At 38.4% G+C, this 245,426-nt stretch overlaps 8 protein-coding genes, 1 long non-coding RNA gene and 1 other non-coding gene across 19 annotated transcripts; 5 read left to right on the top strand and 5 right to left on the bottom strand.

Moving 5' to 3' along the window:
* Window positions 1-5,404: 5,404 nt before the first annotated feature.
* GTF2H2 (general transcription factor IIH subunit 2) lies at window positions 5,405-31,121 on the bottom strand. 2 transcript variants are annotated; one of them, XM_090276363.1, is made up of 16 exons: window positions 31,081-31,121; window positions 26,330-26,418; window positions 24,741-24,818; window positions 24,382-24,418; window positions 24,094-24,180; window positions 23,001-23,051; window positions 22,617-22,671; window positions 16,113-16,218; window positions 14,892-14,982; window positions 14,634-14,721; window positions 14,037-14,144; window positions 12,226-12,289; window positions 10,465-10,568; window positions 9,819-9,921; window positions 7,342-7,381; window positions 5,405-5,866 (listed from the first exon to the last, which is right to left on the bottom strand). In XM_090276363.1, the coding sequence occupies exons 2-16, from the start codon at window positions 26,383-26,385 to the stop codon at window positions 5,747-5,749; spliced, it is 1,188 nt and encodes a 395-aa protein (XP_090132489.1). In that variant the 5' UTR covers window positions 26,386-26,418; window positions 31,081-31,121; the 3' UTR covers window positions 5,405-5,746. The 2 variants fall into 2 exon arrangements, with proteins under 2 accessions (XP_090132489.1, XP_090132488.1); XM_090276362.1 differs by having other exon boundaries at window positions 26,330-26,482; window positions 31,081-31,120.
* A 3,681-nt stretch (window positions 31,122-34,802) lies between these two features.
* Window positions 34,803-80,668, bottom strand: OCLN (occludin). Of its 2 annotated transcripts, none has more exons than XM_090276360.1 (9): window positions 80,555-80,668; window positions 74,452-74,562; window positions 69,571-70,246; window positions 66,355-66,516; window positions 51,059-51,204; window positions 44,520-44,735; window positions 42,744-42,915; window positions 38,362-38,403; window positions 34,803-36,874 (listed from the first exon to the last, which is right to left on the bottom strand). In XM_090276360.1, exons 2-9 carry the CDS (start codon window positions 74,499-74,501, stop codon window positions 36,752-36,754), a joined length of 1,587 nt encoding a protein of 528 aa, XP_090132486.1. In that variant the 5' UTR covers window positions 74,502-74,562; window positions 80,555-80,668; the 3' UTR covers window positions 34,803-36,751. The 2 variants fall into 2 exon arrangements, with proteins under 2 accessions (XP_090132486.1, XP_090132487.1); XM_090276361.1 differs by lacking the exon at window positions 80,555-80,668 and adding an exon at window positions 80,495-80,546.
* LOC150008485 (uncharacterized) lies at window positions 46,110-50,643 on the top strand. The gene is made up of 2 exons (XR_016511119.1): window positions 46,110-46,786; window positions 50,326-50,643. It is a non-coding gene; the product is annotated as an uncharacterized LOC150008485 (long non-coding RNA).
* Window positions 54,063-54,174, top strand: LOC150008484 (U6 spliceosomal RNA). Its single transcript, XR_016511507.1, has one exon. It is a non-coding gene; the product is annotated as a U6 spliceosomal RNA (small nuclear RNA).
* A 25,599-nt stretch (window positions 80,669-106,267) lies between the features above and the next one.
* Window positions 106,268-129,935, bottom strand: MARVELD2 (MARVEL domain containing 2). 3 transcript variants are annotated; one of them, XM_090278950.1, is made up of 7 exons: window positions 129,874-129,935; window positions 125,038-126,201; window positions 122,683-122,718; window positions 112,122-112,270; window positions 111,699-111,870; window positions 108,377-108,427; window positions 106,268-107,719 (listed from the first exon to the last, which is right to left on the bottom strand). In XM_090278950.1, exons 2-7 carry the CDS (start codon window positions 126,184-126,186, stop codon window positions 107,597-107,599), a joined length of 1,680 nt encoding a protein of 559 aa, XP_090135076.1. In that variant the 5' UTR covers window positions 126,187-126,201; window positions 129,874-129,935; the 3' UTR covers window positions 106,268-107,596. The 3 variants fall into 3 exon arrangements, with proteins under 3 accessions (XP_090135076.1, XP_090135077.1, XP_090135078.1); XM_090278951.1 differs by lacking the exon at window positions 129,874-129,935 and adding an exon at window positions 129,622-129,813; XM_090278952.1 differs by lacking the exon at window positions 122,683-122,718.
* Window positions 129,936-130,215: 280 nt separating this feature from the next.
* On the bottom strand, window positions 130,216-160,667 carry RAD17 (RAD17 checkpoint clamp loader component). 3 transcript variants are annotated; one of them, XM_090276353.1, is made up of 17 exons: window positions 160,481-160,638; window positions 158,980-159,083; window positions 156,777-157,034; window positions 156,136-156,219; window positions 154,537-154,693; window positions 152,581-152,717; window positions 152,083-152,135; window positions 151,873-151,998; window positions 151,713-151,782; window positions 144,748-144,856; window positions 144,174-144,359; window positions 141,835-141,920; window positions 141,568-141,714; window positions 139,662-139,811; window positions 138,167-138,287; window positions 132,450-132,507; window positions 130,216-130,967 (listed from the first exon to the last, which is right to left on the bottom strand). In XM_090276353.1, the coding sequence occupies exons 1-17, from the start codon at window positions 160,494-160,496 to the stop codon at window positions 130,697-130,699; spliced, it is 2,133 nt and encodes a 710-aa protein (XP_090132479.1). In that variant the 5' UTR covers window positions 160,497-160,638; the 3' UTR covers window positions 130,216-130,696. The 3 variants fall into 3 exon arrangements, with proteins under 3 accessions (XP_090132479.1, XP_090132480.1, XP_090132481.1); XM_090276354.1 differs by lacking the exon at window positions 144,174-144,359 and having other exon boundaries at window positions 160,481-160,639; XM_090276355.1 differs by lacking the exon at window positions 138,167-138,287 and having other exon boundaries at window positions 130,902-130,967; window positions 160,481-160,667.
* Window positions 160,424-174,142, top strand: AK6 (adenylate kinase 6). Of its 2 annotated transcripts, none has more exons than XM_090276359.1 (5): window positions 160,424-160,775; window positions 162,618-162,710; window positions 171,273-171,331; window positions 171,434-171,579; window positions 173,681-174,142. In XM_090276359.1, exons 1-5 carry the CDS (start codon window positions 160,751-160,753, stop codon window positions 173,871-173,873), a joined length of 516 nt encoding a protein of 171 aa, XP_090132485.1. In that variant the 5' UTR covers window positions 160,424-160,750; the 3' UTR covers window positions 173,874-174,142. The 2 variants fall into 2 exon arrangements, with proteins under 2 accessions (XP_090132485.1, XP_090132484.1); XM_090276358.1 differs by lacking the exon at window positions 160,424-160,775 and adding an exon at window positions 160,911-160,970.
* On the top strand, window positions 162,644-164,778 carry TAF9 (TATA-box binding protein associated factor 9). Its single transcript, XM_090276356.1, has 2 exons — window positions 162,644-162,710; window positions 163,739-164,778. The coding sequence occupies exon 2, from the start codon at window positions 163,756-163,758 to the stop codon at window positions 164,548-164,550; it is 795 nt and encodes a 264-aa protein (XP_090132482.1). The 5' UTR covers window positions 162,644-162,710; window positions 163,739-163,755; the 3' UTR covers window positions 164,551-164,778.
* An 8,356-nt stretch (window positions 174,143-182,498) lies between the features above and the next one.
* Window positions 182,499-213,839, top strand: CCDC125 (coiled-coil domain containing 125). Of its 2 annotated transcripts, none has more exons than XM_090276352.1 (12): window positions 182,499-182,542; window positions 189,760-190,098; window positions 192,467-192,525; window positions 193,743-193,829; window positions 197,758-197,835; window positions 198,539-198,624; window positions 203,469-203,551; window positions 206,071-206,186; window positions 206,944-207,051; window positions 208,402-208,576; window positions 212,142-212,272; window positions 213,074-213,839. In XM_090276352.1, the coding sequence occupies exons 2-12, from the start codon at window positions 189,798-189,800 to the stop codon at window positions 213,380-213,382; spliced, it is 1,533 nt and encodes a 510-aa protein (XP_090132478.1). In that variant the 5' UTR covers window positions 182,499-182,542; window positions 189,760-189,797; the 3' UTR covers window positions 213,383-213,839. The 2 variants fall into 2 exon arrangements, with proteins under 2 accessions (XP_090132478.1, XP_090132477.1); XM_090276351.1 differs by lacking the exon at window positions 182,499-182,542 and adding an exon at window positions 183,472-183,531.
* Window positions 213,840-222,500: 8,661 nt separating this feature from the next.
* Window positions 222,501-241,678, bottom strand: CDK7 (cyclin dependent kinase 7). Of its 2 annotated transcripts, XM_090276349.1 has the most exons (12): window positions 241,498-241,678; window positions 241,133-241,192; window positions 237,768-237,801; window positions 236,874-236,941; window positions 236,067-236,135; window positions 233,526-233,636; window positions 232,333-232,451; window positions 230,430-230,529; window positions 227,754-227,840; window positions 226,506-226,655; window positions 223,145-223,292; window positions 222,501-222,698 (listed from the first exon to the last, which is right to left on the bottom strand). In XM_090276349.1, exons 1-12 carry the CDS (start codon window positions 241,561-241,563, stop codon window positions 222,670-222,672), a joined length of 1,041 nt encoding a protein of 346 aa, XP_090132475.1. In that variant the 5' UTR covers window positions 241,564-241,678; the 3' UTR covers window positions 222,501-222,669. The 2 variants fall into 2 exon arrangements, with proteins under 2 accessions (XP_090132475.1, XP_090132476.1); XM_090276350.1 differs by lacking the exons at window positions 236,067-236,135; window positions 236,874-236,941 and having other exon boundaries at window positions 241,498-241,677.
* Between the last annotated feature and the right edge of the window lie 3,748 nt (window positions 241,679-245,426).

The following is a 245,426-nucleotide window of genomic DNA, read 5'->3' as shown; positions in this document are numbered from 1 at the left end:
GTGACTACCTCGCCTTGTTCTGTATAATTCTTGGGCACCTTCCAAGCAGCACAAGGCCATTTTGTCTTGCAGCTACTCAAGACGTGCCTAGTAGGTAAGTTTCCCTTAATAAACTCTACTACGCATCAGACTGGAGTGGCCAGTTCAGTCCAGGGACCTTTCTGAGTTTTTGTGTACTGAGCCTTCAAATAGTATGGCTATCTTCACCTCATATAGATATCGCTATTTTCAAAAGCAAGAGTCACAATAAAATAGAACCAGTCCATGTATTGTCACAAGTAGGTGGAAAATGTAGTTTGAACTATGACCCAAATAAATGAGACGAAACTTTATTATAGTTCCCCTCCAACACCCAGTTCCATACTTACTACCTTATTTGATGAACATGATCACTTTTGCGTTATTATTCAGGCCTTCAACTAACAGCTAACATTAACTATGTCATTTTCATTTGCTTCACCACAACTTCCCAGGATTCTGTAAATTTTATATTTTTGAATACTTTGCTTACATGGCTCAAGAAATTTGAATAATATAAAAATGTTTTTTTTAATAATTTTCACTCTCAGCCCTGCGTTCATCCACTCTTCTAGATCCCCACCCCAGGCAACATTTTTTTTTTAAATCCTCACCTGAGGATTGTGGGGTTTTTTTGTTTTTGTTTTTAAATTGTATATTTGTTTGTTTTTAAAATTTTTTTTATTTTTTAGAGAGAGGGGAAAGGAGAAAGAGAGGGAGAGAAACATCACTGTGTGGTTGTCTCTCACTCGTGCCCCCAACTGGGGACATGACGTGCAACCTAGTCATATGCCCTGACTGGGAATCGAACCAGCAACACTTGAGGATTGTGTTTTTATTGATTTTAGAGGAGGAAGGGAGAAAGACAGAAACATCAATGTGAGAGAGAGACATTGATCGGTTGCTTCCCATACACTCCCCAATCAGGAATTGAACTCACAACCTAGAAATGTGCCCTGACTGGGAATCGAACCCTCAACCTTCTGGTGTACAGGATGATGCTCTTATCAACTGAGACACCCGGCCAAGGCCCAGGCAACATTTTTATTAGTTCCCTGTGTATTATCCCAGTGTTTCATTTTAAAAGAAAAATTTATTGAGATATATTCACATACCATACAATTTACACATTCAAAGTGTACAGTTCAATGTTTTTTAGTATATTCACAGAATTGAACGATCATCATCACAATCAATTTTAGAACATTTTCATCACTCCAAGAAGAAACCCTGTATTCATTAACATTCACTTACTTCCCCCAGTTGTTTGTAGTATTTCTTTACAATCTTTACTTTTGTAAGGTCCACAGTGATGTCTCCTCTTCTGTTCTTAATGTCAGTACAGTATTCCCTCACTTATCGAGGGTATTACGTTCTAGACGCCCCTCCTCACACCCCGCGATAGGTGAAAATATGCAAAGTAGGAACCTTACATTTATTTTAGTATTTATATATATTTTAAGGCTTTATAAACCCTTCCCACACACTTATAAACCGTTTTCCCAGTTCCTTATTAACCGTTTTCACACTTTTATAAACACTACTTATGTTCTTAAACATATTCTATACTCTTAAACCTACGTAACTGTAACAACATATGTATACAGTACCGCAAAATCCCGCAATACAGCGAAAAATCTGCGATAAATAATTAAATATAATGTTTTTAAAAATCCCACGATACAGTGCGACTGCGATAAGTGAACCATGATATAGAGAAGAACTACTGTAATCTGAGTTTTCTCTCTCTCCTTTCCCTTGGTCAATCCCCCTGAGGATTTGTCAATTTTGTTAAACCTACTTTTGGTTTCATTGATTTTCTCTATTGTTTTTCAGTATTTCTTTCTTGCTAATAAAATATATATTCTTATTTTTCCTTCTTCCTTGCATAACAGGAAGGATACTACATACCTTGAAAACTAGTGTATTCTGAAGGATGTACTTCAGGTGAAGGAAAATGATCTTAAATAGATCTGAGATGCAAGAAAAGATGAAGAGCCACAAAAGTGATAAATGACTAAATCTTAAACATTGAATAATAAAAACAAGTATTAATGTCTTGTGAAACAGAAAAATAAGAATTAAATATACAACAATAATAACATACATGTGAGGAAGGAGGTAGATGAGGTTAAATGTATTAACTATGGGAGGGCAGAGGTACATCTTCACTTTAGATTTTGATATGATGAATGAGTGTTGGATGAACTAATGCCTCCTCAGATTCCTTTGGCCATTTTCCTCTTTCCAAGGTGCTGCCTGCCTCCCATTCCATGTTGCTGCTGCCTCTTCCCAGCTTCCTGAGTGGGCTGGAGTCCAAATTGAAGTATGCTAAGCCTATCTGATCTGCGTTGGCTGCAATGGCATACCACTGAGCACAAGATCTGGCTTCCTGCGAAGTTACCCAAGGCCAGATGGCACAGCCACATGTGGCAAGTCTTAGCCAATGGGAAATGTGAGATGGGAGAGGTGGGAAACTCCCTCCCCTCAACGGACTGCTCAGAGAAGCAGCTTCTCCTTATAAACCTTCTGGAGAAGTCCCCCAGTGTACATGAACACACTCACTGGGACACTCCTATGAGTCTTCACCGCTTGTCGCCAAGCCTGGCCACCATATCCTGTTGCCAAGCCTGGCCACCATAGTAACACACTGCATCCATTTTTTTCCTACCTCACTTCCTTCCCGTTTCCTCCCTGCCCTGCCTCTCCTGCACCTCCCAAGTAAAGAAACAGTACTTTCATCTTTGTCTCAGGTTCTACTTTCTAGAGGACCCAATTTAAGAAATTTATGTGGATTGTAACTTCTAGTGCCACCACGAAAATAATAAAAACAAAGTATATAATTTCCAAGCTAGTTGAGGAAAAACCTAGAATGGTAGAAAAGAATCAACCCAAAAAAGGCAAGAAAGAAGAGGAAAATAAAGATGGAATAGTTGAAACAAATACATCAGTAGACACATTTAATATAAATGGACTAAATTCTTCAGTCAAAAGATAGAAATTCTCAGGCCAAATTAAAAAGAACATGAAGTAAAATGTATGTACTTAAAAGTACTTAGAAGAAATCTAATTTTCATAATGAATTTTAAGTATTAAGAGGCTGTCTAACTAATCAAACAGCAGAACTCAGAAAGACATACTATTCAGAAAGATTTCAAAGGTTAAACAGTTTCCTGCACTATCGTAGTATATTGTGGATTTCTAAAAGGAAAACTAAAGGCCAGAACTAACAATCTTAGATCACCATCTCTATTTCTGTACTCTTAAACCAGGATTTTCTTTATAATTGTGAAAAATAAAATTCCTCCTTAAGCCTGTTAGGGATAAAGAAGCAAGCCAGTGACCCTCAAACCAGTAGGAGATAATTAACAGATGAATCATGGAAAAGCGGCGAGGAAATGACATTCCGCAGGTCCTCACACATATCTCTGGGATCAACAGGAGGAAGATTGTTGTCACCAAACACAGAGAAATGGGAAGATGTAGCTAGATAACTGCGAATAAATTGGAGATAGACCTATAACTAGATTACCCTTAGTTAATCACACCCTGGGTTAAATAGTTAATGCATTAGATTGTGAACTTGGATTAACCAGTAATGGAGAAATGGGGGAGAAGGAGAGGGGAGGGAGAGCTAATCGCATTAGTATAAAACCAGTTTTCTTTGTCTACTTTGCGCGCACATTCTCCTGGCTGGTGGTGCGCCCTACTACAGACTCGTGAATAAACACCTTGCTTTGCTGCTCAAGTCCTGTGTCCCGGTTTTTATTGTGAGCGTTTCTCACAAGCCTAACTAAAATATTCACCTTAACCTTACCACTTATGCAAATGAAACCTAAAACTGTAGATAAAGCAGCCAAAATAAGGCACTGAATATTCCTTTTATACACAGTGAGGTTATGTGTCTAGTATATTTCTTGTAACTTTCACTAGGTGACCACGCATGACCTTTCTACTAAGTCAAGTATGGGGAGATACTAAGGCATCTCCTATTAGCCACTGATACCTCTGCTGACAGAACAGAAGGAAGAAGGCAGCAGTTACCTAGTTACCTTGAGCTGAAACCTGTTCCCAAATAAAGAATAATTTGGGTGTGACTCCTGGAAGAAAGATGTCACTTTGGTCACATTATGTTTTCATGTGAGTATGCACATGCTATTAAAAACACACATTCCTGGGCTCCATCCAAGATTTACTGAATACTCTCCAGGGTGGGATTACACTGTCTTTATTGATAACATACTCCACTAATAATTATTATTTACAAACTCATGAATACCATAGTGAAACTCAATCTAGAATGTCTGAATTTATAGATTTAAAATAAACATACCTTTGCTATGGAGATCTTATTCACTCTCAACAGGGTAGACCCTGAAAAGAGTTCTGCCTCTAAAGGCATATCTGTATTAAGCCTGAAACAGACCTTATCATATTTTCTCGCCTAAGTTTTTCTGATGACCTAGAATGGGAAAGTTAATTAAGTTAAATGGTCCCTGGGTATGAACCTGAATGAGGCTAACAGGGATAGATACCCCACCATTCATTAGCTTCAACTATACAGTAACTCAGTCGCAGATACTGAGCGACCAAAATGGTGGTATTAGCTATACTCCTTTAAGTAAAATAGCTTACCAGTTACTACAGAAGAAGCTCCAAAGAAAGAGGTTTAGCGTGTGAGAACGAAAAGGTCAGCAAGACCTGTTCCTTCACTGCCTGTGAACCTCACCTTCAGTTAAGCTTTATAGTTCTGTTATCATGGAAACAGATAAAGGTAGGAATGTCAACATTTTGGGGCAACTTTGCTTATGGTAAAAATGACTCCCGATTACTAAATTGCAACTGGACTGGATGTACTATTAATAATCTGATAAGAACCTCATGCTTCAGCCTTTCCTGAGTGTGGTGACTCTGGAAAGTGACATGTCCCTTACAGGGGACCTGGAAGTTGTGCTTATGGAACTGTTATATGAGATCTTAGCTCCTCGAGGCCTATGGAGGACCTCACCATCGTGCACCTAAAACGTGCTGGCTGCTCTGCCACAAGGACCCCCACTGCTGCAAAACTCCCCGATCCGCCCCACTGGCAGCCTGTTGTTTCTGCTGAACAGCCTTTGAGTGCCCTGCCATGCCTGGCCATGGTAATCTTGAGTTTGAATGTTTAAGCCTCAAAGACCACTGTTGATCATAGCCACAAATAATTTCAAATGCATTAATTATATAATTATATTCTGATTATTTAGTGAAGCCAAAAACGATCCCATGGGTGAGTACAGCAGTATATAATGTCATATGCAATACTTTCATAACTAGTGATTAATTTTCATCCTACGCTGAATTTATACTTACACTTAATTTTCTTTCTACACTAAAAATGAGGAAGTCATTGAAATTCTGTATTTAGTTTAATTATAAGTGAAATTACCACATCAATTTAATCATTATAACTAACAATGCAATAATGTACAATGACTGAAAACATTATGATTCAGAATAATAGAAAACAAAATTAACAAAAAGCAGTACTCTTGAATTCCAGGTATTTCTGTGACAGGTCACAAATTTTAAAATTTAATAAAGTATTACATTTTCTTAGCAAAAAGTTTCTTAAATTTGATTTTCCTTTTAAACTGCTTTTCATGTTTTAATGGGAGCTTCTTCTCAAGAATCATTTTATTTACAGTTGCAAATGTTTTTTTAACACATTAATGTGCACTATATGCTGGAATCAAATACCTGAAGGAGTTGGAATATTATGAATACAGCCAGGACAACAGTGGAGAGAGTCATGAACAAAAACATCACAGTCCACACAGAAAACATTTTGGCACACAGTGCAAACATAGACCTGCAGTGAGAAGAAGAAAAGTAAACTTAAAACGCAGTTTCCAAAAGTCAAGCAGAGCACAGCTAGATGACACTCAGGCTTCTATGCTCTTTCAGTTTTCTTATCTCTTATCAATTTTCCCCACCTACTGTATTACTACCAATGTACTGTATATTCTCAAATCTAAGGCAATTTCTTTTTCCAAAAACAATATTCCTTAGAAATGGGGGAATAACTTTGTTTTTGAGTCCTTCAAGTCTCTTCTATTATAGGATACTTTCAATTACTTCATTCTAAGTAACTAAGGAAGACACATGAGCTTGAAATTCGGGCTAGTTTTCAATGCTTAAAAAGTCATCTGACTGGTTTAATTAAAAAGAGAAGCACAACAATGTAACACACATTTTGTTATTCCTAAGGAATGAATGACTTCACAATTGCAAAAGTTTCATTACCCTTTTAATCAAACCTGCAAAGAATATGACAAATAAAAAGAAAAATAACTCATTATTCTATTAGTGTTACTTAGTATATAGATACTTCTGCTGAGGTAAAATTTCCAGAGCACCATCATTAAAAAATCATTAGATCTTAAACAGCATAGAAGTAAAGATGACATGTTTTTAAAAACTGTCAAACATCTGGCCTGCAAACCGAAAGGTCACCAGTTCCTTCCTGATCAGGGCACATGCCTGGGTTGCCTGCCAGGTCCCTGGTTGGGGGCGTGGGGAGAGGAAAACAATCAACGTTTCTCTTGCAAATCAAGGTTTCTCTTTCTCTTTCTCCCTCCCTTCCCCTTTCTCTAAAAATAAATAAATTTTTTAAAATCTAAAAAAAAAAAATCCTGTCAAATAATTTAAAAAGTAGTTTCAGTGAGGATGAAGTTACTTACATCAAAGAGGCAAGTAGAACTTAATAAAACTGTTTTATGAAATGTGAGTAGCATAAACAAACAATCCTTCCCACTAATATTTTAATAGTTTATAATGTATAGTTTTAAATATGGACATATAACTAAATTAATAAAAAATTAAAACTACACAATTATTTACCTTATTTGTGTCTTTATATAAGTTTATACATTCAAATTTGCCCCCTTCGAAAATTTTAAAAATATTTTCTCATTGGCAAAATGAGGGAATAACCTTTTAGTCTGTGGCCACCTTAAATGGTAACTTCACTTCAATATGGGTTATGATAGAGCCTAAAGCACAATCTGGAGAAAAAAATATTTAACATTTCAAAACTAGACAGAGTTTAGCTTGCAAACTGAAGACAGTTTAAAGTACTAAAATATCTTTGTAGCAAAATTAGAATGCAGAATTACAAAACAACTATTTAAACTATTGTGCTACCACTTTATCTCTACCTACTGTTATACTTTGAAGGAATAACCTGATATGATGCTGATCTTCAATAATTTACTGAAACTTATAATACTATTTCCTCAATATTTCTTGTATAATACTTAATATTTAGAAAGAACATGAACTTACATGTTGGTCTTTCAATTCCCCCTGACATCCATAACAAAATCTGAAAAAGTTTAAGAATTATTTTCTTTAGAATTAACTCACTAAAATAGTTCAGCCAAATCTCAGTAACAAAATCCTTTAATTAGTAAGTAATTTTACTTACAATTAATTTACATGTGACTTTTAGGAGAAAGAGTTAAGAATACCAGTAATTTTAGAAAATTCCACATTAAAATCCAAAGTTACATAACAGCCCAAAATCTTAATTTAGAATTTTTGTTTTCCTAAAGGGAACTAAAAACTGCTATGGTATGTTATTACAAAACTGGTTTATGCCACATGAAGAGAAGTACAAGTTTTGTTTTGACACTTTTGTTCCTCTTTGTATTTAGTTGTATAGTACTTCTAAATTCAAAATGAGAGGAAAAGCTTGTTCTGTATTAAACCATCCTGCAATAAATGTTATATTTTAAAAATGGCAAAAAAAATTTTTATTTTAATTTCATCAAGGGTAAACATGAGCATGCTTTCCCAACTGGGATTATAGGAGGGAATTAAACCCTACAGAAAATGATTTGAGTGACTATTTTTTACCTCTCCCAAAGATAATAGACAGCTAGTACAATTCTAGATGGACAGAAGTTAATTTATTGCATATAATAGATGCCTATAGGCTTTAATTTTCAAGGAATGGTTTAGTGTTTAAAGTTCTCAAAATTTATTACAAAAAATAACAGTTTACCGATTATCCACCCCCACATTTCATTTCCAGTTCCCCAGAGCAAACACTTCTACTCTTGGCTTTTTTATACGCATTGGCTATGAACCTCTTACTACAGAAGATGAGAATTTAATTCTCTTTCAACCCTCTTGAACCAATAGCATGTACAGTAGTCTCTCTCTTATCGCGGCCTCACTGTATCACAGGATTTTTAAAAATATTATATTTAATTAATTATCGTGGATTTTTCACTATATAACGGGACTTTGTGGTACTGTATACGTATGTTGTTAAAGTTACATAGGTTTAAGAGTGTAGAATAGAATATGTTTAAGAACATAAGTAGTGTTTATAAAAGTATGGAAAAGGTTAATAAGGGACTGGAAATGGTTTATAAGTGTATAGGAAGGGTTTATAAAGCCTTAATATATATATATATATATATAAATACTAAAATAAATGTAAGTTTCCTACTTCGCAGATTTTCACCTATCGCGGGGGGGGTCTAGAACGTAATACCCGCAATAAGTGAGGGAATACTGTATATGCCTAACTAACATCATTCTCAATTCTAAGTAAATAATTTTAGATAGAATAATACTAAATGTTTAGTTTATTAAGACTATATAAACATACTCAGCTGAGACATGTAATACAACTTTCCATCTGTTTTAAAAAAAATTTTCTAGAGTTTATTATTGTAGTTATTCACAAGCTTAGTTTTCGATAGAATTACCATTCACTCAGCCCCAACCTTTCCCTGAGAAGCCTGACCATTCTCTCATTATGTTCAACTACAGTATTTGTCCTCCTGGTGACATCTCTTCCGAAGCATTCTGACCTTCTCCCAACTGGACTGTTCTCCACATGTGACACACAAGTGTCATTCTGGCATTTCCCCATATTATATCCTAGGCCTTTCTTTAGCCAGCTTGAATTAGATAGATGCTCCTATTCTCTTCCATTCATTCTTTCTCAGTTCCTTTAAAACATCTCTTCCACAGCTTCCCCAGGAAGTCTCTTTTTTGAGACAAGTCTGAAAATGTCTTTATTCTACCTACATTTAATTGGTATCTTGGCTGAATATATAACTTAGGTTGGTAATAATTTTTCATTCGAAATCTTGAGAGAAATCACTCCTTATTAGCATTCAGTGTTAGTGATGATAACCCAAACAATCTTAATTCCAGATTATGTGACCTAATTTTCCCTCTCCAGAAATGTTTAGGATTAGTATTTTGCTGCACATTCTGAAATTTCACAATGATATACTTTAGTCTGGATTTGTTTTCCTTCAATATGTTAGATACCTGACAGTCCCTTTCTGCACAGAAAGTTGTCCTTTAATAATAGAAAATGCCTTTGAACTATTTCTCTTCTATTCTTCATTTGATCTTTTCTTTACTTTTGCATTATTCTGATATTAGACCTTCTGGATAAATCCTCCAGTTTTAGTAAATGCTAAAAAGCAGGGCTTTTTTTGTTTCTTTCTGGAGAGCTGATTTATAAGTACACCACCATGCTCACTATAATATATATATAGGTGGGTTTAGGGACATTAATAGATTTCTGGAAGTACAGATCTACTTAATGAGTCACTTCGGTCCTAACCAAGGCATTATACATCTCATTTACTATGTTAGAAGTAATTTTGCCCACCTTAATAACTTTTGCCCACCTTAATAACTTTTGCCCACCTTAATAACTTTTTAAATGTAGTAACAATGAATTGAAACACTACCACTTATAACTTGTAAACTTAACAAAATGCATATACCTTTCTCCATTATGTTCTTCTAGGGGAATTTCTTGAAAAGCATCCAAAGGAAACAAATGATGGTAAGACCGTGCCAAATGGGGAGCAGACACCAAAGTAAGACCTGACACATAAAGCAGACATATTTAATATCCCAAACCTCATATAGACAATGGCTGAAATGCCAAATAATATAAATTTTGCTAAATAGTTTCAAGTTTTTATTTTTATTGTATCATAGCTATTCATTTCCTCAGTTTACCTGTGGTCATAAAAGGAGATCTCAAGATGAATGAAGTCTTAGTCTATCACTAAATGTGTGACCTCTCTTTGCCTATTTGGTCACTAATAAATAAAATCAAGTTTTACAACTCTGTTATCCTCATTCTTCATTTACTTTATGAAGTTAAGAGCTGCAAAAATGTCTACCAGATCTGCTTCATTTTCTTTAAAGAAAGAAATCAGAAAACACTTTGGGACTACCAGGTTTATTCTTGGAAATGGAGTACTAGGCACTCAATAAAGGCACTCTATTTCTCTTCAGACATCAAATCCAGAAACATAGATAGACAGAACTTACTATGTACATCTATTTTTAATAACAATCTAGGTAAGAAGTTATGAAAGATTAATTTACTGAATAATAAATAAACAGTTGGTTTCTTACCACAGATTTTACATTCCACAGGAAGCTCACAATACTTCGCCCGACACTGTGGGCAGAAATAGCCTCCTAATGTAAGTCCTGGCTCAGTATTGCTATCCAAATGCCTGTTGGGGTAATACATTACTTTTAAAATGTGATATATATAAAGATGTGAACAGTTACAGCAAAAGAAAGTATGCTATCTTTATTTTAAAATCGTGAAGTTGTTTCATAGCTCACTTAGGTTCATTCTGTTTTTTTGCATGTCTGCATTTTTGTTTTGAATTCACTAATCTTTTCTTCTTCAGTGACTAACCTGCTGTTAAATTTTTCATCTTACACATTGTATTCTTCATCTCTAGAAATCTGATTTGGGTCTTCTTTCTGTCTTCTGTATCTCTTATCATGCTCATCTTATTCTCCTTTACTTTCTTGAACATATGGAATATATATATAATAGCTGTTTTAACACTTTTCCTACTAAGTCTACCAATTGTGTTATTTCTGGATATGTTTCCATTCTATGGTTTTTTTTCCTTTGTAATGGGAAAGGACTTCTTTCCCATTTTATGACTTCTTTGTATGCCTGGTAATTTTTGATTGGCTGCCAGACATTGTGAATTTTGGTTTGGGGTAGTGGACTTTTTTGTATTCTCTTAAATATGTTGAGGCTTTTTCTGGAATATACTTAAGTAACTTGAAAATAGTGTGATCTGTTCAAGACTTGCTTTTAAGTTTGTTAGGCTTCCCACAGCAGCTGTTGGTCTAGGGTTAATGTAGTTCCACTGCTGTGGTCTCTACTCAATGTCTGTTGGGTGTTGGGTTAAGAGGTCTCTCTAAACTGACTGGTGGGAACATAAACTATTCCCTGCCCCATGTGAGCTATAAGGATTGTTCTGCCGCTCCTCTCCATTGGCTCTTTCCCTGGCCCTGATACTTTGCTCACAGAAATGTGCTGATCAATATTCAGCTAATGGCTCATGGGGAAGTCTCTGCAGATCTCGAGAGCTGTGTGTATAGCTCTTTATTCTCCAGTACTCTGCCCTACAAAATCATGGTCATTTCAGTCTCCCCAAACTCTAAGCTTTCTTCAACTGAGCAAAAACCTCCAGGCTCGGCGTGGGTTTTCCTCCTCTGCACTACTGCCTGGAAATTCTCTCTAGGCAGTAAACTGTAATCACTGGACCCACCTCATTTGTATCCCTTCTCTCAGGGGTTATTGTCAGCATTGCCTGCTTCCAATATCTGAAAACAGTTGTTTTATATATTTTGTCTGGTCTTCTGACAGGAGACAAGAAGGTAAATCCAATCCCTATTACATCTTTACAGCTAGAGACAGTACTTTAGCTTGTTTCATAATTATGTAAAATTTAAAGCTCCAAGGTTAAAACAAGGTATATTCAGAAAAGTCTATGGCTCTATGCCTTTCTTTCTCCACAGACTGTGTAGGTAAACATTTTTTTTAGTTTTCATTTTTGATTTCCATTACTAATTTTATTATTAATATAAGTAAGTATGTATATCTACTCAAATTTCTACCCCCTTTTTAGATGACTGGTGCCTACTACACTTTTTTCTCTACCTTGTTTTACTTAGTAATATGTGTATATCCTAAAGACTATTGCATAGGAGTATATAGAAATAGTCCTCACTCCTTTTTACAGCTATATAGAGGGTAATTTTTTTAAAAAAGACATTACATTTCAAGCCCATCTTTTAAATTTACAACTAATAGAAAAATATAAAAACATCATCATGGACAGTTCCCAGGTTTTTACTTACGCCATGCTGAAAGAGGGTTTTGCATCTTGATCAGCCAGAGAAGCAACTGTATGCTGAGGAAATCCTTCACAGAAGAAAATGTATTACTTTCTTTTTCCAAGTAAATAACAAAATTCTAGGGCTAGGAACCTAAAAATGTTCCTACCACAAAGCCCACAAACTTGGACACAAGGTCTCTTTCCTGCCTTTTAGATATGTTTATTATAGCATGGTCAAACTAACTATTCTACGTTATAAGAAAACGTTAAGAGTGGAGGAAATGGGGAAAAGATCTGTCCATAAATATGTCCTCAGATTCTCAGTATTTTCTAACTTAATAACAATTAACACATACTGCTTTTTAAAAAGAAATGTTTGTAATTTTTAAATAGTTTCTGACACAACAGAGGAGTCTATTACATAATCTACTTTCACTTTATATAAGATATGTCTCTGTTTAAAATTTTGGAATGCCAAAAAAATTAGTTTTTCATATGTATTTTTAAATTTGAAGGTAAGTCCAAGAAAAACAGAAACCATAAACAAAAAGAGTTTATTACATAAAAATGTTAAGTCTATCTATACATCAAAACAAGTATAAGTAAAGATAAATGACCAACTGAAAAAATATTTACATCAGATGACAGAAAATAGATTGATATTCCCAAATGTCTCTAACAAATCAATTTGAAGAATAAATTATAAGATTAAATAATTTTAAAATTGGCTAAGAAAATGTATCAATAAATAAAAAAGGTTAGCCAACATAATATCTAAAATGTACTCGGTTTTTATGTCAAGTTTTATTCTAAATGCTTCATATGCATTAACTCAATCCTGTCAACACACAAGACAGACCAATCGCATTTTACAGATGAGGAAATAGGATGAGCAGCTGATCAGTATTATAAATGGCCCAAAACAAGGCAGAAAAGTATTCCATGTCACTGGCAATTAAAATATGCATATTAAACAAGGAGATTCTTTTTATATTTAAAGCTATGTTTTTTCAATTATGAATATAATAAATGTTCATTATTAAATTTTTGTAAAATAGAGGAAAACAAAAAAATTTTTGAAATGATGCAAAACCCATCATTCTCCCTCCCCCCCAAAAAATCACATGACGCAACTTGATGCACCTTCCTGCAACCTTCTGTCTTTGCAGTTTGTATTACATAGTTTTGATCAAACAGTACAGAGAATTTTGGAGCTTATTTGTTAAATTTCCTAATACAACAAGGATTTTTTTATAAATGCAGTGTCTTTATACCTTTCATGAATTAACAAGAAAGCCAATTGTGTTCTCTGAGTGATAGGACTACAAATGGTTTTAATTTTCCTTTTACGTCTCTGTAATTTTCCAAAATTGCTTCAACAGCATAATTTTCTCTAATTATAAAACACTTACGTTAAAAAAAAATCTTAAATGTTGCCCTGGCCAAGTGGCTCAGTTGGTTGGAGTGCTGTCTTGTACACAGAAAGGCTGTGCATTCGATTCCCGGTCAGGGCACGTATGGCAGCCAACCGAATGATGTTTTTCTCTCACATCAATGTTTCTCTCTCTTTCTCTCACTCTGTCTGTCTGTCTGTCTCTCTCTTTCTCCCTCCCTCCCTCCCTCTCTCTTGCTCTCACTCTCATTCTCTCTCCCTCCCTCCCTCTCCCTCCCTCCCTCTCTCTCTAAAATCAATAAAACATATCCTTGGGTCAGGATTTTTAAAAATCTCCTATGTTAAAATAACTAGTGCAAATGAAATTAGAAAGTCTAGTTTGAGCCAAAATATGTATTTTTAAAATGTCTATTTTTAAATCACACAAAATAAACACTTACCCATTCGAATAAGTGAGCATTCAGAACTTGAGCTAGCAGGAGGAGGACTAACATGATGCGTTAGCAATTCTTTGTAATGAGTTTCATCTAAAATAACATGGTATGTGCCTAACAAGCAAAAGAAAAGAAAATCAGCTTTCCAGACATAAGACTGAATTATATAATTTCTATGTAATTCTATACAAGTTTTACTATCTGAAAATATACATTTTCAAAATATTTAAGGTAAATAATCACTTTTCAAACACCTTACTTAAATAACATCTTTAAACTGACTTCTCTAGGAATAACTATAGTTACAATTTAATTAAAGTCAAATGATAAGATCTTAACAAAGTATTACATTTAGTGAAATTTCTAGCTTTTTCAAAAGTTATACTGCTTTTTCAAACACTAACATAGCTTCTAAAAATTCCTTGCATTTTGACATATCAACAGAATCACTGATATATTTAAGATGACTACCATATTTTGGACTTCAGGACGTGAACTGATTTAAGTTTAGTAGCTTAAAAACAGTTTACTTTAATTAATAAATTGTTTACTTTTTCATAGTAATTATGAGTAAATATTGAAGAATTTTAGATACATACATACCACCAGTTTCACGAGCAAGTACAGTGCAAACCCGAACCTCTGCAGACAATCCAATAATAGACACTCTAATTTTAGTTGCCTTTAGAGTCTTCATAAAATCCAAGTAAATGGACAGTTTTTTGGGGGGTAGGGGAGGAAAGCATTGAACAATTAATGTTTTTGAAAAGTTAATAGAATGCTCTGAAAACTAGTAATGAATTTACTAGAGTTTTCTTTAAAGTTGTAACTTTGGTTTTGATTGTAAAATTATTGGACTACCTTGATTAGGTCATAGATATTAGATGGATCGCAAGTTGTGAGGCTGCTAAAGATGATTAGGACTTCTCTACTTGTATGTCCAGGCATGTGTCTAAAGAAAGATAAAATATACTCCAATTAGGTATAACAAATTATACTAATAAAAAATTTACCCCCCAAAAACGAGTGTACATGGTTTGTACATTTAGACTATAGAATATCTCATTTGTTTCAACATTGCAAAGAAATGAGTTGGAAATTTTTAAGTTCTGGGAACAGAGTGATAAATAAGACTGATAAAAGTTCCTTACGTCATGAAGCTTACAATTAGTAGATTTTCATATAAAATCTAAAGGGTACATTGGAAAGTATGACAATACCATATGGATCAACTTTAAGGTGTATACATGTGGCTTGACAACAGTAATATACTTCTTTCTCATTTAAAGTCTATAATTTAGTTGAATGGTGATTCAGTCATAATAATAATAATAAACATTTATTTTGTGTACCATTTAATTAAATGATGGTTTATGGGATTTTAAGATGTGATAAACAGTTATCCCCTATACTAACTAGAGATTTCTATGCTTTTAGGAGTAATTTTATCAGTTATTCATAGACTTCTCGCTTATATCTTCATTGGCAGGCTCTCAGCTTTCACTTGTGGATGTTGCTACTGTGCCTACTTTTATTATGTGCATTACCTACTTATCATCTACTTCTAAACTAGGAAATTATCTATTATGTAAAGGTATAAAACTCTGAGTCAGGATAGACTAGCCAGAGACAAAATATATAAACTTTAACTATATTGAATACTTCATCTTGGATCTAAGTTATATTCCACATAGATGAACTTGTTGGAAAAGAGTGCTATTAATTTATAAATTACAAAATAAGCTAATAAAAGTCAAAAAATGTACAAATTCAAAATTATTATACACAATGAATTCCACATAAAATCAATTTTCAATAAAATATTTTTTCATCAACGTATTTCTTCTGTTCTACTAATACTACTACAATATTAATTATGCTTTTCTAAAACCTTTATGAATATACCTCATCAATTAAAATGTAAAATAAAAATTACTAACACCACACTAAACATCATGTTTGTATTAATAACAATTTCATTACAGCTGGGTTTATAGACACATATCAACATAATATCATTTCAACTTAACTCATTCCAGAAAGTATGAAATCAATTATATATAATAAACGTAAAACACTAACTTTAGAGTTTGCATAGCCATGTTTAAGGAGTTATAAAGAGACGGCTCTCCATGGCAGGTCATATCTACAGCTTTCTTCAAAGATGTTACGTGTTTTCTAGGGTTTCCTAAAATAGAAATGAAATAATTTACATTTATTTATTTATTTATTTAAGTTTTTAAAATTACAGTTAACATTCAATATTGTCTTATATCACTTTCAGGTGTACAGCCCAGTGGTTAGACAATGATATATTTTACAAAGTGTTCCCCTTGTTAATTTACTTTTAATAAAACTCTATATATACATTACGGAAATTTATGTCTCTCCTAAAATTTACATATTTATTTTAAGAACAGAATCCCTTCAATTTACGTTTTTAGCAACTTGCAACTTGTTATATAATGTTTCACTTCATACTAAAATAATAATACAGTAAGTCCTCACTTAACATCATTGATAGGTTCTGTGACTTTAAGAGAAACAATGTAAAACAAGACCAATTTTACCACAAATTGATATAAACAAGAGTTAAGTTCCTACGGCATCTCATCAATGTTAAAATAAATGATGCTGAACTTGATGTTATTCAAGGACCTGCTGTACAAATCTTTTTTATCTATTAGTACACATTTTAAATAACATTAACCTAGACTGCATAACTTTTAAAATATTTCCCCATTTCACCATTTTTTTCTTCTTTTCTTTATTTTTTTAAAGATTTTATTTGTTTATATTTTTTTGGAGAGAGGGGAAAGGCGGGAGAAAGAGAGAAACATCAATGTGTAGTTGCCTCCCATGTACTCCCAACTGGGGACCTGGCCCACAACCAAGGCATATGCCCCGACTAGGAACCAAACCAGCGACTCCCTGGTTCACAGGCTGGCATTCAATCCACTGAGCCACAGCAGCCAGGGTCCCATTCCACCATTTTTGAGACTAATATATATGTTCCCATTTTAACATCTTTGAAATCACCACGCGTCTTACCATCACTGGCAGCCACCCGACATTTGTGACAGCTGTCATTGCGTGCTCATGTGGGAACCTATGAATGGCTAGGGATGTGTTGTTGCTTCATCTGCATTATGGACACTGTTTGTGCTTTACATGTTAAGTTAAACTGTGATTTAAAGTGTTTTTAAAAAGGTTATTAATACAAAAGTTTAAATCTCTATGTAGAAAGGCATGGAATAGAGCAGTGAGATGTAAATGAGTTATTAGTGAAGCAAAAATTCACTGATGGAAGAATGCCTGCAATTCTACACTTTTCTTCAGGGAAAAACCTAAGAGCTTTATAAAACCTAAGAAAGGAGGGTTTCCACAAATAGACAAAGCTGTGTTATCACCTGTTTCAGAAACAACATCTCCAAAGTTTAACATCTGAAAAGATTCTCTATCTCAAGTTAAGCCAATACAAAGAAGGGGACAAACTGCCAAATTCTTTAGAACAGTTGACAAACACATTAAATCACTAAGAAGCCAGTATGAACAAGTCACATATCATTTGACCCTGTGTCAAAGTTTAACTGCTAGTGTTTCCTTCTTGATGGTTCATAAATTAAGAGTATCTCACAAACGATGGAATCTGAGATTAAAGAAAATACAGTATTCTTCAACTGGCTGGGTAGCTCAGCTGGTATGACCCTGACACTTCAAGGTTATGGGTTCAATTCCTGGTCAGAGCACATAAAAGAATCAGACAAGGGGACTTCTGGCCAAGATGGAGGCGTAGACAGACATGCTACATCTCCCTCCACAACTAAGAAGGAATACAACTACCTCAAAACCAGAAACAACCAGAAGTTCCAGAAAATCAAACTGCATGGAAGTCCAGCAAACAAAGATATAAAGAAGAAATACTCATTCAGACAGGTAGGAGGGGTGGAGCTACGGTGGAGAGGATGCGGTGTGGTGGCGGCAGCAGCGGCAGCTGCAGGTTGGCAGAAAGCGCATCACACATTTTAAAGTCAGGAGGGACACCTGGGGAGCATTCCCAGTTCCTCACCAGACCTACCAGCTCACGATCCCAGCACCAGGAAAAATCAAGCCTCATTGCTTCTGACCGTGCAGACTAGTGGGGGTTGGGGTGGAAGCACAAACTGTTGGTCTCAGCAGAGTCTGCTTGTTTAAAGGGCCCCCACGGTCCTAGAACATCTGCAAACCCACCCACTCTGGGAATGACGGCCAGGGCAGCAGCTAGAGGGGCACCAGACCGATGCGGAAGTGGGAGGAGTGCCTGGAAAAGGGGCGAGTGCTGGGCAGGTGGCACTGTTCCCTCTTGGACCCCACCCTCACTTACAGCGCCACAACGTGGTGAAACAGGTCGCCCTGTACTGATGAATCCATAAGTCTCAGCACCTTACAACGTAACAGGAGCGACCACTCTACCTGGGACATGGAGGCAAACAAACACAGGAGCCTGTCAGAATGAGGAGACAGAGAAGTATGGCCCAAAAGGGGGAAAACATCAAGGTTCCAGTGGGAGAACTAAGGGATGAGGAGATAGCCAACCTAACAGACGCAGAATTCAAAACACTGGTGATAAAGATGCTCACAGGCTTGACAGATATGCTTGAGTATGGCAAACGCATAAGGGAAGAAGTGAAGGCTATGCTAAGTGAAACGAAGGAAAATCCACACAAAACCAATGGTGAAGGGAAGGAAACTGGGGTTCAAATCAATGATTTGGAACATAAGGAAGAAAAAAAGTCAACCAGTGCAGAACGAGGAAGCAAGAATTGAAAAAAGTGAGGAAAATTTCCCAAATTTTGTGAAGGAGATGGACATATAGGTCTGGGAAGCACGGAGGGTCCTGGGCGAGCTGGATCCAGAGGGGATCACATCAGGACGCATCATGATTGAGATGCCAAAGGTTAAAGATAAAGACAGAGTCCTGGGGACAGGAAGAGAGAGGCACAGAGTTGCCTACAGGGGGATGCCTATAAGACTATCAGCTGATTTCTCAGAGGACACTTTGCAGGCAGGAAGGGACTGGCAAGCAGTATTCAATGTGATGAAAGGCAACCTGCAACCAGGATTACTCTATCCAGCAAGGCTATCACTGGGAATGGAAGGGCAGATGAAGTGCCTCCCAGACAAGGTAAAGCTAAACACGTTCACCATCACCAAGCCATTATTATATGAAATGTCAAAGGGACTTACTTAAGAAAAAGAAGATCAAAACTATGAACACTAAAATGACAACAAACACAACTATCAACAACTGAATCTAAAAAATAAAAACAAAATCCAGCTAAGAAACCAGAATAGGAACAGAATCATAGGTATGGGGTTCATTTGGAGAGTTATCAGCTGGGAGGAGGGAGGGGGAGAAAAGGGGAAATGGTGCAGGGATCAAGAAGCATAATTGGTTGGTACAAAATAGACATAGGGAAGTTAAGAATAATATAGGAAAGGCTGAAGCCAAAGAACTTATATGTACGACCCATGGACATGAACTAAGGGGGGGTGGCATTGCTGGAGGGAAGCGGGGTACTGGGCAGAGGGGCAAAGGGGAAAAAAATACTGGAACTACTGTAACAACATAATCAATAAAATATACTTAAAAAAATTAAAAATAGAAAAATAAAAGAATCAGCCAAAGAATGCATAAATGTGTGGAACAACAAATCATGTTTCTCTCTCTCTCTCATTTTTTAAAAAAGAAATATGGTATTCTTCAGACATTTTCTTCTATTTCAACACTGTCTTCATATTAATTTACAATAATCAAAACATCATTAAATTGATTTTATCATATAGTATAATTCATCAAACTACTTGCCTACTGTTGAACATTTAAGTTATTTCCAATTTACCACTATTACGCTTACTGTTAAAAAGAGTATATTTGTTGAGTTAGGTTTATTTCTTCTTTCATAACATTCCCTAAATATAATTCACAGAAACAACCATTTTTATGGTTCCTCCTCACAAAACGTTCAACTAATTAACCAGATTATTGACACTATAAATATCAGTTTCTCTGTGGTTCAGCAAGTAATACACTCTTTTTGAAACTTCATTTTGCTAATTTAAAATATATAAAACAATAAAATGTTGTGAGTGGTTTATTTGTTTTTGATCACTTGTTTAGCTAACCTCTCTTTAATTTGTTTTTTTCTTTTGGTATGTATTATGTCTTCTTTGTCCATTCATGTACATGTAGCTACTTGGTGTTATTTATTTGAATAAGTCTTAGTATAAGTGCTGCTGAAGTGAGCACAGAATAAGTTTTTTTTAAGAGTTAATAAATTTTGGTTTTTTTAAAATAATTTATTTACTTGTTTGTTTATTTATTTTTAGAAAGAGGGGAAAGGAGAAAGAGAGGGAGAGAAACATCACCATGTGGTTGCCTCTCATTCACGCCCCCAACTGGGGACCTGACGTGCAACCTAGTCATGTGCCCTGACTGGGAATCGAACCAGCGACACTTGGCTTGCAGGCTGACACTCAATCCACTGAGCCACAGCAGTCAGAGCAATAAATTTTGTTTTTCAAGACATTTCAGGTTCACAGCAAAATTGAGCATATAGTACAAAGAGTTCTCATATATTCTCTGCACCCCCGACACACACTTTCCCCTATTATCAATTATCAAAAATGTTACAGTTAGTTACAACTGATGAACCTATATTGACACATCATCATCACCCAGAGTACATAGTTTGCATTAGGGCTCACCTTTGGTGCTGTACATTCTATGAGCAGAATTAAGTTTTTAAAATATTAACCATTTGCTATATTTTATTCTTAGAATAAAATTTTAAAAATGAAAAGTATTTAAGTCCAAATTCCTCATTTCATCACTGATAAACAAATCTAATAAGGTAAATGATTTGCCCAAAGACATGTGTCTATCCAATGGCAGGACCAGACTCAAGCCTAGATCTCCTGGCTCTCTCTGTCCACTTCTCTTTCTACCATATCATACAGGTATTTCTTTCATCTCCCATTGTATTGTATGGGAAATAAAACATACTATATTACCATCAGTGTGGTTTACGGTAGTGATTCTGATCAGAGAGAGGGAGATAGACAAAGAAAGAGGTGGGGAGGGGGGGTGCCTTCAAGAGATCTATCAGAATCTTTAGAAAACTTTTCATCTCTCTGTGTATGACTTCCTTGGCATACATAGAAAACTATTATTAATTTTGGGGAAGAGACAGGAGGGGTGGCCTTACATCCTTTCCTTGAGAGAACCATCCTTTCTCCACTGTATGATAATCCAGCTTAGACCATGTGACTCTGATGAAGCCTACCCTGCTTCCATCCTGCCCCAGGCATGGGCATGTAATCCAGGCCTACCAACCAAATACTTCATTCCCTTGGCCATATTGACTGTTCATGGATAGGCAGACCATAATAAGTAAGGTCAATGAGAGTCCTCTCTGGGACTTGTGCTAAAAGCTACAGACTACAAAATCATGTACACTAGGGATATTAATAGACGTCTTTTAAGCTCACAGAAAATCTATTGGAGAATGAAGCCAAACAGAGCTAAGACCCCTGGAAACAACTACATATGAAATCAGCCTATCTTAAAACATGAGCAAATAACTTCCCTTTTGTGCCTAAGCTAGTTTGAGATTTTTTTGATTACTTGCCTCTGAGTTTCCTGGGTCACTCCAGACTAACATACATTTCACTCCTTAATGTCACAGTGAAAAACTATTTATGATAAAGTATGTCATTATCCTCATGTGTATTGGTGAGGAAGAAATTTTAAGAATGACATTTAAGAAAAACTCTCAGAAAATAAAATAGAATTAGTGATATAAATTTATAACAACACATAACAAATCTATCTTTTAATTTTTTTCAATTTTTTGATGGGGGTAGGGCATCAATTTGTTGTTCCACTTATTTATGCATTCATTGGTTGATTCTTATATGTGCCCTGATCAGGGATAGAATCGACAACCTTGGTATATCAGAAAGATGCTCTAACTGACCTATCCAGCCAGGGCTACAATTCACTTTTTTGGGGTTTAGTTTGTTTTTTAAAGATTTTATTTATTATTTTTAGAGAGAGGGGAAGGGAGTGAGAAAGGGAGAGAAACATCAATGTGTGGTTGCCTCTCGCACGCCCCCAAGTGGGGACATGGCCTGCAACCCAGGCACGTGCCCTGACTAAAAATTGACCCTTTGGTTCGCAGGCTGGTATTCAATCCACTGAGCCACACCAGTGGATTGGCTACAATTTGCTTTTTATATTCTTTGCTCTTTAGAGATTTAACTTGTGAAATTAAGTGGATATTCTGAGTGGTTACAATAATTTTAATACTTTTGGGATAAATGTATAGATTTTCAATAAATATTTACTTTCATTGTTAATACTACTCACCACTATGCAGAACTCAATTGAAAACAGTTCATCTTAGATACCAAGTTCAATAGACAGTTTAATAGAGAACATATAGGAAGGCCTAATTTTATTTACTAGGCAAACTTATGAACAGGTCTACAAGGCTGGGTAAGTAAAGCCAAGTCCTGAGTCCTATAAAGATAACTGATACATACCTGAGAGTTCTGTCAGTTTTTCGGCTCTTTTACTCTTTGTCACAATAATCCCAATCTAAAAATAAAATAAAATAATGATTATCAATTTAACAAATTATTTCTTCTTGATAAGAATGTACATTAATATAAATTAGTAATTACAAAAGAAATAAGTAACGTGAGAAACTTTTTCTCATGATGTTATTGACATAAATTTAGCTATGAGTTCACTGTACATAATTTAACTTTTAGAGTTATCTTGCTTTTCACTAACAAGTGTACCAAAAGCTGGTACACAATCTGAATCACTTAATAATTCATAGAATAGATGCCCAATATTTTAAAAATAAATTATGTTTGGCAGTAGTACCAGGAATCTCTGAATTTCATCACTTATTTGCATACCTGACTAATAGGATTTTGATCAAAATATTCCTCTACGAAGTACTCCAACAACTGTTCAAAGAAAACAGGAAGGAAATACTAGGTCAGAGCACAATAACAACCATAGGGAACATATTTTGGGAAATTTATTTATCAAGCATGATTTTTAAGTGTATAGATTTTCAAAAACAATAAAAAATGATAAAATTTAAAATATGAAATAAATAAAAATTAAAATATTATACCTGAATTTGAAATGGTAAGTAATGAGATAGGTTTAAACACTAGACCTTAAAAGATGGAACCATTTGGACATGTGAGAGAGAAACCATCTAAAGAAGGAAGAGATCCAGTGAAGATGGAAAAGGGGAGTGAGCAGAAATGAGGATGGGTTTTGATAAGTTAGGAATAATATGAATGTATTTATAAACTGAGGAGACTGATTCAAGTAACTCGATGGAGGAAAAGATTCAATAAAGAAAAGGAATAACGGAAAAACAAGATCCTGACTTAGGGCGGGAGGGTAGAAATTAAGGGCATAAACAGTACACCTCTGTATATTTTGGGAATACATTACAAGACCCCCATGGATGCATGAAACTGCACTATTTTTTCTATACATAGCTATAAAAGAGTATAATTTATAAATCAGGCACATAAGAAAATGACAAAAATAACTAATAATAAAACAGAATAATTATAAAAACATGCTATAATAAAAGTTATGTAAATGTGGTCTCTCTGTGTCTCTCTGTTTAAATATCTTATTGTACTGTACATACAAAGTAGATACAATGGATAAAGGGATGATTCCTAGTATCTATCTGGGACATGGCAGGAAAGAGCAGAACACTGTAAGATTTCATTACACTACTCAGAACGAATGCAATTCAAAACTTATAAATTGTTTATCTCTTGTATTTTCTGTTTAATGTTGTCAGACCATAGTTGACCACGGGTAACTGAATCTGAGGATAAGTGGGGACTACTGTAATTAGCTATTTTGGTGTATCATTTCCCTAAATGATCTGGAAACACTTCTATTTAGCTATAGTTTGTATTGACTCAAACTTTTTAAAAAAAGGATTGTATCCTTTTAAACATTTTCTTTTACCTTTAAAGTACATGTCAGTCTATTTGGCTTTAAATCTTGGTCTTCCATTGTTCTTGATCCATCTACTACCACATAAAGATGGCGCATCTACGAAAAAGAAATACAAAGAAGGACAATTTCCAAACACATTTTGATCAAGAAGTAAAAATGGCATTTAGTATTCACACAGTCTATACATATATTTTTAATATATTCCTTCAAAGGGTTTGTTGTTTATTCTATCAAGCCAGAATGCTTCTCAGCCCCAAAATAGTTCTGTACCAGTAAAGGAAAAAAAAAATAACATACCATTCCAAGTCGGACTTGTCCATGGCGCTCAAATACTCTGTTAAAATTATGCAAACATTTTAATGAACTACCATATACTACCCAAAAAAATCAACACAATTTCAACTAACCTGCATCTTTTTAGTGAAGTAAATTATTAACTTAAGGAATCCACATAATTATAGGCACTTTAGATAGTCCCTGAAGACCCATATCTCTGCTGAGGCACTAGGTTGCTGGTTCCTTCCTTGTATTCAGGTTACAAAACAGTTTCCCTGAAACACTGCTGAAGTTAAGTACTGCAGAGTGGGTACAGGTGGACAGAAAGGTTGAAAGGAACAAATTTTACCTTTTGTAACACATTGACAAAAAGTTTATACCTTTTTCTCTTTGCTTTGAAGAGAATGTCTTCTATTGTAGCTTTAAGTGATCCTGATTCATCTTCTTTAAGAATCTCCCTATAAGCAATAATGACTTGTTTAAAAAGATAAGCTAAACATTTATTAACCCATGAGAAATGAAAACAAGTGTCCATATAAAGATTTACATGTAAATGTTCACTGGCTCATTATTCTTAAGTCAAAAATTGTAAACAATCTAAATGTCCACCAATTGATGAATAGATAAATAATAATATAGTTTAAGCAATATAATAAAATACTATATTCACACACAAAAAAATGAATTACTGATACATGATACATGGATGAAATTTTAAAATAGCATGTTTTTTAAAAATTGATTTTAGACGTGTTGGGGAGAGAAAGACAAATATCAACTTGTTGTCCCATGTATTTATGCATTCATTGGTTGCTTCTTGTATGTGCCCTGACCAGAGATGAAACCCACACCTTGGCATATCATGATGAAGCTCTAACCAACTGAGCTACCCTGCCAAGGTGAAAATAGCATGTTAACTGAAAGAAGCCAGACACAACTGACCATATATTATATGATTACATTTACATGAAATGTCCAGAAAGGGCAAATCTATAGAGCCAGAAAGTGGGTTAGTGGTTGCGTAGGGCTAGAGGTATAAATTGAATTTATTGTTAAGTGAGCATGAGGAATCTTACTGGGATAGTAAAAATGTTCTAAGCCCTGGTCAGGTAGCTCAGTTGGTTGGATACTGTCCGTTTATGTCATGGTTGTGGTTCTATCCCCTGTCATGGCACACACAAGAAACAACTAATGGCATGACAACAGACACATAGCTCAATGGTACAGAATAGAGAACCCAGGAATGAAGCACACCTTTATAGCCAATTCATATTTGACAGAGGAAGCAAGCACATACAATGGGCTAAAGACAGTTTATTCAATGAATGGTGTCAAGCCTTGACTGGCCTGTGAACTGAAAGGTCGCCGGTTCAATTCCCAGTCATGCCTGGGTTGTGGGCCAGGTCCCTGGTCAATGTTTCTCTCACACATTGATGTTTCTCTCCCTCTCTGTCTCCCTCCCTTCCCCTCTCTCTAAAAATAAATAAATAAAATCTTTAAAAAATAAAAATAAAAATAAGTGGTGTTGGGAAAATTGGACAGCTACGTCCAGAAAAATGAACTAGACCACCTTTTTATGCCATACACAAGAATAAATTCAAAATGGATTTAAGACTTAAATATTAGACCCAACACCATAAAAAACCTAGAAGAAAAACATAGGCAGTAAAATCTTGGACATTACTCATAGCAATATTTTATCCAATATATCTCCTCAGGCAAAGAAACAAATGAATGCATAAATAGGCAGAGCAACAAATCTATGTTTCTCTCTCTCAAAATCAATTTTAAAAATTATTTTATAGTGTTCTAAAACTGATTTATGGTGATGAATGCACAATTGAACAAATTTTCTAAAATGTACTGAATTACTCAGGAAACAGGTGAATTTTAACATTTGTAAAATATACTTCAATAAAGTTGTAAAAAACATCTAGAAGAAAGGAGATTGTAATAATGTTCTACTCACCATGTTCTTTCATAGCCTCCTTCCCATCGCTTAGTTCTTTCGTGTTCTTCCTCCATTTCTTCCTTAAATGTTTTATATTATTCAATATCCTACAAGAATCATTAGATTGTGAATTTCCTAAAAATTTTTGTCACCAGATACCTACAATTAAATCTGAAAAGTAAAGAGGGGGAAGTAAACAAAGAAAAAAAAAATGTCAGAAAGCAAGGTTGTCTTATATTCTTGAAATTTATTCAATAATTGTTGTTAGGCACAATACTTTATAAAATCCTCCTGAAACTTTTTCCCAGTCCCCAAAAGGAATACATATATTTACACACAAATCTGGCACTAATAGAAGCATCTTCTGATAATTTTTTAAAAAACAAAATTGCATAATAGATGTGTCATAGAACAGGACCATGGATTATGAGAAGTGGCTATGGTTGTAGATAAAACAAGATGGGGGAGGGCAAAGGGGAAAAAACTGGGACAACTCTAATAGCATAAACAATAAAAAAAAAATTTAAGTATATTTCAGTAATTATGCTGTTAGAGTTGCCCAAATATTTTTCTTCCCTTTGCTCTCCTCTGCCCAGTACCACCACCACCCCTATATTCATACCCATGGGTTATGCATGGAAGTTCTTTGGTTTCCCCCTTTCCTATACTATTCTTAACATCCTATTTTGTACCTCCCAATTATGCTTCTTAATCCTTGCACCATTTCCCCCTCCCTCTCTTTTTCCCCCTCCCAGCTGATAACCTTCCAAATGAACCCCATACCTATGATTCTGTTCCTGTTCTGGGTGTTCGCTTAGTTTGTTTTTGTTTTTATTTTTTAGATTCAGTTGTTGATAGTTCTGAGCTTGTTGTCATTTTAATGTTCATAGTTTTGATCTTCTTTTTCTTAAATAAGTTCCTCTAACATTTCATATAATAATAGCTTGGTGATGATGAACTCCTTTAGCTTTACTTTGTCTGGGAAGCACTTTATCTATCTTTCCATTCTAAATGATAGCTTTGCTGGATAGAGTAGTCTTGGTTGTAGGTTCTTGCTTTTCATCACTTTGAATACTTCTTGCTAGTCCCTCCTTGACTGCTAAGTGTCTTTTGAGAAATCAGCTGACAGTCTTATAGGAACCCCTTTGTAGAAAACTCTGCTTTTGCTACTTTTAAGATTCTCTCTTTATCTTGAACCTTTGGCATTTTAATTATGATGTGTCTTGGTGTAGTCTAGCTTGTTTGAGACTCTCTGTGCTTCCTGGACTTGTATTTCTATTTCCTTTGCCAAATTAGGAAAGTTTTCCTTCATTATTTTTTCACATAAGCTTTCAATTTCTTGCTCTTCCTCTACTCCTTCTGGCACCCCTATGATTCGGATGTTGGCACATTTAAAGTTGTCCCAGAGGCTCCTAAGCCTTTCCTCTTTTTTTTTTTTTTTTAATTCTTGTTTCTTCATTCTATACTGGTTGACTATTTATTTCTTCATTATGTTCCAAATCTTTGATTTGAACCCGTTTCCTTCCCTTCACCACTGATTTCATGTGAATTTTCCTTCATTTCACTTAGCATAGCCTTCACTTGTTCCCTTATGCATCTGTCATACTTAATCTCGTCTGTTGAGTCTGTGAGCATCATTATCACCAGTGTTTTGAACTCTGTATCTGTTAGGTTGGCTATTTCCTTGTCACTTAGTTCTCCCACTGGAACTCTGATCTGTTCCCTCTTTTGGGCCATACTTCCCTGCTTCCTCAACTTGACCACTTCCTGTGTTTCTCTGTATCTCAGGTAGAGCTGTTGCACCTGTTACATTGTAAGGGGTGAAGCCTTAGGTATTCGTCAGTATGGAGCAACCCATTCACCACGTTGTGGAGCTGTATGTGGGGAAAGGGTTTGAGAGGAAACAACACTGATTGCTCAGCACTCAACCCTTTTCCAGGCACTTCTCCCGCTTCCCATATAGGACTGGCACCCCTCTAGCTGTTGCCCTGGTTGTGGTTCCTGCAGTGGGTGGGTTTGCAGATGGTCTAGGACTGTAGGGGCACTTCAGGGGCCCTCTAAACAAATGGACTCTGCTGCGAGATTGGCAGTTCCTTCTGCCACCCTAACCCCCACTGGTTTTCACAGTCAGAAGCAATGAGGCTTTATTTTCCCCAGCGCTGGAACCATGAGCTGTGTGGTCTAGTCTGCGACTGGGTTGGTTCCCCCGGTGTCCCTTCTGACTTTTATAATGTGTGGCTGCTCTTTCTGCTGGCCACTGACTCCTGCCGCCACACAGCATCCTCTCTGCCCCATCTCCACCCCTCCTACCTGTCTAGATGAGTATTGCTTCTTTATATCTTTGTTTGTTAGACTTCTATGCAGCTCAATTTTTCTGGTAGTTCTGGTTATTTTTAGTTTTGAGGTAGTTGTATTCCTTCTTATTGTTGTGAAGGGTGGTGAGAAGTCCAAAAATTTTTGGACTTGTCTCCATCTTGGCCAGAAGTCCAAAATTTTTTTATTTTCTATTTTTTAGAAGATTTTATTTATTTATATTTAGAGAGTGGAAAGGAGGAAAAAAGAGGTAGAGAAACATCAATGTGTGTGAGAAAAACATCAATGGGTTGCCTCTGGCCCACAACCTAGGCATGTGCCCTGACTTGGAATTGAACCAGTGATCTCTTGGTTCATAGGCCAGCACTCCAGCACTGAGCCACACCAGCAAAAGCTAAAAAAAAGTTTTAAAAAAAGATTAGCTACAGCTGGGTTGCAGGACAGGTCCCCAGTTGGAGACATGCGAGAGGCAACCACACATTGATGTTTCTCTCCCTCTCTTTCTCCCTCCCATCCCCTCTCTAAAAATAAATAAATAAAATCTTTTTAAAAAAGCATTAGCCAAAACTGATAATTATTATAGCTGAATGATGGATATACGATGATTCATTGTACCACCTCTCCACCTTTGTGTATGTATGAATATTCTCATAATCAAGTTTTTCAATGAAATTTATTATTTATAAATAGTAAATGCTTATGGCTCATAATTTAAAAAACAACAATATTAAACCTATACTAATCTTAACTATTAAAAGAAACAAAGAAATACTTAATAATTCAATAACTATGACAATTTCAATATATAGAACGATTTAAAAAATAGGTTTCATCTGGATAACAGAATTAAGGATGATGTTTTCTGCTTCTTTGTTCTTTTTTGTATTTTCATATTTTCAATATGAATGTATATTTTTTTAGTAATGATGGATAAAATAGGTAGTCAGAAGATCCCATTAACCCTAACCAAGTAATAACCATCCCATCACATCCTCACTTCTACTCTCCCCAGTGGAATCTCCCTCCCTATCCCACACTGTCATTCTCAGCTTCCTTGGTGCATAAGTGAAGGTTCAAAGGAACTAAGTGCCAAGACATTAAGGACAAAATAAATCCCATCTACTCGCAGGATCAAAGATGAATCTTTATGATGAGGATCATAACAAGACCTTACCTTCCATTTATAATATTGTTGATACAAAGTATATATTTAAAATTTTAAATAACTGAGCTATAAATGGGCTTCTGGAATTAAAATTATTGACAAGTTGAACTGTATGGCATCACTATTTTCTGTGGCACCTGCTATAATTAGATATTATTTTGTTAAGTTCTGTGTCTTTCACTGAATTAACAAACCACTCCCTGGCGTTGGAAGAGATTCCCTTGTTTCAGGAAATCTGAAATGCTCAAGTAAGGAGAAATGACTTACTCTAACTTGTGTGCTATTTTAATAGCTAACTTTGTTGGTGCCTTGTAGGTTTAACAATGTGGACTAACACAGTATACAGTGACTAAACATTTTGACTTTCCATGAAAAGTGTTTCCAATATTTTTAAACTCAAATTCTTTAATAAGTGTATACTGCCATCCATCATATCAAGCTGTATTTTATTTTTAGTTTATTACTTTGAATTCTTGGAAAGTTCAGAAACAATGTGAGAATAAGTAGAAGCTGCAAGTGGAAACACTTCTGGCTCACTGCATACGAGTACTTTTTAATTAGACCTGCCTGCAGTGGGAAGTTACAGGGATAGGACAGGTATTAAGCTATCCATAACTACAGACGTTCAAAGGGAAGTTGGATTTTTGCAATGCATGTTGTTAATAGAGAAGGTGGTTATGTATCCTGTAGAAAGGTGTACCTGATCACTTAGATCGGTCATCTATGACTTCCCAATATTCCATCTTCTTAAAATACCACTGATGTTTCCAGGGAATCCAACCCCAGCGTAAGCCACTTCCCCCAGCGTAAGCCTTATGGTTCCTGTCACATGAGCTCAGAATACTACCTGCAAACAAATGAGATCTGCACCAAACACCCAATTTATGAAGCTTTTCCTCAGACCTTATCCTAGCAAGCGCTGTGAGACAGACAAAGGTGATTATTGTCCTGGTTTTCAGGTGTGGAACTTGAGGCTCAAAAGCTGGAAACTCTCTTGAGGCCACACAGCTGGAGGTAGGTCACAAACTCGAACCCAGGATCACAATTCTCAAAACTCGCGTTCTGCCTGAGGGACATTCCCCAGATTAGCGGCCTCAGCTGTTCCCATGCAGCTCTATAGTCCGAAATAGCCCTCCTCTTCCACACGCCCCCTCACACCCTCATTCCCTAGGATGCTGGTCAGGGCCATTCAGCCTCCGCCCCGGAGAGTGAAGGCTCTTCCCTGCAGCAATGCTCCCCAGGCAGGCGGTCCACGCCTCCGCTGCGCGCGTGCTTCCACCCGCCGACTCACCAGCCTCGCCTGACGCCGCTCCGCCGGGACTCAGCGCCGCCCGGAAGCAGCTCTGTCCCGAAGCCACGCCCAATCCGCTCCAAGGGCGCCTCCAAAGTCCTTCCCCCTCCCGCGGAGACTACACAGAAACGTTCTGACCGCTTCAGGTTGGAGTTGTCGGAGCTCATTTAGAGTGCGGGGAGGGATTTCTCTTTTCTCCCTTCCAGCTAACGAAGAGACGGGAAAAATGTCATTCGGTCTTGGAAAGTGGGAGGCCCGGTAATATCGACCCGAGAACTGAGAAACATGACTTTGTTTATTTCTACAAGGTTGGCAACAACAGCAGCCGCAGCTAAACCGGAACCTTGCTATGCAACACTTTTCTGGGACGTCTCTGCTGCTCCTGCTGTTCACGCAACAAATATTATATTGAACACCTGCTTTAGGCCTGAGAAAGTTCTAAGCACTGAGGAAATGCAGTGAAAAATTGCCAAAAATCCTTGGCCTTATGGAGTTTCCTTCTACTATGGAGACAGTTATCAAGAAAAACATCCTCTATCGAACGGTGATAGTGGGTGGCATAGAGAAAAATTAAGCATTGAATGGGAAACGGTTTGCAGCTCAAAATAGCGTGGTCAGAGGAGCCCACACCAAGACTGTAACCACGCTGATACTAGGGAAGATCTCTTTCTCCAGGTAAATGACGATGCAAGTGCGAAGGTGGAAGAACATTGGTATGTTTAGGGACTGCTGCGTGAGAAAGCAGGGATGAAGGTGGCCACAGAAATCCTAGGAGTGGGTGGCCCTGAACATGGTGAGAATTTTTGGGGGGATGACGATGGCTTGAATTAGTGTAGTGTAGCAGTGTAGCAAGTGAGAAGCTGTTGGATTCGCAATCTTGTCGATGGACTGTACATGAACAAGGAACCAATAACTCAAAACTTGTTTAGTTGAGCAACTGAAAGGCTGGAGTTGCAATTACTAAGAGGGTGAGGGGAGGAGGGTGTGGGTAAGATCAGTTCAGTTTTGGAAAAGTTGTTTGAGATGCTTGCTAATACATATGAAATTATATGTTTCCCATGCTCAAGAAATGGAGAGGTAAGGCACCTCAGAATATTTGAAAGAAGGTTAAGCCCAGAAGAGGAAGAGCAGAAGGGAACTACAGTATCTGGTGCCACTTTGCTTCCCCATTAGCATATGCTTCCCCTCTGTTGCCTGTTTTATTGGCACCAAAATCTTCCCATGTGTTTTATCCCCCCAAAAACATAAACAGAAGCTATACTGCACAGTAGTGGAAAGAACGGACCTGGATTTAAAATCAAGCTCTGCCACACTGGCTTGGTGACCTCAAGCAAATCATCTATAAAATGGAGATAACTCCATGTACCCTACGGGGTTTATACATGATATAGTGGCAGCTGCATGACGGGCTCCTTCTGTTTCCCCCCAGAAGACAAGGTCTTGTTTCGTGTTGGTGGTTTTGTCTCTAAAAGGGAGAGGAGAAATTAGCGTTGTTGATTCTTTCCCAGTGCCAATCACCTTCCATCTTTGCCTCCCTTGTATCTTTGACTCCTCTACAGGACTCACACACAAACTCCACACTTTCCTTTCCCTTCCTCCTTTTCTTCCATCCTCTCTTCCTTCCTTCTGCAAACTCCGGGCCTTCTCCTTTTTCTTTTCTTTCCTTCTGTTTTGATTGACCTTCCTATTCCAAGATAGGATGTATCACCACAGGACAAACAGCCACAACCCCAAGCTCCAAGTTTCTCACTTATGTTTACTGCCCTGGGAACTTTCAGTGGAAAACCGGGGTAAGGACGGACACAGGACTCCCCAATAAACTTAAATTAAAGCATATTTGTGGAGAGGAGGCTGAATCATTCATACTTTTAGCAACTGTAAGTTTATTCTCCTCTGTATAGATTTTAGTTATAAATCCTAACTAGGAATGGTACTAAAGCAAAGCAAAATGAAATATGCATAAATCCACGGTAATCCCTTGCCATAATTATGACACAATATTCTAATTGTGTGCAAAGTAGTAGAATGAATGATCTAACCTAGCCAAATGTTTCAACTTGTAAAACTAAGGCACAACTATAAAGAATGGAACAATTTGTTCTTTGCCCATAGGTGCCTGGACACAATCCTGAGTTAGGAAATTCATGAAGAGTGCAGCCAGTGGAATAAAGTTGAAATTCAAAGTGTGCAACTTCAAAGACTGGGAGAGGTAAACCTGCTTACTCCAATACCTTTTTATGAAACAAATAACTTGAGAGACTAATTAAAAACCTCCAGAATTGCTTATAACTATCTAATAATCCTTATCTTGACATGTAAACTCTATTCTTTTAAAGCATTTGTTCATTTATGAATAGTCACAATGCCAAGCCAAATGTAGTTATGTCTAGAATTCAGAATTTGCACCCTCAAACTGCACCCAGTTTGGGATGATACATAAACACTTCAGACACAATTTGCTTTTTTAAAAGTTGTTTGAAGTTTCACCTTCCAGCTTTGGGAAATAGATGTAACTGGCCTTATTATTTATTTTCTGACAAGGACTGATCTAAGTCATACATTAACGACCTTCATGTAACTATATTAGGTACAAATATCTCTTTCAAATAAGCAAAATGAAATACAGGAAGGCTGTTTGTCCAAGGTCATACAGCAAGTAATTGCTAGAGGGCAAAGCAAGAACACATGCAGGAAAGAGCAAGCAGTTCCCTTGGCAGCAACTAGAAAATTTTTTTCTTTCTCTTTTTCTTTTTTGGAACACCCTCCTGCATTTGTTGCAGTCACACACACAGAAAAACCATAGTTCTGTGTTCATGTCCTTTTTCTAACGCCAAAGTGCCATTATTTTATCAGTGTTTTCTAAAAAACTACCCAAGATACTTGAGCATTTTATTCATGAAAACTAGTCCCGTTAGAAGGAATGTAAACAATATGAAACAGAAGAGGGGTGACATCATTTTCCATCTAATTTATTTGTGTTTTCACACAAGAGAGGTGAAAAAATGAGTGTAGCAGAACCATGAGCTGCTGGCAGACTGAGATTGAATTTTTATTTCACTGGATGAGCCTTTAAAAATGTCCAGTTGAGACCCTTCCAATCCTGAAGAAGAATGTGTTTATGTTAGGAACTCTCCTCCCCACCCCAGCTGAAGCTAAGATCCCTGGAACTGATTAAAGAACACTTTTTCCCTGACCTTTCTTTATACATACATAACCCCATTCAGGTCGTTACAGATACCTCAGATATTTATATGAAAACATCTCATGTTATTAAAAGTACTTAAGTGCACTCATTATTTAAATAGGACATTTTATTAACATCAGAGCAACTCCACCTTATCCAACCCATTAATTTATTATACAAAGTCAAGCTAGAATGGGAGTATAGAACCTAATAATCAATGATTCCTAGTTTAGTCACTTTTGACAATGGACCAGTTAATCCATCAGATCATTAATTTTCTTTACTGTAGAATGAGAAATGGTTGCAAGTCAATAGACTGTTGTAAAGAAATTAAATATTTCAATGTAACTTTTACTATAAATACTAAGACGAATTTATTTTTAAAAATACAAAGCATATGACAAACTAACACCTGTTATTTCTGGGTAGTGAGTACATGTATGTTTATAGTTTTCTGTATTTCTTTAAATATTTCAAAATACAAAAGTTAAAATTTTGATCTTATCTACTCTGAATACAAAACACACATATAAAGAAATCACTTTATGCAATGAATCTTTATCAAATGGATCACATGCTTTCACAACAAAACCTTGAACAATGGTGCAGACAGAAGAATCACAGAAGGTCAGAGGTGGAAGAGACCTCTCAAATGTAATCTAAGCCTCTTATTTTCCAGACTAGGAAACTGCTTGAGTAACTTTCCAAAGTTACATCCAGCTAGTTAATATCAACCCCAGCTCCTGAAGTGGTCTTTAGTAAGCACCACATTTGAAAAATAATTTTGTTTTTTTATTTCAAAGACCAATTGTATGGCACAATGTTATAACAAAAACTTATATCTGGGCAGAACACTGGCAAGCTTGCCTTCATAAACTAAGTACATTGATTTCCAAGAACAAAGAGTTAAACGTTTAGCACACATAAAAATCAGTTAAGTTACTCAAGAGTCCAAAAGGTATGAAAAGCATAGACTATTATTTTTAGTTGTAAATATGTAAAGTACATGGAAAATTTAAGAATTTCTTCAATTTGAAGAAATGAATCATATTATAATGGAAGCATTACTTAAAAGTTTATCTTTGGGCCTGGCCAGATAGCTCAGTTGGTTAAAGCATTGTCCCAGTACGCCAAGGCTGTGGTTTCGGCCCCAGTCAGGGCACATATAAGGAGCAACAATGAATACATGAATGAGTGGAGCACAGAGTCATTGTTTCTCTCTCTCTCCCTTCTTCTCACTCTCTAAATGTCTGAATTGTACACTAATGATTAATTTACAGATCCTTCTAAATATTTTCACCAAAACAGAGTTCTAAACTTGGGAGATAATCATAGTCAACTTGGCTAGTGATGTGCCCAGTATTATCAGCTAATTTTACTTTACTACTTAAAAAAAAAAAAGTTCTAAGATTTAAGGGCATGGTTTGAAACATTTGATGTTTTGTGGAATTGGACTCTACTTTCAGACAACCGGCCTTCTTAGAGCTAACAGATTGGGAAGCAAGCAACCAGCACAGCACCAAAATAGTTTAAAACAATAACAGATATAATTATTGAGTGTAATTTTGTACAGCTTAAAACAGCACTAACAACATCAAACAGGTATATTATAGGAAGAAAATACCTGGTTTAATACCTTATAAAATATGTACAGAACTTGAACATTCCTGTAAGATACATTTCAAGTCACAACCAAATTATAAATGTAATTGGATACTCTGACATAATGAAAAAAAACTCAGCATTTTTTTAAAAAGCATGTAAACCATAAAAGATTAAAAAGTATTTAAAAATACACAATAAAATTCTAACCAGTGGTTTTAAATTTTTATTTTTAAAAAGTAAATATATTATTTACAAGCTTTAAATTTCACAATTTGTTACTTTTACATGATCTTCATTACCAAGGTAACATAAAACAATAAAAAGCTTTTTTAACCATTCACACACAGAAAAAGATCAATAGGGAGGTGGGTAAAATGCAATATCCACAGTAGCTAAAACATGAATGGCCAGAGATTTTACTAATGGAGTCATAAAACAGACTTAACCAAAACTGCAAGCTAGGAAACAAGCAGTTTCACTTCATTGCAGGGACCCAGTTTCCTTATCTGAAAAGGGATGATTATAAATAATAGTTATGTGAAGGGAGGATTCTGGGAGGATTAAATGAGATCACCTCTTTGAACTAATGAAGCACTAAGGCATGACTGCCTAGGACATGCAAGTTCACAGCACAGTCCATTCGGCAACCTTCCTTAAAGGGTTAAAAACCTCAAACAACAGTTAGTTCTTAATAAAAGAACCAATGTTTAAAGCATAATATCCTTAATTGGAGTGTTCAGCCCAGTTGATTATCAAAAGCTATTTATAAAAAGCTTCAATACCCATGATATTAAAGCTACCCAAACTTTGTAATGATCACAAAGGTTTGTCCTCTCTGATTGGAGTCCAGAGTCATTTTGCATTCTGACACTTCTTAATCACTCAAACAATCAGGAATCTGCCTTCTGTCTTCCCTCTGTCATAATCTCCAACCATCTTCTTGATGTGTGACAACTTACTCTTCAATTGCTTGCAATAACTCCTTTTACTTTTGTAATCAGCAGACTAAAACAAGGAAGAAGAAAAACGAACCAGGTAAATTTAACAATATAAAAACGAGTTATGCGTAGCTGTTAGAAAGGCAGAGGTGAACCAAAAAACGGGGAATATTAGTCGTACAGAATTGTTGGGAGTGTTAAACGACTGGCATACATGCCTGGCAGTATCTCAAACCAGATAAGTTTTAATTCTCTTTGTTGAACAAGATCTTCTAACCTGAGTTTTACAAAAGAGACACTAATTTCTAATGATTTGTAAAGGGACCAAAAAAAGCTTACTAGACTTTTTGCTAACATGTCAGTAAAATGACAAACAGGTGATATCAGTTAACTTGGGAAAGGGGAACTGGATAGATGGTGAATGAGACAGGAAACTTTACATGTTTTTAAACTCTTGCTTTTAAAATCATGTTTTGTCATTAAAAATTCTTTTTAAAGAAAATATTTTAAAAACAAAAAGATCATTTGAAGTCAAGACAGACTGATAACGACAAGTGTTGGTAAGCATATAGTGCAAAGCAATGCACACTGCTCAGTGGGACTATGAACTGGCACAAACCAGGAGAGCTGTTTGGCAGTACCTACCCAAGGCTGGATACACACTTGTCCAAAGACCCTACAATTTCACTCCTAGTAAATGCCTAACAAATGTGTGCATATGTGCATAGACACTTAAATGTTTGAAGTTGCATTGGTTGTAAAAGCCCTGGAAACAACCCAAATGCTCATTAACGATAGAATGAATAAGTTGTATTTTATTCACAAAATAAGTAAAAATAAATGAACCACAACCACATGCCAAAACATGAATGGATCTACATAGTACTGAGCAAAAGAAATCAGTTGGAGCTTCATCCTAATACACCAAGGTTTTGGGTTCAATCCCAGGTCAGGGCACATAAAAGAAGCAACCAATGAATGCATAAATAGTAGAACAACAAATCAATGTTTCTCTCTCTCTCTCTCACACACACACACACTTTTTCTCTCTCTCTTAAGTCAATAAATAAAATTTTTGTTAAAAATCACACATATATGGTTCCATTTACATAAGGTTCAAAACAGGCAAAATTAATCTATGATGTTAGAAGTTGGAATGGTGGTTATCTCTGGAGAGAATGTAAAAACTGGAAGAGCGTACAAGAGGCACATCAGGGATACTAGGCAATGTACTTCGTGATCTGGGTGCCAGGTGCAAAGGTATGTGTTTGCTTTGTGAAAATTTACCAAGTTGTACGCTTATGATTTGTGTAGTTTTCCATATATAAACTTCAACCTTTAAAACAGTTTTAAAAAGTCAGTATGGGTTGTAGCTGCAAACACCTGAAATTAAGATTCCAACTTCTTGGTTATAGTTGATCTTGCAATTATTGGGCCTTTTGCCTATAATCAGTGCATGGGTGACAATGGATTCATAGTCATTCTAAAGATTAAAGGAAAAACACATAATAGAAAAACTCTTCCTAAAAGAATCTCGCAATATGAGATACTTACTCCCTTAACTTGCTTCAGTCTATTGTATTCATCAGCAGCAGCCTATTAATGAGAAACACAAGGGAATACATTTAATGGGGCACTTCCTCTTTCAAAAATAACATTACTGATGCTCTATCTTGAAGCTAAAACTGCCAAAAATACAGGAAATTAAAATAATGAAGTCTTAAGCTCTTAAAACTATTGTGGTCAGGAGGAGGCCTGAGGAAGCTGGTGAAGAGAAATGGATGATGTATCTTATGTTCCATTCACACAGGCAGGTCATGACGTGTTCTGCTGCCTCTCATCTTTCCCCATGCCAATCCACGTGCCATGTTGATGCCACAGAGGCCTCTGGTAAAGCACAGCTCTGATCAGGTTATATTCCATTATAAAACTGGTCAGAGCTCCCCATTAACTTCTCTGCTAATCTAGTCTCCTACCTTTCCAGTCTCAGCTTCCATCATTTGCAATTCCTTTTAAAAATTAAGCATGTAATGCTTCCAGATTTCTATCATGTTCTCTTTATGGCTGTCCTCATGCACCCCTACTCCATTCTGTCTGCAGAATCTGCAATGGTTACCCCTCAATGAAGCCTCTCCTAAACTCTTCACGCCTTCAGCAGACCTTATTGCTTCCCTGAGCAACCAGTTACAATATTTTCTACACATAATGTGAGTATGGCATTAGTCACAGTGTCTAAGTTCTTTAGATGTCAGTTTCTCTGTTAGTAATGAGCTCTTTGAGGGCTGACACAGGATTTTATTTATCTTTCTAACTTTAGCACTTCTACATCAAGGACGCATTAATGATCAATAATAATTCTTCACTGAGTTAAGAAAAGTTTATGACAACACCATACAAAAGCCATAAAACAATGGTTAACTCAAACTTTGTAAGAAGCAAATGCTTCAGGACTTCCAGACAAGACGGAGGCCTAGACTGACATGCTCCATCTCCCTCCACCAACTAAGAAGGACTACAACTAACGCAAAACCAGAAATAACCAGAAGTTCCAGAAAATAAAGCTACATGGAAGTCCAACATATGAAGTTATAAAGCAGTGGTGCTCATCCGGACAGGTAGGAGGGGTAAAGCCAGGGTGGAGAGGTCAAGCTGTGCTGGTGCCGGCAGCAACAGTGGCGATGGCGGCGGGACTGCGGTCAGCACAGACACCTGTATTTAAGGGGAGGGGAGAAGCACCTGGGGAGTAGCCCTGGCTGCAGACCAAACCCGTCAGCTTGAAATTCCAATGCAGGGGAAGGCAGACCCCCATTACCTGGGACTGTGAGGCCCAGAGGGCATGGGGATGGAGGAGGAGGCTCCCAGTCTCTCAGTGGAGAGAGAACGGCAGGAATACATCTTGGACCCCCGCCCCCACACAAAGCACCACAGTGTGGTGAGAAGGGTCACCCCCTATAGCGTAAGAGGTGTGAAGCCCCCGCCCAAGAAGAAAAGGTAAACAAACCTGTCAGGATGGCAGGGATAATGATAGAGATCCCAATCATGCAGCTGACCAGAAAGCAAATACATGAATTAATGGACAAACAGATAGATAATCTTTCTGAGGCTCAGTTCAGAGCTATAGTGATAAGGCAGCTTACAGAACTTAAGATGGGGAAGGAATCAAGGCTAGTCCTGCTGAAATGAATGAAAACACATACGAAACAAGTGGTGAGGGAAGAAAAACCAGGGATCGAATCAACAAATCGGAACATAGGGAGGGAACAGTCAACCAGTGCAGAAAGAGGAAACAAAAAGTGAGGAAAATGAGGAGAAGCTCAGAAACCTCTGGGACAGCTATAAGAGAGCGAACATCCGAATTATAGGGTTGCTAGAAGGTAAAGAAGAAGAACTAGAAATTGAAAAGTTATGTGAAAAAATAATGAAGAACATCCCAAACTTGGGGAAGGAAATAGACTTACAGGTCCAGGAAGCACAGAGAGTTCCAAATAAACTGGACCCAGGGAGAAACACTTCAAGACACATTATAATCAAAATGTCAAAAATTAAAGATAAAGAGAGAATCTTAAAAGCAGCAAGAGAGAAAAGAATCATGTACAAAGGGGTCCCAATTAGACTATCAGCTGATTTCTCCAAGGAGACTCTGCAGGCAAGAAGGGACTGGCAAGAAATATTCAAAGTAATGAAAATCAAAAACCTACAGTCACAATTACTCTATCCAGTGAAGCTGTCATTAAAAATAGAAGAGCAGAGAAAGTGCTTCCAGGACAAAGTAAAACTGAAGGAGTTCATCAGATCCAAACCACTGTTATATGAGATGTTAAAGGGACTTGTCTAGAAGAAGGATCAAAACTATGAACATTAAAATGAAAACTGTACCACAACCAACAACAGAAGCTAGGGAACAGAAACAAAAGGCAAACTAAGTAGGCAACGAGAGTGGAAAAAGAATTATAGGTATGGGGAACATATTGGGGGGAGGTTAGTGGGGATGGGGAAGGGGGAAAAGGGAGGGAGATGATGCAGGAAATAAGAAGCATAGTAGGAGGGAGTGGAGTAGACAGGAAGATGTTGAGAAGAACTATATGCACAACCAATGGGCATGGACTAAGGTGGGGGGACAATTGGAGGGAGGGGGGTCACTGGGTGGAGGAGAGCAAAGGGAAAAGAAATTGGGACAACTGTAACAGCATAATCACTAAAACATATTTAAAAAAAAAAGAATGAGGAACACCCAATAGAAGTGCTCAGTGAGTTTGTCAAAAAAAAAAAAAAGCAAATGCTTCAAAACTGAAAAGCAGATCATCCCGATTACAAATGGCAAAGGGTATTTTATAAAATGAATATGAGGTTTCAATAAATAAATGATGTGATTTTTTAAAAAAAGTTTAAGACACAAGGCAGTAATTTTTCAGGCACTAAGTATTAGTGAAAGGTAGGTCAAATGAGCCCTCTAGAGTATCATTAGCAGGAATGCAACTGACATAATCTTTCTGGAGGGCAGTTTTGCAACAAAAATTTAAATGTGTACAAGTTCTGACTCAGCAATTTTATTTTGAAATTTTTCCAGCTAGACAAGTGCACAAAGATAGATTCACCAGCATATTAGTGTTACTACTGGGTGGGTGGAGGGAGGGGGTAGACATACCTGACTATTCACAGAGGATCATTTTTCTGAAAGATTTAATTTATTTTTAGAGAGAGGGGAAGTAGGGGGAAAGACAGGGAGAGAAACATTGATTTGTGAGAGAAACATCAAATGGTTGCCTGTCCCATGCCTCCAACCAGGGACCTGACCTGCAACCCAGCCATGTGCCCTGACTGAGAAGCGAACCAGCAACTTTTCAGTTTGCGGGATGATGCCCAACCCACTGAGCCACACCAGTCAGGGCAGAGGATGACTCTTAAGTAGGTTATGGTGCAACCACAGAACTGAATATTGTGTAGCTATTTTTAACACACAATTTTTTTTTAGTAAGTAGATCTTTATCATTGATATGAAAGTAAAACCATAGGCTATTGTTGAGTGAAAAAGCAGGATAGCCCTGCCTGAGTGGCTTGGTTGGAGCACCATCCGGTACACAAAAGGTTGTGGATTCAATCCCTGGTCAGAGCACATACCTAGGTTGCGGGTTTGATCCCCAATCATGGTACCTACAGAAGGCAACCAATCGATGTATCTCTCTCCCCCTCCCTCTCCTTCTAAAATGAATGAAAAGATCCTCAAGTGAGGATTTAAAAAGAAAAAAAGCAGGACATAAGCAGTGCCAGAAAGCATTTGAAAAGAAAAAACCCCCACAATGATGAGGGTACATCCAACAGACACAGGAGGCAACTGAAAGAGCTTCCAATGGTCACAACTATAACAATGCAAGCAACAAAATAAGTAGTATTTGATTATAACCCAAAGTATAAATAAGACATCCATGAGTCCATGCTGATGTAAGTGATTGACTAAGTCAATTTAAAAATGGAAGTGACACAATTCCCATGCAGAAGAACTCCAAATAATTTGTGTAGGTACACTGCCTTTAGCGAGCTGGAGCATAATTCCCCATTCCTTAAGTGTGATCAGTGCAGCATGACTTCCTTCCACAGAGTATAGTTTGGAAGGGGGGATTAAAAAGGAAAGAGTAACTTTATAAAGACAAATACTATTTCAGCCATGTAATCAAGGAAATAAACAAGTCATAAATTATTTTTGAGTAAAAAAGCAGGAAATACATGCATAAAATATATAAGAAATTCCTTATCAAAGACTACATGTGCCTAGCTGCACTTCTATATGGAGGGGCTACTTCAAAAACTAATGTTTTGGTGATAACCAGGGAATAGAATTTATACAACTCTATAATGTTTGAACTTTTTACTGAAAATAGAAAAGTAATAAGATCAGAATAAAAGTATATGTAATATATAATTATCAAATTTGCATTTACCATGTACTCTTCACTTTCTTCTCTATAGTCATCCAATTCTTTATCCAGACGAGAGAGTTCTTTATTGATTTCATCAAGTTCAGCTTGTAAGCGCTTGTATTCCTGCAGGCCAGTGTCAAAACTTCTCTTATAGACTTGTCTTTGTTGATCTGAAGTGATGGGGGGATATTCCCTGAAAATTGAGTGAGAAGATAACTATATGTCCTTAGCAGACAAAAAATCCAGTGTTTCTTTCTCAAAGATAAAGCTGACAGGATGTGGACAATGACATTCTTGTTTTCTTTTTGTAGCATATGGAGAAGAGGAAAGTGGGTTGCAGTAAATTCTCTTAAGAAGAATTACACTTTATACATCACTGATCTTTTTTTTTAACTGTGCCTACATGATTTTTAGAAATAAGTTAAAAATACCTTATGAAATTTAAGGTTCAAGTCATAAGAACTCATTTATTCTGGATATACAATATAATAATGCAACTTATGTTTAATGTCTTAAAGCCGGAATTCAGGAACGCAAAGTATGCTGCCATCACTGAGGTGCAGAGCAGCTGGCTGGCAGCTGGCTGTTTTCTGCTACCACCTAGAGCTTTTAAGCTGTTTTGAGGTATGGGTTTTTTGTTGTTGTTCTTGTTTTTGATCTTGGTCTTGTTTCTCCTAAGTGAAAAGCACTTAAGTCCTTTGATTATAAAAGTAGAACTTAAAATGTACATGTATAAAAATGCATGCTTGTTGTACAAATAATTTGGCAACGTATTAAGCTATGGAAAAAAACTCTAAAATTCTGTATCACTTGTATCTCTCAATATACCATCTATTCTTTATTCTTTACATATGAAGGTAACTACTCACTCATAGTCCACTCAGGAAATATTCTGAATTGTTTCACAAAACTAAGGAACTTCACAGCAATATCAAATTTCAAGTTTTAGATTTAAATCAGTCTAATATCTTCATTTTACAAAGAGGAGAAGTTAAAGGACTCGCTCAAAAGGGAAACAAGAATTCTGGATTTCTAAAAGTAAATATTTCACAGATAGATGGCTGAACCAGGCCAAAAACTCTTAAGGAAGGAGGGGAGAAATGAGGTATGAGAACCACCACTGAGCAAGGGTATTCAGACTGTGCACACCCCCACCCATCCCTACTACCTTGAGAAGTGATGTTTTGATTAGTTACCATCCGCACCACAAACGGTTCTGATTTGTGTCCCAATCCCCAGAATACTCGGGCAGAAAAAGGCTACACACATCAAACAGGAGTACAGCGGGTGATGGTGGACTCTAATAAAAGCACTGACACACATACAGCCTCGGCCAAAACAGGAAATTGTTAACTCAACTGCTTACAAAATTGTTTTCCCAGGTCCTCTGGATAAACTTTTAAAAGACTCTTTGGTCTCATCGTGAAAGCTTAAACGTAAATGCCAACGAAAAGCCATAGCACCGGTCTCAGAATTTTAGAATCAATAAAATGAAGTTTCTTGATACTTGTATTTTATTAATTTGAAAGGCCTTTCTTGGGTGCCTTGGTGAACTTTATCAGTCATTCTGTGGGGGCTGTTGAAAGTGTTTTTAAGACATGGTTACAGCCAAACATAGCCCCTCCACGTCCATCTTTATTATGAAAGAGTTCTAAGGAAAAAACATTAAAAACCATCTCCAGTCCTGACTGGGAAAGAATGGAATAACCATCCACCCCAGTTTAGGACGCAACAGCTCCAAAGCGCAAATATTAGACGTGCAGGCAGGCGGTTGCAGCCCGAGAGGCAAGCCAGTACCTGATCCAGTCCTCCTCCAGCTCGTCACAGGACTCGCCCCCTGTCGTGTAGTCTGTTTCGTAGTGGTCTTGCTCTGGTCTCTTTGACTTTCCCGCCCTCTTCTTTGCGGGAGCCCTTTTGGAAGGTGTCTCCAAGTTGTCATTGCTGCTGTAATGAGACTGACGGAAGTCATCCACAGGTGACGTCACTGGAAGTTCCTGCACCACTTCAGGCACCCTAATAAAACAGGAATTACTTTTCAATGATCACTGGGCACACGACAAGCCTCTGTCAGTGCACTGTAGGCACAAACAGCAGCAGGTGATCTACACACAGGTGCATCCACTCAGGGAGTTCTTATGTTCAACACCAAGTAGACCCCTGGTGTCCTGCGCTCAGCATAACACCATCTCAGAGCCTCTAATACACACGAGTAGCTTTAAGGTTCCTACAGAAGAGGAGCCCATTTGTAAACCTTCTGAGTAAAATGGATCTAAGATTTCATTTAGTTTCAGACTGATCTGGAAGACGTGTTTACCTGACCTGTGCTGGTAACTTACTCCGCAAAAGGCTATCAGGAAAATAATGGTCATGATTATTTTCTACAGGTTCTTTGAGTTCAGTGGAATGCTGAGTGGAGAAGAGGAATGCACAGACATATCTATTCATTACCTTTGGACGCTGACTTTCAGGCACAGGTCTTTGTAACATTAATTTTAAAGATTTTATTTATTTATTTTAGAGAGAGGGGGAGGGAGGGAGAAAGAGGGGGAGAGAAACAGTGATGTGCCAGAGATACATTGATCAGTTGCCTCTCGCACACCCCCAGCCAGGGACCTGGCCCACAACTCAGGCTTGTGCCCTGACTGGGAATCAAACCAGCGCTCCCTTTCGATTCGCAGGCTGGCACTCAATCCACTGAGCCACACCAGTCAGGGCTGTAATATTAATTTTAGACTCCTATATATCAAGTCTCTTCAAGATACTTAAAAAAAAATAAAAACACTAAAAATTTAAACTGAAAAACTAAAATCCAACAAAACTAAGAAGCATTATATCATAATAGATGAAAAGAACTCATTAAGACTTTTCTTAAAAATTGCTTTGTTAATCCTGAAGATACATAGAATGAATGGAATGAAAGGGTTACCATTACACTTATTTTTCTAATGCAATTATTCAATATTGCATCAGATTTTTCATTACATATAATGTTACTGCCACAAGCTTAAAACCGAAGCCTAACATGGAATAAAATACCAAGAGCTGTGGCAACTGTACACCACCTCTGAGTAACAGACATGCAAAGCTTCCCTTTCCCTTGCAGCAGAGCTGGAGAAGGGCGAGAGAAAGGAAAAAGGAAGACAAAGCAAGCACCTGAGTCTTCCCAACGATTAAAGACACCTAAAGATTTTCTTTTCTTATTTCTTTCAACCTACCAAAACTGTAATCTTGAGTTTATTGACAAGGATTACTCTCTTTTCTAGGTGATCCAAAACTGCTTGATTCTAGTTGTCAAATTCTAAAGCTTTGGGTGCGCATGTGTCTGTGTGTGTGTGTTTGTAGTGGGGGTGGGGGTGGGGGTGGTGTTTATTTCTTCTTTCTAAACGTATTCAGGTTAGCATGGCTTTGTGTGCTATGTTAATACTAGTTCTAAAAAAGGGAAAATGTGACTTTCTCCATGAGTTAATAATTAAACAAGTTCCTAGACACACTGACTTGAGGTGACAAACAAAACCTTTAGCATCGGGTTTATCTGAGTGGGTGGCGGCTGAAGGGAAGGAAGCTAAAGGGCAAAAGAAATTAGAAAAAAAATTTAAGCCCTGGCCAGGTAGCCTAGTTGGTTAGTGCCGTGCCGATATGCCAAGGTTGCAGGTTCAATCTCCAGTCAACGTACATACAAGAAGCAACCAATGAATGAATAAGTAAGTGGAACAACAAATCAATGTCTCTTTTCTCTCTCTCTCTCCCTCTCTTACTTTCTCTCACTCTCTAAAGTCAATAAATTAAATGTAAAAACACGTTATTTTTTATTAGTTATTGATATTATAAATGTTTACCTTGGAAGTTTTCCACCTCCCTCTTTCTGCATCCTTTGAAATGCTAAAGTGTAACATACAGAATATAGTATAAAAGCTAAAAACAAAATGCTTAGCAATAAAAGTATGGATAAAATCAAGAGCTAGAAAATATGTATACTCTCAATAATCTTGGAACCTATGTTTTTTCTCTCAAACCCACTTTTAGATATGAGTCCTATTGGGGAAAAATCCACACAACGCAGACAGGTAATGAGCTGTATACTTTCCTCAGTATCCAACTCAGTCTGCCAGGGCTGGAAGTTCTCTCTTTTGTAGCTTTTGGATGGCTTCTTTTTTTATTCATCTGCTTTATTCTCTCTCACACACCCTCACATGCCTTTGCTACTCTTATCTTGCCCCAACTCTCAATATAGTTATTGCATACTTTCTTCCGCCCCTGTCAGTCTGCCACCTCCCTGAGAGCATGGACTTGGTATTCCAGGGCAATTGGCCCAGTCCTGTGTACATGGCAGGTGTTCAAGGTAATTACTGAATTAAAAACACAGTTACAAGAATCTTGGGTTCTGATGATACCCTGTTTCAATGAGGGAGAAACAATGCATGATTAACATCAATGCCTTGATTTGTCAGAATGATGCCCATTATATACATGGTATTTAGAATTGTCACCATTATTGGGGGGAGTAACTAAGCCTTGCTAATCAGAGAATTTCATCTTCCTGACCTTGGAGATGACAACAACCCAAAAGGGCCAATCAGAATCTTTCCAGCGGATGTGATAGGCAAGCTTCAGGAAAGGAAATTCCATGTTCTGAATCCTGGACTGGAAGATCAATGCAGCTTGGAGAATGTGGATGACCCATCTTGTTACAACAGAAGCTGTGCTGAGAATAAAGACAACATAGCAACAAGAGCCCTGGTATCTTCTGAGTCCCTGGATCATGCCATGCCTGACGCAGACCCATCCCCAGGCCTATGTAAACCAATGAATTCCTACAACTCCCACAGAAGTCCTCACAGATTACGCCACCAGCTTATTTGCTACTACCAAACAATAGCCTGTCTCTTTTATCACTCTACGGTGTCATCCTGCCTTGAAAGCTCTCTGTAGTATCAATGCTCAACTTCCTTGATTTATTAAGGTAAATTCACCCTGAGTGTGGACAGTATAGCAGGCAGTGTACCTCATAGGGCTCTCCCACATTCACTTAGAGTGAAGAAGCAACCATCTTCCAGCGACATTCTGATGTCATCTAACCCAGGATTAATTATAATTGCACTGAAATTCTAAGGTATAAGACATTATGATGAGAAAGAGGAGCCAGATACGACAGTAATTACTATATGATTCCATTTAATAACAGATCCAATAACAGGCCCTGGCCTGGTAGCTCAGTTGGTTAGAGCATCGTCCCAATTCACCAAGGTTGAGGGTTCAATAACCAGTCAGGGCATTAACAGGAATCAATCAATGAATGCATAAATAAGTGGAACAACAAACCTATGTTTCTCTTTGTTCCTTCCTCCCTCCCTCTAAAATCAATAAATAAAAAATTTTTAAAAAAAAGAACAACAAGAAGCTAAACTAATAGATGGTGATAGGCATTAAAATAGTGCTGGTTGGGAACAGGTGTATTGATGACAAAAGGGCCCAAGAAGACCTTTGGAAGTGCAGTTTGACGACATCTATCTAAATTAAATATGTAATTTCCTTTAGCCCAGAAAATCTGCTTTTAACATTTTTCTTCTAGATACATGTAAAGTGATAAATGTGCAAGCTTATTCCCTGCAGCAGTTTGTAATTACAAAACAATGGAGACCTACCGTGGCATCAATATGGTGTTAATAAAATTAATTACTGATGGAATATTATGCAGCTATGAAATAGATGAGTAAGCTCTTTGTATACCAGTATGAACAATTCCAAGATATACTGTTAACAAGGCATTTAATATGCCAGTATTTTTTAGCCCTGGCTGATGTGGCTCAGTGGATTGAGTGCCAGCATGTAAACCAAAAGGTAGCCGATTCGATTCTTGGTCAGGGCACGTGCCTGGGTCGAGTGATGTTTCTCTCACACATTGATGTTTCTCCCCCTTTCTTTCTCCCTCCCTTCCCTTCTCTCTAAAAATAAATACATAAAACCTTTAAAAAATAATATGCTAGTCTTTTTTGAAGAAAAAAATAACCAATATTCATATTTGACTAGCATATTATATTTAAAATAACCTATGGAAGGATATAAAAGAAACTGGTAATACTAGCTGTCTCTAGGGAGGGGACTTAATGATCTGTTTTTCCCCTTTTAAATTTTACAGTATGAATGTACTGACTTACTCAAGAATAAGATTTTTAAATTGTTTCAAATGAATTTGTAAAACTATCTTGGCTTTCATGAAAAGGGACAGCACATGGGAATGCTGTGTAACCAGGCAGGCTTTACAATTAATTTAGAGGCATAGCTGGTCACATGCATTATAGATACTTATTTTATATGTGTGAAAGTCCCATAAATCACAGCTTGAAACTTTCACAAGGATTGCATTGCTACTATATGCCTTTACCCCTAATAGCCTCAAGTGCTTTGGTTTTTGTTAAGATCCAAAGAGAAGAAGAACAGAAAAAACGCTCTTCCTCCAAATCATTCACAACTGAAATGAACAGCTAGTTTGGTTCTGCAGATCAAAGCAATATATGAAGGGTAAGGCACACTGCCAGTGTGTTTCCAAATTCCATTACAGGGTAATAATCAATCTATTGTCTTCAAATTAATTCCATAATTAACTCAGCTGCTGGTGTCACTTTGTGGGGTTTCAGTCACGCAAACTGTGCACTCAGAGCAGATCGCTACATAACCCAGCCCACTAAATAAGGGTGTGGGGTTGAAGACAAAATTGTGAAGTAACAAAAAATTTTCCAGCAGATACACCTTTAAGTAGGGACAATACAACTAGCTAAAGGGAAGGTTTCTCTTTTTTTGTCTATTAAGGAATTTGGAGTTCTAGAATTATATACAGCAACACTAACTTGTCATCCTCAGGCAAAAATTACACCCAATTCCTTAATGATACCTCCAACACCCTTCACTCACTAGTCATGACATTGAATTAGAATTAGGCTTTAGGGTAAACTAAAACCACAATGGGGATACTATTTCAATAACTATAATGGCACCTACTCCAGGCCAGAAACTCACTAAGAGGTTTGGTTTTGTTTTTTTAATCCTCACCCATTGATATGTTTATTGGAGAGGGAGGGAGGGAGGGAGAGAGAGAGAGAGAGAGAGAGAGAGAGAGAGAGAGACAAACATCGATGTGAGAGAAACACCGATTTGCTGCCTCCCACAGGCACCCCGACCAAGAATCAAACCCACAACCTAGGTATGCACCCTGACCAGGATTCGAATGCACAACTTTCAGTTTATGAGATGCCACTCCAACCAACTGAGCCACACGGCCTGGGCACTATGAGGTGTTTTAAACCATATATAAAATAAAACCTACAGGCTTTATCAGCAATATGGAGGGTCTAGCAAAGCAAAGGAGATCGTAGAATTCATGAATTCAAATGAAGCCTCATAGTTTCATAAAAATTCATGTGGACAAGGTTGATCAACAATCAATCTCCCCTTTCTATTGAGGAAAGAGTGAAGACAACTAAAATATAAAATAGTCATTTTAACCAAGCTGCTAAATTATTTAACCATATGAAGGTTGAGGCATGAAGAAATGATTTCTTTTTCTTATCTAAACTTGCCTGGGATCTTAAACTTTTTAACTTTTCAGGCCTGAGCCAATACCTAGGTAATGCTCAGACATACATCAAACCTGCAGATAGCCCTGTGACTACCCCGTAAAGGATTCAGGCCATGACCAGACCTCCTGGTGCCCATCCTCCAGAACACCAGGCACCCTTCATCCAGACTGTCATGGAGCAGTGCGAGGACTAAGAACGCAGGACTGATTCTTCCCAAGTTCGTGACTTTTACCATAAGGACTCTCAACTTTTCTTTCTTCTTTGGAACACTTCTAGATTTTTGCCTAGCTGTGTTTCCAGTTTGCAAACTCTAATACCCTTGAGTAAATTTTTATCATTTATTTCTAGCCAAAGTCTCCTGTTTGTGCTTATTCAATACTCTTAATGAGGTCTAATAATAACAGGCAAAAGGGAAGACTGAGAAATGCACTTTAGCTCTGCTGTCCATGAGTGATGTCCTTTTACCCACACCTAAATTGAAATCATTTCTAGAGTGAAAGAACCTCACCTCCCTTTACTTACTAAATTATCAAGAGAAAAGTACTTTCAGCTTAAAAGGGGAAGAGGACCCTACTTCATAGTCCCATTCTCCTTATCTTCCAAATAACCCCAGGAATTCACTTACAATGCCAGGATCAGTCTCCAGCCTTTATGTCAACTGTCAGATTTTTTTTTTAAGGCAAATGGCACGAAACAGCAATTGATTTACAAACATGCAAACACTCAGTTTTTAGACTCATTCTATCGGAAGGTGCTACTTACGGTGTTGATTTGTAAGAGGACTCTGGATACACGCGTCTGTCATTCACTTTACCATTGGAGGAGTAAGCCACAGGACTGTACACTCTCTCCACATAGTCTGAAGGGGGAGGAGGCATGTCTTGTGTGCCTGCAGAAACGTTTTTAACCTAGAGAAACAATCCCAAGAGATACAGGTGTTATCTAGTCTGTAAGTTAAAGGGGGAAGAAATGAGGAAAAATAAATATAAAATGATCTAGTATTTATTGGACTCATTAAATATTATTAACCTGTAATGATTGCTTTGTTATTATTAGGGGTAACAGTCAAGCCAGTATCTTTAGAAACACAAATCCAGAATGAATTACAAAGAAGAAGAAAAATCCCAGTTACCTGATTCTCAACCTGATGTGATTAGGTGGAATAATTACACATGTAATTGCTCCTCCCTCATATTAGGAAGACAATCTCACTTATCTAGCCCTTGGAGTGCCATGCGTAATTAGAAATTTGGATCAACATGAGAAAAAATTATATCAATATATAACCTGAGGTACAAAAAAAGAGAACAGAACATAAAATATGAATTATTTCATTGTTATTTACATTTATAGCCATCAAAAAAAGTCACTGGGAGCGATGCTGGCACTTTTGGGAAAATGTGTCAGCGTCGCTCACAGTGACATTGGCACTCAAAGGGCTAGGCTAGGCTGTGTGCGGGTGAGAATTTTCATTTCTAACAAGTTGTAGGGCAATATGTATGCTGATGTCTAGGGACCACACTTGGAACACCTCTCAGCTAGGACAAAGGACATTGGTTCTTATTAGCCCGTTTGCCCTAAATATGGACTATTAAAATCACAGAAGTAATTAAGCTCAACTGATTTCTGCTACAGTTCTTTAATAAGATTTGTGTATTCTCCCTTAACATATATTCTCAGTGGCTCTGTTATTAATAGCCTATACACTACAGTCACAACACTGTTGCCATCCCTCTCTGCTTTCCAGTGGGTTTGTCCTAAGAATGAATACATATTAGAAATTACGCTTTTTAATATGAAAGGTTTCCCACAGAACTTTGGAAGAAAAATTTAAATATAATAAGCGCAGCCAATTAGATTTCCAACATTGTTAGAGTTCGAAGTAGATCCAACGTTCTTTAAATGTCACCTAAAAACCCTGACATATAACTCTGTAATTGATTTAAAAAATAACTGCTGCACCCATATAAGCCATTAATTTGTTTCAAAGTAAAGGAATAAAGTATGGAGAAAAATTAAAAATAACTCTGTAAGTTATTTCTGTGAAAAAAAGCAACTTTTTTAAAATAGGGAGGGTGGGACTATTTTAGTTTGGAGCTGAGAACAATGGCATCAGATTACCTGGGCTTACTCCAGATCTGCCAACTAAAAATTCTAGAAAGCCTCAGTCTGTTCATCTGCAAGAAATGGGGAAGCGACTTCCTCCACAAAGTTGTTTCAACAATTTAATGACATGATAAGATATCACATTTAGTATTATGTCTTTCTGTAAAAACTAAAACACTGGATTCTGGAATTGAAGACATTGGATCTATACAAAGAACTTTTATAAGAATTTGCATGTGACAGCAGACTTTAATTGGGTTATTTTGCGATTATGAATCCTTGCAATTAGGTTCAGTATTAGTACAGTGTATTTCCTTGCAATGCACACGCTTGACATCCTGTTTCCCACTAAGCATGGCATTATAACGTGACCTGCTCTGTTTCCTATTGCTGCAATATCACATGCCGAAATACTTATTTACCCACCCCTCTAAGGACGTGGAGGTCTTCTTGATTGTCTAATAGTCTCGTGAGTCAGAAAGGAATGGAATCATTTCCTCTTGAAAGTGGAGTTTGGCAACAACTGGGAAGCCAGTGGGTGGGTTGCCAGGGAGTGTGCTTAAACCCCACCACAGGGAGGGTGGGTGGGAGCCATTCTTGGCTCCCTCAATGAATTCCTTAGGACTTGACTCCATCACCAAGCTTCACAGGCAAAAACTCTGCCAAGCCAAAGGCCTATTCTTATTCTGGAGACTTCATTAGAGTTCAAAAAGACTTCCTTTTCTTAAAAACTCATTTAATACCTTTCCAGGTTCATTCCCCCAACAGCTTTAACAGATGCTCAAAGCTCATAGATTTCTTCCTGACTGACAAACCAGAAAGCAAAACCTCATAACGAGGTGCCTAGGTGTCCTTGTAGAGACTTCTTACTGCCTGGGATGGAATGTCCTTCCTCCTTCCTTTGCCAGCTAATACTTAATTGCACTGCAAGTCTTGGCTGACTACCAAGGATTAGTAATGCCACTACCTCCTGGAGGCCTTCCACGTGTGTCCTTGCTGGGTGAGTCGCCTATCTGTCCTCCTATCTCCCCAAGCACCTGTGGACACAATCCTCCCACCCACCACAGCCCTTCTGCACTGTGGAACAACTGTTTACGCACAGTGTAACAGCTTGCTCCCATATCTCTAACTTCAGCCTGCAGTCAACTGTTCCAAAAGCCATCTCAGTCTGCCTGCTTACAATGCGCCAAACACTGAACTGATACTTCAGTTAGTAGGCGCAACCTTAAGGGTAAAGACTGTGATTCCTTTTCCAGAAATGAGGAAGCTATGGCTCAGAGAACGAGACAACTTTCCCAAAGACCTATACCTAGTAAATGGTGATGTGGGATTTAAATACGGGGTTCACTGGGAAACCTCTCCTACAACATACCACCTCTCCCTGGGCAGTCCCCTACTTTCTCTTTGGGTCTCCAAAGCCATGCATAATACCTGGCACAAATCAGGAGCCCAGAGTGTGCTGCACAGCAGTAAGTTTACCTTGGTTACTGCTGTTCTACATTGTATACATCCAAAACTCTTATTAAATGAGCTGCTGTGAGCTGACCTTTGTCTCTCAGTTAGCAGGACTAGACTAACTTGTCCACTGGCTTCACCCTCCAGCTGGTCTTTAGTTATTTAAACCTTTTTTATACATATGCACAAAAAATTCCAAAGTACTGTTTGCTTTGGCAGAACATATACTAAAGTTGTAACAATACAAAGAAAATTAATTATTAGCAAAGTCTCAGCAAAAGAATGACATGCATATTTGTGACAGGTTCACATTCTTAAAAAATTCTAGACATGGTAAACACATAATGCAATATACAGATGATGTGTTAAAGAACTGTACACTTGAAACCTATAAAGTTTTATTAACCAATGTCACCTCAGTATTTTTAAAAATTTTTTAAAATTGTTTTTCTATTACAGCTGTCCCACTTTTTCTCTCATTGCTCCCCTCCCACAAAGCCCACCCCTTCTCCCACAGTCAATCCCCCATTCCGCTGTCCATGTCCATGGTTATTTATACTAGTTCCTTTATTAAACCCTTCCCCTACTTACCCCACTCCCCCCCATAACTGTTACTCTGTTCCTTGTTCAACTTTGTTCATTTGTTTAAATTTTTATTTTTATTGATTTCAGAGAGAGAGGAAGAGAGACATTGACTTGTTGTTCCACTTAGTTGCACATCTATTGTACCATTCTTATATGTGCTCTGACTAGGGACTGAACCTGCAACCTTGGTATATAGGGACAAGGCTCTAGCCAACTGAGCTAATAACCAGCCAAGGCTCACCCCAGTAAATGTAGTTTTAAAGGAATACCCAGACAGACTCAAAAAAGAATAAGAAGCAGACTGTGTCCTTAAAAGGACATTAAGAATTTAGAGGGAGAGGCACAATGCATTTGTAAAAGGAATAAGGTCATTTTTTTTTCCTTTTTATGTTTTGCTTTTTATGAAAATAAGCGACATATTACTTTTTCTCATGGTACCAATGCAAAGTGAGTATAAATCTGCTGCTTTAAAAGGACAGGAGAAGGAAGGGGGAAGCCCCAGTGGGGAGTGACCAGGTATTAGTAATTTATACATGAAGTTCTCAATGTGTGGTTCCTAGGATTTCTGAGCTTCGGTTATTACCGACGGATTCCCTACCCAGCCAACCTTTAAGACTCAATGATGTAAAGTTCTTTAAAATACACACACAAACAAACAAAACCTCCATCATTTTAATCACTGTAATAAATAAAATGTGTTTAAAGATTTAGAACCTGAGAAAAACTAGGCTTAATTCTAAAGAGCAAATGGTGAACAATTTGCCTCAAGTATCTTGAGAACGGCTCTGAGAAATTAGGGACAGAAGTAGAAACACAAATTAAGGAAGATTTGTCCTCTACCAAGTACTGAGGGCAAAGAAAAGTCAGAGAGTCAATCATTCCAGAAACCAAATGCTGGAATTGTTGCTTTGGAGCAGAGAGGAGCCTGGGAGGCGGATCCAGTGCTCCTGCCCGACTCCAAGGCCTTCCAGTGGGGAGGAGACCCGAGTGAAGGAGGAAGCAAGCTGTGGGCAGCAGAAAGCCACCCAGCAGGGCCCACCCAGCTTCCCTTATCTGGGATCTGCCAGAGTCCTCCAGGCATCCACACCCCACATACCGACTATAGCAGGGACAGGTAAAACAGTAGAGGGCAAAGATAGATGTGCTGAGGAAAAATACACCTAAGCAACCAAAGATAACTCAGACTCACTCTTGAGACTAAATTCACAAAGGACAAGCACTCACACAGACCTTGTCTGATTTAAGGAAAATGAATAACTAATTTAGGGCAAGACAGGAAAAATTTTACCAAGACTCATATTTCAATCCAGAAAAGCACAAAAGTGTTTCTAAAATGTCAAAATGAAGTAAATTCAAATGAAATAATTTTTAAAGATGTTCATAAGAGGTATTTAGGAGGACAAAATTTTATTCAAAATTTAATTATACTCATTAGGAGTGTTCTGATGAGATCACTCATGAAAGAAATCTCTGTAACATCCTACTACTCCTTGGAGAGTTCATGAAAACATCCTAAATCCCTATTGGGTGCCAAAGGAACAGAGCAGCTCCCTTCCGCGCCTTCCACGCCTGGGGCCAAGACGGACAGACAGAATAAAAAGCAGAATGTTTTAGGGCCCTATGAAAGAAAACCTTCTGTCCCCAAAACAAAGTTTGGGGAAAACACTCTCTTCATGCAAAATGACACCATAGGTCATTTGGAATCTGTACAAGCAGAAAGGAGCCATGACAGCCATTCCCTGTCTCTTCAGCCTGTCTTTATTCCTAACTCACTCCAGGGAAAAAATCCGTCTGGACCTGGTGTAGCAATTTGACAAAAGTCACCGCCTCTAAGAATGAAATGGAAAGTTCATCTGTTGAGTATTTATTACCTCGTTTTATTCCTCACCACCGCACAAGTAGATACAATTATCTCCATTTTCAGATGAGGACATTGAGCCTCTGCGCTTCATTCATTTGCTCAAGGTCACACAGAAGGCAATGTGGTAGAAGGAGGATTTGAACCCTAGTCCACCTGGTTCCAAAGGTGGGCTCCTTCTCATGTAACAAACTGCCACCTAGTAATTTAAATGTGGCTTGAGGCACCCATCCTCTCTGGGTACCAACTAGTCCCAGGAACATTGCCTTAACGCCTTGCCACACCATCATGAGATGTGAGGTGAATCCATTTTGAAGAGTTTTATTTGCCTCTTAGACTAATGTAAAAACAGCGTTTGACACAAAATGGATACATGCTTTAGGTGCCTTTGTTTAGGACAGAGTGCAGAAACACCACCCTCCAAAGGGAAACAGGACTTTTCCTGCTTGGTAATTACAGTGGAGAAGGACAACAGACATACCTTAATCTCAAAACGCCATCTCCAGTTTTACGACCTGCATCCACTTTCAGACCAGTAAGTGGTCCAACTCGTTTTTCCTGTTTTCTGATATCATACCCACAAGATGCTCCCCCACCATGAGCCTCAAAATTGCCTCTGGAAAGTTCCCTCAGACTTTTCTCCACCCGTGGCTTCTTGAAGGCAGATATTCCCAAATGTACTAATCCCACAAATGAAGAGATCATGGACCAGGTTTAAGCGAGTCTGAATAATTTACTGTTGATCAAGTGGCACTGAGGATTTAGCAAACACAATGTCCCCAACCGAAATGCATGTGGCCCTTAGGGAAATATTAACACATACCAACAAAAATGAATTCCGAGACTCAATGAGTTGTTAACAGAGCTCTGGGAGAAGGTGAGCTGGAGAAACCTTATAGTCAGTGAGTGATATCATTCAAGGCCTCCTTGCTCTAGAAACGAAAATCCTGGTGTAGACTGTATTTTAATACCCATGTCTCTTACGCCAGCACTCCCCAACAGGAATGCCACAAGGCACGGAACACCTTCGTCCTCAGAGCCTGCAGCCAGTCGCCACCTGAGGTTCCAAATCCCCTCAGTTTAATCCAGTACTCTCTCCAACGTTATTATTTAACAAGTAGGCCATGATGTGGGGAAAGGTCCTACACATACCTTAACTCAACCTCGGCCTGCAGCCCTGCAGGACAGTGGTTACTTGGGAACTCATTAGAAATGAAGACTTTCAGGCCCTGTTCCAGAGCTACTGAGTGAGAAACTCTGGGGGTGGGGCCTAGCAAGCTGTTTTAAGCAGTCCTCCAAGTGATTCTGATACTTGCTAAGGTTTGAGAACCACTGACCAAGGCAGACAACTGCCCTGTTCGGACCATTATACCCATCACCTATCATTAACGTAGCATTAATTCTAAGTAGCACTGGAAATCCAGGAATTCCTGCTTTCAGAGAGCCACAAAGACACCATCAGCTTCAGCACATATTCTACCTCTATTACAGCTCTCTAAATCGGCTCCCCAGGATGCCCTGGCCTGTTGGCTCACCCCTTTTCATCCACAGGGGTACTGGGACAGACAGGGCCCCTGTACTCCATGCTGGTGGGTTCTGAAAGTCAGTACACGGAAAAGGTACTTCCACTTCTGTTCCACTTTGACCCACCTGAGGCCACAAGTATCAGTAAATTCTTTCCCAGGGTTAGAGCCGGGTATACAATAGTCAGCAGCCCACAGGACCACTTTTACATTAAAGAAGGCTTGTACTGGCTAAAACTTAAAAAGCTATTCAAATTTCTTTAGATGTCTAATGTTGATTACCACCACTGCCCTGTCCCAGTCCCCTGCCCCATGCATATCTGTCTCCCCATTCAGTGTGCCAGGAGACAATATACAGGACCTGTCTATACCATTCAGGAAAAACAAACAAACCAAAAAAACAAAAAACCTGTTCTTGTCAGAACCTCATATCAGCTTGTAAGCTTACAAATAAGAGGAAAATTAAATTACGGTAAACTGCAACCAACATTAAATGTAGTTACATTTTGGGTCCTCTTACCCAAGCTTCCTTATTCAAGCTCATCATTGCAAATACTAACAATTATTACTCTAGGTAAAATTTATTGGACATTAATAGATTATGTGCTGCCCTGGACTGACCTGAGCCCTTTAATCGTTACAGAATCAGAAAAGCTGTAGATGGACTCATATCTTCCCCTCTTATTAAATAAACAAAGTGTGACTATCTTCATCGAAGTCCAAAGAAACCAAAAGCTACCCAAGGCTGACCACAAAGAACAATCAAGAGTCCCTGTCCCTTCTCTACACCCAGCCAGCTCATCCTTACTAGCTCTTACCTTGAAAGTAAATACTGTGAGCAATGCTATATAAACACTGCATCACAAGGTCAAAGCCTTAGAAACTTTTAGAAATAAAACTATCTAGGTAACACTTAACTTTAAGTAGTTCCTGCTTAAAAATGAAATCTTTTTAAACAGATTTTGTTTACTCTTCGGTAGCAACGGAGAAACAAGTTTATGGCATGCTCTCCCCAAACTTAGTCTACGCCTGCTTCTGACGTAATAAATCACGTGGCAATAGCCAGAAAAGGAGCCAGTTAGGAGACATGCAAAAAATACTCACTGGGAATTAGTATGCTGATCTGTAGTAGAGAGAGGCATTTTACACATATGTTATCATTTTATTGTTAGTTCTACTAAGTACAGTTGATCCTTGAGCTAATGCAAGGATGAAAAGTGCCAGATTCCTTCCCTCCCCAAGTAAAAAAATCCATGTATAACTTAAGTTGACCCTCCCCATAGGCAGATGGAAAATATACTATTTTCCCCAATTCTACTGAGAAAAACAAAAAACAAAAACCTGAGGCTCAGAGGGAAAAAGACACACACACAATTAAAATACAAGTTATAACAGCAAGCATGGTATTTGTCCTGCTGATTAGTATGTCAAGTCTAAGACAAATTACCAAAGTCATCTGCAAACCTCAGTTTCTCCTGAGAAAGCCCGCACTGCAGAGCTGCGGTAAGAATAATAATAATGTGGCTGCCCTTTAACGGTTCCTTCGGAAAGAGGGGTTCCTTCATTTCTTTCTTTTGTTGTGATTTTTTTTTTTAGCTTTGTTACCAAAATCAAGATGTGAAGCTCAAACCCAAGTCAGCCTGACTGAACTTCTAGTACTGTCTCATCATGTCACCAACAAGCCATCAACTTGTTAGCGTGTCCAGCTCGAAGATCTTCAACCCCTTCATGTAAGTTTGCTGTGGTACATTAGACACCTCACCCGAAGGTCCCACACGGCTCTGTTGCTGCCTTCTTTTACTTGACAGACACCAAATCAAAATTTATTCATGGGAGCTCCTAAAACTGAAGTTTGTAACTTTTAGTGACTATTTCACCATAATGCTATAGGTATTAATAAAAATGAATCTCAAGTACATGTTTTATAAGCAGCTCTAATATTTACCACAGGTGTGAGTGAGATTTTCTAAAGCCAGGTCCCAGTTTTAAGTATTTGCTTTAGAGAAAATTACTAGGTAGGTCCTGATATTTATGACCTTCTGAAAAGGCAGGTGGGACAAGAGAGGTTTGAACACACAGATGAATATGCAGTACTGTACTTATATCTTCATGGCTAAAATCCTTCCTGACTCAGCTCTAGCACCCATGGCTCTCCCGTCACTGGCGTTCTCAGTGTGCTGGCAGGACACAGCCTTTTAGACCACAAGCCCCTGCCCTTGGATGAGGCCCAGCTCCAGGAGGGGCAGAAAGGGATCTGAGCAGCATTACACTCTCCTGGGAGGAGCCAGCAGAGTACTCAGGGGCACTGGGTGAAGCAGGCACATTCAAACCTACTCAGAAACTCATCCTAAGCTATTCACGTTGCACTTTGAATTTAAACCTGGCCAGATGACCACAGAACATCAAAAATAAGGGGGTGATTACAATGAATTCACACAGTGCATATTCATGTACAGTTTAGTCCCTCCTGATCCGCAGTTTCACTTTCCACAGTTTCAGTTACCTGCAGACAAACGGGAGTCTGAAAATATTAAATTAAAAATTACAGAAATAAACAATTCATGAGTTTTAAATTGCATGCCGCTCTGAGTAGTGCAATGACACCACACGCCGTTCCGCTCTATCCTACCCAGGATGTGAATCATCCCTCTGCCCAGCACCTCCCTCACCTCATCTCATCACACGGGTATCGTGTCCTCTCACACCATCGCAAGGTGGAGGACAGTGCAATTAGATATTTTGAGAGACTACATTCACATAACTTTTATTACCATATACTGTTTTAATTGTTCTATTTTATTAGTTGTTAATCTTATTGTACCTAATTCATAAATTAAAGTCTATCATAGGTAAGTATATGTAGGAAAAAGCAGTATATATAAGGTTCGGTATCACCTGTGATTTCAGGCACCCACTGAGGGTCTTGGAACGTATCCCCTGCAGATAAGGGGGGACTACTGTAGTCCATATTGTCTACAGAGCACTGTTTCTCTGGAAAACATGTCCCTATATACCACACGGTAACTGCCATGTGCTCTATTATCAGGAGCGCCCTGCCCCAGGGCACAGCAGGTTAGCTTAAGCGTAGTTACAATGGAATGTTGTTAGAAAAAGTGTGTAGAACCAAAACTTTATACATTGCTGATGACTGTAATATAAGTTGGCAAAACTCCTAAGAAGGGCAACTTCTCAATCAAAGATACAGATGCATATACCCTTTGACTCAGTAATACTACTCTGGGTAATCTAGCTTATAGAGAAGTATACATGGACAGACATCTATACAAGGTATACAATTTTTAAAATTTATATTATGGTTTGTAAAATTAAACCACAAATGTACCTATAAATGAGAGACTGGTTGTATAAACTGTGGTACACCTACACTACCAAGAAGCTATGAAATGGGAGTCACCAATACACTGTGAAGGGAAGGGGCCTGGTGCAAGCAGAATGGTGTGAGCAGGATGCCAAGTTGTGTGTAAAAGTGCAGGAAGTCTACTTTTATTTGGTTCATGTTTATAAAATGAAATAATGAAGGAAATCATAAGAAACTAAGAAGAGTGCCTAAAAGAGTGGGAAAGGGTGAGGAAAAATACCCGTAATTAGGGAAATGAGATCACAGGATGACACAGAAACATTTCCCCCAAAATATTTAAAAAAAATATTGTTACTCTACCCTGGCTGGTGTGGCTCAGTGGACTGAGTGCTGACCTGTGAACAGAAAGGCTGCAAATTTGATTCCCGGTCAGGGCATGTGCCTGCGTTGTGGGCCAGGTCCCCAGTTGGGGGCGTGCGGGAGGCAACCTATCAATGTTTGTCTCACACATTAATGTTTCTCTCCCTCACTTTCTCTCTTTCTGAAAGTAAATAAATAAAATCTAAAAACAAAAAGGGTTATTTCCAATAAAGGACATCTTTCTGTTTATAAACAAATAAGATTCTGATCATGGCCTTTTAAAAATGGGATGGTTAGAAAAGCTTTTATCTTGCAAAAAAATGCACAAATGTCATTATGACAGATGTAACAACATAAATGAAGCTCAGAGACACTATGTTGAGTGGATACAACAGCCCACAGTACCTAGTCCCATATATGTGGAGTTTAAGAACCGGCAAAGCTAATTGATCTGACAGAAATAACAGGAGCACCACCCTGTAGGGGATACTGATTGAGAAAAGGCATGAGGAAACCTTAGACACTGAATGTTCTGTGTCTAAGGTGATGGTTACATGGGCCTGTATGTGTAAAAAGTCACCAAGTTTTATAATTAAATTAATGTACTTAATGCACTTTACTCTGGGTATATACATTATACAACAATAAAATTTTAACAGTATCAAAAATGTTTCTGAAGAAGATTTAATGATATGACAAAAAGCCTACAATATAATACTAAATCAAAAAATGTAGGATTTAGCCCTGGCTGGTGTGGCCAGTGGATTGAGTGCCAGCCTGCAACCCAAAAGGTCACAGGTTCAATTCCCAGTCAGCGCACATGCCTGGGTTGCGGGCCAGGTCCATAGTTGGGGGTGTGTGAGAGGCAACCAATAGACAACTCTCATACCAATGTTTTTCTTCCTCTCTTTCTCCCGCCCTTCCCCTCTTCCTAAAAATAAATAAATAAATAATTTTTAAAAATAAGGGTAGAATTTGGCCCTGGCTGGGTAGCTCAGTTAGTTGGAGTGTCATCCCAATATGCCAGGGCTGTGGATTCAATCCCCAGTTGGGGCGCATGCAGAAGGTAACCCCTGAGTGCATGGGTGGACTGGGTGGTGAACTGGTATTTCTCTCTCTCTCTCCAAAAGAATCAATAAATTTTTTTAAGAAGTATGATTTTACACTGATAGGGAACATAATCACACTTCTGATTCAGAATAAGAAGTAAAAGAGGGGAAAGGATTAAAGAAAATACACTAAAATGGTAACTGAGTGTAGTAAAAACTTATACTTTGCTATCTTTTCAAAATTCTCTACAGTTACCAATCAGACTGACTGATTAAATAAATAAACATACACACACATACACACACAGTCACATGCCACATAACATTCAGTCAAAGATGGATCACATATACAACAGTGGTCCCATAAGACTGTAATGGAGTTTTCTGTCACCTACTAATTTGTAGCTCATAACATTGAAGCAAGTGCATTACTGCATTGCCAGTCATATAAAAGTATAGCACATACAATTATGTACAATACATAATACTTGATAATGATAATAAACAACTACGTTAATGATTTATTTACTTACTATACTATACTCTTTATCATTTAGAGTGTACTCTTTCTACTTATTAAAAAAGTATGCTGTAAACAGTGTGCTGTGTGATGTAGGCTGGAGCTTCATATCTCTCACATTTACTGTGTCTCTTGATTGTACTGTCTCTTGTAATTGATTTAATTTTGGGCTTTATACAGTAACATGCTGTTCAGGCTTATAAGTTAGGAGTAATAGGTTCTACATAATGTACAGCCCGGATGTGTAGTAAACTATACTATCTAGGTTTGTGGAAGTGTGCTCTATGGTATTCACAATGATGAAACTGCATAATGGCACATCTCTCAAAATGTATCCCCATCATTCATCAATGAATAACTCTTTTTTATTTTTTATTTTGAGAGTATCTTTATTAAAGCTGGGGACAGTGAAACAAAGGAAGGGCTTAGAAGAAGCAACAGGAGAGAACCCAGACAGGGCTGCTTTGCCTCCCTAGAAATGTTACAGGAAAGAAGTGAGCCAAGGCGACGCTGCTGTCAGCTCACTGGAGAGTCAGAGAAAAGGGGGCTTTGAGACAGGATCAGGGGGTTAGCCCAGGACGAGCTGCTGTTGCCCGTTGCTCCTCTGGCTGCAGTCTCATGGGGACCCTTGGAGTTTAGGGGAGAAAAGTAAAGATGCATGCCTGAGAGAAAGAGAGGTGTAGGCTTGCTCCACAAACAGCCTGCCAAATGACTGTATTTAAATTCAGAAAAAAGTACTCATTCGATCTGGGGTTTGAGGACATACAGGAAAAAACAAAGATCTGTAAATTTCTTAAAAAAACCTTTAAATATTTAAAATACAACAATGTTGGCATAAATGTGAGTGAGTGACTTCAAAGAACCAGGGTAACTCCCAAACTGTGCAAACATGGTCTGCTTATTTCACAAAACACAAGATATACAGAAAGCGGAGAGGAAAAAAAACAAAAAGTACCTAGGAAGGCACAGAAATCATTGTGCTAAAGATTCAGAGACAGGAAATTAGAAAACTGCATGTTTTCTGAGGAGGTCCAAGATGGTGGCAGTGTAGGAGAATGCTGAACCTGACCCTCCAAAAAGACACATTGAAATATACACCTATATATAGATCAAATATTCCTAAGAGACAACAGAGGGCTGGATGCACAGCTTCTGAACAACAAACAGAAGCTGGGGAACTGCAGAAGTTCTCCAGGAGCTGCAGAACTCACTGGGAGATGCAGGAGCACTCCCAGGATGGGAGGTGCTGGTTTAGAGTTCAGCAAAACAAACGTGGGCAGGTGAGCGAGGAATGAAAGGAAAAACAACATACCTGTGGCTAAAACCACCTCCAAGTAGCCTATTTCCAATACTACCATTCCTTAGGCATTTCAGTTGGGGAAACAAGGGGAACAAGAAAAGAAATAAGGAATTTGCAAGTAACCCATAAAACAGTAGTATGCCAAAATCATACATCTGCTTATTCAAGAGATGATTCTTTAAGTTTCATCTGACAAAATAGTTATTACTACAGAAAACCTATCAAGTACATGTCAAACAACCTAATCTGGGTATCGAATTTCCTAGGGATTAAGTGAGGAAGCGTTATAAAGATAATGCCTATTAAGAGTTAAATTCTGCCCTGACTGGTGTGGCTCAGTGGATTGAGCGCCAGCCTGTGAACCAAAAGGTGTCAGCAGTTCAATTCCCAGTCATGGCACACGCCTGGATTACAGGCCAGGTTCCCAGTTGGGGGCATGCGAGAAGCAATTAATCAATGTATCTCTCGCACACTGATGTTTCTCTCCCTCTTTTTCTCCCCCACTTCCCCTCTCTCTAAAAGTAAATAAATAAAATCTTTTTTAAAAAGTTAACTCCTCTCAGCTTCATTGTCATCGTCACCTCCATAAGTTATTATGACTATCATTTTTCCAAGTTAACAAAAGCACCTAGAACTGATTAAACCTCCATGACAGTAAAATCCAATGACAGCCCAAAGTTCACTGGGACTCTGTTATTACTGGCTATAGTCTTTCTTAAGTCAGTTTTCTTTTTTTAAGGCTCTCGAAACCTTAGGTAAACAAATCCAACAGCCAGTGAAAACTAACACACCCAGAAACTCTCCATGAAACATTTACTTCATAGTTCACAATAGATTGTCCTATTGCGTCTACAGGTGGCCGGCCTTACCTGGAGCTAAAGGTCAAAAGAAAACATTCCCTAACACCTTCATACTTTATGGGTGGAATAAATGAGGAGGAACAAAGACCAAGCAGGCTTCAAGGAGTGGGCAGGGACACTGAACTATCACCTCCAGGGTATATACAATACATGCCACACCTTATGACTTTCCTGAGATTGCTTCATTTCTGCTCAACTATTACAAAAAAAAAAAATAATAACCTTCATCCACATTTCTAGAATTAAACACCAGATGTATACAATGTTCAAGCTAAAAGAGCCTTCGGGATGATCAATGTCTTTACCCCTGACCAGCAGCACTCTAAGTCCTTTCTGCTGCACTCCTATTAGCCAAAATCATCATCATCATCATCACCATCCAACCCTGGAACCAGTGTCCAGGGTTCTCAACTAACCTTCATGGAAGAAATCAATCTGCTCAAAGAAACCTAATATAGCAGTGTCTGAGGTTGCTCCCAACAGCATCCTTTCAGAGGCTTTCTGAGAAACAAAGACTTACTCCAAACATCTCTAAAGACAGGTTAATTTATCAGTAACATGAATTTGGAGGTATTTTTGAAGAGAGAGACTCTGTGAGCTTTCAGCAAATCACATCATATAGGAAGCCACTTACCAGTAGGATTAACAGTATATACAAAAAAATGAAATTGCCCTAATCTCTCTCTGCCTCACAAAAGTATTTCACAGGTAAACATTAGTGTGAAGGTAGACTCTGTGATTCACCAGGCTGTTCTCCATGTAAAAAGTTTAAAGGTCTGCTACCTGCTACCACTCTAAAAACACCTTTTGGCAATCTTGACCAAGACAGCACCTTGAGGAAAGTGTTTGCCTCCGAAGGATAAGCAGGATTCCTCTTAGAAGTAATCTATTTTCAATGCCTACATCCACTTCTTGAAAATGGAAATCTGATTTACCTTATTGTAAAATAATTTCCACTTATCCTACTTTCCTAAGGTCTGAGTAAAACCTGAGGCTGCAATTTTGCAACATGCAATAATTCTAGGTACAAAGTTTCACAAAGCACTAAAAGTCGAGTTTAGAGACAGAAACCTAGGGTTTAATAAAAGATTGAATATTTGCTGATTTTTAAAAAAATACTTACCCACTCTTCAACATTGGGGGGCTGCTCATCATAAATACGTTCCTTGTCCCACAAAATATTTGACTTGTCGTACTGGTCCATCTTCCTTCGAGTTTTCACAGCAAAGAAAATTATTAAAGCAAAAGCCACAATCACCATGAACCCCAGTACCATGGCAATGGCCTAAAAAGAGATGAAAAATATTGACATAATTAGATTTTAATTGCTTACTTTATCCCAATGTACCCTTTACAAGTACCTAATCCACCCTCTACCAATACTAAATATCTGTGGCTTAATCAATATAAAACTGATACAAATGTTACATTTTATAAATATAAAACCTAGCCCCTACCCTTTGGGCTAAGGCTAGCAAAAGACATACATACATCCCTTAATTCAATCCTCAGAACATGGTTAATTAATGTTAGGTATTATCATCATCCCATTTCAGAATTTTATAGAGAACTATTCCAAAGTTTGAGCACCAAAGTGCCATATTTTGTAGAGGGTCTATCTTACCATAAATTGTGCAGACATGAGCTAACCAAGCTATAAATTAAGAGAAAATGGACCCATGATTCATTTAGTCTGGTAGGTTTCTCTGTTTTGGGGGGTCTTTCGTGTACTTGCTAGAAAGGGCTCTGTGACAAGGAAACCCTACCAGGAACAGTTCTCCCTGTGTCTGGTAGGTACGCTAAGTGGTGCGTTGACCCAGAGGCGCTGGGAATTGAGGCAGGCACCTGCACTCTGCTCTGGGTATCTGCTGCCAGGTAACAGGAGGCTCTCAGGGCATCTGTCTATCTAAGTGATACCCTTTTGCAAAGAACACAGGTTTGGGGTAGTCAAGAGGACTGAAAAAGAATGGGGGTGTGGTAAGATAGGAGTACCAGCCTTCATCCCTCTTTACCATAAATATATCTGAATGTCAACAACAAACATTCTGAAAACCTACATTTGCAGAGAAACCATTTCAGTCTTCAAAAGAGTGACTCATTCAGGTAAACGAATAAGAATTCTTGAGTCAGTGTGAGGAGAAAGAAAAAGATAAAACAAGGAAATGAGTAACCCAGAAACATTGTCTTAATATAATTAGGGGATGACTCATGGTTGCTGAAGGCAGAGTTCTTTATCCCACCTGATCATTTGAATCACCTGGGTAGCTTTTAGAACTACTGGCTTATACTCTAAAAAATTACAGAAAACTCTTGAAAGGAGTTAAAGACGACCTAAGTAAGTGGGAAGACATTCTATGTTCATGCATCTATCAGTAGACTTGATGTAAAAATGTCAGTACTCCACAAATTGATCTACAGATTTAATGTGAAATCCTAGCTGGGGTTTGTGTGTGTGTGTGTGTGTGTTGTTGTTTTTTTTGTTTGTTTTTTTTGCAGAAATTCACAGGCTGATCCCAAAATGCGTATGAAAATGCAAGGGACCCACAATCTCGCCCAAATAATCTCAAAATAGAAAAAAGTTGGCGGACTCCTGCTCCCCAATTTCAAAACATACTATAAAGCTACAGTATCAAGACAGTGAGGTACTAGCATAAGGATAGAAATATAATTAATGTAATAAAATTGAGTTTAGAAATAAATCCTGACATTCAATGTCAATTTATTTTTGACTAGGGCATGAACAATTTAATGGTGGAGTAGTCCTTTCAAAAAAGAATACCAATACAATTGGATATCTACACGTAAAGAATGTTAGACTCTTTCCTTATACCATGCCCAAAATAAACTCAAAATAGATCACAGACCTAAGTGAAAGAATTAAAATTAAAAGTCTTAGAAGAGCCTTTGCCAATGTGGCTTAGTTGGTTGGAGCATTGTCTGGTTAATCGAAAGATCATGGGTTCAATTCCTGGTCAGGGCCCAAGCCTAGGCTGTGGGTTTGGTCCCCTATAGGGGGATAATGTTTCTCTCCCCACCTGTCTCTTCCTTCCCCTCTCTCTAAAATCAATAAGCATGCCCTAGGGTGAGGATTTAAAAAATATATGTATTAGAAAAAAACACAGCAGTAAATCTTTGTGACTTTGAATTAGGTAAAGTGTTGTACATCAAAAGCACAAGCAACAAAAGAAAATTCAAACCAATAAAAATTAAAGGCTTTTGTGCAAAGAACAACATACAGAAAGTGAAACGAGAACAACAGAATGAGAAAACACTTGCAAATCATTTATCTATAAGGAACTTATACCCAAATTAAAAATAATTCTTACAACTCAATAATAAAAATAAAAGTAGCCCATTAAAAAATGGACAGATTTTAAATAGCCATCTCTTCAAAAAAGAAAACAGCCATTTCTGCACAAAGAAAATAAGCTTAAAATCATTAGTATCAAGGAAATGCAAATCAAAACCAAAATGAGGTACCACGTCACACCCATTAGCATGGCTAGTATCAGAAAGACAAAAACAACGTTGGTGAAGATGTGCATAAATTGGAATCCCATATACTTCTGCTAAATATAAAGTAGTGTAAGCACTTTGGAAAAGTCTGGGAGTTCCTCAAAAGATTCAGGACAGTCATCATAACACCCAGCAATACCAACTCAAGAGAATATAAAGTTGAGTATATACTCAAGAGAAATTAAAACAAGTTCACATGAAAACTTATACACAAATGTTCAGAGCATTATTCATAACAGCCAATATGGAAATAGCCCATGTGTTCATCAACTGATGAATGGATAAATAAAATTTGTTATATCCATATAGTGGACTATTATTCAACAGTAAAAAGGAATTAAGTACTGGTACCTGCTACAACATGGATGAACCTTAAAAACATTATGCTAAACAAAGAGGCCAGTCATAAAAGACTGCATATATATTGTGTGATTCCACTCATATGAAATATCCAGAATAGGCTAATGTATAGAATATGTCTGAAGAGAGAGAAATGAGGAGTGATTGCTAATGGGAATGAGTTACTTAAATGTTCTTTGGGGAATAGTGAAAATATTCTAAAGCTGATTATGGTGATGGTTGCACAAATCTCTGAATAGACTAAAAACCAACGAACTGTCTCTTAATGGATGAATTATGTGGCATATTAACTGTATCTCAATAATGACACTTAGACCTTCTTCCAGACTCTAATTTAAATAGAAGTGAGGCCTCGGCATCAATATTTTTTTTAAGTTCCCAAAGTGATTCTACTAAGCATCCCAAGTTGAGAGCCTCTGACCCAAGGAGAGAGGGGGTGTGAAAAAAACAAAATTACTCATACCTCCTGGGGATCCACCACACAGTAGTGATACAAATACTGATCCACGTAGAGTCCAGAAGTTGCAGGTGTATAAAACTGGTTGCACAGGGCAATAATTTGTGAACCATACATAGACCCAGAAGCCTGGGCAGTCGGATTGACTCCCATTATATAGACGATTGTGGCAATAAACATCAGAAAGCCCAGGATAGCACTCACTATTATCACGGTCAGGTAATATCTTCTTGTTCTAGCTATTTCAGCTCTTATAACACTGGTGACAAATATCACCAATGCAGCAACGAAACAAAAGGTAGCCATAGACAGCATGAAGCCTTTTGCTGCTCTTGGATCTGTATAGCCTGTTCCATAGCCATAACCGTAGCCATAACCATAGCCATTTCCGTAGCCTCCAAAGCCACTTCCTCCAAAAGGGTAGCTTACACCACCTCCTAGTAGGTTGTTTCCATAACCTCTGTCCCAGGCAAGTGTGGAGGCGACACAGGCAAATATGGCAATGCACATCACAATAATGAGTATAGAGAGAATCCGAATCACTCCTGGAGGAGAGGTCCATTTGTAGAAGTGAAGAATTTCATCTTCTGGGTAGAAAGAATATGCCGTTTGAGAAAGCATTGGTCGAACATTTGTCTCTCCACCATACATGTCATTGCTTGGTGCATAATGACTGGGTTTGCTGAAATGCACATGAAAACAATTTCAAGTTAGCATTTTTTGGAGGTAAGCAGAAATAATATATAAAGTACTTGGAATAATGTAAATAAACCATTGTGCAAAAAAATTATTGTTAGTACTCCCCACTCCCCCTCAGAATTCAAATGTCAACATCCTAAATCCCAATGTATCAGCAGGTGGAGCTTTTGGGAGGTAATTAGGTCATGAGGTGGAGCCCTAATTAATGGGAATAATATCCTCATAAAACAGGCTCCAGAGAGCTCTGTTGACTCTTCCACCATGTGAGGACTCAGCTAGAAGTGGGCAGTCTACAACTTGGAAGAGGGCTTTCACCAGGATCTGATAATGTTGACACCCTACCTTGGACTTCCAGGCTCCAAAACAGAGAAATAAATTTCTGTTGTTCATAAGGTACCCAATCTACAGTCCTTTGTTATAGCAGCCTGAATGCACCCATACACCCACTGAACAGTAAAGATATCTGTGTATCAGAATCCCCTGGAGGGCTTCTTAAAACATAGATTGTTGGCCTGCACCCGCAAAGTTGCTGATTCTGCAGGACTGGGGTAAGACAAGTTTCCAGATGATGCTGCAGTGGTCAGTCTGGGAACCACAGTTGAGAATGACTGCTCTAGTTTCTATGTATGGAATGATCAAATTATGCTACATATTAGAATCACCTGGGGAACGTGTAAAATCCCCAGATGGGACACTCCACACCAGTTAAATCATAATGCCTGGAGATGGAACCCCCGAAGCTTAAAATAATGATGTCAGCCATTTTGCCTGTGTGACTTGAGACCAGCGCATTCAGACATGACACTTTCAATGACCTACCAATGAACATGTGCAATTCCTGGTAGCCTCGGTCCCCTAACTAAGAAGGCATGTTCACTCATGCATTCAACAGCTATTTACTGGAGCTGCCAGGCTGGGATTGTGCTCGGGATACAAGAACGAGCAGAACAGTCTCAGTCCAGGATCCTCACAGAGTTGAGTCTCTATCAGGGTGGTAAGACATTCATCCCTACATGATCTATAATTAGTTACAATAAGACTTATAAAGGAAATCAAATATTTAATAAGGGCTCATCAGCCTGATGCCTATTTGGATCTTGATTCTCCTTTATAAAGCTATCTTGCAAACTCCAGTAATTTAATCATAAATACAGCTTGTAAAAGGCACATTGATGTATGGACACACTGAATTTAAGACCTGCAGCCCCTTCTGTTTTTTGCCATTATTTCCACAGTTCACCTTCCTTACGCCATGGCAAGACCTCTTACTACTATAAATGCTACAAAAAACTACCTGAGTATATGAGAATAAAAAGGATATGGAGAAAACACTGATAAGCTGGTCCTTGAGAATGTCAGCTATGAGAAAGCTCCATAATACATTCCACTCAAATATTTGGGGCTGTCAGGGACAGCGTAGCTCTGAACGTCCTGAACACTGTGTATCTTGGCACACACAAGCACTTATTCTTCTAAGGTATGTACCCAGGAGTAGAATTTCTAGGTCGAATTTTTTTTTTTTTAGTTTCAGCTCTACTAGACAATGTCAAACTGTTTTCCAAAATGATTATATCAACTTACTTCCATTAACAGTGTAATGTTCACAGAAGCACTGCTTATGATAACCCCAAATTGGAAACAGTCCAAATGCCTACCTAAAGTGGAATGAGTGCAATACTGTGATTTGTAAGAAATATGTATTTAGTCACTCATTCAGATGATGAAATACATTTTTCTCAAATATATTTGGTCTTCCACAATTCCTGGTTCACAAATCCGGAAACTCTTGGAATTTCTTACGCATTGAGAGTGAAAAGCGTGTCCTTTGTTATGTGAATGAGGTGGCCAGTAGAAAGCACTATGGGTGGGGGAGGGTTGAAACTTTCAGTCCTAACCCCAACCCTTCAAGCTCCACCCAACCACTCACACCACCTCCAGGGAGGGGAGAGGGGCTAGAGGTTGAATGAATGCCAAAGGCCAATGACTTAATCAGTCATGACTATGTAACAAAGCCGGGTTCAGACAGCTTCCAGGTTGGTGAACGTGTGGAACTTGAGGGCGAGTGGTGCGCCTGGAGAGGGCATGGAAGCTCCGTGCGCTCCCCACATTCCTTGCCCTGTGGATCTCTTTCACCTGGCTGTTGCTGAGTTATGTCCTTTACAATAAACCAGTGATCTAGTAACAGGTTGCTCTGAGTCCTGTGAACTGTTCTAGCAAATTAACTGAACCCAAGGAGAGAGTTGTGGGAACCTCTGATCTATAGCTAGTCAGTCAAAGTGCAGGTAACAAACTGCCATTCTGAACTGCAACCTCCAATCTGTAGCCAGCTGGTCAAAGGCACAGGAGAGCCTGGGGCAATCTTGTAGGGCTGAAACCATTACCGGTGGAATCTGAGACTAATTCTGGGTAGAAAGTGCCAGAGAGTTGAATTCTTGAATACACTGTTGGTGTCTGAGAATTGTTTGTTGGTGTGTGGGGAACCCCCTACACTGGAACTGGGTCTGGGGACCCAATTTAATGGGTAACTGTGATGTATTCATATGATGAAATGCTACAGAGCTATGCTAACATGGCAGCCACTAGCCACATGGGTTTACTGACCACTTGAGGTGTGGCTAGTCCAAACAGAGATGTGCTTTTAACTCTAAAGTACACAGTGATCACCAATTTAAAAAATGTGAGGCCAGCAAGAGAGAACCCTAATATTAACTATGTACTGTGGCTGATAATGATGTGTCATGTAGGTTCATCGATTATAACAAATATACCACTCTGGTGGAGGATGTTGATAATGAGTGAGACTATGTATGTGTGTGGGCAGGGATCTGTACCTCCCTCTCAATTCTGCTGTGAATGTGAAACTGTTCTAAAATATAGAGGCTTAAAAAAAAAAAACCAGAAACCAGAACGTAAACTATCCCGTGAATCAGTCTTTGTATCAATCATGTGTTTAAATGATAATACTTTGAATATATTAAGTAAAATACATTATTAAAATTAATTTCTTTTGTTTTCAATATGCTTTTAAAAAACATAAAATTACACACATGGCTCACACTGTATTTCTATAGCACTAATCTGACCATAAGTCAGAACAAGACTTGGAGGTGTTGTTTCCTTCTTGACTTAGGTGATGATTTTGCTTTATCTTTACTTATCATCTCATATACACATTCTGTGCCCTTTTCTCTTTGCATATTTCACCATCGTTTATAAAAGCAACACAAAATAAACATTAAGCTAATGCAACACTACTCAGTAACTATATTCTCTAACATTTTAACGACCACATTGCCGTAAACAACTGTGTCCGTACCATGTTCAAGTATTAGTCAGGAGGCTATGTAATATGAACAAAATCCCAACTACAGTTATCAAAAAGTTAAAACTACAAACTGCTTAAAGGAGGCAATCCCTAGCAATGCTTGGTAACAAATTTAAAATTGAAGAATCCACTGTTAAACCCAACTATCTAGGAATGCCATGAACACTCAACTTTGCTTCTTGTTTTACATAATGGCAGGAATCACTCTTAAAATTGACAATGCAGAACACATTATGCTAAGTGAAAGAAGTCAATCATAAAAGACCATATATTGTATATTTCCATTTACACGAAATGTCCAGAATGGATAAACCCAGAACAGAAAGTAGATTGGTGGTCACTATGTACAGGGGAGAAATGGGGGAATGACTGCTAATGGGTAGGGGTTTCTTTGGGGAGGGGGTCATAAAGATGTTCTAAAATTGTGGTGATGCTCCCACAACTCTGTGAATGTATTAAAATCTGTGAACTGCCCATTCTAAATGAGTGGACTGTTTGGTATATGAATTATATCTCAAAAGTGTTATTTTAAAAATTGATGTTATGTTGCCAATGGTCATTTAAACAAGGCAGTAATATGGAAGCTTCATACCAATTGTAAAAACCAAAAAGGAATAAATATACACATAAATATAAGCCTAGACTATACTGAGGCAAACATTAGAAAGAGAAAACAACAGTTGCCTCTGCTGAGAAAAACTGTCATCCTGGAAGTTATGGGTAAGAGGGATATTCATTTTTCACTGAATACACACATTTATTTTTAAAAACAAACACTATATAAAAGTTGCAGCAATGCTAGGTACCTATTTTTTACATGAAACAGGCTTTAAAAAAAGAAAACTGAAGAATTATTTACTTACAATTCATCAGGTCTATATGGAGGTGGACTTTCAAAAGGCCTCGATGACATGGTCAATGGTCACCTGATCTTCAAGATGAGCAATGTCCTGAAGCTTCCAAGATAAGCCAATCTAAGCAACGTAAGTAGGGTAACAGCATTACTACTGAGCTCATGGTTTCACTGCATCACTGAGAGAACTAATGATACCAATCCCAAGTAGCCTTTCACACCGTGTTGATTTCTCTTCTCCTTCCCATTGCTCTTTTCACACATTGGACCATTAATTCCTTCAGCACAAGAATCACTGAGCATAGCAATCACGGAGCCGGGTAGTCCTCATAGCTCCTAGCACCATGCTCTGTACCTCACCGGCATACAAATATTGTTTAAACTTGAAATTTTACATTGCAGTAATTTTTTAAATGGTGTTTATTTTTTAAAACAGTCAACTCAAAGAATAAGGAAGATGAACAGAAGAAAATAATTTTTAATATGTTGTTTCATATTACTTTGGAAAGTTCCTATAAAATGAGAATGCATATGAAAGTACACAGCTAGCAGAGTCTAGCACATACTAGCCCCTCAATGGTTATTAAACCATAATCAAATTTAAAAGTATGCTTTTCTCAATACAGATGATCACAAGATGCATCTCTGAATGGTGGGACTGTGGACATTTTCCCCTTCTGCTTTTCTAAGTTTTTTAAAACTGGGCATAGTTTTTACGAATTCTGAGGAGAAAACATTAAACACACATTGTATTAAGAAGTCCTCTTCTCTAAGGGAAAGGCAGAACAATTTTGTTCTAAAATTCCTCAGTTTCTTCTAATTTCATTCAATCAACAAGTATTTATTAAGTGCCTCCACTATACCACGAGAGTCTCTGGAAGTTCTGTCTGAGACACAGTTCTCCTGAAGGTCACACACAAAGAAGTCAGCTCCACAGCAGCTCTACTTGGGGCTGAACTTTCTGATAAGGTGCGGTATGGGGATGACCAAAGACTTAAAGAGGAAGCGGAAAAGAAGGAAGAAGGGAAGAAGCCCACTTGAGCAAGATGTGTTATCTGAGTATATTAAAGTGTCTAATATTTTTTCCTTCTCAAATAAACCATGTGCAATCTTACATCACTATATTAGTGACAGTGAATCAATTCAAGATCTTTAAACTTTGTTTTTTAAAATCAATGGCAGCTATCCCCCTCGTCTGTAAGGACAGTCAATTCCAAATGTCTTAGAAGAAAATACTTTATATTAGGTAAAATCTCAAAGGTGGTAATACAGTGAATGTTGGTAACATCAGTACAATTAGCATAATTTTTCCAAACACATTGTAGGGAGACTTCTCTACATTCTTTTATTTCTAAAAACTGCTTTATTGAACTATAACATACAGAAACTCCACAAATCATTGGTGTACACAGCCCTGTAACTAGCACCCAAACACATATATAAATGAGCACTTTAGGCCAAAATATTACAATGCTAGAAGAGTAAAAGTCCAGACTAATTGTCTCCCTAATTGACATTCAGAAAAATATTAATAAAAACTGAAATTAGGCACTATAGAAGGCAGGACCCCACCTCTGAAGCTAGATGTCCTATACTGACAAATTGACTTGACAGGAGGACTCTTATTCCTTCTTTACCTATGATTCACTCATTCAGAACTACACCAAAAATTCCAGGCTTGATGATGGTTTTTGAAAATTCTAAATTAATCCAGGCCCAGGCTGTAGTTTGTTTGGTCAAAAATCCAAAGAAAATCCCTTTCTAAACTGCTATTTCCTAGATTCAGAGTTTAGTTGTCATGTCTTCCCAAATAACAAAGATGTTAAGCTGCGAAGCAAATAATTTTAGAAAGCTAATGAGGAACAAGTCACGCCACCACAACTTCCTTTTTTGAGGTGACCAGACTGGTAGGTGAAGGAAACGCAGAGCGAATCCTGAGAACCTTGAACATATCCTTGTTGCATACACAGTGTCATTAGGCAGATTTCTAAGGGGCTGAATAATGGAACCTAATTAAGACAGAAGAACGGGCCATTTATGTCCACCCAGAGGAAGGTGCCTAGTGGTGACTACACACAAAGTGGATGCGACCAGCTGATCCAGATTTGCAGCTAGCAAACCCATTGGCTACAAGTACATCAACACTGATCAAGTTCTCTGTAAGGCCGGAATGATCGGTTGAAACAAACCTAGTGATTGTAAAAGCTCACTGCCTTACCCAAGTTCCTCATCTCTGAGCCTCGCTACCTTCTCTGTCAAATGGGGGAGAATCCTGACGTCTCAGCTGGGATGGCTAAGTAAAACAATGAATTAAGAAAGATAATAAAATATATTCACAACAAGGTGGTTGTCCTGAAGGTGAGAAATTTCAGTGTGTAGGCAATCAGGTATACTCTACATTTTCAAATATTGGTGGTATTAACCAATCAACTTAAAAATGTAAATTCAGTTTTAAAAAAATTAAGAGCAAGTACTGTCTAGGCTTAGTAACTCCATTTTTTAAATAACTTCTTTTAAATTGATTTGAGAAAGAGAAAGAGAGAGGAAGGGAGGGAGAGAGAAACATCAACTTCTTTTTCCACTTATTTATGCATTCATTGGTTGCTCCTTGCATGTGTCCTGACCAGGGATCGAACCCACAACCATGGTGTATCAGGATGACGCCCTAACCAACAAGCTACCTGGCCAGGGTCAATAACTGTCCGTTTTTAGAAGTGCATTTCCTTGGTGAGAATTTCAACAAAAGGTAACATACAACTGCAAACTCAAGCAGTACTCACAGAAATAGTGCTTGGATATAGGAATAATACAGTTATTAAAAAGAAACAAACCTCTACATAACCTTAAAATTTGTGTATCATGTTCCAACAAAGTGCCTCTCCAGGAGGGTGACTAAATTATTAAAGATCTTTAAAAATTACGTCTTAACACAGATGAATGGAAAAACAGGAAATGTCTGGCCTGGAGAACTCAACATTAGAAGGACCACTATGGCTACCTTCAAATATCTGAAGAGCTGTCTTTTTAGTCCTCAACATGGTTCTTTGAAAAAATTAGACAACACCCCAGGGTCAGATTTCCTCTCAATGTTAGGAAGAATCTCCTTCACACTGCAAAAACAATAACTAATAACTTGATCTTATGCCAATTATGCAAAACTGAAGTTGTTTGAAATTTTGGGAAGGCTGCACAGGAGGACTTAAAAGGTCTCTTTCAAGGCAGTCTGTGACTGCGTTTTAAGGCCACAGCCAAAGGAGAAAAAGAGCCAGGACACAATAGACTGTTGTCCAATGCCCAGCACAGCAAGTCATGACAGTAAAGGGACATAAGTCAAACAGCTAAGTAAGAGTCATGGGCATAAGAGAAGTGGCAAACACCTGTTGGATATGTTAAGCTGAAAGCCAGCTAATGTTAAAACATATAACAAAAGTTCTCCCCTTGAAAATGTTTACTGGTCAAAAACTGTCAGAATTTAAAAAAAAAAAAAGCTAGGATGAAATTAAAAGGTCTGAAAATACTACGTCCCAAGATTGTTCTTTAAAGCAAACTGTCAAAAGGTAAAAAAATAAACTTTATTATATTTAAGGGCAGACTGTTCCTTTTCAATCACAGACAGCAATAGTTAATTTCCTTTTAAGAAGTTTTTCAAGCATGCCTGATATTAAGTGATTCTATTTAGATTACAGGCACATCATTAGTGATCTGCCAAAAACTTTGAAATTAGATTGTGAAATACTGTGTCAGAATGCATTTTTAATAAACTCTCCAGATAATTTTTAAGCACACCATATATTATGAGAATCATTGCTTAGAATAAATGTGCAACCCAAGGAGGGCCTTCACCTTGTGAGTTCCCTGTCTTGTACACTGGATCTTTACAGGGCACGTGTCTGTGGTTCAGATCTCAGCTCCCACCATGTCAGCTCCTCAGACATGCCTTTCCAGTCACACACTCCATCCACAAGATCTGTCTTACTTTCAGAGCAAATTTCCCCCCTAACTGAAATTATTAGTTTTTCTTTTCTTTCTTTCTCTTCCTTCCTTCTTCTTCCCTCCCTTTCTCTCTCTTTCTTTCTTTCATTTTTACTACCACTATCTTCACCCAAAAGGAATGAACACCAGCATCACAAGCACTTAGAGGTCTGTTCTGACCATCACTGTTATTCCTGATGCCTGGTACAAAGTGGTAATCTGCCAATATTGATGTACAAAAACCAACAGTCCATATTACAGCTGGGGTTTCAACCCATCAGTGACCATCTTTAAGTTCTTCACTCATAACACCCAGTAAATAAATCCTTTAAGTTCAACAAAAATAATTAAGAGCTGAGGGAAAAAGAGAGATAAGGGTAAAATACACAACCTTGTGGGCATCACCACGGAGCCTGTTATAAGTGCAGAATTCCAGGCCCCATCTCTGACCGTGAGTCAGAATCCATATTTTAATAAGATCCCCAGTTGATTCATATCACATTCAAGACTGAGACGGTAACTAGGTTTAAAGGTGTTTATTCACTTTTAAAATAGAGTTCTAATAAGGTCTACCTTTTAGAGTGGTTGATTAAATGATATAATGTAATAAAAGCTTTTACAACAGTGCCTCCAGCACAGGAGGAACTGCCCATCATTCCCCTAGCCTGGAAGTTGTCTAAATCTCACTATGCTCCTTTCCATCACCTAACAAAAGAGGCACCTAATAACTAAATAAATACAATACTACAAAAAAACAAGTGTCGCTTTGTCTGAGGACATATCTATTACTGTGGATTTATCATTTAAAATGTCTATTAAAAATTCAGAAAGAGAAAATAAAGATCCATATACAATGCAAAAGAAACACTGTTGGGACAAGTAGTTTGTGAAATATTTATTTCCGTCTATAAAGAACTAGTTTCGATCACAGCAAGAATCGCCAGCAGTGCCTTAATGGTAAGGATTTCTCTTTTCCCTTTTCTGGGGATCCCAATAATACACCTGTTGTACGAGAGAGCCACACACTAACCTGGAAGGCTGTCTCCTCCCCGCCCCAGGTCATTTCCCAAGTGGGCAGTTTGTCCAGCCAGCCCCAGGGCCAGCCTGAGGAGGGACGCCGTGGCTTCCCCTCCCGCTCAGTCGCTTCACCTAGGACACAAGGGGCTTGGAGTTGCTCTTCCAGCCCCAAAGTGCAGAGGCCATTTTGGCCCCTCAATCCACCTCTCCCCCGCACCCTTCCTCGGACAAAGGCAACATGTCTTCTGGACTGGGAGGTCTCAAAACCCGGCGGCACGGCCGGGGTAGGTTGGGGGTTCGCGCGACCCCGTCGCGCCCAGGAGCACCCCGAGCAGGGCGCGTTGGCGGAGCAAGGACCGCCTCAAGGCCTTTGGTCACGGCTGAGAATCCGAGCGTGAGCAGATTCCCTCGAAATACAGCCTCCCTCGAAATTAAATCTCCGTCGTCCCAGCATAAATCCACGAGGATTCACCCAACTCCCACTAAATGGACTCAAAATTCAAAATAGTCGGTCGGCGGAAACCCTCGCTCCAGGGATACAGTATTTCATGAATTCAACCCGGCCATCCCCTCTCCCAGATATTCCCAACAGGGTGGGGTGGAGCGGAAATGAAAAGGTCCCGGGATCGAAGCCCCCCGGTCAGCGAGCGCCCCCGCCCCCGCGTCCCAGCTCTCGGGCTCAGGACCCCCGACGAGGGGGACGCCGAGCTTCTCTCCCTGAGGATCCCGGAGAACTGCAGCCCGGAGAGCCGAGCGCAGGATTCTTCCTGCTCACGAACTTCTCGCCCAGCTAGAAGTGAAGTTGCCCGCGCCGCTTGGGCACACGGATAGTAAAGCCTTTCCGCGGAAGGAGCTGATCGGCGCCTCCAAGTGGCCCTGGCCCCAGGACGCCGCCTCCAAGTTAGCCTAGCGCTGCTCGCTGCGTGGACCCGCGCCTCTCCGGTTCCCGCGAGTCCCAGCCCAGCGGCGAAACCGCCACCGAAACCAGCCCTGAGCGCCCTTCCCCCGCGCCTCCCCTACCAGACCCAGTCGCCGCGGTTCCCCGCGCCGCGTCCAACTCTCACCTACTCACGGCAGCCCCGTCTGACCCACCCAAGACCGCGGGAGGCCAAGAGCGCGCTCACCTGGCGGTCGCACCTGACGCAGTGCGGACCCCCAGCACGCAGTCGGGGACCGGGTTAGAGACTCAGCCCTCCTCTTTCTCCTCCTCCATCCCCAGACCCTGGCCGCCCAGCCGCAGGGCATGCGCACCAACGCCGGGCTGGGCTGCAGGAGGTCCGCGGCCCCGCCCGGGCGCTCCCCACCTGCTGCACTCAGCACGGGCTCCTCGACGCTCTCGCCAGCTCTCACCGGAGTTCCTCCTTCGCCGCCCAAAGAGGAGAAAGGTGGAGGTGGACGCCCGCGAGAAGGTGTGGTGTGGCCGTCTCCTCCCTCGGTGACCCAGTCACCTGAAACTCGGATAGGAGGGGGAAGGAAGAGGTGGAGAAGGAGGCGGGAGGAACCAGCCCTGCTCCGCACACCCTCGCAGAGCGCAGAGTTAAAGGAAAAGCTCCAAGTTTCAGGCGGAGGGACAGGGACCCAGCTCTGAGGAAGGGATCGGGCTACCGGGGGCTCGTGGACTACCCAGGAGCGCGCTCGGAGCTTCGCGGGTTGTTGGTAGCCCAGTGGAGTTCTGCTGAGGACTGTTTTCCTCCTGAAGAAAGAGGGAGGGGCAAGGGTGCTCTGCACTTAGGCAGGAAAAGCACGCCTTCTAGACAGCACTTGCCTGCTCCAAAATTTGGTTAAAATTTTGTTGGAAAGAAGCATCCAGATGTGGATGATTTTCAAGTCACACGTAAATTTAGGAACTGTTTCTGAATGTCTGGATTCAGAACAAAAAAGAGATCATCGCAGTGGTTAAATGAAGGTGAAGTACCGTAGCTATTGGTGTCGGTAAATTTGCCATCAAAATTAAGTACACACCACGGTATACATTGTTACCACTTCAGGGTCCCCTGCCCCCTCCCCCAATTTTACTATGATATACTGGAGAATCTCTCTTGGGGAAAGGATTTAAACAATTTTAATATTATCTTTGGCTTTGAAAGAAAAGCCCTAGTTTTGTGTGTTGTGTTCTCTTTCTTGATCTGGAGGCTGTTCCCAAAGGAGTGTTCACTGAGGAAATTCATAGTCTACACTTCAGGATGTATACACTTTTATATATGTATGTTGTATTTCAATATGTTTTTTTAACTAGTACTCCAGAATTTGGCGATTTTAGTTCTTGCTATTTAACTACTGCATTGAAGGCTAGAATTTAGGTTTCTTAAATCCTGCTTCACTTTGTGAAGCATTCCAGTCTGGAATGTCAGCACTGCTAATAAATTTCTATCCAGACTCACCCACTTCTCTGCCTTTAATTAAGTAGTTAGAGATGTAACTCTCCCATACAATAGATCTTAAGTCATAATTCAGTACTTAAGGAAGTAAAAGCAGTATACAAATACAAAATATTTAAAATGATGACAGCCCTAATGGGTAATTAATCTGATTGGTATTATTTTTGTGGAAGTCACTGCTACAATTATTTTAATATGTCTGTAGTTTCTGAATGATGCAGTTTAAATTAGTGGTGTTAACACAGGAAGTTAGGTTAATCCTCTTAATGTTCCCTGTCAGATTACTGAAATCTCCAAACATTCCACTAGGTTTATAATTAAACAAGGGAACATTTCCTAATACTCTCAGATTTATAAACACACGTATATTATTTTGTAGTGTACTTTGACATATTCTGAAGAGAACTTAGAGTATTTTTCCCTTTTTAAAATTGAAATGTTTCTTATACCATAAAATTCACCCTTAATGATAAAATGTACATACGATTTAGTGGTTTTTAGTATATTCACAAGGATATAACTATCACTACCGTCTAAATCCAGAATGTTTTCATCACCCTAAAAAGAAACCCTGTGTCCCCTAGCAGCCACGCCCCATTTTCCCTTGCCTCCAGACTCTGGCAACCACTAACCCACTTTCTGTCTGTATTGATTTGTCCATTCTGGATGTTCTATGTGAATTAAAAATGCAATACATGTGTCTGGCTTCTTTCACTAAGCATAATGTTTTCAAGATTCATTCATGTTGTAGTAACTACCATTTCTATTTATGGCTGATTAAGATTCTATTGAATGGATACACTACATTTTGCTTAACCCTTCATCAATTGAGGGACATTTGAGTTATTTCTAATTTCAGTTATTATGAATAAAATACATGTACAGTTTTTTGTGTGGACATATGTTTTTAATTCTCTTGGCTAAATTAGGTTTTTAAATTAAGATTTTCATCATTTTAAGAGACTAACTAATGAATATATGTTATGTTTCTTTCCTTTTATTGGTTTTAGAGAGAGAGGGAGGGAGAGAGAGAAAGAGAAACATTGATTTATTGATCCACTCATTTACACATTGATTGATTGATTCTTGTATGTGCCCTGACCAGGATCGAACCCGCAACCTTGGTGTGTCAGGACAATAGGCTAACCAACTGAGCTACCCAGACATGGCCATTATTTTTCTTATTCCCATACAAAACCTAAACCCAATGGTGTGTTGTGTTAGAATGGAAGGTTAGTTACCATATTTCATTTGATCTCCTTATTCATTCATTCAACAACAATTTTTTGAGTAACTACCATGTGCACAATAATTGTCAAAACCTAAAAAAATCCTGTCTTAGCAAAGCTTACTTTCTGACCAAATTCATGCATATGGAATATTAGAATTAATTAAGTTGAACTATATGAAATTAGAAAGATTTGATCATTTGTAACTACAAAATGGCAATTTCACGTGGTTCAGCTTAATACTAAACTAAATTTCATGTGGTTCAACTTAATACTAAACTAAATTTCTGTTGGAATGTTGTATGCCATTTTTATTCCATTCAGATTAATTTTCCAAATGATGCTCACAAAATTGAAAAATCTAAAAACTGTTGTTTTCACTATTGTCTAATAGCGTGCGTTTTAGGTAGTAGTTGAAAATATTCAGAAAGAAAATCCAGCCTCAAAACCTAAATACATCATTCTTCAGTGGCAAAACAAAATTCGTTGGATGCTAAATGATGCCATGCTCAATGTAATCATGTTACATAATCCTAAATTGTAGCAAAATTTTAATTATTTTAAATCAAATATTCCTTCTTGGCAACTCACAGTGGAATTATGGACTAGGATCCACTATTGAATGTTTGATGAAAATCCTCACGACTCAAGCAAAGGAGATACTATCCTCAGAGATACTATGATTAGAAGAAATGTGTTGATTTTCCCTGCAGTCAAACACATGGTAAAATTAAATAATTTTTTTTCCTTCCATTTTTTTATGTAAAGGAGAAACTTAAGAGCTCAGAATATGGTGTCAGAAATTTGGGTTCAAATATCATGTTGCCACTTATTAGCTAGATAGCATTAACCCTTAAAGGAAGTTAAAGTACATAAGCCTCATTTCTCTCCACTGTCAATTTGGAATTATAATAAATAGTACTCTATTCATAATATTGTTGAGAGGCACGTGGACTGTTCGCCAAGATAAACCATATGCTGGGCCACAAAACAAGTCTCAATAAATTTACCAAGTCGTTTGTATCCCATCAGCCTCCAACAGTTCCTGTCACAGAGTTATTCCACAAATGCTTGTTGAATGAGCAAATGAATATACAGTGACCCTGATTCTTGAATCCAACATGCCTGTGGAGTCTTGCCCATCTCTCTGACAGTCTCCTGCCCTTGTGAAAACAGCACATTCCTTAATAGCGTTTCGAGGCTTACATCTCTAGTACTAGGTGTCAGAGAAGAAAAGAAAGGGGATTAGAATATTTCCACTCTGCCTCACCTGCTTAATGAATGGGTCCAAGGATTGATATTTGTTCAAGGGCAACTCAGTTTGGAGTTGCTGAGGGCCTGGCACAAAGGGCCTGTGGTTTCCCCACCCACTTGCACGGTGGGAGGCTCCTAGTCTGCGCAGGGCAGTTTCCTTGGACAGATTATGGAGGAGTTTATGGGGAAGTTACCAGGAAAGCAATTTCTGAGGGGATGATGACATGTGGTGAGTAACACTCTATCTCCTCAATTCCTAAATATTAAGCAAGATCCTCAAGGAGGTTAAACAGAGGCCCTGAACTGGAACAAGCAGAAGAACAGCAACTATAATCACCATCGTTTACTCTGGGTACCCACGTGCCAGGCGCTGGACTAAGTGCTTTATGGACTTTTTTTTTTTTTTGTCTTTACAACAATTTGTGATGTAATATTATTTTCCCCATTTCTGGAAAAGTAAAGCTCAGAAAGTTTGATCATTTACTCAAGATAATCCACTAAACTGTAGTCCAGATTCAAACACAGGTTATCTAATTCCAGAATTAATGTTCTTAACAGTTTTACTGCTTTTTGTCTCTATAAAAATAAAAAATAAACACCCAAACTCCTTTTAACTACCCATAAAGAGTTTAGAGTGCAGCCATAGAAAAAATAATCCTAAAAAAGAAAACTGGGATATAATTGAGTGTTATGGATGAGAATGAACCAGTTCAAGCACCTCCCAACAACATGGTGAATCATTCAGACATACCATTGAACAAAATAAACAAGAAACCCCAAAATGCAGTATGATTCCACTTGTATAAAGTTCAAAAACAGGCAAAACTACACTACATCATTTGGGGATAAGTAAGCAGCAAAAACTACAAAGGAAGGCAAAGAAATTATTACCATAAAAGTTAAGATAGTGGTCACCTCCAGGAGGAAAGGAGAGGACAAGGGCGGGAAGAGAAGAGTGGAGGTGCTTCTGGAGTGCTGGTGATGTGTTTCCTCACCTGGATGCAGGTCACTTGGCTGTTGGCTTTACAACAACTTATTAAGCTGTACATGTTTTATGCACTTTCTGCATGGATTTTCTATTTTATAATAAAAATTTTACATTAAATAATAGAATTTAGAGACATTCTTTAGAGATGATTCGAGACCTATGTCTAGGGGTTTTGTTTTGTGAATAATATTCCTCAAATGACAGCAGAAAATAACTGTAGAATCAGAGTAAGTTGAGATCATCACTTGAAAAGGGAGAGGAAAGATTTTGATCTGGGACATAATATTGCCAAAATTATAAGAATGATGCAGAGAAAAAAATGGGACTAATTTTTTTTTTTTTTAATTGAATCAGTCATAGCCATTTCCATTGCAGTGGAAAACTGGCCTTGCAGGATTTTTTAGGAACTGGCCTTCCTGATGCTTTAAAGTTCAAAGAAAGAAAGAGGAAAAAGTAAACATTAACCAAATACTATGTTCTCATATCTAATTTTAACTTCATGGATCTCTTTACTTACTATGTCCCCAACTTTAAAATGTACTAATAATAATCTGGTAAATTGTCACAAGTAATCTTAAGCCTAGAAAAATCACTTGAACTAGGCTCGTATGCAACTGATAAACTTTAAGCAGATCACAAACTTATCTTGACATTCTGTTGGTTATGAGGTACAGTTCTTTTATTCATTAGAGGAGCTTCCACATGAGAGCTTTTCTGATTTTATTCAGATTTTCTTTAGGAAAAAGTTTGAGGAGCCTACAAAGAGAAACTAAGTACAACTCCTGAAATTGTTAGTAGCAAATGGCACCGGATGTTAGACCTCAGTCCGTGAGCTCTGGCGAAGAAAGAATACAGCGTCAAGACTCAATACAAGCAAAATTTTATTTACACCGTCAAAGTGCCCTGATCAAAGTGCCCTGACTGGTGTGGCTCAGTTTGTTGGGTGTCGTCCCGCAAAGCAAAAGGTCACCAGTTCCATCCCCAGTCAGGGCACATGCCTGGGTTGCAGATTTGGTTCCCAATTGGGGAGCATACAAGAAGCAACTGATCACTAAAAGGTAATGTAAAAAATAAAAATAAAGATTAAATTTAAAAATAAATAAATAAATTTAAAGCTAAGCATTTATGTCCTAAAAAACAAACAAAAAAAGAACAAACGATCAATGTTTCTCTCTTACATTGATGTTTCTCTCCCTCTCTTTATCCGTCCCTTCCCCTGTCTCTAAAAATAAATAAAATTTAAAAAAGAAAAACAGAAAGTCAAAGAGGTAGAAAAAGTGAGCCAATTGGGCTGGGTAGGCTCAGGAAACAAGTTAGAGGCAAAAGAAGGGCCCTTGGACCTTAGGAGAAAGAGAGCAAAGGCACACACCTTGAAGGAAGAAATGGGGAGAAAAGGCGCAGCATGCTCCAGAGAGAGAGAGAACTGTGCTAGGTCCTTCGTCTTTACGTCTTTTATTTGGAGGTCTCAGGGGAGGATCTCTATAGAACATTCATAAGCTTTCCAAGTGTGTCCTGTCCTTTCAGGGTCATGGTCTCTACTGATTGGTCAGTGCCAGGGCAGAGGGTCATTAGTCATTGCAGCTGGTCCTGGTGTCAGACACAGTGTCACTGCACCTGGCCTTGCTGCTTTTCTGGACTTGGAGCTAAAATGCCACTGAAGAATAGATGTTATCTCTAAGGCTTAATGCTTGAGGGAGTAGTCTTGCAAAGGTTGTAGGGGGTGGGAGTCCCCTGAGGCTAATGGGGATCTACCACATAACTAGCGACTTGCCAGGGGAAGAAAGGTCACCCTGGGAGGGAGGTCCCACCTTACAACTGTCCAGTTGCTAGTTTCTAAGGGCCCGGAGTTTCCCACCTTGGTGACCTTCCATCCCTGGCTTATGGTTCCTACTCTGTTCATGTCTGTCTAACTGCCTACAATATCAAAATGTTGATGCTAACCCACACAGACTGTGGTCAAAGTGGCACGTTTGTGAATTGTATATGAGAAGGAATATTTATTCAGTCAAAAAATGTTTACTCCATATCTGGTATGTACGGAACCCTGATCTACCTAAGCCCTGGAGATACGGTGGAGTTAACACAGACACAGGGTCCCTCGTGGAAGTTTATATTCCAGTTGGGAGAAGATATGCAACAAAGATGACTAAACTGAAAATGAACAAAATAATTGCAGATAGTGATGAGAGAGGGACTTGAAGAAACAAAACAGGCTAAAGGGGCAGAGAGAGCCAGGAGAGGCGCTGGGGCAGGAGCTGCCTCAGGTAAACTGGTCACGGCTGGCTGCTCTGAAGAGAGAACATTTGAGCTGAGACTTTAATAATGAGAAAAAGCCGGCCAGGCAAAGATCTGGGGCAAGAACACTCTAAGGCAAAATCGAGGATCATTTTGGAGATTCAAAGTACAGAGGCCAGAAGAAGGGGAGAGTATGGGTCATAACGTCTGAGGGAGGCTGGAGTCGGATCTTGGGTGCTGTGCCACCTGAGTGCGTGTCTTCTAACTGCACTGGGGAGGCTTTGGGGGGTTTTAGGCACCATAATCACGACTTTATGTTTTCAATTTTGTGGTATTTTATGTGTCAACCTAAAATTTTTCCTGTGTTCTAAAATAATTTTTTGTAACACAAGTATATATTATTAAAGTTTGTAGCTTCTGAATAGAAAGGAGTAAACTTGAGGAAGAGAGCCAAGGTGATCTGAAACCCAGTTGATAGGATCTTTGAGAAATGTAAATGACTCCTATTCATCTTCCCAGTGACTCCTCATTAGAGAGATTGCCTGAGTGGTACAAGATGCGGAGGGACTAGAAGGGAACATGGTAAGAGAAGTTCTGCCAAAGCACATGATTATTTTATTTTTCATGATTGCTTTCTATATTGTCTAAAATTTCTCAATGAACAAACATATATTATGTTTGACAATTAGGAAAAAGATGCATTTTCACTTTTTCCTACTTTATTATGTTGGAAAATTCAAACCTATAGAAAAGCTGGTAAAATAACACTATATCCTTCACCTAAAATCACCAGTTGTTAATATTGTCTACATCTGCTTCTCTCTCACACACAATGTGTACAAAACATAGTATATTCTTTTTGCTCAAACATTTATACACAAACATTTAGACTTTTTTGGTTCAACCTCTTAAAAGTAATTTGCAGATAGGATGATACTTCCCGCCTACATACTTCAGCATGTATCCCAAGAACCAAGATGTTCTCCCACATAACCACTGTCTTCATTTGTGCTGTTATACCAGAATGCCATCAACTGTGTGGTTTATGAACAACAAAAGTTTGTTTCTCACAGTTCTAGAGGATAGAGGTCTGAGATCAAGTTCTGGTGAGAATCCTTTGCTGGGCTGCCAGTAGCAGTTTTCTCCTTGTTTGGTGGAGAAGATAAGAGAGCTCTCTGGGGTCTCTTACAAGGGTACTAGTCCCATTCATGGGTGCCCCACCCTCATGACCTAACCACCTTCTCAAAGGTGCTATTTCCTAATATCATCACATTGGGAGTAAGGATTTCAAAATGTGAATCAGGGGTGGGGGACATAAACATTCAGTCCATAACAACCACCATAGCATTAACATACCCTCCCAAAATGATGATTAATACATAATCTTATGTAATTCATAGCACAGATTCACATTGTACCAATTGTCCTAAAAATGCCTTTTATGGTTCTTTTTTTTTTAAATCCAGGAGCCTGTCACAAATCATTCTTTACATTCTGTTGGCATATTTCTTCAATGTCCTTAATTCTTGAACAGTTCCATTGCCATTTTTAAAAGAATTTGATCCAGTAGTCCTGTTGAATGTCTGACGGTCTGGATTTGTATGCCCCAACTCCCACAATTATATTTAGAGGAAACACTGTTGACTAGAATGCTACTTAAGTGATGTTGTAGACTTCGTCCTGTATCATGTCAGGAGGCTGATGCTACAGATCAAGGTGTCCTGGGGTAAGTGATGCTAAGTTTGAACCAAATGGTACCCTCCAGATATCCCTTTTCCCTTTATTAATCAGTATTCCATGAGGGTGATACTTTGATTTTGTGTGACTCTTTTATTCTCCAACAACCTTTCATCTCATGAAAGCTTTTGGTGTTCATGGCTGATTCTTGCCTGACTCAAGTATTGCATCTGTTAGTACATAATGTTTTTTTTTCAAATAGTATTAAATATTAGTATTAATACTCTCTAGTACTATCAAGAAAAAAACAAAAATCCCTGGCCAGGTAGCTCAGTTGGTTGGAGCATTGTCTGATACACCAAGGTTGTGGGTTCAATCCCTGGTCGGGGCACATACAAGAAGCAACCAATGAATGCATAAATAAGTGTAATAGCAGATCTCTCTCTCTCTCTCTCTCTCTCTCTCTCTCTCTCTCTCTCTCTCAAATCAATAAATTAAAAGAAGAGGAAAAAAATAAAAAATTTTAAGTGGGAGAAAAAGAAGGTGGAAAACATTCTAATTCATTAAAATATTGACATTATACGAAAACATTTTCCTTTAGATGATACAATTTCCTTCTGTTTTGCCTTTAAGGAGTCACCAATCTACTCACCTGCATAATACTTTTGTACAGCACTCTTCCCTTACGTAGTCTAGGAGATGAGTTGTACACTCATAAAAATAAAAAATAATAAAAGGACACATAAGTGCTGGATGAGTGGTAGAGATAAGAATACTCTCTTTTCTGATAAGTGAACCTGCTCACCTGGCTGCCCACGTGCTCCTCCTACTCCTGTCTTTGTCACTTGACTTCTCCTGGCACTAATTCCTCTACCTCAAATGTTCTTCTACCTTTGTGTCCGCAGGTTCATATACTGCCAGTGTGTCAAGACTGAGCTACCATCTCTCCTTTTCCACAACAGTAACAACAAACCTTTACTCTCTCTTTCTCTCTAAGAAGTGGCTTCTCCCAATCCTGCACATATGCCAAGATCAATTTACCCAGTTCTTTTAACGGTCCAATGTTAAATCACTTTCTAACGTGGATTACATATGTGTGTGGGACCTCCTCCTAGACTGCACTCCCTGAGGGCGAGCTCTCCTGATTTACCTGGGCTCGTCGTGCCCCGCCCCTTTTCTGGTACTTTGCACTTCTGTTACTCTTAAGTGAGTAAATGAAAATCATCAATTAACTATCCCTAAGATATACTAGAATTGAATTATGTTGATAATAATCTTGATGAGAAACTCTAGTCTTACCCTCTGTGCTTATTTTTTTTCACACATGTTCCATACAGTAGTAGGTTAACAAGGAAGTTTCCTTTACTTCCTTCCTCTAGACAGAGGGAAAAAAATAACAGGAAACCAACCCACAGCAAACAATGAAGATAATATCAAATATTTGTTCCTTTCTGTCCAAGAGGAGTTATGTAAAATACTAGGTCATTATAGTTTCACTTGAAAGAATCAAAGTTGCTTTGAGCTTTAAGAGCAATTTGGCTGTTTTTACTTAAAGGAAGTAAAGTTAAAATACAGCCTTTTCACAGAATAGTCCAAGTATCCACAGTCATCACCTGGAAGCTATGCTAATTACCAAACTTGTGATCCAGGAACCTGGTCCCTGCTGCAGCCAAATAACTTGCTCCCTTAACTGTTCCTCCACGCACACAGGACATTGTAAGAAAAGAAAGAGAAGGTACTGTTTATTGAGTAACTTCCGTGTCATTGCAATTTCACGAGTTAAATATTATCTCCATTTTGTAGATAAGAACACTGAGTTTCGTAGATAATAAAAACTTGCTTCACATTACGCAGCAAGAAAGGATACAGCTGAGATTTTAAAACACATATCTTTCTGCCCTGACTGGTGTGGCTCAGTTGTTTGAGCATCTTCCTCCAAGGTGAAAGGTTGCTGGTTCAATTCCAGGGCAGGGCACATGCTTAGGTTTTTGGTTCTGTTGGGGTAATGGGTTGGGGCATGGCCGAGAGGCAACCGATCGATGTTTCTCTCTCAAATCAATGTTCCTCTCCCTCTCTTTCTCCCTCCCTTCCCCTCTCTCTAAAAAAAACAAACATACAAAGCAAAAACAAACAAGCAAACAAAAAACTCATGTCTTTCTGACCCAAAATCCATGCCATCATACAACTATGCTTATACAGATGCCTGTCTCCTACACCAGACTATGAGGTCTTTAGGTCCACATCACGTACCCCAGTGCTTGGTGCATTAATACTGTACAATTGAACACCTCCCAGATTCCATTACCCCTTTCTTCTTATCTTACAGACTCTCACTTTTATTATTACATTCACCCTCCCCAGACAGCTAGGGGCTTCAGAACACCCTGACCCCACCCCAGCTGCAGTACCTGTGAAGTAGGTATAGTAGATAGATGTCCACCTATTTTCTAGGAGACTAGAAGCTCATGGAGGTTACCCACGTTGCCCAAGATTACAAGTAACCGAGCTGAAATTCAGACAACAGTTTGGCTCTACAGCCTACATTACTGCCAGCATACTATACTACCTTTGAGGAACAATCTTCATGAAAGAATGTTTGCACATCAAAGTGTTGTCAAACACATGGGCAAATATTAGCCTTAGAAACAAACAGTAAGTGAGGCTTCCTTTGGCAGAGTCCACAACTTAATAAATTAATAATCTAAATAGTGATGGCAAGCCATCCATTATATGTATCTATAATTAGGTTGAAAGAGAGAGGCAGCCTGCTAGTCACCTACCACCGTCATGCCTTCTAGGGACAAAACCATATCAAGCCTCCTAAGAAGTAGTGAAAGCATGACAGAAATATCTTTTCCCTCCTTTCTTCCCATTTGACATTAGTCCTGGCAGTAAGAGAGAGTAAAAGAGGAAGACTTCATAAGGGAACTGAACTAGCAGCCAAGAGACCCAGTTATGAACTCAGTTCTATCAGAAGCCAGTTGTGTAACTTTAACCAAGTCACACAACCTGTCTTTACTCCTGATACTAAAATCATGTCTGTGAAAGTGTTTTGAAAGTATAAAGTGCTACAAGGAGTTATTCATTCAATATTTAATACTAAGCTACTCTTATGTGCTTGGTCTTAGGGGGAGTACAAGAATAATTAAGGCATGATCTATGCTGTGGGCATCCATTGTTTTTGCAGGTCTAGCTTCTATTAAGAGCACACAGCTTTTCCTTTGAAGACTTGTCTCTTCCCCAACTTAATGAGGCCTGATGGGGTTGCCAATCACAATGCTCTGTCCCCACAGCAGTGGGAATGAGATCCAGGCTGACTAATTAGATGTGGTGATTGGTTCAAAGGTGGACACATGACCCAAAACAAGGCCTATCAGTTGCTTCCCAGAGATGTGGTAGAGGGCTGCTGGAAGAGGTTCTCTCCTGCAATCCCTAGACAGAACCACGCTGCATACTGGAGCTGAGCCATCTTCCTCAGTTACACAGAGGAAGTATGAATGTGAGAACATGAACTGTGAGAAGCCGAAAAAACAGAGAGGTGGACTGCGAAGGTGCCCTGAAGCCAAGTGAGTTCCTGGACTTTTCAGTTTGCTAATTCAGTAGATTCCCTTCTATGCACAGACTAGTTTGAGTTCAGTTTCTATCACAACCAAAGGAAATCGCAGTCCTCAAATAGTTCATATCTTATAAACTGTATAACCATTTACTTAATAATCAAAGAATAGGGACTTTAAAAAAAATATCAGTTAATCTTAAAGCATACCAGCTAAGTTTAAGTGTTTTGTAAGGCCCCTCGCACCCCGGAATTTGACATCTGGAAGGCAACTTTCCTGTGAAACTTCCTCTCTCTCCACCCTCAGTGGAGTTGGTGGTTAGCAACAGTTGTGTTATACCCAAACCTGGTATTTCACTTGTATCTGTTATTGTGTGTGTGTACATATAAAATATTTAATATTACATAATATTAATATACTATTATGTAATATATAATATTAAGCATCTGGCACTTAGGAGGTGACTGCATTAGACTATTTAAAGAAACCTAGCTAGGGTAATGAGGGCATTCGGGAAATGAGAAAGGATATATACAAAAGCCTGCTTCCAGGAGTGGACAGTCTCACAGCCCTTTCCATCCTTTCGCACTGAAATGAGGGTGCATGGTAGACTACAGAGAGCCCTGCGTATGCTGGAATTTTCGATTTTATAGTATAGGCAAGGGAGTTGCACAACCAAAACTATGTTAGGACAAAAGACCCTGGTAACTATGGAGAGAATTGGATTGGGGAAGACTGAGGCTTCAGATGGATGATTGAGATTACTATTGTGTGGTTTGTCTAAAACCCGGCATTTTCTGACTTCCAAAACCCTCAAGGGTTCTGAGTAACAGAAAGCGTAGCTTGTTGCGCCCTCTTCCATCTGGGCCTGTGTATTCACTGGCTCATGTCCAATTCAGTCCAGCTCGCCTTCCCAGAGCCTCTTAATACACCCTGTTCTGTAAACCAAGCTCAGGGTTCAACTCCAACCTTACCTCTTTATCAAACATTTTTCTGGCCATTCCAACCTACTTTAACCTCTCCAGAACTCCCCCTCCCCAGAATTCCTGACTGTTAGGGTCTGTCAATTCGAAATAAGCTATGTAAAAGTGATTAAGAAAGGATAAAGGCTTTATAAATGTTAAAGGATAGTGTATCTTAAGTTGTTATTTTAACATAAACATATTCTCCCACCCTCAGCTCAGTGGAAAATTGCTGAAGGGCAAAAAATTCTTTTCAGACTTTCTTGAATTCCAAAGAGCCCTATACTTACTAATACAGGTGCATTTCATAATTTCCAAACCCTGCTTAGCCCTCACATTCTTTCATACTTGGCTCAAGAGAGCTGTGCTTTTACTGAGAAAATCTCGGCCACCTTCATCTTTATCAAGGGGTATCTGGAGTCCTCCGCACTCTGTCATCCTCATCCCTCCCGGCTCCCCACATCACAAGCCTCTCCGGCTTAGCTTTTGTTCTGCACGTGTGCCTCCTAAGGGGCTGTCCGCTAATCCAAAACGGAAGTCTTTCCCTTGTTTTTGTTTTTTGTTCAAAAATACAGGAGTTCTTTTTTTCTTTGTAAGGAGTAAATTTTTATGTAACACCAAGGACGACTAATAACCTTCTACAGAAGTTATTAAGGGTAACTCATCTTTGTTCTTCATAAACCAGAGTATTGTCCCTTAACTCAAGTTTACAAAGGAATTGATTCAGCATTGTACTGAGAAGTTGAGGTGCCAGCAAATTTGCCAGGTTCCCGCTGTGCAAATACCCAGATAGTTAGAATTCCTCTGATTTCCAGCTCAAAAGGCTTTGTTAAGGGTGCAGTATCAATGTTGACTCAGGGTGGTCTTTAGGTATTAGGTTGGCTTAGTCTTTTAAATCTCAATCATTGTTCGTTTAGCTTCATTATTATTAATTTGATGTTTTGCTTTGTTAACCATGTAGTTTTAATGATATTTGTTTGCATCAATGGGATTTTTTGGCCATCATTTCAAGGAGTCAGACTTTAAGGTTTGTATGGGTTGATATTCTAATAGGACTGGAGTTTGGTTTCCTGTTGCGTCTCCAGCTGTTAGCTAGCCTGACAGTTGGATGGCTGATACATCTGTTGACTGAACGAATGGAAGTCCTCGGACACAAAGGTTTTGAGAGATAGTCAGATGTAGGACCTGGGAATGAATTGAACGTTGGGGAGAATGATGAGCACAGGTTTCTGAGAGGAAAACAGGTGACTTTTTCTTCCGGAGCGTTTTCATGTGGGTGGGGCTCCCTTGACCTGACTTTCTTGATTTAGAACCTTCTCACTGGGAGGATAATTCCAAAATCTAGAAGCAAGCTTTAGGAAGAAAAATAGATCTGACCCCACTCTGGAGTCATTTCCTGGTAAAGAGCCTCTCAGAGTGGGTTCTCAGGTCATGTCCTTAGAAATTGAGTTACAAGTCAGAGCCACAGGATCTTTACCCTTTCCCCTCTTCCTGCATTAAAAGTAGTAATGAACTTAATCTAGGACTTCAATTGATCTGGTCCTGCTCTCCAAGTTACTAAGAGACATGACGCCATGTCCTCTCCTTATTCTTGGGGGCTGGTTTTGGCCATCCACAGATTTAAAACTTGTGAAGAAAAGGAAATAACACCCCTCTTGGTCTTTTGAAATGGTAGGCCCTACCGCCAGTTAGCTCCACCCTAGCCCCTCAGAAAAGAAAAAGACTTTCAAAGCTGGCAAAATAACAAAGTTTGGATTTTTCAATGGAAACAAAAACAAACATTTACAAACCCTTTTCTACTTCTCAGCTTAACTCCAGGCAATGATTTAATAAGAAAATATGTACCCTCTGTCCTCTTTCATTTTTTTGATAAGAAAACACCCCACACCTCTTTTCTCTCAGTTAAATTGTATATTTTATACAATATAATATAGTAAATTAAATCTACATATTACATATAGAAATATATTTTTTAAATATATAATATGATTTAGGTCCTTTTGTAAAAAAGCTGTTTTATTGATTAATAAAATCCAGAAATTTAAAAGTTATTCATTCGTATTTTTAAAGAATTTACAAGCTGGTTTTGGTAAAATTTTTAAATAACTTTTTCTCCTCTTCTTTGTAATGTATATTTAATAATTATAATTAAATACTTGATAAAAATAGATTTCTATTTATTTAATTTTCTACTTGTTCCTAAAATTGGATATAACCAATTTTTATGTTGCTATTTTGAAAAGGTCAATTTTGTTAGCATGGGGCTTCAGTCACTTGTAATATTCACAAAACTATCTCAAAACTGAAATGCTTATATCTTCTCTTCAGTCTAAAGGCTTAAACTAGACTACAAACAAGGCAAAGGTTACAGCATGGAAGTAAATATTTAGATAACCTCTTAAAATAACTCTGCCAGCTGCAATATTTCCACAAAAAAAGTGTTTCTAAAACCAGCTCTGAGGGTGAAAAGCAGAACTGGGTCATTAAAAAATTTTTTTTTATTGATTTGAGAGAGAGAGGAAGGGAGAGACAGAGGAAGGCAGGGAGAAAAAGAGAGAGACAGACATAGATTTGTTGTTCCACTTATTTTTTTTTAATTTTGTTTTGTCTATTTATTTATTTATTTTTAGAGAGAGGGGAAAGGAGAAAGAGAGGGAGAGAAACATCACTGTGTGGTTGTCTCTCACTCGCGCCCCCAGCTGTGGACCTGACGCGCAACCTGGTCATGTGCCCTGACTGGGAATAGAACCAGCGACACTTGGCTCGCAGGCCTACGCTCAATCCACTGAGCCACAGCAGCCAGGGCTGTTGTTCCACTTATTGATGCATTTGTGGGTTGACTCTTTTTTAAATTATTTATTTATTTATTTTTTATAGAGGGGGAAGGGAGGGATGAAGGGAGGGAAAGAGAAACATCAATTGGTTGCCTCTCATAGGCACCCAGTCAGGGACCGAACCCACAGCCCAGCCATGTGCCCTGACTGGGAATCAAAATGGTGACCTTTTGCTTTGTGGAACATTGCCAACCAACTGAGCCACAGGGATCAGGGCAGAACTTGACTTTTAATCACTGTATAATGTTCCATCATATAGATATGCCATAAGTTATTCACATTTTCTGTTCTCAGACCTGTTGATTGTTTCCAGTTGTGGAAATAAATAAAGACCTCCCAAATGAGAATAAGCAAAAGTTATCTATGCAAACCTTGCTATGGGAAGGAAGCATGCATTTGGCAGACTCAAAGGCAGGCAGAGAAGTTGAAAGGCTTTATAGTGGAAAGAAAAGAAAGACTGCAGGCAAGCCCTGAGTGAAGGTTGTTGGCCGGGGAAGCTGGAGGTGGGCTAACTAGAAGTGGGCATTATGTGCTTGGTTAGAGGAGCATATTTGGCTTTCTCAGACTGGTCCTAAATTAGGAGGTATGGGAGAGGGTTAAAAACTAGGGAAACTGGCCGTTATTGATCAAGGCCTCACTGCTATCTTACAGAAGTTGTAGTTTGTCCTCCTGGACTCCCTACAGGAGGACTATATATTGGTTTCTCGCAATGTGTGCATATTTGTATGTGCACTATTATAAACACTGAGATGAACATGTATCCATAAATGTCATTGCAGATATCTAGTAATTTGTCCTTGGGATGAACTCCTAGAAGTGAGATTGCCATGTCAGAACGTACTGCTTTTTTAAAGAATTGTATTAAATTTTCACATTTTGGCAATGGACAGCTACATGGGTTACCAACTTCTACTCTCAACAGCTGTGAATGAGGATGTTTGTCTTTCCCTCATATTCAGCAAGATGACTTCAATGCTAAAATAATTCATGTTATTCAAATAATAATAACTAACCAAACCAACTAACTAACATGAATTTGTTGAGTATTGGCAATGTGTGCCACTCTGCTGAGGGGTGTGGAAGATGGAGATAGTGTCAAAGCCTTGGGTTCTGCCCTCCTGCAGCTTAGTCTAGCCAGGGAATGGAAGATGAATAGGTGAAGTAGATTTGGGCTGCCCATTGTTCTGTGAGTGTTGGGTGGCATCTTCTTTAACTCTCTGACTCTAGCATTCTGTACATTTATGGAACCAGGAGAGTAATAAATTGTGGCCTCTGTAGCTCTGACTATAAATGGTACAGTAGAAGGAAGGGTGAAGATGTGAAGGGTGAGGAGTTAAATTAGCTGGGAATTCAGTTGTGAGGCATCAAGGGCATAAGAGCTTCCATGCAAAATCATGTTACGACTAATGCCCTGTAGGTAGAAGTGAGCATTGTGTTTGTGGGAAGTTGAGGATCTACGCCTGGGTCCCAGTTTCCTCAACTGTAATATGGGATAAGAATAGCATTCATATCATAGAGTTGATGTTGGTTGGGATTCAGTGAGTTAACAAGGGTGCTGGATGTCTTCCTCTAGATCTACTCTGACTCAAGAAGCTGACCTGGGTAGGCTACTTCATCAGGCTCATTATTTCTGCTTTCTGGGTGGGTTCAGCCAATGGGAGGTACCAGCAGGACACAGAAGGAGAAGGAAGAGAAGAAGGCTGGAATATTTGTTCACTGGGTCTTTCCCTGGGTGACTCATGGACTGGACATAATACAAATTCCTTGCCCCGACTCCAGACTGGCAAAAAAAAAAAAAAAATCCCAGAGAAGAAACCAGGAATTTTAATTAGTAACAGCATCCTGGGTGATTCTGATAACCAGACCAACCACTTCAAAGGCCAACCTGAGACACAGAAATAATGGAGTCATGGTCTCTATTCTGGTAGTTTAGAATTAAAGGCAATGGGCGTCAGGAAAAGAGAGAGAAAAATAAACCTTTTCTGACTTATAGTACCATTGCTTTATTTGGCCTGTTTTGGGGTTTTATATAAATGGGATTGTCTAGTATTTATCCTTGTCTGGCTTTTATTCATTATGTCATATTTTGCAAGTAGCAGTGTGGTTCATTCTTTCTCACTGCTCTATAGCATTCTGCTATATGACTATCCACAAAATAGGAAAGGGCCAGTGTCTCTCCCACATTACTAACAAACATTGTGGTACATTCATATGATGGAATACCATGCAGCAGTAAAAGAGAAGGAATCCTTACCTTTTGCAACAGCATGGAGGGAACTGGAGACTATTATGTGAAGTGAAATAAGCCACTCAGTGAAAGACAAATACTATATGATCTCACTTACATGCATACATGGATTCTAATGAACAAAATAAACTAATGAGCAAAATAGAACCAGAGGCATAGAAACATGGAACAGACTGACGGCTGTAAGAGGGGAGGGAGAGATGGGGACTGGCTGAAAGAAGGTGAGGGATTAGTCAAAGAGCATATATGAATGGCCCATGGACATGGACAACGGGTGTGGGGATTGACTGTGTGTGTGGGGCTGGGTGAAGGGGGAAAAGGGGGAAAGACTGGGACAACTTTTAATAGCATAAACAATAGAATACTTAAATTAGGAAAAAAATAGCATTTTTCTCACCTGTCACATATTCTTCAGCCTCCCACCCTAGCACATGCAAAAAGAATTCATTGGTATAATAAATATAACAGTTAGAGTAAAAGCATACAAGGTCTGTCTGGAAAAAGTCCAACCATTGTTAATATAATGAGAACAGTTTGCGCGACATCGATGTAACCTGGCAGCCAAGGAGAGTGGACTGGAATGCACACACATGAACAATGATGACTTCACTGTACTAGTCAGTGGGGGCAGTAGAGCTGTTGAGCGGGCACATGTACTGTGTAGCCATTGCATTCAAAATGACTGAGCAAGTAGAACAATGAATTTTGCCTTAAGCTTGAACATTCCTCTGTGGAAACTATTTGGATGACCCACAAGGCCACAGCTATGGGCAACTGGTGATTGGCAGCTTCATCATGACAACACACCCGCACATGCATCACGTCTCATGAAGAGTTTTTTGGCAAAAAATCAAATCACCCAGGTGACTCAGCCACCCTACAGCCCAGATTTTGTGCTCTGCAATTTCTGGCTTTTCCCAAAACTAAAATCACCTTTGAAGGGAAAGAGATTTCAGACCATCGATGAGATTCAGGAAAAAACAATGGGGCAGCTGATGGCGATTGGCAGATCTGTGTGAGGTCTCAAGGTGCCTACTTTGAAGGGGACTGAGGTGTCATTGTCCTATGCACAATGTTTTTTGTATCTTCTTCAATAAATGTCTCTATCTTTCATATTACATGGCTGGATACCTTCTGGACAGACCTTATATTTTACAAATAATTTGTGAATGTGTGCAAAGATACAGTCCTAAGTGCTTTATGTGTTTTAGCTCACTTAATCTTCATAAAAACTTTAGTGGGGAGGTGATATTATTATTTGCATTATATAATACAATAAGAAACCTAAGGCACAAGGTGAAGTAACTTGCTCAAAGTTACACAGCTAGTGATTGGCATTGTCAGGATGTGGACCCAGACAGGCTGATTCCAGAGCCAGTCCTCTTAACTACTCTTATTACACATGTTCTAACAAAGTTCATGGGCATATGGCACACCAATGACTTCTATGCAAGAGAAAAACATGACTAGTTCTTTTAAGTAGTATAAGCAACTAGTATAAGCAAAGCATCTGCTTTGCACCTAGGAAGAGCCCAACTGCGTTCAACTTACATCACAAAGTGGAGATGGGAAGACCAGGTAGGTAGCCATTCCAGCCTAGATGTGAGCTGCTGAGGATTTGAATGTCACAAAGATGAAGAGGAATTACTATCGTCTAATCATTCAGTACCAATTCCTCATCATGAGAATAGAAGAAAATCAAGGAGCAACCTGTAGTGGAACAGTGACACTATGAAAATGACTCTTGAAGAATTATTCACTAACACATGGTGTGTTGACATCAGACACCTACAATAACATCGTCCTTTCTCCACAGCCTGACTTTAAACCCTTAATCCCAAGAGTTTCTAAGTAATTCCTGGATATTACCACTGATTATATGAAGAGCAACAGACCATTTCCACCAGCCTGTTGCAGCTGAATCACATGGCAGGCACCTTCCAAATACTTGCAAAGGTGGTTCTACATAGCTTTGTCCCACGGTTATTGCCCTCCGGCAATAACAATCCCCAGAGTGCCCTTGACTCCTAACAACATTGGCAGGCTTCCTGGTCACAAACAAGATTTAAACAGGGCAGGGCTGCTGTTTTTCATACACTGACAAAATTTTCCTCATCTGTCATCCATCCTTCAGCCTCCTGCCCTACGCACAAAGAGAATTCATAGGCATGAATACATCATTAGAGTAAATGCATTTGAATAGGTATAAATAATCTTCAGATCCATTCTTTTGTAGATTTTATGCTTAAGAGAAAATGGTTATAATCTGCCATCTTAGATGGCGGGGGGTGGGGGTTTGGTTCAAAGTCACAAACACACACAATCTTGGGTTTCAAATATGAGTCATTAAACCAACAGTTGTGAGATTGTTGGGTTGTCCTAGCCATAACTTTGCAAATTTTTTCCAAAGATGACTAGCACACGAGGCAGTTCTCAATTTATGAAAGGACTGTGTTCCTAAATTTACATTGTTTTAAACTGGGGACATACTTTCCTTAAAACATACGTATAATTGTTAAAAACTGGGGTACAGTAAAGGGTGCTAATTTTAAGTGTTTGGCTTGATAAATATACCCAGGTAATCAAGCAGATTCAGGTAAAGCACCTAAAAGTTTCCTTAATGCCCCTTCCTAGCCAATAACCATCTCTCAGAAATAACCTCAATTCTGAATTCTACCATCAGAGATTAGATTTTTAAAATAACTTTTTTATTGCTACAGAACAGACATATTTAAGTGCATAAAGTGAACTAATCTCAAGGGTAGAGTGAAATAAATATTGAAATGTGTATATACTCATGGAACTACCGCCCAGCGCAGTGCATAGGACATTTTCATACCCCGGAAAGCCACCTCATACACCTTCCTTGTTAGTCAGTCTCTCCCAAAGTAACCGTTATTCTTAGATCACCATCACTTAATCTTGCCTGTTTTGGGGCTTTCTATGAATGGAACTATGCAGTATATACTCCTGTCTGGCTTTTGTTCAACACTGTTGTTTCGTGTGCAACAGAAGTTCATCTCTTTTTTTTTTAATTGCTCTATAGTATTTATGACTTTACCACAATTTATTTCTCATTTTTACAACTCTACTGTTGATGGATACCTGGGTTATTGCTAATTTGGGGCTATTATGAGTCAGGCTGCTAGAAACAGCCTTGTACATGCCTTTTGGCAAACACTTATACTCATTTCAATAAAGAGATACAGGAAGTTATTTGATTGCATTGCTTTTGGGTGATAGTTTTCTGAATCTGAAACCTGGAGACCAGGAACCCATTTCCTATGTCTAGGAAATTAGTGGGACCCTTCTTGCCCTCTTTCTTAACACGGGAAGCACTAAGGCTAAGGATATTCTTCTGGCTTTGGCTGTCATTTCCATACCTGGCCTATTTAAAACTGAGAGAAATTCATGACTGCACTTACAATTAGGAAACTACTATTCTGTAGGTGATATTTGTTTTCTATCTGGCTGTCGGCATCTAAATCCCTTTATACTTTTTAGAAACTCCCCAAGTGATGAATCTGGCAAGTGACCCAGGTTCCATGCATACACTTCTCACGGAGCCACCTAAAGCTGAGTCATGAGGGCGGCAGGTTGGTGGTGCATTTGGTACAGAGGGCAGTAGGGGAGCTGTTCTCCACAGATGGGATTTCACAGGCTATTTTGAACATTCGTTCCTGCTGCAAAGCCTCTAGCCCAGTTCTCCAGCCCTCCCAGCAATTCTGCAGTCTAGACAGTAGATGGTAATACATTCTTCTTCCCCTTCAATCACACAGCTTAGGTTTCTGCGGCTTGTAACTAAAAATCCCGACTGCTAAATTCTCCTAACAAAATTCCCTGCAAAATGATTGCAAATATTGTTTTAATTAACAAAAAGGTTTTGTTTTGTGTAAAAAAAAAAAAAAAAAAAAAGCAACTTTGTATGCTAGTTATAATTCTTACTGTCTTATAAATGCCTATTACAGTTCTAACATCTTGCAATAACTTTAGTTTCTCCAAAGCAAATAAATGGTAGGGTTATCCATTAAACAAATTACTTTACAGGGCACGCAGAATTAAGTCTTTAACTATGTGCCTGGAGGTAGAACGCACGATAAGCTCCTTATATCTGGGGATCTTTCCCCCCTCCTTATTAAAGAAGAAAAGTAAGGTGCCAACTCTGTGTTCTGTTAATTGGAAAGTGCTGTTTCCAAGCCTCCTCCTCTCTTTCCTCCTTTCACGTTGACATAGGATCTTGTGGCTTCCAGCAAGTCAGTGGAAATGGAAATGGAAATGGAATTGGAATGTGTCAATGCCATTGCGTAGCCAGTAGGCTGTACTAGAATATACAGACCCCCAAAGAAGTCCTGATTCTAAAATAGACACTCATTAACAGCTCAACTTACTCAAATGAATTGTTCTTCAACTAATGAAAAGTTCTTACTATAACATCAAAACAAAGCATGCAAAACTACATGTAAGGATTTTAATAGAGCTTTGTGGTTTACAGTATGACTTCAGATACTTTTATCTCATCTGCTCCCATTGCTCAGGGGAGTTCCGTGAGGCTTAAACCTAGACCTAACTCCCATTTCTTGCTTTTTCTACCATACAATAGGAACATCAATAACTTTAAAACTATAATGTAACTAAATTGCATTAAAATAAAATAAATAGAAAACAAACTCTAAATTCAGAAAAATCATGGTCATTTTATTTCTTAATTAAAGCAAAAAACATACTATATAATTAAAAAATATTTTGTTAATTCTAAACCTGTTTCTTTCTATAATATGCTTACATAAATATAGGGTAGGTTTATAGTTGTATGTGGAAGTTTATTCTTGTATTTTTATTGTATTATTTTCCATACAAATAGCTGGAAACCTACTTTTGTCCCACCCTGTATAAACCTAAGATAAGAATGGAAGGCTATGTTCCAAAATATTAATAGTGGCTGTCTCTGGGGGGTAGGGTAGAATTATGGGCAACTTTATATTTGGAAGTGTAAGCTTATCTTCATTTTCTATATTAAATGTATTACCTATATACTTTTTGAAAAAGCCTTTTGTCATTGTCATTATTAGTCATTTTGACATTCTACTTTTAAAGGAGTCAACTCATTAACTAACTCAATGAAAAATATATTTGAATATCCAGCCACCACTTACTGAGCAAGCATCTTCCTGGTATTTTACGTACATTATTGCATTTCATTTTCACAACAATTTCATCAGGTAGTATTATTATCTCCAGATAAGGAGGCCGATGCTCGAAGAGGTTCCTCTGTCAAGATCACACAGCAGGATCTGGAGCCTTGGTTGCAGCACGCTTGGAAGTCCACATTCTCGGTCTGCAGGGTGTACCACCTTCCTGCCTGTGACCCCCACACCCTGGTTCCCTACCACACGCTGGTGCAGCCTTGCAGACCTGCTTTTTTAAAAACTCATTTAAAGTATTAAAGTAGACAATTTTAAAATAATTATACGTATCATAAAAAGACTGGAAGGTTATGTTCCAAACCATATATATCACCAGGAAGTGAAATGAATAGCTGTGGGACTTTTATTTTCTAAGCTTTTATAGTCGTTTGTTTTTTTCTTCCCCCCTTTAAAAACTTTTCCACAATAATTTTTTTTTTTTAGACAAGAGTCAAGAAAAAATGACAGATTTTTCTTATATTGTTTAATTTGTGAACACTGGTGCATCTCAATATCAGGTTTATTATGCAAACGACTTGTAGAAATGCACATAAAAATGTGTACTTCGTCATGGATCCCTTGTCTTCTCATTCAGACCTCCTGTTAGACAATAACTGCAAGGTCCCTATCTGTTTTCTAGTCTGTCTTCAATGCTACACCACCACCTGTTTAATGAAAGCATCTGGCACATAAAAGGCAAATGACAGTGAAATAAGTGAAGAATATATACTTTCCTCTTTCCAAGTTTTAGACATGCTGACACAGTCTCAAGTTAAGTTGCAAATTAGAATATATGTTAAAGTCAGGTGGAGGAGAAAAATTTATAGGGAATTACCTTTGCTTCTAAATCTCGCACTTTGCCAAATGTGGCTGTTATGGGTTGAATTTTGTCTCCTTGTCCCCAAAAGATATGTTGAAGTCCTAACCTCTGGTACCTGAGAATGTGATGTTATTTGGAAACAGGGTCATATGAGGTGTAGTTAGTTAAGATGAGGTCACCTGGGGGAGAGAAGTGGGTGGAGGCGGAAGAGGGTATAGGAGGGATAAATGGTGATGGGCCAAAAATTGCATAGACAAAGGAAATATATCAAATATTAACAGTAGCCACCTCTAGGCAGTGAGATTATTCGTACTTAAATTATTTTTTCCTTTGTACTCTGCTTTTTCAAAAATTCCTACAATTTGCATGTACTACTTTTGTAATTAGAAAAAAATTTTAGCCCTGGCTGGTGTGGCTCAGTGGGTAGGGCGCTGGCCTGCAAACTGAAAGGTCACTGACTCGATTCCCAGGTCAGGGCACACGCCTGGGTTGCAGGCCAGGTCCCTGGTTGGAGAGGTAACCGAGCGATGTTTCTCTCCCTCTCTTTCTCCCTCTCCTCCCCTCTCTCTAAAAATAAATAAGTAAAATCTTAAAAACTTTTAAAAAAGTTCCAGTATATTTGAAAAATAATAATGGTTCTTAACCATTTTGCATGTTATATTGAACTGAACAAATAAATACTTGCTGACTTGAAAAAAAAAGATGAGGTCATCCTCTTGAGGGTGGGTCACTAATCCAATATGACTGGTGTCCTTACAAGAAGACAGCTGTGTGAAGACAGGATTTGGGTGACACATATACAAACCAAGGGACACAAAAGATTGCCAGGAAACCACCAGAAGCTAGAAAGGATTCCTCTACAGGTTTCAGAGGGAGCTTGGCCCTGCTGACACTGTGATTTCAGACTTCTAGCCTGCAAAAGTGACAAATAGAGAACTTCTGGGGTTTTAAGCCACCTCAGCTTGTGGGACTTTGTTATGGCAGCCTGTGGAAAGCAACACAGTGGCCTTGACTTTGCGTTTTTACAAATAATGGAGGAGAAAATAGCCACCTGAGTGTAATGACCTACAGGTTTCCAAAGATTTTCCAGTTTATTTTATGATAATGGAAAATATTTTCAAGAACATGCCCAGTCAACACAAGAAAGTTAGAACAGCAAAACAACAGGTAACTAAAATTTTAATATGCCTTGGTATTGACATAGAAATTTTTAAGTTCAGTGTTACAACATTGGTTTTGAAAAATTAACATTTACAGCTGTAACAAAATCAAGTTTTGCAGAGTTAAATTTCCCTAACAGATCATTTCAATATTAATCTAACTCTTTACAGTTTACCAAAATGGTATTATTTTCTTTTTTTTTTAAAGCATTGATATTCTTAAGTGAAATGTTAACATGGGGCCCAATACATAAAATAGAAAGTGAAGCTGTTCTGATTCAGGTGGGCTTCCAGAGGAGGCCTCACACTTCCCTGCCTGTTGCCCCTTAAGACTCTCAGAAGAGCCCTAAGCATAGTTAGAGAACCATGGTATTAAAATACTAACAAGACACAGTAAGATTTCATTGACAAAGGAAAACTAGGACGTTCACTCAGTAGCCAACACTTTTTAGCCCTCTGCTTTTCCATTTTTCTCTATGGTTTCATTTTAGAAAAGTCTTGGAACATCAATGGTCTGAATGGCAGTTGTATTAAGAATCTGTATTTCTACACCTGGGAAATTACAAGATAGATGCTCCAATAACAATGGTTTTTTAAAAAACTTTTTAAGGCAGTTCATTGTTCATACTAATAAAAATAAAACATTTCTCTTGGATAAAGCCCCAAAGCCAAGATTAATTCTTGGGAAGATGAAGCATCCCAATAAATGAAGGGGGGATTCTAAGTAAAGGTAACATCATGGGGTCTGAGGATAAACATCTAAACAGGAGAGAAAAGGCAATGACATTCACACAGTCCTATGTGATTGTGACGATGTGACAATGACACGTGTGCAGGAACGGCTGGGCTGTGGACACGTGTGCACAGCGATACTGATGACAGACAGGACCCTTGTGGGCACAAAACCACATGGAAGCGTCTGCTTAAGACTACATGTAGTTATTAACAGCACAAAAGAGAAGGTCATGAGACCCATGCCTTTTGGTTAGCTGGTTGGGCTTGCTCATTAAGGACCTTTCCTCGAGACATTCTAGGCCATTTATTCATGTCCCAAACATTTCTACAGATTTCACAAACACTAATGTAGTGCTAAAAATGTGCCAGTTCTAAGTACTTTACCAATATTAACTCATTTAATCCTCATAACAGCCCTATGAGGTAGTACTATTATTAGCCCTGTGTTACAGACGAGGACAGAGGCATAGAGAGATTAAGCAACTTGCCCAAGATCATCAGACTTGAACATGTTGACCTTGCATCCAAACCCCTCCCAAGGGAAAACAATGACACCTGTGACCAGGAAGAGACATCTGCCCTATAAAATCTTAGGAACCTGCTTGAGTAAAAAAGGTAAAATTAATACTCATTCTCAGCACCAGAACCAATACTCTACTTGCACTCACACCTGAGAATATGATCTCTAAATCACTTTCAGTTTCAACATAAATTCTACACAGATGAATACAGGATTTCCTCCATTCTCAGTAAAGGTCCTTAGTAAATCTGAATTTTTTCTGAAACGTTGAAGTGAAACCAACAAGAAACTAATGCGGGAAACACTTGCTTCTCTATCACAGAGACTAATATAAAACAGACAGTAAATAAATATGAAGTTTCATATAAAAAAGTGGTTTCAAATAAGGCTTAAGAATAACCTTGTACATCCCAATTCATTACTTTATCATATTCTTGAATTCTTTGCTTTATGTGAGAAAGTTTATTCTTTAGATAATCACAGCGTTCTTTTTTTTCCAGAAACGTAGGATCCTGGAAAAGAAACACAGTTGTTCTATCAGCTTCTGTCTCCTCAGAAAATAAACAAAGAAACATATGTTATCAGCCAGAAAATGACCCTTGCTAGCAGATTTTCCTGCAGCAGATTTCAAAATCTGCCTTGTAAGAAAACCAGTTAAGCTGTCCACCAGGTTTCTAGTAGACTTTATTTTTTAGAATAGTTTCAGGTTCACAGTAAAGCCAATAAGTACAAAGAGCTGAGGCACCTTTAACTTCAGTAGGTTAAAATACATAAAAAGTGAATAGTATAGAAGCGTTTAATAAAAACTCTCTCCAGCCTCTACTGATTTGTGCAATTACGTTAAGGAAGGAGTTGGAAACATGTACAGTAAGTTCATGCTTCTGAAGGTAATGTGGGCGACGAGTTCTGCATCAGTGCTGGTCTCCCCGCTGGCAGACTCAGGACACAGCACAATGCAATCAGAACAGAGATGGGAAGGAAAGGTGTCCATTGGGTACCCCCATTCCCTAACAAGGAACATCTTAAGAAATACAAAAAAAAAAAAAAAAAAAAAAACTCCTTTAGCTAAAAGAATAAAAGTCTGTCAGTTGTCTCCATTGTACCTGGCTAAGAATATACATACTTTGAAAAAATATATATACTTTGAAAAAGAAAATGGTTTTACTCACCTTCTTTTTTCTCTTAAACTCTTCATGGATTCTTGAAATTCTCTCACGTTCCTAAAAATAGTATATTGTATACTTGAATTAAAACACTTGCATTTACTCACATATCTCAAGAATGTTTCAAAGTACATTGGGAATTAGGACAGAAAACAATTTTTACCTAAGACTCAAGGACAATATTCATACGCAAAAATCTGATGCACTGGACAACATCTGAGGACTTCCTACCTGCCAGGCAGTGGGGCTGAGGGGTGAGCAGAGAGAAAGGCCCCGCCTGCGTGAGACCAGAACTGAGTCCCAGTGCCACTGCCTGTCAGCCATGTGACCCTGAGCAAGCTCTTTACCCTCCCCAAGACTCAGTTTCCTTATTGGTAAATGAAAATAATAACCATAACTACCTCATAGGGTTGTGAGAAGGTTCACGTCTTTGAAAGGATCCTTGGAAAGTGCTTGGCACATAACGATCACATTAGCTTATTAAGCATCATTTTCATCCCCATTGGAAAGTTCTTTTTCATGTTATTAGCTATCTAGACGAAGAGGTCGAGACTATTGAACTTTTGAAAATAGTTAATATAATGTTCCTTCTAACTTTATTCTAAGTTTTATAATAAATATAAAATTTGTTAAGGTGTTGACCAGCCTATCCAAAGGGAACAGATGACTAGAGCAACACATTCATTTATCCATGAAACCTATGCTATAGACACCGCCAGATACAGTAAATCTAATAAATAAAAAATAAAATGTCATAATTCATAGTTCCAAAAGCTTCCCCTGAAAACACTTTCTATCACTTACTCACATTCTTTCCCAATACATTTTAATTCTGCAATGTCTTTTACATACTACAATCACGAGTGGCATTTGTGTTGTGCAGGCTGCCGCAGAGAGAGGAACCTCAGCTGTCATCTATATTAACAGGTCCTGGACTGGGAGCAAACCAGCCGCTCGGGGCCAGGGCTGCTGAGCCAGAGACACACACAGAGATGAGAGCAGTAAAACCTATTCTAGAGTCTGTGAGAGAAACTGAATTTAAGAGGGGGAGGACCAGAGGGATGATTTCCAGCAATACTGGTATTTTACGGGCTTAGAAAAGTAATGCGATTGTTTAATTTTTCAAGAGCCACAACCAGGTTTATGGGAGAACCCGTGCCTCCAAGAGAGCCCACTGGGCTTTGACCCGGCCCCCTGGGGACTTGCTGGGACATGAATGAACCTTACTGGCAGACTCTCACCCATGGCGAAGCTCCGCCTGTGGCCAAAGAGAAGTGAACATTTGTGATACAATTAGTACTTCTACTTTAGATAAGGACTGGAGGAGACACCAAGACTAAGCGTGGCCCTGTCATGTGGCTACTTACTTGCCATACTATGTTAAAAACCAGAGGACATGACTACTGTTGACACTGTGGGGAAATGTCATGGGAGGACTCAGCCTCTCTGCCTCTACTATAATCAGAAGACTCTCTCCCCAACTGCAGACCCTCTTGCCTGAGCCCTTGCCCAGCTCGCTCTTCCCACCCTGTGCTGATGCAGATTCCTGGGGCCGCTTGTTTCTTCCTACACTCCTTTGAGGGCCTGTAAACATGGTCGCCCTTCGTGGACCTGTGGACCTTGCTTGATCTCCAAAAGCTAATTGACCCTTGACCTGCAGTATTTGCTGGATTTTTCCTGCTTCCTGGTACTAGTGTTACTTAGCCAATATTATCCCATTCCTCCAGTCTTGGGAAAATGTCACTACTCTACACACTTGGTTTAGATAGCTCAGAATTATAACTGATTTAAATGTACACTTAAAAGTCTGTGGTTAAAACAAGGACAGCCAACTTCTATGAGTCTAAGGAAAAGAATATATGTATAAAAAAGTATGCATTATATATACATACATTAATCTCTTTGACATTATTTTAAAATGCTGTGTGAATTCTTAAAATTTTAACTTCTTAAGTAATAGATTAGATTAATACATCCCCTTTAAGTAGGGTAGTATAGTACATGCAAATGTTCACAGCAGTATTATTCTAATAGTCAAAAAGTGGAAACAACCCAAATGTCCATCAGCTGATAAGCAGAATATCCATATAATGGAATGTCATTGTCCCACCACAAAAAGGAAAGAAGTACCAATTGTTGCTACAACACAATATAGATGAACCTTGAAAACATTATACCAAGTGAAAGAAGCCAGACACAAAAGGCCACACTATATCACTGCATTTATATGACAGGTTCAAAATAAGCAAATCCATACAGACAGAAAGTGCATCAGTCATTGCCAGTGGTTGGAGAGGTGGGGGGTGGGGAATAAGTGCTAATGGGCACACGGTTTCTTTGTGTGGTGATGGAAGTGTTCTGGAATTGGTGGTGATGGTTGTATGACTTTGACTCTGTGAATATACAGTATTCCCTCACTTATCATGGGTAGTATGTTCTAGAACCCCCCCACCCCCCGTGAAGAAGGAACTTTACGTTTATTCTACACTCTTAAACCTATGTAACTTTAACATACATATACAGTACCACAAAATCCTGTGATATAATGAAAAATCCACGATAAATAAGTAAATATAATATTTTTAAAAATCCTGTGATACAGTGAGGCTGCGATAAGTGAACCGTGATATAGAGGGGAACTACTGTACTAAAATCCACTAATTACACACTTAAAAAGGGTAAATTTTACGGTATGTGAATATTTCAATAAAAAATGTGTACATTAGGTAAAAAATGAAAGTAGAATATGAAATAAGAAGGCATTTACAGGGAAAAAAGAAAGAACATTACTGAAAACGCTGCCCTCCCCACCCTGGTTTTCCTCTCTGCCATGGCCATGTTTATCACTGACGTACGTGACCACCAGCTCATGTTTGCAGCTTCAGATCCACTCTCCACCCTTCCCCACTGTGCTCTCTGGGCCTGAGTGGTACCCACTCAGCTGTTGTGTTCCTTCCTCCTGGAGCATGCAGGGCCCCTGGTGGCTCCTTCATATACCGCCCACTCCTTTGTGGAAAAAAAAATACCCTGCCTCAAAATTTTCTTTGAGTGTGCCATCTGTCTCCATTGGGATCCTGACTGACTTAGTATGTATCTTGTTAATTAATACTTTAGATAAGAAAATAAAGTGTTGTTTAATAACTGAAAGCTAAAGACATTACATGATATAATTTAAACTGCAATCGTGACTAGTACCCTTGAAAACCTCAAGTGACTTTCCTAGACAGATAGCAGATGTGTATGGTTATGGCTTGTCTACATTTCTAAAAAAGGTCAGATCTCTTTCTTCCCAAACTATCAGTCTTCCCAGGCAGCTGTCGACACTAACCTGCTGGTTTCCCGAATAATGTGGCAACCTACTCATCACTGCATCCAGCTCATCAAACTTCCTCAAGACGGCCTGAACTTCTGCAGAGAGCTCTTTGTACTCTGAAAACTGGTCTTGGAACACAGCTTTATAGCGCTCTCGTTCATCATCCGTCTGAATCGCAGGGTACTTTCTGGAGGAAAAAAATTAACCTAGGTTGTAACTTTTAAGTCTAACAAGCTGAATGGGAAATCAGCTTAGTTTATTCCTCGCTGACCATACTGTACTTTCAATTCAATACACTATCTTGCAGGTGACAAACAACTGTTCAAATATAAATGAGTTTAAGCAGAGAGGATTAACTCAGAGATGAAGAGAAAAAGGAAAAGCCCAAAAGGAATTTCTCAATTCCTATCCCAAAGAAAGATTTAGATGGATACTCACGCCACGTAGTCAGGCAACACGACAGGTTTGGGAATGTGGCCCGGGGGGATGTGTCTACTCAGTACTTCAGGTTTCATTTTTGTTTCTCTCAAGTCTTTGAAATTAACTTCTTGGTCTCTCAGTCTGTCACCACCGATGGCCATTTCACACTATAGTTTGGGAGAAAAAGGATTTCTTTACAAACAGAGGCAGAAGAAAAACAAACCGGGATTTATTCTTAGAAGAAAATGGAGGGCAAGAAGAAAGTAGAAACAGCAATTAACGTCTCATTTCAGGATTACATGTTTTTTTGTTTTTTCCAATTACTTTTTTTAAAAAATATGTTTTATTGATTATACTGTTACAGTTGTCCCAATTTCCCTTCCCTCTGCTCCACTCCACCCGGTGGCCCCCCTCCCTCCAGTTGTCCCTCTCTTTTAGTCCGTGTCCATTGGTTGTACATATAGTTCTTCTCAACCTCTTCCTGTCTATTCCATTCCCTCCTACTATGCTTCTTAATTCCTGTACCATCTCCCTCCCTTTCCCCCTTCCCCCTCCCTGCTGACCTCCCCACAATATGTTCCCCATACTTATAATTGTTTTCCCATTATCGTTGCCTATTTAGTTTGCCTTTGTTTTGATTCCCTAGCTTCTGTTGCTGGTTCTTGTGATGCAGTTTTCATTTTAATGTTCATAGTTTTGATCCTCCTTCTAAACCAGTCCCTTTAACATCTCATATAATAGTGGTTTGGATCTAATGAACTCTTTCAGTTTTATTTTGTTCTGGAAGCACTTTCTCTGCCCTTCTATTCTGAATGACAATTTCGCTGGATAGAGTATTCATGGCTGTAGGTTTGGGATTTTCATTACTTTGAATATTTCTTGCCAGTCCCTTCTTGCCTGCAGGGTCTCCCTTGAGAAGTCAGCTGATAGTCTAATTGGGACCCCTTTGTACATGATTCTTTTCTTCTCTCTTGCTGCTTTTAAGATTCTCTCTTTATCTTTAATTTTTGACAATTGATTATAATGTGTCTTGGAGTGTTTCTCCCTGGGTCCAGTTTTTCTGGAACTCTCTGTGCTTCCTGGACCTGTAAGTCTATTTCCTTCCCCAAGTTAGGGAAGTTCTGCTTCATTATTTTTTCACATAATTTTTCAATTTCTAGTTCTTCTTCTTCGCCCTCTGACAATCCTATAATCTGAATGTTCTCTCTTACAGCTGTCCCAGAGGTTTCTGATCTTCTCCTCACTTTCCTTGCTTTCTGTTTCCTCTTTCTGCACTGGTTGACTGTTTGTTCCTTCCCTATGTTCCAGTTTGTTGATTTGATCTCTGGATTGTATTTCCTCACCACTTTTCTCGTACGTGTTTTCATTCTTTTCAGTATGAGTGGCTTTCAATCCTTTCTCATCTTGTTCCAAATCTTTTGTTAATTCTGTAAGTCACCTAATGACTATAGCTCTGAATTGAGCCTCTGAAAGGTTTCTTATTTGTTCGTCTGTCAGATTCTTCATCTGCTGCCTGGTGAGCTGCGTCACCCGAATTTCTATAGCTGTCTGCCTCATTTCGACAGATTTCTGTTTTGCTTTGCTTCTTAGGCAGGCTATAGGAGGAGGAGCCCATGTACTCATCACAACCCGGCGACCGGCAGCGATCCACTATCTTTTTTGCTGTGCTGTGGCGCTTTGTCGTCACTACCCAGCGACCAGTGGCAATCCGAAACCTTTTTGGGGTGCTGTGGAGCTTTGTGTGGGGGCGGGGGTCCAAGATGGATTCCTGCCATTATTCTCCGCTGGGAGACCGGGATCCGTCCTCTGCCCTCTGGGCCTCACCGTTCGAAGCAATGCGTGGGGCTGCCTTTCCCAGCATTGGGGGCGCGAGCTGCCTAGGCTTGAATGCAGCCAGGATTGCTCTCCCTGCCGCTGTCCCCGCTGCTACCGCAAACAGCACCGCCTGATTCGCTCTTCCTACCCGTCCAACGAGCGCCGCTGGTTTATAACTTTGTACGTTGGGCTTCCGTGTAGTTTTATTTTCTGGAATTTCTAGTTACTTTTGTTTTGAGGTAGTTGTATTCATTTCTAGTGGTAGAGGGAGACCGAGCGTGTCAGTCTAAGCCTCCATCTTGGCTGGAAGTCCAGGATTACATGTTTTATAGTGACATAGTTGTTCCATTTCTGTAACAGCTAAAGGGACTCACATTGAGATATGGGCGAGCATAAAATATTGGTAGAACACCTTCCAATGCCAATTGTGTATATGTCAAAGATGGATGATGTAATGGTGAATCTGGGGTCTAAATTACCTTATTTATTTTGGATTTACAGTAGTCCCTCTCTATATCACAGTTCACTTATTATGGCCTCGCTGTATTGTGAGATTTTTAAAAATATTATATTTAATTATTTATCACAGATTTTTCGCTAGATCGCGGGATTTTGTGGTACTATATACGTATGTTGTTAAAGTTATGTAGGTTTGAGAGTGTAGAATATGTTTAAGAACATAAGTGGTGTTTATAAAAGTGTGGAAAAGGTTAATAAGTGAGTGGGAAAGGTTAATAAGGGACAGGGAATGGTATATAAGTGTGTGGGAAGGGTTTATAAAGCCTTAAAATATATATAAATACTAAAATAAATGGAAGGTTCCTACTTCGCAGATTTTCACCCTATTGCAGGGGCATCTAGAACATAATACCCGTGATAAGTGAGGGAATGCTGTATACCCCAACTAATTATAAAAGATGAAAATGTAGTTCAAAGTAAGAAATCCAGGGAATAAAAATGGAACAAGTCAACTGAAGCAGAATAAAAAAATGACACCAGAACCTGAGCTGAGTCAATTATAAGTAGCCACTGAGTAGGTCAGACAGGGATACGAGCTGCGTTGTGTTCATTATCTGAAAGGAAGGTAAAGAATCCAGAGGAGAGAGGGTGGATGTCTCTAACTTGCCCACGTGTCCTTCTCCATGATTCCCTGAAGAGGCCATGAGGATCCTGGAGGTGGTGGTTTAAGTCTGGTTTCTACACTGGAGAGCTCCTAGAGGCCTTTTTAGTAAAAAAAATGGTACATTCAAGAGAGGAAAAGAACACAAGATGAAATAGCCCAGAGAGGAAGCACAGGGCACAGGCCTCAAGAGCTAACAGCCGAAAGAAGGGCAGCAGGGGGGAAGGCCTGGCATACCCTACCCAGAAGGGCAGGTGCGCAGCTTTGGGGCTGGGAAGTGTCCAGGACCCTACTGAGCAGTGCCCAGAGCACCGATTGAGCTGGTAAGGTTGGTGGATTCTAGGAAAGGGATTTCCATTTTACACATAAAAGAGCCAGGTTCAGAGAGGTTTAGTACATTCACCCAGGTCTCACAACCATGAGTGGAAAAGCCCTAATTAAAACCCAGAAATTTTTGGCTCCTTGATAGTGTAACCTAGTGTAGTTAACTGTATACTGTTCAATCCTAAAGTTCCCTGAAGTTCTGGTAGCATGCTAGAAATGCATCTGTGCTGGGCAGGGCGGGCAATGCCATCCTGCTGGAGGAAGTGAACTTGGCTTGGACACAGCGATGCCCATTCCTGACTGCAGTCAGCGTCCTTCCACGGCCCCCGCCAGCCCCCGCCAGCCCCCGCCTCAGGCTTGTTAAGTTAAACTCAAACTAAACTGACTGTAGTTTGGGAGGGCCCCTACGGCACCAAAAACAAATATAAAATGAGATTTAAAACCTCGCCAGGTAGTGTTTAAAATCCTTTGTTTCCTGATTTTCTATCTCTGGGGTTGCCTTTGAGGTTTGGTCTAAGATGAGCTCATTCTAAAAACCACTAGCTCTTAACTGACCAAACAGTGCAGCCCAGATTAGAGGATGAGACTTGCTCACCAGCCTAAGGGGTGGTTATGAAAAGGAGAAGCTCCCAGACGTGGTGCTAGGGGGAGGGGAACCAGCTCACCTCCCAGACATGGTGCTAGGGGGAGGGGAAAGGGGAACCAGCTCACCTCCTTGCAGAAAAGCACACCCAGCCACTGGGACCAAAAGAGCAAGAATTCCAGTGGGAGCAGAATACCCTGGGGAAAATTCTGTTTTTTTCTCCACTGGTGAGGATCCCACTTCTTCATCCTGTGAGTGCTGACATGTTTAATCTTGAAAATGAATCACACTATTGCACATTAGGGGAAATCATTTTGGCTTAAGTAAAAGGATTTCTATTTCATGGCATTCCTTTTTCAGCTTCTATCTATTGGACAACCCGTTTCTCACACCGCTGGCTGAGGGAGCAGCTATGAACACCGCGGACCCTACAGATGTCAGCAGCAGCCCCAGGCAGCAAGCTCAGAGGTTCTTGTCAGAGTCATGATTTCAGCCCAGGTCCTCACAGTGGGCATGAGAGTCCACCTAACAGTCCATAAGAGGTTTGGTTTTTTTCTAGTTAAATTTTTTTCAAGCAGGAACTATTCATTTTCCTTTCTCGTCTATCTCTATTCCCAAGATTTACCTTTTAATATAAAAAGTTAGTTTTAAGAACCCAGTACATTTCCACCACAAAGACCACTTCATCTGCTTTATTTTTTGTTTTGTTTTTATGCTCTTAATAGATCTTCCACTCTTTATTTTTTTAAGATTTTACTTATTTATTTTTAGAGAGAGAGAAAGGGAGAAAGTGTGCCCCCAACTGGGGACCTGGCCTACAACCAAGGCATCTGCCCTGACTGGGAATTGAACTGGTGACCCTTTGGTTCTCAGGCTGACACTCAATCCACTGAACCACACCAGCCAGGGCTATTCTTCCAGTCTTTTAGGGTGAACTTCACTGATCATCAGCTCAGAAAACCCTACTGGGGGGAAAAAGTCTGAAACTAGACATGAGACAAAGAATCAAAATCACTTTAAGCTTCCGTGGGAAGTGCAGGGCTCTAGGCCTGGGCCAGACCACTCCCACACAGTGTTTCTGATTACAAACACAGCCCCAGAAATGACCTTTCTTGGCTTCTAGTAAAAACTAGTTTTGTCAGCAAGTATCAGAGGAGCCTTACTGTGAGGCAAGAGAAAGTAATTAAGCAACGGGATAAGTAATGCTTTGTATATAATTAGTAAGTCTTTCAGATTAAAAAGGAGCTAATGAATATCCTGTTAAATTAGAAATAGGGAAAGCTAGCCCTGACTGGTGTGGCTCAGCAGGTTGAGCGTCATCCCCTAAACTGAAAGGTCACCGGTTCAATTCCCAGTCAGGGTACATGCCTGGGTTGTGGCCAGATCCCCAGTTGGGCAGTTGGGGGCGTGCAAGAGGCAGCTGATAGATGTTTCTCTCCCTCTCTTCCCTGCTCACTAAAAATAAATAAATACTTAAAAACAAACAAACAGGGAGAGCTAGATACGTGTTTCAGTGTCTATTTGCCCAATTTCTGGCTCTCTCTTCCTTTGAGTGTATAATGCAATGATGCACAGACCACTGATCCCAAACCCACACCATTACTTTTGATGCCTGGATTAGATTTTGGCTTTTTTTTTTTTTTGCTTGGGAAAGAAATCTGCTCAGCACTTAGGGATTTATTAGAATTTGTGTCTGTCTCTATTTGACCTTATTTTATGTCTGTATATAATTTCTTTTAAAAATAACCTTGTTTGCTTTTTGCTTTTTATATATTGTCATTTTTTTTAAATACCAAAGGAGGCATTGCCTAGTAGGTAGTTCCAAACAAGTGACAGAAAACTGAAGGTCAGAGACATGGTAAATAATTTCCCTAGGGTCACAGAGCTAGTAAATAGCTGATCTTGTACTCAAATTCAGATTTGCCTGATCTCAAAGTTTATTTTCTCTTCAACATACTGCACTGCTTCTCCTAGGATAGTCTGCTGATTCTTTCCCACTAAGGACTAGGGAAGAAGCAGGTAAAAATCATATCTGATGAGAAGCTGGAGGTCCAAGCTCTTCTACAAGGTTTCTCATTGATAAGACCAATGGAGATTCCTCAGTTAAGTCATGAGAGTCTCTCTCACAGAGGTTTGCCTGTAAAATACATCTACGTATGTTGATTCATGGTAATCCATCTCCCAGGAAAAGATACCTTCGAAAGGATGTACTGGATTGATATAATTTTAAAAGAAGTCCCAGGAATGGGGTTCCACCTCTGATAAGGTTATTCCTGACTATTTCAGGACTTCTAGGATCTGGAACCCCACAACACATCCTGGACACACTGGGCACCAACCTTCTAGGGTGGCCTGAAAGAGGTGCCCTGACTTCCCTGGAAGATCTTTCTGATCCTGTCCCACATGTGAAACCTGCTTCAGCCACATTCTCACCAATGACACTGGCCACTCTTTATCAGTTGAGGTACCTTCCGCCAATTTAGACAAGCTTTTCAATCTGTTCTGCACTTAATCCCATTGGTAAATCCCATCACCTCCAAGGGACTGACCAGGAAGCCCATAAATTCTACCCTGGCCAAGAATGCCCACCACTGCCACATCATCACCACACTGCAGCTCAATGAGACAGTCCAGTCTGATGCTGAGCAGTCAACCCCTGCAGAGTGCACACCACCTTTAACCCCACAAAGCAAATAGATTCTTCTCTTTCCCCTAAGGATGTTCTGAAACACATTTCCTAATGTTAGCACTCTGACTTGCTAACTCATATCAGATTTTGACATCACCTATAAACAAGAGAGTCAGCTTTTAGAAAGTGAATTTTCTCATATGTAGGTTTTGAGGTCCCTTTTCCTTTATGAAGTCTTTCTAATTCTGATCCATCTTCTAAACCAAAGTTCCTTTAAACTCAACATCTTATGCAGTGAACATTATTTTAGGACTCTTACAGGGCTGCGACTCATTCCTGGCCAGGGTGGAGTTGATGACTTTCCTTCTGAGGGAGTTGGGCTTCCCAGTGGGTTAAGGCAATGCTGGCAGTCTTGATGAGAGTATTGGCAACGATGTGCCAAAACCACCCCCTTGATGACTCCACGTTAGTCAAACTCTCTTATGTCTCTGGACTAACACTGGAAGGTGGTACATAGGGTTAGTTAGGGAAGCTGCACTTAAATCACAAAGGCCAGTGTTTTTAATATTTAAACATCAGCCTTATATTGCTTATCTTAATATTTGAAATGAGCATTAACCTAATTTTTTTAAAAACTAATACATAGTTCAAAGGGTACATAATGAAAAGTCTCCCTTTATCCCTGAAAGGCAACTACTATTATCACTTTCAGGTATATGTGATGTGTACATTTTAGACAGCTTAAAAGTGAGCATCCATTTACCTCTGAGTTAGAACAAGTCTAATGGAAATGTATATCCTGACAGCAATAAAAGTTGAATAAATGAACACAAAACTAAAACACAAGGCAACCAAGAAGTTAAAAAAATACATAAAACAAATGAAAAGGCACATATATGCACACACAAAGTACAGCAGTATCTAAGTCTCTGAACAATGTTTAAAGTGCATAGGTTGTAGCACTAGGTCCACACTGCTTTATGAGAGAGAAACTCTTCAAGACCAGTCTCATTTGCTCCATACCTGCTCAGTCAGGACTGGCCAGGTAGCTCTTGATTTCTAAAGATTTATGAACATCTAAAATAATTCTAGAAAAGCTGCTGAGCCTTGTCAGCTGCAATTCAGATGACTTTACATACATGTCAGAAATAATGCAACTGGCTCTTTAAAAAATGTGGGTACAGATCCCAATGATGAACAATTAACAATGCCAAGTTTGAGACATTATTGTCCATAGATTGACTTTCCCAAGAGATGTGAGAGAAGTTCAAATCTCTAAGCAAAGTATTTCGTTTTATTTTATAGTTCTCGATGCTTGTGACCCCCCTCTCACATATACACACATAGACACTCATACAATTATACTCTGCTAATCTTCTATGTTTTTCTTTTTTGATAGACTTGTAAGCCCCTGGAAATGGAGATAATACTCTTTTTCCCTCCAATTACATACATGTTTATGTATATACATATATATACATATATATGTATGAAATGATACTCTTTTTTTAGAAAAGATTTTATTTATTTTTAGAGGGAGGGAAATGGAGGGAGAAAGAGAAGGAGGAAAACATCAATGGGTGGCTACCTCTCACACCCCCCCAACTGGGGACCTGGCCTGCAACCCAGGCATGTGCCCGGACTGGGAATCGAACAGGTGACCTGGTTTGCAGGCTGGTGCTCAATCCACTGAGCCATACCAACCAGGGCGAGATGATACTCTTTTGTAGTATTCATATCACTGACCCACAACCAAAGAGGCACATGTTTGTTCAATGAATTAATTAATGATGACACTGATGTATTAATCACTATCCCTTGGGCAGACTGTTCACCCACTTCATAAAATCCCTTATTTCAGTATGAACAAAATACTTTGGGCAGAAACACCACAGACAGTGATGCTGTGTTCTTCTCAGTACATCATATCAAGAGAATATTTTCAAAGAGTATTTGTGTGTTATAGAGAATAAAGTTAAAAAGAACCAATAAAAGGTATTTTCGAAATGCATGTACTTAACAAAGGGCTTGCACAAATTGGCTATCCAATAAAAAAAAATTGGACAGGATAGGACAGTTAACAGAGAAGGAAATGCAAGCATAACATAGGAAAAATGCTCAGCCTCATTAATGATAAGAGAAATGCAAATAATAAATACATGAGATACTGTTTTTCACTTATTAGACTGATAGTTGCCAACAAATTTCCTAACACGCTGTGTTGGTCAGGGGATGAGGAAGCCTATCGTGCTTTTGGGAGTGGGAATTGGTAAAATTTCTGTTGGGCACTCTGACAATCAAAATATATGAAAGGATGTTTGCACACGCATATTCTTATATGTATAAGGTTATTCACTGTTTTCACTATTTTAATAGTGAAAGATTGGAAACAACCTAAATGTTCCTTCATGGTTAAATAAACTATGACTCATCCACATAATGCACTACTATGTAGTTGTAAAAAGAGAAAGCAAAAGGTCTTTATGTACTATGTGTTAATAAGAAGGCATTTAGAAATGTATTTTGGAAGAACTAAGGAACATAATAGTGTGTATAGTATGCTAGCATTTGTGTAAAAGGGGGAGGAGAGTGAAAATATACATAGCGCATTTCTGAAAGGAAACACAAGACACTAATTGCCTCCAAGCAGGAGAATTGGAAAGCCAGGGTATAGGAGTGGGAGAAGACTTCCTTTGAATTTTGAATGAAGTAAATATGCTCCCTTTTCAAAGAAACAAACAAACCAATGAGCTTGATTCTCAACTTTCGCTTAGAAATAATACTGATATCTTAAAAAAGAACTTTTTGCTCTGGCCGGGTGGCTCAATTGGTTGGAGCATTGTCCCATAGACCAAAAGACTGTTGGTTCAATCTCCGGTCAGAGCACATACCTAGGCTGCTGGTTTGATCCCCAGCTGGGGTGCGCACAGAAGTCAACTGATCAATGTTTCTCTCTCTCTCACTCTTCCTCCCTCTCTCTTTAAAATCAGTAAACATACTTGGGTAAGGATTTTTTTAAAAATTAGAGAACATTTCAATGATGTAAAGTTATGATTAAAATATATTAAAGTATTCGTTTGGCAGCCGTCCGTCTCGAGAGACGATGGTGTAGCTTCTTAAGTGTCTATCTGCACCGCTGAGAATGGTTGTGCAGTCCGACTCGGGAGTGACACGGTATCTGTTTCCTCCCGTGTTGAATCGACATCTTGCGATGACGCTGGAGTGTCCTCTCCAGTGAAGCTGAAGCTACAGAGCCTGGGCAGGGTGATATGGAGGGTCTGCTGTTGCCCATGCAGCAGACCCCCCCTCTCTTCGCAGCTGAAGGGTCCAAGGGAAAGACGGAGTCAATACAGCTTGGTTTCAGGTGCGCCGCAGGAGTTGCCGGTGTTGACTACAACGTCAAACCGCCTTAGGGACTCCGGCTCCGGATTTTCTGTCGGGGTTTACTCCCCTAGCCTTTCCCCTGAAGAGGTATGCCGCAAGGCAGCGGAGGTTTTTTGGAGTCAGAGTTTTCCTTCTCTGATGTGCCCTGACTGGAAGATCGAACCAGCGACACTTAGCTCGCAGGCCGACACTCAATCCACTGAGCCAAACCAGCCAGGGTTATATTACATATATGTAAATAACTATAATAATAGCATCTCATTTAATCATCTCAACAATTTTGTGAGTAGAAAGTATTAGTGTTCCAATTCTACAGATGAAGAAACCAAGGCATTAGAAAGTTAAATACTTGCTTACCATCACACAGTTAATAAATGATGGAATAGAAATGTCTTCCCTGACACAAAATTTGCCATCTGAAAGAACTTTAAAGAGACTGCAGAAAGTCTGAGAGAATTATCTTCATTTAAAAACAATTAAAATTTAAACATATAAGGAGAACCAACACTCACTTATATTAAGTTTTCATCTAACAAAATTAAAAGAAGCTATTAATAGCCTTATCTAATTTGGTCCTCTTTGTTAGAAAAAAGCTGGAAGTCCTCTTAGGAACTCATGTAATAGATCACTTTCATAGACAGATGAACTACTCTGTAGATTCACAGACAAGAGAGAAAAGTTTTTAACAAATCTAGATAAAATATAATGTGAGCTTTTTTCTTACCATTTTCCTTTTTGATGAAAATGATGGCTCACTTTTCTGGAACAAAAAGAGTTAAAATGATTTTTCAAAGGCATGTGAGGTTACTCTGCAAATATCTTCATCCATCTGCATTTATAGCCCAAACTTCAATTTTACAGAGGTTGATTCTCTCTACTTTTCAGATGTGCCTACTCTTTTGGTCACTAGTCAATGGGCCAGGAGAGAACCAGAGGAGGTAGGATAACTCTAATTCCCTGTCAATCAGGAACAAAGAACAGAGGTGGAGGCATGGAGATGGTAGAGACTATTAGGTAAGTCTTCTGAAACACCTAGATTTTCTTTTTTCTTGGCTCCCACTACCCTGTACCATTAGAGTTTGAGATAGTTACACTATCAAATGAATAGAAAAAAGCCACAAGCCATAACATCTTTTAACTTTCAGGAAGTGATAGCAACACAAAGAGGCACAACCTCCAACATCAGAGGTGAATCAAGTCTAATCAGCCATTATGAAAAGTCTGATAGAAACAAGTTTTTGTTGGTGAAGGGAAAAGAATTAAAGTATTATGTTGATAATTACAGGTAATATGAATGTAGAATTGTGAAATGACATTAAGAACTCTATTGTTATTAAATTTACACAGAATTATGAGGATGTGTGTGCTTCACTACCTAGATTTCACACTGATTAGAATTTAAAGTTCTTTACTTTGTATATATAGATGTACATTTAAGAAGTATGCTTGCCCTGGCTGGTGTAGCTTAATGGATTGAGCACTGGCCTGCAAACCAAAAGGTTGCTGGTTCAATTCCAGTCTGGGCACATGCCTGGGTTGTGGGCCAGGTCCCCACTTGGGAGCTTGAGGCAACCAACTGATGTTTCTCTCTTCCTCTCTTTCTCCCTCCCTCCCCCTTTCTCTGAAAATAAGTAAAATCTTAAAAAAAAAGCAAGAAATATGCTTAACATGCCAAGATGAACTTTTAGAAAAAACTGAAGTCTATGTCAAGTTCTAGTAAGATTAATAAACTGTGTGACAAAAGAGTATGGGTCACATTGAAACAGGCTGAGGTTCTCCGCAGAACATAAGGTACTTGTTGTAAACTTAGTCAAATTTTTTTTTGCTGTTAGGCATAAGATTTTTGCAAAACAGTAAAAACAAAATATATAGGTCAGGGAGTAAATAAATAGGTTATTGAGTAAATAAGGTCAGGATTTCATTTTTTATCTATAGTTTTGCCCAGTATACAGGGGAGGGCAAAAGTAGGTTTATAGTTATGAATATGTGAAAGTTTATTCTTCTATTGTTATTTATTACTGTATTTTTTATTTGTATTACAACTGTAAACCTACTTTTGCCCACCCCGTACACCATGTGCAATTATATAATATAAAAAGATATTTGGAAAAGTGGGAAAAGAAAGATGCATAATGTAATTAACTTAAAATTAAGAAAAAAGTTGAAGACCGACATTTTCAGTGTCTTAAGAAATTCTACTACACACTCCTCCTTAGAAGAAGAAAGCAAAACATTAACTTATTTCAGGGTATAATGAAGCTAGTAGAACATACTCTTAACATTTTGCTACTGTTCAAATAAAATTATTTTAATAGCGCTTTGATACAGTCTTGTCCTCTAGATTTTATTATTATTAATTCTCCTCCTCCTTCTTCTTCTTATTCTTCTCTCTTTTTCTAAGATTTAATCAGTTAAATCTTAGAAATCAAGTACATGGCTTGCATTCTCATTCTGGAACACTCATCTCCCTAAAATAAGGATGAAACATCAAAATGCCTGAGTAAATTTTCAGAGTAAACAACTGAACCTCTCAATATTTGAAGAAAAAAAAAAAAATCACATGTAGTTCACCATATTCTTACCTGAATTATTTAACTCACTGGAAGAAAGTGGGGCTCATCATAACAGATTTGAATGAACACTCTCCTCCTCTAACTGAAAAATTATGGTTTTAGTCTTACCACACTAAAGAATCGAGATTGTTCTCAAACTTATTTTAAGGATTACACATTTTACTACTGAATATGTTATTAATTCTTCTTTACAGGAATTCAGTAGCTACGGTTTCCCCTCAAACATCAGAGAGACATAATAATGCAGCCAACAAATTCTCAATTACATTCCGTACCTGGTGTCTACTTGCAATGCTGCACAACAGTGACACACCGGAGTGGGTGATCCCAGTCACTGCCTGTCAGATACTGAACTAGGACTTTTGAACCTCAGATCATTTTTTTCAAAAAGGCTTTTGTAAAAATCTTTTCTTTTTTTTTTTTTGAGAACTATATATATTAAACAAGGGAGTAAATAACAGAAAAAGAAACATTAGAAAGAAATGAAAGGTTGTGAAATTCCTTACCTCCTGTTGTTCCATGTATTCCCGATGTCTCCGAGCTGCCTCATGCCTCCATAACTTGAGGCAAACCAAAGCACTAATGAGGTAAACAATCATGTTGACGAACAGGAAGACCATCGCTGCTATCTGTCCTCCTTCTACCCGGCAGAACACTGCATTCACTGGCGTATTAAATAATGGATAGTAGCAGAGTCCACCTCGGTTGATATCATTCACATAGACTATGGCTGCAGCCATATACAAAATAAACAAGGCCACGTTAATTCCAAATTCAGTTAGGGGCCACCAGTTAGAGTCCAAAAGAATGGTCTGGTAATACATGGACATGCCAAGAACCAGAATAATAATAGTGGTGACCCAAGCTAATCCAGCAACCACGAGTACAAAAGGAGTTTTGGGGCCGCTGTAGTAATAGCCCCCATACATACTGCCCAGGCCACCAATGCCTCCCATGGCAGTGGGCGGGGAATAGCCAAACACATTATACCACTCACTGTCCTTGTGAATGTAAGCTGTAACACAAGCAAAGACGCCGGCCCCTAGGAGTAGCTCCACCACACCCAGAATTCTTAGCAGGCCAGGCCACGACTTCATGTAGGAATACCTCAGGTTATACGCCTCCACCTTCTCACTGTACGTTGGAGCTGTTTGTGTGTGTCGGCTTAGAGATCCATAGGAATCCTGGGGAAGCATCGCTTCAGCCTCTTTCCGGGAATTATAGGTTCCTTCTGACCCTCCGTAAGGATCTTTGTAGGAGTTGGGGGGTGAACGGTGGTTTGCTCTCACTGGAGAGGCTGGAGGTGAACACTCCACTCCATCCGAGATGTATCTGATGTCTGACACCGGCTTATCCCATTCTGGGTCCCTTTTCTTCCCCTTGAAGAAGTTCTTCCAAGACTCAGGAACAAAGCGCCTTACAGGTTTGAGATCTGGTGCTATGGCCGGTTCCTCTGTGTCACTTGAGTAGAAGTCAGGGCCGAATGGTGGCTGTAATGGGAGAGGGGGTGGTGGCAAAGGATCAGCGCTCACAGCCAGCTCACTGTCACGAAGAGGCTGGAGGCTTCTTATGGTGCCATCTTCATGGGCCAAGTCCCTTGGGACCTCATCGTAGTGCCTATCTCGAATCCTGGATCTTCCATCATTTGACGACATTTGTGATTTCTAGACCTGAGGCCAAGATTAAAGTTATCACTTATACTCAATTTTTTATTGTCTCAATGAGGCTGATTTAATTCACTCAGTAGCAAATGATCATATTTAGGAAACCAGTATGATTATGTCTATTCTGATATATAAAATGATAACATAAATATGTATATTTTAAACATACGTAACAATGTTAGCCAGGGATAAAGTCATCATTCTATACAACTTTAAGGGCAATCAAAATTTTAAAACTCAGCTCTAAATTAAAAATTCATAAGTCTAACTTATGTATGAGCTCTGTAAACAACAAAATGTAAAAAAACAAAAAAAGGACTAAACTTTAAGAAGATAGAATGCTACCACATTCCAAGGAGAGTCCTTTCCTGAAACAGCTAAATCAAAATATTAAAGAGTTTAAGCATACCAAAATGTGACAGGTCAGCAAATAACTCATTTTCATTAACTCAAATCTGCTTTGGAATGAATGGCCCAGGAGCAGCAGCCTATTAAAACACAGGGAGTGAAGAGCCCCTTTCCTTCCTAAGTCAGGAAAGTCAGTCTAGGGGTATTGCTTCTCCCACTCCAAAATAGTAACACTTGATACTAGATTTCTAAAACTGATTTCTTAGAGAAAAGAAATCACCAAAGGTAAAGAATCCCCAAAAGCACAACACAAAGCAGCAGCAATGACCATGTATATCACTCTTTCCAGAGCAATTATCTAAAGGTGATTGCTTTTGCCATGGGGAGACTCAGAAGTTACCCTAGAGGGTATTCAACCCACCTAAAAAATAAAGCATAGAAAAAGCACTTTTACTAAACCTGTTGATTTCCTTCGTGAAATCAATAACATGGACACAAAAACAAAAAGAAGGAAAGCATTTGCTAATGTAACTACTAGGTTTACAGCATCTGAAGTTCTGTCTCAAATTGCTCTTAAGTGTGTATTTACTTGAAAACTCACTGGGCACAATTTGTATCTGACACTATGCAGGTGGTATCAAAATTTAAAAGGATAATTCCACTTGATGATATTAAGCAATTTAGAAATTGCTAAGGCATGTTTTATTTTACTTTGCAAAATGGAGATTGATCATTCAATAAATATTTACTGAACACCTGCCATGTACCAGGTGTATCAGTGCTGTGTGCCATGCTGAGTGTATCAGTGAGTGAAGCCAACTGAAATCTCTGTCTTCATGGAGCTTATATTCCAGTGGGGGGTGGGGGTCACAGATGATAGATAAAGGAAGTGAAGGAGAGCAAATACTAAGAAACAAAGTTAAGAAAGGGGATAAGGAATGCATTGTGGGCAGGGTGTTATATTTTAAATAGAATGACCAAGGAAGTCTTAATAGAGAACAAGACATCTAATATAGAAATGAAGGAGATAAAGGATGAAGCCAAGCAGGCATTCCACAGGAAAGTGTTGCAGGTAGATGGAGCAGCTAGTGCAAAGCCTTGAAAGAGAGCCTGGCATGCTAAACTATTAAGGCATGGAGGCCAGTGTGTTAGCAGCAGAGTGAGGAAGACATAGAATTGAGGCCACCTGAATCATTAAGGCCTTGAAAACTATTGGAAAGGATTTTGGCTTTTACTTGGGAGTCAGATGAGGAGCCACTGGAGGATTCTGAGAAGAGTGACACATCTGACATTTTTTTGTTTTTGTTTTTTTGAGAGTCAAAGAGAGAGAGAAAGAGAGAGAAAGAGAGGAAGGGAAAGAGAGAAACATCAATGTGAGAGAGAACAATTGATCGGTTGCCTCCCGTATGCACCCCAAACCCACAACCTAGGTCTGTGCCATGCCTGGGATTGAACTCACAACCACGATGCTCCAACCAACTGATATTGAACCACACTAGCCAGGCTGACTTGTTTTAATAGGAGCTCTCTAGTTGCTGTGTTGAGAGTACACTCCAGGAGAAGGGCAAAAATGGGGAGACTGGCTAGGAGGCCACTGAAATAATCCAGTGGGTGATGGTGGTAGCAATGGAGATAAACTTTTTTAATAGAAAATTTCAAACATAATAAAAGTGGACAGAACAGTATTATGAACTTTTATATACCTATTAACCAATTTTAATGATTATCAATTTATGACCAATCTTGTTTCTTCTATATCCCTGACCTTATTCCCTCTGTCAATACATTACTTTGAAGCAAAACCCAGACATCGGATCATTTCACCTGCAACAGTTCACCCCTCCAGTTTAGCCTTGGGGAGAAGCAGTCTCAGAGTCTGAAATCCAGGTGAAGATGTCAAGTAGGCAGTCTATATACATATGGGCATGTACTGCCACAGACTAAATAGAATCATCCAGGAAATGGGAAGAGATAGAGAAGTCTAAATTCGGGGGTCTTCTAAACGGGGCACTCCAATTTTAAAGAATCAACTATCATAGTGCCACATGATGCCCAACGCTAAGTCGGAGTTCTGTAAATGATAACAATCGTTTCTTTGTTTCTTATCTTTGTCTATCTAAAAAGCTTAAATTCTTGAATGCAATGTACTACTACAGTTTTGAAATACATTTTCCTAATAGTAGAAGCAAAAGCACAGCAAATCAACTTTAGCAAGTTTTATATAATATCCGTCAATATCTATACTATATATGCATTTAAAGGATACCCCATTGCTTAATTTAATTCACCGGTATATAAAAAAGTGTACTTCACTGTAATGGATTTATCTGCACCTGTGAAAGGTAGCTTATTTGAATTAGATCACCCAATCAATGTTTAAATAAAAAACAAAAACATATAAATCTGAAGAATAGTGGAATAGCAAAATATATGAGATCAGAAGGGAATTGGTCAGCTGTATTATAGCACATCTTAAATATGTGGATACAGGGTGTCATTGAGAACCACTTAGATTCAGCATGCTGAGGCACAGTGGGGCTGTTTTTTGTCCAAGCCCCAGACCCTCACTGCATTCCCAGGGGCACATATCCGCGAAAGCCGTTGCGGTGGGAGAAGTGAGACCCCTACTTGCGCTGCCCCTACCCCCCGCAAGGTGTCACAGGAGTCGAGTTTGGTCACCTTTACACAGAGCCACCGTTTTAGCGGCTTTCAAGTTTTACTAGGCCCAACAAAAGGACAGATTTCGGATGTTTTGGGGCTTCCAGGGGGCTGCGAAAAGCCCCGAGGGATTTAACTTCACCCACGAGTGAGTGGTCATGGGCTACGGAACATCTTCCCTCGCGTGTCTCCCAAGTCAGCCGCGCGGCGCCCGGTCCCACCTATCTCGCTCAAGTCTTTTGCTCAGCCCTGCGTGCGTGCTGTCTTTGAGTCTCTGAGTGAAAATCCACTCTTAAGTCTTTCGAGATTCCACCCCAAAGTGGCCGGAACTAAACCGGCTCAGCCATGCCCGACTCCCAATAACCAGGATCCCCGCGCCCGGAAGGACAGCGGCGACGCGGCCAGCGTCTTGTCGCGCACCTGTATCCCCTGAACGAGACCAGGCAGGATGCGGGGCCCTCCAGACCCCCGGCCCGCGCTTCCTCCTCACCGCTCACCACTCACTGAGCCGGCGTCCCGCCGCAGGCTGTGGTGGGGCTGGGCGTCCAGCGCCGCGGGCCCAGGAAGCTCCGAGGGGCCGAGAAGCCCCCCACCACCCGCGCACCTGCTGGGGAGGCGCCGGCCCCGCCCGCACCCCGGTCACGTGGGCCCCACCCCTGGGACCCTCCTCACCTGCGCGGCCACCGGAAGAGCGCGCACGCAGCCCGCGGCAGTGAAACCGGGATTGGGCTCCCGGGGCGGGGCCGAGCCTAGCCTCGCCCCGCCCGGCTTTGTCAGGACTCCCACCTCTCCGAGCCAGTCGGTGCGCCCCCTTACCCCGACCTCCCCGAGGCCTGAGGACAGGTAGTGAAGGGCCTGCTGAAGCCCTCCGGACAGTTACCGCAAGGCGGCCATGCCCTTCCCTATTTTTTCAAAAAGTCTGACTCTGGATGAAGGAGATTCATGTACTGTGCCCAGTGATACGCGATAGGCAATACATGTTAGGAAATGTGAAGAGATAGAAACTAAAGGAAATCCAGCATTTCAACTTTTATATAAATTAGGTGATACTTTCCAAAAATTATCTAGAATATTCCACTGTACAACATATTTAAAGGTATCTGAGAAGCTAGATACCATATATAAAGTGTGATTAAGGCACAGTTTATTTACACTCAAAATTGCATAAATGGTTTTATAATTCACATTTACAACCCCATAAACTTTTTGTATTCTGAATTATTCCTTCCCATTTTGTGATATTTGCCATAATGTTCAAACACTTCATCCAGGCTGACCTCCTCTCCCGACACCACTCACAAGATTAAATAAATATGAAGACACTACTTGAAGGCTTGGTCGATTCCCTTCCAGACGGGCCGTTTCCTGGGCTGGAACAGGGCAACAGTGAGGACGAGCACGGCAACTCCCTCGCAAAGTGTGCGCGCTCCGACCCAGCACCGCCCACCGAGCGGAGCGCCAGCCCGCCTGGCCGCACTGGGCGGCGGCGCGAGCTCTAGGTCCCGTCGCTCTCGTAGTCTTCTATCACCATGTCGCTGTCGTCGTCGTCCAGGGCACCCTGTGCTGAGAAGGGCTGAGGCTGGCTGGCAGGCAGCTCGCTGCCACTGTTCTGACTCCAAGGAAGAGACCAGGGTTCAGGCTCTGCGGTTTGAGGGGGGTCGTCCAGAGCTCCCTCTGCGGGCTCTCCTCCAGGGCGCGGGGCTTCACGTCCACTTTCTGGGTCCATCATTCCAGGCTCCCTGTCAGCCAGGGCTTCCATTTTCAACCTGCCAGATTCACAATGCAGGCATTAGTAATATCCAAAGTGGGGGATGCGTTTCAACTATATCACGAGTATAAAGATTATAAAGCCAACTCCTGAAGCTTTCTTTCATTTGTCTTCATTCTACTTACTACTTAGGCCCTTTAGTTTAACAAGCGAAAGTACAAGGTAAGTGACAAATTGTGAATAAAACATTATAACTTATGATACAAACAAGTTGATTAATTATGTTAGCAAGTTTTTACAAACTAAAATAAATAAACAGAAGAGAAAATGGGCATAAAAAATGAAATTACACCAAAAAATGCCAATGTTAACTAAATAAATTGTTCAACCTGATTTGTACTTTTAAAATGGGAATTGAATAAGCTACTGAAAAAATAATAAGCTACCACTGTCGTCTTTTAAACTGGCAAAGACCCTTTAAAACAACAAAACCCAGTGGTGGCAACAGTTAGGAGAAAAGAACATGCTGATACACTGCAAAAGGACATAAAATTGTCCACATACTCTTGAAAGCAATCTGGCAATATAGTGCAAGGGCCTCAGAAAGATGTATATTCATTGATCCAGCAATTTCATTTTTAGGAATTCATCTTATATAAATAGTATTTGATGTGCATGATGATTTAGCTAGAAGAAAAGCTGTGATAAAAGTTGGAGGAAAGCTAAGTGTACCAAAGTAAGGTACAGGTTGAATTATATGAAATTATGCACCTATTAAGATATTAAATGTTAAGCTAAATATTCATATTTAATATTATCAATATAAATCAAAGATAATGTTAAATGTGGCCATTATAAATTAAAGATAATAGCACTAGTCATTGTAATAAGTATTACTGACAAATCCTGCCTCCCAAGTCAGATCAAGTAGTTGAATCAATAACAGCAATTAACCTTTTTTAATCCTTTTAAAATGCCTGAGTGCATAATTTGATCTTACAAATAAGCAGAGTAGAAATGAAATATAGTTATTGTGTTAATCACTGACATTACCCCAGAAAAACAATTCTGCAATAAAATAAACAGTACACGTATAGGTTTATCTCTCTGTAGTGTCTATATTTTCTCACTTGTCTGAATTTTCTATGCTAAGAAAATAAAAAAACAGTGCTTATGAGGTGGTTCCTGGTCATTGCAAGCTTCAAATAAAGGCTAAGAAAATCTCTTGACAGGAAAACTGAAAAGAGGTTTCCAGATATGCAAGAGTTGTTGAACTAGATGATTTTAAAGATTCCTCTGCTTTGTGATTTCATGATTCTATTTAGTCTGCTATTCCATGGTAAGCTGGTGTAACTATGTGCTTATATGTAATAAAATAATGGGGCCACAATGCAATCATATGGTCTTTAATCACTGGGCCCAATATGTATTTCTTGGATTTTACAGATAACATTTACTGATTGTATATTGAAAAAAACAGATAACATATTCAATAGACATTTCAGTAATAGCTCTTTGAAAATTAAAATCATCAGCTTACCTTCCAAAGTGTCGCTTCAGAGGAAGCCTTCCAATATCTTGGATAAAAGAAATCTGAGCTGAAACAGAGGTTTTTAAAAAGCTTTAAACAGACATTTTTCCAAAGAAGATATATAAATGGCCAATAAACACATGAGAAGATGCTCAAAATTATTAATCATTAGAAAAGTGTAAATTTAAATCATGAGATACCATTTCATACCCCTTAAGATGACTATTATTTTTTAAAAAACAGAAAACAGAAAGACTGGCAAGAATGTAGAGGAACTGCAATAGTTTTGCATTGCTGCAGGCAATATGGAATGGTACAGCTGATGTGGAAAACAGTAAGGCAGTTTCTCAAAAAATTTAAAAATAGAATTACTATATGACCTCAAAATTCCACTTCCGGGTATACATCAAAGAACTAAAAGTAGCATCTTAAAAAGTTATTTGTATATGCATGTTCATAACAGCACTATTCACAATACCCAAAAGGTAGAATCAACTTAAGTGTCCAGATGAATGGATAAACAAAATGTGGTATATACATAAATATTTTTCAGCCTTAAAAAGAAAATGCTGACACATGCTATACATGAATAAACCTTGATGACATGCTATATGAAATAAATCACACACACAAAAAAACCACACTGTATGATTCCACTTATGTGAGTTAAGTGGTATTGGCAGGGGTGGAGGGTAGTTAGTATTTAATGTGTATAGTTTCAGTTATGCAAGATGACAAATTCTGAAGATTGGCCGCACAACGAGGTGAATATGTTTAACACTACTGAACTGTATATTTAAAAATGGTTTAATTTTACATTATGAGGAAACATTTATTCAAGAAAATCAAACAAGACTGCAGCATTTAAGCCATGACCTGCTTCTTCCTTTCCTCAGCTTCAGGGAGAATTCACTCCATTTGGGTACCACCAAGACCATAGACCTTCCTCCTGGTGAATGTGGCCAGCCAAGAGCTTTGGGCCCTTTTTCTCCACCCAGCCCCCACTCATAAAAATGGAACCTCCACACCAGCAGCACAGTGGGCAGAGAATACTCTCTCCTCCTGGAGTTGCAATGGCCCATGCCTCAGATCATTCTTACAGCACAGGGTCCACACCAGGAGAGGCCACACCAAGTGATCAGAGGCTCCAGCTGAAGCTCTACCCGAAGGAAATGACTATTTAAAACACAGTGTGAGAAAGCTCAAGCTTAAGGGGCATCTTAAAATCAATGCCTCCTCTTAAGAGCAACAAACTAAACATAAGCCAACTACTTCACTGGAAAGAACCAGAAAGATAGCTAAAAAAGCCCTCCTGGGTTCAGAACAAATCTCAGAGACATGCCTTAAAGTCTACACCTGCCCAAACTTAATTCAATCAGACTGAAATCATTTATGCCCCTGACACTGTTGAAAACAAAAGACCAATCGGCTAGTAATTAGTGGAGCATCAACAGGTGGGTTTGATGCCAAACAAGGCAGACAGTTTAACCAAGAAATAAAGCAAGGAGAAATAAAGTCAAAGAGAGCCCTGCTAAAATCACTGTCAACACAGGGTGACTGAGGGCATCCCCAGGGCTGAGCTCTTTGAGTGATAAGGGCTTCAAACTGCAGGGGAGAACAGACTTCATTAAAATAGTTTAGCCAAGTTACTAAACAAATACATAACCAACAATAAAAACAAGCCCCAGAGGGAGGAAAATCAGTAACCAGAGCTGCTACAATGTACTGTATTACCTAAAACGTCCAATTTTTAACAAAGCATTGAGACTGCAGAGAAACAAAGTGTGACTCATGCACAGGAAAAGGGCAGGCAACAGAAACTAAGAGGGCCCAGATTGAAATTTAATGAAAAAAGACTTCAAAGGAGCCCTTACAAATATGTTCAAAGAACAAAAGGACACCAAGCCTAAAGAAACAAAGGGAGGGGAGAGGTATAAAAAGATAAAGGGAAAATGAATGGTGATGGAAGGAGACTTGACTTTGGGTGGTGAACACACAATATACACACAATATACAGATGATGTATTATAGAACTATACAACTGAAACCTACATAATTTTATTAACCAATGTCACCCTAATAAATTCAATTTAAAAATAAGATTAAAAAATTTGAAAAGGCAGAGGCAGCTGTTATGACAATGCCTTATCAAATAGAGAATATCAGTAAAGAGACAGAAATAATAGAAAAAAACAAAATGGAAATTCTGGCGTTGAAAAGTCCAGTAACAAAAATGAAAAATGCAGTAAAGGGACTCAACAGTAGATTTGAACTGGCAGAAGAATCAGTTAATTTGCACATAGATTGACAGCGATTGTGCAACTGATGAGAGAAAATTGAAAGAAGAAAAATGAACAAAACTATCAGGAATGTGAGATACCTTAAACCGTTCCAACAAATAGTAACTGAAGACTAGAAAAGAGGGGAGAGAAAGAAGCAGAAAAAATATTAAAGAAATAATGTCTGATATGATGTAGTACATAAAATGAAAGAAATGGGATAACATTTGATAATACAAAGAAAAGCCAAACATTCTATTTTTAATTTTTTAAACTTCTTAAAGTTTGCAAATCCAACACTCTGAGGGATCCTGGATACTTACCTTTAAAAAAAACCCTACACAATACAATCATAATTTTCAAAAAACAGCTTTTTGATATGGAAAACTGAGAATTGTGATCCTGGAGTCTGAATTTTTTTAAGTAGTGAAAGAATGATTCTCCAGATGATCCCAATGTAAGTAATCTAAACTAGTACTTCTCAAACTCGTCAGACATCTCCCATGGAAGAACCACCTGGAGAATCTTGTTAAAATGCACATTTATTCAATAGGTATTGGGTGAGGCCTGAGATTCTACATTCTCTCAAGCTTCCAGGTGATGCTGATCTGATGCTCCTGATCCAAGGAGACGCTTCCTAATTACACAGCTGGGAGGGGGGACATGGAATGTGGCTAGTTGTGCCAATTTAAGTAGGTGGCAGTTGGGCTGTAACTGAAGGAATAGCCTGCATTGTTAGGAGATGCTACAGACAGAAGAACTGAGTAAATAAGTAGATATATTCAGAAAAATGGGAGATAGGATTTTCATTGTTTAACAAGGGAGGTACAGATACTAAGAGGGGAAAGGTTAATCTCTTTGTGTTAGACTGAATTTGAAGGTTTCAGTGTGAACTCATGTTATACACACACACTTCCTAGCTTTGTTCTACTGCAAAAGCCTAGAAACAATGACACTCCAGGAGCAATGAGCATAACCAGTGCCAGATCCTGATTTCTAAATACCATTTCCACTAAAAGGAACCAGGGATCATTGAAATTCCTGGTTGTAGGACTGGAGCAGAGAAAGTCTAAAATGATATTGGGACATTTTTTATCAGAAAGTACTGAGAGTAACAGATATACATCAACAGACACAGAGTTACCTTAAAGCACCTTGCAACAGTCAAATTGGACAATTTGAGACCAAAATAAATAATGAGAGCAAGGAACTACAACTGAGGAAATAAGAATCTGGAGTCCATACTAATATAAACAAATGTGGGAGAAGGAAAAGCAATACCTAAAGTACAATTCACCAACACAAATGTAGAAGGAATAATTACCATTTGCCAACCATCACAGATTTAGGAAATAACCATCAATAGATACTATAACTAGTAAGTGCAATTTTAATGAGAAATACGATATTTACATAATCTCAAAGTATCTCCCTATAAATACTTAATAACTTCACATTAGAAAACCTGAGAGATATCATCTTACCAAATAATAAAAGTTGACTTCACTAGAAACAGTATAAATAGACATCATATTCTCTCGATATGATGCACTGAGAACAGAGCATCACTTCTGTGGTATCCCTGCCAAAAACACACATCCTAAGTCCACTCATGAGGAATCATCAGAGAAACCTAAACTGGAACAGCGTCTATAACTGTCCCATATACTTCAAAAACTTCATCGGCAAAGAAAGACTAAGGTACTGCTCCAGATCAAAGGAGACTAAAAAGACATTGTAACTAAATACATCATGTAATCTTGCACTGGGTTCTGGACAAGAAAGAGAACAAGTTTTTGTTGTTATTTTACAAAGGACATTATTTAGGACAACTGGTGAAATTTGAATGGAGTATATAAATTAGATGGTAGTACATAGTGTATAAAAGTTAATTTCCTGATTTTGATGTGCATACTGTGGTTAGGTAGGAGTGTCCTTGTTTTCAGAAGTATATGCTGAAGTTTTGAAGAAGAGTGGGCATCATGTCTGCACTTTACTCAGTTCAGAAAAAAATACATACATATATCTATGGGCATGTAGGTATAAAGAAAGAGAGAGAAAGAATTAAAGGTAAGTACAGTAAAAATTGACCACTGAGGAATCCTGGGGAAGGACATACAAAAATTCTTTCATGCTATTATTACAACTTTTCTCTAAGTTTGAAATCATTTCAAAATACAGTTTAAAAAACTAGTATAATCTTCAAAATAATAGGCAATGATAGAAAAATATCTGGATTCTGACCCAGAGGTTAATCACACCCATTGTTCAAAAGTCACCCACTTCTGCCTATGGATGTAAAATCGAATATTTTAAATCTTTTAGTATCAATACTCTCAAAAGCCACAAGATGAGACTCTTACTGTATGAAGGCAGACATTTACTCTATAATCCTTTCTTTTGATCAGTTATACGGCAAACCCTATCTTTAAAATTTCTGAGTTATGTGGTAGATTATTACTATTTTAAATATTACACAAATTCTGTTCTACCTTTAAGATCAACACCACAGACATGTGACCTAGTACTGTGATGAAATGTGGTCCTTAAAATACATAGTAAAAAAAAGAAACAAATGATAAAAAAATTGGTAAAGTTCATTAAAGGCAAACCTCAGTAGCCATAAATTGTGCAAGTGTGCATTACCATAGGTGTACTAAGCTTTTTAGTATTTATAATTTCAAAACTTGGAAAGACAACGTAAATATATTATTAATGGACATTGTAATATTAAAATCAAATCAATTATCAATAAGGTTAAAATTATTATACATTTTGAAAAAAATAGAAGTTACACTTGAATATACTTTAACATTGCTGTTTTACATACTGAATGTCTGTGTTACCTCAAAGACATGTACTGAAATCCTGACCCACAATGTGATGGTTTTAGGAGGTGAGGTAATTAGGTAATGAGGGCAGAGCCATCATAGATGGGATTAGTGTCCTCGTAAGAGGGATCCCAGAGACAGCTCTCTCTTGCTCTGCTCTCAACCATGTGAGAATATGGAAAGATGAACAACTGCAAACTAGGAAGCAGGTCCTCACTGGACAATGGATCTGCTGGTACCTTAATTTGGACTTCCCAGCCCCTTGAGCTGCTTTATCATTAATTTATAAAATACAGAACACTATCCATGGTAAGTGACATAGCAAATTAAAGCTTATATCTAATATTTGTACAGGCACAGAAAAACGTCTGGAAGAATTTACATCAGTCTGTCAAAAGGAATTACCTGTGGTCATAGGGGACTTTCAACTTTAACTTTCTATAACTCTATATTATTTGATTTCTTTTTTAAATAAAAAAGCATATTAATTCTGGATCAACAAATAAAGGGGAAAAAACTTAGTCTCACTAGTATATAGCAATGAGCTGACCTACAAAAAGATAATGTTATAATTACAACACTTCTTCTCGGGGAGAATAAAAACCCATGTTATTACCTTGATTTCTCATTGGAATGGTTAGCAAAGCAAGGTATGGCAACAGCTGAGTTTGAAGGCATAAAGTTGGTAAGCAGAAGTCAGAAAAAAGTGCTTTTGCTGCCAGGCAATTTTCCCGATACTGTATAGAAGAAATAAAAATATATATATATATATATATGAATATGTATTCCTAGACCCATTAACTTTATATTAGAAAAGTGGGTGGGCTTATATACTACAAATATACTTTTAAGAGTTTATCTAATTAGTCTTTTATTACTATCCAAGCATTATCTAATAAAGCATTTTACCTACACAATTATTTCACATTTGACATAACAGCAGTAAGAATTATTTTTAAAAAGACCTAAGGTTGAAGGAAAAAACACTTAAAAAGCAAAAGAATTATTTATGAGCATACACATATCACAAATTTTTCAAGGACATTATTTCTCAATGAAAAAACTTATTTTCTTCAGTTAACACAGTTGCAATGTTAGACTGATAAGGAGAGAAGCATGTCTTGCAAAGATAATTCATATGTAACTATAATGCAAAATTAATGTAAGTGCTGTTAGGGCAAAGCAAGTCAATAAAGGATTATAAATTGCTCAAAAGTCATAGACTTCTTCAAAGAAATCTGTTGACACTTCTTAGGTTATGAATTATAGGCTCATATTTAGCCATATGATTTTAGTCCAGGGGGTCAGAGATTCAGAAGTCACGGGAGCCAGGCAGGTAATACAAATCAGTGCTGTGGAAGAGCTCGGGAGAGTGGTACCTGCCACTGCCATCTTCAAGAGGCAGATTCTACTTGGCTTCAGCTGATTGCTGTCATGTAAAAAGATGGGCCCAGTGTTACCTGGCTGGTGTGGCTCAGTGGTTGAGCACCCCCAGTTTGATTCCCTGTCAGGGCACATGCCTGGATTGTGGGCCAGGTCCCTGGTTGGGGGCGTGCAAGAGGCAACTGGTTGGTGTTTCTCTCGAACATTGATGTTTCTCTACCTCTCTTTCTCCTTCCCTTCTATCTAAAAATAGATAAATCTTTTTTAAAAAAACCTGTGCATGTTATATTCAACCTGTGGGCCACAGGCTTTTGCCTTTATTTTAATTCAATCCTCCCCATTTATAGCTGTGGAGATTAAGTGCATACACTTATTAGTTAGGTGAAATAACCTGTCCAAGTGGTTAGAGGCAAAGCCAGGATTTATTTTCAATTAAGACTAAGATATAATTATATTTTGATTCTAATAATAGTTACTAACAAAATAGGTATGAACTTTCAAATTTTGAGTGTTTTTTCTCCCTAAAAAATGACTAAGCACTGAAGAAGATTGTCTTTTTGTTTTGTCATAATTTAAAGAAAATTGTGGGCCTTAGCAAGCATTTCTTACTAAGAATAAAACATTATTTTTCTTTTTTAAAACTTAAAAAAAAACAAAACAGCTTTATTGGCATGTAATTCATATGCCATAAAGTTCACCTATGGAAAGTACACAACTTTTTTTTTTACCTTTTTATTTATTAAAATCCACTGGGGTTTGTGCAATGGTCGAAAACTTGATCCTCCTCCTTGGCAATGGGCAAATCCTCGGGCTTTGTTGGAATGTATCACACCTCTTGTAGCTATAGATGTACTATATTCCCGGAGTAAAGAGCGTGTCTAAATAGAGAAGAAAAAATGTGAAATAAAGAAAATAAGAGATTTATAAAATAGTACTAGTGGTACCACTGACAAACACAAAATAATTAATCATATTTAGTCACTGTGTGTTCACTTTTTTCAACATCATTGCAGCCCTAAATTTAATATGCTACAAGATTATTTAAGCAAATCCAACTAAGAAATAACAGTCAGATGCTATGTGTAAGCTCTGATTGAATCATGGATGTGAGTGGGAGAAATAACTTCAAATGCACTTTTTAGACAACTGGAAAATCAAAATAGGGTCGTCGTCGGCAGCCGTCCGTCTCGAGAGATGATGGTGTAGCTTCTTAAGAGTCTATCTGCACCGCCGAGAATGGCTGTGCAGTCCGACTCGGGAGTGACACGGTATCTGTCTCCTCCCGTGTTGAATCAACATCTTGCGATGACGCTGGAGTGTCCTCTCCAGTGAAGCTGAAGCTACAGAGCCTGGGCAGGGTGATATGGAGGGTCTGCTGTTGCCCATGCAGCAGACCCCCCCTCTCTTCGCAGCTGAAGGGTCCAAGGGAAAGACGGAGTCAATACAGTTTGGCTTCAGGTGCGCCGCAGGAATTGCCGGTGTTGACTACAACGTCAAACCGCCTTAGGGACTCCGGCTCCGGATTTTCTGTCGGGGTTTACTCCCTTAGCCTTTCCCCTGAAGAGGTATGCCGCAAGGCAGCGGAGGTTTTTTGGAGTCAGAGTTTTCCTTCTCTGATGTGCCCTGACTGGAAGATCGAACCAGCGACACTTAGCTCGCAGGCCGACGCTCAATCCACTGAGCCAAACCAGCCAGGGACTCAAAATAGAGTAGTACGTTAATTTTCTTAGATGTGATGCTGTTAGGCTTATAATAATATTATGCATGCTTAAGTATAAAGTGTGATGATGTTTCCAATTATTTAGTCAAAACAAGTCTGTAAATACATAATTAAGCAAATGTGGCAAAATGTGAAAAATTCATGAACTATTATTTCAATCTGTTCTATAGGTTGGAAAACGTCAAAATAAAAAAGCAATGTTAAAAAATTAAGCAAATACAACTGCTGAATAATGAAACTCTAAATATGACACCCTATATCAAAAATGTTTTTATTGTATTTTTCCCAATTTTAATTACTAATGCTATTTCAACATTAATAACACAGAGAAAATATTAACATATCAGAACTGTGTTAACCAGTGGAACTTTCTATGATAGAAATGTTTTGTATATGGGCTGTTCTATATAGTAGCCACTAGCCACATTGTAACTACCAAATACTGGGAAATGTGGTTAGTGTGACTGAGGAACTGAATTTTAATTTAATTTAATTAGCTACATATGGCTAGTAGCTACTATACTGGTCAGAGTAGTGCTCAGATGTTAAGAAAAAATACAAATTTATATAGTGAATAATTTTAAATCTGTAAAAAATAAACATTTAAAAACTAGCAGAAAGTATAGAAAGAAGCAGTTATTTTCCTTCTATCCACTTTTCAATAGCTGTCACCATTTCTGAGTATATATTAATTTTATAATCAGAAAACTTTGTAAAAAAATTACTGTTATCACCAGAAAAAAACAGATTAACTGAAGCTTCATTATAAACACTGAATTGGAGGAATTGATTTTCTCATAGTTATTAAGAAGTTATAGAAAATCATGTCAAATAATAAAGAATAAAAGTAAAATTTCTTCCTCAATACTGAGGAAATATTCAAAAACAGAAACATTTAAGTCAAATGGTCTTACATTCCAGTTACCACTGATGATATCTGCAAAACTCAGAAATTCACTGGCTCTCACAAGATCATCTACTTCCGTGAAGAAATCTACGTAGTTTTGGTGAAGGTACAAATTAAATAACTCTTCTGGCATGTGTGACATTTCTACTACTTCCTATAATATAAAAAAAAGCACAGAGACATAATTTTGGTGGTCAAATCTATATGCTCACAAATATAAATAATGTATGTCTTGTAGATAGTACTAAGTGTTATTAAGGACTTTACACTTTACCTCAGGATGAACAAGCAATGTATCCCGTTCATACTCTGATAAATGGGAGGGCAATCGAGGTGATTCTAATTCTGTTAAAGATGCTCCTGTAACAAAGCTCTGGATTAAAAATAACATCTCTGTAATTATATAACTTCTCTCATTCGAAGGTTTTCCAACAACTTATGCATGTTAATTCCAAAAATACTAATTGAGCTGTTAAAATTAACAAAATAACTGGAAGCTTATGTGAGTTGTTTCACTATTAGCAAGAAAAATTTAGAATTCTGATGCTCAGATTATGGCATTTCTGGAATTAAAATATTCCACTTCTTAAAGCACTCCACATTTCACCTTTCCAGCTCTGAGCTGCTTTCTTCTTTAGCTTCTCATCTCAATATAGAGGTCTTCACTGCTTCATTTACTATGTAGGCAGATGCTGCTCTCTGCAGGAGAGAACAGGAAACCCCATTCTCTAATGCAAGAGGTTATAGAAGAAAAGGAAAAAGAAAGGGGGGAAAGGAAAGAATAACTGGCATGGTCACTGAGCTTCAGAGGTCAGAGGAGCCAGAGACAGAGGACTGTCTTCATTTCCACCTAAGTTATGCCTATTTCATTGTCCTCAGGAGACATGAAGGTTTCCATTTAGAAATCTCAATTTTCAACAAAGAAGATAGATGGAAAGCAGGTATAAGAGGCATTCACAGTTTTATAGGAAGATAAAAAATAGTAGTTTCAAACAACTGGGTTTTTGGCAACCAGAAAACAATTTCAGATAGTAACAGGTGTGATAAGCATGAGGTTCACAATATTTGTGGCTCACTGATGCAGCTATTTTACAAGAGATTTGAAGAACTATCTGAGAGAATATTGAGGCTACTGAACACAGACTATTTTATTGTTAATCATGACGATTTGCTTTTTGTTCTGACATCTATAACTATTCTAAACTACAGCATGACTTTTCTTCAAAAATCTGTGTAAATTGTTTTATTCATTTATATTTTTGTATTTTATTTTTATTGTTTTTCTATTACAATTGTCCCACTTTTCCCTTCATTGCTATCCCCCACCCAGCCCACCCCTTCTCCCACAGCCATTCCCCACCCCGTTGTCCGTGTCCATGGGTTATTTATACTAGTTCCTTTATTTATTTATTTTTTAATCCTCACTTGAGGACATTGAGAGAGGAAGGGAGAAAGGGAGAAATACCAATGCAAGTCAGAGAGTGAGAGAGACAGAGAAGCATCAACTGCTTGTCTCCCGAATGCACCCTGACTAGAGATCGCAGGTGCCCAAACCACAGATCAAATCTGCAAAGTAGGTATGTACCCTGCTCAGAAATCAAACCACATTTTGGTTATGGGATGATGCTCCAAACAACTGAGCCATACTGGCTAGGGCAATTGTTTTATTCTTTATAAAAATCACATCAGATCAATATTTTTTAAAAAAAGGACATCTCAATTTTCTTCCTCTGGACTGTAAGACTGATTTTATTGAAAGGAGGGACAATTTGGGAGTTTAGAGATGGGTGACAGGGGTGAAGGGGCTGAGGGAAAGCAGTCATTAAAGACAGAAGAGGAGAAAGGAAGAACATCTCTGGTTGGGGGACAGAGGGACAGAGCAGCAAGTGAAGAGACCAGAGAAATGTAAGAGAATCCAAAGAAAACGGAAGCTACCTGGCAATTTGCCTAGCACCTTGGTGGCCAGAGCTCAGTGCTAAGAGGGACCAGCACCTGCCACTAAAATTCTAGATGGACTAATGTCTTAACTTTGGCAAACTATAATTGTATAAGACTAACAAATATGAATATAGCCTATAGTAGTTAGTTTTTGTGTTTAATGCCACTCATATTCCAAAAATACTCTATCTAGATCAGTGGTTCTCAACCTTCCTAATGCCACGACCCTTTAATACAGTTTCTCATGTTGTGGTGACCCCCAACCATAAAATTATTTTCGTTGCTACTTCATAACTGTAATTTTGCTATTGTTATAAATTGTCATGTAAATATCTGATATGCAGGATGTATTTTCATTGTTACAAATTGAACATAATTAAAGCATAGTGATTAATCACAAAAACAATATGTAATTATATATATGTTTTCTGATGGTCTTAGGCGACCCCTGTGAAAGGGTTGTTCGACCCCCAAAGGAGTCGCGACCCACAGGTTGAGAACCGCTGATCTAGATAAACAGTTTCCTGTTAGGGCCTTGCCAAACAGTATCTGACATAACCCTAGTTCTTTCTTGTAACAGAACCAAATACATGACATTTAAAATTTTCTGGTCCTTTATTTCAGTTGTAAGACTAATATCTAATAAAAATTTTTAAATATATAAGGTTTTCTTACTTTTGCAATATAGTATTTTCCCCAAAGCTCTGAAGAGAAAGAGAGACACATCCTTTCCACCAATAGCTTGGACCTCTTGATTTTCAAAAACCTTATCAGGTTTTTTTCTTCGCTTTGATTTTGACAGCGCAGCATCTAATTTTAATGAAGACATTCCTTTTTTCCTTGGACATAAATTGTTCCTTCCTAAATAATATACATCCAAGTGATAATATTTAAAATCAATTTAAAATATGAAAGCTAAAAATTGTAAGATTAAGTCACTGCTAAGTGGCAGAGCCAGGATTTTCACCCAGGAAGTCAAATTAACTTTGAAAGGTAAAGCAGCAAATCACATAAATCAATCAGGTTTTGTCTCATATATACCAATACATATGATGACATATTCACTGGGGGGGTTTTCATGCATGTGTACCCATATAATTTTATGACACTCTCTCAGTAAAAAAAAAAAAAAACAACAGTAAGTGGAGATAGGTATATATCAATTATAAATTAAAATGTTTAGTTTGATTTCATTTCATGAACAATTATGTTATACATAATGTTGTAAGAATGTATTTTCCATAGTTACCTTTTGAAGAAAACTGGAGGCTGTTTATTGCACTTCTGATATCACCAGAACATCCTTGACAAAGCAACTCTAGAAAAGTTTTATCAGGGACAGTAATATTTCCTCCATTCTAAAATGAGAAAATTAAAAAATTGTAAACTTTTATAACAAAAAAATTAAAATCCCTTCATGTTATAAACTTAATGGAAGTATGTTAGAATCTTTTAAATGCGAATGCTAAAAAGCCTGTGTGTTGACTCCCAGCCTGCTTATGAAGGTACAAGTGTCAATGACTTGACATAGTTTAAGGTAAAACTTCAGGAATATAAAATATTCTTTTGCTGTGACAAAATACATTTTGAAGTTTTCTATCTCTCACTATATACAAATACATATATACAAATATACATATCTACCCATGCAGAGACTTCAAATCACAATATAACATAGTAAAATTAAGTACAAAAAAACTTGACAAATTTTTGAAATTTACACAAAATCCCTACACTGGGGTTTTCAACATATTAATACAGTTTGTTGAGGATTAAAAAGCCACAACTGCATTGACTCATCTTTAAAGCCCAAGTTTCATACACACATTCAACATATATAAAATAAATGTATATTTTAAGATATATATGCAAATTTTAAAAATACATGTATTACACCCCTGAAGTTCAAATATAAGGCAAGAAAACTTTATTTGTCCCCTCTCTCCATTCAGCACCTCCTAATGGTTTACTAATATGACTTAAATTGAATTCATGTGACTATTTACACATATTTTAGATTTTGTAAAACTTGATTAAAACATAAAAAAGTGCCATGCTATAATCCTTCAATATATATTTTTATTTTAACTCTATTAACCAAAGCTGTTTCAAAGTCTTCATACAAAAGTTACTGTCTGCCCTCTGTTGGTTTCCTCAAATGCTAAGCTTAGTCACACTGTTACTATTCTAGTGAGTACCTTTCCAGACCACTCTCTGTGCACAAATATCTATAAGTATATACAGTATCTATCTGTACACATAATTGGGATTATATTATGTATGAATTATCATATGACTTGATTTTTATTTTTTACTTAATACCATTTTTTGTGCTTTTTAAATATTTCATGTTTAAAAAAATGTTATGGGTGTATCATAATTTAGTATTTCCCCCAATGAAGGTATATTGTTTCCAATTTTTCACCACTTCAGACGTATACATGTATCTGCCAATATGTGTGAATATTTCTGTAATAGAATGCTTTCCAAACTGTAACAATTACCAATTTTATTTTTCCTACCAATGGTGTGTGAGAATGCCCATTTTTCCGTATCTTTGGCAATTCTGTTTATTAATCTTTTATGTGCTTTGCTATCTGATATGTGAAAAAGGGTATCTGAATGATAATGATTTTTCCGTGTCTTTGGCAATTCTGTTTATTAATCTTTTATGTGCTTTGCTATCTGATATGTGAAAAAGGGTATCTGAATGATAATGATTTTCCCTGATCACTAGTAGGAATGAACACCCCTCATGTTTACTAGCCATTCATATTTCTTTATATACTGGCTTCTATTCTTAGCCTTTTTGGTAGGCACATCTTTACATATTCAGGTGTTATGCCTGTTTTAATTTTCCTTACTATGCCTTGTCATTTCTTAAGGTTCTCACTTTTTAAAAATAAATCCACAGCTTTCAGGCTTTTGTTTCTTGCTTAGAAAGACTTTCCCCCCAACACAAAGTCACTATGTTTTCCTAATACTCTCCTAATTTTGATTTTTGCATCTACACATTTAACCTTCCTGGATATTATTTTTGTGCATAGTATAAAGATGCAACCTTAGGTTCACCCATATGGATATCCAGTTGCTCCAACACCATTTATTAACTATAACAGTCTACTCTTTCCCCAGCGATGTGAAAAGCCACTTCATATAGAAAATACCCATTTACATATATTGACCTATTTTTGTTCTGTCTTCTCATTTTAATTCTATTTGTTTATTGCTGTGCCAATACCACACAGCTGTGATTTCTATGGTTTTATATTATGTTCCAATACCTAGATAGCAAGTCTCTCTTCATCATTCTTTTACAAAATTTTCTTGCTCATGCTTGTGAATTTCTCTTCCATATTAACTTCATTTTTTTATTGTGAATACACTGGATTTAAAAAGGTTTGAGAGTATTTGTTTTTTAAAAACTCTAGATATGGATTACTTTCCAAAAAGAAAATGTAATTTGAAATTATGATCCTTGGAGAAAATACCATAAATGTTAATTACTATGAACATGTAAATGTGGCTGAAGTGTGAGATCAGCAGTTCTTTCCACACTTTACAGATCTAATGGTATTAGAAAAGACTAAAGACTTTTTTCCCTATAAAAAAAGAGAAACATCTATTTAAACTTAAACAGAAAAATCCCTTCAGATACTCAATAGTCTTTCTTATTTTAATAGTGTGCCCTTATCTGAGGTTTCATTTTCCATTGTTTCAGTTACCTGTGATCAATTGCAGCTTAAAAATATTAAATGGAAAATTTCAGAAATAAACAGTTCACAAGTTTTAATTTGTATGTCATTCTGAGTAGCGTGATAACATCTTGAACCATTGCTCCATTCCGCCTGGGATGTGAATCATTCCTTTGTCCAGCATGTCCATACTGTACAGCTACCTGCCTGTTAGTCACTTAATAGTCATCTTGGTTATCAGACTGACTATTGTGGTATCACAATGCTTGTGTTCAATTAATCCTTACTTTATTGTTATAATTGTTCTATTTTATTATTAGTTATTCTTTTTTTTTAAATGTTTTATTGATTATGCTGTTAGTTGTCCCGATTTCTTTTCCCTCTGCTTCCCTTCACCCGGTGACCCCCTCCCTCCAATTGTCCCCCCCTTTTAGTCCATGTCCATTGGTTGTGCATATAGTTCTTCTCAACCTCTTCCTGTTCTACTCCACTCCCTCCTACTACGATTCTTAATTCCTGTACCATCTCCCTCCCTTTCATCCTTCCCCTTCTCTGCTAACCTCCCCCCAGTATGTTCCCCGTACCTATAATTCTTTTTCCACTCTTGTTGCCTACTTAGTTTGCCTTTGTTTCGATTCCCTAGCTTCTGTTGTTGGTTCTTGTGATGCAGTTTTCATTTTAATGTTCATAGTTTTGATCCTCCTTCTTCTAAACCAGTCCCTTTAACATCTCATATAATAGTGGTTTGGATCTAATGAACTCTTTCAGTTTTACTTTGTCCTGGAAGCACTTTCTCTGCCCGCCTATTCTGAAAGACAGTTTCGCTGGATAGAGTGTTTGTGGCTGTAGGTTGGGGATTTTCATTATTTTGAATTTTTCTTGCTAGTCCCTTCTTGCCTGCAGGGTCTCCTTTGAGAAATCAGCTGGTAGTCTAATTGGGACCCCTTTGTACATGATTCTTTTCTTCTCTCTTGCTGCTTTTAAGATTCTCTCTTTATCTTTAATTTCTGACAATTTGATTATAATGTGTCTTGGAGTGTTTCTCCCTGGGTCCAGTTTTTCTGGAACTCTCTGTGCTTCCTGGACCTGTAAGTCTATTTCCTTCCCCAAGTTAGGGAAGTTCTGCTTCATTATTTTTTCACATAATTTTTCAATTTCTAGTTCTTCTTCTTTGCCCTCTGGCAATCCTATAATTCGAATGTTTGTTCGCTTACAGCTGTCCCATAGGTTTCTGAGCCTCTCCTCACATTCCTTACTTTTGTTTCCTCTTTCTACACTGGCTGACTGTTTGTTCCTTCCCTATGTTCCGATTTGTTGATTTGATCTCTGGTTTTCATTTCTTCACCACTTGTCTTGTACGTGTTTTCGTTCGTTTCAGTATGACTAGCTTTCATTCCTTTCCCGTCTTGTTCCAAATCTTTTGTTAATTCTGTAAGCCATCTTATGACTATAGCTCTGAACTGAGCCTCAGAAAGATTTCCTATCTGTTCATCAGTCAGGTCCCGCATCTGCTGCCTTGTGAGCTGTGTCACCGGGATTTCAGTCGTGGTCTGCTTCATCTTGACAGTTTTGTGTTAGCTTTGCTTCCTGGGCGAGCTATAGGGGGCAGAGCCCCATGCACTCGTCACTACCAGGCGACCCTTCTCACCACACTGTGGAGCTTTGTGTGGGGGTAGGGGTCCAAGATGGATTCCTGCTGTTACTCTCCGCTGAGACCCAGATCCTCTTCCTCCGTCCCCACGCCCTCTGGGCCTCACCGTCCGAGGTAATGGGGGTCTGCCTTCCCCAGCGTTGTAATCAAGAGCTGATGGGTCTCAACTGCAGCCAGGGGTGCTCCTCTGGCATTTCTCGCAGTCCCGCCGCTATTCCTCCTGCTACCACAGACAGCACCGCCCAACGTTTCTGCTCCGATTTTCGCCCCTTACCCTTCCGGACGAGCACCGCTGGTTTATAACTTCATACGTTGGGCTTCCATGTAGTTTTATTTTCTGGAATTTCTGGTTATCTTTGGTTTTGAGGTAGTTGTCTTCCTACTTAGTTGTGGAGGGAGACTGAGAGTGTCAGTCTAAGCCTCCATCTTGGCCGGAAGTCTCTGTATTAGTTATTCTTGTTAATTTCTTACTATGCTTAATTTATAAATTAAACTTTATCATAGGTATGCATGTATAGGAAAAAACAGCATACGTAGGGTTTGGTACTCTCCACAGTTTCAGGCATCCATTGGAGGTCTTGAAATGTATCCCCCACAGATAAGGGAGAACACTACCATATAACTAAGTTCACTTAAGATATCGACAGTCTTTCTTAATATAATTACCTAAGCTACAGAATACAAGAGATGAAAGTCTTCTTTACATCTTCCTATGCTATCATTTTCAACTTGGAGACCCCAAACAGTATAACAATTTGATTTTTATAAAAGCTTGTAGGACTTGAATATCGTTCTTGCTCTTGTGACAGTTCTAACATTACCCCCATAACAAAGAAGTTATATCTTTTTACTAGTATGATATAACTTTCTAAATTAATGCCATTTGTAATTTAAGAAGTTAGTCTTAAAGTTTTCAGTAAAGGTGATAAAACAGTATATTGATTTATTATTTCTTAATGCTTGTTTAATAAATATTTAAAACTATAATTTCTAGTTATTATGCTCATAGAGAATGTAGACTTAAAAAAAAAAAAAAACAACTTCACAAGTAATCCAACTGCACAGAACTAATCATTTTATGCACTTCCTTCTAGTATGTGTAGGTTTATATATATGTATACATTTTGTTGTTACTGACAACTGTTTGTTTTGTATTAGCCCAGTAAATTGGAGTCAGAACAAAACTTCAAACCCATCTGATACTTAACAGTTGTGGGATATTATGCAAGCTATCTCCCTCAAAGCTCAGTTTCCTTACCTATAAAATAGGGATAATGTACCAATTTTGTATGGTTGTGGTGATGTTTAATAAGATCAAGTATGTAAATACTTTGCATAGTTCCTGACACATATAAAGGGCTAAAGACATTTTTACTGTTACCATTATCATATGAATTTGCATCTTGACATTTTAAACTTGACATTAAATTGTATTTTCCAATATCACTAAATATTCTCAAAATACTGATTAATGACAGTAATATCTCATCCATGTAACCACTTCATTATTGCACTCAGTTTGTTTCTAATTTTTCAATATTAGAAGTTGCTATTTATCCAGCTAAATACTCTACACACATACATTATTTTGTTTAATCCTCAAAACAGCCCCTCCCTTGGAGATTTCCTTCAATTCCTCTGATCCCAGAAGCGGGAAAAAAAATTATTATGTTTTATGTAAGATCTAGAACCACACTGCTAGATGAAGTTCCATCAATTTATTTTAGTATCACCTTGATTTGAAAGATAGGAAAAATGATGTATTAAAAGTGACAACAGCTGTTTCACAATAATGCTAGTACGCCAACACTACTGAACTGTACACTTAAAAATGCTTCAGATGGTACAGTTAATAACAATGTGGTATATATTTGAAAATTGCTGAGTAGAACGTAAATATTTTCACCACAAAAAAATAAATGAAATGGTAATTACACAATGTGATGGAGGTGTTAGATAATGCTAGGGTGGTAATCATTTTGCAATATGTAAGTGTATCAAATCATCATGTTGTATACCTTAAATTTATGATATTATATCAATTGTATCTCAATAAGCCAGAAAAATACTACTGACATGGCAAATTTTATTACGTGGCGTTAAAAAAATTTTACTGATTGATTTTAGAGAAAGAGGGGAAGGGAGGGAGAGAGAGAAATGCATTCTTTGGTTGTTTCTTATGTGTGCCCTGACTGGAGATGAAACCCACAACCTTGGCATACCTAGATTGACATGCTAACCAACTGAGCTCCCTGGCCGGGGCTATTATGTGTTCTTTACCACACACACAAAAAGTGACAACAGTATAAAAGTAGAGTTGGACTGTTCATGACTAATGTACCTAGATGCCAGGAAACAATTTCTCGATTATAGGCATTATTTAGAACACTAAGCCAAACAAAAGGAAATCGGCCTCAATGTGAAAGAGAAAGCTAAGTAATAGTAGAAAAGGTTAAGGACTTTTAAAATCCATATTTCCTACATTTTCAAAAAATGCCTTATAAGTATAATAAAATTTTTTAATTCTAAAAACTGAAATATGTGTCTCTAATTTCTCAAGTTTACATAATACCATTTAAGTTTGGTTTTGTATAATTACAATGTAAGATTCAAGCTCTGACCAGTGTGGCTCAGTTTGTCATCCAGCAATGCAAAAGGTTACCAGTTCAATTCCCAGTCAGAGCACATGACTGGATTGCAGGTTTGGTCCCAGGTCTGGGTATGTATGAGAGGCAACTGATCTATGTTTCTCTCTCACATCCAAGTTTCTCTCCCCCTCTTTCTCCCTCCTTTTTCCTCGCTCTAAAAATAAATAAATAAAATCTTTAAAAAAAAAGATTCAAATTAATCAGTTCTTAAGAAACTTACCTTATTAGCTTCTACTGTCACTATTCGATTAAGAAATTTCATCATAATTGTTGGTGCCACAGGGTTGAAACTGTCAAAGTTTTATACAAGAAAATGGTTAAATGATTAATTTAAAGTACACTATGTATATTAACATTTTAAGCAGAAATTTCATTCTTACCTAATGTTTGATATAGCACACTCTTCTTGAATTTCTTTGGGAAACAGTAACCTTTGATTATTATCTCCACTGAGACTGTCAGAGATTATAAATATTAGAGGACATCGACCAATCTGTACATACTTCCTAAAATAACAAAATACAGCAATCTTAAAATTTAAGCCACTTATCATTTAATTTGGAATTTTAGAAAACTTCACTGAAACTCACCTTAGAACTTCATGTAAAGCATGAGAATCTCGATAAAACTGGTTAGGTAAATCCTATTGAAAATATATGATAAATACCGGTTCAGTTTTATTCCCATGTAAATTTATTTTCAGATTTATATTTACCAAGACAGGAGAACAATGTTATTTGCTCAATGTGTTGTAGCCAGAACTTTTATAGAAGGGAAATATGAAATAGCTGATACACTCAACAGTGATATACATCAATTTTCACATTAAATTTCTTAGGGCCACTACTAGTTATAGTATTTGCACTAAGACATCATTTTCCAAATATTTATTTTGCTTTTCTATACTTAAGCCATTTAATTTTTAAAGACCATTAACCTAAAGCTACTCTATTTAAGCTTACTGAATAGGTTTTTAGGTTTCTGCTGTCATAAAGCCTTTATGTTCTATTTTACCACTATTAATACTATGATATATCTTGCAATTGTTTACTCTATAATTACTGCAGGATTTCAAGAGTTGTACTTACCTCAACCAGAATGATCTTCTTATCAGTTCTCAGATCATCTCCAACCATTTGTAGTTTATTATATTTTGTTGCTCTTAGTAGAAACTCTTTAAAAACTGCTATCTGAGACTGATAGGGAAATACATGGAAGCTTGATTCTGAAAGGAAATATATTTAACCCTTTTATTTTCAACAACTTATATATACATCAATATTACATATATACATATACATTAATAAATGCATATGCACGAACAGCTCACAATACAATAGACTGTTTAAATTTTAAATAGGATATCCATTTCAAAAGGCAAAAGTCATCATGAACATCAGGAATTGTTCCACACCATGTACTGTGCAGTCAACTCACTTCAGAACACAGCTGTCGTTCTATACACCTGGTAAAAATACTTAGGACTTTGCATACACAATGACTGTGTGCCTATAAATGAATTATTTTCAATAATAAAGGTTTAACAACAAAAGTAGAATGACTGATTAGTGAACTTGGGAATAAGGGAAGTTCTCCATATAGGAGACTTTTTTCATACAGAACTGTTCATAAAGACTTGCTAGATTTTCAAAAGTAATGTTCCTATTTAAAAAGCAGTGAACTTTTAGGAATACAGGATACTAGCTAACAACATAAAGGGTATGCATACTGAGGATATAGTATGCACAGAGCATACTAAAGAAGGTCCCAGAGAAAGGGACCTTTGAAGAATATTCCACATTAAAATAAAATTGTCCTTTATAGAACCCCTTTCACTTCAAAATGGCCTAGGAGATTTGGCTACAACTAGTTTAGTTACAGTAGCAATAAGAAAAACTATGAAAGTTGAAAATGATTGTGCTGGCATATATAAGCATACATGTGAAGTTACTATGCACCACATCGTTAAATTGGTACTATTATTATTTTTTGATGTTTGTCTTAAGGTCTCCTTCCCAACTTCAAAGACAGTCTTTGCCTTATGCTTTGACTTGATTCACACAGGTCTGATATAAGTTCTCTCTTCTTGTCTGGAGACAAGTTCCTTTAATATTTCTTAAAGCTTGACTTACATTGAAACAAAAAGATTTTATTTACACAGTCTGATTTTCTAGCCTGATGCTGAAAAAAATACATAAATAATACAAAGAGATTAGCTTGTTATCTAACAAAACAGTTAAGACTTCGTCGTCGGCAGCCGTCCGTCTCGAGAGACGATGGTGTAGCTTCTTAAGAGCCTATCTGCACCGCCGAGAATGGCTGTGCAGTCCGACTCGGGAGTGACACGGTATCTGTCTCCTCCCGTGTTGAATCGACATCTTGCGATGACGCTGGAGTGTCCTCTCCAGTGAAGCTGAAGCTACAGAGCCTGGGCAGGGTGATATGGAGGGTCTGCTGTTGCCCATGCAGCAGACCCCCCCTCTCTTCGCAGCTGAAGGGTCCAAGGGAAAGACGGAGTCAATACAGCTTGGCTTCAGGTGCGCCGCAGGAGTTGCCGGTGTTGACTACAACGTCAAACCGCCTTAGGGACTCCGGCTCCGGATTTTCTGTCGGGGTTTACTCCCTTAGCCTTTCCCCTGAAGAGGTATGCCGCAAGGCAGCGGAGGTTTTTTGGAGTCAGAGTTTTCCTTCTCTGATGTGCCCTGACTGGAAGATCAAACCAAGACTTAATCCTCAAAGAATCCCATCCTTTTCTACTGGAGATACAGTTCCTTTCCTACTCCTCAAATTACTTTTCTCTGAAAACTGGGAAGTATGGGAGAAAATGCTCTCATACTGTTTCATTTGATTGCTGCTCTGACTTTGTAAAGCAGCAGCAGTGAGCAGATGCCAATTTAGTATAGGAGAGGAAATATACACCTTTCTCTCAAGAACATACACCAAAAAGGAATCTTAAGGAATGGATAGGGAGTTTTGTTTCAAATGTCCTTCAATTAAGCACAGGCTTTTCCCACTATTTCCATGATTTTCATAGCAAACCTTACCATGGTTAAATATCTCCTTAAAATCATCTTTTTGAAAGTCCGGTAAAACTGGATTAATCCACTCTTGTACTTGAATACCATGCTCCTTTGATAGTATTTTTATGGTTGTTGTTTTTCCACATCCAGGAGGCCCTGTTATTAATAAAACAGACCCACCCTAAAACCAAACACAAACATTAAGAATCAATATCACTGGAATGCTAGAATATTATGTTTGAATCTTTTTTTCTAAATATTAGTTTATTCTATAAATATTTACTCAATGTCTGGTATAAGCAGACTACATTTCACAATAATGCTAGCTAGAACAAACCAGCTTTAGATAAAAGAAGATAATCTTATTTCCTGACCTTTAAGTGTAGCTTCTGCTAATTCTTCAATTTTTGCATTATGCCCCTCAGGACTACTTAGTAGCCAAATTAAAACAACTAAACCTCAGTTAGATTAAGGAGGAACATTTGAAACATATTTTTAGAGGTTACCTGAACTCATAAAATTCAATCTTAATACAGAACTCTTTGGATTATATACTTTAATATTATAAAAGTATAATATTCTAATGCAAAAAACTCAGTTTGAATATCAGATTCTTTAAGAAATGTATATTTAAGAAACATATTTAGAAGATAGGACTTTAAAGAGGAATAGAAAATGTTAGGTCTGAGGAATATTCCTTCACACAGTAAATATGATTTTTAAAAAATCATTCACTTTAATTTGCAACCTTGAGATAAATCAGTTAGTGTTCAGTTGCCTCCAATGGTAACAGGTGCTCTTTTGAATCATGTATGGTCTTTGGATCTAACCCTTTGGTTTAGTGTTAAAATAACACAAGAAAGACAGAAAATGGATGCTAAAGTACTTAGGTGAAAGGCTGCTGGGGAGCTGGACACTTACATGTTGCCAAATTACCTCCCTATAGATTATGTGCCAGTTGCAAGAGAAAACTGCTTTACAATGAAAATTTTTGACTAATACTTCCTTAATCTAGTGATCAAACTTAATATCAAAACAGTAGAACTGGACGCATTTTCTGATATGATGCACTGTGAAATACACACCATGACTTACAAAGTATTCTTGCAAAATTGTTCACTGGAGTCCAGGTATTAATTTACTTTCTATTTTTCTTTACGTTTTAAGAACCTCAAAATAAAAAAATTAAAAAAGAGAGAGAATATTCTAGCTCAGGGACTGAGAGTAGTTGTGGTATTAGGAAGTGAAACAAAAAACATCAACGTAAATGACTAATGACTGCTTTACACTATATTTAGTACAAAAACTAATATGATAATTTGCCTGCTTGCTTCAGTGTGAAATAATCTTATGTGCTATACATATACTAGCACCTGAGCTGGTTTACTGTGATTTATGTTGGTGTGAGGACATAAGAGTGAAAAGGAAGTATCAGTACAGGGAAAACTCAAAGTCTCAGAATCTTTTAGTGAGGCCAGAAGTAGTAAGATCAGAAAGCTTTCCGTGGCTAGTGAGCTGGATTTATTTGAATAAAATCATTATAAAAGTTTAACTTCTTATAACCAGTGATAAGACAGAGAAACATTTGGTGTTAAACATTTAAAATGGCTTTTGTTTAATTACCTGTTTTGATTGCCTTTCTAAGACTTCAGCTTTTAACCATGTTTCAACTTCTTCAATTTTCTTTTTGTGCACAGCAAGTTCATGCTAAAAATTTCAAGTTTAAAATAAAACATTTTAATTCAAGGGTTTTTGGTACATCAGCGCAGATTAATCTAAACTAAATATTTTAAAACTAGCAAAGAGGCCCTGGCTGGTGTGGCTCAGTGGATTGAGCGCTGACCTGCAAACCAAAGGGTCATCAGGTCTTTTCCCAGTCAGAGCACATGCCTGGGTTGTGGGCCAGGTCCCCAATTGGGGGCACACAAGAGGTAAGCACACATTGGTGTTTCTCACCCTCTCTTTCTCCCTCCCTTCCTCTCTCTCTAAAAATAAATATATAAAATCTTTAAAAAAATAAAATGACTAGTAAACAATTAATATGATGAAAAAGGTTGATTACATTTAAGAACTGACACCATTATTCGAAATGTGAATAGGTTTGGAATTACAAAAATTTAAAAAATCCTTAGTATATCTTGGGAAGGGAATCAATAGGAAGGGACATTACATTTTGCAATAAGTAAATAAATAAATGAGTAATTTTCTGAAAATGCACATCCCTCTCCTTCCTGAAATAAAACTGTTTGCACGCTATTTAGTACCTGAGTTTCTGGTTTGTATTTATCCACCCATGGTTCATTTTCAGTCAGATATTTTTTTGAATTTTCTAGACCATGTATCTGTTCTGAGGAAGACAGTGTTCCCCTTTTTCTAGTTGGAAATCTGCTACTTTCTAATGTGGAAGGCACGTTTTCTCTTCTATGATTTGAGTTATTCACATTTAATGATGTAGCAGTAATAGGTGAGATGCTTGTATTCTCTGAAAAATTATCAAATGATGGGTCTACCCAATCTGTTACCTGAAAAAAGAAAAACAAATCACATAAATACTATCACACTTTTTGCATCTAGTCCCTATATAATTGAACTACTCTGTAAAAAAACTGTACATTTTTTTTTAAACTGTACATTTTTAATATTTAAAATAAAAACCTCAAAAGTTAGCTTTTTAAATAAAACTGATTCCAACCCTGGCCGGGTGGCTCAATTAGTTAGAGCGTCATCTCATACATGATAAAGGTTGAGGATTCGATCCTCAGTCGGGGTGTGTACAGGAGGCAATCCATTGATGTCTCTCCCTCTCTCTCTAAAAATCAATTTTAAAAACATATCTTTGCATGAGAAAAAAAAACAGGAAAAAAATGATTCTATACGTATTAGTTATTTTTGTATTTTACAGTAAGTTCAAATGCCTACTTGTCTACTTGACCATGGTAATGATGAATACCATATAAAGGAATATAGAATACAAACTTAATTTTTTTATTAATGTAATCTTCCCAGGGCAAAGAGTAGGCTGATTATTGTAAAACTCATTTGTAGGACTAAAACATAAATACTTAAATTATCATCAAAAAAAGAGCAAAACAAAACAGAGAAATAAAATATTACCTAACCATACAACAGTGAGAAGAGTACAGTATTCCCTCATTTATCGCGGGTATTACGTTCTAGACCCCCCTACGAAGTAGGAACCTCACATTTATTCTACATTCTTAAACCTACATAACTTTAACAACATATGTATACAGTACTGCAAAATCCTGCAATATAGTGAAAAATCCACGATACATAATTAAATAAAATATTTAAAATCCCGTGATACATTGAGGCGGCAATAAGTGAACCGCGATATAGAGAGGGATTACTGTAATAGTTCTGACTTAACCAGGTTAACACATTACATTTCATATATCAAAATAATCCCTATTAGCTTTAAGACTTTGTTAAGATATAACTTAACAATGCTGATACTATGAATAATTTGTAATTATGACGATTATATTCACTCCTCTTTTAAGGACAGAAGATTAGAAATATTATCAGTTGTGGATAAAGACATGGAAACCTCTAGGAAAAAATTTCAGTCACGGCTACCTGATTTATTTCCTCCTCTTCAAAAGATTGTCACTATTACTACAATTTTGACCCCTTTCTTCTATTTTTAAAAGTACATAAAAAATTGCGTTACAGTACTCCTTTGATAGCAATTCTGATCTACATGTTATATATACAGTTTATGGCTTTATTTCTGACATAAATGTGGACTCCCATTTACTGAATAAAGGAGAAAGAGAAACAGCAAAGTTAAATAATTTACTTAACATTAAAGATAAATCAGCCCTGGCTGGTGTAGCTCAGTGGATGAGCGCCAGCCTGAAAACTGAAAGGTCACTGGTTTGATTCCTGGTCAGGGCACACGCCTGGGTGCAGGCCAGGTCCCCAGTTGGGGGCATGCAAAAGGCAACTGACAGATGTTTATCTCTTCCTATTTCTCCCTCCCTTCCCCTCTCTCTAAAAAATAAATTAAAAAAAAAAAGATAAGTCAGATCAACCACTAGGAATACTTTGCATGAGTATGATCTTGTCTGACCTTCATCCTACTCTACCTCCTAACCTTGCTGAGAACTAGCTCACTGAACCATATGATTTCTAAGAGGCAGGACCTGTTGTTAAGCTTTAACATCAACTACAATGCATATATTTCTTTTCTCCTACTGCTCTTTAATTCTAGTGTGTTCAGCCTTTTCTTTGTGACTGGGATCGTAAACATTTTTTCAAAATTAAGATTGTACTTTCAGTGTACAGTTGTTTCACAACTTATCATTAGACTTTTTAGATCACTAATTACAACAGATATTGGGCACCACTGCATTGACAGCAGTTAATAAATCATTAAGAACATGTACAAAAATGTAATCCTTTTTGGGCAATTATTATATGACCACTTTAGTGTTATCATACCTTTGTGGAAGACACCTTTCGTCTAAGAAAAGTTTTTGACATTATAAACTTTAATAGTTTCCATCCATAGCATACAACCTGTAGTACATTAAAGTATAATTCACCTAGGAAACAAAAAGAAAAAGATTCTCAATTAAGAAAAACTAAGACCCTGGCCAGGTAGCTCAGTTGGTTAAGAGTATCGCCCTGACAGCCAAGGTTGCAGGTCTGATCCCCCATAAGGGCGCCTACAAGAATCAATGAATGCATGCATAAATAAGTGGAACAAGAAATCAATGTTTCTCTCTCAAATCAATTTTTAAAAACTTAAAAAGAAAAAATACTGTAAAAGAAGTACAGTAATTAATATACATCGTATAATCAACAGCATAATAAAGGCTCAAGACCAGTGAGAAAGAACATAAACACAGATGATTCAAGTATCAAAATGCTAAAGTAAATTTTAATTTAAATGACTATAACCTGTGTCAAATAATCTAATCATGGTGTTATAAAGTATTTCATATGAATTTAATAATTAGAGAAAACAGAAAAACCACATATTTGTGTACCTACCTTTTGCTATTAAGAAAAATTAGACAATTTTATTTGTGCAGTTTTTAAATGGAAAGTTAAAACTCCCTCATTTTAAATTACCATTGCAGCTTTTCATTGCCAAAATAAAAATAAGAATCCACTATACAATGAATTCAAATTTATCACTCACTTGGGACAAAGACTATATATCTTACTGTATATTTTTCCTATAACTGTTTTCCTTATTTGAACATATTAGGAATTTCTTTGACAGCAGTTTTCTGACTTTCATAATTCTTCAGTGTTTATACAAACTAGTAGATTCACCATTTTAAGTTAGCCAGAAGGAAAGTTTTTTTTTAAGGTCTATAAACTTATAAATTGGAAGACATATTGGACTCATAGTTTGGAAGCATAATGTGTAAATACTTCCACACACTGTATACATACACATACAAATCGTTCACGACTAGGTAAGTTTTTTTGCTTTGGAGTTTCAAAGGGGTACACAGGTGGAAAAAAACCACCTATTTGAGTAAACATAGCGGGCAGGTCGAAACAAAAGGCGCAGGCTGTTGTTAAGGTAAGGACTCTAAGTCATTCTTCGACAACACCACTGACAATCACCTCCTTGAAAAGGCAGGTTACTGTGCCTGACGAAGCCACGTTCCTGAAATGAGACGTCAGAGGCAGACGAGACCTTCGAGAATATTTCTAGCAGACCCACACCACCCTACACACTGCACAGGGTACACTAAGCTCAGACAGTCGTGCAACGTAAAGCTACTAATCGGCGGAGAGCCGAGATGGGCTCCTGTGCCCCGGCTCCGGGCCAGATGTCTGCACCCCAACCCTCCTCATTTCCAAATGACATGGGCAGGTCGGGAGGAGGAGCGATGAGATTCCAGGACGGCCTGAATGCAGAGATGGACTCGCGTCACTAGGACAGATATATACGCCACAGCCGCAACCGCGGCGGCCTTACTTGCAGGCAGCTGCATGCCCTCATGGGCGAAGAGGAGCGGAGGAGCACAAGCTCTGCTCCAGGCGGAAGGGCAGCCAACCGACCCCACCAGGGCTCAACGCCGAGCCCCTCTGAGGTCCCGCCTCCCGGGGACCTTCCAGACTCGTCGGCGCTTCGCGACACAGCCAGAAGGGCGGGAGCAGCCAAAGGAGAGAGCGACTTAGGCATCCAGCGCACTGCCTGACTCGAATCGTGGTTTCCCCCTTCTATTTTTCTGCCTGGAACACGGCAATGAAAGTGGGTCATAGAAGGCCAGGTAACCAATGCTCGGTGACTGGAAGGCGGAGATGGGTCGCGAGCGCCGCGCAGGCCCTCGATGACTCCGGGGCCACTGGCGCTTGCCGCCGACCGCCCCTTCCGGTTCCTATCAGTTGTGCTTAGGGCCCTTATGCCGAGGTTTCCAGAGCCGTCGCGGTGAAGACCATGTTGCTTCCGAACATCCTGCTCACCGGTTAGGGAGCGCGGCGGGGAGGGGCTGGACAGTGGGTCGGGTCCGGACGCCAAGTGCTCTCGAGCCTCGGGCGCCCGAAGGGGATCGTTAAGTGTTTTGTTTCGAGACTAGCCGAGAGCCGCGCGGCGTAGCAGTTGTCAGGTTCTCAGACCCGGCCCTCGCGATTGTTGAGCGGGGAGGGGCCGGCGGGGGAACGTCAGTTCTGTTTGCCGGAGGCTGCTCGGTGGGGTGGAGAGGGGTAAACCAATCCAGCTCCCATTTCTGGCGAGCTGACTAATCTTTCTGAATCTGGTTTTCGTTTGTAAAATTGGTGTTGATATTTTTATTTGGCCGGGTTGTCTTTGGCTCTTGGAGGTCATATTAGTAGATCTGTTACCGATGGATGCCTAGTTTTTAGGCCTTCCTGGGCGTTCTTTCATTTTCCCTTTGTATCTGAGTATCAGCTTTCGGTAAGAGAGTTAGGGTGTTCGTGGCGTACGGTGATTAATTTGCTGTTTGTTTGTTGAGTTAGCATCAGAGACTTTTTTTTCCTCCAAGAAGAAAACAAATTATCTACTGAGAACACCTGGTCGTTTCTCGTACAAAGGATGCGGTGAAGTTCCCGTGGGGCTCCTTCTGGTTCTTTGGATCCATACCCAGGGGGCCTGTTACATGTGAGGAGTGCTAAAATGCCACCTGATGGAGACGCTCTTTGTGGGAAAAAAGCTATAAAGTTTTTCTCATTTAACAAAACATAAGCTGTTGGACGCGCACAATTTTTGTCTTGTTTCTGAGAACTGCAAATTAACCTCAACAAATTAACCTTTAGCCTTTAATATTCCTTAAAGGAAAAATTGTACAACATCTAAATTGATTGGGGCAGTCAGTGTCATGCTTTTTAACATCAAGCCATATTGTCAAAAATCTGTGACCATTTTGTTAAAAACATGGGGAGTCCAGGATCCAAACGTGGTATATTATAAGGGGAACTTAAGGTGAACACTATTGTCTTGTCTATAGAGATTTTATTTATTCTTGTTATCTTGAATTATAATAAGTTTTATTCCAATGGCATTAAATCTGAACAGCTGAAAGTGATGCATTTGATTATCTTGAAGTCCAGTAGATATTAAAAAGGGAAAGTGAAAAACTGTATAGTGTTACCATTTATGTGAAAGGGAATGTACAGTATGTACGTATGTATATATGCATGTTATGGTGCACACATAGTATGCTGTCAGATGTACATATGTGTGGATGTTTACACAAACACATGCATAGGACTTCAAGAATATAAGGAAGACTAGGGAGTCTGTAGTGGAAATGAGATTTGTTTCTCATACTGCTTAATTTTTTTTCATGAACAATTTCTTAATTTTTAAGTAATGATAATTTATTTGAGATAGCTGGTTTTACTCTGGGAATTTCCATAGTGGTGCCATGCAGTCTGTGAATTGGTATCAGAATCGCCCAAGCCCCACTGCTGACAGAATCAGATGCACTGGGTGAGATTCTGACATCCAACAGGCTTTGAGTAAGTTAATTCACATAGGATGGCTAATTTTGAAACTTTTCATTTCAGTTGTTAAGAATATTAAGAAGGGCAGGTAGGTGGCTAAAGTCTAGTAAGTATTTCATGAACAGTATTTTCTGTGGCTTGTCTTACAGGTACACCAGGGGTTGGAAAAACCACGCTTGGCAAAGAACTTGCATCAAGATCAGGACTGAAATACATTAATGTGGGTGCTTTAGCTCAAGAAGGTAAGGGACATTTTGGTGTTAAATTTGTTTTTGAAAAGAGAGAGAGAGAATGGAGTATTAGTACTATACTGTCAGAAGGTACAAAAAGCAGAGAAAGAATGCCATTAAGGAATTTATGCTCTATTGAGGACTCATAATAATAGGAAGTACAGTCATACCTCGGTACTTGTCAGTTTCCAAATTTATCAAACCTGGTACTCGTCACATTTTGATGAGGAAAAAAATGTTTAAGCACTCAGCATTTGCTTGGGACTCGCTTGGGACTTGTTGCACTTGCTAGAACTTAAATGAATCGCGACTCTGTTCTGCAAAAGAACATGCTTCATTGTTTGGTACTCCTCGTTTTCAGCACTCGTCTTGAGTTCTGAACGAATTAATGAAGAGTACCAAGGTACCAGTGTATTAAGTGTCTAAAGCTGTGTCCTAGTTATTTTAACCATTACATAGCCCCCTGATTGGCTAGCAGTTCTTGTGGATAGTAACAATTGGGAAGGTTTCCATGAAGAGATTGATTGGACTTAGGTAGAATCTGAATATGAGGAAGAGAGAGATTGTTTTGAGATGGGTGAACAGAAAGGTTCAAGTGAGGCTAAGTGTAATTGTGGAACTGATTATATTGATCTCACTGAAAGGAAAGAGTATTCTGAACTCAGGTAGTAGTACATGACTGTCTTATATTTTCTTAGATTAATTTGATAGTTGCATGTCTGTTGGAACTGCCATATTCTAAAATGATACATTTTTTTCTTATTTTACCCTGTTTCCCCCCAATCTATATCATTCCCTTATTGTGTCTTCACCTTTTTATATTCTGTAATGATTTGTACAAGGTAGAAATGCAATACATTTAAGTAAAGGGAACTTTAAGTGTGCATCATTCAAATTAAAAAGATTTAGCATATTTCTAAAATTTAAATATATTTTTTAAGTGTAACATTTAAAAATTTTTAAGTTCCTGACAGTTGCTACTAAAGTAACTATTTCATATTTGATCTAATGTACGTATTTGTTTTAAATGATCTATAAAGTCTGATCACCGGATATCATGGAGTCTGGCAAGATGGCTTCTCCCAAGAGCATGCCGAAAGATGCACAGATGATGGCACAAATCCTGAAGGATATGGGGATTACAGAATATGAGCCAAGAGTTATAAATCAGATGTTGGAGTTTGCCTTCCGATATGTGACCACAATTCTAGATGATGCGAAAATTTATTCAAGCCATGCTAAAAAAGCAACTGTTGATGCAGATGATGTGCGATTGGCAATCCAGTGTCGTGCTGACCAGTCTTTTACCTCTCCTCCCCCAAGAGATTTTTTATTAGATATTGCAAGGCAAAGAAATCAAACCCCTTTGCCATTGATCAAGCCATATTCTGGCCCTAGATTGCCACCTGATAGGTATTGCTTGACTGCTCCAAACTATAGACTTAAGTCTTTACAAAAAAAGGCAACTACTTCTGCAGGAAGAATAACAGTTCCACGGTTAAGTGTTGGTTCAGTTACTAGCAGACCAAGTACTCCCACACTTGGCACACCAACCCCACAAACCATGTCAGTTTCAACTAAAGTAGGGACGCCGATGTCCCTCACAGGGCAAAGGTTTACAGTACAGATGCCCACTTCACAGTCCCCAGCTGTAAAAGCATCAATTCCTGCAACCTCAGCAGTTCAGAATGTTCTGATTAATCCATCATTAATTGGGTCCAAAAACATTCTTATTACCACTAACATGGTGTCATCACAAAATACTGCCAATGAATCATCAAATGCATTGAAACGAAAACGAGAAGATGATGATGATGACGATGATGATGATGATGACTATGATAATCTGTAATCTAGCCTTGAAGCATGTTTAACATGTATACTTGATCTTGAATCCACTGTACTAAGATTAAACACGCATACCGGATGTTTTCAAGTTGTGTTTTAGAAATCTGGAATAGTATTTAATGAGTAAATAGTTATCATAGTTTTTAATTTAGATACTGTATTTTCTTTAATAGATTTCATAGTGGTTTTTCATCAGCCTTTAAGTGTAAGAAATAAAGTTGCTATTCATCAATTTGATTGTTGGTACTTTGGAAGTTACATTTTTAGAACCTATTTTATTCATCACCAACAGCAATAATAGTTCTAACAACTTCAGTTGTTTCAGTCTATTCTTTACCACTAGAATGTCATCTCTAGGGTCTTCAGATATTTCAATCATAGTATAATCTCTGGCGTATAAGTCATTCTTATGGGCCATTCTCATTGAAGTATCACCATGTTTCCTTTTTGGAGAGAACACTGGATCAGGACTTTTATCCATAGTGAATCTTCATCTTCCTCAATTGCCCAATTTCTTCCCATATCCCATTTTTCTATCCCTTTGGTTATATTTGAGGACCCTGATGTGTCTCTCAGTATCTCCTCACTTTAAAATTTTTAGCTTTGGCTGGGTAGCTTAGTTGGTTAATAGTTTTGTCCCAATACACCAAGTTTGCAGGTTCAGTCTTTGGTCAGGGCACATACAAGAATCAATGAATGAATGCGTAAATAAGTGAACAACAAATTGATGTTTCTCCCTCCCTCCCTTCCTCTAAAATAAAGAAAAAGTTTCAATCTCTTGCAAGCCAGTTTTCTGCATTCTTGCATTTTTTTAAAGATATTATTTATTTTTAGAGAAGGGTAAGGGAGGGAGAAAGAGAGGGAAAGAAACATCAATGTGTGGTTGCCTTTTGTGCGCCCCCAACTGGGGACCTAGCTCACAACCCAGGCATGTACCCTGACTGGGAATAGAACCAGTGACCCTTTGAGTCACAGGCCAGCACTTAATCCACTGAGCCACACCAGCCAGGGCTGCTTGCCATATTCTTAAGTCAATGTCATACTTTTACTTTTAATCCAGGTCTGGCATTTAAATTAGTTAATACAATTGTTCATTATTTGCTCTTTGTACATAGCTAGGAAGTCTCCATTTTATACCTATGTAAAATCTGGTTTTGTTTCTTTGCCTGTTGAACTTGACAGTTTTTGACAAGTGATTTAGAGTCACCTACAGTAATTTCCAGTCATGTCTTACAGTACCAATCTCACCTCAGTTTAACATCTAAACTTAATGAAGTTGCTATATAATCTATCATGAGTAGCATTCCGAGGAACAGCAATACTAAACCATTTGGTCCTCTCCTACTTGTATTCACCATTGTAACCAGTTGTGTGTTCACCTAACAGTGTAAAGTCTCAACCATTTTATTGATGAGATGAAATTTACTCCTTAAATGAAAAATTTTTTCCCCTCATAATGCCACATAAAGAGATTTCTGGTCTGACTTGATGTGGTGTTGGATGAGGTACTTTATAAGATTTCTCATAATGTACCAGATTTTTTTTTTATGCCATTTGAATGTATCTTGAGAATCTTGGTCCAAAATATTGAGATATCCAGCCATCTCTTTTTTTTTTTTTTCAAAATGGTGATGTATTTTAAGGAAAACCATGCAATCATGTATAAAGCAGTAGTTCTCAGCTAGGGGTGATTTTTCCCTTCAGGGGACATTTGGCAATTTCTGGGGACATTTTGGTAGTTACAAGTGAGGTTGAGGGAGTTGCTAGTGACCTCTAATGTGTAGGGGGCAGTGATTCTGCTGAACATTCCACAATTCACATCTACTTCCATGACAAAATTATCAAGCTCAAAATGTTAGTAATTAAGGTTGACAAGTTCTGCTATAAATGAAGCTGGTTTTAAACAAATGTTTAAATGGTTGTTTATAGCCTTTCTAATAATCATATTGAATTGCTGTATTACAGTTGAACAACATGGTTTGAATTGCATGGATCCCCTTATACATGGATTTTTCAGTTGACATGCACAGTTCAACTCCACAGTTGGGAATCTATGTGGAGGACTAACTAGTTATACATGGATTTTTGACTTTGTGGGAGGTTGGTCCCCCTAATCCCTGCATTGTTCAAGGGTCACCTGTATTTTTAAGAGATCCTTATGCCACTTGGAACGCAAGCGGGACAAATTAGTTAGGAAATTAAGGTTAATAAAACTATTGGGAGTCCTAAACATTGTGTGACTAAGAATGCTTTCTTATCCCTGTTCTTCCAGTCTCTCAGATTCCTCCTCACTTGATATCCTTTCCCATATGCAATTATTTAATTACACTTACTAGCATCCTTAATTTTCCTGCCACCAGTTTATCAGTCTGAAGCCTCTGTAGATCCAAAGTAATAATAGATTGACATTGGATCCATTTCAAATAGAGGTGGTGAAGCATAGCTGGACCCTCAACACTTGTAATCTTGTTTCTAACCTAGCAGGGGCGAACTGCTGTTGTTTTTATAGGAATTACTAGCTAAAGATTAGCTCACAAACCCTGAAGTATTTACTATCTTACTCCTCCCAGAAAGCCCTGGCTGGTTTGGCTCAGTGGATTGAGCGTCGGCCTGCGAGCTAAGTGTCGCTGGTTCGATCTTCCAGTCAGGGCACATCAGAGAAGGAAAACTCTGACTCCAAAAAACCTCCGCTGCCTTGCGGCATACCTCTTCAGGGGAAAGGCTAAGGGAGTAAACCCCGACAGAAAATCCGGAGCCGGAGTCCCTAAGGCGGTTTGACGCTGTAGTCAACACCGGCAACTCCTGCGGCGCACCTGAAGCCAAGCTGTATTGACTCCGTCTTTCCCTTGGATCCTTCAGCTGCGAAGAGAGGGGGGGTCTGCTGCATGGGCAACAGCAGACCCTCCATATCACCCTGCCCAGGCTCTGTAGCTTCAGCTTCACTGGAGAGGTCCAGCGTCATCGCAAGATGTCGATTCAACACGGGAGGAGACAGATACCATGTCACTCCCGAGTCGGACTGCACAGCCATTCTCGGTGGTGCAGATAGACTCTTAAGAAGCTACACCATCGTCTCTCGAGACGGACGGCTGCCGACGACGACGACGACTCCTCCCAGAAGTTAGCCATCCTCGCTTTAATCTCTTGTGTTCCGTATTTTTCCTCCACTGAAAGCCTTTGAAACAACTTTCTCCATTTGGTCTTCAACACTGCTCTCTCCAGTCTGCATCTTATCTCCCTCCCACCATACACCTCTCTCCCTCATGATTACACTGCAGACATCTGGTAATCTCATTCACTTAGGACTGACCACTCCCTTTTTACGCAAGTTTATAACAGCCCATTTCTAGACACAAATGTAGCCTTCTGGATAGTACCCAGACATTTTCAAATCGGCCTGTTTAAAAAGCACATGCTCTGATGTTATCCCTGACTGTACTTGCCCATTCCTGATTCCTGTCCTCCACATACACAAACACATTGACACAATACGCAGATCCATTTGACCTTCAGATTTTGATACGTTTGAAAAGTCCCTGTAGACTACTATCCTATTCCTAAGACAACTGGTGCTGTGTTCCTTTGGTACCCCTATCCCATTTTCAAAACCATTTGTGCTGAATCTCCTTCAGTATCTCTTAACCTTCCTCCTGAACACCATCATGCCCTTAAAAAAAAACAGGGAATGGGGAAGAAAACCAAACCAAACCAAACCCTGGCTGGTGTGACTCAGTGGATTGAGTGACAGCCTGTGAACCAAGGAGTTGCTGGTTTGATTCCCAGTCAGGGCACCTGCCTGGGTTGTACGTGAGAGAGCATCATCTTGATGTTCCAAGGCTGCAGGTTCAATCCCCCGTCAGGGCACATACAAAAACCAACCAATGAATGCATAAATAAGTGGAACAATAAATATTTTTCTCTAAAATCAAATTTAAAAAATTTTAAAAAATGGGAAGCAGGAATAACATGACTTGAACTTCTTACTGATAAAATCCACCCTCCTTAATGAAGTATAGGAGATTATGAACTAGCCAGTCTACCCTCAGCCTTACCTGCAGCCGCTGTCCACTATGTCCCCTGCAGTCTGCCCACAGTGCACTATAGTTTCTCACTCAGACTAGGATTTTTCCACCTCCATGTCTTTATGCATATAATTCCCTTACATGTAGATGCACTTATCTGCCTTACAAACAACTCCAAAAAACCCAACTCAGGTGTCACATCTTTGTTGTTAACTTCCCTAAGCAGAATTTATTGCCTTTTTCTCTACATAAAAGGCCAGGTATCAAAACACTCAGTCCTTCTAGAACAATTAACATCTTAAACTTAATAAGTTTCTTGGATTGAGGTAAATATGTTACCAAAGAAAAAATACCTGAAAATGTATAAGTATTGGCAATTGCATTGAAATGAATAACTAGCATTCCAATATCTTCAAAAAACAGCTTTCACATAGTTATGAATTCTAGAATGGCAGTTAAAGAAAATATATCTTGACTAATGACAGCTAGGAAGATCTTTTAAGGTAAGAACTTAGCCTTTCAACTCTAGCTCCACGATCAATATTGTTTCCCTGCAGATAATATATCTTTAAGTTATAAAACTTCTGTTTAGGAAACTGAGTGATTTTCTAAGATTTTGGTAATTTAATCATCTTTGCTAGATTAAGATCCTATGTATAGACAACTATAAATTTGATCTCCGATTGAAACTTTCTGAAGTAGCATACATTTTCCTGTTTTTTGGTTTGTTTTGGAAATTTAAAATAAAGTTTAGAATACATCAATGTCTCTCCATTTCCTATGGTACAGGTTATAATCATCACTCACCCAAAATTCTGCAGTAGCTTTGATATGGTATCCATGCTGCTGGAGATTTACTTACTCCGAACTCTGTACAAATCGAAATGATTTTTAGTTGAATTTATTGAGGTGACATTGGATAATAAAATTATATAGGTTTCTTTAAAAAAATTTTTTTTTATCCTCACTCGACATTTTTTTCATTGTTTTTAGAAAGCAAGGGAGAGGGAGAAATATCAATGAGAGAGAGAAGCATCAATTGGTTGCCTCCTGCACATGCAGGGGTCAAACCCAAAACCTAGGTATGTTCTCTGACCAGGAATCAAACTCACAACCTTTTGGTTATGGGACGATGCTCCAACCGAGCCACACCAGCTGGGGCAGCTGGTGTTAGAATAGGTATTAGACTACCTATTTCTTGAACTTTATTTAATTACAAAGTATTTCATCAAGTTAGTGTATCCAGATTTAACTTCCCCTTTTATTAATATTTTAAGTCATTTTATCACAATCTTTTTCTGATTAGAAATTAAATGACAGAGGAAATCTGAATGGGTATATATATATATATATATTTTTTAATTATTTAAAAAATACATGTCCAGAGTTGATTTACTATATATGTACATATATAACTAGCATAATGCATACAAAGGCTCACTTTAACTTGCACCCCTTTAACAGCTGGGGAAGTCCAACATTTTTTCATGTATGTTTACTATCTTTTCCATCCTGTGTGAATTCTTATTCTTGTTAAGCTACTTATTTTTATCTTGATTTTTAAGGTCTTTGTATAATAATCTACATTTCAGTCCTTTGTCCTACTACAAAATATTTCTCCCAGTCTTAAGTTTTTTAAGTTATACTTTTCATTGAACAGAGATTTAACATTTTAATTAGTTATTTTTTAAAAGATTTTATTTGTTTATTTTTAGAGAGAGGGGAAGGAAGGGAGAGAGGGAGGAGAAAATAGGTCAGCTGCCTCTCATATGCGCCCCAACTAGAGACCAAGCCCGCAACCCAGGCATGTGCCCTGACTGGGAAGGGAACGTGCAGCCTTTTGTTTTGCTCAATGACACCCAACCAATGTGAGCCACACCGGCTAGGGCCTATTTCTTTTTCTTTTTCTTTTTTTACTTTTCATTTATCTTAGAGAGAAAGAGAAAGAAATGCCAGTGTGTTCCATTTATTTATGCATTCATTGGTTGATTTCTTTTAAGTGTCCTGACTGGGGATCAAACCTGTAGTCTTGTCGCATATGGAGACAGCTCTAACCAACTGAGCTACCCAGTCAGAGCTTTTGTTAGATTTAAATCTGCCTTCTTTAGAACTGGCCATCATTCTTGTTTTGCCTTCTGAAATAAGACATTTAACCCTTGACTTTTGGAGATGTTAGAAACCTAGAAATGAAGATGCTGTTCAGGAGTATCTGGATACTGACTCTCCTTCCCCAGACCCCATGAAGATGTGGCCTCAGTGACAGGAGAGTTCATTCCTGGAATTGAGAACCTGTTATTTTTAATAAGTTTCATATCCTATACCTAGTAAGTTTGGAACTTCATCTTCTGTGTGAGTGTTTGTCTCCATGTCTCACCTCTTCCCACTAATCTGTAGGTCACCAAAATTAATGCCGTTCTCTTCTAGTAGCCCACAAATTCAGAAATTAGCTATTATTAATTCTTCAGTTGGCTTCAATTTCAACAGCTAAACAGTTTCAGATATGTGGCCATCCAAGTTTCCCTCTAGTCAAAATTCTTATTAGTATTGTCCACTGTATCCATGTGACATCTGTTATGTTAGTGTCCTCCCTTGTGTCTAAAAGAGTAACTGATTATATATTTCCCTTCCTGAAGTCTAGAATTAACTATTACTGAAAGTTACTTAGAAAATACCACTTTAACAAGCTAATGTACATCTTTTTCAGGGCAGTTATATGATGGCTATGATGAAGAGTATGATTGTCCCATTTTAGATGAAGATAGAGTAAGTACAATTTTTTTAAATAAAGTATACATTAAAAAATAGGAAAGTTGACATGTTTTTCTAAGAATCATTCATCTTTTTTTTTCTCCATCTTTCTTATAGGTAGTGGATGAGTTAGAAAACCAAATGAGCGAAGGTGGAGTTATTGTTGATTACCATGGCTGTGATTTCTTCCCTGAACGCTGGTTTCATATAGTTTTTGTGCTGAGAACAGATAATGAAGTATTGTACAAAAGACTTGAAACAAGGTAAGAAAGGAAATACATTGAATTCTTAAAGTATAATATAAACTCAGATTCAGAAATTGGCCAACGTGACTACTTTATTTAGTTATGAACGAAGTCTGCATGGTACCAACATTCTGAATCTAAAAGAAAAAGATGCATTTGTATAACACAGGCATTTGTATAACTGTGTAAATGAATACCTCAACTGACAGTTTGATTGAGTAAAATGTACCATATGGCAACCCTATTTAATATGCCTTTTCCTTAATGTAAAACCTTGCTAGGAAAACAGGCAAACCAATAATATATTCTTTGCTATTGAGTGAACATTACCCAAATTATCCTCATGACAAGATAACACTTCACAATCTATAAAAATATATTTGAGTTAGTGCCTCCAAGAGAATGTCATAATGCAGAATAACCAAAAAAAAGACACATTTTTGAGGAAAACATTTATTCCACTGACTTTTGATTCAAGCTGTGGGGAAATGAGGGTTCTAAGAAGAATTTAGAGGTTAGGCTCAGGAAAGAAAACTCAGAAATTTGCCTAAGGTCGGATTCAGAATTTGTGGTTCTCATTGAATCAGCTCTGACTAAGTACCATTGGATAGGATACTTGCAATATCCTTACACAGAGGAGTATAGTAGCAAACACTTGGGGAAGGTTAGGTTGGAACGAGACCTGAAACCTTCATCATTTTTCTCTCGGCAGGGAAAAGCCATTAAAAGTATTTGAACAGAGAAGTAACAGAGACCATATAGTACATATGCTTTTATCTCAAATAAGACTATTTAAAATTCTATTTAAAAATTACTGTTTTTCATAAATAGTCAAAGACTAAGGTATGAAAAAACTGTTGTTTTTTATTTTTAGCCATTGAAACAGCTCTATTGAGATAAATTCACATACCACACAATTCACCCATTTGAAGTGTGTAATTCAATGGTTTGTAGTATCTTCACAGAAGTGTGCATCCATTACTACAACCAGTTTTCAAAAATGTTCATCACCCCCACTCCAAAAAGAACCCCATGCCCCTTTGCAGTTACTCTCCATTTTCTGTCACTCTCCCAGCCCTAGGCAACCAGTAATTTACTTCTATCTCCGTAAATTTGCCTATTCTGGACACTTCATATGAATGAAATCATACAATATGTAGTCTTTTGTGTCTGGCTTCTTTCACTTAGTGTGATGCCTTCAAGATTCATTTGGGTTATCAGCATGCATCAATACTTCACTTCATTCCTTTATTGCCAAATAAGATTCCGTTGTATGGTTAGACCATATTTTATTTATCAGATATGTGATTTGCAAAAGTTTTCTCTTCTGAAGGTTGTCTTTTCATAAATGAATCACCTTTTAAGTAGCTTCATCTAATTTTGATTTTTTTATCCTCACCCGAGGTTACGTTCATTGATTTTACAGAGGAAGGAAGAGAGAGAGAGAGTGAAACATCTGTTTGTTGTCCCACTTATTTATGCACTCACTGGTTGCTTCTTCTATGTGCCCTGACTGCAGATTGAACCTCAACCTTGGTTTATTGGGACAGTGCTCTTACTAACTGAGCTACCCAGCTAGGACAGGACTGTTTTTATATTTTTCACTAGCTAATTGGTTGGCTAATTTACATACCTGCCTAAAGATTACTTAAGTCTATTTTTTCCAATGTCTTTGGAATTGGTGGAGATATATCTAGATGATCGAGTACCAATTAGTGTATAGTATTTCAGTCTCATGCATTTCATTTTATGCCATCTATTTGTTTTATCTGTCCATATTGTAACTGCTCTAATTCTTTTAAAATCTAGGACCATAACGATATTTCTTATTTATGTCATATCTCAGAATGTGGCTTGAGATAGATAGATATGTTTGCTGAGGAGCTGACAAAATGTCAGGTGGGGGGAACTTCAGACAAACCTAAACATTGATCCTTAGTTTAACCTTCTTGTCAAGCCCCTCATTTATAGGTACCACTCTATTTTCTATGGGTAAAAGGCCTACAAGAATATTTTTGTGTGATTTTTTTTTGTGTACTTCATAGTGTTCAATTTCTGATATGTTTCCTAAAACTCCAATTAATACCATTTGTTTGCTTATCTTCTCTCTGCCTTCTAGGGATTATAATGAGAAGAAACTAAGAGATAATATTGAATGTGAAATTTTCCAAGTTCTTTATGAAGAAGCATTGGCATCGTACAAAGAAGAAATAGTGCATCAGCTGCCCAGCAATAAACCAGAAGATCTAGAGGATAATGTCAATCAGATATTGAAGTGGATTGAGCAATGGATCAAAGATCAGAGCTCTTGATTTACAAGACTGGCCACTTTAGAATTACTCTTAATATTTCTCTGCCCATATCATGTAAATTGTCTAATTATCAGTAAAACTTTTTTATTAAAATTGTGCTGCAGAACTAGTAGGTGGATAGTATAAAGGTTTATGTTTGGGTTTCTTTTTTCTATGAGAAGGCTAAACACTGTAAAGTATAATGAATATAAAGCTATTATAGACAGAATAAAAACTGTCATCATTTAATGATTTAATTGCTAAAGAATAAATAAATCTGACCAAATGTATCGATGGATATCTTTTAAGTTTATTACAGACGAAAAGGAACATGATCTCTTAAAACTAAAGTCTAAAGATAAAGCATCAGTTTCCATTTTTATTTCTCTAAAAAAAGTAAGGACATGGCAATACTTACAACTCTGTATAAAATTCAAAAGGTACAAAAGGTTATACTGAAAAGGTAGGTTTCCTTCCAGGCTACCCCTGCTCTTCAGCTACCCCACGTCCTGTCCCTTTAGGAAATAATGTTTCCTGTATTTCTTTTCAGATATTTTATGCCTGCACAGTGTGTGTGTTATGTGTGTACATATTTTTAAGCATATGGTAGCATACCATGTACACTGTTCTGTATTTTTTCACCTAGTATATTTTGAAGATTATGCCATCGTAGAGCCTACACACCTCCCTATCCTTTTTTTAAATTAAGATATAATTCACATATCATAAAATTGACCATTTTAAAGTGTACAGTCCACTGCTCTTTATCATATTCACAAAACTGCAACCATTACCACTAATTCTGTAACATTTCATCACTCCCACCCAAAAGAAGTCCCCTATCTATTAGCAGTCATTTCCCATTCCTCCCTTCTCTTAGCCCCTTGCAATTACTAATCTTTGTATTCATTTGCATATTCCAGACATTTCATATCAATGGAATCATGCAGTATGTGGCCTTTTGTGTCTGGCTTCTATTACTTAGTATAATGATTTCAAGGTCATCCATGGTGTGGCCTGTGTCAGTACCCCGTTCCTCGTTATGGTGGAATAATATTCCACTATATGGCTATACCACATTTTGTTTACCCATTCTATCAGTTGCACAATTGGATTGTATCCACTTTGGGTATTGTGAATTAAGAATATTGATGTACAAGTCTTAGGTGAATTTATGTTTTCAATTCTCTTGGGTATATATCAAGGAGAGAAATTGCTGGGTTATACTGCAACTAAGTTTTAACTTTTTGAAGAAATAAACTTTTCCAAAGAGGCTGCATTACTTTACATTCCCACCATCCATGTGCTAGTGTTACAGAGTGGGGGTCTCCAAAAATCCCCAGAGCCTGCAAGTTGGAGGATGGGGAAAAGGGAACAGCTTTTAAGATGCCTTTGCATGACTATGGCTAGTCGTCGTCGGCAGCCGTCCGTCTCGAGAGACGATGGTGTAGCTTAAGAGTCTTATCTGCACCGCCGAGAATGGTTGTGCAGTCCAACTCGGGAGTGACACGGTATCTGTCTCCTCCCGTGTTGAATCGACATCTTGCGATGACGCTGGAGTGTCCTCTCCAGTGAAGCTGAAGCTACAGAGCCTGGGCAGGGTGATATGGAGGGTCTGTTGTTGCCCATGCAGCAGACCCCCCCTCTCTTCGCAGCTGAAGGGTCCAAGGGAAAGACGGAGTCAATACAGCTTGGCTTCAGGTGCGCCGCAGGAGTTGCCGGTGTTGACTACAATGTCAAACCGCCTTAGGGACTCCGGCTCCGGATTTTCTGTCGGGGTTTACTCCCTTAGCCTTTCCCCTGAAGAGGTATGCCGCAAGGCAGCGGAGGTTTTTTGGAGTCAGAGTTTTCCTTCTCTGATGTGCCCTGACTGGAAGATCGAACCAGCGACACTTAGCTCGCAGGCCGACGCTCAATCCACTGAGCCCAACCAGCTAGTAGCTAGTGTCTTAGTTATGCAAATAGATTTGGTTCTTTCAAGGCCCCAAGGAGATGGGAGGGAATTTGACTATGAAATGGTGCAGAAAGAGCATACAGATCCTGCACAAGGTTCTGTGAATGGTCAGAACTGGTTACCACACCCACTGCATCAAAGGACACAGTCAGGGATTTAAAAATAAGGTGGCAACCATTTTAGAGGGAGGAGGAGAGGAGATCTACATGGTTTGCAGGAAGGAGAGAACTCCTTGCAGCTTGAAAAGGAAAGAGAGCACTCCATGCAGCTTGGAAAGGAAAGGGAGAACTCCATGCGGCCTGGAAAGGAAAAGGGGAACTCCATGTGGCTTTGAAAAGGGCAGAGAGAGAACCTGTGGCACATGTTCTCCTGGACTGTATGTTATACAGAGGCTGATGACATCGTACCCCAGATCCTGAAGGATACAGCTGACAGATAAGGGATGGGGGGCTTCTGGAAATGTTTTTGGCTTCTAGCCTTTTGGGGAGCAAGGGAAGTGCTGGGTTCCGTGGGAGAACAGGGCTCTGAGCTGAAGTGCTCACTGCCCTCCCCAGCTTGGAATACTGTAAATAAAGACCTGTTTTCCTCAACACTGGTTGTTGGGTTTTACACCAAGGCACCACGTGAAAGAACCCCTTTTCGCTCTGTAACACTAGGGATCTAATTTCTCCACAACCTTGCCAACACTTGCTACTGTTCGTAATAGCCATCCTGTGGATATGCAGTCATATTTTATTTTTGTTCTGATTTACACTTCCCTAATGCCTAATGATGTTGAACCTCTTCATGTGCTGAATAGTCATTTGTACAACTACTTTGGATGCCTAATCTTTCTAATGTTTGCACAGAACTCCATTAAGGATGTGCTACAATTGGTTTAATCAATCCCCTATTGATGGACAATTAAGTTGATTCCAGCTTTTTACTATTACAAACAATCCTTTCCTGTAAGAAAGGATAATACATATTTAACATGTGCCCAGCACTCTTAAACACAGTTCATGAGTGAACTCCCTTAATTCACATGGCCTGAGGTAGGTATTATTTCCATTATAGGTGACAGAACCATGGCACAGAAGAGTTAAGTAACTTTCCCAAGATCATAGCGACAAAGTGTCAGAGTCAGGATTCCATCCTAGCAGGCTTTTACCAACTAAGTTGTGCTACCTTTGCACATGAACAAGTTTCTGTTAAATTCCTGAAAGATAACATTTAGTAAATTCATTTTAAAAAAGATAGATTGCCTATTACATCTGTGCAAGACTCCAAGAAAATCTCTGTAGTAGAGAAGGCCTCCCAAAATAACTTCTTGATCTCTAGATGATCTTAACCTAGTATACAAAAAGACGTACACACAAATGGACACTTCAGACAAACAAGACAGAATGTGACAAGTGCCCTACTGGTGATTATAATGAGTGAATAGAAGAAATAAGAATTATTTTCTACTATGAGGATGAGAAAAGGATAAATGATATAGGATGCAGGGCCTTGAAGATTGGGTATGGAGGTAAAGAAAAAAGATTACTTTGACTAGGATAATATCACAAAGTGCTACCCAGTACTACCCAGGACCACTGATTATATGAAATGAGGATAATTACTTGATAGGGCTATTGTAAGGATTAAATAAACAGTGCTTAGCACATACTAAGCTTCTTATTTTCTATAGTGTGAACAGCTGTTTTGAGAGGGCTATTGTCTTTACTGGGATTCACTAAAATCTCTTGCTCATCAAGTAACTGCTCATTTTCTTAACACTAATATTGACTCATAATAATGAAATTTTTCTTCAACAGATAAGAGATAATGATCTCTAACAGAGCTACACAACTTTTGGGAACTTTGTAAATATACTCACTAGTTTCAATCCTAGGTTTTCATGTGAAACTAATGACAATGCTTTAATATCTTATAGTTATTTGAAAAAGGTCTTAAAAATAACCTCATTTACTGTTTCTCTGGTTTTATTCAAACCAAGGTGTTAACTTTTTGTTTAAGTAGGAAGATTTAAATCAAACTCAAGAAGATAAGTATGCTTCCCTGGCTGGTGTGGCTCAGTTGGTTGCAGCATCGTCCCATAATCAAACAGTAGTGGGTTCTATTCCTGGTCAGGGCACGTGCCTGGGTTGAGGTTCAACCCCAATCTGGGTGCATACGATCCCCCTTCAGGGTGTGTTTGGGAGGCAGCCAATCAATACATGGGTGTTTCTCTCCCCTTTCCTCTCTTCTTCTTTATCTAAAAGCAATGAAAAAAATGTCCTCAGATGAAGACAAAAAAAAAAAAAGTGTGCCAAAATTTTAATAATTTTATAATTCTGTAAATGAGATTTCTTAATATGATTTATTCAGTTTCTCAGGAGTGTCTTAATAAGCTTTGGTATATGCATAACCAATTATTTTTCCCCCTCATGCCCTTCTTGTTATATTTTTATTTGGGGGGGTCCTTGAAATAGGGGTTTGGCCTTCAGCTATATTTCTTCTGCATTCTAAGCATGTCCTACCACCAATCCTTAACAGCATTTAAATTTGTCTTTAACACAAAAGTAATAGGGGTCAAAACTGCTGAGAACTGTTTTTTTTTCCTATGGAGTGGGAAGAGGGAAAGAAAAACATCAGTTTTTAATAACTTTCATTGCTGTATATGTAAAAAAACAATTCTTTACATATACCTAGGTAGTTTTTTTAATTTATTTTTATTGTTTTTCTATTACAGTTGTCCCATTTTTTCCCCCATTGCTCCCCTCCACCCAGCCCACCCCTTCTCTCACAGTCATTCCCCACCCTGTTGTCCGTGTCCATGGATTATTTATACTAGTTCCTCATATACCTAGGTTTTTACTATTTTTCATAATAGTTTATTTTTCATTGTATTTTTTCCATTACCATTTATTACCTTTTTACCCTCTCCAACCTACACCCCTCCCCCTCCCCGTCAATCACCACACTGTTGTCCTTGTCCATGAGTTCTTTTTGGCTCCATGCTGCCACCTCCCAACCCCCAGAGCTGTCATCTGCTCTCTATCTATGAGTTTGTCTCTATTTTGCTTGTTAGTTCAGTTTATTCATTAGATTCTACATATGAGTAAACTCATATGGTATCTGTCTTTCTCTACCAAGGCTTTCACTTAAATTTTAGTTCCTTAACCCTCTTTTTTTTTTTAACAAGAGCATTCTTTTCTTTTTCCTTTTTAATATCTTATTTATTTTTAGAGATAGGAGAAGGGACAGAGAAAGAGAGGGAGAAAAACATTGATGTGTGGTTGCCTCTCACTCACCCTCAGCTGGGGACCTGGCCAGGAACCCAGGCATGTGCCCTGACTAGGAATCGAACTGACAACCCTTCAGTTCACAGGCCAGCACTCAGTCCACTGAGCCACACCGGCCAGGGCCCTTAACCCTTGTGATGACATAATTCTATTGACAGTCTGATGTAAGCTATGAATCCACTTCTTCCAAGGAAATATGGATATACATATTAATACAAAATGTTGCCTATATTTTTCAAAGAGTCACAGACTCCTGAAATTCATCCAGAGATTCATTGTTTATGGGTTTATTTTTGTGGAAAGAGGATACAAAAAATAATTTGTGGAAAAAGACTAGTGAATAAAAAGCATTTTCTTGGAGGTCCTATCCAGTGCATTAAGCAAGAAAATAAAGACATGCAGAGCTAAACGAAATAAACTATTCTCAGTCAACATGATTACCTATGTAGAAATTCCAAACCAAATCCATACAAAAGCTACTTGAACTGTTAAGTGCCTTTCAGCAAGGTCAAAGGACACAAGACCAATACACAATAGTCAACTGCATTTCCATATATTAGCGACAAACAACTGGACATTAAAATTAAAACAGCCCTGGCTGGTGTGGCTCAGTTGATTGAGAACCAAAGGGTCACTGGTTCAATTCTCAGTTGAGGCGAATGCCCGGGTTGAAGGCCAGGTCCTCAGTTGGAGGCATGCAGTAGACAGCCACACATTGATGTTTCTCTTCCTCTCTTTCTCCCTCCCTTCCCCTCTCTCTAAAAATAAATAAATAAAATAAAAAAACAAAAACAAAAACAAAAACAAAATACAAGCCCTGGCTGGTTTGGCTCAGTGGGTTGGGTACCAGTCTGTGAACCAAAAGGTTGCCAGTTTGATTCTCAGTCAGGGCACGTGTCTGGGTTGCAGGCTGGGTCCCCAGTTGGGGGCGTGTGAGAGGCAACTGATCAATGTAGCTCTTACACATTGATGTTTCTCTCCCTTTTGTTCTTCCTTCTCCTCTCTTTAAAAGTAAATAAACAAAGTATTTTTGAAATTTTTGTTAAAAAAATTAAAACGATGATATCTTTTACAATAGTACCAAAAGGCATGATGTACTGAGGTATATGTCTAACAAAATATGTGTCACACCTGCATGCTGAAAATTCAAATAAGAGAAAGATCCAATTAGGTATGTGCCATGTTCATAAATTTCAAGACTCAATATTATTAACATGTCAGTTTTCCCCAAACTGATCTATAAATTCAATCCAAATAAAAATCCCATCATAAAACAAAAATTGATAAGCTGATTCTAAAATGTATATGGAAACATATAGGAACTGGAATAGCAAACATTGCTGAAAAAGAACTTAATTTTTAAAAAAATGTTTATTGATTTTAGACAGAGACGAAAGGAGAGAGAGAGATAAACATCAATATGAGAGGGAAACATCAATTGGTTGCCACCCATACACTCCCCAACCGGGGATTGCACCTGCAACCTAGGTATGTAACGTGACTAGGAATCGAACCCTGGTTTGGTGTATAGGTTGACACTCCAACCAACTGAGCCACACCAGCCAGCGCTTAAAACAAACCTTGAAAAAGTTAAGAGACTTATAGTACCTCATCTCAAGATTTGCTATAACAGTTCAAGTGAAGAAAAATTATTTTTGGCTTGCAAAGCTATTGAATATGTATATCATAGTAAACGAGACAGTATACAACGGACTACAGTTATAAATATATTAATCTTCTATGATAATTTAAAATCTCTAAGCATCTAATAAGTACAAATAATTGATCTTGTTTTATTATCAGGAGAAATTTTAGAGCCTTGGTTCCATCTAGTTTCCCACAAGTCTAGGTATATTTGCTTTTGAGAAGCAGCTGATTAAGAAAAATGTGGGCTGGATCTGGAGAAGAGGAAGACTAGCAGAAGCTGGTTACTGAGAGGAAAAGGTTTATTAGTTTATTTCCTACCCAGAGTAATCTTTAAATCCAGCCAAGTTTTGGACCACTACTAAATCCCTTATTTCACAGATGTTGGTGTGGACAAAAAAGGGGCCACATATTAATCCTGACATGCTCAGGGGAGGCCTGCATGGTGGCCCTTACAAACTCAGAGACTGAAAGTCACCACATACCAGGGTCTGAACATAAAAATTTCTACCTAAAAGCAAGCCATGGCGGGTAGTCATGGCCTAGGTCCCTAGCTTCCTTGACAAAGGTCAATCATTACCTTTACTGAGCCCACCTATTGTCTTTTGGCATCTAAGATAACACACCTTTGGAACGTTAGAGGAATCACCTCTTCCAGACCCCTCAGGTCACAACAGCTGCACCAGAGCAGAGACCTCAGGACCCCTCATTGTTATCTGGTTCCCGTAATACCACCTCTGTGTGCTATAAATGTTAATTATTAAGTATCCTGTACCCACCAATGTAAAAGAATCACGTGTTTCTCTATTTTGCTTTTTTAAATCCAATCCCAGAAATTTCCTGGATTTGCTTTCCTCCTGTTCCCTTAATCTACCACCAGTGGATTTCATGCAGTCCTCCTTACTCTCCTCCTTTTATTCTAATGTATAAATTAAGCTGCAAAACTTAAATGCTGCCCTTCTCTGGAGCATTTTCTCAGTCCCTTGAGATTTTGCTTCTGGGCAATTGTCATCAGTTTGGCTCAAATAAACTCATAAAACTTCTTCATAGGTTTGGACACTTTTTACATCAACATTGGGTATAGCAAATAATACCAAAATCATTTCACCAAGATAATGAATCTAAGGACCCAAGACGTTTTGGTGAAGTTAGAAGGAAGCAGGCTCTGTAGCTTCAGCTTCACTGGAGAGGACACTCCAGCGTCATCGCAAGATGTCGATTCAACACGGGAGGAGACAGATACCGTGTCACTCCCGAGTCGGACTGCACAGCCATTCTCGGCGGTGCAGATAGACTCTTAAGAAGCTACACCATCGTCTCTCGAGACGGACGGCTGCCGACGACGACGAGAAGGAAGCAGGGTCTATTTCAGGAAACCCACAGGAATACGCATCCAGAGCGGCCGCCTGCTACGGCCTCAGGGCCACTCCTCGTTCTAACCCTAACCCTAACCCTAACCCTAACCCTTGGCCGCAGGGTCTGCAATGCCCCCACCCTTTCCCAGGACTGAGCCTGCATTTCAAGGTCCGCCTCCGCCGCCGAACTCCAGCCCTGCTTACGGGACTCCAATAAACAACGTCGTGAACAGTCGAATGCTATCTTTATGGACGCAGACACGGTCTTGTTCTGCGCGTCCGGTTGCCCGCAGCCGGGAAAGTGCGGGCTTTGGAGTCGGACACAACGGACCTCCCGGGGCACCCTCCGACCAGCACAGCCAGTTACGCATGGGGTCCCCAGGCGGCGCCTCGCAGCTCCCGGCTGCGCCGTGCGGTCACGTGGCTGCCGGACGCGACGGCGCGCGCGACGTGGAGGCTCAGCGCCGGGTGAGCGCGCTGGTGGGGCGCGAGGGTGGTGGGGTCGTGATTGCCCAGCGGAGTGGGGGTTCCCCAACCCTCCCTCGCGTAGGGGGCGGGAGGCCGGGCAGAGCCGGTCGGTGGAACCGCACGCGTGGGGGCGGGGCCGGGAGAGGCGGCGCTGATCCGTGGGAACTCGGCAGGTTGGGGACAAACTGGCAGACTGGCTCCTTCCTCGCTAATGCTTGTTTAATGGCCTCGTCCGTCATTGAAAATACAAGGATAGGTTTGCAAGACTGTTTATGCTTCTGTCTCCTCTTTTGTTTACTTTTGTTTTTTCTGTTAATTTTGAGCCTTAACAATTACAGCGTACTAAATGCAATGTAGTATCCTGGGTTGGATCCTGGAGCAGAGAAAGGGCATCCGCAGAAAAACTGGGGAAATACTAATAAAAGTCTGTGGTTCAGCTAATGTTAACTTCTTAATTTTAATAAACGTACCGTAATAACATTAGAGGAATCTAGGTAAAGGAGTTCTCTGTATTATCTTTGCAACTAACTGTAAATCTAAGTGTTTTAACAGAAAAAATTACAACACAAAATCCTATCGTTCTGTGCAACTGGCCATTATTCACCAGGCAGGAATCCACTTCATTCTTCTTAGCCAGGCCTGACAGGAATTGCTTGACCAACTTGTTTGCCAAGAGTTGTTAGGCTACTGGGTGTGGACGCTTATGGTCCAAGTTTTCCAGGCAGGAATCTGTTTTCTCTTTTAATTCTGTCCATCATATATCTTTGAAACACCTGTTATGCACACGCACATGTGACACAGAATACTCCCTGAACTAGGGGTGTGTACAGTAAAAAATTAGGTAAGAGGTAAGGGCTACTGAAAGTCACAGAGCAAGGAGGGATCACATCTGGCCCAGGGGAGTCCGAAGGCTACATGAGGGAGTGGCTGTCATGAACTGAGGGGCACCTGAGAGGAGAAAGCATCTCTGGGATGGAGAATGGCCCCAGGTGAGGATTGAAGGTGACCAACCTGAGGCCGCATAGAAGTGGTGCAGTCCCTTTTACATGGAAGCACAGAGGATGCCCAGAGAGTAGCGACAGTTGAAACAGGTGGTGAAAACAGGATTCTTCTTGTAGAAAACAGGGTGGCACTTTTATTATATATATGCCATGGGAGTTATTGGATCGGTGCTTGGCAACAGTGTGTAGGATAGCTTGGAGTATATCAGTTAGGCAATTTACTGTTTTAACCCAGGATGATTACAAGAAATTCAGCCAAGCCTGTGAAGTTAATATGCTAAGAAGGTAATGCATGGCATTGGGAGCTTTTGTGGATCTAGAGGACTTGACAACTGAAGGTACCAGAGGAAAGAGAACGAGAAGGAAGGGGGAGGGGTGGGGGAGGAGGAGGAGAAGAAGGAAGGGGGACGGGGAGGAGAAACTTTCAAAGTTTTGGGCTTGGGTGTTTTAAAGCATGGTTGATGCATTTGTAGAAATAGAGGACTCAGGAGGAGAAATGGCTGGAGTCGGGGAGGGAAGTGAATTTGTTTTTGAACAAGCTGTGTTCAAATTGCTGCCAGGATATCCTGCTGGAGATGTGTATTTAAGAATGGAAACCAAACATACCAGAAGGTACAGGAAGAGGAAAAGGAGCCTGAGCAGGCAGATAAGAGAGAGCAGGGGATTCCTGAGAGGTTGACGAGCCAAGGTGGACCAGGTGCCTGGGCGTGGTGAGTCAGTAGGCACTTCTGCTGAAGTGGAGGTGGCTGAGGACCAAGAATAGGTCTTGGATTTAGCAGTTGAGAAGTCATAGGTCACTTTTGAAAGAGTTTTTTTAGTGCAGGAGTAGGATCTGCTCAGTTTGGAATCTGCTCATTCTGTGGCCTTTCCCAAGTGGCCAGACCACAGAACAGGGAGCAGCAAGTGGTGGAGTGAAATTTGAACCCAGTCCTCCTGAAGCCAGGCCTTTGTGTCACACATCCTGCTGCCTCCCTGGTGGTCAACATTGAATGTATGTAAAACTAATCAAATGGAATGTTAATAATGTGTTCCAAAAGTTATATTTAATTTGGCTGCATTCCATCTTATTATTAGTAGTAGTATGTATTAGTAGTAGTATATTAGTAGTAGGAGGGTACACAGCCAACAGTTCCTAAAGTTAAATTTTAAAAAACAGTAGAGCATTAGACCATGTGAAATATTATTATTATGTTCAATTCTGAATAGCAGGAAGGTGTTCCCATGACACCTGGATATTAAAAGGTCTGTCCAGAAAGTATTCAGCCATGTAATATGAAAAATAGAAGCATTTATTGACAATACAAGAAACATTTTACATAGCACAATGCCACCCCAGTCCCCTTCAAAGTCGGCACCTTTGGACTTCACACAGTTCTCCCACTTGCCATCAGCTGCCCCTTGTATTTTCCTGAATCTCATTGGTCTGAAATCTCTTTTCTTTCTTTTTTTTTTCAAATATTTTATTTATTTATTTTTAGAGAGAGGGGAAGGGAGGGAGAAAGAGAGGGAGAGATAGGTCAGTGTGTGGTTGCCTCTTGTGTGCCCCCAACTGGGGACCTGGCCTGCAAACCAGGCATGTGCCCTGACTGGGAATCGAATCAACGTCCTCTGAGCCACAGCAGCCAGGGCTGAAATCTCTTCTCTTTCAAAGGTGATTTTAGTTTTGGGAAAAGCCAGAAGTCACAGGGCAACAAATCTGGGTTGTAGTGGGGCTCAGTCACCCAGGTAATTTGATGTTTCACCAAAAAACTCTGCATGAGATGTGATGCATGAGTGGGTGTGTTGTGATGAATGAGTGGGTGTGTTGTGATGAAGCTGTCAGTCACCCAGTTGCCCATAGCTATAGCCTTCTGAATCATGTGAATAGTTTCCTTGGAGGAATGTTCAAGCCTAATGCAAAATTTGATGTAGATTCGTTGCTCTACTTGCTCAATCATTTTGAATGAGAGGGCCACACAGTACACGTGCTCACTCAGCAGCATCTTCCAACCCCATTGACTAGTACAGTGAAGTTGTCCTTGTTCACATGCACTTTCCAGTCCATTCTCCTTGGCTGCCAGGTTATATCTATGTTGTGCAAACCAGTCTCGTTATATTAACAATGGCTGGACTTTTTTCTGGGTAGACCTCGTATATGGTGCATTTAAAAATAGCCCTGGCTGGTGTGACTCAGTGGATTGAGCACTGGCCTGTGAACCAAAGGGTCACCAGTTCGATTCCCAGTCAGGGCACATGCCTAGGTTGCAGGCCAGGTCCCCAGTTGGGGGCACACAAGAGGCAACCACACATTGATGTTTCTCTCCCTCTTTTTCTCCCTCCCTCCCCCCTCTCTAAAAAAATAACATCTTAAAAAATATATATTCTTAGCTAATCCTGTGATTGCATATTCTTTCCTCTTAATTGCTTTTTTCTTTGTGTTGACCAATTCCATTTTCTTCATTGCTAGCTGCCGAACTGTGACCACATCTTCCTTAACAGAGAGATGTGAGGTTGCATTTATAAACAGGGATCTGCTGCACTAGAGGTAAAACACAGCCTCTTATATAGTACATAGTTTTCTACCTACCCTGACAAATAAAAATAGAAAAAACTTACTTATTTAGGAAATAAACTTACAAAGGAACCAAGATGGTTTTAAAAATGGATCCAATAGACTGACTGTGTTGAGTGTGGGTATTACTAGCTATTTTAGACTTACTTTCAGTTCTATTAGATGTCATAAATAACAGAAACCTGGTTTAGTGTCATTGAAATTCTCCAAATAATAGAAAACGTGGCTAAGGGTGTAACAATATCTCTAATATCAGGGGTCTAGATTCAGAATCTGGCTCTGGCTCTCGTTCACTGTGTTTCTTAACTTGTGTGTGCTTCAATTTAACAGTCTATACTTTAATAATGGTGTTAGCCATGGCCAGGTAGCTCAGGTGGTTAGAGCATTATCTCCATTCGGATCGCCAAGGTTGACGGTTCGATCCCCTAATCAGGGTAAATAAAAGAGTCAACCAGTGAATACATAAATAAGTGAAACAACAAATTGATATCTCTCTCCTTCTTTCCCTCTCTATTTACCTTCCATTCTCTCTCTAAAATCAATAAATGTAAATTAAAAGAAAAGAATAATAGTGTTGTCTTACAGAGTATTTGTAAAGATTAAATAGAATAATCGAAGTAAAGCACTTAGAATGGTGCTTAGAACACAGAAAGCTGAGTTATTAAAAAAATTGTTACTGATTTAAGGATACAGTTTAATAATTTTCTTATATGGGAGGGCACAAAAGATTAACACACTTTTCATTTTGTCCCCTAATCCAGTTAACAGTCCCTTATTTTTTCTGTGTTTAAAAAAAAAATTAACATCATATTACTGAAGTAAAATATACATATAATAATGGTGGAGGGTAAAGGGGACCAAATATTTGGTAATGGAAGATGATCTGACTTTGAGTGGTGGGCACATAATGCAGTGAACAGATCATGTATCATAGGAATGTACACTTGAAACATATATGATCCTGTTAACCAATGTCATCTCAATAAATTTAATTTAAAATTTTACATATAATGAAATGCACCATTGTAAGTATACAGTTGGATTAGTTTTGACAAACCATCATTCTAATCAAGATATGTCTTTTCCATCATCCAGAAAATTCCCTCATGCCCTTTGAAGTTCAGCTTCCCACCCCAGGCAACCATTGATCTATTGTTTATTATGAACATTAGTTCTTCCAGCCCTGACTGGTGTGGCTCAGTGGATTGAGTGCGGGCCTTGGACCTAAAGGTTGCCAGTTCGACTCCCAGCCAGGGCACCTGCCTCGGTTATGTGCGAGATCTGTAGCAGATTGATGTATCTCTTGTACATTGGTGTTTCTCTCCTTCCCTTTCTCCTTCCCTTTTCTCTAAAAGTAAGTAAATAAATAAAATCTTTAAAAATAAATTAGTTCTTCCAGGATTTCATCCAGTACTATGATTCTTTGGTTAGCATACTGTCTGTAAGATTCACCCATGTTGCTGCATGTATCAGAATTCATTATTTATCGGTGAATATATCCTATTATATGGACGTACCATAATTTGTCTGTTTTCCTGTTGATGGGCATTTGGGTTGTGTCCAGGTTGGGGTGAATTTGAATAATATTGTGAACATTCATGCACACATCTCTGCATGAACATGTTTTCATTTCTCATGGGTAGATAACAAGAACGCAGTTGCTGGGTTACCATTGAAAAGAAACTGTCAAACTTTTCACAGGGTTTGTACCATTTTATACTCCCACCAACAGTGTATGTGGATGTCCACATCCTCAGCAACACTTGGAATTGGCAGTAGTAGGTGGTGGAATCTCACTGTAGTTTAAATCTACAATTCCCTGATGACTAATGATGTTGAGGGTCTTTCTGTCTTTGTATCTTCTTTTATGATGTATTACTTGAAATCTTTTAAGAGCCTTTGTTTTTTAACCATTGAAACTATATGGTACTTTGACCCTAAAACAACAGAAAACCCTTCATTCATGATCAAATATATTTGGCATTTATGTCTGATTTTAATAGTGGAAGAATAAGAGAGAGATCTCAGCAAAAAAAAATGAGCTTTTAATTATTTTTGAGGACTGAGATTCATTTTTGAAAGTCCTGATAAACAGGATATTTAGAAAAATGTTAGATGTTTTCTTTCTTTTTTTATTTTTAATGAGTCCTGTAGAAAGGATGAAATACTTCTAAATAACTACAGCAGAGCAGCTGTTTTGAAATGTCTGGTGGTGAAAGTCCTTCTTAACTGCACTCTGTACTAAGTTGAGCATTTCATGTGCCCTCCAGCCACCAGGTAGGCCGCTGTCCCCAGGTAGGTGCCTACAAAGGTCTTCAGACCAGGAAGGCTCCTTGATGATTTCTCTGCAGGGCATTTGTACTCCCAGATGTTCTCTTGTAGGAAGAAGGGCAGGCAATTAGCCCCGAGGTATCCAGTGTGGAGCCTTGCTGAGGTGACTGTTTTGTTTTTCTGCCCTAGAGGCAAGTTGATTTCAGTTTGTTCCTTCTTTGCTTTATTCTTTTATTAAACAAGTATTTATTGAGCACCAATTATGTCTCAGTTTTAGGCACTGGGAATGAAGTGGTGATCCAAACAAACAAAATCTGCCCTTAGGGCTCTCTAGAGTGGGTTTAGACTCTGGTGGGAGAAAATTTTCAGGGTGCATCCTAGGCAGGCTGGAGCCCCCCTCTGCTCCACTGGTCTCCCTCTTTTGCACTACCTTCCCCCTTTTAGTGGCAGGATTTGAAAAATGAGTACGATATGGAGGAGTATGTTAGAAGGTTGTAAGTGTGAAGAAGAAAGATGAAACAGGTAAGTGGGACAGGGGGAAGGTTGCAAGGTTAGGTGGGGTGCCAGGAGAGGTCCTATTGAGAAGGTAGGACTGAAGGGAAGACCCACAGGGGCTGAGGCATCAGCTGTGCAGCTGTCTGGGGGAAGAGCATTCATTCCTCCAGGCAGGGCGAACACAAAGCCCTGGGGCAGGAATGCTGGGCAAGGTCCAGAGCACCCAGGGGCTGGGGAAGAGAGGAGCACAGAGCCTTTAGCTATTGAAAGGGCTTTGGTATTTGCTCTGGTTGCATTGCGAAATAGACTTTGAACACAGATGCAATCTGGTTTGAGATAGAGGTGGGGCAACTTCGTCCCTTCCACCTGTTGCTATCCCAGACACAAAACCTTTACTAACAGGGTCTGCACAGAAATAGCAAATGAGCCAAGTGGGGCTGTAGGAGAAACGGGAAGAGCCCTGAGCACCTGAATTGGATAAAAGGCTGTGAAGGGACAGAGGCAGAGTGGTCTTGGTCATTGGAAGTCTCATTTTTCAGAGACTTCTCTGAATTTCGTATGGCTCTCACGCTTGTGAAAACCGAACCCTTTCCTTTATAACTTGTATATCAAAAGTGTTCTGTTTCCTTAGCAAAGACTGGTCTGCTTTATCCTGATCAGCAGATTACTGCATTAAATAAAAGCCTTTCCTGCTTCCTTTACAATTTACTGCGTCTTTGAAATAATAAGGTGGCATTTTTCTTACCTAAAAAGTCCGGAAATGTTGTACTGAATTGCGTCTGTGTGCTGGTGCTTCTCTGGGAGAGTCATGCCTGCATAGCACAGAGGAAATTTTCTTCCCCAGAAAACCCAACTTTCTTACACTGACAGTGTTTAACTGCTCTTTTTCTCAACTACAGGTAACCGGGTTTTCCTTCTGGACGAGGGCGTCTGGCTGATGAGCAGGGTGGCGAGGCCACCGGGGCCTGCGGGGCAGCAGGCGCAGGCCTGGGAACCCGAGGAGGATGATATGGCCGAAGGCGATTTAGGGTACGGCTCTGGGGGTGTTCCTGAAGGACAAATCCCACGTTTATTTACATCTAGAAAAAGGTCAGATGAAAGGAACTTCAGCCCTCCCCCGTTTCTGGGACAGGAAGAAAGAAGTGGTGCTGTTTTTCAATACTCCAGGCCTAGGAGCTTGCAAGGGACACACCCTGAAGGGTCTAGAATCCTCCATCACAGACGACAGAGCAGCCCTGGTAAGAATGCCTGGCGTCCTCTCCCTCTACTTCCTCCCCTGTGGATTTTAGTGCTCCCACCCTTCCAACACATGGAAATGGGTCACCAGAGTGGATTTTAGAAATTTACCTTTATTTACCTCTGGAGATTGGTGATGGTTCAAAAGTAATTGATGTTTCTCTTTCCAAGAATTGTTCAAATTGTGAAGTACACTAGTTATTCTGTATTAATATATAGTGATGTCAGTACAAAATTACCTACCTTGCTTTTCTGTGATGCAGTGGTATACTTCATTTATTCTTTTTTTCTTATTCAACAAATATTTATTGGCTACCTACTAGGGGCCTGGGGCAGTTCTAAGCCCTGGGAATAATATCATTGAAAAAATAGTCAAAGGCTCTGATGTCCTGGAGTTTACATTCTAGTAGAGGAGACAAAATAAACCTACAAAGCAGCAGCTGTATAACATCAGGCAGTGGTAAGTGAAGGGATAGTGAAGAATTGGAGGGGTGGGGCACCACTATTTTTGGCAAGGGTCAGGGAGGCTTCTGGAAGGAGGTGCCATTTGAGCACTGCAAGCCTGGTGCTTATCTGGGGAAGGAGTGTTACCGGCAGAACGTGCATAGTTCTGGTTATCTTAAGGATGTTATGAAATTCTCAAAAATTATCAAAACAAAGTTAATTGCAATTATGCCATACATTCAGGAAAGAGTAAAGTTCAGAATCCTACTGTGATAGAATCACACGACTCCAGGGTGACTGGGCGCCCGTGGGCGAGTGCATGCCTTGCTGTGGCACAGTCCTGCTGCGGCTGGACCTTTCGAAATCCACACTGTAAGACTTCCCCCACCAAAGCGGAACAAACACAAATTAGAACAACACAAAAGTAACTTCAGAAACCTGGTTTCAGATTTACAAACAACATGTTGTAGCTGGGGATCTATCCTTGTCTCTCAAAATCCTTCTTGAAATTAGGATGGGATTATTTATATATTTTTCTTCCAAGTCCTTAGAGGATACATGCAGTTTTGCAAGCAAGATGTTGAGAACGGAACATGATGCTAAAATGCCTTTGTAAAAACATGGGAGACCACTCGGATAGAAACAAGATGTAATAGTAATAGAATGAGTTCTTGTTTTGTTGTTATGCACTTTTGTCTTTTTATGAAAGTTCACCTGACCCTAGGTAAGAATATTGTGCAAATTTCCTAATAGGTAATTTCCAAATTACCAGAAATTTAATGTTTTAAAACAACACAGATGTGTTATCTTACAGTTTGGTAGGTCAGAAGTCATAAACAGGTCTCACTGGGCTAACATCAGGGTGCCAGCAGGGCTGCGTTCCTTCTGGAGGCCCCAGGAGAGAATCCGTTCCTTTGACTTTTCCAGCGTCTAGTGGCTGCCTGTGGTCCCCCTCCTTCTGCTTCAAAGCCAGCAGTGGCTAGCCAGGTCTCTCTCCTACTGCATCAGTCTGACACTGACTCTCCTGCCCCCTCTTTCATTTTTAAGGACCCTGTGAGTACCTTGGTCCCACCTGGGTAATCTAGGATAATCTTTCATCTCCAAGTTCTAATTTAATCCCATCTGTAAAGTCCTTTTTGCCATGTATTCACAGTTTATGGATATTAAGATGTGGACATTGTTGGAGGCCATTATTCTGCCTACCACAAGTATTAATAAAACAGAACTTGTCATTGTCAATGCAATGTCACTTTTGTCCCTCTTTGGAACCCTGTATCATCAGAGTGAAACATGATTTACATTTGCCTTGGATACTGTCATGTTGATGAAAGTTCAAAATAGCAAAGAAAAAAAATTGTATTGAGAAAATTTTAATATCCTTCAAAATAGTCTTTCTGAATTTTCTTCTTCTTTTACTTCTATTCCTCTTGTTTATAACTTATCACTTTAATGTTTTTTTATTGCCAGTGAGACCACGTGAAAATGAAGCTCCTGGAATGCTCAGTTTAATGTCTCAATTGATCACATTAAGGAGAGAATAGCTGAAGTTAACAGGAGACTTTTAGTCATTCTCTTTGGGAAGACATTAAATTCAGGTTATTTCTTAGCTATTCATATCACTATATGGATCAAACTTAAGTCAGACAGCAAAACTTATTTATTCCACTCATCAACATTCATGGTTTTATTTTTCGTATTGTGTTTGTATGTAACTAACCAATTTATTAACAAGTTTTATTTTAGAGTCCTTTTTAAAAGTCTTTTTAGTCACAGCATGTATGTCTTCATTTGTGAAATATTTTAAGGTACATATTTTTATCATTATTTGGTTTATTACAGTTTTTTTTGCAATTAGGGTAAATCAATATTTGATAATTTGTAAACAAATGTCTTTAGTTAAAGAAAATATGTGTTTCTTTCTAATAGATTCTAAATCAGAATTATCAAGTGTGGAATTAAAGCAACGTCTTGATGAAACGTTAGAGGTAGGTACTCTGGCTAATCTAAAAATTCTCATGTAAATGAAACTCCACTGGTAGATATTTTGTTTAAGTAATACTAAAATTGTATGGAAGACAAATGTTGGCTTTCCAGGTATTCTTGATGAACCCCAGGGTAAACCTGTGGGCTGCCCTCCTCAGTTTCCTACCCTCCTCTTCTCTCAAAAAGGCTGTTGATGTAAATATACCCCCCCCCCCAGTTCTCTTTTTGCCCCTGATCTTCTACTTCTCTTATCTCCTAGAGAAATAGTTATCGGTTCCTTCTATCTGTCTCCCCTGTTGGCTTGAAATAACTTGACTTAATTTAACCTCTTTGAAGTCAGAAGACCAGAAAGTATCCCAGGTGGTCCAGCGTGTTGGAAGTAGGCATTCCTGTGAGGGGTGTCTGTTCTGTGGGAAACAGGAAGCCCGTCTTAGTGTGTGTTTGCGACTCTTTGAAAGCTGCTGTAACAAAGTACCACACACGATGGGCTTAAAACGACAGAGATTTATTCTCTCAGTTCTGGCGGCTAGAAGTCCAAAATCAAGGTGGTGGGCCATATTCCCTGAGAAGCCTTGAGGAGAATTGTTTGCCTCTTCCCAGCTTTTGGTAGTTGTCCCTGACAATCCTTGTCCTTGGCAGTCCTTGGCAGTCCTTGGCTTGTGGCTGCATCACTCCAGTCTCCGTCATCACATGGCCTTCTCCTCTGTGTGTCTGTGTCTGAGTTTTTCTTATTTATAAGGACACCAGTCATTGAATTGGGTCTTACCTTAATCCAGTCTGATCTCCTTTTTAACTTGATTACATCTGCAAAGACCCTCTTTCCAAATAAGGTCACATTCATAGTATCAGGAGTTAGAACTTGAATGTTTCTTTTGGGGACACACAATTAAACCCATAATAAGTACTGGAGCTGTGTGAATGGTCACGTTCTTATTTTATGTGGCCTACGGATTTCTTTTTTTCCAGATTCTTAGCTATGTGGCCTAGGTGGGCAAAGCAAAAGATTTGGGCTTTGAGTTACAAATAGTACATGATAGAGAGGGTCTCAGTTTTGGTCTGTCTGGCCCACTTACAGAGCCCGTAAGAATTTCCAGCCTCATTTATAAGGTCAGAGTGCTTTGAGTCAAACTGCATGTTGAGCTTAAATGTTTTCATCAAATTGATCATGTGGGGTTGCACTTCTTGCAGATAAGAAGACTAATTTTACTTCTTCCCTCAGGTGGTAGAAATTTTAAAAACTGAACTTGAGGCATCTCAAAGACAACTTGAAGGTAAAGAGGAAGCACTGAAAATTCTTCAAAGCATGGTAAGAAGTTGTTTTAAAATTTCCATCACTTTCACATTCCAATACTAAGTGGTATGGTTTTAGCTTTTAAAACAAAAGCAACAATGCTTGATATAATTCGGTTAATTTTTTAGGTTTAGACTTTTAAATTATATTTTATTCATTATGCTATTATAGTTGTCCTGGTGTTTTCCCCTTTGCCCCCCTCCACCCAACATCCCCCGCACCCTGAGGCAACATCCTTTGCCCCATGGGTCATGCATATAAGTTCTTTGGCTACTTCATCTTCTATACTGTACTTTACATCCCCATGGCTATTCTGTAACTACCTATTTGTACTTCTTAATCCCCTCACCTCTTCACCCATTCCCCCACACCCCCTTCCATCTGGCAACCATCAAAACTCTCTCACCTTGGCTGGTGTGGCTCAGTGGATTGAGCACCAGCCTGTGAACCAAAGGGTCGCCAGTTTGATTTCCAGTCAGGGCACGTGTCTGGGTTGCGGGCCAGGTCCCTGGTTGCGGGCATGCGAGAGGCAACAGATCAATGTATCTCTTCCACATCAGTGTTTCTCTCCCTCTCTTTCTCCCTACCTTCCCCCCTCTCAAAAAATAAATAAATAAAATCTTTTTAAAAAAACCTCTCTGTATTCATGATTCTGTCTCTTTTCTTCTTGTTTGCTTAGTTTGTTTTTTAGATTCAGTTTTTGCCATTGTTCACAGTTTTGGTCTTCTTCTTTTTCTTAAATATGTCCCTTTAACATTTCATATAATAATGATTTGGTGATGATGAACTCCTTTAATTTTTTCTTATCTGGGAAGCTCTTTATCTGTCCTTCCATTCTAAATGACAGCTTTGCTGGGTAGAGCAATCTTGGCTGTAGGTCCCTGCTTTTTATGACTTGCCAATCCCTTCTAGCCTGCAAAGTTTCTTTTGAGAAATTAGCTGATAGTCTTATGGGGACTCCCCTGTAGGTAAGGAACTGCTTTTCTCTTGCTTCTTTTAAGATTCTCTCTTTATCTTTAACCTTTGGCATTTTAATTATGAGGTGTCTTGGAGTGGGCCACTTTGCATTCACCTTTTTTTTGACTCTATGCTTCCTGGATTTGCATGTCTTATTTCCTTCACCAGATTAGGGAAGTTTTCTTTCATTATTTCAAATAGACTTCCAATTTCTTGCTCTTTCTCTTCTTCTGGCACCCCTTTTATGCGAACGTTGGACCTCTTGAAGTTGTCCAGGAGGCTGCTTATACTATCCTCACTTTTTTGGATTCTTTTTTCTTCTTGTTCTGATTGCTTGGTTTTTGCTTCCTTATGTTTCATATCATTGGTTTGATTCTTGGCTTCATCAACTCTACTGTTGTTTCCTTGTAAATTGTTCTTTATTTCAGTTAGTGTATCCTTCATTTCTGGCTGAATCTTTTTAGTGCTGCTGAGGTCCTCACTAAGTTCCTTGAGTATCCTAATAACCAGTGTTTTGAACTCTGCATCTGATAGACTGCTTATCTCCATTTCATTTAGTTCCTTTTTTTTTGAGTTTTGATTTGTTCTTTCATATGGGCTATGTTTCTTTGTCTCCTCATTTTGGCAGCCTCCCTGTGTTTGTTTCTATGTATTAGGTAGAACAGCTTTGACTGCATGTCTTGGGAGTGTGGCCTAATGTAGTAAGTGTCCTGTAGGGTCCAGTGGCACAGCCTCCACTATCACCCAAGCTGGGTACTCGAGGTGCACTCTTTGTGTGGGCTGAGCACACCCTCCTCTTGTAGTTGAGCCTTGGTTGCTGTTGGCAGATCAATGTGGGAGACTTACCCAGGCCAGTCAGCTTCCAGGATTGGCTGTGACCATTTTCCACCAACCTCTGCCCTTCGTGGAGGATCAGCTGTGCAGGAGCAGGGAGCTGGTGCTCTGATGTGATCGGTAGCTGTCCACTGGGTGTGCTGGCCCTGGGGTTTCCTGGATGGTACAGGCCAAGGTCAGCCCCAACCTGTGTTGTGCCTGAGGCCATCCTACCTGAGCTATAAAGCAATCTGAGATGGCTGCAACTTGTGCTGGGCTTGGAGATTCTCAGGCGAAGCCAAGTTGTGAATCTAAGCTGTCTGCCGGTAGTGCTGGGCCTGGAGCTCACTGAGGCCAGATATTGCTTGTTTGATAGTATTTAGGAAATTGTGAAGCAAGAACCAAGACTAGCCATTTATATGGAAAAGCAACGTGGGTGGGCCCATAAATTGGGTGGCAGGTGAAACAGTGTGAGCCAGGTTGAAGAAGTCTCAGACATGGCACCAGCTTGCCTGCTCTGTAGAGGAGGGTTTAGAAACAGGACAATGGCCTCTGCTCACCTTGATGCCAGGCACTTCAGTTTTTCCCCGTACACCACTGGTGCCTTGCAAGCTGCTACCCCAGGTCTGGAGCTCAGAGGGAGTGAGTCTGAGTAGGTGAGTCCATGTGTGGGTTCTTTAAGAGGAACTGCTTGGGGCTCCAGCAGTTTCTTCTACCGGCTCAATCCCTGCAGGTTTTTGCAGCCAGAAGTTGTGGGGACTTACCTTCCTGGCACTGGAACCCTGGGCTGGGGGGCTTGATGTGGGGCTGGTATTACTCACTCCCGAGATATCCCTCCCAAATTTTTACCATCACACGTGGGTGAGGGACCAGCCCATGCCACATCTGTGCCCTTCCTACCAGTCTGGATGGATGTGGTTTCTTTAATTCCATAGTTGTCAGACTTCCATTCAACTCAATTTCTGACAGTTCTGAGTGATGATTGTTCTATGTTAGTTGTAACTTTCATGTGGTTGTGTGAGGAGGTGAGCCATAGCTTCCTATGCCACTGTCTTGACTGGAAGTCCCGAGGTTTAGATTTTTTAACAGCTTTATTGAAGTATAATTTACATGCCATAAAATTCACTCATTTTAAGCATGCGGTTCATTTTTACTAAACTTAGAGTTGTGCAACCATCGCCACAATCTAGTTTTAGAACATTTCAACACTCCAAAAAGGAACCTCATACATATTCGTAGTCACTCCCCAATTCCTTCCCTAATCTTCTTTCTGTCTTATAGATTTGCCTTTTCTATTTTGTATAAATAGAATCATACAGTATGTGTCTGGATTCTTTTAGTTAGCATGTTTTTGAGGTTCAAGCATGGTGTTGCATGTGTCAGTATTTTCTTCCTTTTTATTGCCAACTCATATTCCTTATACAGATATAGCACATTTTGTTTATCTGTTCACCAGTTGATGGGCATTTGGGTTTCCACTTTTTGACCGTTATGAATAATGATACTATGAATGTTTTTGTACAAGTCTTTGTATGGAAAATCATTTCATGCATTCTCACCTGCATTGGGAAAGAGCCAAACCAAGATCTTGTGACTTTTGAACTACCAAATGCTCTACAAAAAAGTGGTCTCTGTGGAAATTGTCTTCTCAAATTAATTTTTTATTGTCCAAAAATAAAAATGTGAACTTCAGCCCTGTCTAGTGTGGCTCAGTTGGTTGGAGTATCATCCTGTACACTGAAAGGTTGTAGGTTTAAAAAAGCTTTTTTTATTAATTGAGAGAGAGAAAGAGAGAGAAAGAAACATTGATTGGTTGCCTCTCCTATGGGTCCCAATCAGGAATTAAACCTGCAACCTGTTGGTGTACAGGATGACACTCCAACTAACTGAGCCACCTGGCCAGGGCTTATAGGTTTGATTCAAGGTCAGGGCATATACTGAGGTTGTGGGTTTGGTCCCCGGGGTGCATGAGAGAGGCAACCTATGGATGTTTTCTCTTACATTGATCTCTTCTCTTCTCTCTCTCTCTCTCTCCCCCCACCCCCTCCTTTCTTCTCTCTCTAAAATTAATAAATGTATCCTTGGTTGAGGATTTTTAAAAATGTGAACTTCATTGTACATATAGAGTAATTAGAAATTTAATTTATACTGATATGATTTTTATTTTTCTTAGGCAATATTTGGCAAAGCCACAAGTCATACCCAGGTAGTACTTCAAAAAACTGTGGAACAAAAGAGATCCTTGGAGAAGGTATTTGCATTTTTAGCTTAGACTTGTTTAATACAATAAGCTTTTAAATAGAATATCCTTAAAGGTTACCTTACTAATGGATATATCATTTATGCATACCGTCTGCTAGATATGCTTCAACTTCATATGGTTCCTTCCCTTTTGGAGTTTACAACCCAAAACAAGTTGTCAAATGGGTAAAGAATTAAGGTTTCTTTTGTTTCTCCGTTTTCAGGTAGTAGGAGGGCTGCCAAGTTAATACTCCCTATTTTTCTTCTTTTATTCCTCTGCTTCCAGAGCCTGCCTTTTTCTGACCACCTCATCTTCACTAAAAAGGTAGTTAGGAATCACCTTTGAAGATCATGTGCCTTCTGTACCTGTTGTACCCTCTCTTGATGGGACCGTCCTGGCTTCAGGCTTCCAGGAGTGTATTTTGCTTGTGGAGTCTGCAAGGGTTGAGGGTGGGACTGATGAGAAACCTAGGTTTGAACCAGCAAATTTTTAAACTAAACAATTTGAAATTTATCCTATAGTAAGTAAGTTTTGGCAAAGCTTTTTTGAGTGCTGAAGAGGCATGTTATATGGGTTTACAAATGAGCAGTGATTAGTTTTTTTCTCTTCACCGTATTTCTTTGAAATGATTAGATGATTTATTTAAGGTATTCACAATGTCCCGAAGTGGTTTTGTAAAATTTTCCATGAAAGTGCTATTTTCTTTCTATAGGAACTAAATGCCTTGCAGTGGAAAATAGAATTTGATCAGAATAGATTTAAAAATATAGAGAAATCCTGGACCCAAAAGCATGACAGGTTTGTATATTATTATTCAATAGTTTTTCTTTGGAAATCTTTCAAGTGTGTGTAATTCAAATGTAGCTTAGGTTTTCTTCTTCTCTGAGCTAACTTTAAATACAGTATTGTCTCACTTATCGTGGGTATTATGTTCTAGACCCCTCCGCAATAGGTGAAAATCCCCGAAGTAGGAACCTTACATTTATTTTAGTATTTATATATATTTTAAGGCTTTATAAACCCTTCCCACACACTTATAAACCGTTCCCAGTCCCTTATTAACCTTTCCCACTCCCTTATTAACCTTTTCCACACTTTTATAAACACTACTTAAGTTCTTAAACATATTCTGCACTCTTAAACCTACGTAACTTTAACAACATATGTATACAGTACCACAAAATCCTGTGATATAGCAAAAAATCCGTGATAAATAATTAAATATAATATTTTTAAAAATCCTGCAATATAGTGAGGCTGCAATAAGGGAACCGTGATATAGTGAGAGACTACTGTATTATAAAATTCTTAATGCTTATCCACTTGCCAGCTTCATATTTTTGTTGGTTCTAATTTTCTTTTTAAAAATCTATAATATAAACTATTTTCAAATATAGTGTAAGAATCATTGTTTTCCAAGTTATTGTAGCATTGACACTTTTCAAACAAAATCTTTTGAGCAACTCTTTCATTGATGTGACTTTAAATCTTTTTAAAGATCTTATTTATTTATTTTTAGAAAGAGGGGAAAGAAGGGAGAAAGAGAGGGAGAGAAACATCAATTGGTTGCTTCTCGCACACCCCCAACCAGGGACATGGCCCTCTACCTAGGCATATGTCCTGACTGGGAATTGAACTGGTGACCTTTGGTTTGCAGGATGATGCCCAGTTCGCTAACCCACACCAGCCATGGCAATAACTTTAAATTTTAACATATACTTTTTACAAGGTCAATCATTGAGAAATTGATTTGATATCTTGGGTTATAGATGGCTTTATTACCTACATTTTAAATGTAGGTTAAATTTCTAATTTGAAATAATTGAAGGTTTACAGAAAACTTGTAAGAATAATACAAAGAATTCTTATATAACTTTCACTAAGATTGTCCAAACTTTGATTCTTTATCAAATTTGCTGTTTCATTCTTTCTTTTTGTAGTTTAATATATAGATATAGATAGAATTTTTTCTGAACCATAAGAGTAAGTGGCAGGGACATTCTCTTTTAAAACCATAACATAATTATAAAAACCACTACTGTTTATTAATGTATAGACCTTATTTATATTTGCCAATTATCCTAATAAGGCCCTATAGCAAAAGAGAGAAAAAAATTTTCCCTGTTCAGGATCCAATACAGAATCATACATTGCATTTGGTTGTCAAGTCTGAACTTTAGTGTCCTTTTATATGAAACAATTCTTTGGTGTTTCTTTGTCTTTTATAACCTTGATAGTTTTTGAGGAGGATAGGCATTATTTTGTAAAATGATCCACAGTGGGGATGTCCGTGTTTTGGGATCACATTCAGGTTATGCGTTTTGGGCAGGATTACCACTGAAGCAGTGCTGTATTCTCAGTGCATAATGTCAGGAGGCATGAGATGTTGCTTTGTCTCATTCCTAGGATGTGAATCTGATCTCTTGGTGTAGGTGTGGCATCTGCTCTCATTCTACACAGCAGTTACAGTTTCCCCTTGTAATTAATGAGCATCTTGTGGGGAGATACTTTGAAATTATGTAAATATACTGTTACTCTTCAGATTTTCGCCCGCTAGTTTTTACATCCACTGATTATTCTGTCTGAAGCAATTATTACTGTGATGGTCGCCAAATGGCAATTTTTGAATTCTATCATTCCTTTTACAAGTATTGGCATCTTACTGTAAGAAAGAAATTTCCCTTTTCGCATTTGTTTTTTTGTTTTTATATGACTATGAACTCGTGGATTCTGCATTATTCAGTGGGTTAAAGCTCTTGCTGTCGTAATTTCTTTTGATGCCTTTTTCAACTTCGGTCAATGGCAGTGCTGTCAAACTGGCTTCTGTGGCTGTTTGACACCCTTCTAGGATTCCGTTAGCACGTTTTTGCTTTCTGGTGCAAATTATTCTAGTCCAGAATACCCACAACATTAGGCATTTCTTCAAGGAGCCCTTGAGCCTTTTAGTGGGGAATGGTGTTTGGAAGTCAAGATCTGAGGGCTACGTAAGCTCATTGCTGGAAGGTGCTCTCAAGGAACAGAGATGGAAAATGCACACACACCACCTCTTTCCGTCTGTCACCTCTCTGTCATCTATCCGTCTATCTATCTATCTATCATCTCTCATCTGTCAATCTATTAAAAACCCTGAGTTCTATCCATACTTCCAATTCCAGGCCACCACCACAGAGATCATTTTAGCTTTGCCCCTTTCCACATTTGTAACGCCCACAGTGAGAAACCCAGCTCCTATTACCCAATATATTTACTTATTTTTTCCATCATAGACTATGCAGGAAGTAACTTTAGAATTGTTATACTTACCATTGTAAAATCAAACCTACTAACCAGAGTTCAATACTTGTATACAGTTTCCTTTTTAGCCTGAGGGTGTATGGTCTAAGTCCTGTGTTCGAAAGTTACTTGGTTAGTTTCTTCTTTTTTCCCTTTCATATGGTTATGCTCTTCATTTAAGATCATTTGTTTCCAGTTGTATGCTGTTTTGGGGTTTTTCACCATGCTTGTTGATTTACTTATTTTTTTTTTTTTTTATTATGCTCACTTGAAGATAATGTTTATTGATTTTAGAGAGAGGAGAAGGAGGAGAGAAACAGAGGGAGGGAGAGAGAGATAAACATCAATGTGAGAGAGAAACATCAATCGGTTGCCTCCTGTGTCACGCCAACTAGGAATCAAACCTACAAGTTAGGTATGTGTCCTGATCGGGAATCAAACCCATAACCGTTGGTGTATGGGATGATGCTCCAGCCAAATGAGCCACCTGGCCAGGGATATTTTATTGCCTTTGTAAACAATGACATGCTTTCAAAAGTCAGAAGTAGTCAGAAAGGTACTTTGAGAGAGGTGTCATTCTTCCCGCCACACCCTGTCCCCCATTCCCAGCCTCCTGCCGTCCTCCTTACCCCTCTCCATCTGTAGAGAACCAGTCTTATTATTTTCTGATTTATCCTTCCTGTGTTTCTGTTTGTACAAATGGGCAGTTATTTATGTTTTTTTTTATTTTCCCTTCTTTCTTATACAGAAGATAATTTACTGCAAATATTCTTTTGCACTTTGATTTTTCCATTTAATAATATATCCTGGAAATCACTCCATTGTATGGGTGTGCCCTACATACTGTACTCAACCACACTCCTATACATAGGCACTTAGATTGTTTCCAGTATTTTGCGAGTATAAACAATACTGCAGTAAATAACCTTGACATACATACATTGTGTTGTTGGACATGTAATTTTTCAGGGTGATTTCTTAGAAGTAGAATTGCTGGGTCAGCAGGGAAATGCATGTATAGATTTATTAGATGTTGCCAAATTCCTTTCTATAAGGCTCCTACCACTTTGCATTCCTACCAGCAGCACATGAGAGTGCCTACTTCCCCACAGCTTGATTGCGGGACTATATTATACATTTTAATTTTTGATAGTGTTGTTTACCTAAATTTGTTGATAGATTGCCTTTTCAGATACTCATAAATTAAGCAGAGTTGGCAGAAGATACTTTATTATGAGGTCTGTACAAAAATAGTTAACCATCTAGCAAAGTTAATGCATTTGACTGAGTAGTTTTTTAAAATTACAGTTTAAAAGTAATTTAAGTGAATCTTAAATTGTGAGCATCTGAAGAATGTCTTCATGACCTAGAGTCAATCATAATTCATTTGGAAACTCATCTAGAGTTATTAAGAAGAGGTTGTACTAACAAAGGTGCTTTATTCCTCAAGGGCTACACACCTTGTGTTAGAACCTGATTTCATATTGTACTAATTTGTCGATCATAGAAGGAAAATGCCTGAGATTTACATTCAGTTTTAACTGGGAAGCTTTAACTTTATGACCACTGTTTTAATGGTCTGCGGCCAGTCCTTAGCATAGCATATAACTTTTTGCCCAAATATTTCTACAAAATATCTTGACAAGTATGTTATTTAGTCATAAATTGACCAATCTGTCTGCTGGTTTTTATTACAAAATAATTTTGCACCCTGGCTGGTGTGGCTCAGTGAATTGAGCACCAGACTGTGAACCAAAAGGTCGCCAGTTCAATTCCCAGTCAGGGCACATGCCTGGGTTGCTGGCCAGTCCCCAGTTGGGGACACGTGTGAAAGGCAGCCAATCCATGTTTCTCTTGCACAATAACGCTTCTCTCCCCCTCTTTCTCCCTTCCTTTCCCTCTCTCAAAAAATAAATAAATGAAAATCTTTAAGTGAAAAATATTTGTTTAAGCCTTTGATGATGAGCAATTTAGGAACTCTTGTAAGTAATTCCAATTTTCAGTCAATAGACAAAGCTCCGTTTGTATCTTTTATGCAGGTTTTTGAAGGTGGCCTTCATATGTTGGTAGTCAAATGGTTATTAAGTTGAATTAAAACTTAAGTAAAGAGAGTAAATATTCAAACGGATGCCTTAGGGATATTTCAGGTTCTGATTCTTTCTCAGCTAGACAGAAAAGTTTCGAGTATGTTCAAAACATTTCCACACTCCTTTAAATTGTCTTTATTTTGTGACACATATAAATTCTAGACTGTCTTGAAGTAGCAAAAATTATATTTAAGTTTTTGTGCTCTAATTGTGGGATTAAAATATTCTTAGTTAAATACAAAGTGCTAATGTTTTGGTCATTTGGAGAGTACTTTTTTCCAGGCTAAACTGTGAAAGTGCAGTTCTCAAAGAAACTTTGAAACTAAAAACAGAAGAAATTAAAATGCTGAAGTCTGAAAATGCAAGTAAGTAATGAGTGGTATTTTGATCATCCTTTTAAGATATTATGTTAAAAGATTCATTTTATATAGAGCATACATATCAATAGAGACAGAGTGCTAGTATTTCCAAGTAATATGTTTAAGGATAATAGAATAAATGCGTCATTTACTTTTATTTTAATTTTAAAACTTTTTTAGATGAAGTTCACATAACAAAATTACCATTTATAAGTGAATGATTCAGCCCTAGCTGGGTAGCCCAGTTGGTTAGAACATCGTCCTGATGCACCAAGATTGTGGGTTTGATCGCCAATCAGAGCACATACAAGAATCAACCAGTGAATGCATGACTAAGTGGAACAACCAATTGATGTTTCTCTCTCTCTCTTTCTCCCTCTCCCCAAACCACTCTCTAAGTCAAAAAAAAATTTTTTAAGTGAACAATTTATTTGGTAGTTACAAAATGGTCACAGGAAAGTAAGTAAAGCATAGGAAATATAGTCAATAATATTGTGATAATTATGTATGGTACTAGTTGGGGTACTGGAAACATCATGGGGAACATTATGTAAGGTATATGATTGGTTAACCACTAAGCTGCACACCTGAAACCAATAATAAAAATAACTTTAAAAAAGTGAACAATTCGTAACATTCACAACGTTGTAACCATAGTTCCATAACATTTCCATTGCTCCAAAATAAAACCTCGAACCTATAAAACAATTTCTCCCTATTTCTCCTTTATCATTTGGTTTTTATACTCAGTGTAAAACAAAATGGTACAGTACCTGATATTTGAGGAACCTGAGTAGATGTATGTTTTATTGAGACATTAGTAGGAAAAATTTATAATTGTATAGTTATTTAACATTATTTTCCTTCAAAAGTATCTTCTGCAACTTTATCCCTGATACAACTATTCTTAATTTTTCAAGATATTATTTGACTCATTAAGAATTTGAAATTTGAAAATTTTTACATATGCATTTAACTCTTGAACAACACAAGGGTGTTGGGGCACCAACCCCCATACACAGTCAAAAATCTGCACATAACTTTTGACTACCCTAAAATTTAAATTGTTCCTCTCTATCCATGGGAGATTGGTTCCAGAGACCAACTATGTGAGTGCTCAAATGCTCCATATAAAATGGCATAGAACAATGCATACAATCAGGCCTTGCCTCCGTGGATTCCCAACCATAGGTTGAAAACTGTATTTCAATCCAAGGTTGGTTGAATTGGCACATGTGAAATCTGGAGAAAAAGAGAGCCTACAGTATACTTACTGAAAAAAAAAAATTGCATATAAGTGGACCTGTGCAGTTCAAACCCATGTTATTCAAGGGTCAGGTGTATATGTGTGTACACACACACACACATCCCTTATATAATGAGCCACTTTATGACAAAAATTAATAAAAGAATATTATATGATACTATTAACCATGTCACCCCATAAGATTTAATAAAAATGTAAAGCCCTGGCTGGTGTGGCTCAGTGGACTGAGTGCTGGCCTGTGAATTAAAAAGTCACCAGTTTGATTCCTGGTCAGGGCACATGCCTGGTTTGCAGGCCAGGTCCCCAGTTGAGGGCATCCAATTGCTGTTTCTCTCTCTCTTTCTCCCTCCCTTTCCCTCTCTCTAAAAATAAATACAAATAAAATCTTTTAAAATGTTCTAAAAAAAATTGTTTCCAAAGAATATTAAAGTGTTTTAAGAATATTAAAATATCAACTTTTTATGAAATTTTGAAAAGGTGTTGATTCTCCCTTATGAGCAAAAACGATTTTAAATAGTGGTGGCTTGAAGGGGACAAAATGAGCTCTAAATCAGGTCATGGGCATGAGATAGGCAAGTTACATAGTATAGTTGAGTGAGTTCTGGCACTGCCCTTGGGTGAGAATTGTATACACACGGTACTTCTCAGTACCAGTGATTTGAGCAGTTGATTTCTCCTCTATTAGGTTAGCTCCCCAGCCAGAAACTGCTCATATCCACAACCCCTCACCTTCCTGCCTACTACCCCATCCTGCAACAAGAGGGAAAAAGTTACTGTTTTTTGCTCTCTGGTAGATAGCTGGGTCCTTGTTCTAAATGGTTTGAGATCCTCTTCTGAAAACACTTAATAGAAGAATCTTAGAGTTCACATAGCTGGAACATTTGACATAATACAATATATGAGATCCCGTCATGTGATTGTCTCACTAGTTACAAAGTCTCTGAATAATTTGCCTTTGTATGTTTTGTCTTTGAAAATGCTACACAATTTCCAAGAGTAAATGAAGACCAGACTTCTGTTGCAAAGTTAAGATACTTCCACATTAGAAGTAATAACATTTTATCTAGTGTTACAATGTATTATCTCACTTGATACCCACTATTCTATCAGATTTTCTGGATGGGGCCCAATTTTGTGGGCCATGCTATTGTATATGCATTGCTTATAAGAAATAAGTAGAGACGTTGATGTAACAAGATGAGGTGAGGCTAGAGAGTTAGCTCTCATACGTAACACTTTCTTATATGACCCCTCCTAGGTTTGAATCAACAGTATTTGGAAGCCCTTGCTATGCTTGATATCAAACAGCAGAAAATGGTTCAGGAGACCATGTACAATGATAAAAGTGACTTTGCAGAGGTTTCAGGTCTTGAGGTAGGTAAGCAGGTATGAAAGCTTAGCAGGATGGACATTTTCTACTTTCCTTTCCCCCATCACTGTCTGTTACATGTTCTAGGATAGCTCTGTACTTAGCAATTTGAGACTGAGGCCCATGGCTTGCTCAGGTCAGTTCTTGTCTTGCTGGTACCATACTTCTCATGAATAACATTCTTGGACATTAAGGGATATGCTAGCCACCTGCTTCCTTTTATTCCTCATTTTTGCAGTTTTAGCAGAAGCTATGTTAGTAGGGTCTCACATTACATAATTATAGACTTTTTTCCCCCTAGGAGTAGACAGATGATTGTTTTTCTCATTGACGTTAACATTTGTTCATTTCTGAGAATGCAGCTCTCCCTGACAGGAGCTGGTAGTGGTGAGTGCTGGCCAGTCACAGGAAGTCAATACTGTGGATGTTAGCACTTACTTCCTTAGGCCAAGTTCCTGTCAAGGATTCAGAACTATAGGAAACTGGTGCCAGGCTAAAGGTGAAGGTGGAGGGTGGAAAGAAGGAAGGTAGCATTTCATTATGTTTTTGTTCCAAGTAACAATATTTCCTCCTCATGTAATTAATCTTCACTTGGATCCTGAAACCCTGGCCTCAGCTTCCTTCTATTTTTGCTTTCCTTCCCAGTTTCTTTAAATCAGATGCTTGATTAGAAATGTGCCTGGGTATGTGGGTGTGTCTCTGCATCTGTGTCCAGCTAAGCAGTGTGACACTTAGTAACGGATAATGCTTTTGGGTTTAAAGCTTGCGGTCCTCGGAGCCTGCCTTTGTCATGGTCCCGGAGGGAGCCCCTGTGCCTGCGCCAAGATGGCGGCATCTGCTCGGAAAATGCTTCTCCAGCTCAGACTAGAGGTAACAGTAAAAGCTTTGGTTTGGTTTTTGTATTAATCGTAGGATAAATGGAAGTATCTGCAGTTACTAGCTTCATTTTAGGAGTCAGTGGTGATGGAATCCACACTTAATTTTATATAATAACATTAACTTATAAACTCTATCTTATTTACATGGTTCCAGAACTCAAAAAGTACTTGGCATGACATTGTAGCCACATAAATTTCTTTGCCTAAGATTGTAGTTAATATTTCCTAAATTCTATTTCTTTTGTTTATACTTGGCCCTAAAATCACTCTATAATTAGAGCAGTGACTTTCAGTCAGCGTGCTGCAAGAATTTTTAAAACACCAAATACCTACTATTTAGTCAGGGGCACTGACCTCTTTTCCTTAGATTGTTAAGTAAAAATGACAACAGCCAACACAACAGGAGCCATCCCATGTGAATGAGTTAAAATTATATCTCGTTTGTCAGATTTGCAAAAAATATATTTTTGGTGTGCCACAGAATATGAGTAATTAGTTTATGTGTACCATGAGGTGAAAAAGATTGAAAATTGCTGTATTAGAGGAAAATGTGCACGTATGCTTAAAATTACTAGGCTCTGCAATACTGATCAATGGAGAGATAAACATGAAGCTTATTAGAAAAGCAGTAAAGTACTGTGGAAGGAACTTTTGTAATAGCCAGACATAGCTGTATGGCAAGGGTAATAACTAGTTTGGAGGGTTGTTGTTAAAAATAGAGGCAGTAGACATATGTTTAGCAATGCCTGGTATTTAAGCAAATGATAGCTGCCATTAAAATTAGGCTTTAATAACAAATACAGTGCATGGGCCATAATTTTAAACATATTTTACCTTTACTGAAGGTATGGAATTTGAAGTCTTCAGACTATATCGAAAAGCTAACAGCTAACAATTCACTAGGAAAAGCGTAAGATTACATAGATCGGGGTCAGGATCAACTATATATAGGAAGTATCTGAAAGATCATATTCGAAGTTATTTTCAGTGGTATTATCTGGAATAGCCAGTCCAAGGCAGTACTGAAATGCAGACCTTGGTATCCTCCCTTCTTTGTAGTTGGGAAGAACACACACAGGGCCTGTCTAGGATAATGAGGTCCAAGAGTTGGATTAACAGAGAGTTGACGAGCACCACAAAGGAAATTTTGGGTAATCTAGTTCAGAGTGGGCAGCTATTGCAAATGAGAACTGGCAAGAATTAGTGGAGATGAAATAGACCAAAGACAAGACAGAGACCTACGCTAGGCAGGGAGACTGTATTTGCTAATCTGATTTAGCATTCAGGCAAGAATTATTCTGGGTTTTCCTCTGACGTTTCTCAAACTTTCTTTTGAAACCAGCTGGAACTTTTGCAGAAGAGTAAAGAAGAAGCATACATAATGGCAGATGCATTCAGGATTGCATTTGAGCAACAATTAATGAGGAAAAATGACCAGGCACTAAGATTGACACAAATGGATAAAATGTGTAAAAAAGAAACAAAATGGATAAATTGGAAACAAGTTAAAGAGGATGGTAAATATGAACTATAATGGCAATAAATCAGGTGTAATTTAAGTTATTTTTGCTTATAATTTAAGTTGATTAGGCACATTTAATAGAATTGAAATTTTGCATATATTTATGATTTAAAATTTAGTATCTGTGGGAAGAAAGGGATCATTGGATGTTACACATGCAGATGAGCTATTGGGATCAACAAAACCATAAAATAACAGGAAAATCTTTTTTAATACTCTTCTGTTTCATTTAAACAAAACCATATTTAGTGGCGGAAAGAATGAGTACTACATAATTAAAGGGAAACTGCCAAGAGGGAAGGAATACTGAAAGTGACAGTGAAACACCATATTAAATGTATTTTTCTAATTAAACTTTATTGACATGTATGATTCTAGAAGAGACATTTTGGGGTAGAGGAAATATCTTAAATTGGAGAAATTAATAAAATATTCTTATAATAAATAAAACAGAGGTTAAGGTTTAGGTTCCACAAGCCTATCAAAACTTCATGGCCATTTTTAAGTATTACTGTATTAGTGTAAACAAAATATATGAAAAATGCCCTGGCTGGTGTGGCTCAGTGGATTGAGTGCATGCCTGACAACCAAAGGGTCGCTGGTTTGATTCCCAGTCAGGGCACATGCCTGGGTTATGGGCTAGGTCCCCTGTTGGGGGCATGTGAGAAGCAACCAATTGATGTATATATCTCTCACACATTGATGTTTCTCTCCAGTCTTTCTCCTTCTCTTCCCCTTTCTCTAAAAATGAGTAAATAAAATATTAAAGTATATAAATGAAAATGACATGAGAGAATGAAATTACAATTGAAGTAGTTCATACAATATACACAAAATAGCTGTTTTATAAGAAATTTTGGTTTCTCTAAAAGGTCAGTGTCAGTCTCATTTATCAATATTATTCAGAATTCATATTGCTTCAATTTAAAATTTCAATTTGAAACCATTTATCAGTCAAGAAGGATTAAAGTGAAGTTTGTAAGAAGTTTAAATGTTTCAGTACTAAAATTCTGAGATGACTATATTTCCAAATATTTTCTAACATGTTAATCCATAATCCTCAATCCAATATGTCTCATTTTAAGATGAACTTCAGGACTAGTAAGAATCTTGTAATATTAAATATGAAACTTTTATTTGAAACTTCTCTTTTCAAATAGTACATATTAGTAATGGTATATGGATCAAGTGTTGTGAATTTTAGCTTCATTAACTAAACTTTACTCATCCCTTTGCTGAAATGGTGAGAAGGGATAATAAGAATAAAAGTAGTAAATAAGAACTATGGACATAGGCTAAAAAAGATTATAAAAGCTATATATTTAGAGTGTTCATCAGGTGGAAGTCAGGGCAAAAAAGGAAAATCAGTTCCTCAACTCTCGTTCTCAAAGAGGCATTCCACATTGTCCTGAAATTAACTTAGGAGTCTTACAGAGGCCATTAAGCAAATATAATGGCTGAGTCCTCAACAGTAATTTATAGTAAATACAAAAATCAATATTTATATGGCTGTTTTCTGTAATAATTCCTTGACAAAAACTTAAGGTATAACTTAATTGTCCAACTCAAGGAAGGTGACTTTGCCAGGAAATAAAACGCAGTCCATATATTTAGCCTTTTAGGAATCAGTGGAAAACAGGAAGAATATCTAGTTCTACACGGACAACAAATGTGTACGTGATCTTCCTCAAACATCTCTCTCTCCTCTCAGCCACACCCTTGATAGCAGCCAGACTGCAAAAATTTCAAAGGTGTCCTCTTGGAGAACAGCCTTGGTGTTGTGTGTTGTTAACTGAAGGCAAATCCATTTGGAAATGTATCTTGTTTTGATGGAATGTGGAGAGAAGAGTGATGAGAGAATGAAGAGAAGGAGAGAAGGAGGGAACAGCCGTGGGTTAAAGTAATCTTGTGAAAGTCACATTCTGTCACCTGCAGAGAAGGCCCCCCAGCTATGCATGGAGGTTGGCCATAAGGACAGGGCTACGCAGACAAAGCTGGGTTTTTAAAAGGTAGATCTGTATTCATTTCAGCACTTGAGTATGTACAGTACTCATTTTATATTCCAGAATTCCTCCCTTTCTTGGCTAGGGATGAAATACAGGGACTTTTCCACAGAAAATAGGATTTGAGAGGTATAGCTCCCAACCTTTGTTTCCTGTTAAGGCACTGAGAGACTTAGAAGCAGAATTTAAATAATTGATTCGTCTCTGAAAAGCCTTTACAAATCCTTAGAAGTTTCAGTAACTCTGTGAGTGACAAGATTTTGATTCATTTTACTAGTATATTCAAATTATCTGAACCAGTACAGGATGATTATTACAGGTCTATTTCTTATGCGTGGTTAACACTTAAGCCATCAGCTTTTCTCCTGGACTGACAGCTTAGACAAGTTCTGAGTGATAGGTGATAAGCCTACTTCCTTTTTTAAAACTGAAAATAGAGACAGTTCATCCCCTCACCAAAGTTGCCAAGTGCATCACTTGTCTGGCGTTTGTTTCCCTTTGGCCATAGTTGCTCGCGAAGAGGTCAGGTGTGCACCCCAGCCACTGTGGTTTATCAGCTCTCAATTTTCCATGAGGCCCTTTACAAAGCACTTCAAAAACAATCTTGAAATTTTCTTTGTATAAATCTACAAATTTTGTACCTTGTATTATACATTGCATCCTCTCTATGGATGAAGCAGAGCATTAGTGTACATATTTCAGGACGCGGACTTTTCAACATTGTCAGTACCTGGGCTAGGTGCTTTCACACTGTTTTGTTTGTTTGATTGTTTTTGGTGGTAATTACTACTTTAAGCATTTTTAAGTAACGTTAAGCATGTTCACATTGTTGTGTAACCATCACCACCATCCATTTCCAGAACTTTCTTCCCAAACAGAAACTCTGTACTGTTAACTGCTAATGCCCACTCTCCTCCCTCAGCAGATTCTCTATTATTTAATGGCACAGCAACCCTGAGGCATAGGTACTAATATTCTTATTCTACAGATGAGGAAATGAAGCTCAGAGAACTTGTCCAAGGTCATGCAGTTAGTAAGTGGCTCAATGAGGATCCAAGTCTTTCTGACTCTGAAGCCGAGTTTGCATGGTTCAGAGGCCACTGGCCTATAGGCATTTTGTTGGGTCTTCATAGTATTCTCAAATAACGTGGGTAAGTGGCTGACATTTAAAATGGGGAGATACCACAGACAAATCTGGATTTCCGGCTCCTCTGGAAGACTTAGGTGAACTGGTAATGCACGCTGCATTCCCTCCGTGGGGCAGCCGTTGTAAGTTGAGGGGCAGCTACAGGATACAGTAGAATGGCAGGGCATTGCTCTGGCTTCTCGCTGTGGCCCTCTCCTTGCATTTACTCTCCTGGCTCTAAAGCCTGTGGCCTTCCCACTCCACTGTGCTGCCTGACTCACTTTTATGCTAGGGATCTCCTGAGAAGGACAACCTACTGACTGGCTCAGGAATGAGGTAGTCTTGGTTCATACTCACCTCTTTTCCTGGAAGTTCTACATCAGTGAGTGTCTTTTTGTATGTCTCAGCTGGATTTTCATGTTCAATTTTAGGATTATTATCACAAAGGACTAAGAAGACCTTAGGGCAGAAACTGTTGGGGATGCTTCCTGCAGAAAACAGCTCTAAGAGGACTGAAGACCAGGATAATCCTCAGGAAGTCTTTACGATGCTAATAGATTTGGTTGGTATCTTTGCTTTCTTTTTGTTAGGCATTGTGGTTAAGCTAATCTTTTTGCTTCCTATTAATTCAGCTCTGCCACTCTACACTTGCCTTTTGTGCCTTTCCCAGACCCTCCTCGAGTTATAACCTTCATCTCCTTAAACGCTCAGCATGCTCTTCCCACTTGTCCCACCGATGTTCTTCCTGTGCAAGTTCAAAGGTCCACCTCTGAAAAAAGGGGGCTCCTGGTAATTAACTCCAGGCATCCCTGTCATCTGCACTTACATAGTTCATGACAAGACCTTCTCTTTACTCAGGAATTTTTTTAAAAGTATTCATCCACTTCCTCACACATTATATCCTTTAATCATTACCACAAGCTTGAAATCAGTCCTATAATCCCCATTTCACAGATGACCAAATTAAGAGGCTCACATTATATGAACATACTTATCTATAGGAGAGTGTTAAAGTTATTTATTTGCCTATAAATATATAAAAATTTTATTATATAAGTAACTTAAACATTCTTTTACAGAGATAAGTACAGGTTGGTTTAATATTTATTTATATGTATATGCACATATATATGTATTTCTGCCCCCCCTTCTGATGACTTAAAATTTTCAGTTTTCTGTTCTTCCTTTAAAAAATATCCTCTATAACATATAGCATAATGCTTGGGAATCAGTGAGCACCTAATTAATTTATTCACATTGATTAATTTGACAGATTGGAGAATGAACATTTTGATAAAATACTTCTGACAATAGCTCTATATTTATTGACTAACTCACATTTTAAAATTTTCTGTGCATGCAGCTGAATGATAAAGAAGAAGCTTTGGCTCATCAGAGAAAAGTCAGTTACATGCTCGCTCGGGCGTTGGAAGACAAAGGCACAGGCTCAAAAGAGAATAAAGAAAAAAATCCCACAGAAGACCATTTCCCATTAAAGCCCTCCCAGCAGGAAACTTCAGGATTTTCTGTTTTGCATGATCCAGTACAATCAAGTGTTCAAATTTTTAATTCTGTGGGCTGCATTTGTTCAATCCAGCATCTTCATACAGGTCGAAACTACACAAGAACTCTGAAGAGATCCCATTCTTTGCCATCAAATATCATGTTTTAAAGACAAACCAATTGAAATTAGAACTGAAAACTTTATAGTCAAGAGACTTTGAAAAGGGATTATGTAAATATTGCTAAATCTTCAGAAGTTATATGCTTTCTGATTATTTCTTAATTTTAGGACACAGCTTAAATAATGTTTTCTATAAGACATTTATTATTGTTCTGTGTTGACATCTATAAAATACAGTACTATATTTTATAAAATTTTCAGTATTTACCAACAACTTAAAAATAAATATTGATTGGGTTGGCCAAAATGTTTTTTATTTTTTTCACACGATTGCTCTAGTAGCGTTTAGTTGTCTTTAACTTCATTCAAAACAATTTTGTTACATTGTATTGTGACAGCTGTCCTATCAGCGTGCATTAAAAAAAACACATCAAAATTGGTGAATTTTTGTGTAGCCATTTTAATCCTGAAGATGGAAGAAAATATGCAACATTTTCGACATACTATACTTTAGTATTTCAAGAAAGGTATAATTGCAACTGAAATGCAAAAAAAAAAGATTTGTACAGTGTACGGAGAAGGTGCTGTGAGTAATCAAACATGTTAAAAGTGGTTTGTAGCGTCGGCCTGCGAGCCAAGAGTTGCTGGTTCAATTCCCAGTCAGGGCACATGACTAGGTTGAACGTCAGGTCCCCAGTTGGGGGCGCAAGTGAGAGGCAACCACACAGTGATGTTTCTCTCCCTCTCTTTCTCCTTTCCCCTCTCTCTAAAAATAAAATAAACAAATTATTATTTTTTTAAAAGTGGTTTGCTAAGTTTTGTGCTGGAGATTTCTTGCCATACAATGCTTCAAGGTTGGGTAGACCAGTTGAAGTTGATAGTGACCAAATCAAGACATTAATTGGGAACAATCAATGTTATACAACACAGGAGATAGCTGACATACTCAAAATATCCAAATCAGTAAAGTTATTGGTGAAATTGGAAAATATGTCTTTTATAGAAAAAACTAAATGAAATTTATGCCCACACAACGTTTTGAGAAAAACAAAAGATTATTTATTTAGACTGACTATGGGGATCTTTGGTTCAAGCAACCATATAATATAAATTAATGCTCTAAGAAATAACAACAATACCTAAGAGTGACTGAATGTTAATTTTTGAAATACATTTATCTTATTTGTTTTTCAGGGTTTTTCATTTGTCACATAAAGTTTAAAATATTTTCCTTAAGTTAACCTCAAATAAAAGTTACTATAGTGGACTTTGATAGAAGTATATTCAAAGTCATAGCTAGGTACCATCATTTTTTTTTTTGGCCAAAGTGGTGACATTTTTAGCCAGATCTACACAGAATTCTGATAGACCAGTCCGAATTAACTTCTTGGTTTTGATGCTAAATTTTAGGCCATTTAACTTTGTTTCTATAAATGTTACACAGTAATAATCTTTACTACCTTTTGGGAATATTGCTATATTAGTATAATCACAATTATGTCAAAGGAAATGCATTACACTGTCAGCAATTATAATAAAACTTATCTAATTATGATCTCTAATGAAAAGATATATGCCTACACTTATACTACTTAAATAGATAACAATAGAATATAAGGTAATATAAACAAATTATAGTTGCGTTAAAGGGAGAGCATTGAATTGGCATTAGTAAATAATAATGAAAGCTGAAAACATGGCAAATAAATTTTTAAAAAAGGAGGAATGATTTAGAGCTATTGTTACCAGATATTAAAATATATTGTCCTAATAATACAGTACTCCCTCACTTATCGCGGGTATTACGTTCTAGACACCCCCGCGAAGTAGGAACCTTACATTTATTCTACACTCTTAAACCTACGTAACTTTAACAACATACATATACAGTACCGCCAAATCCCGTGATATAGCGAAAAATCCGCGATAAATAATTAAATATAATACTTAAAAAAATATCGTGGTACAGCGAGGCCGCGATAAGTGAACTGCGATATAGCGAGGGACTACTGTAATATAAAGCTACATTATTTAAAGCAGAAGGTCAATGGAATAGGAAAAAGACCATACACAGATCTAGTATATTTAAGAATTTCATATAAAATGAAAGGTAAGGGTCCTGGCCAGATAGCCAGTTGGTTACAGCATCATCCCAGTACACCAAGGTTGTGGGTTTTGGTCCTTGGTGAGGGCATGTACAAAGAAACAACCAATGTAGGCATAAATAAGTGGAACAACGAATCGATTCCTTCTCTCTCTAAAATGAATAAAAAATAAAAAGAACTTCAAAATAAGAGGTAAGGAAAGGAAGGATCTGGGATTATCTAATACCAAAATTGGAAGTATAAAAAAACGTTACATCAGAAACTAGAAAGGTTCTTTTTAAATGTGTATGTGTATATATAAGACAAATTCATGTAAATTGATATTTGTAACACTTCAATTGATAGGTGGACTAAGAATCTGAATCAACAGTTCATACAAGAGGGATTACAGAGAAATCAAAAAAACATAAATTATGATAACAATTTGCCAAAATATCACAAAGATAATGTGCTAGAGGTGATGAGGTAAACCAGCTACTTCAATGCAGTGTTGATAAATGTATATTCGAGACACTGTATTCAATTTTGGGGGGGTCTATACTCAGAAGTGAAATTGATTATATGGTACATTCCCTCACTTATCGTATTATGTTCCAGATCCCTCCACGAAATAGGAACCTTACACTTATTCTACACTCTTAAACCTACATGACTTTAATAACATACAAATACAGTACCACCAAATCCCATGATAGCGAAAAACCTGATAAATTATTAAATATATTTTAAAATATCCCACAATACTGTGAGGCCGCGATAAGTAAACCGCGATATAGTGAGGGACTACTGTAATTCCATTTTTAATTTTTTGAAGAAATGCCAGTCTTCCATAGCAACTGCACTGTTTTACGTTCCCACCAACAGTGCATGAGGGTCCCAATTTCTCCACATGCTCACCAACACTTGTTAATTTCAGTTTTTTTTTTACTTTATTTAAAGAATTTGTTTATTTTTAGAGAGGGAAGGGAGGGAGGGAGAGGGAGAGAAACATCAATGTGTGGTTGCCTCACAGGATCCCCCCTACCAGGGACCTGGCCGGCAACCCAAGCATGTGCCCTGACTGGGAATCAAACTGCTGACCCTTTGGTTCGCAGGCTGTGGCTTAGTCCACTGAGCCACACCAGCCAGAGCTCAGGGTTTTTTAAATAGTAACCATCCTAATAGGTATAAGGTAATATCTCATTGTGCTTTTTGTATTTTTTATTTTAACTATTTTTATCCTCACCCGAGGACATGCTTGTTCACTGATGACAGAGAGGACGGGAGAAACATTGATCAGTTGCCTCCTGCACACGCCCTGACCAGGGATCAAATCCACAACCTATATGTGTCCTGACCAGGAATTGAACCCACACTGTTTTGGTGTGTGGGATGACACCTGGCCAGGGCTCATTGTGATTTTGAATTGCATTTTCCTAGTGATTACTGATGCTGAGCATTTTTTTCACGTGTATTTGCCATATCCATATAATCTTTGATGAAATGTCTATTCAAGACCTTTGCCCTTTTAATTTTATTATTATTAAAGATTTTATTTATTTTTTAGAGGGGCAGAGGAGAGAGGAAGAGAAACATCAGTGTGTGGCTGCCTCTCGCACATGCCCAACTGGGGACCTGGCCTGTAACCCAGGCATGTGCCCTGACTGGGAATCGAATTGGCAACCTTTCAGTTCACAGGTCGACACTCAATCCACTGAGCCACACCAGCCAGGGTCCTTTGCCCATATTTTATTCGGATTTATTTTTAATTGCTAAGCTATGAGTTCTTTATATTTTCCAGATATTAACTTCTTACCTGATATATACTCTCCCATTCCATATTCACCATTGATTATATCCTTTGATGCATACAAGTTTTAAATTATGATATAGTCCAATTTTTACTTTTGTTGCCTGTTCTTTTGGGGTCATATTCAGGAAGTCCTTGTCAAATCTAAGGGAATGGAGCTTTCCCCCTGTTTTCTTTGAAGAGTTTTTATAGTTTTAAGTCTTATGTTTAGGTCTTTGATACATTTTGAGTTAATTTTTGTATATGGTGTAAGGTTACAGGCATCATTTATAAGAACTATTGAATAGCTACTGGGAGTGTAAACTGATAAAACTACTTTGGAGAAATATGGCAGTACTGACACTAAAAATGCATATAATGTTTTAGTTTTTAAATAATTGTGAAAAACTGAAAATAACCTAAATGTTTATGTGGCAGAATTCTAAAGATGGCCCTTCTCAAGATTCCCATCTACGGGCGGACTAGGTAACTGCCATGAAGAGATTTTTAAGATGTTTTTAAAATCCAAGTGAGTTGACCTCAGTATATGGATAACCCATTAGGTGAGCAGAGAGAACTTTTTTTTTTTTTTTAAAGAGCAGAGTTCTCTCTTGGTAGCAGATGAGGAAGGCAGACAAACTGAAGCACTGCTGCTGGCTTGCAGGTGGAGAGTGCCATGTGACAAGGCGTGCACACCACCCTGGCTGGCTGCTAGGAAGAACAGGAGGCACATGCATTAAAACAGCAGGAACTCGGACTTCCGGCCAAGATGGAGGCTTAGACGGACACGCTAGGTCTCCCTCTACAACTAGAGAGGAATACAACTACTTCAAAACAAAGGATAACTAGAAATTCCAGAAAATAAAACTACACGGAAGCCCAACATATGAAGTTATAAACCAGCGGTGCCATTTGGGCAGGTAAGAGTTAAAGAGGGCAGCGCTGTTTGCGGTCAGCGGTGGGGCGGCGAAAAAGCCCGAAAAAGCCCGGAGGCAGTCAAGCCCCTGGCAGTGCGCGACCCCAGCGCTGGGGAGAGCGGCCACCGCATCGCCTTGAACAGTGAGGCCCAGGGGGGCGGGAGGACGGATCCCGGTCTCCTGGCTGAATAACTGTATGAATCCATCTTGGACCCCCGCCCCCAAAGAAAGCACCACAGGGCTGCGAAATAGGTCGCAGACAGGCGCCAGTCGCTGAATTGTGACGCGTACACAGGCACTGCCCCCGACAGCCGGCCCAAGAAAACAAAAAGCATCTGTCAAAATGAGGCAGACAACTATAGAAATCCCGGTGACACAGCTCACCAGGCAACAGATAGAGAACCTGACAGATGAACAGATAAGAAACCTGTCAGAGGCTCAGTTCTGGGCCATTGTTATCAGGTGGCTTACAGAATTCACAAAAGAGCAGGAAAAAGATATGAAAGAAGCGAAAAACATTCATAACGAAAGGAACAAAACCACATACGAGACAGATGGTGAGGAAAAAAAATCCAGAGTTCATTTCAACAAACTGGAATATGGAGAAGGAACAAGAAGTCAACCAATGCAGAGAGAGGAAATGGGAAGCAACAATGAGAGGATCAGAAACCTCTGGGACAGCTATAAAAGGCCCAACATAAGAATCATTGGTTTGCCAGAGAGTGAGGAAGATGAACTAGAACTTGAAAAATTGAGTGAAAATATAATAAAGGAGAACTTCCCAGACTTGGGGAAGGGAATAGACTTGCAGATCCAGGAAGCAAGGAGAGTTCCCAAGAGACTGGACCCAGGGAGAACCACTCCAAGACACATTATAATCAAAATGTCAAAAATTAAAGATAAAGAGAGAATCTTAAAAGCAGCAAGAGAGAAGAAAAGAATTATGTACAAAGGGGTCCCAATTAGACTATCAGCTGACTTCTCAAGGGAGACCCTACAAGCAAGAAGGGACTGGCAAGAAATATTCAAAGTGACTTCCGGCCAAGATGGAGGCTTAGACGGACACGCTAGGTCTCCCTCTACTACTAGAGAGGAATACAACTACTTCAAAACAAAGGATAACTAGAAATTCCAGAAAATAAAACTACACGGAAGTCCAACATATGAAGTTATAAACCAGCGGTGCCATTTGGGCAGGTAAGAGTTAAAGTGGGCAGTGCTGTTTGCGGTGGCACCCGGAGCGGCGGGCGGCGAGGAGTCCCGGTGGCCAAGCCCCTGGCGGTGCGCGACCCCTGCGAGGAGTCCCGGGGGCCAAGCCCCTGGTGGTGCGCGACTCCGGAGCTGGGGAGAGCGGCCGCCGCATCGCCTTGAACAGTGAGGCCGAGGGGGGCGGGAGGACGGATCCCGGTCTCCTAGCTGAATAACTGTGTGAATCCATCTTGGACCCCCGCCCCCAAAGAAAGCACCACAGGGCTGCGAAATAGGTCGCGGACAAGCAGGCGCCGGTCGCTAATTTGTGACGCGTACACAGGCACTGCCCCCGACAGCCGGCCCAAGAAAACAAAAAGCATCTGTCAAAATGAGGCAGGCAACTTTAGAAATACCGGTAACACAACTCACCAGGCAGCAGATAGAGAACCTGACAGATGAACAGATAAGAAACCTGTCAGAGGCTCAGTTCTGGGCCATTGTTATCAGGTGGCTTACAGAATTCACAAAAGAGCAGGAAAAAGATATGAAAGAAGCGAAAAACTTTCATAACGAAAGGAACAAAACAGTATACGAGACAGAAGGAAAGGAAATAAAATCCAGAGTTCATTTCAACAAACTGGAATATGGAGAAGGAACAAGCAGTCAACCAATGCAGCGAGAGGTAATGGGAAGCAACAACGGAAGGATCAGAAACCTCTGGGACAGCTATAAAAGGCCCAACATAAGAATCATTGGTTTGCCAGAGAATGAGGAAGATGAACTAGAACTTGAAAAATTGAGTGAAAATATAATAAAGGAGAACTTCCCAGACTTGGGAAAGGGAATAGACCTGCAGGTCCAGGAAGCAAGGAGAGTTCCCAAGAAACTGGACCCAGGGAGAACCACTCCAAGACACATTATAATCAAAATGTCAAAAATTAAAGACAAAGAGAGAATCTTAAAAGCAGCAAGAGAGAAGAAAAGAATTATGTACAAAGGGGTCCCAATTAGACTATCAGCTGACTTCTCAAGGGAAACCCTACAGGCAAGAAGAAACTGGCAAGAAATATTCAAAGTAATGAAAATCCAAAACCTACAACCACGAATACTCTATCCAGCGAAATTGTCATTCAGAATAGAAGGACAGAGAAAGTGTTTCCAGGACAAAATAAAACTGAAAGAGTTCATTAGATCCAAACCACTGTTATATGAGATGTTAAAGGGACTGGTTTAAAAAAAAACAGAAGCTAGGGAGATGAAACAAAGGCAAACTAAATAGGCAACGAGAGGGGAAGAGGAACTGTGGGTACGGGAAGCATATTGGGGGGAGGTCAACAGGGAGGGGGAATGGGGAAAGGGAGGGAGATGATATAGGAATTGGGGATCAAGGTAGGAGGGAATGGAATAGACGGAGAGAGGTTGGGAGGAACTGTATGCACAACTAATGGACATAATCTAAAAGGGGGGGACAACTGGAGGGAGGGGGGCCACCGGGTGGAGGGGAGCAGAGGGAAGGGAAATGGGCACAAATGTAATAATTTAATCAATAAAACACATTAAATCTGAAAAAAAAAAAAAAAAAAAAGAAATATTCAAAGTAATGAAAATCCAAAACCTACAACCACGAATACTCTATCCAGCGAAACTGTCATTCAGAATAGAAGGACAGAGAAAGTGTTTCCAGGACAAAATAAAACTGAAAGAGTTCATTAGATCCAAACCACTGTTATATGAGATGTTAAAGGGACTGGTTTAAAAAAAAACAGAAGCTAGGGAGATGAAACAAAGGCAAACTAAATAGGCAACGAGAGGGGAAGAGGAACTGTGGGTACGGGAAGCATATTGGGGGGAGGTCAACAGGGAGGGGGAATGGGGAGAGGGAGGGAGATGATATAGGAATTGGGGATCATGGTAGGAGGGAATGAAATAGACGGAGAGAGGTTGGGAGGAACTGTATACACAACTAATGGACATAATCTAAAAGGGGGGGACAACTGGAGGGAGGGGGGCCACCGGGTGGAGGGGAGCAGAGGGAAGGGAAATTGGCACAAATGTAATATTTTAATCAATAAAACACATTAAATCTGAAAAAAAAAACAAAACAAAACAGCAGGAACTCAATGAGCTTGGAAGCAGAGTCTTCCCTAAGGCCTCCGAAGAGCCCAGTCCAACTGATACTTTGATTTTGGCCTATGCAAAAAACACAGTTGAGCCATGCCAGATATCTATCTGACCTATAGAACTGTGAGCTAGTAATTTGTTAATCTAAGCTGCTACATTTCTGGTAATTTTTACTCAGCAAAAGAAAGATAACAGTCCATAATAGAGCACGGGTAAATACACACGTGCGTGCGTGCATACAGGGAATTTGGAATTTAAAAGTTTTCAGTAAAAGTAAATTTCAATGACAACAAACTCACAACTATCAAAAACAGAACCTAAAAAAATAAAAACAAAAACAAAAACAAACTAAGCAAACCAGAATAGGAATAGAATCGTAGGTATGGGATTATTTGGAGGGTTATCAGCTGGAAGCGGGAAGGGGGAGAAATGGGGTAATAGTGCAGGGATTAAGAAGCATAAACGGTTGGTACAAAATAGACAGGAGAAGAATAATATAGGAAAGGGTGAAGCCAAAGAACTTATATGCACAACCCAGGACATGAACTAAGGGAGGTGGGACTGCTGGAGGGAAGGGGGGTACTGGGCAGAGGGGAGCAAAGGGAAAAAAATTGGGACAACTGTAAAAGGATAATCAATAAAATATTTTTTTAAAAAAGCCACTGCCAAAACCCCCCCCTCCAAAAAAAAAAATAAATAAATTGCAGTATGAGATGTACAATTTATCAATCATGTAAAATTCTGAGACCCAAAACAATGCTGTATTAGTACATACATTATAAAACAGCAGTATAAAATCATGGGAGGACACACTCATTTCCTGAGAGTCATTCCCCTTTGGGTAGGGTGAAAAGGGTAGTACATTTTGCTATATTACTACTACTACTTTTCAGTTTTTAAATACTACCCTTGCTACTACCCATCTGTGATGATATGTGGGCCAGATCATCAAAATAACTGGTAATTATTTTTATTAAGATTTCCTTAATGCATTTTTGATTCTACATTTCAGAAAACTGAACTTATTATACTTCTGCACGCTAATCAGAAAAATCAAAATTAAGTTTGTTTTAAAATACATTTAATAAAAATAACTCAGTTTTACATATTTTACATGTGTAGAATATTTACAAATTCCTTCTACAGCATTTATTTAATGTTTACTATTTTTTCATTATTTGCCTTTTTGACTATTTCCTTCAGTAGTAAAATGCTATCCAGTGTTGTCTGTAACTAAAAAATTAGCTTCTTGGGTAATCCTCCTAGGTGGAAAAAAAAAGAAAAGGTTGTTGAAATTTAATCTTATGTTTATATAGTTTTATTTATGCAATTTAAATCAGTCATTGCATTCCCATTACATTTACTTTACTTGCTTTGATTTTTCCAGCAGCATTGGTTAAACATTAAGCATGCAGTGTACCAGTAAGAGGTTATGAAGAGAACAAGGCACACACTGGTAGTTCTCATAGCTCTGAAGTATGCTCAGAAGTGCCCTTTTCCTTTTAAAGAGCACGATGTAATAAGTATTCTCAATGGCAGCAAATGCAGCTAATATGAAAATGCCACATACTATCTACTTTATACGATTTAAATTTATAAAAAGTAAATAGCTCACAATCTACATTTCTTAGCTGTTCATCACTACTACAAATTAGCCATTTGGAATTTTCTGAATCCACTGCATTTCTCACAAAAATGAGGGTCTTACCTTGTTCTAAGGCCTCTGTTCTCTTCCGTTTTGTTCCCAAAGAAGGGTTAGGCTGCTCCTTTAATGTTTCCACTGGACAATTTGGTCTTGGCAGTTGACATCCAGGAGTTGGCCCTGGCCGATTACTGAAATACTTAGTTTTCAATGCCTTTTAAAAGAAAAGATACCAAAGAAAATAAACTTTTAAGTGAGTATCTGAACTGTGTTTAAGAATTCTGACCTCCAAAATTGTTGGGAACACTAAAATACTAAATGAATACCCCTGCTCCCAAAACTAATTTCAAGTATTTGGACAAGCAAATTACTATGAACAAACATCTAAGATTGGCTGATAATTCCATTACTATAAGAAAGACACTGCCTTCTATTTTTCCACAATTAGTCTATACTAAATATCCTTAGTAAGATATGAGGAGGACCGCCCCCCCAAAACAGAATTATCTTCCAGAGGGTGGGCTCCTTGTAGCACAGGCTTCCCCCACTAGCTGAGTGTTCTAGGAACCCATCTGTATCACTGTACTAGCTGGCATTGCTGTGAGAGGCTGGATTTGACTTCAGTGAAAATTGTTTTTAAGATTCTGTCAACATTTTTGCCCATTTCATAAGTGATTTATGAGGGCACCTGCCTATACCGTGCTTGAGTGTTCAGCAGTTTTGGACCAAAAATGGCATAATCCCTATGACCCACCCTCCCTATTCACCCAATTTCTCCCTGAGCAACTTTTTTGTTTCTCTGGATGAAAAAGTCTTCAAAAGAAAACATTTTACAGATGGGGAAGAGGTGAAACAAAAGACAGCAGAAGCACTAAAAGGCATCAAAATCGATGAGTTAAAAACCTGTTTGGAGCAGTGGAAAAAGTCTCAATAGGTGTATGGCATCAAATGGAGAGTACTCTGAAGGTGACGGAAGTTTAAACACATGAGAATAAATACACAATTTTTTTGTTTTGGGTTCCATCATCGTATTGAGTAATTCAGCACTCTATGTATTATGGGCTTCCAGTTCAAAACACAAAGAGAAACTTGCTTAAAAAGAATATCCAAGTTTACTTATCACAACATCTATATGTATAGGGTGGGGCAAAATTAAGTTTACAGTTGTATGGAAAATAATACAATAATACATAATTCAAGAATAAACCCTTGAGAGGAGTGGAGGTGGAAGAAGGTATAGGGGGCATAAATGGTAATGGAAAAATTAAAATTAAAGACTTCTGTGTTTTGCATACTCACAAGTGTAAACCTACTTTTGCCCCGCCCTATATTCAAATTCCAAATCATGTAAACATAAATTCTTAAAAGTAAAGCTTTTAAAAAGGTGTAGTAGGTTGCCAACAGGGGATTAAAAGCCAACAATTCACTGCAAACTGACAGAAATGATACTTGGAAGGACTTGCCCAAGGTTATTTCTATTTTCTACGAGTCCAATGGTCTACAATAAGATATTTTACTTCAGTCCCAAATTCCAATAAAAATATTTTTTTCTGAATGACATTATTTGTCAAGTTCATACTTTATTTGCATCATAGTACTGTTTAACATCCACAATAATTTAAGATATATCCTTTTGGATAGTCCTCTAAGGGTCAAGAAGAGGTCCGTATAAACTCTTCAAGCATTCCCCCAATTAACATTGCATTATTTTGACGTAGTAATTTAGACATTTCTTACTTTCAAAGAGTTGCAATTCTGAAGTATTACTTCCAAATCATAGCAGTTCCCTAAGTAAATTATGCTAATTCTTAGCTACACATGATCTAAAAAAGGGAGAATATCTCATTCCAACTTTAAGACAGAGCCAAAACCCATTTTAAACAATTCATTCTATCAAAATACAACCCAAATCAGTTATCACAACTACTGTTTTTCTGTAGTTTTGAGTTTTACTATTAATGAAAACAACTTTCTAAATAATCTGACCTGGTCTCAATTTTCTTATTATGGAGATAATATGTATATACATATGGGTGAAAAGATAGCTAGTTACTTGTTTGAAATTAGAAGAGTAATTCTAATGGTAAAATATCTAGCAGCTATGTATTAATATAGCATTTACATAAAAAGAAAAGGCTTAAAGAGGTAAATGCATTAAACAATGATTTGGTAGTCTGTAATAAAAAAGTGGAAAAAAGATCCACTTTGTATCCTTGTTATATTGTGCATTAACATGTTTTGTTAGATTGGAAGACTTTGTATTTCATTTTATTCAGTCTCTTCCTTTATGAAGCGAAATCATTGCACTGTGTTACATATTATATATCCCCAACCTGATTATAAGTGTTTGTGAGTCTGCCCTTTTTGGTTTTTGTGCTTGTTTAAAAAAAAATTTTTTTTTTAATGAGAGAGAAAGGGGGTAGAGAAAGAACTTCAATTAATTGTTCCATTTATAGTACGCACTTATTGGTTGATTCTTGTATGTGCCAGAACAGAGATTGAACCTGCAACCTTGGTGTATCAGGACAATGTTCTAACCAACTGAGCTACCTGGCTACAGCTTCTATATTCTTGTGTTGGATAACATTTCTCTCTTCTTTTATAAGAGTAGACATACTTGGTCTTTCAATTTTTCTTGAGTTTGATTCTTATTTCCCTTAAACAACTGCCAGTTTCAGTGTTTGTTCTATTTGGACTATTTTCTGACCTCTTGTAAGCACACAGTTGTATGAGACTATACCATTTTCTCCACATTATCACTTTATGACTGTGACAATGACCAGTTGCACATCTGAATAGTATTTTATGGGAAACAACAAAAGACTTTAGGCATTAGGCATGGCACAAGACTTAAATTAATACATAACATTTATTGAAACATACCAGTGTCTTAACAAATACAAACCTTATTTTTTTATAAGTAGAGTACTTGAAAGCCAATAATTATGAAGTTTACCCTGTTTGATGTGGCTTAGTGGACTGAGCGCCAGCTTGTGAACCAAAAGGTTGCTGGTTTGATTCCCTGTCAGGTCAAATGCCTGGTTTGCAGGCCACATCCTCACTTGGGATGCTTATGAGAGGAAACTGATGGATGTTTCTCTCTCACATCAGTGTTTCTCTCCATTTCTTTATCCCTTCCTTTCCCTCTCTCTAAAAATAAATAAAACCTTAAAAAAAAAGAAAGAAATCGATATGTATTTATGTTCCTAATAAACTCTCCTGTAGTTGTTCATGCATGACATAATTTAATACCAGTCTAAATAGTGCTCGTTGCTTGAAGATAAACTTTGCTATTCCTTAAAACAAACACATCTTTCCAGTATTTAAAGAATGTTAAAAATCTTATGAAATTCTATGTTGATCTTATCAATGCTACAGGTAAGATTATCCTCATATTTCCTGAGGTAAGAAAGATATGTTAAAATACCTGTGTGGCTGTAATTCGAGTACACGGATTAAATAAGAACAAGCCTTGTATGAGAGCCAGCAAGTCGTCCCCTGCTGCAATGAAGATGTGTTGTAATGGGATTCCAGGGAAGCTCTTAAACGTAACGAAATCTGGAAGACTACACATGTCCTGTAAAAACATTTTTATAATTCCAACTTAAGTAAAGGATTAAAAGGCTATAGATCTCAAATGAAGAAATAAAATTATCATTATGAATAATATGTAGACAATGCCAAGAAATCTATTTAAAAACTAGAATTAGTGAGTCAAGTTACACAATATAAACTATACATACAGAAATCAACTGTAGTTCTATATACTAGCAATGAACATATGGACACTGAAATTTTAAAAATACCGTCTAGAATCACTCAAAAAGAACAATGAAATACTTAGGTAAAACTCTAACAAAGCCTGTGTAGAATTCCTATACTGAAAGCTACACGACACTGATGAAATAAATCAATGCTTTCAATAAATGATGAGACCTATCATGTTCATGGAGTGAGAAATTCATCTTCATAAAGACGTTAATTCTTCCTTAACTTATATATAGATTTAATGTAATTCTTATCAAAACTCTGGGAAAATTATTATATAAGATTATTCTAAAATTTATATGGAAGCCAAAGGAACTAAAATAGCAAAAAAAAACTTCGAAAAATAAAAGTGAGAGGTATCAGTTTACCTAATTTCAAGGCTTAAAAAATTCATCCTAACCTAAGTCTCACACCTTGCATAAAAATTAACTCAAAAAGAATCACAGCTGTAACTAAATATCAGTAAATAATAGCTATTAAGGCATGTTTTACAATTAGTACACAGAGCAAACTTTTAATTAGAAAGTTGAGGAAGTAAAAGACCTGGCTGGTGGGGCTCAGTGGATTGAGTGCCGACCTGTGAACTGAAAGTTAGGAAGTAATAGCACAAAAGAAATTTCTTAGACTTAATTCCAGTTTCAGATAATTTCACTAAAGTTTTAACCAGAAGCTAGTCTAATTAAAATTTCTCTTTTCTAATACTTATTCCCCAGCAGAAGGAGCAAGAATAAGAAAAATCAAAAGGTCTATAATTTTAAGAGTAAACAAGTGAGGATATTTTACTGAACTCTAATCATAAAGTTTAGCAACTAGTAAATTAAGACAATGAATGCATTTCTTTAATATTTACATGACAGCACTATATAGAATCCTAACTAAATTTCAAAGAAAATGTATAAATGCTTACAGGCCACTGTTCCTCAGTTGGTGTGCCCAAAGTTTCAAATATTCTTGTTAGTTGATCAAGGTCTGAATCTCCTGGCAAAAAAGGAACCTGAAAGAAAGTGAGAAGCAGATATTTCAAGGTGGTCTGTAATAGTTGTTATGCAAGTAACTAAATTTAATAAGAAAAACTAGACTGTAACAAAAATTAAAATGTAGTCTGAGGTATCCTGGATATGGCATTAGACCCTGTCATTAATAACCTACTAAACATCACACTGCCCATTTTATTCACTCCACAAATCTTTTTTTTAATTTTATTTTAAGATTTTATTTTTTTTTAGAGAGAGGGAAAGGGAGGGAGAGAGGCAGAGAAACATCAATGTGCGAGAAATTCATTGATTGGTTGTCTCTCACATGCCCCCAACCGGGGACCTGGCCCACAACCCAGGCATGTGCCCTGACTGGGAACCAAACAGGCAACCTTCTGATTTGCAAGCCAGCGCTCAATCCACTGAGCCACACCAGCCAGGGTTCACTCCACAAATCTTTAATAAACACTTACCACTGATATATATTTCTACATGTCTTTTTATTTACCCATAAAATAGGAGGTTGAGAATGCAAATCAATTTTCTTCTAAAATGACTTGAACTGTAACGACTACTTTGGTTGGATATAGGCTTACTTATTATTGCTCCTCTGTTTTTTAGTTTAAGTAGCTTTTTAATCCTACTTTTTAAAAAATATTTATTTTTTATTTATTGGCTTTAGAGAGAGAGGAAAGGAGATTGATTTATTGTACCATTTATGCATTCACTGGTTGATTCTTGTATGTGACCTGACCGGGAATTGAACCAGCAACCTTGGCGTATATGGATGACACTCTAACCAACCGAGCTGCACGGCCAGGGCCTAATCCTACTTTTATAAAATTTATATAAAAGAAAAACAACAATATAGAAAAGGGATCAATGTGCCTAGTAGCAAATTCTTCTATTAACTATCCTGCTTTCAATATTATATAACTATCAAAATAATGTAAACTATGACTGTTATATATTTATATACAATTATCTAAGGTAATTAAAATACATAATTTATAATTATATATAATAATGTTATAGAACTATTCTGCTTTCAATTATTATTTGTTTGGACTATAGGATCTCACCCCAGATCTACAAATTTATGGGGAGCATTTCCATAGATCATATTTTCCTTTTTCTTTTTTTTAACAATTTTATTTATTTATTTTTAGAGAGTGGGGAGGGAGGGAGAAATAGAGGGAGAGAAACATCGATGTGTGAAAGACACTTCCATCGGTTGCCTCTTACACACCCCCAACTGGGACCTGGTCCACAACCTAGGCATGTGCCCTGACTGGGAATTGAAACAGTGACCTTTCGGTTCATGTGCTGGCAGTCAATCCACTGAGCCACACCAGCCAGAGTAATCATATTTTCCAATGAGCAAAGGGACTGTTTAAAATAAACATTTTTTTTCAATTGTGCAGGATAAAAATATGGCGAAATGGTACAGTTCTTCACTAAAGAGGGCTACCTGTCCATTTCTTCATAACCTTAATAATTTTTCCAGAAAAAATGCCAATGGATAAGACTCCAACTACAATTTCAATCAGGTCCACAATTTTTAAAATTCTTAACTGCTCTCTCCTCGTACTTTCTCAGTGAAGTGAACAGTCATAACATTAGAGGCTAGGGAGTTGTTTTATTTCTTGGTGATGAATGCACTGGTCTTTTGGTTGCTGATAGATTGTCAAGTGTGGACTTGTGGTAAACTCTGTGTTCTTGTAGTAGCAGAGTTGCTATGCCAGCTAACTCACAGGACCCAATACTAGCAACAGAGATTATGTTATCCTCAAGTCTAAACATGAGGGTTTTTTCTGCAAGCACCCAAAGGGATGAGCTCAAAATGATACACAGAACTTAACACTAAACTGAAGGAAAAAAAAAATTATATTTTCATGTCTTGGGTTCACATTTCTTTAAATATACATGGCTTGGGAGACAGAGTAGGGACTGGAATCTGGAATGTAGGGAGAAAAAAAATCAGCTTCAGAAGGATTCCCCAATGTTCCTTACTCTTCATCATTCAGAAGAGCTAGCCTGAACTTTATAGTTAAAGAGAAGTTTCTGAGCCAGCATCTTTCTGTCCAATGAAGGCAGAGAATGTTTTACTGTAAAGTAGTTTCAGTAGGACCACCATGTCTGCTCTGCTTGAACTGAACTAAAATGATTCTCTCACACAAGGTTTAATGTTAGTTAAGAGCTGTAGCTGCAGTGGTTGGTATTACAAAGCCTTTAAAGTATACATTTAAACAGCCCCAAACAAAATCCCATGAATACAAAAGTTCATCCTAACATATTTAGTTACTGTAGAGATATTACCATAGTACAATCCAATGAGAGTTTTATTGTAGTTATATTCCAGAACATAGGAATGATCGACAATAAAACCTTTATTGTCCTAAATGGGAGGTGTCCTCGTCTCACATCAGCATTGATAAAAAGGTTGCATTAGGGGTAGGGTTTCTTTTAAATTGGTCTGTGTTGGCTTTTTGTTGTAAGGATGGTGCTCCTCTCTCTATGAATTATCTCTGGGAAGATAATTCCTCCACAAATTTTAAGAACAAATACCTATAACAATATTGAAGTGTGTAAAGCAATTCAAGGCTTACCCTTAGAAGCAACTCTGCTAATATACAGCCAACAGCCCACATGTCCACACCTACACCATACATTCTAGCGCCAAATAGTAACTCAGGGGCTCGATACCACCTGAAGAACAAAAAGAAGTATAGTCATTTTAGAATAAAATTATTAAAGTACTGCTTAGAGAAAACTCCTCAGAGAAACATTATCTCACTGATGAAATTCACTTTTTTCTACACTCACCTACAGCCATTTGTACTCACATAATCTGCCTTCCTATTTGTAACTATCCTGGTCTGTTTTTTAAGTCAATCCATCAATTTGGGCACTAGATACCATCTCTTTTGCCTATTTTCAGGGTTATTGCTCCTGTAATTCTCTACTCTTTCTCTTACATCAACTTTTTGTTTGCTAAATTACCACCAATATACAAACATGCCATTATTTCTCTGATCCTAAAAACCAAAGAAACAAACAACAAAAAATTCTTTAGATCCTGCTTCCCCTAACAGCTACCTCCTCATTCTCGGGTTAGTCTGAAGAGCTGTCTGCTCTTATTGTCTTTTAATTCCTCTTCTCTCATCCCCTTAAACTCTTTTCAATCAGGCTTTCACGCCACGCCACTAAAATGGCTTGTGAAGGTTAACAATGATATCCACATCATTAATCTGTCAATTCTCGGTCCTCATTTTAACTTGACCTATTCCTAGCATTTGATTTACATGAAAAGAAAATATGAAAAATTGGTAGATGAAAAGCACTGTATACAGTGCTCTTGTATGTGGGGCCCTATTTTCCTAAATTCCTGAATGATGGGCTTAATCTTTCCAGCAATTACATGAATAACTATTTATATCCCTTATATCTTACTAAGGGCTCAGGTGATTGACACTCATTGGGATCTATGTGGAAGAAGCTGACAAAGTAATTTAAAGGAATAGAGAAAATAAATATCTTCTCAGATTCTTAAAAAAAGTCTTAGAAATGAACAAATGCCATCCTGATATGAATGATAAAATCTACTATCCCTATCTACTTAATATGATTTTAATTTTATACATAAATATTACATATATAGCCCTGGCTGGTGTGGCTCAGTTGGTTGGAGCATCATCCTATAAACCAAAAGGTGGTGGGCTCAATTCCTAGTCAGGGCATATACCTAGGTGCAGATTCAGTTCCCAGTCAGGGCTCAAATGAGAGGCAACTGATCAATGTTTCTCTCTCATATTGATATTCTCTCCTTCTCCCTCTCCCTAAAAATCAATAAGCATATCCTTGGGTGAAGATTTTTAAAAAGGTTAAAAAATAAGTATAATAAGAAAAATCCAAACATCAATATACCTCTTTGTTTAGAGAATTTTCATTCACACTGAATGATATAAAATATGGAATTAGGGCTGACCAATAAAGTAAACACAGGCCCTACAAATCAGGTGATTATGTAAAATAACCACTAAAGTTACAACCTACCTAACTAAAATGTAAAAGAAGTATATATTAGCCCTAACTGGTATGGCTCAGTTAGTTAGGCACCATCCCATAAAGTGAAAGGTCACTGGTTCGATCCCAGGTCAGGGTACGTACAAGAGACAACTGATTGATCCTTCTCTCTCACGTTGATGTTTCTCTCCCTCTCCTTCTCCTCCCAAAAGAATAATAGGGTCTTCAGAATTTAAAAAAAGTATAAATTAGTTTCAAAAGTTACTAGACAAATGTCTGAGAACTGACTTAGTTCAACTCTTGTTTGAAGGAAGGCTATTCTTTCTCACTGTGGTAGCATATACATGACATAAAAATGGCTGTATTTCCAACAAAAAAATCAACAATGATTCCCGAATTCTGCCAAGAGAAGCCAAATGATGCTCACTTGTGACTAATATCCTATATCCTGCACAATAAACTTCCAGTTATTTAAGGGATTCTTACCTGGTTACAACCTGATGTGTATAAGCTCTGTTGGGGCTCCCAAATGATTTGGCCAGGCCAAAATCTGCCAGCTTTAGAACTCCATTTTCATCTAGCAACAAGTTGTTTGGTTTCAGATCCTATATTATGGAGGTTTCAAACAAACAAGTGAGCAGGGTGGGCAAGACTACTATAACAAAACATTTAGCAGGGTTAACTTTAAACTTAGCAAAAACAGGGTAACACCCCAAATTAAACAACAATATTTTTTCATTGATGTAAAATTCCGTCACAGCAAAACAAAACTGGTCATATCACCTAGTGAGACAGTAGGTCAAGTACCTAGTTTCACTGAACTTCAATTTACCTACTTTACAGGGTTGCTATGAGAATTATATTTAATATTTTCTGTAAAGAGCCTAGAGTAACAATAGGCTCACAGTAAGCACTCAATAAATGGCTGTTACCATTAAAGTAATAACAATAATATATATGAATTTAGTAAATAAAAATATACATTTAGAAAGGACGAGAAACATAGTCTCAAAATCTATGCTAAGAAGATATTAGCAATAACCTAAACGGAATTCCAAGTTTAAGGTATGAGAGTTACCAACTATAAATTATATACTGCTAGCTATTTACCTAAATAGGGTGCCTAAGAATATCTACCTATCTAAATTATCAGTCTTGTTCCAAGAGTTGAATGTTCAGCACAATGACTCAACCATTTCAGAAATTTTATTTCATTACTTCATAGAATTTTATACTACTAGAAATATTATTTTTCTAAAGGAATTTTAGCTTTGTATAATTCAATCCAGGTTCTCACTGTATTTTTTCCCTGATAACAATGGTATAGCACAAAGAACACTAGACTTAAACCCAAAAATCTAGGTTCTAATACTGTCATTTTATCAGCTACTGACCTTAAAAATTATATATAACCTTGGTCAGGTCACTCAGCAATTTAATTCTTCATTTTTGAAAAATAACTAAGGACTGGGTCTCTTCCATTTCTAAATTTCACATAGTAATTTACAGTCCTTACAAGCACCACCTGGTGGAACTGGAGGGAACACACTGAGGAAGAAGGTGGGATAAAATAGTCCAGCTACATCTTTATTTAACAATTCACATATTCAGATCATTTACATAAGTTACATAAAACTTAACAACATAAAGAAGTTATCATACTTGGTTCAAAACCTTACCCTATGTAGAATCCAATGTTGATGTAAATATTCTAACCCTTGAAGTGTCATCAGCATGTAGGCTTTGATGTGAGATGGAGTCAGCACAAGACTGTTATCCTTTATTATAACCTGTAAAACAGGTTTACAACGTACAGGTAACATTACTATTACAAATAAATGCCACCATATAAAATCATTTACAGACATAAAATGAATTTATTCACACAGGTGAATCTCAAGAAACATTGCCGAACTCTCCTTAGGCATATTGTCAGAATTTCCAGTCTTGTGATTAGGGAAAGTATCTTCGGTTTGGAAAGAAAGCAGTGCTTTTTCTCCTACTGCTTTGTTTTTTCACCTGTTCCAGGATACACAGCCCCTTCTGGTAACAGCTTTGGGAAACTACCTGTTCACAGCTCAATCCACATGGTGAAAAATGGACTGGCTACTACCTGTGGCCTCTAGAAGTAGGCTCATGACCCAGGCCTAGCAATGACTACCGCAGCCTGCTGTCCAGGTGAGTGGTTCAGGTGTAGACATGTGATCCAAGTCAAGCCAATTAACCAGACCACAGACTTGTGCTAGAATTGAAAGGAACAAAGAACTTTTTTTTCCTCAGGGATTATTAAACTCTAAGGATATAAGCCTAGAAGTGCCTGAACCACTATATTGAGAAATTATGTCCATATATGAAGGCAACACAGAAGAAAATAAGGTTAAAGTAGAAGACAGAGTTCTGATGCCATTATTTGTGAACTGTTCCTAAAACCAGTTTATTCCTAGACTTACCAGTTACATGAGCTGAAAATTCCTTTAAAAAAAAAAAAAATCAAATTTAGGTACAATGTACCTTTTTTAGAGCATAGTTCAATGAGTTGTAATGAACACACCCAGCTGTATAACTACCAGTAAAATCAAGGAATAGTTCTATAATACCCCCAAATTCCCTCAGGCCCCTCTATACTCAATCCTTCCGTGTACTTCCAACCCTAGCAACCACTGATCTGATTTCTGTTCCTGCACTTTTGCCTTTTTATATAAATGGAATCATATAACATATAACCTTTTAAACCTCGTTTCTTTTATGTAGTATGTGTTTGAGATTTGTCTATACTACTGCATATATTAGTTCATTTCCTTTTATTCCCAAATAGTACGACATTGTATGGATATACCACTGTCTGTTTATACATTCACTGGATGGAAGATCTTTGGATTATTTTTGCTTTGGGCAATTATGAAAAGCTAACCATCTGTGTACCAATTTATTTCTGTGCATATATGTTTTTGTTTCTTTTGGACAAATACCTAGTAGTAGTATTGCTAGAGCATACTTTAAATGTGCATTTTACTGTATAAGAAACTGCCAAACAAATGAGCAAAGTAGAACCAGGGATATGGAAACCAGGAACAGACTGACAGAGAGCAGGGGGAAGGAGAGGAGTATTGGGTGGAAAGAAGGGGAAGGCTCTAGTCAAGGAACCTGTATGAAAGACCCATTGGGTGGGGATTGACTGTAGGAGTAGAGGGTGAGCTAGACAGAGAGCAAAGGGGGAAAACTGGGACAACTGTAATAGAACAAAAATGTTTACTAAATAAAAGAAACTGCCAAACTATTTTCCAAAGTAGCTGTATTATTTAAAAAACATTTTTAAAAAATTTATTGATGTTGTAAATAGAGGAAGGAAGAGAGAGAAACATGATTTGTGTTCCATTTATTTATATATTCATTGGTTGCTTCTTGTATGTGCCCTGACCAGGGATTGAACCCACAACCTTGGTGTACTGGGATGATACTCTAACCAACTGAGCTACCTGGCCAAGGCCAAAGTAGCAGTACCATTTTGTATTCTCACCAGCAGTGCATGAGAATTTTAGTTGCTTCATATCCTTGGATTGTTGGTTTTTGAGATTCAATTTATATTAATGAAAAGCATAAATACGATCTTATTTTTCTCAAAAAGAAACTTGGCTTTAAAAAACTATGATTGGTATTCTGTGATAGTATGGAAAAGAAGCACTAAATTATCAAAGGTCCAACAGTCATTTTTCTAAAAATATTATCAGTTATAAAAAACACAAAAAGAAAAATAATGTCAATAAGGTATAGGATAACTTGGTAGACAAATGCTAATAAAAATCCATATCTTTATATTTAGCATTGAGAATATGGCTAAACAATTCAGAAGATGCTAGATTTAAGAGTATATACAGCCCTAGCTGCTTTGGCTCAGTGGATTGAGCACCGGCCTGTGAACCAAAGGGTCACTGGTTCGATGATCACTCTGGGCACATGCCTGGGTTGTGGGCTAGGTCCCCAGTTGGAGGCACGCAAGAGGCAACCACACACTGATGTTTCTCTCCCATTCCTTCTCACTCCCTTTCCCTCTCTCTAAAAATAAGTAAATAAAATCTTAAAAAAAAAAGAGTATATCCAGATTTCAAAATCAAGCTCTATTTTGACTACCAGTACTGTCATAAGTAGAAAATAAATATTTAGATTCCCTTTTGAAAAGCAGAGGAAAAACAACAACATTTCTCTAGGAATCTTAACCTTACCTCTAGATCAGTTTCCATAAAATCAAAGACAAGGCTAATATTAGATTTATGTCCAAAAGCATCAAGGAGCTGCAAAGCAAAATTTCAAAAATAAATAAAATAAAAATGTGACTCTTTATTAAATACTTGGCAGTATGATACCAACTAAGTAATTTTTAAAAATTTAAATAAGCATTTGGACAGTTGATAATTCCCTGTAGAGTTTAAGCAATTTTATTAAATTTCACATTTTTTTTTTTTGCTAGGAATTAGCACTTTAAGGCACAAAAATATTAAACTTCATTATTTTTTAAAAATCACCAAATACTTAATCCCTCCCCCCAAATTATGGGAATTATAATTAAGAAACGAATTAATGAACACCTCACCTCAGTCTCCATTTCAGAAAAATTCCTAAGAAAAGCCTGTAAATTGCAACAGCAGCTATCATTCCCTGAATAGGTGCCCTTTCTAGGCCGAGCACTGCTCCAGGTGCTTTACATGTATCCAATCAACGCTACAGGGCAGGGACCATGGCACAGAGGTGCGAGGCAAAGTGCTCAAGGTCTTGCATGTGCAAGAAATCTGTAGGCTCCAAACGATCTGACAAAATTAGCCTGTACGCCAATATTTAATTTATTTCATTAGCTGTATGGTTTTAAAGGCACTGCCTACAGGAACAACTAGTATAGAAAATGCATTTCAGCCTGATAAGTTTTTAAGCTTTTTTTTGAAGGCTTGCTCAGAACAATTCATTTGCTGAGCCTTCGGTCAACATTTAGAAAACATAGGGTCCCAAATCCCAGAAACAACTTAGATCATACTCACACCAATTATATTTGGATGACTTAGCTCCTGTAATAATTTTATCTCTCTTAAGGCTGTTCTATTTATACCTATATAAAAAAAGCAAAGCAAAAAGTGAAAAATAATTCTCAAATCTCAAATCTCCTTACCAATATTTTTTGGGAAGGGTTACTCTCTCAGGAAATAGCAACAAATATTCTACAGAAAAATAAGGGCTATTTTGACAATTTTAATGACATCTGTTTTTCTTTTATATTGCTTTATTTAAAAAATAGCTTACACATACCATGATAAATGGTGAAAAATGTATTAATTTTATCTGTGGTACATCAGATCTAAAGACTGCTGAAATAACTTGTAGCATATAGACACTAAGTTAGTTTCCCTTCTCTTGCCCTGCCAATATTAGCAGCAGATTGTTCATGCTAACAGCAAACTAGTGATACCATAGTATCTTTCTCAATTCAAAGGATGGAACTCAAAATGAAAAATAAGATGTGGTACTAGGTGTTACATATATGATGGGTCCTTTTCTATAGGAACTATTTCTTGATTGACTAAAAAGGACTTAGCACTCTAGGAAACAAAGCTTTGGAGGAAGGATGAAGAGTTCTATAGAGAGTTCTGTGTACTTCCATGAAGGTATATCCTGAATTTTCAAAGTAATTAAAAGTTCAGAAAATGAAGAAACAATAGCTTGTAACAACACCTGAAACATGAAGATAGCTGCCTTCTGTTTAATATGGTGACTTGAATGTCACAAAAATCCTGCCTCTCTCCTGAGTCTACCTTTACTGTTCTAAGACCCTGCAATAACTCTATCCAGAACCACTGTTAACTCATTAATACTTCACTCATTTCCTCAGTGGGAATAAAAACGTTTCTTGTTCTGTCAAATTACATGAAATAACTTACCATCTTTAGCTTCTGATCTATGCCCAAGTTTGATCTGGTAGAGGGAAAAAAGAAAACAAACATTAAAAATATGTTAAGTTATTTACTTAATAAAGTTTAAAAACAAGTTAGCTACAGCAGAACCATGTAGCAACTCAGGTTGTTAATATTAATTAGTAGGCAAGAAGGGAGAGGGAATCATGAATCAGAAAGGCAAAAGTAATATAAGAAAAGGATTAAGCACTTACCATTTCTTGCCCCTTAAGGTTCTGAATTACATATTCAAAACAGCTCAAGAAATAATGATATAAGCATATTATTTAAAGAAATGGAGGAAAAAGTTACAGGAGTTGAAAGTGATTGATCCAAGGAGTGAAAAACAGGTATAGGAGTCATGTATGTTAAAAAACCTTGACTTACTAATTAACTTTTCAAACCACAAAGATGTATTATTTGAAATACAATTGTAAAAGAAGATTCTACTATTATTACCAATCACCAAGTTTGTCCACTCGGCACTAGCAGAACCAAACACTAAACATTAAGAACTGCAGTGGAGAAAAATTGACTATTTTACTATGAATGGCACCATCCAGGAGAATGGGAAGCTAATGCTCAAAAGCCTGAAGTCCCCAATAGCATATAGGTTTCATATTATATAGGGCAAAATCAAGACACCGTGGGTTACGAATTAAGGGTTGTGTTGGAAGCTGATTGGTCAGAGGTGAGGTAAGGGTTAATCAATCATTTTTTTCAGGCCTTGAAGACAGCTCTGAGGTCTGCTCTGGCATCCTTCTGTCCAGTTTCAGGGAAAATAGCCAGGGGGTTGTCCCACCTTAGGGCTCAGGAGCTGAAACAGTTTACTCAAGATAAACCCATACCTAGTAACCCTTACCAAAGTATGGCCATTGTTTCTGGCTGCCTCAGGGGGTAAGGGAAAGGGCTAAGGCTTACAGGTCCTGCAGTGAAGAAGCTGAATAGAGTGCTGCGGCTACAAATTTAATCAAAACCATTCATTAAATTAGGACCACTGGTTTCACTGAGTTACCTTCCAAGGGTAAGAGTCTATCACAGAAACATAATGGATTCCACCCTAATTTATGTTAAAAGACGGCAAACAAAAAACTCCACTAGGACTTGCAGACAACTATAGAACTCAATATGAATATGACAACAGTTTGAAGGGATTATATCAGTCAAGTGAATACTTTTTAAAAAAATCCTCATTTGAGGATGTTTGACTTGGGAGCGGAAGGGACAGAGGGAAGGAGGGAGGGAGGCAAGGAGGGAGGGAGGGAGAGAGAGAAACATCAATCAGTTTCTGGAATGGAACCCGAAACCTTTTGGTGTACAGGATGACACACCAACCAAGAGCCACCCAGCCAGGGTAAGGGAATACATTTTTAATGAGTGTCTACAAATATACATATTAGTCATAGTTCTAAGTGTAATTTGAGTGGAAGTAAATAGACAGTGAACTCACAGAAAAGAGCATTTTAGATTTTAATAAGTACTATGAAGATAACAGAGAAATACGGCAAAGAACACTAGGGAAGGAGGGAGGCATGACTGTTTTAAGGTAGCGTGACCACGAAAGCCCTCTAGGTGAAGAGACATTCGAGTGTGATCTAAGTGATATTCAATCAGCCATGCCAAGTTTTAGCAGAAAGATATATTAGCTAGAAGGCAGAGCAAATGCAACAATCCTGGGACTGGAATGAATTTAATGTGTTCAAGGAACAGAAAGGTCAGTGTGGCTTAGAGTACAGAGAATCAGGAGTAAAATTGAAAAGATAACTTTAGAAAGGGTAAGGGGAGTTAAGGGTTTTACAAAAGAGTAGCTAGAATGTTGGATTATAGAACATAAACTGCAAAACGAGATGAAAAAAAGTCAGAAAAAGTACAAAAGAGCACTGGTCAGGTGGCGCAGTTGGTTGGAGCACTGTCCATACAGTATTCCCTCAGTTATCACGGGTATTACGTTCTAGACCCCCCGCGATAGGTGAAAATCCGCGAAGTAGGGACCTTACATTTGTTTTAGTATTTATATATATTTTAAGGCTTTATAAACCTTTCCCACACACTTATAAACCGTTCCTAGTCCCTTATTAACCTTTCCCACTCCCTTATTAACCTTTTCCACACTTTTATAAACATTACTTATGTTCTTAAACTTATTCTACACACTTAAACCTACGTAACTTTAACATACGTAGACAGGACCTCAAAATCCCGCGATATAGCGACAAATCCGCGATAAATTAATTATAATATTTTTTTAAATCCCGCGATACAGTGAGACCGCGATATAGAGAAGGACTACTGTACACCAAAAAGGATGTGGGTTCAATTCTGGTCCGGGCACATACCTAGCTTGCGGGTTGATCCCCAGTCAGGGTGTGTACTGCAGGCAACCAATTGAAGTTTCTCTCTCACACTGCTCTCCACCACCCCCTTCCTCCCTCTTCCTAAAATTCAATAAACATATCCCCGGGTAAGGATTAAAAAAATAATAATAATGGAGAGGGAGCCAGGTGTTAAGTATGTGAGGAAAATATGCTTCCAAGTAGCTAGGGATTTTGAAGGAGAAACAGTTTCAAAGTAGCAAAAGTAGCAACAGGAACAACAGGAAGGTGGAGCTCACTTACGCAGCCGTCAATAAGCCTTGAGCTATGAGAGAAACAGGCTCTCCCTCCCTTGAGGGTTACTGATTGCAGTAGTATGGGAAAGAGCAATCAACCTTGCAGCAGGGCACCTGGATTTAGCAATTGCTACCTGTGTACCATCTTGACAAGACACCTAGTCAATCTCTCTTAGCCTCAGGTACCTCAAGTTAAAATAGAGACAATTACTTTATACCTATTTCGCAAGGCTGTTTTGAGAGTAAATGAAAAACTGTAGGTGAAAGTACCTGGCATATAGAAAGCTAAGGAATGTAAATAAATCGTTTTTTTTAAACGCACGCACGGCGATGTTGTTAATGTTGGTGAAAGCCTTTCACGGTAAATCTGTACGCAGAAAATACAAAACTGATGCACCAAGTGGATGAAGGGAGGCAGACATAGTGATCCAGGAAGCTCATGACGTTAATTAGTTCTGAGGACCCGACAGACATGCAGTCTTTATCCTCTTTGCTAACGTCAGAGTTTATAAAGCAAACATACAGCTTCGTCTTCATTTCAATTTCAACTAATGGAACAAAAAACTAGTTGAGCCCGAGTTTTATCTTGGAACACAAGACGCTCACAAATTCCGCTTTCTTTGAAAAATGACACTAAGTAAGCCCTCATCAGCAGAGCACGGTCAAGATTGGTCCAATGGCCATCTGCCAGTTCACACATACCTGCATCTTCCAAGAAACTCAAAGAAAATAAACTGTCACTCACTTTTTTAATGGCGACAATCTGGTTGGTGTTCTTGTCTCTGGCCTTGTAAACCGTGGCAAACTAGGGAGAAAAATAAAAATAACGTATGTTTGTGAGTTTCTTGTGTTTGCCTTTTTACTTCAGATTTTGGGAAGCAAAGGATCAAGGGTTCTTGGAGCGGACTCCCGGCAGCTTGAAACGTACTGGGGCAGTCCACGTCCCGTTCCTGCCTGTAATTCAGGAAGGAGAGGGCCGCTCAGGGTGGACACAGGGGCAGCAGCTGCGTCTGGCTAGCCCCGGCCAAGGCCAGTTCTCTGTCTTGCACCAGAAAACCTGTGAGGAGGAGAGGCGACTCGGCGAATCCCCCGAGCCCCCGAGAGCCTCACCTGTCCCTCCCCAAGGAAGTCCAGTTTTTCATAACGCTTTGCTCGCGACTTCACGTCCACAGCCATCCGCACGCGAAGCCCGACACCAGCCGAAAAGGGCTATGCGCCTCAGATAGCACGAATTTAAAGCTACCTTAAAGCCTCCAACAGCCCCACTTCCGTTTACTAGGCTCTGACGCTCTATTAACTCCGCCTCATTTCCGGGATGGGCGTGGGCGCTGTGGAATAGGCCCGGCCCCGAGGAAGCTGCGGGAGGTAGAACTCGTGGGCTTTTCCGCCGAGCAACCCGCCCTCTCATGTGATCACGTGGTGCTGGAAGCCGGCTATTTTCAGTGGTGTCCGTCTGTATCACCTTGTTACCCTGGTAACCTAGATATTTTCTTAACTGCTGGCGGCGAGTCAGCGTTCTGAGACGGTTCTGAGCTCGGGACTTAATGGGCGTGTATGAGTGTGGAAGGCTTGTCCTTGTCCTTGATGTCTGGTTCTTGGTCCTGGGCGTTCTGTCGCTACGGTTACTATGGACGCCTGTCCCCAAATCTCAGGTTACTTAGACGCATGGCCATTTCTTAAAGGCTGGTCAAGAAGTATTTTTATTAGTCCAGTGCCTTTATGAGGAGGCACGCCCAGGGAAACAAAATTCAAGTCAACTGCAGAATTTTGTGCCGTGGGACAGATTTACGGTCATCAGTTTTCTACTTTGTGAAGTGGAAATAATAGACTAGGTGGCTGTGAGGATTAAATGAGACATGCAGGTTAGACATAGTAAATGCTCAATTAAGTGTTAACTGTGACCAGTACCCAGCTTTCTCATAAATTTTCATCCAAATCAACAAATTAAACATATTAACTCATTTATTCAATGAATATTTATTGAGGGCTTACTATGTGTCAGGCTCTATTGTAGACTGGGAAGTCAACCGGAAAAGAAGACAATTCTTGCCTTGAAATGGGAGTGGATAACAAGTAAAATATGTTATGATAAAAAAATATGTATTGACACATAGTGATAAGTGCTGTAGAGATAACAGAGCAGGGAAAAGGGATAAAGATATTAGGGTTTTCAATTTTAAATATGGTGGGACAAGAAAGACATCACCGGAAAACTTCTGCAGAGATTTGAGCAGATAAGTGATATGATCTGGTTATGTTTTAAAAGGTTGACTCTGGCTGCTGTGAGAGACCAAACTATAGACTTCTGGGGTGGGGGGCAAGGAAAAAAAAGAAGGCCAGTTAAAGAATTACTGCAGTAATCCAGATGGCTGTATTAGGTGTTACCAGTTTGGCTTCTAGCAGATAGGATTTGCTGACGGACTGGATATGTGTTGGGAGGAGTTGGGGGACAGGGCAAGAGAGGGATCATTTTAAATCCTGATTTTCGAAGGTAGGTTGAAGAAGGAGCAGAATACCAAGGTTTACAATTTAGTTAAGGTAATATAGTGTACAGATTGAGTCCTGGCTCTGGATCTAGACTGCCTGCATTGACTACTGGCCCAAATATTCAGTTGCTAGATGTATGACTTGGGCAAATCATTTAACCTGTCCCTAGTTTCCTCCTTTGTGATAGAACCTAGTCATTAGGTTGCTGCAAGGCTTAAATAATTTTATACTTCAAAAACCCTTAGAAAAGTGTCTGACAATACTCAATTTATGTTAGCCATTACAATACTCAATTTATGTTAGCCATTACATAACCCTTATTGGTCACCTAGTTCTTTTTACTACTTGGGTCTTTACTGAGCTCTGATATGTTCATAGGCAAAATTCTCATACAATGAAAAAAAACAACAAAACCCACCATCTTTACCATTTAATTCTTTAAAAAAAGATTTTATTTTTTAGAGAGGAGAAGGGAGGGAGAAAAAGAGGGAAACGTCAATGTGTGAGAAAGACATCAATTGGTTGCCTTCCACACACCTCCAGCTGGGGACCTGGCCTGCAACCCACAATGTGCCCTAAATGGGACTTGAACCTGTGATGTTTTGGTTTGCAAACTGGCTCTCAATCCACGGAGCCACACCAGCCATGGCTACCATTTAATTCTTAAATCTCTTAATTGTGACAAGTCATACCTAATGGTCCATGGTGTCACATGACTTAGGCTGAAGTTCCTCCTGAAAGACATCACTGTAAGAATATAACTTAATCTGTAGTAAAAATAAGCTAAGTAGTGAGCTAAATTTGATGGTACACTTGAGGTTTGAGGTTCCCAAGTGTGCTATGGCATATGAATTGATGATCACTACATTATGCAATGCTACTGACAAGTAAATTCCTATATGGGGATAGTTTAAATAGGGTAACAAAGGTGTTTAGGTGATATTCTGGGTTCATTAGGTCATTGTATTCATAAAATACCACTCAGCACCTGTATAGCATTTTATAATTTACAAAGCACTTTCATACATTGTATGTAACAGCCTGCTTCCAAGATGGCCCCAGTGATTCTTGCCTTCTGTTATTAGTGAACTGTGTAGTTTCCTCACAAACAGGCTGTTATGTGTGAGTTATAAATATGGCAGAAGTGTAAATTGAATCTAGATCATAAAAAGCATTACTGCTTCTGCCTTGCACGCTTGGGTGATTTATTCTGGGGGAAGTCAGCTATCATGCCTTGAATTCACTCAGGTAGCCTTGTGGAGAGGAACTGAGGCCTCCTGTTCCCTGCCAGCATCAACTTGCCAGTCATGTTAGTCAAGCCTTCAGATTAAGTGCAACTCTAGGTAGCATCTGAACGCAACCTCATAAGAAACACTGAGCAGAACTGCCCAGCCAACCAGCTCAGGAATTCCTGACCCAGAGAAAACATAAGGTATTAAGTGATTACTGTTGTTTTTAGCCATTAAGTTTTGAGGTAGCTTGTTACAAGGACAATATACTAATTCGATCCTATCATACTGTATAGTAGTGGGAAGGAAATCCTAAAATTGGACAAAGTAAGCAATTTGCTGATGCTTACATATATTTAAGTGCTTAACCCATAAATGAAAATACAGGCTATTTAAGCCAACACAGAATTCTTTTTTTTAAAATCCTCACTCAAGGACATGTTTATTATTTTAGACACAGAGGATGGGAGGGAGGGAAACAGAGAAATACTGATGTGAGAAATAGCTATCAGTTGCCTCCCCTACAAGCCCCAGTGGGGGATGGAAAACACAACCTAGGAATGTGCCTGACTGGGAATCAAACCTGCGACCTTTTGGTGCACGGGACGACGCTCCAAACGAGCTATCTGGTCAGGGCAACCCAGAACTCTTTTTATGACATCCTCCTTCTTGGGAGTTTATCCTTATGACAGCAATTTCCACTGATATGCCTTTTTGCCATACCTATACTTGCAAATTCTGTTAGTGGTATTTTTTCATTGTTGACTTTCATAGTAGCAACATTAGTAAAGGTGGCCCTCAGACAGTTTCAGTATTAGGGTTTCAAACTGCTGGCCACTCTTTTATTACCTGAACCCAGTTTCTCAAAATTAAAAAAAAATGTTTTTCTTTCACTGAAATGCAAAAGAAGAGAGTAGTGCTAGTTTTATTTATTTAAATTCTCACCCAAGAATATGTTTATTGATTTTAGAGAGATTTTAGGGAGGGAGGAGGGGAGAGGGAGAGGGTGAGAGAGAGACAGAGAGTGAGAAAGACAAACATTGATCAGGTACCTTCCATACATGCCCCAGCTGGGGATCAAACCTGCAGCCTAGGCATGCACACCGACCAGGAACTGAACCCACAACCTTTTGGTGTACGGATGATGCTCCAACCAACTGAGCCACCTAGGTGGGCAATAGTGCTAGTTTATAAGAAAATTTTCCAAATGAATTTTTAAAATAACACAAAACCCATGAATCATGTTTTCATGAGTCACCAGAACAGCTACTGCTAGCGCCAAACCCCTACCTCATATTCAAGTTTGGCAACATTTACACTAGG

Source organism: Furipterus horrens, unplaced genomic scaffold (genome assembly GCF_987537825.1).
Source record: "Furipterus horrens unplaced genomic scaffold, mFurHor1.1.pri manual_scaffold_5, whole genome shotgun sequence".
NCBI classification, from domain to species: Eukaryota; Metazoa; Chordata; class Mammalia; order Chiroptera; family Furipteridae; genus Furipterus; species Furipterus horrens.
This window is presented reverse-complemented; position numbering and strand designations above follow the sequence as displayed.

Excerpts from the sequence above, each read along its gene's own strand:
- GTF2H2 (XM_090276363.1), bottom strand. The coding sequence starts at position 26,385 with ATGGAGGAAGAACACGAAAGAACTAAGCGATGGGAAGGAGGCTATGAA. Across the intron at positions 14,983-16,112 it reads ATGGCTATGCAAACTCTAAA|ACACATGCCTGGACATACAA; the intron begins GTTAGTGTTTTA and ends ATCTTTCTTTAG. Across the intron at positions 5,867-7,341 it reads GGGAATTGAAAGACCAACAT|GTCTATGTTTGCACTGTGTG; the intron begins GTAAGTTCATGT and ends TTCTCACTGCAG.
- MARVELD2 (XM_090278950.1), bottom strand. The coding sequence starts at position 126,186 with ATGTCGTCAAATGATGGAAGATCCAGGATTCGAGATAGGCACTACGAT. Across the intron at positions 112,271-122,682 it reads TTTCATCAAAAAGGAAAATG|TGTGAAATGGCCATCGGTGG; the intron begins GTAAGAAAAAAG and ends CCCAAACTATAG. Across the intron at positions 107,720-108,376 it reads AGTTTAAGAGAAAAAAGAAG|GATCCTACGTTTCTGGAAAA; the intron begins GTGAGTAAAACC and ends TTTCTTTTCCAG.
- OCLN (XM_090276360.1), bottom strand. The coding sequence starts at position 74,501 with ATGTCATCGAGGCCTTTTGAAAGTCCACCTCCATATAGACCTGATGAA. Across the intron at positions 66,517-69,570 it reads GTGTGGTGGATCCCCAGGAG|GCCATTGCCATGGTACTGGG; the intron begins GTATGAGTAATT and ends ATCTCTTTTTAG. Across the intron at positions 51,205-66,354 it reads CCCCCAATGTTGAAGAGTGG|GTTAAAAACGTTTCTGCAGG; the intron begins GTAAGTATTTTT and ends TTGTTTCTCTAG.
- CCDC125 (XM_090276351.1), top strand. Across the intron at positions 198,625-203,468 it reads TGGACCCAAAAGCATGACAG|GCTAAACTGTGAAAGTGCAG; the intron begins GTTTGTATATTA and ends ACTTTTTTCCAG. Across the intron at positions 208,577-212,141 it reads GAAACAAGTTAAAGAGGATG|GATTATTATCACAAAGGACT; the intron begins GTAAATATGAAC and ends GTTCAATTTTAG.
- AK6 (XM_090276358.1), top strand. The coding sequence starts at position 160,943 with ATGTTGCTTCCGAACATCCTGCTCACCG. Across the intron at positions 160,971-162,617 it reads TCCGAACATCCTGCTCACCG|GTACACCAGGGGTTGGAAAA; the intron begins GTTAGGGAGCGC and ends CTTGTCTTACAG. Across the intron at positions 171,580-173,680 it reads TACAAAAGACTTGAAACAAG|GGATTATAATGAGAAGAAAC; the intron begins GTAAGAAAGGAA and ends TCTGCCTTCTAG.
- CDK7 (XM_090276349.1), bottom strand. The coding sequence starts at position 241,563 with ATGGCTGTGGACGTGAAGTCGCGAGCAAAGCGTTATGAAAAACTGGAC. Across the intron at positions 230,530-232,332 it reads ACACATCAGGTTGTAACCAG|GTGGTATCGAGCCCCTGAGT; the intron begins GTAAGAATCCCT and ends TTTGTTCTTCAG. Across the intron at positions 223,293-226,505 it reads CTCGAATTACAGCCACACAG|GCATTGAAAACTAAGTATTT; the intron begins GTATTTTAACAT and ends TTCTTTTAAAAG.
- TAF9 (XM_090276356.1), top strand. The coding sequence starts at position 163,756 with ATGGAGTCTGGCAAGATGGCTTCTCCCAAGAGCATGCCGAAAGATGCA.
- RAD17 (XM_090276353.1), bottom strand. Across the intron at positions 141,715-141,834 it reads CATTGCTTGTTCATCCTGAG|GAAGTAGTAGAAATGTCACA; the intron begins GTAAAGTGTAAA and ends TTTATATTATAG. Across the intron at positions 138,288-139,661 it reads GGATTTTAATAAATAAAAAG|TATCGGGAAAATTGCCTGGC; the intron begins GTAAAAAAAAAA and ends TCTTCTATACAG.